Source organism: Lampris incognitus, chromosome 3 (assembly GCF_029633865.1).
Source record: "Lampris incognitus isolate fLamInc1 chromosome 3, fLamInc1.hap2, whole genome shotgun sequence".
Classification (NCBI taxonomy): domain Eukaryota; kingdom Metazoa; phylum Chordata; class Actinopteri; order Lampriformes; family Lampridae; genus Lampris; species Lampris incognitus.
In genome coordinates this window covers 99,069,141-99,303,769 of record NC_079213.1, presented here as the reverse complement: position 1 = coordinate 99,303,769, position 234,629 = coordinate 99,069,141, and the positions used below count along the sequence as shown (strand labels likewise).

At 44.4% G+C, this 234,629-nt stretch overlaps 9 protein-coding genes and 1 pseudogene across 13 annotated transcripts; 5 read left to right on the top strand and 5 right to left on the bottom strand.

Moving 5' to 3' along the window:
* Window positions 1-36,097: 36,097 nt before the first annotated feature.
* Window positions 36,098-38,802, bottom strand: mmachc (metabolism of cobalamin associated C). Its single transcript, XM_056277259.1, has 5 exons — window positions 38,713-38,802; window positions 38,334-38,531; window positions 38,038-38,190; window positions 37,700-37,876; window positions 36,098-37,430 (listed from the first exon to the last, which is right to left on the bottom strand). The coding sequence occupies exons 1-5, from the start codon at window positions 38,800-38,802 to the stop codon at window positions 37,257-37,259; spliced, it is 792 nt and encodes a 263-aa protein (XP_056133234.1). The 3' UTR covers window positions 36,098-37,256.
* Window positions 38,803-39,078: 276 nt separating this feature from the next.
* Window positions 39,079-46,147, top strand: LOC130110226 (uncharacterized). Its single transcript, XM_056277258.1, has 12 exons — window positions 39,079-39,103; window positions 39,820-39,892; window positions 40,190-40,232; window positions 40,415-40,578; window positions 40,727-40,808; window positions 41,497-41,668; window positions 42,993-43,066; window positions 43,218-43,294; window positions 43,381-43,481; window positions 43,575-43,663; window positions 43,758-43,940; window positions 44,992-46,147. The coding sequence occupies exons 2-12, from the start codon at window positions 39,827-39,829 to the stop codon at window positions 45,168-45,170; spliced, it is 1,230 nt and encodes a 409-aa protein (XP_056133233.1). The 5' UTR covers window positions 39,079-39,103; window positions 39,820-39,826; the 3' UTR covers window positions 45,171-46,147.
* A 2,317-nt stretch (window positions 46,148-48,464) lies between these two features.
* On the bottom strand, window positions 48,465-61,021 carry LOC130110414 (uncharacterized). 2 transcript variants are annotated; one of them, XM_056277503.1, is made up of 5 exons: window positions 60,804-61,021; window positions 56,058-56,363; window positions 54,235-54,810; window positions 52,822-52,979; window positions 48,465-50,486 (listed from the first exon to the last, which is right to left on the bottom strand). In XM_056277503.1, exons 1-5 carry the CDS (start codon window positions 60,868-60,870, stop codon window positions 50,442-50,444), a joined length of 1,152 nt encoding a protein of 383 aa, XP_056133478.1. In that variant the 5' UTR covers window positions 60,871-61,021; the 3' UTR covers window positions 48,465-50,441. The 2 variants fall into 2 exon arrangements, with proteins under 2 accessions (XP_056133478.1, XP_056133479.1); XM_056277504.1 differs by having other exon boundaries at window positions 52,822-52,973.
* Window positions 61,022-62,162: 1,141 nt separating this feature from the next.
* On the top strand, window positions 62,163-130,927 carry LOC130109364 (importin-13-like). Its single transcript, XM_056276237.1, has 22 exons — window positions 62,163-62,501; window positions 77,248-77,373; window positions 77,463-77,819; window positions 79,463-79,716; window positions 82,865-83,005; window positions 83,210-83,351; window positions 83,722-83,888; window positions 85,476-85,596; window positions 86,151-86,298; window positions 98,196-98,377; window positions 98,641-98,667; window positions 98,832-98,966; window positions 102,784-102,936; window positions 103,127-103,207; window positions 117,145-117,282; window positions 117,796-117,892; window positions 119,968-120,020; window positions 121,937-122,003; window positions 122,157-122,215; window positions 123,648-123,737; window positions 127,983-128,164; window positions 128,386-130,927. Exons 1-22 carry the CDS (start codon window positions 62,433-62,435, stop codon window positions 128,480-128,482), a joined length of 2,886 nt encoding a protein of 961 aa, XP_056132212.1. The 5' UTR covers window positions 62,163-62,432; the 3' UTR covers window positions 128,483-130,927.
* A 235-nt stretch (window positions 130,928-131,162) lies between these two features.
* On the top strand, window positions 131,163-150,226 carry pfas (phosphoribosylformylglycinamidine synthase). The gene is made up of 28 exons (XM_056276585.1): window positions 131,163-131,187; window positions 133,167-133,289; window positions 133,499-133,634; window positions 134,411-134,516; window positions 134,928-135,126; window positions 139,085-139,190; window positions 139,332-139,472; window positions 139,880-140,004; window positions 140,124-140,252; window positions 140,438-140,575; window positions 140,706-140,834; window positions 140,950-141,023; window positions 141,193-141,349; window positions 141,437-141,498; window positions 142,187-142,348; window positions 142,639-142,875; window positions 143,084-143,314; window positions 144,099-144,279; window positions 144,353-144,436; window positions 146,688-146,843; window positions 147,109-147,228; window positions 147,359-147,504; window positions 147,596-147,803; window positions 147,924-148,015; window positions 148,481-148,595; window positions 148,682-148,831; window positions 149,487-149,627; window positions 149,892-150,226. Exons 2-28 carry the CDS (start codon window positions 133,169-133,171, stop codon window positions 150,203-150,205), a joined length of 3,960 nt encoding a protein of 1,319 aa, XP_056132560.1. The 5' UTR covers window positions 131,163-131,187; window positions 133,167-133,168; the 3' UTR covers window positions 150,206-150,226.
* Window positions 150,227-151,315: 1,089 nt separating this feature from the next.
* Window positions 151,316-160,779, bottom strand: si:dkey-183n20.15 (RING-HC_RNF170 domain-containing protein). 3 transcript variants are annotated; one of them, XM_056276586.1, is made up of 6 exons: window positions 160,535-160,779; window positions 159,561-159,648; window positions 156,781-156,886; window positions 154,465-154,538; window positions 154,235-154,369; window positions 151,316-151,659 (listed from the first exon to the last, which is right to left on the bottom strand). In XM_056276586.1, the coding sequence occupies exons 1-6, from the start codon at window positions 160,561-160,563 to the stop codon at window positions 151,318-151,320; spliced, it is 774 nt and encodes a 257-aa protein (XP_056132561.1). In that variant the 5' UTR covers window positions 160,564-160,779; the 3' UTR covers window positions 151,316-151,317. The 3 variants fall into 3 exon arrangements, with proteins under 3 accessions (XP_056132561.1, XP_056132562.1, XP_056132564.1); XM_056276587.1 differs by having other exon boundaries at window positions 154,259-154,369; XM_056276589.1 differs by having other exon boundaries at window positions 159,561-159,730; window positions 160,535-160,588.
* A 6,139-nt stretch (window positions 160,780-166,918) lies between these two features.
* Window positions 166,919-187,672, top strand: hook1 (hook microtubule-tethering protein 1). Of its 2 annotated transcripts, XR_008810008.1 has the most exons (23): window positions 166,919-167,031; window positions 169,038-169,123; window positions 169,605-169,677; window positions 170,284-170,334; window positions 170,595-170,727; window positions 171,613-171,680; window positions 172,014-172,076; window positions 178,546-178,629; window positions 181,286-181,449; window positions 181,567-181,707; window positions 181,819-182,020; window positions 183,274-183,384; window positions 183,500-183,587; window positions 183,709-183,775; window positions 183,866-184,006; window positions 184,190-184,277; window positions 184,408-184,439; window positions 184,532-184,614; window positions 184,749-184,849; window positions 185,033-185,134; window positions 185,257-185,325; window positions 185,708-186,728; window positions 186,829-187,672. XR_008810008.1 is itself a non-coding variant. In XM_056276457.1 (22 exons), exons 1-22 carry the CDS (start codon window positions 166,987-166,989, stop codon window positions 185,864-185,866), a joined length of 2,151 nt encoding a protein of 716 aa, XP_056132432.1. In that variant the 5' UTR covers window positions 166,919-166,986; the 3' UTR covers window positions 185,867-187,672. The 2 variants fall into 2 exon arrangements, 1 of the variants encoding a protein (XP_056132432.1); XM_056276457.1 differs by having other exon boundaries at window positions 185,708-187,672.
* Window positions 187,673-192,433: 4,761 nt separating this feature from the next.
* On the bottom strand, window positions 192,434-194,368 carry LOC130109925 (zinc finger BED domain-containing protein 4-like). Its single transcript, XM_056276889.1, has 2 exons — window positions 192,953-194,368; window positions 192,434-192,832 (listed from the first exon to the last, which is right to left on the bottom strand). Exons 1-2 carry the CDS (start codon window positions 194,366-194,368, stop codon window positions 192,434-192,436), a joined length of 1,815 nt encoding a protein of 604 aa, XP_056132864.1.
* A 3,661-nt stretch (window positions 194,369-198,029) lies between these two features.
* LOC130109414 (cytochrome P450 2J2-like) lies at window positions 198,030-213,801 on the bottom strand. Its single transcript, XM_056276308.1, has 9 exons — window positions 213,598-213,801; window positions 213,012-213,177; window positions 212,728-212,880; window positions 212,439-212,599; window positions 211,256-211,432; window positions 210,459-210,600; window positions 208,765-208,952; window positions 205,215-205,356; window positions 198,030-198,205 (listed from the first exon to the last, which is right to left on the bottom strand). Exons 1-9 carry the CDS (start codon window positions 213,787-213,789, stop codon window positions 198,030-198,032), a joined length of 1,497 nt encoding a protein of 498 aa, XP_056132283.1. The 5' UTR covers window positions 213,790-213,801.
* A 1,933-nt stretch (window positions 213,802-215,734) lies between these two features.
* LOC130109924 (probable ATP-dependent RNA helicase DDX4) lies at window positions 215,735-219,789 on the top strand (annotated as a pseudogene).
* The last annotated feature ends 14,840 nt before the right edge of the window (window positions 219,790-234,629 follow it).

Below are 234,629 nucleotides of genomic sequence, written 5' to 3'. Positions count from 1 at the left end.
AAAAGAGACAGCTTTACATTAGTCAAGAATGTAACGTTACTGGTTTTGTGATTTTTAATGTAGACATAAGTTAGCAACATTAGCTGACTAATAAAAACAAAGTAGCAAGTTAATGTTAGTAGCAAGAAAGCCCGCTAACGTTAGTTAGCTAGCGTTAGCATAGTTCTAATGATGCCGTTACTCACCCCCGTAGTTGTCGATGTAGCTCGAAATATACATCTTAAACCCCTTTTATTTTTTTGCTCGACTGAGCTACCGAGGAAACACTCACGATGCGATGTACATCATTGACCGTGATTTTAGGGAGGTCCTGCAAACAGTGAGTGTAAAACAAAGCCGTCACGTCTCTCAACAAACCAGACCGGAAGTTCTTGTGCAAGTACTCATACGCCAGAAGTCGAACGACGCCATCTTACGCACCCAGGCTATTCATGGGTTTCAGTCACGTGGTTTTTGTTGCTATGACCGCCATCTTGAGGACCACGGTCCCCGGGAAGTTTGAAAGACTGTCCAGAATCGCTCACTTAACCACGGAGGAGAAGCAGCGTTATCTGCAAAAAAATCGACTTTTTAGAATTGGATCCTTATCTTTTATCCAAAGACCAATTAACCCCACTTCAGTCTGCTATAGAGCTTCCTAATTTTACGTTTCACGACGTTTACGTGTACCTCGTCCACAATCCCTGGCCATACTCAGGTGAAGCCCTGAGAGCCTTCAAAAGCACTGAAGCCTACCGCTACTTCACCGCAGGATGGGTAAAGGACGTCAAAATTAATCATGTAAAAACGAAAAGACTGTTCATCTTTACAAGAAGGGTAAGTGACAGTCTGTTGATAAATGTCATATTAGCATCGGTGCACAGGACACATCTATGAAGCTAGCTAGCCTTGCAACAAGACTGTCTTGTTACAAGGCTATGAAGCTAACGCGGTAGCCAGCTAGCTAACGTCAGCTACTTACCCGAAACAAAGTGCTCACTGCATAGCCTGGAGTGTTCTGTGGGAATCCAGTGGTCCCTTTTGATCGCTGCGATCCATTTATTTCGACGATCATGGTTTTTAGGGATTCTGTAAAATTGTAATCCATTTGTTTGTGACTTTTTGTGGTCACAACCCACAGCACAACAGATCGAAGGCATCTTGGCCTCAAGATGGCGGTGTGACGCACCACTCAAATGACGTGAAACCCATGAATTGGATACAATTGGGGAGAAAAAGGGGGGGGATTTTGTTTGACAAGTGATCAGGTGCCATTTCATATATATATATATATATATATATATATATATATATATATATGTATATATATATAGTATGTATATATATACACTACCGTTCAAAAGTTTGGGATCACCCAAACAATTTCGTGTTTTCCATGAAAAGTCACACTTATTCACCACCATATGTTGTGAAATGAATAGAAAATAGAGTCAAGACATTGACAAGGTTAGAAATAATGATTTGTATTTGAAATAAGATTTTTTTACATCAAACTTTGCTTTCGTCAAAGAATCCTCCATTTGCAGCAATTACAGCATTGCAGACCTTTGGCATTCTAGCTGTTAATTTGTTGAGGTAATCTGGAGAAATTGCACCCCATGCTTCCAGAAGCAGCTCCCACAAGTTGGATTGGTTGGATGGGCACTTCTTTGAGCAGATTGAGTTTCTGGAGCATCACATTTGTGGGGTCAATTAAATGCTCAAAATGGCCAGAAAAAGAGAACTTTCATCTGAAACTCGACAGTCTATTCTTGTTCTTAGAAATGAAGGCTATTCCATGCGAGAAATTGCTAAGAAATTGAAGATTTCCTACACCGGTGTGTACTACTCCCTTCAGAGGACAGCACAAACAGGCTCTAACAGGTACTATTTAATGAAGATGCCAGTTGGGGACCTGTGAGGCGTCTGTTTCTCAAACTAGAGACTCTAATGTACTTATCTTCTTGCTCAGTTGTGCAACGCGGCCTCCCACTTCTTTTTCTACTCTGGTTAGAGCCTGTTTGTGCTGTCCTCTGAAGGGAGTAGTACACACCGGTGTAGGAAATCTTCAATTTCTTAGCAATTTCTCACATGGAATAGCCTTCATTTCTAAGAACAAGAATAGACTGTCGAGTTTCAGATGAAAGTTCTCTTTTTCTGGCCATTTTGAGCGTTTAATTGACCCCACAAATGTGATGCTCCAGAAACTCAATCTGCTCAAAGAAGTGCCCATCCAACCAATCCAACTTGTGGGAGCTGCTTCTGGAAGCGTGGGGTGCAATTTCTCCAGATTACCTCAACAAATTAACAGCTAGAATGCCAAAGGTCTGCAATGCTGTAATTGCTGCAAATGGAGGATTCTTTGACGAAAGCAAAGTTTGATGTAAAAAAAATCTTATTTCAAATACAAATCATTATTTCTAACCTTGTCAATGTCTTGACTCTATTTTCTATTCATTTCACAACATATGGTGGTGAATAAGTGTGACTTTTCATGGAAAACACAAAATTGTTTGGGTGATCCCAAACTTTTGAACGGTAGTGTATATATATTGTGTGTGTATATATTGTGTGTATGTGTGTATATATAGTGTATATATAGTGTATATATAGTGTGTATATATAGTATGTATATATAGTGTGTGTGTGTGTGTGTATAGTATATATATATTGTGTATATATATTGTATATTGTATATATATATATATATATATTGTAACGTGCATGGATAAGAAGACACGGTGGCCGCTGGCTGGCGGGTCAGACGACACGCTGGCCGCTGGCTGGCGGGTCTGACCCTTTAGTCGAGCGGTTAGCGATGTCTCCTGCGGTGCGGGCGATACAGGTTCTCTTCCCGGCCGCGGCAGTTCCTGTGGTTGCGTTGTCCCACCGAATTCGCTACAATACATATAAAGTTTCAATGCATCGCAGTATTAAAGCTTTTTTTTCCTGCAATACATTCAAACTTTTTTTCCTGTATCCGTGTTGATATTCCGCTCCTCATTAGTTGAGCACTTACAACACCATTGACAGTTTCGGAAAAAACGCTATATATATATTTATATATAATTTCACAATAGGCTTCTCATTTGAGTCCTACTTTCCAAAATAGATACACTGAGACAGTCTTTGTCTCCAAACACACAGGGGCCAAATCTGTAAATTCATCCATGCATGGGTCTCTCAATAATTACTAAATCTATTATTTTCTGTAATTTGCGCAGGCATGACATCCTTGTCCATTTGTGTGGGTCTGTGTTTCTGTCTGAAGGTGTGTGTGTGTGTGTGTGTGTGTGTGTGTGTGTGTGTGTGTGTGTTTGTGTGTGCGTGCAAGTGTGTGAGCATGCATGCAAGCAGTCACTTGTCCCCGCTCAAGCGATTGTGCATCGTATATATGAATGGGGTCACATTTCAAATCGACTCAGAACGCTATGTCATAAAGAATAAAGCTAATGAGTTCGATGGAGCTGAGATAAATAGAGGCTGAGGACATGTGACTGTGGGTCCTCCCCCATGGGCTTCTCCAGAGTAAAGAGCCTGGGTGTTGAGCCGAAGGCCTGGAAATGGAGAAGCAGGCCTCACTGATAAAGAAAGAGCGGGCTTTACTCTGGATAGCCCTCTCTTGCAGCTGAATGACTCTCACCATGGAGCAGAAGGTCTCATGATAGAACCGAGTCGCTCCATGTGGATAAGCACAATCAGCAAGCATCAGCTACATGACTTGCGGCAGTGGTAGTCTACCATGTGTCATAGATGGCCATGTGTATGCAGGTTTTCTTTGCAACACAAAGCTACACTAGTTGATTTCACTTTTCCGGTGGAAGGTGTGCACATCAGCGAAATCTGTGTTGGGTTGGAAAGAATACCAGTGACTTCAGGAAACTGCTTACTTTGCATTTTGTTTTTCATTGTTCCCCCTTTTTCTCCACAATTGTATTCGGCCAATTACCCCACTCTTCCGAGCCGTACCAGTCACTGCTCCACCCCCTCTGCCGATCCGGGGATCACATGCCTCCTCCAATACATCTGGAGCTGCTAGCCGCTTCTTTTCACTTGACAGTGAGGACTTTTGCCAGGTGGACGTACCACATGGGAGGGCCACACTATTACCCCCAGTTTCCCCTCCCCCCTGAACAGGTGCCCTAACCGACCAGATGAGGCGCTAGGGCAACGACCAGAACATATACCCACATCTGGCTTCCCACCGGCAGACACGGCCAATTGTGTCTGTAGGGACCCGCAACCAAGCCGGAGGTAACACGGGGATTCGAACGGACATCCTCATGTTGGTAGGCAACGGAACAGACCACCATGCCACCCGGACACCCCTCTGCTTACCTTGCATTTGATAAAAAAGCAAGTTACAGTTAGATTCCTGACACCCTTTCACACAAAGTTTGAGCTGTCTGTGCCCCAGCGAGGGTTGTTATCGTATGTGTGGTCTGGTGATGGATGGCCTCTTGATCCTACTCCACATCGAGGTGTGGTTTTCTCAGGGCAAACTGAATATAGCCAACTATAGGCAGTGCTAAACAACACATCCATACACTGTAGCATATAGAGCTGAGCTGGCACAACCAATGACCTTGGACACTGCTATAATGTAAATATCAAGGTTTCGCATCATAGATAGGTGCAGTTGCAGAATGTGTGAGAACTGAGAAGGAGGTGAAGAAAATGCAAATAATCTGTGCAACAGTCTCGCTTTGGAAAGGCCCCTCTTCTACATCTCCGGGAGTTTTCCCTGACTCAGCAGAAAAAGAAAACAGCCAAAACATACAGTATGCTACATAATGTCCTCCGGCCCATTTTCCCTCTCACCGTTTGCCTCCTCGCTTTCTCTTTCCCTTGCTTCTGAACCCTCAGATCCCTCTGTTGTGTGCAACGTGGGCTTTTGTGTTCAGCTTTCTTTCTTTTTTTTTTATTGCTTCCCCTTGGGAGCGCACAAAGAAGGGTCGGTACTTTGTATCTCGCCAGCTTGTCCCTCTGCCTCCTGTTTGCTTCCTCCTGTCATTGTCTGTCTAGAGCAGGGGTGGGCAATCTTTTCCAGAAAGGGCTAGTGCGGGTGAAGGTTTTTGTTCCAACCGAGCAGTTACCCACCTGATCCCACTAATCAACCAGTCTTTGCTGAGGAACTTGATTAGGAGTCATAGGTGTGTAATTGCTTGGTTGGAACAAAAACCTTCACCCACACTTGCCCTTTCTGGATAAGATTACCCACCGCTGGTCTACAGACACACATGCATAGCAGCCCCCTAAACAAGAGTGCGTAAACCCTATCCTGTGACTTACAAATCAACCGAGAATCGTCTATGGGACCGTTACGTTATGCCGCAAGAACGCTACAAGTGGACTTTGCTGTGAGCGTGCTTGACATCGATGGAAGAAACTGACTTTGATGAACTCTCTTTAATGAGCCTTTCTTCAAGTGGAGGAAAAGAGGGCAGATGGAGAAAGAAAGAAATGTAAGGAGGGAGAGAGAGAGAGAGAGAGAGAGAGAGAGAGAGAGAGAGAGAGAGAGAGAGAGAGAGAGAGAGAGAGAGAGAGAGAGAGAGAGAGAGAGAGAGAGGCGAGAGAGTGATTGTAAGTTGCAGCTTGGAGGCTGCAGCTAAAAACAGCTATTTATTGGATCGATATGAGAGGATGGCAGGATGAAAGATGGGCGGAATGAGAAAGAAGAGGGAGAGATTCAATTCCTGTGCTTCCTCTCCTCCACACGGGCCTCCCTCTTTCAACCAGGACGCTTTAGTATTGATCTGACATAAGAGCCCTGCGTGTAATGTCTGTGTGTATTAGAGAGAAAGAGACAGAGAGAGAGAGAGAGAGAGAGAGAGAGAGAGAGAGAGAGAGAGAGAGAGAGAGAGAGAGAGAGAGAGAGAGAGAGAGAGAGAGAGAGAGAGAGAGGATGCTTGTAGCTGTCACCAGGCCTGACTGAGTGTGTAAATGAGATGGCCTCTCAACTTTGTTTGCTGTGAAGAACCTACAGAAACTCCAGCAAGAAACATCTTCGGAGCAAGACGTCGGAGCTCAACAACGATTAATTTCTAGAAACGTGTTTAGGCGTGAAAAGGACGGTTGTAATGCCTACCTTACCACGACCTACTGTGGGTTTATTTCCCTCATATACTCACTGTTTACTATTTTCTGTAGCCATAGTATGCATAGAGCCACACCGCAGGCTGTCTATAGACTTTCTACAAACATGGCTGAAATACTTGCGCTTCATCCTTGCAGGGTAAACATTGGGGGGGGGGGGGAGTCTTCCCATTGTCTGTATTTTGTCTTTCAACTTAGTGTTTAATAGGTACTGTCATCAGGAACAGCCACACTTGGTCATTTCATTTCATGCACTTGCATACACGAAATAAAACGAAACATCGATTCCCCCAGCCCACAGCAGTGGAACACCAAGACAAAAACTACAAGAGCTACAAGAACACATATATCCAAACTAACACATATATCCAAACTAAACAAAAAAAATCACTGTCCAGGAGAACGAACGCCAGCCAGGATGACTGTCGGAACTGCCGGTCTGCATGGGCTAGCAGTTAGCTTAGCCTGCCCCGCTTCCGCATCCTGTTGGACTGGGCACAGCTCCAGGCAGGGCCGCGGTCCCTGGGCCCACAGGATGCAGCAGACCAAACTCTCCCAGCCGATCCAGCGCCAGCTCTCCCAGCCATCAAACGAAGACAAAACGTAGATGCAGACGTGGACAGACACTTCATGAACGGTACTGGGCGAGGTCGCTGCAAATGTGAATTCGCGCCGCCATCTCCCCACACTTGTACTGGGCGAGGCCGCTGCAAATGTGAATTCGCGCCGCCATCTCCCCACACTTGTACTGGGCGAGGCTGCTGCAAATGTGAATTCGCGCCGCCATCTTCCCACACTTGTACTGGGCGAGGCCGCTGCAAATGTGAATTCGCGCCACCATCTCCCCACATCAGAAGCGGAAAATCATTGGCATGGCTTTGTGTTTGTTGTCAGAGAGCAAAAGAGATTTGACTGATGATCACAAAATGCTGAATTTAACGTTAACCTTGGTTAACCAGTTGGTCTCTTGTGACCCTTGATCAAATAACGTCATTATATTTGTTATTTGACAGCAGAAACATAAAGATATGCCATATGCTAACATGTTATATGCTATGCTGAAATTGGAAATAAGTGAGAACAGACAGAATCACAGAAAGTTGGCTTTTTAACATTGCAGCCAATGGGAAGAAGTAATCTTTAGCCTACGAAGGCTCAGAGGATGTTGTCCGTGGAAAAGGTCTGTCATCGCCTCCATCGTGTTTGTAGAGCAATTCAGAAAGTTAAAAGCAATTCGACGGGATGTGCCAGTCGTTTTCTCTCATCATTTCTGTCATCATGAATCGGTCGAAGTGTAATTCCCTCAAAGTGGCTTCATACACCCGCTCTCAAGCCTGCAGGACAACGTATGCCTTGGCCTTACACTCAGCTGCCGGGAGGAAACCCTGCACCATTTATCCTCACGCACTCTTTCAACTCGGCTGCCGACCTTCACAAAGACACTCGTTGTCTTCCTCGGCTCCACATGGTGATGAAGTGCACGGCCGTAGGCAGCAGCAGTAATGGGCAGAATCAGTACGCTGTAGTGAGTAGGCTCAATAGCTGGGTGAAGATATAGACATGTGTCAAAACACACACAACCACACACACAAGGATTCAAACGGATGAATTTGAGCCCTTTGGTCAGGTAGGATGTGTATCTGAAACTCATCTCCATGAATGGACATGACGTCTCTGACCCAACCTGATCTCCTTCCGGTATAGACTCGCGCTTCCAATTAAATGAATGAACTGAATAATTAAGTGAACAAGCAAATGCAGGCCAGTGAACAGCTTCACTGAAATATTGTAGCGAAAGCGCGTCCCCGCGCTTCAGCATATGCGCTCCCTCACGCCTCTGAGTGCACGCGCTTCCGATGGCCTCACAGTCTCACCATCCCACTTCTGACACCAATGTAACGAATTCGGGGGGGGGGGGGGGCAGCCGGGAACCGCCGCAGCCGGGACGTGAACCTGGGTCTCCCGCACCACGGGCGACTACGTTAACCAGTCGACTAAAGGGTCCGACCCGTTAGCCAAGGGGCTAGCGAGTCTACACATCCGTGGTCGTTACAACATTTACCTGAGCGGAATAAGTTCTCCCCAAAGACACAAAACAGCTTTAGTCTAATTTAATGACTGATGGCTGCGTACCTCCCAAACATGAACCGGAAGTTAAGCATTGTTAATTAGGTCCGAGACTGATCAGATCGGATTGTGGGTCACGAAACACGCGTTCAGTTTATTTTTTCTGAGGCTGATATGACCGTCGTTACGTCACGGTCATCGTTGGTTTGAAATGTTCAAAGTAGTATCTATTTGTTTTTGTTTTTGTTTTTTCACGCTGGCTGACGTAGCGCAGAGTGGGTCCGTTGTGATGTGTGAGACTGGAGTGTTGTGAGAAGGGCACTCCAGCTGCGCTCAGCTCCAGCACTCCTCGTAAGGGAAAAAGAGAAGAGCATTGAAGCGTGGGAGTGGAGCGTTGTGTTGTGTCAGTATTTCCGACTATTGTGATGTGGCTCTCAAGCAAGTGAGCTGAAAGGGGATGTAAGTGTTTTGTCACTCGTGTACACACACACACACACACACACACACACACACACACACACACACACTGGCCTGGCCTATAATCGTCCCTATTTAAAATGCTAATTTCCTCTCTCCCACAGGTCCCTAAACTGTGTTTTAAACTAAATTGCTCATCATAGCAGGTCATTCTGAGCCTAATGAATTCCTGCGCCCCCCCCCCCCCTTTGCGCTCATTGATGCTGCATCGTGGACCAGAGTGGACTTGTGTGTTTTGATCGTCAAAGGTTTTGAAAGCAAAGCCTTCGCCTCCTCGTGCTCTCTCTGTTTCTTTTGTAAATAAAAAACAATAAACACTGCTGAAGTACTGAATTGTGTGTTGTTTCCTGCAATCGCTGGTTCTAAACCTAGACCAACAGAAGAGGAGTGTTTAGGTACAGATGTATATACATAGTGTATAGATGAATAGAGGAGTGTTTAGGTACAGATGTATATACATAGTGTATAGATGAATAGAGGAGTGTTTAGGTATAGATGCCTATACATAGTGTATAGATGAATAGAGGAGTGTTTAGGTATAGATGCCTATACAGAGTGTATAGATGAATAGAGGAGTGTTTAGGTATAGATGTCTATACAGAGTGTATAGATGAACAGAGGAGTGTTTAGGTATAGATGCCTATACAGAGTATATAGATGAATAGAGGAGTGTTTAGGTATAGATGCCTATACAGAGTGTATAGATGAACAGAGGAGTGTTTAGGTATAGATGTCTATACATAGTGTGTAGATGAATAGAGGAGTGTTTAGGTATAGATGTCTATACATAGTGTGTAGATGAATAGAGGAGTGTTTAGGTATAGATGTATATACATAGTGTACAGATGAATAGAGGAGTGTTTAGGTATAGATGTCTATACATAGTGTATAGATGAATAGAGGAGTGTTTAGGTATAGATGTCTATACATAGTGTATAGATGAACAGAGGAGTGTTTAGGTATAGATGTCTATACATAGTGTATAGATGAATAGAGGAGTGTTTAGGTATAGATGTCTATACATAGTGTATAGATGAATAGAGGAGTGTTTAGGTATAGATGTCTATACAGAGTGTATAGATGAACAGAGGAGTGTTTAGGTATAGGTTTCTATACATAGTGTATAGATGAATAGAGGAGTGTTTAGGTATAGATGTCTATACAGAGTGTATAGATGAATAGAGGAGTGTTTAGGTATAGATGTCTATACAGAGTGTACAGATGAATACAGGAGTGTCTAGGTATAGATGTCTATACAGAGTGTATAGATGAATAGAGGAGTGTTTAGGTATAGATTTCTATACATAGTGTATAGATGAATAGAGGAGTGTTTAGGTATAGATGTCTATACAGAGTGTATAGATGAATACAGGAGTGTTTAGGTATAGATGTCTATACATAGTTGAATAGAGGAGTGTTTAGGTATAGATGTCTATACAGAGTGTATAGATGAATAGAGGCGTGTTTAGGTATAGATGTCTATACAGAGTGTATAGATGAATACAGGAGTGTTTAGGTATAGATGTCTATACATAGTTGAATAGAGGAGTGTTTAGGTATAGATGTCTATACAGAGTGTATAGATGAATAGAGGAGTGTTTAGGTATAGATGTCTATACAGAGTGTATAGATGAATGGAGGAGTGTTTAGGTATAGATGTCTATACATAATGTATAGATGAATAATGTCTCAATAGTGACTGGGAACTTTGTTTTTTCAACATACATTGGGGACATCCGATATGTAAAATGGCATATCTCTGGTTCTGTTTGGACTAGAACAATAATATTGGTATCTCTGGAAAGGTAACATTCTCCTTTGTTTTGGCATAATGGCTGATATGAAATTTAGGGAGGCCATAACGTCTATGCCTGCCATGGCCACTACGGGGTTAATTTTCAGTGGCTCCATATCCAAATTTCTTCTACAAACCCCAATTCCAATCAAGTTGGGACGTTGTGTAAAACGTAAATAAAAACAGAATACAATGATTTGCAAATTCTTTTTGACTTATATTCAGTTGAATACACTACAAAGACAAGATATTTAATGTTCAAACTGACAAACGTCACTGTTTTTTGCAAATATTCACTCATTTTGAATTTGATGCCTGCAACACGTTTCAAAAAAGCTGGGACAGGGGCATGTTTACCACTGTGTTACATCACCTTTCCTTTTAAAGACACTCAATAAGCATTTGGGAGTTGAGGACACTAATTGTTGAAGCTTTGTAGGTGGAATTCTTTCCCATTCTTGCTTGATGTACGACTTCAGTTGCTCAACAGTCCGGGGTCTCCGTTGTCGTATTTTGCGCTTCATAATGCACCACACATTTTCAATGTGGGACAGGTCTGGACTGAAGGCAGGCCAGTCCAGTACCCGCACTCTTTTACTACGAAGCCACGCTGTTGTAACACGTGCAGAATGTGGCTTGGCATTGTCTTGCTGAAATAAGAAGGGACGTCCCTGAAAAAGACGTCGCTTGGATGGCAGCATATGTTACTCCAAAACCTGTATGTACCTTTCAGCATTAATGGTGCCTTCACAGATGTTCAAGTTACCCATGATGCCATGGACACTAACACACCCCCATACCATCACAGATGCTGGCTTTTGAACTTTGCGCTGATAACAATCTGGATGGTCCTTTTCCTCTTTAGCCCGGAGGACACGATGTCCATGATTTCCAAAAACAATTTGGAATGTGGACTCATCAGACCGCAGCACACTTTTCCACTTTGCATCAGTCCATCTCAGATGAGCTCGGACCCAGAGAAGCCGACTGCGTTTCTGGGTGTTGTTGATATATGGTTTTCGCTCTGCATGGTAGAGTTTTAACTTGCACTTGTAGATGTAGCGACGAACTGTGTTAACCGACGATGGTTTTCCGAAGTGCTCCTGAGCCCATGTGGTAATATCCTTTACAGAAGGATGTCGGTTTTTAATGCAGTGCCGCCTGAGGGGTCGAAGGTCACGGGCATCCAATGTTGGTTTTCGGCCTTGCTTGTGAACGAATGAGCCTTTCAGGGATGCTCCTTTTATACCCAATCATGACTCACCTGTTTCCAATCAACCTGTTCACCTGTGGAATGTTCCAAACAGGTGGTTTATGAGCATTCCTCAACTTTCCCAGTCTTTTGTTGTCCCTGTCCCAGCTTCTTTGGAACGTGTTACAGGCATCAAATTCAAAATGAGTGAATATTTTGAACATTAAATATCTTGTCTTTGTAGTGTATTCAATTGAATATAGGTCGAAAAGGTTTTGCAAATCATTGTATTCTGTTTTTATTCATGTTTTACACAACGTCCCAACTTCATTGGAATTGGGGTTTGTAAATATATAAAGCTACATATGTACCAAGTTTGATGCTTTTATCACAAAATGCACAATTTTTATGCTGAGCTGCCCCACTAAGAGACTATAATCTGTACTGTGAGGAAACATTTTGTTAGTGGGGAAGTTGGTAGGCTAAGGTTTATGACACCACATCTACAAAAACAATACCGCCTCACAGTCATAAATCCCCTATCTACTGCCCAGGCACACCTAACCATCGGCCTTCTACACCGTCCAACCCGTGATCTATGTGGCATTTAACAGGGAATGGGTATAAAGGAAGGCGACACGGTGGCGCAGTGGTTAGCGCGGTCGCCTCACAGCAAGAAGGTCCTGGGTTCTAGCCTCGGGGGAGTCCAACCTTTGGGGTTGTCCTGGGTCGTCCTCTGTGTGGAGTTTGCATGTTCTCCCCGTGACTGCGTGGGTTTCCTCCGGGGGCTCCGGTTTCCTCCCACAGTCCAAAGACATGTAGGTCAGGTGAATCGGCCATACTAAATTGTCCCTAGGTGTGTGTGCATGCGTGCGTGTGTGCGTGTGTGTACATACACACAGGGTGTTGTGATGCGTCTAGTGCAGCAGTGTGTAGTTGGAGGGAAGGTGCATGTGTTCTTCCAACCCGCTTGTGTCCCTCCTGCCCTTAGCTTGCTGCCGCTGGCTAGCCTTTGTGGCGAATAGGGAAGCATGCTAGCGTGTAAGCCTTCCCTTGCCAGTACATAGCCTCTCCTTCACCAAGACTCCTGCCAGGCCTCCCTGTGGCCACACGTGGTAACTGGGGTCTTGCGGCCCCAGGCTAAATTGGCAGGGGATCTCGGAGCAGCAGTGGGCCCCAGAGATATGGTGTGCAGGCCCACCCTGGTGGACACGCCCTGGCACCTATCAACCACTGCCCCGCTGCCTTGTGGGTGAGTCTGGGAAGACATAAGGCTAAGGGAGCTTACCCCAACATAAAAGCAAGCTGTGGCGGCACGCTTCCAGGCGGTTTCCGAAAAACTGGATTTCCGGCAGCCCCCTGCAGTTGTGTGGGAGGTGCCGGTCGTCTAGGGATCCCCCTTGCCATCGGAACCATCTCCTCTACAATCAAGTCATGTGGCGTTGGAAGAAGCGCACCCCCCATGCCACTTTAAAAACCATCTCTGCGCAGGTATCTTCTGCTATCTGAGTCCTCAAAGGACCCACAAATAGAAGAAGATGGTCATCATCGGGCACGATGGACAACCAGCAAGCAAGCAAGTGCGTGTGTGTGTGTGTGTGTGTGTGTGTGTGTGTGTGGGCGGGCCCTGTAATGGCCTGGCGGCCTGTCCAGGGTGTCTCCCCACCTGCCGCCCAATGACTGCTGGGATAGGCTCCTGCGATCCGACTTCGGATAAGCGGTTTGGATAATGGATGGATGGATGGATGGATGGTGGTATTCGTGAAATCATCAATGATGAGGCAATTCTGCTTAAAAGCTAACTTTCGGACACAGATAGCTGAGTTACCTGAGCTCTCCGTTAGATGCAAATCGTTTACAGAGTGTAAAAAGTTGCTTGACTTCTCTGTATAATGATGGTGTAAACATGGTCAGAGAGAACGCATTTAACACACAAATATATCAGCACTGGTACTACCCAACACACAGCACACACACAAAAATCTTAGAAAACACATACAGTATCTATAGATGCACACACAAAGACTTGTGCAGACAGATTTGTGCAGACACACACACACACAAAACACGTATAGCTTATAGAGCATCTTCTCACCCTGAAGCACACTGCAATGCTCAGGATACGCAAAGCAGGATTCAGGATAGTGGGTGGATGCTGGACACACACACACACACACACACACACACACACACACACACACACACACACACAACCACATACTACATTATGCTTTCATGAAAAAAAGGAACCGTATGTAAATTTCTTACTCATTTTCTAACTCTTGGTGGTGCACTCAACTTCTTTTTTGTTGTTGCCTGAAGCTTTTTTTTTCTTTTCTGGTTCTATATAAGTATGTTTCAGGCTTATAGGAGCCCTCTCTGAATCCTTTCATTCCACCTTTCATCTATTGCTGAAATCTGCAGCGGAGCTTAAAAACACAGCTCGCTCTTGTCCTTCACCATTGTACGCGCGTGCACGAACACGTGCACGCACGCAAACACACAAACACACACAAATACACACACACAGGCACACACATAAACACAGTGTAAGAGGACTGCACAGAAAATAGTCATAGGTAATGATTATGAATCAGCGTAATTTCCCTTTGCAGCCCTGCAACACGACAGAGGAAACCGTTCTCTGGGAGATGGGGGAAAGATGGAGGGAGTGGCGGGCAGAGGGAGATTAATGAGAGGGGCCGAGATGAATGACCAAGGAGGGAATGGGGGGTGGGGGTGGGGGTGGGGAGTCGACCACACCGAGAAAACAGAGGGTACCAGCAAGAGAACAGAGGAAGTGTTTGAACATTTTTTTGCTGTTTCACTGTCTTCCCCTGATGGGCATCGTCTTCTCGCTAGGGCTGTGTATTGGCGAGAATCTGGCGATACGATACGTATCACGACACAGGTGGTTACGGTTCAATATATCGCGATATATTGCGATACTGTAAGAAAGGCAATGTATTGCGATTTCGTAGGCCTGTGCTCTTTGTGCTTATGCTACTTCCTGTCTCAGTTTACGTTGTTGCAGCGGTTGGAGTGGGAGAGTCAAATGGCTGAAGATAGATTACAACACTGCTATCTAGCGGTCGTGGGGTTACACACGACACAAAATGTTTGTCATGAACCTTCACATGTAAACAATTAAAATCGATATAGTGGTTTTGAGAATCAATACAGTATCACACAAGATAATATTGTGATGTTCGAGTGTATCGACTTTTTCTTACACCCCTACTTCTCCCAGGGAACGTTGCGTGGGATTGAGAACAACGGGGAGCATGTGGAAGGAGAGGACAGATGGTCTTGCATGAAGGAGATGGAGAGACCGTAAATGGTGTTCCTCACCGTAGTGGACTGAGCAGTTATTTGTTGGCACGGCCAAGCCAGGATGCCACTGATGTGGTGTAAGCGGCAGATTTAGACTTTATTGACAGCTGTGACGTTTTACTTTATGCTCAGCGATAAATCAGCGCAACGGTGCCATACCACAGCAGCACTACAGACATGTGAGGTATGGTGCTATTTGCAGTCGTTCAACAAGAAATCAATCGGAGACGGTGAGACCGCTGACAGGGCCCCTCCTCTCTCGTTGCTTTTAGGTGAGCTGCAGTGTACTACTTCACTATAAACATATATATAAACAAGTGTGTTCACGTTTTATGGACACTTACGTATTTCAACACTGTCTCCTTCCACACGTCATGGACGCACGTGCATTTCCTTCAGGAAATCAGGCTTGTTAGGCCTCAAACAGGAGACTAGTGTTACTACTACTGATATTTCTACCACTACTAGCAATAATAATCATAGCAACCATGACCATAATAATAATAATGATATGGGCCCAGAAGACATCTGTGGAGCGGCACCCACCGCAAGGGGGAGCTAAAAGAAGTCTGATGATTTCGGGACCCACACCAACAGCACCCTAACCAATGATAAAGTGTGGGTGGGCAATCTTATCCAGAAAGGGCCAGTGTGGGTGAAGGTTTTTTTTCCACCAACACCTGATCCCACTAATCAACCAGAGTCTTTGCTGAGGAACTTGATTAGGCGACACATGTGTGTAATTGCTTGGTTGGAACAAAAACCTTCATCTACACTGGCCCTCACTGGATAAGATTGCCCACCCCTGTGTATGTTTGTATGTGTATGTGCGCACCCGCGTTAACGTGCGTGATTGTATTTCCTACGTGAACTCATGGAGAAGAACCCAGCTGGGCAGGAAGTCATCCCTGATCTTGGTCTCAATCACTACATGGTCACCCTGACTAGAAATTTTGGGGATTGAGCCGAGAACCACAGAAATTGACAGCACAATCTACGACTACTACTACTACTACTTTTGGCTGCTCTCGTTAGGGGTCGCCACAGCGGATCATCCGTTTCCATCTCTTCCTGTCCTCTGCATCTTCCTCTGTCACACCAGCCACCTGCATGTCCTCCCTCACCATATCCATAAACCTCCTCTTTGGCCTTCCTCTTTTCCTCTTCCCTGGCAGCTCCATATTCAGTATCCCTCTCCCAATATATCCAGCATCTCTCCTCCACACATGTCCAAACCATCTCAATCTCGCCTCTCTTGCTTTGTCTCCGAACCGTCCAACCTGAGCTGTTCCTCTAATATACTCGTTCCTAATCCTGTCCTTCTTCGTCATTCCCAACAAAAATCTTAGCATCTTCAACTCTGCCACCTCCAGCTCCGCCTTCTGTCTTTTCATCAGTGCCACTGTCTCCAAACCATATAACATAGCTGGTCTCACAACCATCTTGACAGCATGATGTTCTGGCGACCCCAAGAGATGACGAGCCAACCAAGGCCTAGAAGATGGCCGTTGGTCGTTTGAGTCATCTCGAGATCATAGGAATGAAGAATCATGTGTGTGTGTCGACCCCTGTTGGCTTTTCTCTGCTACACAGCCGATGAGGTGGTACCATATTCAACTGTAAAGTTGTGCCTCTACTCTACATTTCAAACGGTTAACACATCACATTCCCAGAGGAGGGAAGCTAATCTAAAACGGTGGATTATGTCAGGGGATGCTTTAGCTAGAGTTAATCCTTCGCTCCTGTCTGACCACCACCCTGTTTCTTCGATGACGGGCTGAGACCGGAGAAGATGACGTGTCAGTCCGGGCGCGCAGGGAGATGTTTTAAGTAGGGGGGCTGCCAACTATCCAGCAAACATGCGCGTGTGGGCCCACTGTGGGTAGGTATGGGTTTACTGTGGGGCAATGTGGGCAGGGGCAAACCAGCACTAATCCCACATGGGCCCCATGTGGTTAGCCCACACGGGGCCCACAGTAGTTTTGCCCTTTGAGGCCCCTATGTTGGCTTACTGTGGGCAAGCCCAACCGTGCTCTTGCCCACAGTAAGCCCATATGGGCCCCATGTGGATCAGCCCACACGGGGCCCACAGCAGTTTTGCCCTTTGAGGCCCCCATGAGGGTTTTCTGTGGGCAACCCACTGTGGTCTTGCCCACAGTAAGCCCACATGGGCCATCTGTGGGTTAGCCCATGCGGGGCCCACGGCAGTTTTGACCTTTGAAGTCAACCCCCTGTTGACAGTACAGTTAAAATGTTTTAAGATTAAAACCGCTTTAGGGTAAGCGGTACTCAAACTTTTTATTTACCGCCCATGCCCAATGCTCCATATAGTCAGACCTCTGCAAAAATTACAGTAAAATGTAAACAAGTTGTCCAAGGTATAACCGGTCCATCCCATACTTAACTAAAACTGCCCATCCAACAAGACAAGTACCGTCTCAGCTTTTTGGTTTGTCGCAGCTGTTTCATATTATAGTTAAGAGAAAGAACACTAGTTTTTTGTTAATTTTTTGTCCCTTAAATGCTCCCATAGAGAAGCTCATGCTGTTTTTTTAACCAACTTAATTACAGATTAACTATTACTCATAGCTTTACAATTTTAATAATTTTGAACCATCAGAAATTTAGCGAACATACACACACAGCAGCTTATTGTAGTCTCATATAGTCTGCAATACATCTGACATGTTGTGCATGTGTGCAGTAATAAACTTGACACACTCCATCACTCTAGCAGTACACAAGTAAATATAGCCTATTCATGGGTTTCACGTCATTTGAGTGGTGCGTCACACCGCCATCTTGAGGACCAATGGATGCCAAGATGCCTTCGATCTGTTGTGCTGTGGGTTGTGACCACAAAAAGTCACAAACAAATGGATTACAATTTTACAGAATCCCTAAAAACTATGATCGTCGAAATAAATGGATCGCAGCGATCAAAAGGGGCCACTGGATTCCCACAGAACACTCCAGGCTATGCAGTGAGCACTTTGTTTCGGGTAAGTAGCTGACGTTAGCTAGCTAACGTTAGCTAGCTGGCTACCGCGTTAGCTTCATAGCCTTGTAACAAGACAGTCTTGTTGCAAGGCTAGCTAGCTTCATAGATGTGTCCTGTGCACCGATGCTAATATGACATTTATCAACAGACTGTCACTTAACCTTCCTGTAAAGACAAACAGTCTTTTCGTTTTTACATGATTAATTTTGACGTCCTTTATCCATCCTGCGGTGAAGTAGCGGTAGGCTTCAGTGCTTTTGAAGGCTCTCAGTGCTTCACCTGAGCATGGCGAGGGATTGTGGACGAGGTACACGTAAACGTCGTGAAACGTAAAATTAGGAAGATCTATAGCAGACTGAAGTGGGGTTAATTGGTCTTTGGATAGAAGATAAGGATCCAATTCTAAAAACTCGATTTTTTGCAGATAACGCTGCTTCTCCTCCGTGGTTAAGTGAGCGATTCTGGACAGTCTTTCAAACTTCCCGGGGACCGCGGTCCTCAAGATGGCGGTCATAGCAACAAAAACCACGTGACTGAAGCCCATAGGGCTTGGTCACGAGGTGGTGCCAATCCTCATTACTTTTAATACTCCAAGAAGTTGGATTTGGGTAGTTTAATTTGAATTTTGTCCCGCCTGAGTCCACGGAACAATCAAAATGTCAGTTTACCTAAATAAAAAAACACGGTCACATACAGATAATTTTGGCTTTACTTGCCCAGGTTTCGAGACATCACCGGGATAGAGACGGAGGAAGGAGCAGAGGGAGCAAAAAATAAATAGATTTAATGTTTGGGTTTTTTTTTTTTTTTTTAGATTTAATGTTCTTATTGTGTTCAAATGTGGTTCTATGTTTGTTGCTCTGTTTTATAAAAGCATTTAATTTGGTATATAGTTTTGTTTTTCAATTCCAATTTTCAATAAATTCTTTCTTCGTATAATTCATATTTTCTTCATTTTTTTGTTTGAGCTGGCTGTCAATAAATGTCACTAGCATAGCAGGTACACATAGGCCCTATGGGCCCGTGTGGGACCATTGCTCCCAGCCCAAAGTGTGGGCATACTATGGGCATGCTGCGGGCCCACAATGGGTCCCACTGAGGGCCCACTCTGCTTAGTGTGGGCAGCCCACTGACTCAGCCCACTGGGGCCCCACCAGGGGCCTTTCGTGTGCGGCCCACACGTGCCCCGCATTTTATGCAGGTAACAGGGCCCACTGTTCCTGCGCGCAGTGGCCCCACATGGGCCCCAAAGAAGCATGTTTGCTGGGTATAACGAAAAGTATTGTGGCAAGCCGGCGTGGAAGAATGAGTGGAGAGACAGAGATCTCATTTTAATTACAACTCCCGTGCCCCATAACCCGCACGATCCCGGGAGCGCTCTTTAATTCACACCGGTCAGAATGGACCAGACCTGACAAGGTGGTAACGAGTCTCCTCTACTACTACTTTCGGCTGCTCCCGTTAGGGGTCGCCACAGCGGATCATCCCTTTCCATTTCTTCCTGTCTTCTGCGTCTTCCTCTGTCACACCAGCCACCTGCATGTCTTCCCTCACTACATCCATAAACCTCCTCTTTGGCCTTCCTCTTCTCCTCTTCCCTGGCAGCTCCATATTCAGCATCCTTCTCCCAATATACTCAGCATCTCTCCTCCACACATGTCCAAGCCATCTCAATCTTGCCTCTCTTGCTTTGTCTCCAAACCGTCCAACCTGAGCGGTCCCTCTAATATAATCGTTCCTAATCCTGTCCTTCTTCGTTACTCCCAGTGAAAATCTTAGCATCTTCAACTCTGCCACCTCCAGCTCCGCCTCCTGTCTTTTCGTCAGTGCCACTGTCTCCAAACCATATAACATAGCTGGTCTCACAACCATCTTGTAAACTTTCCCTTTAACTCTTGCTGATACCCTTCTGTCGCAAATCACTCCTGACACTCTTCTCCACCCACTCCAACCTGCCTGCACTCTCTTTTTCACCTCTCTACTGCACTCCCCGTTACTTTGGACAGTTGACCCCAAGTATTTAAACTCAAATGCCTTTGTCACCTCCACTCCTTGCATCCTGACCATTCCACTGTCCTCTCTCTCATTCACGCATAGGTATTCCGTCTTGCTCCTGACTTTCATTCCTCTTCTCTCCAGTGCATACCTCCACCTCTCCAGGCTCTCCTCAACCTGCACCCTACTCTCGCTACAGATCACAATGTCATCCGCGAACATCATCGTCCATGGAGACTCCTGCCTGATCTTGTCCGTCAACCTGTCCATCACCATTGCAAACAAGAAAGGGCTAAGAGCCGATCCTTGATGTAATCCCACCTCCACCTTGAACCCATCTGTCATTCCAACCGCACACCTCACCATTGTCACACTTCCCTCATACGTATCCTGCACCACTCCTACATACTTCTCTGCAACTCCTGACTTCCTCATACAATACCACACCTCCTCTCTCGGCACTCTGTCATAAGCTTTCTCTAAATCTACAAAGACACAATGCAACTCTTTCTGGCCTTCTCTATACTTCTCAATCAACATTCTCAAAGCAAACATCGCATCTGTGGTGCTCTTTCGTGGCATGAAACCATACTGCTGCTCGCTGATCGTCACCTCTCCTCTTAACCTAGTTTCTATTACTCTTTCCCAAATCTTCATGCTGTGGCTGATCAACTTTATACCTCTGTAGTTGTTACAGTTCTGCACATCGCCCTTGTTCTTGAAAATCGGTACCAGTATGCTTCTTCTCCACTCCTCAGGCATCCTCTCACTTTCCAGGATTGTGTTAAACAATCTAGTTAAAAACTCCACTGCCATCTCTCCTAAACATCTCCATGCCTCCACAGGTATGTCATCAGGACCAACTGCCTTTCCACTCTTCATCCTCTTCATAGCTGCCCTCACTTCCTCCTTGCTAATCCGCTGAACTTCCTGATTCACTATCCCTACATCATCCAACCTTCTCTCTCTCTCATTTTCTTCATTCATCAGCCCCTCAAAGTATTCCTTCCACCTTCTTAGCACACTCTCCTCGCTTGTCAGCACATTTCCATCTCTATCCTTGATCGCCCTAACTTGCTGCACATCCTCTGCAGCTTGGTCCCTCTGTCTAGCCAATCGGTACAAGTCCTTTTCTCCTTCCTTAGTGTCTAATCTGTCATACAACTCACCATACGCCTTTTCCTTTGCCTTTGCCACCTCTCTCTTTGCTTTACGCTGCATCTCCTTGTACTCCTGTCTACTTTCTTCATCTCTCTTACTATCCCACTTCTTCTTTGCCAACCTTTTCCTCTGTATAATTTGCTGTACTTCCTCATTCCACCACCAAGTCTCCTTGTCTTCCTTCCTCTGTCCTGATGACATACCAAGTACCTTCCTAGCTGTCTCCCTCACTATTTCTGCAGTGGTTTTCCAGCCATCTGGCAACTCTTCACTACCACCCAGTGCCTGTCTTAACTCCTGCCTGAACTCCACACAACAGTCTTCCTTCTTCAACTTCCACCATTTGATCTTCGGCTGTGTCTTCACTCGCTTCCTCTTCTTGGTCTCTAAAGTCATCCTACAGACCACCATCCGATGCTGCCTAGCTACGTTCTCCCCTGTCACCACCTTGCAGTCTCCAATCCCTTTTAGATGGCGCCTTCTACATAAGATATAGTCCACCTGTGTGCACTTTCCTCCACTCTTGTACGTCACCCTGTGTTCCTCCCTCTTCTTGAAATATGTATTCACCACAGCCATTTCCATCCTTTTCGCAAAATCCACCACCATCTGTCCTTCCACATTTCTCTTCTTGACTCCATACCTTCCCATCACCTCCTCATCACCTCTGTTCCCTTCACCAACATGTCCATTGAAGTCGGCTCCAATCACCACTCTCTCCTCCTTGGGTACCCTCTCCACCATGTCGTCCAACTCATTCCAGAATTCTTCTTTTTCATCCATCTCACACCCAACTTGCGGGGCATATGCGCTGATAACATTCAGCAATAAACCTTCAATTTCCAGCTTCATACTCATCACTCTGTCTGACACTCTCTTCACCTCCAGCACGCTCTTGACATACTCTTCCTTCAGAATTACCCCTACCCCTTTACTCCTCCCATTCACACCATGGTAGAAGAGTTTGAAGCCACCTCCGATACTCCTGGCCTTACTCCCCTTCCACCTGGTCTCTTGCACACACAGTATGCCTACCTTTCTTCTTTCCATCATGTCAGCCAGCTCTCTCCCTTTACCAGTCATAGTGCCAACATTCAAAGTTCCAACTCTCACCTCCACATGCCTACCCTTCCTCCTCTCTAGCTGCCTCTGGACATGCTTTCCCCCTCTCCTTCTCCTTCGCCCAACAGTAGCATAGTTTCCACTGACACCCTGCTGGTTATCAGTACCGGTGGCGGTCGTTGTTAACCCGGGCCTCGACCGATCCGGTATGTAAGTCTTATTTATGATCCGCATATTTGATTTGGCAAAGATTTTACGCCGGATGCCCTTCCTGACGCAACCCTCCCCATTTGTCCGGCCTGGGACCGGCACTAAGGATGCACTGGCTTGTGCATCCTCAGCGGCTGGGTTTAACGGATGTGAGCCTGAAGTGGCCCACGTGTATAATAGTGTAGCGAATTCGGGGGACAACGCAACCACAGGAACTGCCGCGGCCGGGACGCGAACCCGTGTCGCCCGCACCGCAGGAGACATCGCTAACCGCTAGACTAAAGGGGCAGAAGGTGGTAACGAGTCTCCCCTATCTCAAAAGTGGCAACATCAGTCCCAGTCACGGTCCTACAGTCAGTTAGTCAGTAAACGGTCTCCTACTTAGTCTGAGTCGAACCCCCAAAACAACAGCACAAGAATAACCACAACATGAACACCACATCATTAAAACACAATTTTAAATCTAACATCAACAGCCCCATCAGCCATTGCGCTCCCCAAGCGCAGAACGACCGCCGACAGTCAGAGCGACCGCCTCCCCCGGTCGCTACAGTATAACGTCACTGTTTTGTTTGTAAAGTGCGTGTGTAGCAGATTTGGAATGGTTTACTCACTTTATTGTTAAAAATGTACATTCCGGGCGTCCGGGTGGCGTAGCGGTCTATTCCGTTGCCTACCAACATGGGGATCGCCAGTTCGAATCCCAGTGTTACCTCCGGCTTGGTCGGGCGTCCCTACATACACAATTGACCTTTCGCAAAGTCCCGCCCCCCTTAGTTACTGTTGCTATGCCCGTCAAGCATTTAAGAACTATCCAGGAAGTAGCCGGAAAACACCAAAACATGAAGGAAGAAATCAGCGCATTGTGGGTAAAAGTAACAGTAATAATACTGTAACCGAGGGTTTGTAGATGTCGCCTATACTGTATGAAACTAAAAAATAACAAATACGGAGGTTCCACTTTCACACGAGGATCACTTTATTTGGATTCTTCACCCAACAGAACTCCACAGCAACAACACTGCGTACAGCACTTCCGCTCTCTCTTCAGCCTTCAAAACAAGAGCTCAAGGCATATACTGTGGCAACAGCTTATAACAGGAACTTAAAATCACTGACAGGCTAAGTCCAGAAAAATAGGTTACATACCTCCCCTCCTACAAAAAGAAACGTCCTCGTTTCAAAACAGTAACACTATAAGCGCAAAAAAACACAGGCTTGTCCAAAACATTATCAACCTGTCCTCCTAAGTATACATATATAAAGCAGAAAACACACACTGAAACCAAAAAAGTGCATATCAATCTGCGAACCCCAGAAGGAACCCAACACCATAAAACAAAATCTTAACAATAACATTATGCATGTTATCCCTCACGTTGCTGGCGAACGGCTTTTCTCCACGTCGCTCTCTGTAGTTATAGTCCAGCGGATCCTCGTATTTCCATATGTTGCTCCTCAATTATCTCAGAAGACAGCAGCAAGATGAGTGAAGTCTTCGTGCACACACCGCGCCGGGTTTCCGACACGACGAAGCTCCGCCGTTGCTAGCTGAGACTAACTGAGAAGCTAACTGACTCTCCGAACCTTTCTTTTCGGTAATTTAAACGTCTTTCTTTTGCGGGACGTTGGCACAAGCATCCCACCGCTGCCACCAATGTAACCGAGGGTTTGTAGATGTCGCCTATACTGTATGAAACTATAAAATAACAAATACGGAGGTTCCACTTTCACACGAGGACCACTTTATCTGGATTCCTCCCCCAACAGAACTCCACAGCAACAACACTGCGTACAGCACTTCCGCTCTCTCTTCAGCCTTCAAAAGAAGAGCTCAAGGCATATACTGTGGAAACAGCTTATAACGGGAACTTAAGATCACTAACAGGCTAAGTCCAGAAAAATAGGTTACAATACGTTGGCTGTATTAGCTATCAATAATAGCTAGTAGCAAGCTTAGCTTGGAGCAGACAGGTATTTTTGTTGATTTTGGATGGATTAAGCTGGCCATGGGGTCTGCTATACTGCGAAATCTATTGCCGACATTGCGCTCCTTGCATTCTGGGTTTCGGGAAGGGAAAGAAAATTACACCCTTCTTTTCAGATATCTAGTATCTGATTTGCAGATCCCACAGGCACACCGTTTCAGCATTTTGCTGTGTGTTTGAAAGCTTGACGGACAGTTGCTAAGGTAGGATTGGACAAGCACCGTTCTGGGGCGGTACTTTGCGAAAGGTCAATTGGCCGTGTCTGCGGTTGGGAAGCGGGATGTGGGTGTGTCCTGGTCGCTGCACTAGCGCCCCCTCTGGTTGGTTGGGGTGCCTGTTCGGGGGGGAACTGGGGGAATACGCCTATTTCACGCTGCGGCCATCTTGGATTTTAAAAAAACCAAGTGGTGGGAATTTAGCCACGCCCCTTCTTACTCAATCGCAAATCAATGCAGCCGGAGCCAGCAGCAAACATGCTTTGGACTACCAACCTCGAGCACCTACCGTCTTTTACCACAATATGAAAACTAAGCTGGATCTTTTCTTTTTCGAGTACTTTCTGCCTCTCCTGTGCCAGTGAGGAGAGACATACACACAGGGCTGTATTCAAAGAAGCTGTTTAATCACAATAAAATAAAAAATAAGATACATTTCATTTTTATACTGTACATTCAATATTTATACATTAGATTGTCCCATCTACAATATTTTCATTCTTTGTCCTTTAACTTTAACAAAACTGTTGGTTCATTTTAAACTAAAATATGTTCGGTCAACTGTCATTCTTTTGTAGCAATAAACTGGAACTCACTACCAACTCAAATCATCAATTGTTTACTAAACTAAGATAGTGATTGCTCATCTCAAGGTGTGGGCTAAAAAATGGGACTGTACTGAAATGAAGTTAAATATGTTTCAATCTATCTAAGGTTTGTGTGCACTATTTTCTTGTCAGCTGAATTTAACAAAGGTTTAAAACAGTGGTCCCTGAAAATTTGTTAGGAGAGCACACACAGTCCACAGTTGGTTGACTGTTCCACATAGTGAAAGGGGTATGACTCCATCAAAAATGTGGTACTCCTTTATGCGTCTTATTGACCGTTCGACGTGTATTCTCAAGCCAGCAATACTCTGTGTGTCTGTGAGCTCATCACAGCTAAACTGTCCACTTGGGCCTAAAAATGCAGGGATGACAAGTTTTACATCTATTTCATCGAGCAGGTCTTTGATAAGGAAGCCCTTATCGGCCATGACCTCATCACATGACTCTAAGAGGTCCAGAACACCTGACCTCTTAGTTATCTCCTTATCAGAAATACATCCTGTGTATAGATTACTTACCAGGCTAACTGACCCTGAGGGAGTGATCCCAATTAGGGATTTCAGTGTAGTGTTACTTTTATAATGGGAGTATGTCATGGTGTTCAAAACCTTTGAACTAGCTGTCTCGATGCGGATCTCTGTGCAGTCTAGTATCACTCTTGTTTTTGGGTAGAATTCCCTGAATACTGGTGGCATTAGCTCGTCTACTGCTGCTCTACTAGGCCATATTGGGAGGGTCCCTAACATAAAGAGCAAATAGTTGGCCAACGTCGTACAGTTCCTGCTGACTGTGGCCGGCGACACATTGAATCGTACAGATAAATCCAGAGCAAAAAAGCCCTGCCTCACACGGCACAAGAACAGGAAAAACTGATCAATCAGCGATAAATGCTCCGCATGGAAGCCAGACACAGAAATGTGTTATGGCTGTTCCTTTGCATTTGAGTCCATCGCACCATGGACTCTGCAGTAGGCTGTAAAGCTAGGAAGAGTGCTTTGAGGGTGTGGTAATCCTTAAAACCAGTGTAAAACCTGATCAGATTGGGCGCACACTGGAAGCGTTCTAGACCAAAACGCTCACTTTTTAGCTTTTTATTTTCGTCCTCCAGGAAAGCGATGTGTTTCTTTACTGCGTCAAGCTGGTCTTCCACAGAAAGGGGCTTCACGTCGTAGTCATGATCAGGTAGAGTCGCCCAAACCTCACTGGACACATGAGGATATGTCATACATGTGGGAAGCAATATAAATCCACACATTTTCCTCTTATCAAGATGATGTGTCAGAACAGAGCTATCCACTATTGAAAGATTAGTGAGTATATATATATATATATATATATACATATTATACAATGCAGTAATCTACATGTTTGAAAAATTGTATTGTACTGACAGTACAACTGCTGGTACACAGCAGTATGACATGTTGCTTCCAGCAGTGTTTTCAAAGAAGTAAGAAGGGGGCGTGGTTAAGTTCCCACCGCTTGGTTTTTTTTTAAAATCCAAGATGGCCGCGGCGTGAAATGGGCGCATAGAGTGAGCCTCCCACGCGCTACGTCCTCCTGGCGAAACCATGGATGTATTGGAGTAGAACGGCGCCGCCGCTCAGCCTTGCAGCTAATTTTTTCCAGTGGTCACTCGCGGTATTGCAGCGAAAAATCCCCCGCTGCCCAAAAACCATTTTCCCCGTAGACCACCATTGTAAAAGAGACGCCTGTTAAACTGTTGATCGGACACCTGCAGCTATAGTCATGGTGAAATATTACTCTTTGTATTGTATAGTTTTAAACCACGGGGTTTTAATCTTTTCTAAAAAGGCGCGAAAAAACAACAGGTTTCTGGGATTGCGTTGTCTTTTTTGCTTTTAATATTTCATATATTTAAGCTATGCGGGGGATTCTGCATCAATAATTCAGACATAGCAGTGAGTACGACGACGGACGTGTTGCCTACGTGCAGTATAGTTAGGAGGCTGCTCCCAGGCCTTTCCACTACATGTGTCAGACCATCAAACCATGCAAACTTGCCCTGTCACCGCCTCGTGCACATTAGCTCGTTTCTGCTCGCCAGTTGCGGGAGTGGGAGCGTTGCATGCAGAGTGATTTATGGTTAATGGCAAAATGTTAAATAGGCTGCATATCTTAGATGGGCAATGTGTGTGCGTTTTTGGTTTGTGTGTATGTTGCATGTTTGAGAAGGAGAGGGAGCTGGAGAGAGAGAGTGGTGAGTGGGACAGACAGATTCAAAGGAGAGTGAGAGGGAAAATGAGAAGGAGAAAGAGAGAAAAAGGAGAGCGACAGAGGCGAGCGAGAGAGAAATAAATAAGATTGGGGGAGATGTAGCGATGGAAAGAGGAGGGTGAAGGAGATTGGAAGAGAGAAATGGAGAGAGCGAGGCTGCATTCCACAGTGCGTGGCATTTACTGCACACGTGATGATGAGTGATGAGTTTGGTTGCGCGTGTGTTTTGCGCATGCGTGTGTGTGCGCATGTGTGTATGTGTGTGCGCGCGCGTGCATACATGTAAACGCGCGGCTGGGTGTCTTCTGTGTTTAGCGTATAGTGAAGGGGTTTCCAGGGATCGCCTGGCTGAGTATGATAATGAGATAGATGATCGGACTCGACTCCCCCGCAATCTCTCCCCCTCACGCTCCTGGTTCTCTCGACTGACCATTCCTCCTCCGTCCACCAGCTTCTCCGTTGGCCCGCTGCAATAAGGTTGCTGATTGGTTGCAGGGGGATTCTGGTTAATTATGCTAATCCAAGGAACTGATAAGGAGACGGTTTTAAAACGCAAGTCTCTCGTTACATGCACGCACACACCCGCGCACACGTTCAGGACAGAGATAGACTGTGAGGAGAATAAGACTTCTGTCAGAGTAAGGCTGCAGGAGAGAGAGAGAGAGAGAGAGAGAGAGGGAGAGAGCGCGAGAGAGAGTCAATATTAATCTTCCCCCTTTTGTACATAATTTTCAGTCTGCGTCAAACTCAAATCGCTCCTCACTTTTCAGCACAAGTTTTTTTTCTTTACATACCGAACTCACGCTGGATATGTTTTTTTTGGGGGGGGGGAATTCCCCCCGGGCGGGATTTCCCCCCCTTTTTCTACCCAATTGTACCTGGCCAATCACCCTGCTCTCTGAGTCGTCCCGGTCGCTGCTCCACCCCATCTGCTGATCCGGGGAGAACTTCAGACTACCACATGCCTTCTCCGATACATGTGGAGTCGCCAACCTCTTCTTTTCACCTGACAGTGAGGAGTTTCACCAGGTGGACGTAGCGCATGGGAGGATCACACTATTCCCCCCAGTCCCCCCCCCCCGAACAGGCGCCCCTACCGACCAGAGGAGGTGCTAGTGCAGTGACCAGGACACATACCCACATCCGGCTTCCCACCCGCAGACACGGCCAATTGTGTCTGTAGGGACGCCCGACCAAGTTGGAGGTAACACGGAGATTCGAACCAGTGATCCCCGTGTTGGTAGTCAACGGAATAGATTATGTCCTTACTCTCGGCATTCGTCCATCCCCAGCGCCTACTCCATCTTCTCTCCCCCCTAATACGTCTCTTGTCACTGGTGTGCTGCTGGCCTTTCCCCTCAGCTCTCCTTATCTGATGTCTGTGGGCGAACTGATTCACAACTGGTGGAATACCACTCAACTCCCTTTCTTCCCCTCAGTCTCCCTCTCCCTCTCTCTCTCTCTCTCTCTCTCTCTCTCTCTCTCTCTCTCTCTCTCTCTCTCTCTCTCTCTCTCTCTCTTCACGTTTCGCATGCTTTCCATCACTCTCTGGTGGAAGAGAATGAAGGCATTAAATCAAATTTAATAATAAACCAAAGCATTTATCAAAAAAATGTAGGTGATCCTGGCGTCCAGGTGGCGTGGCGGTCTATTCTGTTGCCTACCAACACGGGGATCGCCGGTTCGACTCCCCGTGTTACCTCCGGCTTGGTCGGGCGTCCCTACGGACACAATTGGCCATGTCTGCGGATGGGAAGCCGGATGTGGGTATGTGTCCTGGTCGCTACACTAGCGCCTCCTCTGGTAGGTCGGGGCGCCTGTTCAGGGGGGAGGGGGATAGCGTGATCCTCCCACGCGCTACGTTCCCCCGGCGAAACTCCTCACTGTCAGGTGAAAAGAAGCGGCTGGCGACTCCACATGTATGGGAGGAGGCATGTGGTAGTCTGCAGCCCTCCCCGGATCAGCAGAGGGGGTGGAGCAGCGACCATGACGGCTCAGAGAGCAGGGTGATTGGCCAGGTACCGTTAGGGAGAAAAAGGGGGGAAAGAAAAAAAATATTGGTGATCCAAACTGTCAGTGAAGGAAACTCATCACACAAGCATAATAATTAATCAGCCATCAATTAAGTGAGCCTATCAGTTATATCCAGTTCTAATTAGAGCATCAGAAAACTGGAACAGAGGATCAATCTAACAAGCAAGAACATGAAGATAATATCTAATGCATGTTATGAAAAGAAATGAAAGAATATAACTTTTAATTTGAGAAAATCCAATATAACCTATGCTGAAATAACTAAAAGTGAAATTTACAATCTAAGATCTAAAAAAAATTCAAAGAGGTAGAAAATCAATGTCTGCGCTCACCGCTCAGGAGGACGGAGAGTCCCTCTGCAGAGATGGAGACTGCAACACTAGGTGGAGTAACTGGTCATATATACATACATATCTTAAACTGAAGCACTTATACCTGACTAAAAACACATATTTCTTGGTCTCTGAGACAGCTGGTATGTAGGTTTATGTATCTAATGCATGCAGCAAATGTACATGTTACTTTTTTATTGTGATCGCCATAACAGTTTGGACCGTTCCTGTAAACTGGGCATATTCTTGTTGTGATCCTTAAGTGATTGTCTGAGCTCGCGCCTCTTCCCCATTAACCCCTAACTCCTGTGCTGGATTCCAACAAGGGATATATACTGACTGAATGGCTGACCCCTACAGTGAGGGGGTCTGGGGCCTCTGTTGTGCTGGGGGGAGGGGGGGGCATTTTCCCCTTAGAGGGAAGGGTCACTGAAAATCAATACGAATTTATTCTGAGTGATCACTTTTATCCTATGATGAAACATCTCTATCCTGATGGGGATGGTCTCTTCCAGGAGGACAATGACAAGGCCCCCGTCCACAGGTCACGAGTGGTCACTGGATGGTTTGATGAGGGTGAAAATGATGTAAACCGTATGCTATGGCCTTCACAGTCACCACATCTCAACCCAGTTGAACACCTATGGCAGATTTTGAATCGACGCGTTAGACAACGCTCTCCACCACCATCATCAAAACACCAAAAGAGAGACTATCATGTCCAAGTAGCGTAGCGGCCTATTCTGTGGCCTACCAACATGGGGATCACCGGTTCAAATCCCCGTGTTACCTCCGGCTTGGTAAAGCGTCCATACAGACACAACTGGCTGTGTCTGCGGGTGGGAAGCCGGATGTGGCTATGTGTCCTGGTCGCTGCACTTAGCGCCTCCTCTGGTCGGTCGGGGCTCCTGTTTGGGGGGGGAGGGGGAACTAGGAGGAGTAGCGTGATCCTCCCATGCGCTACGTCCCCTTGGCCAAACTCCTCACTGCCAGGTGAAAAGAGGCGGCTGGCGACTCCACATGTACCGGAGGAGGCATGTGGTAGTTTGCAGCCCTCCCAGATCAGCAGAGGGGGTGGAGCAGCAACCAGGGTGGCTCGGAAGAGTGGGGGAATTAGCCGGATACAATTGGGGAGAAAAGGAGAGGAAAAAAATGAGGTGATATGTTTTGGAAGAATGGTGTTCATCCCTCCGGTAGAGTTCAGAGACTTGTAGGGTCAATGACAAGGAGCACCGAAGCTGTTCTGGAGGCCCAACACCTTACGAAGACACTTTATGGTGGCTTTTCCTTTGTTTTGTCACCCATCTGTACATCTACCTTGGTTGGCAATGTTTCCTCAAAACAACAGATATACATGGCTTTCATCCAATCTTTCTCTTCCAGCTGGTGGGTCATGGGAAGCAGGTTTCTAGGGTTTGAGGCCAGACACGTCGCTCTCTAAAGGCTCATCTCTCCTCTGTGCCCAAAACAGTTTGACCTGATGCACAGAAAGGTGAATCAGTTCATCTGGACACAACATTTATTGGGAGAAACGTTTCATCACTCATCTACGTGACCTCTTCAGTCTCAAGTGACTGCAGGCATCCCCACCCTTATAAACAATACAGTGGCTTAATGACCGAAACCAACGATGGGTTTCATGTACAAGTTACCGTGAGCATTAACTAGGGTTACAGTGGCCCTGTGTACTATTCACAGAGGATTGGGGAATGTTTTCAATCACAGCATTGTAAGATGTAAGATTGGTTTCATATGCAAATCGCCCTAAGGTTTCAATTTGCATATGAAACCAATCATTGGTTTCGGTCGTTATGCCACTGTATTATTTGTGAGGGTGGGGATACCTGCAGTCAGTAGATGAGTGGGGAAACGTTTCTCTGTACAAACGTTGCGTCCAGATGAACTGATTCAACCCTCTGTGGTTCCCCTACCTGGATTATGGAGCATGCATCAAGACATTTTCACCTGGTGCACAGATGTTCTCCTCTTTGAGTCCTGTGGATTTCAGGGAGCAGTGCCCAGCCTCTCTGTTCGTGCCTCCTCTTTTAACAGACTGATTCGAGACTCATTTTCTTTTATGGTGTGCAGCCCCATGCCAGCTCTCTGGATTTATTGGCCTTATTGTGGCATCATTTTCTTAGACTGTTCAATGCAGCATTTACGGACAACACAAAGCCTGACACAGAGCTGGCTAGGGACATGATTTATATGTTTATTTGTGTGTGCGTGTCCTTCGGTTGGTTTATTTATCATTTCACTTCAAGTCCACCAGTGGATGCACTGACTTAACTAGCCAAGTAGTGAACATATGGGCGTAGCAAGTAAACTTAGTGAACAGAAATGTACGTCACTATTGAACAAATTAGATGAGTATATGCAAATGCAGCCTCTATGCAACTCCATTAGTTCAAGTGGCAGCAGGTAAGTTTTTTTGCTTTAACATCCATCCATCCATTATCCAAACCGCTTATCCTGCTCTCAGGGTCACGGGGATGCTGGAGCCTATCCCAGCAGCCATTGGGAAGCAGGCTGGGGAGACACCCTGTACAGGTCGCCAGACCATCATAGGGCCTTCAAACACACACACACACACACACACACGAACACACACACACACAAACACACACACACACACACACACACACACACACACACACACACACACACACACACACACACACACACACATTCACACCTAGGGACAATTTAGTATGGCCAGTTCACCTGACCTACATGTCTTTGGACTGTGGGGGGAAACCAGAGCACCCGGAGGAAACCCACGCAGACACGGGGAGAACTTGAAAACTCCACACAGAAGACGACCCGGGACGACCCCCAAGGTTGGACTACCCGGCGTCTCGAACCCAGGACCTTCTTGCTGTGAGGCGATCGCACTAACCACTGCACCGCTGTACTGCCTTGCGTTAATATATCATTATTAAATTAATCTTGGTTGCATAGTGTGATGGATCTGGGGGACTAACACAACCACTGTTCAGATCAGTAGATGCCTTGTTTTCACTATGCATTTTCTCTGCCACCGGTAATGAAACCTACTAGGAAATACAGGGATGGATTCATGGTACACAAATATGTATAGCAATTGTACTTGACATTTGCAATCATATAGCTACTCTTCTTCCACGATAGGCTTTTTTGAGTGATTGCTTGTAAATAAATACACGTTTTATTCCTATGCTGGCTACGACGGCCTCTTACGTGTGTGTCATTTACCTGGGGAAGAGATGGCACCAGGATGCACTATGGGAAGACAGCAAGCAGGCGGAGACAGTGTGATGCTCTGGGGAATGTTCTGCTGGGAAACCTTGGGTCCTGGCATTCGTGTGGATGTTACTTCGACACGTACCAACCACCTAACCATGTTGCAGACCAGGTACACCCCTTCATGGCAGCGGTATTTCCTGATGGCAGTGGCCTCCTTCAGCAGGATAATGCGCCCTGCCACACTGCAAAAATAGTCCACGAATGGTTTGAGGAACTTGTTGCCCTGGCCTCCAAACTCCCCAGATCTCAATATGATCGAGCACCTGTGGGATGTGCTGGAAAGACATGTCTGATCCATGGAGGCCCCACTTTGTAACTTACAGGACTTGCAGGGTTGTCAAACTCCAGGCCTCGAGGGCCGCAGTATTTGTTGCAACCGTGCACTACACCACCTGATTTCACTAATTAGCTCACCTCCTGGATCAAGGAGGGAAAGGAACTAGTTTAATCAGGTGGTGTAGTGCATGGTTGCAACAAATACCTGCAGACACTGCGGCCCTCGGGGCCTGGAGTTTGACACCCCTGATAAAGGATCTGCTGCTGACGTCTTGGCGCCAGATACCAGAGGACACCTTCAGAGGTCTTGTGGAGTCCATGCCTCGACGGGCAGTGCTGGGGGACCTACACAATATTAGGCAGGTGGTTTTAATGTTTTGGCTGATCGGTGTGTCTATACCCTGAGAAGTGTGGGAGGGTTACCTACTCACAGTTGTACAGGAACATTTGAGAAAGAAAGAAAAGATAGCAACTATTCCCAATGCTGACTAGCCGCCTGTTCTGACTGTGTTGATATCCCTTTGACAGATAGTTACTGGCGAACGCACTTTGCACATATTTGCCTCATTTGCTGTGAGGCCACCAGTAATTCTCCAGCCAGTGGCTGAAGTCATGCACTTACTGCGTGTGATACCCTCATTGTGTTGATTCACAATGACACAAGCTGATAGGACATAAAGAAGGCAGTAAGGACGCCCGTAATGCTTGTCTGTCAATTGAGCATAAATACTGAAGCAACGCAAGGCAAAGGGAGGACTAATGAGTTATGCACATGGCTGACTGAGTCCTTGGCAAATGGACAAAAGAGTGAGGTAGGGGTAAAGTTTTAGGGTGTTGACGGGACGGAGTGGGGGGAAAGATAGAGAGTATCTGTGGGGGTATAATTAACTCTGTGGTTTGCATCTCTGCAGGCTTGCGGTACAGTGCTTCAAAGTGCTGATTCAGTACGGGGGGGAGACAGGACAGAGGGGGGAGAGAAGGGAGTGAGGAGAAAGGTGCAGTAAGAAAGAGAGATGAGGCAACTAGAATGAGTGCAAAGTGTGAAACAACAAGTTGGATGACAACGTGACAATGTGAAGCCGGGAGAATCGGGACACGGAGGCTTGATTAATGACAAAAGGATGATGAATTTAAACTTCAACGCAAGTAATTTATTAGGCGATCCAACGGTTACGCACCACCGTCTCACACAGTGAGCTACTGTACATCACCTATCGGCGTGTCTGCCTGGTAGAACGTGTCACATTAACGATGACACCAGGCTGATGTGGGAGATTTTCCGCATGGTTGATAGTTGACTTTTGGGAAATGCTAAACATCTGTTCAGCTTTAAAAGAAAGGGCAAGAAATGCTTAAGTCTTCAAAAATCAACACTGACATCTAGAGTTTTAACAATTACCAGCAACGGCACTGAGAATCTGCTCCACTGCAGAACTGCCGATGTGCGGTTCCTGCAGTGGCCCTCTTCAGAAAAGCGTTGCAATTCAGCCAAACTAGATATGCACACTGATTACTGCCCTAAACCGTAATATGCTAACTTGGAAGGTAAATGATTTGACGCTACAATTCTGACAATTTACATGCAAATGCCCTTTTGATCATTTCTGTCACTGTCATATTTTCGATAATAGCTCCGGGTGCTCTGGTTTCCTCCCACAGTCGAAAGACATGTATGTCAGGTGAATCGGCCTTACCAAATTGTCCCTAGGTGTAAATATGTGTGTCGGCCCTGTGATGGTCTGGCGGCCTGTCCCCGGTGTCTCCCCCCCTGCCGCCCAATGACTGCTGGGATAGGCTCCAGCATCCCCGTGACCCTGAGAGCAGGATAAGTGGTTTGGTAATGGATGGAAGGATAAACCGTTCATGATTTAGATATTGGTGTCCATCCATCCATTATCCAAACCACTTATCCTGCTCTCAGGGTCACGGGGATGCTGGAGCCTATCCCAGCAGTCATTGGGCAGCAGGCGGGGAGACACCCTGGACAGGTTGCCAGACCATCACAGGGCCCGCACACACACACACCTAGGGACAATTTAGTATGGCCAATTCACCTGACCTACGTCTGTACTGTGGAAGGAAACCGGAGCACCCAGAGAAAACCCACGCAGACACAGGGAGAACATGCAAACTCCACACAGCGGACGACCCGGGACGACCCCCAAGGTTGGATTACCCAAGGGTTTGAACACAGGACCTTCTTGCTGCGAGGCAACCGTGCTAACCACTGCGCCACCGTGCCATGAAGGGTTTAGTTGTTGCTCATTTTAATGGTTACTGTTGGGTAGGACATGAGAAATGACACAGTACATAGTGTTTCATGTCTTCACTGTAGTGGCCAAACGTGGAGAAATAAGGCCCCTGTGAGCATGAAGAAGTGAAATTGCTGTGGCCCGACAAGCAGATATGGCAGAACAAGCCCACAGAAAACCTTAAATGTTACTACAATGTTAAAAGCTGCAACTCAGGTTCAACCAGGTTTTATAGTTCAGCTGTGGGGAACATGCTTACACAACAGTACTGGTTTCATTTCAACTAAATCTCTGGGATTTGAAGGGGTCAAACACCGATGTAATTACCGGCATCACCATAGCTGTCAGTAAGTAATTTTCCTTTTTAAAGTCAGTGTATCTCCATGCAGAAAAGCAGAGCTTACTGTCACATCTATAATGGAGCAGTCAAGTCAAGTCAATTTTATTTGGTTAGCCCAACATCAATCCGTTTTTAAACTGGAGAGAGATGGACCAGTGGAACCAAATGGTACTAGAAAGAAAAATTCTACACAGCTGTTTGACATAAAACTCACTGTCTTGAACTCTACCAATCACCACAAAAATATGTAGGCTAGTCTTTCACTGTAGTCTCTCCACCGTTACACAGGCTGAAGACAAGAAAACAAGTACAGCATTATATGAAAAACCAAAGGCTCATTTTAATTTTGTAGTGTGGTGGAATAACCAAATATTTACTGGTCAGTGACGTTCATCTTTATCAAGCAATCAGGCTATCTGCTGTCCCGATCTAATGGGTCCAGTAAGTCAAACCAGGCCCAAAACTTTTATGGTAGGCTCGTGTACTTAGAATGAATCAACTGTAATTTTTCACAGCACTCTCTACAAGCGGAAAAATTGTATTCTCAGAATAGACCCAATGTAGAGGCATTTTTTTGAGCTCGATCTTGCAGGAAAGTATAGAAATTATTGATTGTATTTTGCTGAGCCAATTCTTTGCAAAACTAGCCGCATGCTGTCATTTTCATTTGTGTTTAACTGTGTGTCCAGCTCAAGCAGGGATTGTGTCTAATGATCATTTACAAAGATCACAATAAAAAGTTTTGCAATAGCTGCAGAGGCATCAAGTGTCTTAAGAAAGTCACCACTAGATGGAACAAAACACACATGAAATCACAGTAAGGTGACTCAGTTCGTTTTGTCCAGATGAACTGATTTACCTTACTGTGATTTTCTTACCTGGATTATTGAGCATGCATAAAGACAAAGGAAATAAATTACTCATTCACTACCACATGATAAAAAAATAAAATAAAATAAATAAAGACATTCTCTCTTCTCAGATGTATTGGCTATCATCAGTGTATCATAAGCAGTTTACAACTTAACTACCACTGCATTTATGCCATTACAATAAGACAACAGAGGAACGAAAACAGATGGAAGACATGCCCATACACCTTTTTAAGGGAAAATTGGGCTAAGTGCCATACAATGGCAATAATGGCTTTTTGTGCAATCAACCCAGTGAAGATAAAATCAATCTCCCACTCTTTCATGAGAGTTGGTTGGTCGGGTTTTAATGGGTCTTAAGTCTCACAAGTAGTTGAGGAGTTTGAGCCCAGAGTGGAGCACCTGTACTCTCCATCTCATGTCTGCCGGTCTCCATTATTTATTTACGTCAATTCACTTGGATTTGTATATGCGATTGAGGATCTTCCTGCTTGTCTTCTTTTTGAAGTAAGCCCCAGGTCTTGAGAAGAGCAAATCGCTGGGCGGGGGGCGTGGAGAAATAGTCCCTCTGTATCTTGGAGTAGGTCTGGACTGGGGCAACGATGTTTCTATAGCTCCAGTCCTGAGCACAAATTACACAGCAGTTTTAACATCACATTGATCGGACTCTGTGGTGTGACAAGGACTTTCCATTTAGCTGTCAACAATATAAAGCATCTCAGCCTCAGCATTGTTGGTTACAGCAGCTGTCAATACTGAACACAGTTTTGTTTTTGTTTTTTTTGTTAAGAGACATCCCATCTTCACATAAAATATAGTCCCATTACTTTACATCATCATTGGACTATCTCTTAGGAATTAAGACTAACTGATAAAAAGGTGATCAATTACCTGCCAGCGAAGATTGAAACTCTCTAAAAGCTGTATCCTGTCCTCTCTAGAAGGCACACAGTCAGGAGGAGTAGGCTGCACAAATTCAGAACCAACAGTCACACCTCTAAACACCAAGAGAGCTCTGATGGCAAACCAGCCTCCAAATCTAGGATGCACGCATACTCCAAACATCTTCTGTAGAAGGGAGATAGAGGCATAAGTAAACTGCAGAGATGTGGCAATAAAGGAAAAGCTTACATAATTGATAATTATTTTGTTTATAGATTTAGCTAAAGACTAATGGGGACTCATATAATCAGGAGATAAACATATAAAACATAGTATGAACATTTTACTTTCTTCCCCCAGGGATGGTCGTTGACATCACTCTGTCGGTAGTAGAAGGCTGCACCTGACACATGGGCAGCAGTTTGGGCAAGGAACTTTGGCTTTCTGCTGGGCAACATCTCATAGTCATAACTCACATCCACGTTCTGTCCTGGGAAACTCTACCAAGGATTGAGATTAGGGGAAAACATTAAGGTGAAACTTGTATATCTACAATTCAACCGCATAACCTCATCTCTGTCCCTGCTTGCGTCTCTTTTCCCCCATGCCCTTCCTTGACTTTCTCTAACACAGAGATGCATACCTGTGAAATTGCAGAGTTTATGTAGTGCTTAACACACTGGTCGATGGGGTCAGATACACCATGGCAACCCGTATTCTCCATGAAGGGCAAGAAAGCAAGCTCAAACATGGATGGTGTGCTGAGCACCACTACAGCCAGAGTGTCATCTGGGTGGGCCAGACGGAGAGAGGGGGCCAGCACCACATTGTACCAGCCAGTCTGTTGCCAACAGACAGGTAAACCGTCAGAGAGACACATATGCAGTGACGCAGTCAAGGAGCAAAAGCCAGGGTATGCTTAGCGAAGTTAGCATGGGAACTGAGTGGCATTTTTATTGCGCATTTTAGGTCTTACTTGTAACATACCCACACAGGTGTAATACGAGTGTGTGCGAGCGTACCTTCAGTGCGTAAACCTCAAAGCCAAACTTTGAAAGACAGTCATTTAGCAAGTCTGTCACGCTTTCAACATTGACCGTGGGAGACGCCATCGTTTGCTTGTACGTCAACACAGTGTTGCATTGTGGGATATGATGTTCCCGCACCCGACGCTTGCAGGTTAATCTAGACACTTGCTGTTTATACATCGTTTTTATATACCCAGTGTGTGGATAAAGATACACCTTCTCTAATCAGCACAACTACATGTTACAAAGTTTCTAATTACATAAAATGTGGACTAATTGAATGACTATTGGGACATCATTACCCAGAAGGCCAGTGGGAAACGTCGTACGCAATTACGTTTTTATTGCGGGCTCCTGGATTTAAAACTAGATCACGGGGTGTGCTGTAAGTAGCTAACAATTGTACATTCTGTTGGGTTTTTTTCCCCCTTTCTTTTTTTATTATTAAATCCAACCATTTGTTCTCTCGTTGGTGAAGAAAAAAACCAGACAGATCGTAAATCCACAGTAAAGCGTTATAAAGTGTTTGAGAGCAAGTCTGCCGGCGCCTGACCTTCATCGATCGTTAAACTAAACAGTTATCGGCGAGAAGCGGTTGTCGCTAGTAGCTAGGTGAGCTACAGTTAACACGCACTGCACCGTGCCAAGCTGGTAGCTACGGCTATTAATACTTACGATATAACAGAATAACAATACGATTGTAATATATGTCCACAAGTGAAATACCATCTGAGCTATAGGAGCTCAGATGGTATTTACAGATGATCGCTACCGTCACCATAACACGAAACCACTACATTCCCACTTTGACCTAACAGTTGACTCCCACACGGTTGTCGCGCGAGCTTGCTGTAATGTCATCTCTCTAAAGGTGTCCGACACCTTAACTTTGCCTCATAAGCCAGCCGCAAAGCACGTCTAGAGTTACTGTAATCCTCAGTAAACGCTCCTTGATGTAACGTCCATTGGCCAACCACACGACACTTGGATGAAGCAGATTGATTAAGTACGGTAGAAATCCAGTGTAAACATCCACCACTGTACCCACTTGACATACCGAGGAATGACTAATTCGCGTCATATGTTTCCGTCCAAATGAAGCCCTGAGATGAACTGGGACAACCAGCTGAGCGCCATTCTGTCTGAGGCAGATGGCAGCGTGGCCAAGATCAGGGTGAGTTCAAGAGTCCGTCTCTTTCCGACCTCTCTCTTTCGTTTGCTTTGAAAGACATCGGAGAGTCTTTTGGGTAGCGAGGCATGGCTCCTGTTTGTTTTGGGGTTTTTATGTGGTTATAAACCGTGACGCCTTAATGCAACAGTAGATGGCACTGTGGCTCCACAGGTCGGTGGATGTTGCGCTTTAAGGTATTCTTGAGATGAAAATGCTTATCGACAGAAACTCTGAGCTCTGGAATACCCTCTGAATGTCAGTGTTTCATATATATATATATATTTACATGTATATTTACAGGAGAGATTGGCTTCATCGGGGAAATTCTCCAAAGGAAGAGAAGGTACAACAACGATTTCTGAGATAGCTGAAGGGGAAATGCACATTTTTGCCTAGACCCCCATATAGGCCAGATAAGAATATAAAAGCTAAATTAGAAATCTGTTGATTTCATTGTCTTAAACCTTGCCAATCCGTGTACTTGGACTTTGTATGGTCTTCCTCCTTCATCGCCTTCCTCTTCAGATCTGTTTCCAGTGAGAGAGGTGAATCATGATCCAGATTTGGGCCTGCCTTCGCTTCCTCCCCCTCGAGTCCCCCTCCCCCAGCAGCCCATCTCATCCTCTAGTCCTGGTGTGAAATGGGGAGATGTAGCTGCTGTCCAGTCACAACTTCAGATACAGAGTCAGGTGTGTGTGTGTGTGTGTGTGTTTGTGTGTGTGTGTGTGTGTGTGTTTTGCTTGATAGAGAAAACAAATAGTTTGTGTAAGTATGCAATTTATCCAACTGCTCAACTGAGACAAAAGTTCATATTTATTTCTCCAATGTCTTCTCAAGGCAATTGAGTGTCTCACACAGAAACTCCATGACATGGACAGGGGGAGACAGTCTCAGCAACGCCACATCCAGACTCTACAAGGTGACCTCCTGTGTTACTGTACCATACCCCTCAATCTTTCCCAGGTCACAGTGTCGTTTTAAAATGTCAACACCTTACTCCCCTTTGTGTTAATTAGATGAAAAGGCTACTTGAACTAATTTTAATATTTACCAACCATTGCACTCAATGCAGTGGCACAGTGGTTAGCGTGGTCACAGCAAGAAGGTCCTGGGTTCAAGCCCCAGGGTAGTCCAACCTTGGGGGTCATCCCAGGTCGTCCTCTGTGTGAAGTTTACATGTTCTCCCCATGTCTGCGTGTGTTTCCTCCGGGTGCTCCGGTTTCCTCCCACAGTCCAAAAGACATGCAGGTCAGGTGAATCGGCCGTACTAAATTGTCCCTTTGTGTGAATGTGTGTGTGTTGGCCCTATGATGGACTGGCGGCCTGTCCAGGGTGTCTCCCCGCCTGCTGCCCAATGGCTGCTGGGATAGGCTCCAGCATCCCAGTGACCCTGAGTAGGATAATCAGTTTAGATAATGGATGGATGGATGGACTACTTGAATAAGTCATCACATTCATTTCCAATTTAGAGTCATCACATTCATTTCCAATTTAGAGTCCTTATAGATCAGGAGGTTAATTATTCATGCAACAAATTAGATTATACCCCTCCACAAGGCTGGTAAAGGAAGAAAAATCATGCACTCATTGTTAGTTCTGTTTCTCAGAGGAGATTCATCGGCTACGTGAGGAGTCAAAAGAGAGGGAGAGAGAGAGGAGGGAACAAAGTCCGGGAGCAGAGAGAATGATGGAGCAATGGCGGAGAGAGGTTGGACGTGAGCTGAGCAGTCTCCGGGGACACATCACCAGAGCCACGTCGCTAGGCAACTTCGAGGAGAGGTGAATAGGAGGTGGAGCCTGGGGGTGTAGCTGCATACTGAAATGGTCATGGGCATCTCAGGTGTGTGTGTGTGTGTGTGTGTGTGCGTGCGTGTGTGTGTGCGTGCGTGCGTGCGTGCGTGTGTGTGTATGTGTGGGACATCGGAATGACAATGTCAGCAAATGCTATCAGCACTTTTTTTAAAATGCGGATATAGCTCACTAACTTGGTTTCCAGCTCATTCACAAACTGACATTTATGTTTAGCTGGAAAATCTGTGCAGATTCGTGGTGGGGGTGTTTGAGTGGGGTTGTGACCCCTCCAGAAAGTTTTGTGGGTGTATCTGAAATATATACTGTTGTAAGAAGTTAGGTTTTTTTTTTTTATCAACATAATCCTCAGTGGTAAGAAAATTTGCGGGGGCGTCCGGGTAGCGTAGTGGTCTATTCCGCTGCCTACCAACACTGGGATCCTGGTTCGAATCCCTGTTTTACCTCCGGCTTGGTCGGGCGTCCCTACAGACACAATTGCCCGTGTCTGTGGGTGGGGAGCCAGATGTGGGTATGTGTACTGGTCGCTGCACTAGCGCCTCCTCTAGTTGGTCGGGGCGCCTGTTCAAGGGGAGGGGGAACTGGGGGGAATAGCGTGATCCTCCCACGCGCTATGTCCACCTGGTGAAACTCCTAACTGTCAGGTGAAAAGAAGCGGCTGGCGACGCCACATGTATCAGAGGAGGCATGTGGTAGTCTGCAGCCCTCCCCGGATCAGCAGAGGTGGTCGCTCGGGAGAGTGGGGTAATTGGCCAGGTACAATTGGGGAGAAAAAAAGGGGGGGATTAACAACAAAAAAGAAAATTGGCCAAATTTATTTGTTTTGCGTCCCCCACCACTGTGCTGTCTTAGCCTCTCCCTCGTATTCTGTCATTTGGTATTGCCGCTGTGGTTTCATTCAAGGTAGGATTTCACAGAAACACCGTCAGCAGAAATGCAAGCAAGATGTGCTCCATCACCTTTAATGTGCTCAAACAAATCATGTTGTCAATCTTTGGTTAATAGGTTTTAAGTGTTTCTGATGACTCACCTTGCTTTTTTGGTTTGTCAGTTAGCAAAAAACATGATTCAGGTGCAAAAGCATCTATTTAACAATGTCAGTATTAAGCGTCCAGTCAGGTTGTTATGTAAATAGTATGTAATGTTAATGACTCAATTGAAAATACCTCGTCAATACCAGGCTTACTTCCAAGTAAAAACTTAAAACAGTGATCCTGCATCCTTCTGTGCACAACAAAGTCACACAACTGCTGTGCTTTTGACTCTGACACTGTTCTTTTTTCTCTTTTTACAGTTTTAGTTCAAAGCTCCGCCGAGAGGAACTTGAGCAACTGCGGAGAGAGGTCGACCAACTGAAAACTCGACTTAGTGAGTCACACCAACTCACAAACGTACGTCACACCGTTCCCTTACGGTGATTTTACAGGACTGCACATGTCCTGAGCCCTGCGCTGGACCAGTGTAGTTTAGGCAAGCACAAGCTTGTTCTCAACCTCTCCTCTCATTTTCTCCTGAACAGAGAGACAGGAGGAGGACATGTTTCTCCAGCAGTCGGAGGCCAGAGAGACCAGGAGGCAATACGAACGCAGCTGCAAGGTAAACACAAAGTATTACTCAGGAAAGTTCAGTTTTTTGTTTTTTGATTCATTCTCATTAATCATTTTCTCTGTGCTCCTGCCCAGACACTGGAAGAGCTCACAGACAGCTACAGAACACATTGCTTTGACCTTGCCAAAACTGTTTCTCAGTACACTCACACACAACAAGAGGTCCGCCAAATTAGGTACGTGTATGCACATGCACATGTGTCAGTGTATATGTGACTTTGTGTTTGTCTTTGTGCTTGTAGTGATCTAAGTTTTCCTCTGCCAAACAGCGTAACTGTGTCAGAGCTGAAAGATGAGGTTAGGAATCTTATCATCAGGGAACACCAACCCACACCAGTGCTGTCGCCACGCATATCTGGTAAATCTCATGCAAAATCACACTCACAGTCGCAGCAAACACACACATAGCCCAAGAATAACTGTTGAACCTAATGTTGTCTTTTGTTGTACAGCATTAGTTCCTGGATCAGTCTCTGTCCCAGCCCCAGCCCTGGCCCCAGTCCCAAGCAGTCACAGCAGACGGGTCAGAGTCCAGAAGGTGGAGTCAGACTCTGACTCGGAGGACTTTAGCCCCACCCCGAGCCTGGCTGAAATCAGTTCAGATGACCTGTCATGGCTGGATGACAAAGAACCAGGTGAGGGCTGACAATCTCCGAACAAAAGACCTGCACCAAAGCTTTGCTGTAAGCTATACAGTAAGTTGTACAATGCATCATTTGTTTGGGGGGGGATTCAGTTACTGAGGCCGCTTGCTCTCGCATACCACTTTCCCAATCCTGCTTTGGCTATCTCCACTACTTGAGCCAGCTGGGCGAGTATACTGAGACTGCAGACACAAAGAACCGAAAACCATACAGATTAAAAACCAGCGCACGTGCTCATACCATCAAAGAGTGGTAGGCAGCACAGCAGATGGGCACAGAATGAGCAAAGTTTTTAGCAGGATAAAAAAAACTTTGCTTCCCCTCCACTCCTGCCATACACACAACACTTACACACGCACATATGCACATACATCTGGAGTGTCCTCCCTGATCCATCCCAAAATTCCTCACTCCGGGAAGCACGAGCCTGTGTTTGTTTGTCAACGGTTAATGCAGCTTTTGACACGGGTCAGTTTAGAATACATCAGACATAGAAGTGGTGTGTTGGAGAGAGAGGGTGTAAAGACAGAGAGAATGGGAGATAAAATAGAGATGAGTAATGAAGTTTGGGGCAGATGCACAGCACCTAATGAGAGCGTTTGTAGTCTCGCTGTGTTTCTCTGCCCGGGGACGAAACGGTGGAACTCATTTCCTCTCCACCAATCTCTGCCAAGCCAATCTCTTCTTGGGAACTTTGGCATCCTCTGTGTGTGTGGGTGTGTGTGTGTGTGCCCCGCGTGTGCATGTGCGTGCACAGACAGTGATATCCCTGGAGACTTACTGTAATGGTAGGTCAATTTTTCCCGTTAGAGATTGAGATCTTTGCTCTTAATGTTTCCCAGAGTCATTTGGAAACATGCGGCCTGGCTAATTTGATGATGGTATCTATACATGAATATAGACATACTGCTGTACTGATGTCGGGGTAAAAATATTTGAACATCTTTCAGTCCAGTTGTTTCACACACACACACACACACACACACACACACACACACACACACACACTAATTGTTTCTTTTCTACCCCTCACCTTTACCAGCACTTCATAAAAAAGGTATCCCAAGGGTACGTCTGAGCACTCGGTCCAGGCGAAGTGACTTTATCGATCCAAGCAGTGATCTGGAGGAGGAGGATGATGATGGTGAGGAGGAAGAGGATAATGATTTCCTTGATGATGATGTGAATCCAGCATCTGACCTAAGCCTTAATGACCTCTGACATTTGAAAACGGTGCTCTGATCAGACTGGACAGATGATCAGAAGATGACAGTGAAGAGACCGCCTGCTTTTCCAATAAGCTTCACACAGCTAGGTATTACTGTCATTAAGCAGAAACTATAATTGCACAAATTATTATTTGCGTTTATTATATCTATCATGTCTATCTTTATTAAACTGCCTGGATTAGCGGATGGGTGTTTGGGAGTTTTCTCTTCTGGAGTTCTCAGCCAGATATGTTACCACAAATGAATTATACTTTCTGGAAATACTAAACATTAGAATTTTGAAATACTTTTTAATGATTATGTAAACTGACTGGCACTTCTTGTCTTATGTAGCAGACCTTACCTCTCTCTATGTTCAGCCAGACATAGTGGCGATACTACTCACCGCAGTATCGCTTTCTGCCAGTCTTGTCACTCAGATCTCTCGGATCTGCTGAAATGTGAAAGGGATTAAGGCGGAAGAAACTGCTGAGACTGGAATTGCTGGAAACTGTTTGATTTATCTTCTTTAATTGTCCCCATATGTACAGGCTGATAATATCCTGAGAAACAAATTCTCTGAGGAGGATGACAGCCATTACAGCAGTCTAGGGACCCCCACATGCACACACACACACACACACACACAATCTTATTTTGTCAGCTGATTTGTGCATGTATTCTGTCTTTTCCATACATCACAGCAATTTTTGGAATAAAAACTTTAGTATAGCAAACTAAGATCTCTTACCATTACAATACTGTTGTGATTTGATGTCATATCAGGTTTTAAAAGTCACATGCCTTTCGACTGTGTGATGAGGAAAATGTAAGTTGTGGTTTACTTTTAGATTGGTATCTTTAAGCCTTGGGCGGCGCGGTGGCGCAGTGGTTAGCGTGGTCGCCTCACAGCAAGAAGGTCCTGGATTCGAGCCCCGGGTTAGTCCAGCCTTGGGGGTTGTCCCGGGTTGTCCTCTGTGTGGAGTTTGCCTGTTCTCCCCGTGTCTGTGTGGGTTTCCTCCGGGTGCTCCGGTTTTTCTCACAGTCCAAAGACATGTAGGTCATGTGAATCGGCCATACTAAATTGTCCCTAGGTGTGTGTGTGTCAGCCCTGTGATGGCCTGGCAGCCTGTCCAGGGTGTCACCCCGCCTGCCGCCCAGTGACTGCTGGGATAGGCTCCAGCATCCCTGTGACCCTGAGAGCAGGATAAGTGGCTCGGATAATGGGTGGATGGATCTTTAACCCTTCAAGTAAAAATAATACTTTGCCTCGTGTGACACTTTTCAAGCACAACATGGAGTAAAACATGTTAATAAGAGGCTCCATACAAGTCTTCTCTTGACTTTTTTTTTCATCTCAAGGATGACTAAACTCCATTTTTTTCCCTTTCAACAAAGCCAGGCTCTGATGAAGGATAGGTTTTAATTCCAAGGGAGACCAAGGAAAGACGAAGAGTAGCTAAAAGCCATTAACAATACTGCGGTACCCCACACTGCCGCTCTCTCCACCCGCCCCCACAGAGCCAAGTTAAAAGAGTCCCCTACGTTGCCATGTCAGACATGAGTCATTCTGCACCGAGCTTGGTGTCAGGCTGTTGAATATTTCAGTATCCAGACACCCCCTACCGAGGGCTGCGTCCCACAAAGCTCTGAATCAAAGCAGCGAGCTGCGGGGGGGTATAACGACTCAGGTGGCTAAGTTGACCACAGATGCTCCCAAAGTCTCGAGGGGATGGTCTCACTTGTCACTGGTGGACAGTGAAGACATCCGATGAAAAGGGTAAACCGTACAGACCAGTAACCAGTTGTGTATTTTGACCGTAAACACCGAGCAAAAAGTTGCGGCGCTTGTGTAGCATGTGCTTCTTCTATAGCCTCGGTCTGAATAACGGCTAACATTGTGGTGGAATTGACATTCAAGGAGAAAAGAGTGATCCATTTTTTAAATGGGGGGGGCAGATAGTGAGTGATGACCCGTGGTGGATGAATCAGGCCTTTCTACTGCGAGTGTAATTGCATTTGCCAAGTATTGTGCTGTGCTGCAGTTTATGAAGTAGTACATGGATTCACTGTATGTGTGGTCTGTGAGAAAAAAAATCGGTGTCGTGTTTTGGCCTCAACAATAAAAGTCTGTGTAAAAGTTGAAGTGATAGAGCTTGATTTGTGTCATTACTTTAGTAGTTGTCTTTGTGGTTAAGCTTTGGTTTACTGTGCGGGTCAACGAGCTGCTCAACACAAACTCCAGATCAACGACAAAGGCAAGAATCGGAGCGAAGCGTCCGGGTGGTGTGGCGGTCTATTCTGTTGCGTACCAACACAGGGCCGCCGGCCTGGTCAGGCGTCCCTACAGGCAGACACAATTGGCCGTGTCTGCGGGTGGGAAGCCGGATGTGGGTATGTGTCCTGGTCGCTGCACTAGCGCCTCCTCTGGTTGGTCAGGGGGAACTGGGGGGGAAAAGCGTGATCCTCCCACGCGCTACGTCCCCCTGGCGAAACTCCTTACTGTCAGGTGAAAAGAAGCGGCTGACTCCACATGTATGGGAGGAGGCATGTGGTAGTCTGCAGCCCTCCCCGGATCGGCAGAGGGGGTGGAGCAGTCCACTGACTTCCGGTTTCTACTGCAGCGGTCATACCAGTTTCCTGTTTGTTGGCGCGTGTTGTTGACAATGGCATATTTTTCGCGATGCCTGCAAGGTTTACCATGGATAAATGTCAACGACACACAGAATTGTCGACAAACTTTTACCTGCACCTACCAGCAAACGGGTGAAAACATACGTCCGTCCATCCTTCCGGACCATCCTCATAATTTTGGACGTAACTTGAGATGTACAACTTGAAACTTTTCACCTGTTTGCTGGTAGGTGCAGGTGAAAGTTTGTCGACGGTTCTGTGCATGTCGTTGACATTTATCCATGGTAAATCTTGCAGGCATCGCGAAAAATATGCCGTTGTCAACAACACGCGCCAACAAACAGGAAACTGGTATGACCGCTGCAGTAGAAACCGGAAGTCAGTGGACTACAGTTAACAGAGTCGATTGGCCAAGTACAATTGGGGAGGAAAAAAGAAAGGGGGTCGGAGAGAGGCACAGAGGTTGGCCTGTAGATCTTGAGGAGACCGAGTGAATAACGCCATTGCGGCGCTGTCGTTGTCAGTTGTCCAAATCGCTTCCGGCACTGCCCGGAAATGATCGGGTTGGCCAAGCCGGAATGCGGAAGAGAGTGTGCGTATAGCCCGTTGGGGAGGAAAAAAGACAAGGTAACAAAAGAAAAGAAAAAAAAGAATCGGAGAGAAGCACAGAGGGTGGCCTCAAAATATCTTTTAATCATAAAACATCCAGAAAAGTGTTCGTTGTCCACGAGAGACAGCATAAACTTTGCAATCGAGATACTTTTGGCACTTCGTAACAGGGACTTCAAAAAGGGGGGCAGCATTGAGACATTGTTTAACACTGTGCAACGTCGGAAAGCTGACGTATAATTTACAACCTGATTAGTTCGTTGCTCGGTAAGGATTATATTTCAAATCATCGCGGGGGGTTAAGCCTCATTCCCTAAACTTGTTTTTAACCCCTAGCCTTAAAAATGTAATGCTTATACATCGGTTCTCCCCTTGTTCAAAGATGACTACGTAGTTAATGGAGAGACATGGGTCATCCTCTTGTTTACATAAACATGCGGAGCAAATACAACGTGGTCGGTAAAATAAATTTGGTGTTGTGGATTTGCTCCAGAAAGACTTTTGTGGGGAGCTGTGACGTCAGTCTAATGCGCGGGCGTCTAATGTAGCAAGGCGGGAGGGACCCTTGCCGAGCCTCATGCCATGTCCGCTGTTCAACTCTAACGGCACACCAAATGAAGCACAAGACAGCAGCCGCAACGCAGATTTTGATAAGACATGTTCTGTCACCATTCAGCCATCAGTAGTCTTTACAAAAAAAGAAGACAATACTTGCATTGTATGGAAAGCAGACCTGCCGGATTTTGGTCTGAATCTGTCAGTACATGAATGACAGGCTGGTAGTGAGAATGCTCAGGGCTATTCTTAAAACCCGGGCAAGTCAGAGCACCACCCTGGGTTGTGGCTGTCGTTGTGTGTGTGTGTGTGTGTGTGTGTGTGTGTATGGGATTGAAACCACAGCAAAAGGGAATGAGTAGGAAAAGTGACATCTAAAGGGTTTGAATATGAGCGAAATAATGACGTGTTAGGTACGCAAACAAGAGCGTTTCCTATACCCTGTGTAAGGCGCTCTCTCTCGCTCTCGAACTAGCGGCCCCAGCAATGAAACATAAAGGTGCACAGTAAATGTCAAACCAAGGCCTCAAGACAGCAGGACCTTCAACATAGAAAGGAGAAGAAAAAAAACCAAAAACTTAAATACCCCCATCCAAACCTTCCCAAAAAAAACAAATATGAATTCATATACCTGCACACACACACACACACACACACACACACACACACACACACACACACACACAGTCACACACATACACACGTGCACACACACACACACACACGCAACTGTATCTCACACAGACATGGACACAGGATAATTGTTCCAAATCTTCCATGCCTTAAAACATAAAGTGCAACCTTATTAACACTCATATCAAGGTCTTTAGCCTTCATGCTACTTGCCCATTTGCCTGGCCTCTAAACCAGACCAGTGGCAGGGCCTCTGGGGAAAGGCTGGCCTCTAGTGTGGATCATCATCCTACAAAGTCCTAATTCTTAACATTAACCGAACGAGGAAAAGGGCACACTACCTCCACATCAGCGTTTAACGGGGAAAGTCGAACCTGAGCCATCCTAGTGAGGGATACCACCGATGCTGGGTGATGATAGTAAATGTGGGTCAACCTACCTTTATCGACCCTGAGGAAGTCGAGATTTACTCTATGATCCCGGGAACTACACCGTGGTGGAATATAAAAGGTAATTTCTTCTGAAATGAAAATGTTGTTGAATATGGTGCTGTGCGTGGCCCAATTAATAATTGGAGATACCAACATTGGGGTGGGTGACAGGTGGGGACCCCAACATTGGTGATGTCCTAATTTGTCCAGTGGGGCTTCCTCCATCACCTCCTTCCTTACATCTGTAATGATTGGAAACGCTGGGTAAGTGAAAGCAATGGGATCTCCGTCCGCTGCTTCCACCTACCCACGACTCTCTCGTTGGTACAGAGGGAGTAAAGGAGAGCTGGCTTGACTTTTCTGAGGCATGGTACTAGACTGAAGGAGACTCTGCAGGCTCCGGTAGGTCAGTTTCTCCTCCGTCAGTAGCTGTACATGGACAATGGGGTGTCCTCCATCATGTCGTCCTGCACATGGAACAAAGAGAACTTAACAGCCAGACAACCATGCATTGCTCAACTTGCCTTTAGATATCAATCTACACTTGTTTATCATGTCTGAAGCATTTCAACCTAAAAGATGATTTAATATTTTGAATGTGCATCACAACCAAGAGGGAAAATGTGAAGGCTGACTGACTGTGACGCTAAATCTCCCTTTTGGGCTTTAAAAACATCTCAGAGCTGCCACGGGCCATGCCCATAGTAGGAAATGTAGAGTTTCTCCCATCCATGTGTGATAAAACTTATAAAAGATGGGCTAGAGGGTGTCCGGGTAGTGTAGCGGTCAATTCCATTGACTACCAACACGGGGATCGCCAGTTTGAATCCCCGTGTTACCTCCGGCTTGGTCGGGCGTCCCTACAGACACAATTGTCCATGTCTGCGGGTGAGAAGCCAAGATGTGGGTATGTGTCCTGGTCGCTGCACTTGCGCCTCCTCTGGTCGGTCAGGGCGCCTGTTTGGGGGAGAGGGGGAACTAGGGGGAATAGCGTGATCCTCCCATGCGCTACGTCCCCCCAGCGAAACTCCTCATTGTCAGGTAAAAAGAAGCGGCTGGCGACTCCACATGTATCAGAGGAGGCATGTGGTAGTCTGCAACCCTCCCCGGATCTGCAGAGGGGGTGGAGCAGTGACCGAGACGGCTTGGAAGAGCGGGGTAATTGGCCAAGTACAATTGGGGAGAAAAAAAAAGATGGGCTGGGAATGGGCTGAGTACAATTAACCAACTGTATGATGGGAATCAAGACAAGTTTGCCTTATCCTTGAGTGACTCAAATAGATATCTACAAGTTAGACACTATATCACAAAAAAAAATACAGACTGGGATAATATTAAAAGAGAACCAGCCAATTTCGAAAGCCATTTTATCCATCTGTTTGAACACCTTGCATCAACAAAAATACAAATATCCCATATTTACAAAAAGCTAATGGTAGACATGTCAGGTAACTCTACATATCATAGGACAAAGGGAGCGGGATGACTACAGTGGCGGACGATGATGTCTATGTTCTAGATGTGACAGGTGGTCGGGAGCCAGCTATGGAAACAATCTGACTGGAAGGTTAAAACGAGGTTTTTAGGACCCGGCTGACAGCTTTAAAAACTGTTCTACCAACAAATGTTGGAGAAACCCTAGTATGGTCGGTAATATTTAGGACTCCCCGGAAATACAGACATTTTCGAAAAACGTCAAAGAAATAGAGAAAGTTCTGGAGACGGACATTCTTCTTATTGGAAGTATTACCCGAACACCGGACCAGTGTTGTATGCTGCATATTTTGTTGGTGGTTGCTAATTGCTATTAATGGATGAAGCCTAACCCTCCCACAATTGTTCAATAGTTATGAAGAGTCAAACATGTTTACACGATGGAGCACATGTCAACTAAATCTGCCTGTTTTTGTGGGGGGGGGGGGTTTCCTCCCTTTTTCTCCCCAATTGCCAATTGTATCTGGCCAATTACCCCACTCCTCCGAGCTGCCCCAGTCGCTGCCCCACACCCTCTGCTTATCTGGGGAGGGCTGCAGACTACCATATGCCTCCACTGATACATGTGGAGTTGCCAGCCGCTTCTTTTCACCTGACAATGAGGAGTTTCGCCGGGGAGATGTAGCGCATGGGAGGATCATGCTATTCCCCCCAGTCCTCCCCCCCCCGAACAGGCGCCCCAACCGACCAGAGGAGGCACTAGTGCAGCGACCAGGACACATACCCACATCTGGCTTCCCACCCGCAGACACGGCCAATTGTGTCTGTAGGGACGCCCAACCAAGCCGGAGGCAACATGGGGATTGGGATTCAATCCAGTGATCCTGGTGTTAGTAGGCAACAGAATAGACCGCTATGTTACCCAGACGCCAATCTGCCTATTTTTAAAAGGAGATGGACATTAATTATTGATTACCTTGGTTAGGAATCTTGCATTTTACTGTTTTGATGAAAATTTTTGTGTGTGTGTGTGTGTGTGTGTATATATATATACTATATATAAATGTATGTGTTCTGTTTTTGTATGGTGTTGCTTCAACTATATGTCCATGTATGTCAAGTGAAGCCCAATCTCAAGGTGATTTTGTTTTGCAATGTTAGCTGCCCAGTGACTGCTGGGATAGGCTCCAGCATCCCCGCAACCCTGAGAGCAGGATAAGCGGTTTGGATAATGGATGGATGGAACTGCCAGTTAATGTGTGCTAATGGAAATAAAGCTTTAAAAAAAAACATCTACGAGAACTTGTGGCGACAGCGAGGGGGAAAAAAACGATAGCGCTGTCTAGATGTCTTAGATGTGCTGCTCACCATAGGCAGGTCCTGCAGCCTGCGAAACTCAGGCTGGTTGTCTCTTCGGCGCAGTTTGAGGAAGAGGAGAAGGGTAATGATGACAGCGGTGATGATGAAGGCTGACACCAGGCCAGCCAAGAGGGGATCTAAGGTCGGGGTTTCGTGACCCACTGTTGCTGAATAAAACATAGGACATACTGTCAGCAGTGCAGATAACAATGCTGAACCTACCACAACATAATAATGTACAACGTCACAGCGGCTCTGGTCCGTCTAAACATGGTCAGAACAGCAGAAAAAGTTGAAATAACAATGCAAACATGAAAATGAATAAAAAGGGTGCAAAAAGAAACAGGTACTACTGTAGCGTGTTTAGCTTGGAATAGCAGACGAAACGTGTTTATCTGGAATCTTCCCCAATCTAGCCCGGCATCTAAGCCCATAGCCCTGACATGGAGATGTTGTTTTGTTCCTGGGTTTACTTTCTCCATTTGTTTCATAAACATTGTATGTTTGTGTTTTCTCTGGGAGCGCTGTGGATGATCACTACGAACATCACGGCCAATTTTTTATGTCAATGCATGTTTATGTACATGCACGTCTGCACATATGTGCACATAAATGCAGATATATGTGCACATATATGCAGATATATGCAGCTATATGTGCAGATATATGGGTATGTTTCTGTGTTTTTGTATGTATGGACGTTGCTATGAGAGACTTGCTTGATCCCACAAAGCAACGATAACCACATAATCGTGAGCACTCTCCCTTTTTCCAGCTAACTAAGGGAGGCAGACTGCCAAGCTGAACCTAATAAAACCACAGAGGGAGAAAAGCAGAGCTTTATCTTTCTTTACATTTAATTCTTTCTTTTTTTTCAATTGGGCAGGTCAATTAAGGACATTTTTTTTCATTTGCACAGACGGCCTTGGGAAAATGCCTCTTGAGGGAAAGGGGACGGGCAATAAAATAAAAGTTATGTTAATACATAGTATATGAACTATTTGCCAGCCAAACAGAGAGAAGAACAGAGAGAAAGAGGGAGAATGTTCTGGGCCTGGTCCCATGACTGTCTGTGTCCCTCTCCCCAACAGTGGAGTGATTGTCGAGTGGTTGGTGGTGACGGCACTTTTAGAAGATGTAGATAGGGAGAGCATGGTTTGGTGTGTGTGTGTGTGTGTGTGTGTGTGTGTGTGTGTGTGTGTGTGTGTGTGTGTGTGTATGTGCATGAACATGCCCGTTTATGTGTGTAGAGGCAAGGGCTGGCTTGTGCTGGAAAACAAAGAACAGCGTTGCCTTTGTTGTGAAGCCAGTTGGGTTTTGGCTGTGTCAATATCCTGACAGAGGATTTTCCAAAGCAAATTTCTATTCAAACGAGAAAAAAAAAAAGAAAGAAGAAAAATACACAAAAATCAATCCACTTACCATCGCCCCCCACATTGAGCTGGGATGGGATGTCAGCGTGGGCTTTGGCCTGGGCAGAGGGGTTGCTCGCTGGGGCGGAGGTGAGCTCGGGGGGGGCTGGACTGGACGCCCTGGGGAGCTGGTTGCCGTGTGGCGTGGCACGGGGTGGCTGGTGGAAATCGGTGATCTCATGAGGCGGGTCGGTGCTAGAGGTCAAACTGGGCTCGGTGACGATGGTAATTATAGTCTCGGGCTGTGTGCGGTGTGACGTACTCGACGGCACATGTCCGGGGGTCGACTGAGACTTGGGGTGGCGGGTAGAGGGTTGATTGGAATGGCTAGGGGGAGAGGTCGGGTGGAGACGCTCGTCCGGGTGGGTGGAGGGCTGAGTGTTCTGAGCTGGTGCTGTCAGAAGGATCGGTGCAGTGGTTGTGTGAGCCTTGTTTGGGAGGCTGGCATTGGTGGCGGTGAGGGGAGTGTGTCGGGTGGTCGTGTGGTTCTCGGAAGGTGGAAGTCGGGGCTGTGGTAAGGACTGCTCCGTCAGGTTAACATCTTTATTTGGAAAGGTAGGAGGAGCAGGAGGGTCTGTGCCGGTGGCTGCAAAAAGAAAAAGGAAGAGAGACAATCTTTGAAGACATGATATGTTCCGCTAACGTGACGTTTCCCCTTTTGCCATTTGTGCGTAGTTCATATGAACCTCGACAGGACCAGTTGGAGTGCATGCCTGCTGTCTGCAAATGCATGACTGTACAGCAGGAAGTGCAGACAATTAAACTTTACACATGCAAATGATCTTCTAATAAGATTTTCACAACAAAAGCGACGAAGAATGTGTGCTACATGTCTAATATGCAAACCAATATTCATGTGTGTGTGTGTGTGTGTGTGTGTAAGTTTTCATTTGTGTGTGTGAGCGAGGGAGCGAAGAGACTGTTTCTGGGAAGTGTATCAGGTTGCCACCTTTCTCATCCCCTTGTGAGAAGTCATGCAGCATTTAATCATGCTGCCTCCATCTCCAACACCCTCTGATTCACCTCCGTGGTGGCTGCAGTGCTGTGTTTTGCTTTTCTCTTCTCTAAATCGATCACATCTAGCCATGCTTACTCCCTGCTATGCCTGTCTTACTCGTCTGTCTCGTCCCGTCGTCTGTGCTTCAGCCCCATACCTGTCTTTTACCAGCCCGTGTGTGTGTGTGTGTGTGAGAGAGAGAGAGACAGACAGACAGACACAGAGAGAGACAGACAGACAGCGAGAAAGACAGACAGACAGACAGAGACAGACAGACAGACAGACAGACAGACAGACAGACAGACAGACAGAGCGAGACAGACAGACAGACAGACAGAGACAGACAGACAGGCAGACAGGCAGGCAGAGACAGACAGACAGACAGACAGACAGACAGACAGACAGACAGACAGACAGACAGACAGACAGACAGACAGACAGACAGAGACAGACAGACGGAGAGAGAGAGAGATTATGAGCTGTCAACACCTGAATCCTGTAACAGGATGGACCTACATGGACCAGCAGAGCAGAGACAACAACTTTGTTAAATATAGCTTTGAACCAGTAAGCCACCTGCTGCTGGGCTTCCTACCAGACTCTTCTGAGTTGCTACAACACTGCACCACCGACAGCGCTCACAAAAGGGAGTAAGAACAATGGGGCAGTAGCGTTACCTTGGCCTGCCCGGCGCTCCCAGCATCAACACTTAAGCCAAGTTAAGTGAAGATGAAGCAAATGGGTGTTGTACCGTGCTTCTGTACCATAACCGTTTCACGGGATGATTGATGGATAATGCTGCAGAAATGTTTTTGTGCGAGCAGCTGCATAGTTACCGTTGTCTTTGCTATCGTGTTGAGTGCTTGTCGGTTGAGGAGGGCTTAGGCGTTGGACAGCGGCCCCATCCTCGACTGTAGACGTGCCGTTGCCGCCCTTAGCGTTGGTGCCACTGCTGGCATTGGAAGTGGTGGTGTCGTTAGAGTCCTCCGGTGTGGGCGGGGCGTGTGAGTCCAGGCTGGCTTTAAGTGCAGGTCCTGCAGTCTTGGGACTAGTGGGGAGGAGGTCAGGAACCTCAGTGTAGCCTACATCACCGATCCTGTCTGTGGGGGAGGAGGCAGGAGCAGCAGGGGCTTGGGCCTGGCCTGATGGGGGTTAGGGATGAATGATATTGAAAAGGAAAAAATAAATATTGTGATATTTTTGTTATTTTGCAACGTGTGTTTTAATATTGAAGACTAAAAAGGAGGCACATAATTCCAGCAGAAAAATATATATGTTTATATGTATGTGTGTGTGTATATGTAGATGTATGTGTTTATATGTTTATACATACATACATACATATATATATATATGTGTATGTATGTATGTATGTATGTGTGTGTGTGTGTGTATATATATATATATATATATATATATATATATATATATATATATATATATATATATATATATTAATTTTCAAAGCTCCATTTGCAGAGAATTTATCACTGTTGTAATGACTAGGGTGATTTTAGAGAGGCAATTGTCCAAGAAGTTATTACATCGCACTAAATCATATAATTTGTTAGATGCGTTGCAATATATCTCTTCAAAAAGTAATCATAAAAAGTGGACATCGCTCAATTTTGTTTTCTACCAAGGAATAAGTGTTTTAGCCTAACATGGCTGACGGGACCCAGTTTTTCTAACAGTGCATCCTATTGCACATTTGCACACTCCAAGGTCGAGTCTGACATGATATATTGTTCTGCCCTACCCAGACTTGGGAGAAATTGCAAATAATCAAAATGTTTTTGCATTTTAGAATCCGTCCTTTATTCTTTCTTTCTTTTTTCTCAAATACATTTGGTTGAGGGTTTCATTGCCTTTGACTGTGAAGCGAAAGTTAATATTTGCACTGCATAGGAAGAAGAAGAAGTCATAATAAGATTAAAGTGACAAATTGTTATCCGTGTATGTGTCATTGCCAGCTGACTGGCACCTCGCTTAGCCAGGCATGAATTTTTCAACAATTATTGATCTGGGAAGGTTATTTGAGCATTGTCAATGGTGGTGTTAATAGCGGTTTGTTGAAGAAATGAAGTGCAGTTCTCCTTCATGTTCCCTGATCCACAATCAGCCAATTGAAGCTAGAGAATCACTTGAAAACCAAAAAAAATTGTATAACACACTTTGACATAAAGCAGTTTGAGTATAAAATGCCTAAAAAGAAAAAAAAATCTGTCTTTTACTTTGCATGGTATCCATGACAGCACACTTAGTAACTGCTAGCCTTTATTAAGGTCATGGCACTTTACTGAAGACCTTCGAAATTTTCCTTTCTTCTACCATGTTCTTTAACATCCCACAGCTCCTGTAATTGTCTTTACTTAATTTCTGTTTCCATCAGCCTCTGTCTGATGAAGACCAGAGCACCGGCGTAATATAGCGTAATGTCATTATCCTGCAGTAACACAGTGGCATGGTGGTTTCCATTATCCTTGTTATCACTCATTCAGCTCATCAGTGCAAACACACAGGAACATGCATACACACACACACACACACACACACACACACACACACACACACACACACACACACAAAGAGCCCCGTTTAAACGCCACAATATACTAAAACATTGATACACACATACTCATAAATAGGCGGAGGTGCTTGGCTGTACAATGTAGGCCTTGTTCATTTGCTTACAGCTAGCTCGATTGGGACTGCTTAGGTCAAGTGCTGGAGTAGTGAGTCTCTCTCTCTCTCTCTCTTTCTGTGTTTGTGTGTAAGAGAGAGCAAGATAGTGTATGTGTGTGTGAGAGAGAGAGAAAGAGAGTCACACACAGCGAGAGAGAGTGAGAGCAAGGGAGAGAAAATAGTGCGTGCGTCTGTGAGTGAGAGACACATACACAGACAGAGAGAGAGAGTGAGCGAGATAGTGTGTGAGAGAGAGAGAGTGTGTGAGAGGGAACGAAAGGGAGAGAAAAAATTGGTGTGTGTGTGAGAGAGAGAGACAGAGAGACAGAGATGGTGTATGTGTGTGTGAGAGAGAGAGATTGTGTGTGTGTGTGTGTGTGTGTGTGTGAGAGAGAGAGAGTGAGTAGAGGGCATATAAGATACCTGTATATAAAGGGGACTACTGTTTCCAGTCTGCACATACTCACATATTATGGGGGTCTTACACTTTTTTTTACACCAGGCCAATACTGCATGTACCTGGGGAAATAGCTTTAGTTCACTTTTTGACCCTGGCAGTCAGAGGAACAACCAACCATTTCTCTGGAAACAGCAATTCTCAAAGCAGAGTGGCTGTTAGAAAAAAAGAAAGGAAAAAAAGCTCTTTGGTCAGATCCATCTAAATGCCCCCCCAAAAAGTCAAGGGAACAATGTGTGCTCATCGCATTGGCTAGTGCATAGCTGCTGCTTTACTGCACAAGACTACAATTTTCGGGTGAATCAGACTGAGAGGAAGCATGAGCTGAATGGATTCTCCCACAGGAGCATGAACTGAAGAAGATGAGGTCAGGGCTGAAGTGGCAGGGGGGTACCGTGCTGCCCTCGCCCTTTTCACGTCCATTTATTTCAGAGGTCTGTTTGTGACCCATTGTCACAAACAGACCTCTGATTTTTTTTTCCTTCAATCTTCTCCAGTACGAAGCATGCCTGACTGGATAACTTGGCTGCTTCTGCTCCCAGGCTGCCCAACAGCCAGTCCTGTTTGTGACCTTCCTCAGTTTGTGACCTCTCTTAGCCTTTACTCCCAGGTAGCATCTGGATGTGGGCCACTTTCGGCAATGATGCAGCACTGATGGCCTTCTTCTGGCCCTGACAAAATGGATGTGAGCCTGAAGTGGCCCACATGTATGATAGCAAATATGGCCCAAATATGCCAAATCAAATGTGGGCCTTTTTTTTTTTGGCAAAGATGCGGTGCTCCCGGCAACATGTAATCTGGATGTGACCCTGAAGTGGCCCATGTGGTAAATGGTGACTATGGCCCAAATATCACAAAACAAATATGGGCCACCTTTGGCAAATATGTGGCACATGTGGCAATACTATGTCTTGGTTCTGGTCCAGATCTGGCAAACAGGAGCGGGCCGCCCAAGTGCCGTCATTCCACGCGGTATGTGGGCCGGATGAAAGTGTGGGGTGTGGGACGGGTCCGGGCCACAGCAATTTTGCTATCTGGTCTGCGTCTCCCGCCTCCGGTTTTCTTCGGCGTTCTTTGTCGTCTTACCGTGGCTCCCGTCACGTGCCCCGCGGAGTCACGTGGGTCAGCTCGACCCAGTTGCGTTGCACTACCGTCACTTAAATAGCGTCCGTCGGCCACGGACACTGGCGGAGCTAATTAAAACCAAGCCGGCGACCTGTCGTTGTGCTGCAGACAGTCGCGTGTTTCACTAATCTAAAGGCGCGCCGCTCCGCTCATTTACCGCAAGCAGCGGCTGATGTCGCGGAGCGGAGCGGACACCGCGCCAGCCCTCTCCGCTCGCTTGAGTTTCGGTTTGAAGACCAACTTGCGAGAAGTGTTGCCCGAAATCCTCACAAAATGTCAAACGTCTTATTTTCTTTTAATCCGAGAAGCCTTGATGAAAAGGCTGAAATGGGGGCGGCGGGGGGGGTGTCGAGGTAAGGAAGGAAAGGGGAGGAAGAATATGAAGTTGCTTTGAGTCTCATGGTGGCAGAAAGTGAGAAAGGGAAGGGGGCGGGGGGGATGATATGAAGGCGCGGGGGGGGGTATGATATGAAGTGGGACGAGAGGATAACGTGTTAAAGGCGAGAATTAAACAGAGGTGTTTCATCTTAAAAAGGGGACGAAATTACTAAAACAGAAAGTAGGACCTGAAGTAGAGAGTGGAACAAAGCGGTGAAACGAGGAGGTGGGGCGGACGGATGTGAGATCTTGGGTCTGGGGAAATCATGATCTTGTTAGTATATAAAAGACTTGGGCGGTTGAATTAAGCGACACAAAAGAAACGCAGACGTACGTCCTGTTGCCCTCTTATTCTCTTGTAACAGCGAGGGACACGTTTATCTGACAGTTTACTGCCTGGTTATAATCAGTACACAATGCAGTCTGACTGATTCGGTAACAAAGTAAAAAAAAAACACCCAATAAATCTGTCTCAGGGCAGGCAAGAACCACGGGTCACCTATGAAGACGGGTAAGATCTGCTTGAGTGTACATTGTTGTACTTCTATTTTTGTGAGGTCCAATGTGAGTATTCTGACCATCAGAATGAGCACTTTTTTTTTGCAAAGCGAGGCCAGTCCTCATTTCTAAGTTTCTAGTTTAGGGTTAGGATTTTGGGGTTACGGTTAAATTTAGAATTAGGGTTAGGTTTAAAGTAAGGGTAAGGGCTGTAGTTCTGATGGTTAATGTTATGGTTGGGGGAGGGGGGGCTTGAAAGTAGTCAATGAGGGGTCCTTACAAAAATAGAAGTACAAGAATGTGTGTGTGTGTGTCAAAGAGAAAGAGACACTGAAACATGGCACATCATGCTGGCATACAACTCGACAGTAAAACCGCATACAGCAATCATAACAATCTTTATAAGGAGAAAATCGTAAGCCAAGTAAGAATCACCTACTGGGTACAACAGAACCGGAGTAAAAGACCAGCAGCGCACAAAGCGCGACCAGGAGTTGCGTTTCCATCCCTGTCCTTTTGAATACACGGCGAAGAAAATAACGTCTCCGGGTCCACTCCTTCCTTTCATTCACCTCGGTTCCCCCCCAACCTAATTAACTTGTTTAGATCCCGACCGTGTGCAATCTCAGTCTCTCTGCGTGCGTGGCTCGAGGAGAGTCAGCGTCCCACAGCACTGTTCAGCGAGTATCCTGACTGAGTGGGCTTCCCCCCCCCCCGTCTCTCAAATACACTGCCACGTGTTCCCCATCTGAGTCACTGGTGTCCGAATCCGTCTGCACGATGCATCAGTACACCCTGACGCACATACGTAGGCTGTACAACATAACGGGGGGGGACAAAAAAACTGTCGAGGCGTAATTGACTCTTTGCCAAATGGTGTTAAGGCTGTAGAGAGATGTACTGGCATCGGTTTGGGAAGCATAATGGACCACCTAATCAATATGTAGTCAAATGATAGAAATGATTAAACCGACACAAATCATCACAGCACGACAACATGCTATTCATGCTTGTCACTCCAAAGGGGGGAAAAAAGCATGACTGAGTATTGTTCGGCATTATGATATTGTTATTAGTGACTGTCCTGTCCTCCTGAAGCTAGGCACTTTTCTTTTGCATGAAAGTTGTCCAGTAATAAATACGATGACATAACAGGGCGTTTTTATTTTTTGATGTAATATCTCAGAAGAGCCGCGGGGAGGCGCTGTTGCGCCGTGGCTCTTTAATCGGGTCCAGAAGCGAGGTAGACGTCCTCAGATTTTGGGAAATTACAACACGAATTAATGAGGAACAATTTCCGCAAGTCATTTCTAGAGAAACTATTGTACGTAAACTATATCAGAAACGCTTCAGGCAGGCATGGAAGGAGCAACTTTGAACACCCTCTAAGCTTAATGATGACCGATAGACAAGAGTGACAGCTGTTAAAAAAACAAATCGTTCCCTGTCAATCTTGTATTTTTTGGGAGGGGGGGTCCTTCACATTTATGGGTTGGTTTGGTCTAACGAATATAAGGTGACATGCAAACTGGCATCACTGTGAGCGGTGGTACTGCCTCTACCACCCTGACGTTGTTCGAGGAACGACGAGCGGCGTCTAATTGGGCAGAGGTGACTAGACGGCACAGAGGCTGAAAAGCGTCTACATCGTTCCTACGTCGCCGCTAAACGGAGAGGTTTAAAAAAAAAATTTGTCGAGCGCCGTCGTATTTTTCCAAGGAAAAAGTACGTAGCGTTTCCGTCATGACCGGATTGGGCGCTAGGATAACGTTACGTGCGTTTCTAGCTAATTCGCGTTAGCATCGCAGCGCTGGCCGTTGTTGTGTGCGGAACAGTGCGAGCGAGCTAGCGAAGGGGGCTAATGTTAGCTTGCCGGTTAGCTAAGGGGCTAGCTAAGGGGTTTTGTCGTTATTCCGAGAGAAAATGTTTGTTACTCTGTCCAGTTCATAGATTTCAAAAAAGTAGTGTGAGGAATCTTATGGAGACGTTATAAGTCGGAAAGGTAACTCAACGTTGGCTATTTCCCTGAATTTGTCGCTGCTGTCTGTGGTCCTTTGACAGCTCCGATATGGAGACGCCGGGCAGGATAGCAGCCGCAACGGACGCCCTGGACTTCACCGTAGAAAACGTGGAGAAGGTTTGTCTTAACAGTTGCTAGTAGTTTGGTGCTTGTCAGTTTAAACTGAATCGTGATTTTTTTGGGGGGGAAACATTTGGCGATGCCTTGAGAGGGGTGGAATTCAAATTTGGCCTAAACTAATTAGTTCACAATAATATATAATCGTCTTTAGTGGGACTTTGAGCCCTGGAGAACATTTTGTTAGTTGGGTTGGCATATACGGACACATTTAGCCTGGCCCTGTCATCATGCCTTTCCCATGACTTTGAGTCATACCTAACTGATCATCTAGAAAAAAAGTGATCATTTCGAAAGCAAGGCAAATAAGAAAGGAACCCGAAACTGAGTGGTAGGCTATTAACGTGATGGAGGTAATCGCCCAGCCAATTCATTCTTACAGTGAGGTGCTGAAGTGAGTCCTCGTTTGTTTGTGTGCCAATGTGTTGCTGTGAGCCTGCATGCGCGTGTGTGCATCTGGCTGCCTTGACTGAGGCGCCCAGGTTGCTTTGATGAATCTCTCTGCCGTTGGGTGGGCAGTGACTTGAGCCAGCAGAGAGGGGAGACAATTGGGGGGATGGGTACAGAGAAAGGGTGAGGTGTTTCTGCAGAGGAGCAAAACTGGTGTGATGAAATGGATGGGGGTTGGGGGGGGTGATGCATGTCACAGTGGCAGCAGAGAAAGGGGGGGGTGGTGGTGATAGAGGATGATGCGACAGTCATGTTTAGAAGCAGGCTGGGATGAAGGGAAATGATTTTTTTTTAAGAGATACTTTCATGCTGTTTCTGAGCACATTTTTTAACAAGGGTGGGTTGAATTACAACCGAAAGGTAGGTGTGGTTTTATGATTTCGTAGCTATTGGCTACTGAAATTCAGGGTGGTTGTGTGGGTGTGGCTGAGTGGGCTAAACACTGGGGCTAAACCGCGTGCCGCTTGCCGTAGGGAAACGAGAAATCACTGGCGACAGCTCTGTCGTCACTTTACAAAAAAATGGCGAGCGACGAGACCACCGACAGCAGCTTTGAGGTTGAGGATGTGGAAGTGGAAGACGATTCCTCTTTCTCAGTGGAAGTTGACTACTCGCCTCACGAATATGTTGCTCCGCCAATACAGCCGTATTCCTTCGAGCCGAAAGGGGGCGTCTCCGTTTTTATAGGGTCCCGCTACGGACACGCCCTCTGTGCTAATGATAATTCGTGACGCCCCTAGTTACCACATTTTCGTCAACTGGAAATCAGTTACTTGGCCGCCGATATCTCTCGTCTGACCATAAATGTGATTTTTAGGGCTGCTATTTGTCTCATCGATCACATCCACACTCCTTACATCGATTAAGAACAGGAAAAGTCGGATTTTGGTGCAAGTATCTCTTTAAAGAGGTACTTGCATCAAAATCCGACTTTTGGATTTTGTGAATTGACCATCCCTGTTCTGATGTAATACAAAAAGATTGTCTATGGTGAGAGAGCAAGGCTGCCTCTCGGTGGATATTCTGTAATTGGCTTTGTATATCATTGCTACAGGTAAAGGGAGGTGCATGTGCTGCTTATGCGCACAGAACTGAAAATAAACACAAATCCGTATATGCAATTAAGAAAACAAAGGAACATTTGGATTAGGAGCTTCTTCATTAGAGGAGCAGAGGTACTTTTATAGATCATTGAACATCCAAAAATAGATAAATGATGTCCTAGATTACCCTGGCATTTTCGTTAAATGTGTTTTTATATGTATTTCTCCCTCACTCTTTTTGGGTGGTGTATGAGCTCTACCAGAGGCCTGGGAGTTTGAGGGTTTTGTGCAGTATCTTAGCTGCTCCTAGGACCGTACTCTTATGGACAGAGACCTCAGATGTTGTTTCTGGAATCTGCTGGAGCCACTCTCCCAGTTTGGATGTCACAGCCCCTAGTGCTCCTATTACCACTGGGACTACTGTGGATTTCACCTTGGTATTTCTGTAGCTTCTCATGCTCTTTCTTCCTGATGTTGCCGTTGCTCAGGATTGCTACATTGATCACTACTGCTGTCTTCTGTTCCTTGTCAACCACCACAATGTCTGGTTGGGTAGCCAGCACCTGCTTGTCAGTCTGGAACTTGAAGTCCCACAGGATCTTAGTGCTGCCATTTGCAATCACCTTTGGCGATGTCTCCTATTTGGACTTGGGGACTTCCAGTCTGTATTCAGTACAAATGTTCCTGTACACCATCCCAGCCACTTGGTTATGCCTTTCAGTGTATGTTTTACCAGCTAGCATTTTATACCCTGCTACTAAGTGCTGGACTGTCTCAGGGTGTCTTTGCAAAGCCTGCATCTTAGGTCTTGTCTGGTGTGGTAGACCCCTGCTTCAACCGATCTGGTTCTGAGTGCCTGTTCTTATGCTGCTATGATCAGAGCCTCTGTGCTGTCCTTCAGTCCAACCTTTTCTAGCCACTGCTAGGATTTCTTGATATCAGCCATGTCTTCTATCTGTTGATGGTACATCCCATGGAGGGACTTAGTCTTCAGTGATACCTCATCTTCTTATTTCTCCCCACTCTCTGTCTTCTGCTGCCTCAGGTACTTAGCAGTTCGTCCTGGGGGGCCTTCTTTACAATGTACTCATGGATGTTCCTTTTTATTCCCGGATAGTGGCTCTGACATTCACTAGCCCTCACCCCCCATCTTTTCGCTTATCGTATAGTCTGAGGCAGCTGGACTTTGAGTGGAATCCTACGGGCGTTGTGATGAGTTTCTGTGTGCTGATATCTGTGGCTTTTACCTCCTCCTTTGGCCAGCTTATTATTCCAGCTGGGTATATGATGACTGGTAGGGCATATGTGTTGATGGGTTGGATCTTATTCTTCCCATTGAGCTGGCTCCTCAGGACCTGCCTCACTCTCTGGAGGTGTTTGGCTGTAGCTTACCTTCTTGCTGCCTTCTTGTGGTTTCCATTTGCATGTGGAATACCCAGGTACTTGTAACTGTCCTGTGTGTCTGTTATCCTGCCATTTGGTAATTCAACCCCTTCAGTTCTCACCGCCTTTCCTCTTTTTGCCGCCATTTGACCGCACTTGTCCAGTCCGAATGATATCCCGATGTCGTCGCTGTAGATCCTGGTGAGGTGGATCAGCGAGTCACTGTCTTGCTCATTCCTGGCATATAGGTTGGTGTCATACATGTGTAGGAGGTGGCTGATGTTAACTTCACTTCTGAACCTGTATCCATAATCCACTCTTTGTGATGATCTGACTGAGGGGGTTCAACCCTATGTAGAACAGCAGTGAGGATAGTGCATCACCTTGGTATATGCCACATTTGATGGTTACCTGTGTGATTGTCTTTGAGTTGGCCTCAAGTGTTTTCCACTGCTGCATTTAGTTCTTGATGAAGGCTATTAGTGTCCTGTTGGCTTTGTATAGTGCCAAGCACTCCAGTAACCATGTGTGGGGCATTGAATCGTAGGCTTTCTTGTAGTCTTGTGTCCAATAGCCACTGGGTGATGTTGTTTCCCTGTTACTCTGCAGCTGGGAGTACACTTTGGGTGGTTATTTGAGGAACAGGCCATTTACTCTTTTGATTTCTGTTTCTCTAGTGTATCTCTTCAGCCCAGCAGCCAGAGCTGTGAGCCTTTGTTTGGTAGTTTCCAGGGCTTTACTTATGGACACCTTGCTGAACTTCTTCAACCAGGGCCTGTCTTTCATCACAGCTTCCTGCACTTCTGTTAACTGGCTAGCATCTCTCCATGCTGCTTTGATCTTGGCTTCCAGTCTTCTTTTTCATGGAGGGTACTGTTGGTGACCTGTGTTCTTAGCCCTATACCAAAGCATCTCCAGGATTACGGTTGCAGTGGCTTAAACAAGCTCTATCTCTGTTAAGGTGGCAATCGAGATATTGCATAAGGCTGTTTTCACATTCACAAGCAGGTTTTGTGGTGGTACTTTGTCACTGAGTCGTGGAAGCTGAGCCCAGGGCTTGACTGTCTTTAGTCTGGCCATGATTCTCATTTGAACCTTAGTAGCTTCAGCTGTCGTGGCTGGTAGGATTGTTTCAGCTGGTATGAGTCTGTCCTCATGTAGTATCTCCTTTTTACTGGGTGGCCATTCAAGGTGCTGAATTGTATAGTCATCCTGTTTGAACATGTATCTCAAGTTGTGACAGTAGCTTCCTTCTATTGATGTTTTAGCATTGAGCCACTAGCTGCTTCTGAGTCAGTGTGGAAGTAGGTCTTCTACTGGTCCACAGTTTCCACATACTCTTCATATAGCCCCTCTCCTGGGGTCTGCTGTTATCATTCCATTCCATCAGTTCCAGGTTCTCGGCCCTCGTCAATGAATGTCTTGTTCCAGTAGCCCTTTTCTCATCAGGTTGTCATGGTTCCCCAACACTTGACATGGACCTTGTTAACCCAGGCAATGTGTGTGTGTGTGTGTGTGTGTGTGTGTGTGTGTGTGTGTGTGTGTGTGTGTGTATATGAGGGTGTTATTTTGATAATCTTTTGGCTAAATTGTGGTAAAAAGTCACTCATGAAATAAGTCTCAAAATAATTCAAAATAAGTCTCAAAGTAAACAAAACCCAGATGATCCCCAACCTGGCAAGGAATGATACAGGATTCCACTCATCAAATGCTCAATTATATTAATTTTCATGAACGAATCAAAGGTGTGTGTGACATAGTAAAAGTCAGTTTATCTGTTATTCAAGTAAAATAGATTTTGGACTGCAAGCTGTTATGCCTAACATTGATTATGTTGCTAAAGCACACCTTTTTAGTACGACATCCTTCATTTATGCCCCCCCCCCCCCAGGATCATTTCCCTGCATATTCTTATTTCTGAAGTCATGTTTAATGAGTGAAAATGATTGCAAATCTGGTGTTGTCTGGTTGTCGACCCCATGTTTAAATATTATGCATAGTCTCTTAATTTTCTTTAAATGTTAACCTGTGTAACAGCAAAAAAGCTAAAACTGTGAAAGAATTTTTGATGATGACCTCTTGATATCATAATATATGGTGTTCCTGCTTCTCTTCCAGAAATGCTTGCACATAGCCTGTCTTTTCTTCATAAATCCCATATTGCACATGTTCTGTCTTATGTTAATGGTAAAATATGTTTAGTCTAAGTTGCTAGTAGGCTAATAATATCCGTAATGACATTATTATGATGTCCTAAGGATAAATGGGAGATGTGTAAGCATTACCCCTTCCTTTTCTTTAAAAGCTGTTCATCCTATTTTTGTATTTGATAGACAGGTTTAACTGATGTGGGGTTTTCAATCAGAGTTCTTCAAAGCAAAGGTGAATCTTAAGAATAAGTGATTTCCTCATTAAAGAAAAAAATCTGACCTTAAATAAAAACAGCAACATAACAAAGACTGACTGAACACGGATATGAAAAAACAACCCAAAATTACTTTCAGTGGAAGTTGCCAGGGGAAAAAAATTTCCAGATGAAAAGATAGTCCATGTATCCTCCTTCATAGACACAAGATCATGGCACAATTTAGCCACTTTGGAAAATTTCACAAAACGTTTTTATGGGATTTTTTGGTGGTTCAGGTTACAGTATCAAATCCCCTAAAAGCCTATATCTGTACTGAGTAGGTATCAGATAGCTCACATTGTAACAGAGTATTAGCTCTTTTGAAGGCTTCAAGCCATTATAGGTATGTATAGAAATAAAAACCCGTACATCAGAGATGAAGGCTGTGGTTGTAATTTAGCCATGCCTGGTTTAGTCACGCTTGTCAACAGTATTCAGAAGATGGAGTAGAAAATCCGATCACTCCTTCAACCCATATTTTTACTCCCAATATGTTTCAATATATTCAGCCAAAATCGCATCCTCCGCTTAATTGGTTGTGGAATCGGCTAGAAACATTGAGTTTTATGTAGGCCTACAATAATGGCAATAAGACAGTTGGCCACCTCAGATTCTCTGAGTGCAACTGTAGTCTCACAAGCATCCACACCAGACTACCAGCATAATGCTTTTTCAAAGTCTGAAAGGCTGCTGGTGATTTTATCCTCAGAAGTGGAAATATTCACACAGCTATCAAATCATCTCTGTGTTATAGTAGTGTGAACTGATAGAGAACCAAATTATTCTTCCCATAAGCAGGTAAGAAGAACAGCAATTGTTGTAGGAGTAAACATGAAAAAGAGTAGCAGGGCTGAATTGTTGCTCTATCACAGTGGTAAATGCTTTTATACACAGTGGTGGAGATGATGGTTCCTGGCACCGCATTTGTGTTTATCTGACACAAAGCCCTTTGTGCAGTCTTGGATCTTTTGAGCACAGTGCTACTTTGTCTGTATCGTTGTCCATTGAATGTATGTATGTGTGTGTGTGTGTGTGTGTGTGTGTGTGTGTGTGTGTGTGTGTGTGTGTATATATATATATATATATATATATACACACACACCATTTTGCATTTCCGCTTGACTATAATTAGCCCAGTCAAGCAACCAGTAATCTATCTGCTAAGCTAGAAGAGTTTTAGATATAGTACTACTACTACTACTACTATTTTTGGCTGCTCCCATTAGGGGTCGCCACAGCGGGTCATCCATTTCCATTTCTTCCTGTCTTCTGCATCTTCCTCTGTCAGACCAGCCATCTGCAAGTCCTCCATCACCACATCCATAAACCTCCTCTTTGGTCTTCCTTTTTTCCTCTTCCCTGGTAGGTCCATATTCAGCATCCTTATCCCAATATACCCAGCATCTCTCCTCCACACATGTCCAAGCCATCTCAATCTTGCTTCACTTCCTTTGTCTCCAAACCGTCCAACCTGAGCTGTCCCTCTAATATACTCAGTCCTAATCCTGTCCTCTTTCATCACTCCCAATTAAAGTCTTAGCATCTTCAACTCTGCTACCTCCAGCTTCGCCTCCTGTCTTATCGTCAGTGCCACTGTCTCCAAACCATATAACATATAGCTGGTCTCACTACTATCTTGTAAACCTTCCCTTTAATTCATGCTGGTGCCCTTCTGTCTCAAACCATTCCTGACACTCTTCTCCACCCACTTCACCCTGCCTTCACTTACTTCTTCACCTTTCTTCTGCACTCCCTGTTACTTTGGACCGTTGACCCCAAGTACTTCAACTCATACGCCTTCGTCACCTCTACTCCTTGCATCCTCACCATTCCACTGTCCTCCCTCTCATTCACGCATAGGTATTCCGTCTTGCTCCTACTAACTTTCATTCCTCTTCTCTCCAGTGCATACCTCCACCTCTCCAGGCTCTCCCCAACCTGCACCCTACTCTCGCTGCAGATCACAATGTCATCCGCAAACATCGTAGTCCACGGAGACTCCTGCCTGATCTTGTCCGTCAACCTGTCCATCACCATTGCAAACAAGAAAAGGCTCAGAGTCAATCCTTGATGTAATCCCACCTCCACCTTGAACCCATCTGTCATTCCAACTGCACACCTCACCACTGTCACACTTCCTTCATTCATATCCTACATACTCCTCTGCAACTCCCGACTTTCTCATACATTACCACACCTCCTCTCATAGCACCCTGTCATATGCTTTCTCTAAATCCACAAAGACACAGTGTAACTCCTTCTGGCCTTCTCTATACTTCTCAATCAACATCATCAAAGCCAACACCACATCTGTGGTGCTCTTTTGTGGCATGAAACCATACTGCTGCTCGCTAATCATCACCTCTCCTCGTAACCTAGCTTCTATTACTATTAGATTATAATATGATATATTATTATTGTTGTTATTGTATTAATATTACTATTATAGTACTGGAGTATAATTAGGATTTATATATTCTCCTTCAACAAACAGGGTGTGTACTACTTGGAAGGGTCAGCCTTGACCGAGCTGGTTTTCCCATTACAGGGTGGTTTGTACAACCACCAGACCACCCTGCCTGCTTGTTGTTTACACTGGATGCAGAACGGCTGTCTCCCTTTGTAACAACCTGCTGAAATGACTGAACATCTACTTTCATTCACATAATTCAGTGACAAAACCATTTTCATTTGGAAAGGGATATTTTAAAGGATGTGGACTTTTCTCTCTATGATTACTAGTAATATAAATCGGTACTCATGTATGTATATCTAAATATACAGTGGATATAAAAAGTCTACATACCCCTGTTAAAATGGCAGGTTTTTGTGATGCAATAAACAAATAAATCAGAACTTTTTCCACCCTTTAATGTGAAATTGCAACTTATAAGATTTAAGTGAAAAACAAAAAAACCTATTAGGGGAAATTTAAAAGTAAAAAAAAAAAACAAAATAATGATGATGCTGCCACCACCATGCTTCACTGTGGGTATGGTGTTATTTTGGTGATGTGCTTTGTTGTTTTGCACCAAACATACCTTTTGGAATTATGGCCAAAAACTTCAACCTTGGTCTCATCAGACCACCACACATTTTCCCACATGGTTGCGGGAGACTGGATGTCTCTATTTGCAAAATATAGCTGGGCTTTCTTTCTTGATTGATTGATTAATTTATTGAATGAATGTGAAAAGGTTTCTGTCTTGACACCCTACCCCATAGCCCAGACTGTTCTCACATGTAGGGAGCAACCAGTACTTGCCAGAAATTCCTGCAGCCCCTTTAATGTTGCTGTAGGCCTCTTGGCAGCTTCCCTGGCCAGTTTTCTCCTTGTCTTCTCATCAATTTTGGAGGGAGGTTCTGTTCTTGGTAATGTCACTGTTGTGCCATATTTTATCCACTTGTTGATGATTGTCTTCGCTGTGTTCCATATGATGCCTTGGAAATCCTGTGCCCATCTCCTGATCGATACCGTTCAACAATGAAATCCTGTTCATGCTTTGTAAGCTCTTTGTGGACCATGGCTTTTGCCGTTGCATGCAACCAAGAAGATGTCAGGAAAATACTACAGGAACAGCTGAACTTTATTTGGGGTTAATCACAGTCACTTTAATCAGAATTTTGCATGTTGGCACTGTGACTGGTAAAGGGAGAGAGCTGGCTGATATGATGGAGAAAAGGAAGGTAGATACTATACTGTGTGTGCAAAAGGCCAGGTGGAAGGGGGGGTAAGGCCAGGGGCATCGGAGGTCGGTTCAAACTCTTCTACCATGGTGTGGATGGGAGGAGAAATGGGGTAGGGGTAATCCTGAAGGAAGAGTATGTCAAGAATGTGTTGAAGGTGAAGAGAGTGTCAGACAAAGTGATGAGTATGACATTGGAAATCGAATGTGTGATGATGAATGTTGTCAGAGCATATGCCCCGCAAATTGCGTGAGATGGAAGAAGAAGAAGAATTAGGGAATGAGTTGGATGAAGTGGTGGAGAGAGTGGTGATTGGAGCGGACTTCAGTGGGCATGTTGGTGAAAGGAACAGAGGTGATGATGAGGTGTTGGGGTAGGCATGTTGTCAAGGAGAAGAATGTGGAAGGACAAATGGTGGTGGATTTTGCGAAAAGGATGGAAATGGCTATGGTGAGTACGTATTTCAGGAAGAGGGAGGAACACAGGGTGACATCTAACAGTGGAGGAAGGTGCACAGGTGGAATTTATCTTATGCAGGAGTTGTAATCTGAAAGATTGGAGACTGTGGGGTGGTAACAGGAGAAAGTAGCTAGGCAGCATTGGATGGTGGTCTGTAGGATGACTTTGGAGATCAAGAAAAGGAAAAGACTGACTGCAGAGCCAAGGATCAAATGGTGGAAGTTGAAGAGGGGGGCTGTTGTGTGGAGCTCAGGGAGGAGTTAAGACAGGCACTGGGTGGTAGTGAAAAGTTGCTGAATGGCTGGGCATCTGTTGCAGAAGTGGTGAGGGAGACAGCTAGGAAGGCACTAGGTGTGTCATCTGGACAGAAGAAGAAAGAAAGCCACTTTATTTTTGTCATTGTACAGTTTTTTGTTACAATGAAATGTGTCTTTTGCATTGAATCCATCCTATTGTATAGAAGCAGTGGGCAGCTGTGGTACAGCGCCCGGGGAACCAACTCCAGTTCTCAGTCACTTCTTTTCACCTGACAGTGTGGTGTTTCATCAGGGGGATGTAGCATGTGGGAGGATCATGCTATTCCCCCTCCCCCCTGAACAGGCGCCCTGACCGACCAGAGGAGGCGCTAGTGCAGCGACCAGGACATATACCCACATCTGGCTTCCCATCTGCAGACACAACCAATTGTGTTTGTAGGGACGCCCGACCAAGCCGGAGGTAACGCGGGGAGTCAAACCAGCGATCCCTGTGTTGGTAGGCAACAGAATAGACCGCCATGCTACCTGGATGCCCAGAGATGATGCATTTTTTGATTGAGCTGAGCTGTAGTGGTGCTTTTTCATTGATAGGATGGAAAGAGAGAATGAAGACAGTACAGTACAGTCCCCTTGTTTAGATTTCGAACATAAACGGAGGACAGAACAACAGTTCTGTTGATAACATGACGTGCATATGGGTTGACCTGAGCATAATTTCCGGCACAACCTATTGATTCTGGGTTTTTTTTTTTAGGAAAGAGAGAGAAAATATATCAGTTTTATTGATAAGGTGTTGGTTGGCAAACAGTCTACAGAATGATGTGAGAAGTGAAAATTGTAATGTAACAGGATTATATGTCAAGACACATGGGACACGAGTATATTCATGGTATGTGGGGAGCTTGGTCTTATATCTTCCTTAGATTTTGTCACTATTGGCAACATGGTATTCTTTTAATTTCTCTTTTGGCCGACTGCAGTAACAGTCAGCAACCACCCGCGCACACTCTTATTTGATACACACTTACACAGACTATTCTTCTTTGTTCAGTGTATTATCGTCACCTCTCTTGCAAGCGCTCTTTCTGGTAGTTGTTACATTACAATGCACTAATATGAAGGCTCTATGTAATAACCTTACCTTCCTTGAATACTGCAGTACAAATTAGAAGTAATGGGTGTCCTGCCATTACTGTGTTGACTGTATATTTAGTGAACAGATGGTGCTGGGAACACACTGAACCCTCCGCAAAGACATGCCATCAACTGTTGTGTGGAGCGTGGGATCCAAAGACCTGTGTATGTGTCTACATTGCACGTCAGAGGAAGAAAGTTCCCATCTTATCTTCATAGGTCCTCTGTTTGCTTCTTTTTTGAACAGTCTGTTGTTCCCTCGGCGCCTTTTTAGGCATCAGAAGTTCACTGTCCACCACACACATACTTATCACACATTTCACATTTTACTTATCACGCATCGCCCCCCTACCTTCACCCAGCTTATGTTTACGCCGCGCAGGGGTGAGTCCATTTATTCTCCCGAGTTTGGGAGTGAGTGCCACGAGCGTGCCAGCTAAATCAGCAGCTATGTGCAAGAATGGACGCTGATTCTGCTTCACAGAAACACGTCCCCCCCCCCCCCACACACACACACACACAAACCTACAGAGATCCTCGTATTGTTGTGCTGAAAAAGAAGAGTGTAGATGAGCATAATTACCTCTGACAGTGCGCTGCCAAGAGCAACCCATCTTCAGGTGAAGCCATGTGGTCCAGGCACATTGCTACCATCTGTAGATAGAGAGAGGTTTCTACACTTAGCCTACTTACACTGCCAAACCAACTGTTTCTTTACTCCTGCATACTTTTTTACAAAAGTGTTACTGTTTTCTGAATTACACCAGAACACCTATTATTATTAACGATGAATACATGCAATATGGCCTTGAGAACGATCGTGCACTGCTCTGTTATTAGATTAAAGCAGCAAATGACCAGACACTTTTATGTCTTAAGCTTTGATTATGAGCCCAGGAAAGGTAGACTTGCATGCGCATGCACACACAGAGAGAGCCCGGTCTGGAATTTGATAAGGAGTGGTCTGAGATCACACAGCAGACTGCAGTAATGATCCACTGCTGCTTTGAACTGCAATATCACAGCCTCGTCTACACAATGAGTGGGTAAAGGCAGCTCTGCCAGTAGACACTGCTCTACAGCCTTTCAGCACAGAGGCTCCATAATGATCCAAACACAGACATCCCCATTATCACAAGCCGATAACAGAATTATATCTCTTCCCCAAGTAAGGTATTTGTTAATCTGTTCTGATTATGAAGGAAAAAAATCAATTATCAAATAATTTCAATGATTTCCCTTCCATGCCAGAAGTGGAGAGACATTTACTTAAAGGAAAGCAGTCCTTTTCATCATCATCATCATCATCATCATCTCTCTTGGGCTGTCAACGAATATTCCAAATTCAACACTATATAACCAAATTGTAAAAAAAAAACAAAAAACGTTCGAGTAAAAATTAATATTCGTTTGTGAAAACAAAAAAAAGTTGCACCACTGCAGCTGTCTGCCTCGTGAATTCTCACGAGGGCCTTGGCCACTGCGCTGAATACGCTGCATGTCAGACAGGAGTCACACAATGTCTGTGGTCTTTAAATGAAGCCCCCCCCCTTTTCTCCCCAATTGCACTTGGCCAATTACCCCACTCTTCCGAGCAATCCCGGTCGCTGCTCCATCCTCTCTGCTGATCTGGGGAGGGCTGCAGACTACCACATGCCTCCTCTGGTACATGTGGAGTTGCCAGCCGCTTCTTTTTAACCTGACAGTGAGGAGTTTCACCAGGGGGACGTAGCACATGGGAGGATCACGCTATTCCCCCTCTCCCCTGAGCAGGTGCCCCGACCAACCAGAGGAGGTGCTAGTGCAGTGACCAGGACACATACCCACATCCGGTTTCCCACCCGCAGACACGGCCAATTGTGTCTGTAGGTGCTGCCCGACCAAGCCGGAGGTAACACAGGGATTCGAACCGGCGATCCCTGTGTTGGTAGGCAATGGAATAAACCGCCATGCTGCCCGGACGCCTAAATGAAGTTTTAACGGTATAGGACGTCATCTTATATGTTTATTTTGTAATATGTAGATATGTAGATCATTTAAAAGACATGTTTACGTGGAAATAAATATACAAGTAGTTATGTCTCTCGTTGCATTAGTTTGCCCTCTTATGGACATGATGCGCAGAAATATATTTGAATGGGTTCGAACCTATGTGTTTTTTTGTTTTTAGGAGGAATAATCGAATGTCATTTTTGGCCAATTTTGACTGCCCTACATCTCTCATAGGCAACCATAATACTAAGCAGTCTTCAATGTGTCTCTGAAATGCTGTTGAGATTGGGTGATAAACTGTTCGCCAGTGACATGAATCGTAGCCTTAATATGACAACTGGGGGCATTTGCTACCACAGCTGTATGTAGCATTGTTATTATTTGCATTTTCTTACACGATGTAGCCTGTCTTGATGTAGCCCACAAAGGTATAGCACAGACCAGGAACTGAGGTTTGTAATTTTCACATGAAAGAAAATGCAAATAAGTATGTATACTGCTGTTGTAGCAAATGCCACTGAATGTCATGTCAAGATGGCGATTCACATCACTGGCACTTTACTGCCCAATTTCGGCAACATTTCAGACACACAGAAGACAGCTCAGTGTTATGGCTGCTAATGGAATGATATCATTACAACATATAGAGAGATAATGTTGAAAATCGTGATTGTTTCCCCTTGAGGAAAGCTAAATATTGCCAAAAGGAAAGGTCTGCATTAGTATTGAAGAGCCAAACAAGTTTTAGGGACTGAGTCACACATACACACCTGCTGCTCTTCTCTTTCTCTCTTTCTCTCTCTCTGTTTGGCTTTCACTTACACACAGACACCACATGATTCTCTGCAAGCTATTGGCTCATTAACAACACAGCCAGGCGTGTTTCAGGGACCCTTATGGTAAATGGAGGCAGGTAATTGAGGCACAGTCATAGACGGGGAGAGAACCAGCCACCTGAGACCCTCTGCTCCCGGTAGGCATCAATGCTTTATTGACAGTCTGCTGCGGCAGTCTTATCAGTGTGCCCTGTAACCCATCGTTGTGTCTTTACTGCTATTATTCTGCACCTCCTTCATTATTTGACATGAAATGCCATAATGGAGAATTTGGGTGTGGGGGATTGAACATGGTAGGAAAGCTGAGATGAAGATGGAGAAAAAACTGAGCAGAGGGCACAGGCTGGAGGGAGGAAGATGGCAAAAAGGCAGGACTGGTGATGGAGGAATTGATGTGTGCAGGCCGCAGGGGTAAAGACAAGGATCAGAAGCTGAATGAGCCAACAGATTCTCTGTGTTGTTTGTCAGGCACTTAGTGCTGGCAGCCAGTGGTTCTGTTAAGAGCGCATGTACATGTGTGCCTTAGAGACGGAGAGAAAGTGAGAGAGATATGGACCGAGAGAGAGAAGCAATTGTGTTATTTTGCAGAGCAGCACCTCTCTTCCAACATTGCTCGAGTTATATATTGCGCTCTTCCACACTCCCTCTGCTAGTCTCTCGCCCCCCCCCCCCACACACACACACACTTGGTTAATCCAAGCTGTACTTAACAGAGAGCTGTTTTCAGACCATTGCTTTCTCCATTTTTCTGGGTTTCAGAGGCAACATATATGTGTGTCTTCACGTTCGCATTTTGCTAAGTAAGGCAAGATGCATTTAACATGGCAAGCTATTTTACAGCACAAAGAAAAACCCTCAACTGTCTCATGAGCTTTCCATCTCCCAGTTGGTCTGTTGTCCTTCACACCCACCATCATCGCTGTGTGGAGCGAAGCTGTAAACATGGCTGTGACCAAATTTGCTACAATGGCTAGTCTTTTTTTCAAACGTTATTTTAGCCCTGTCATGGTTCTTGGATGGATTTTTGTCTACAGTGCTTCTCTTCCCCTCTCCTACCTCACTTCTCTTTTTTTCCTTTTTCTTTGACTCCATTTCTAGGCCCTCCATCAGTTGTACTATGATCCCAATATTGAGAATAAAAACCTGGCCCAGAAATGGTTGATGCAGGCCCAGGTCTCCCCTCAGGCCTGGCAGTTCTGCTGGGCCTTGCTTAGTCCAGATAAGGTAATACTGAGACACACACACACACACAAAATACATGGAGGTGAAGACATATTTCATATCGTTTTTAAGCAATATAACTTCTCCTACAGGTCCCAGAGATCCAGTACTTTGGTGCCAGTGCACTCCACACTAAGATCTCTCGCTACTGGTCAGACATTCCCACAGACCAGTATGAGTCGCTGAAGACCCAGCTGTTCTCCCAGATTGCCTGCTTCTCCTCCGGCTCTAAGATGGTGCTCACCCGCCTATGTGTGGCCCTGGCCTCGTTGGCGCTCAACACCATGCCCGAGGCCTGGCCCGGAGCAGTGGCAGAAATGGTGCGGGTGTTCCAGGAAGAAGGGGGAGGGGTGGATGGACGGGCACGGTGCCTGGCATTGCTGGAGCTGCTCACCGTGCTTCCCGAGGAGTTCCAGACCAGCCGTCTGCCGCAGTACCGAAAAGGACAGGTGAGAGGTTGCTGCAGTACCTGAGGTGGCCCATGATGTTATAGCTGGAGTTAAAAGAAAATGTTTTTTTTTTGTTAATCACTGAGCAGAAGGAACCAAACACAAACATAGAGCAAATCAAATCAACCGAAGTTGATCAAAGTGCTGTACAATTATAGTGAAAGATGTGAAAAATAATATTAAAAAAGGCTTGAATAACGGCAGTGAAAAACAACGATAAGATACCCAGCACCCAGGATGACAATAGATAATTAAGAATGTTGTGTTGAAGTTTTTGTGACCTCCAAGATGAGTCATTGAAAGCAGTAGTGTGGATCTTTTGAATCGATCTCCATTTTATTCTCATTGCTCATGTTGAACAAAAGAAGGTTTCATTTTCACAGTCATCCATCGTTTTCTTGACACTGGACACCCAGCTCTAGCTTGCTGTCTGCAGTTAAATGAGGGACAAATCCACAATCCTCGTTCTGTGCAAGAAAACACTCCACAGTTAACATAATGCTACAACGGTCTATCGTAGTGAATTTTAAAAACATACAGTTGGTTTTATTGCCAAGTTCCCTCGAAGTGTTTGCTTAGCTGTGCTGTAGCGAACTGTCTCCTTGCTGGTAATCACTTGTAGGCTGTATTGCAGGAACAGTAGGGAAAATGACAATAACTGACTGTAAAAAAACAACTGTACATTTTTAAATTGACCACTTGAATTTGTAATGGTAGACTGCTGTAGCATCATGTTAGCTTTGGTTGAACCATGGAGTGCTTTTCGCACAGAACAAGGACTGTGGATTTTTCCCCCATTATTTGCGTTGAATTTTAGATGGTAAGCTGGAGCTGCATGTCTAGTATCAAGAAACAGATGAATGATCATGAAAATGAAACCTACCTATGTACTACTTGAGCAGTGATTATGAAATATGGATGCGTTTAAAAGAATCTGAACTATTCCTTTAATTTTGAGTATCTGCAGATTTTGATTCCGACAATTCATACTTTGGGTACATAAAAGTTAGTAAAATCAATCAAATCAGTTCAGTCGACAATCTAATAGCTCTGCATGACAAAATAGCATCACAGCTGTCCAGCAATGGTTTTCGTTGTTTTGTTTTGTTTTTTTATAGCAAAGGGTACAATAGATCTTAAAAATAGAAAAACACTTAAAAAAAGGAAGGACATTCCAAAAGTAACCCAAACTCATTTGTATTCCTTCCAATGAATTCTTCTTATCATATAAATAGTGTTTAAAGTTGCTTGATTACTACTGTGAAACACTGGCATTGCAGACATTACGTGTGGCTGTTGGGCTGTTTTCATCTTCCAATTTAAAGAAGTTCCATACTGCAGACATTTTAGCTGCTTGTTGTGCCTCACTGCTGGCAAGTTGTGGAAAATGTCATTTTATGGCATATAGACAGCACGCAATGGGGCATTTATGACACCTCTATGACAGCTCCCATAGGCTGTCATGTAAACAATGGCAATGGGGTAAAATAAACAAAGGATCAGCATTTGATAGTACTTAATAAAGCCGATACTGATCAATTAGAATAAGCCTTGATTGGCTCTGATATTGATCTCTTGGACTGGATTGGTACATCCCTATAAATAATGGGTTATATAACCCTGGTCATCTCCTCTCCTTCTAGGTGCGGGGGGCCCTGGGCCGTGAGTGGAGTTCAGTGTGCCCCTTACTGCAACAGCTGCTGCGAAGGGCAGACAGCCCCGGGGCAGTGAAGGCTCGTGTGTTGCGCTGCTTGTCATCCTGGGTGCTGCTGGATGTACCCCTCAATGAAAGCGAAGGCCTGGTGCAAGACTGCTTCAGTGCCCTGCCTGACCCCGAGCTCTTCGACACTGCAGTTGAGGCTATTGTAAATGCCATCTCACAGCCCGACTCCCAAAGGTGTGTGTTTATGTCTTTGAGTATTGGTGTGTTGATCTCTACAGCTGAAGGAAGCTGCGATGAGGTGGCATCAAAGTAACTGAGCCACCCATGAGTATTTCAAGAGCAACAGGGAACAAAGGGAGAATGGTGATGTACAGAAAAAAAGGCAGTGAAGATACAGTGAGAGAGTCGACAGAAAAGCCAAGGACAGGAAGCAGACAGGGAGGCACTGGAAGGGCATCAGAGGAAGAGAGTTTGGGGGCATAGGGAGGGAGGAAGGAATTGATGCAGGGCGAGTTGACAGCCAGGGGGAGGAGAGCGGCCTTTCTTGGCTGGCTGGCGTTGCCATGGTTACAGTGCAGGGGAGAGATGTCATCACGCCCTGGTTGATTCAGACATGGCAGGCATCCTTTCCCCGCCCCATCCCCCTCCCCCTCTACACAAACACACAAACCCACACACATACATATGACAATCTTGGGGAGAGAAGGGGATTTTGGTTAATGAAGATGGTATTTAGGTGGGAATACGATGGTTTGAAGATGAAGAGGGTCATAAGGTGTGAAAGTGCGAGACAGGAAGAGACTTCATCCTCCACTCATATTGCACCGCTAGTAGAATGGTATGAGATTCGTCAAGTCTGAATTTTTTTCTTAAATACACACACACACACACATATATATATATATATATATATATATACAGTACACCCTTAAACATATGCACATCATGCACAGCAGATGAAGAGGATGAGAACGAATAAGGTTGAAGTCAGCGGTTGGAACACAGCCTCAATTGAGCCTGAATTTGATAGTGTAACATTGGGATTTATGAGGTCACATTAGTGTGACTACACTTTTTGTTTTGTGCTAGCCAGTTTGTCAGTTTTTGTGTGAACGTATTTGTAAGCTAGAGAGCGAGAGGGTTAGAGAACAAGAGGAAAATAGAAAGCCAAGAATCTAATGGAAGAAATGGTACAAACACTGTCTCCGTATGACTGTTCTCTTCAGAAGTTCTTTGCCTGCCTTTCTCTCCTCAGGTAAAATCTACTCCATTTTTCTTTTATATCATTTTTTCACTCTCTCTTCTTTTCCTTTCTCCCCATTACTGCTAAGCTCTCGTCCCTGTCTCTTGTTCTCCCTTTCTGTTTAAACACATTACAGTCAACTCATTTGGGAGGATGCTATTGGTCCGGCTGCATCCTGTTGCCAGGCAACCCATTTCCCCTGTCTCAGAGCAGTGCAGTAATTGCGGAGGGGATGAGCAAGAGAGAGATGGCTTGGGGATGGGGGGGCGGGGGGGCGGGGTAAAACTATAGAGTCTGCATTGGAGGGTTTAGGAGCAGGAGAGACACACAGACCATGAGTTGGATAAGAAGAGCTAAGACTGCAGCTTAAACTCTCAACTAAACTTGCAGAATGTCATCACTTATATAGAGAAAAACCATACAAACCCGGTCTGCCCTTTTAATCTCAACATACACATGCCCACAATCCCCCCGCTCCCTGAGCTAAGGGTGCATGACCTGCATCTCCAAAGCACTCTATTAAACATGAATGAGTTTCTGAGTGTGTGGGTGCATTCTGTCCCTAATACTCGCACACAAAGATAGACACACGCACGCACACATAGACCGAGTTAAGTGCAGTCAGCCCTTCTGCCCCTTACAGGGTTACTCAGACAATAAATCCTGGAGGATGTAAGACACATGAGTGCACGCACACACTCAGAAACATACATGCATGCACACACTGACACACACAGGTAGAGAGCTATTAGATGGAACTCATACACACAGCATGGTCAAACTCCCCAGAGACAGCTGAATGGCTTAGTCTGCTGAGTAGGGGACTTTGTTTTACAACATAGGACTGCAGACATGGCTTCTTGGCTCACAAGAGGGCCCAGGAGAAATTAGAATAACTAAATTGCTGGCTTTGTCTACAAAGAGATGCTTTTAACCTGCACAGTGCAAGTTTCAAATGAATATCTTTTTCTTGATTTTCTTTTTTCAATCATCTTAATTTGTTCAGCATTCAATCTGCTGCTGGTAGAGATTGGGGCTGGCGAGTTATACCATCACATACTTGGGGAATGCTTGATCTTAAATGTAGTATATCTGTTAACCATCTTTTTGGTCAAATCATGTCTGGATATTTTCAGAACCTTGCTGTGTTATTGATTAATATTCATCAACCAGTATCAATACACTTCTCCTGAAGGATGGCGTGTACTGTGCAACACTCGAGGGACACACACACAACAGTGCTCATGCACATACTGCTCACACATGCAAATCCTCGCTATCGTTCAAGCACACATGCATGTGTGCATATGTATACCTTTCATCTCTGAATGTCCCCCTTTCACTTGCTGTTACTAAAGATGATAGGAAGACGGCACTATAGTTGTCAAACAGGCAGGTGTACGCCTTAGTAGTGTAAGGTGGGCATGTTAGTGTGCATGTGGCATACGTTTGTGTGTGCGCATGTCTGTATAGGCATGTGTCTTATCTGGAGAGTGAATTGAAAATGGCTGAGAAATGGCCTCCAGGTGCTCCGGTTTCCTCCCACAGTCCAAAGACATGTAGGTCAGGTGAATTGGCCAAACTAAATTGTCCCTAGCTGTGAATGTGTGTGTCGGCCCTGTGATGGCCTGACGGCCTGTCCAGGGTCTCTCCCCGCCTGCCAGCCAATGACTGCTGGGATAGGCTCCAGCAGCCCCGTGACCCTGAGAGCAGGATAAGCGGTTTGGATAATGAATGGATGAGACAGCAGCAAGAGTAGACCATGATAACTGACAGATATGGGGTGCGGCTTTAAGTGGCAACCTTAAACAGATTTTCCGGTTCACAAGTAGACGTGTGGGTTGCCAGTGGGTTGTGGCTGTGCGCAATCAAAATTTAACGTCGACTTGGACTGAGTTTCAGCTTGATATAAAACACTTGTCATGGGCAACAAAAACCGCTCCAGCTGTGCGCGGTGTGAGTCTGCAATGGGTTCACCATCACTGGAATACAAAGGCCCCATGGCTGTGTAGTGATGTTTTTCCTTCCTTCCACAATACTGCATTAGTAACTTACCTGTGTTCTTTAAATGTCATAGACTCCTAACTGTCAGTACTGCTGTGTGTGTGTGTGTGTGTGTGTGTGTGTTTATTTTTATAGATATGTCAACACTCTACTGAAGCTGGTTCCCCAGGTGCTTGCCCTGCAGGAGCAGCTCAGAGAGGCTGTTCAGAGCGGAGACATGGAGACTTGCCACGGAATCTGCCGTATCGCCGTCACACTGGGAGAGAACCACTCCAGGTTTGTGGCTGTGGGTATAGTGGTCACTCCCCATGTAAAAGGGTGTCCATATACCTTCCTTTAGGATCTGGTTAGCCTGTATATTTACTGCAAATTTAGCTAATCATGAATTCTCTGTTATCCCCACTACTCTCTCTCCCTTTTCCTGTCTCACCTTTTCTTTTTCTGCTGTCTTGTTCTCCGTCTTTCTTGATCTCTATGTAGGACCCTGTTGGAGCAAGTGGAGCACTGGCAGGGCTTCCTTGCTCTAGTCAACATGATAATGTTCTGTACTGGCATCCCTGGCCATTACCCAGTCAATGAGACCACCAGCTCCCTCACACTCACCTTCTGGTACACCCTACAAGTACGTACCTCAGCTCAGTGATAGATGAACATGCGGTGTACCCACAGAACTGTTCGCTGCCATACCATGATATTACGATATTAAAAATCCCAGACAATATCTAGTCTTGCATCACAATATCGTATTATATCGATATATTGCCCAGCCCTAATTATTATCATGATCTAAAAATCCATGGATGGCTGGAAGGTATTGTATGCCTAGGGAAAGGTTGTTTACTTGGCGTGCTAGTACAGTTTGGCAAGCTTTTCCACCCTGGTATATATTTTTGATCATCTCAATGTATAAATCTGTTATAATCTTCAAGCAATCTTTATGTTCTAGAATAGTAATCTATTTTGCCTCTCTTTACCCATGTCCCTGACTATAGGATGAAATCATGTCATTTGAGTCAGACAGGCAGGCAGTGTATCTGCAGGTCTACAGACCAGTGTATTTCCAGTTGGTGGATGTGCTGCTGCACAAGGCCCAGTTCCCCTCTGACCAGGAATATTCATCTTGGTCCTCAGATGAAAAAGAGCAATTCAGGATCTACAGGTGTGTGTGTGTGGGGGGGGGGGGGTAGGACCAGGAGTACACATCTTTGGTCCTCAGATGAAAAAGAGCAGTTCAGGATCTTCAGGTGTGTGGATGTGTATGTGAATTTAAAGCATTATTTAATTGTTGAGTGCTTTGAGTGGCTGTTGCAGTAGCTGTTGTGAATGTGCATGCATGGCTAATGCCTGTGTTAATGTTTAAGCCCGTAGCACACCGTTGTTAGTGTATTAATGTGTGCTGGGATGTTTTCAGAAATTACTTGCTTGACAGGTTGATTGATCAGCAAATGAGTGTGTTTTCTCTAATACACTCTCTGAACTGCCAGCTGGGAGGGCAGAAGCGACTGTCTGACAGTAGGCTCTGCCATCACAGAAAGAAAAGCATCGGTTTACATTTATTAAGATCTCCAATGAAATGAAAAATATATTGTCACGCTTATCTATACTTAATTTACATCTATTTAACACTATGTTCTAGAAATTAAAAACAAAACAAAACATAGTTTTGTGTTTATAAGAATGTTTTTCATTTCCTGACAAATACAATATTTTTTTGGTTATGTCATCCTGCACTTGTGGACTCAAGGCCTAGACACACCAAACCGACATCAAGAGAACTAGCGGTGACGAAGGCCGACTGTTGTGTCGCCTCACGTCGCCTGCGTCTGGGCCAAAAAGTAGCACTTGAACACACCGCAAAGACTACAGCCAACGGCCAACTAGCATGTATGTTCTGCGCCTGCGTGAGAGGAAATAACTCTCCATACCAGCAGGTGGCGGTAGTCTGTATTCATCATTCAAAATGTGAAACCGGAAGACCCAGGACTGTGGCTATACAAACCGTAAACAAAGTAGCGTTTGCTTACCAGCGTTTGCTTACCATTTTCGTTCAACTCTCGCTCACTACAGGCGGTGTCGTACTATAGCTTTTTGGAATGTTCAGGTGAGGTGAAGACGAAAAATGAGAAGAGCCTTCTGTGTGTGGCCTCTTGACTTTGTCGTTTGCTTGTTTTCGTAACTTCCGTTTCGCTTCTCGTGCACTGATTTGCTAAGCTGAACAGCCAATCGGAGTGATCTCTCACCGACGGGCTCCGCCGCTGATTCAACATGCTGAATTGGCTGAAAAACTGCCGATGGGTCCAGCTAGTGCCAACAGTGCGGGACACACCGCAAAAACTAGGACCACAGATGCGCGCCGACCGTCGGCCTGGTGTGTCACGGCCTTTACATTAACAGAAATATTCGATGAATTGGGAGTCAGATTGAGAGCAGACGATTGATCTTCTGCCACCAAATTAAAACTAGCCAACAACATGTCAGTGTCCACGTTCTTCTAAAAAAATGCCCAGCCATTATTTACTGTTCGTCAAATCAAACTCCCAAGTCATTTTTTACCCCTTTCAGACATATCAAATCGCAGAGATTTGCGGTGCTGTTAATCCTGTTTCATGGGACCTTTTTTTTTTAAAGCATTTATCGATCCATCAATTTATCGGATAGATAGACTGGTAAGGTCATGCATTTTGCCTGGTAGATAAGCAGATAAGCTTCTCTGTCCTAATATGTGTTTTTTCTGCCTGTCTTGCAGGGTGGATATCTCGGATACACTCATGTATGTGTACGAGATGCTGGGAGCAGAATTGCTTAGTAACCTGTATGATAAACTTGGAAGACTGTTGACCAATACAGAGCAGCCCACGTCATGGCAGGTAGCTAGGACACATACACTTAAACACATTAATAGTTAAAACCAAAGGTCAAGTATTTATTCTGTGTGTCTTAGATAATTTTACAGCGTATAGGTGTTGACCTAGTATATAAATTTTAGGTATGACAAACAGTTTTCCAGAGCTGAAGCCAATACTTTATTTTCTTTCAGTTTTTAACAATGTTATGCTATCGTGTTGGTTTGTATGAAAATTCTTTCTTTCTAGGAGCATTGTAACAGTGCATTTATGCAGACAGATTTAATATATATTTGTTATGTCTGGTTTTAACAAGAAATCGTGTCTAAATGACTTGGGCTTATCATGCACAATCCTTGCAAAATGACTTTGAATGGCTTTTTGATGGATGGAAGGCTGTCTTAAATTAGTTTTAGGTTAATATCTTGTTTCAAGTTCCCTCTTTTTGCCCCTATTGTATCCTTTTACAATTGTGATTCGCCACGTTGAGTACCAAAGATAACTTTTTGATACCAACACTGTTCTCTTCCAAAATTTTGCTCAGACTCAAACTAATTAATCGTGTTCTGTTCCTCTAGCACACAGAAGCTTTGCTGTACGGCTTCCAGTCTATAGCAGAGACCATAGATGTGAATTACTCGGATGTCATCCCAGGCCTAATAGGACTCATCCCCAGAATCAGCATTAACAATGTCCAGCTGGCGGATACTGTCATGTTTACTATAGGTGACCCATTTAACATACACACTTCATTTTTATTGTGCTTTGTCTAAAATTGTGCGTATACATGATGAAAAACGCATGAAAGAAAAAGTTTTGAACAAGTTGTAGAAGACTGAATGAGGGATAATTGTGTTGCAGTTATCTAATATGGGAAGTCACAAAGGCAGGACCTAGCTTTTTAATGTACTGTACTGACAGAAAGTTTCTTGATACTGCTAGGTTGTGAAGATGAGACACCCAACTACTTCACAATTATCCCTTTTAATATGTGGCATCACATAACCACATGTGTGGTTCCTAGCACCATTCACTGAGAATTTGAAACGACACAGCCTACCACCTGATATTCTGGGCTTCAGTTTCCACTAATAGCATGTACAATATGGCTGCTCGATATTGGAAAAAACTCACATTGCAGTATTTGTTTATTTTCTGCGATATGAAAAAATACAGGAATTTTCACTAGATTACTTGAATAGCTCTATTTGGAAAGAGCTCTTCTCTAGTTTCCCAGTGGTGGAACGAGTTACCAAACTCCATTCGATCCGCTGAGTTCCTCTCCATCTTTAAGAAGAAGCTAAAGACCCAGCTCTTTCTCAAACACCTCCACACCAGATGGTATTTTAAAAAAAAAAGAATTTCACTTCTATGCACCCTATGTATGCATTGCCTTTGTGCACTGCCTGTTGACACCTATATGTCCTGTCGGACTTGAACCTAGTTTTTTTTTTTTTACACTTGCTTGCATTGTCGCCTCCCAATTAGATCCTTGATTGTGTTGTATTAACTCTCAGATATACATTGCTTTGGATAAAAGTGTCTACTGAATGAAATTGTAATAAATTGTAACTAGTGCAATGACATACCTGTGGAGGCATGGAGGTGTTTAGGAGAGATGGCAGTGGGGTTTTTAACTAGATTGTTCAACACAATCTTGAAAAGTGAGAGGATGCCTGAGGCGTGGAGAAGCATACTGGTACCGATTTTCAAGAATAAGGGTGATGTGCAGAGCTGTAGTAACTACTGAGGTATAAAGTTGATCAGCCATAGCAGGACAATATGGGAAAGAGTAGTGGAAGCTAGGTTAAGAGGAGAGGTAATGATTAGCAAGTATGGCTTCATGTCACAAAAGATTACTACAGATGTGATGTTTGCTTTGAGAATGTTGATTGAGAAGTATAGACAAGGTCAGAAGGAGTTACATTGTGTCTTTGTGGATTTAAAGAAAGCACATGACAGGGTGAGGAGAGAGGGGGTGTGGTATTGAATGACGAAGTTGGGAGTGGCAGAGAAGTATGTCGGAGTGGTGCAGGATATGTATGAGGGCAGTGTGACAGTGGTGAGGTGTGTAGTAGGAATGACAGATGGATTCAAGCTGGAGGTGGGATTACATCAAGGATCGGCTCTAAGCCTTTTCTCATTTGAAGTGGTGATTGACAGGTTGACGGATGAGATCAAGCAGGAGTCTCCGTGGGCTATGATGTTTGTGGATGACATTGTGATCTGTAGTTAGAGTAGGGTGCAGGTTGAGGAGAGCCTGGAGAGGTGGAGGTATGCACTGGAGAAAAGGAGAATGAAAGTCAGTAGGAGCAAGAGGGAATACATATGCGCGAAGGAGAGGGAGGACAGCGGTATGGTGAGGATGCAAGGAGTAAAGGTAGATGAGTTTAAATACTTGGGATCAACTGTTCAAAGTAAGGTGAGTGTGGAAGAGAGGTGAAGAAGAGAGTGCAGGCAGGGTGGAGTGGGTGGAGCTGAGTGTCAGGATTGATTTGCAACAGAAGGATACCAGCAAGAGTTAAAGGGAAGGTTTACAAGATAGTAGTGAGACCAGCTATGTTGTATGGTTTGGAGATGATGGCACTGACGAAAAGACAGGAGGCGAAACTGAGGTGGCAGAGTTGAAGATGCTAAGATTTTCATTGGGAGTGACAAAGGAGGACAGGATTAGGAACAAGTATATTAGAGGGACAGCTCAGGTTGGACAGTTTGGAGACAAAGCAAGAGAGGCAAGGTTGAGATGGTTTGGACATGTGCAGAGGAGAGATGCTGGTTATGTTGGGAGAAGGATGAGCTGCCAGGCAAGAGGAAATGAGGAAGGCCAAAGAGAAGGTTTATGGATGCGGTGAGGGAGGACATGCGGGTGGCTGGTGTGACAGAGGAAGATGTAGAGGACAGGAAGAGATGGAAACGGATGATCTGCTGTGGTGACCCCTAACGGGAGCAGCTGAAAGTAGTAGTAGAAGCAGTGACTAGGGTTACCAACATTCTATCCCAGGAAAATGGGACGGGAGGGCAGGGGTAATCAAGAAAAAATTGCCAGAGTAACAGCCTACATGACGCTTTGTATAGGTAGCCCAGAGCCTTATATAATAATAATAATAGAAATAATAGTAATAGTTATTATTATTAATATTATATTATTATTATTGTCTGTGGCATACGAAGTGATACACTCTGTGTTAAGTTGATATTTTCCCAAACAATCCATTATAGCTCGGTGGATGCCATTGGCCATTTCATCACTATTTTCATAAAAATTAAGTAGTTTACACCGCACTCCATCAGATGGATTAAAGTATCTAAGGCACATCGGAAACATTTTTTGGTTCCCCTTGTTTGAGGCATCCGTGGCGATTGAGAAATAGACCGGCTCGTGCTCACTTTCAGTTGGAGACAGATCCTTCAGAATATCTTGTACTGTTTTTGGACCAAATACACTGGTTGTTAGCATCTCAGCTTTGGGTCTTCCACAATGGATTTTCTTCACAATATTGGAATCGTTAAACAGTGCGCTGTTCAGCTTATTGTTACAGTCCATGCTGTTGTAGCTCAGTCCGTGTTTAACTGTATGCTATACAGATGAAATCTCGCACGCAGCAACTTTGTCATTTTCAGTAGTAGCCTTGGCGAAGAACTTGCTAATGCAAGATGCACCTTTAGCTTGTGTAGTCCTCTTATGCATTTCTGTGGCGGCATGTTGTTTCACGTCGTTTTCTCCTCCGTGGCTGATAAAAAATTTCTGACAACACGGGTTGCAGAAAACTCTAGCCAAATCGCCACTGATAGATTTAACCCAATTATACTTCTCTTCCCACTGCTTATTGTATGTACACGATCTTTTCTTTTTCGGAGGGCCCAAATCGCCATCTACACTTGCGCTCATTTTTCCCAACAGGATCGAGAGGAAGAGACGAGTAAGTTACACATACGGACCAGTTAGTTTAAAATGATGCTTCTTTCCAACTGAGCGCAACCCATCGGTATTCCCACACAGCACACATAGGCCAGATTTAAAGGCAGTATACGTGCACATGTAAAAAAAAATTTTTTTTAAATCATTCAGATACGAGACAAATGTCGTCCCGTACAGGACGAGCCACTTTTGATCTAAAGACGGAGCGTCCCGGGTAATACGAGACAGTTGGCAACCCTAGCAGTGACCTTTTGGGTATAATTCCTCCTCTGACCACAATGTGGATTGCAACGGCAGAGTGACGCTGTTCGTCCGGTTGCCATGGGAAGATTGTCTCTGTATGCATGTTTGTCCATCAATTTTCTTGAGTTCACTGGACAACGAAGATTTTGCTTCCTGAGCACTTTTGGGTGTGTATTATGGATTTTGGGCTGCTGATCACGAAAATCCACTTAAAATTTGCCTATCACAAACCGTTTTGTAGATATAACCTATTTTTGTGATTTCCCGTCATATTTTATGTCTACTTGTATATTGCCCACAAAGCAAGCTGTTTTGTTAAGTCCAAGCATGCCTGGGCATGCACTCAGTGTAGGTGCTATGCAAGTGTTGTCTTAGGCATGCCTGGGCATGCTTAGGTTAGATGCTGGCAGACTGGCTATAAAAGCTGCTCACATTTACAAATGCTGTTTGGACACATGTTTGATGCACATGTTCTTCCGACAGTAGCATAGTGAGTATACTTAACAATAGGATTTAGTGTCTTCAGGAAGAGTTAATACTGCAGAAATGTCCCCTCAATGTTGCATCAGCTGTGATACATCTGTGGCGAGTATACACTTAAGGCTCAAAGACACACCATAACTGCACTTATTAAGAAAGCCTGTGAGCTCTACTTCGGATGTAAAATTGGTGACCAAGAGAAACCCTGGGCTCCTCACATTTGTTGTGGAACATGTGAGTCAGCCTGAGAGCTTGGCTCAGAGGTACTCAGAAGTCAATGCCATTTGCAGTCCCAATGATATGCCGAGAACAGAAGGATCACGTGACGGACTGTTACTTATGTCTGACCAATGTATCTGGCTTCTCTACTAAAAATAAGAAATCTATTGAATACCCCAATCTGCCTTCAGCCGTGAGACCAGTGCCACATGACAGTTTGCCAGTACCAGGCCACCAGAGGCATGGAGCCTAGATGAGGCAGATGAAGATGCCACAACGCATGAACCAGATGTGAAAAACGACACTTATCCAGATGTTGTCCCCTTTATGCCTGGTTATCCTCATAGCACAACCAGAATTAAATGACCTGGTCAGGGACTCAGATTTGTCAAAAGCTAAAGCAGAACTGCTTGGTTCAAGATTGCAAGGATGGGGTTTCCTGTCACCAGGTACAAACATTTCTATCTTTCGGAACCGTCAAGAACATTTGAGAAACTTCTTTACACAGGTTGACAATGTCTGTTTCTGCACTGACATTGATGGGGTGTTCATGGCTTTGGGTTGTGTGCATGACCCACAACAATTGCTTCTTTTTATAGATTCGTCAGTTAAACCTGAAAGCTATCCTGTTACACAATGGCAGTGTCCACCCTTCAGTACCCATTGGCTATGCAGCACACATGAAAGAAACCTACAATAACGTGGAACTGTTGGAACACATACAGCACAACAATTACGACTGGAACATCTGTGGTGATCTACAAGTATTGGCACTGTTACTAGGAATGCAGCTCGGATATACAAAGTACTGTTGTTTCCTTTGTGAATGGGATGGCCGTGCTAAAGAGTCACATTACTTTAAAAAGAACTGGCCACTTTGTAAGCATTTTGTTCCAGGGCAGAAAAGTGTGGCACTTAAACCACTTGTTTACCCAACAAAGAAAAAAAAAATTATTTTTAATTTTGGCTTTCCCCCTCTTAATCTCCCCAATTGTATCTGGCCAATTACCCCACTCTTACGAGCCATCTCGATTGCTGCTCCACCCCCTTTGCTGATCCGAGGAGGGCTCCAAACTACTACAAGCCTCCTCCGATACATGTGGAGTCGCCAGGCGCTTGTTTTCATCTGACAGTGAGGAGTTTTGCCAGGGGGACATAGTATGTGGGAGGATCACGCTATCCCCCCCCCCCCCCCCCCAAACAGGCGCCCCGACTGACCAGAGGAGGTGCTAGTGCAGCGACCAGGATACACACCCACATCTGGCTTCCCACCCGCAGACATGGCCAATTGTGTCTGTAGGGATCCCCGACCAAGCCAGAGGTAACATGGGGATTCGAACCGACGATCCCCGTGTTGGTAGGCAACGAAATAGACCACTACGCTACCCGGATGCCCCAACAAAGATATTTCTGCCTCCTCTTCATATAAAACTCGGGATTGATGAAAATTTTTCTGAAAGCAATGAACAAAGAAGTTTAGTTTAGTTTATTTATCAGGATCCCCATTAGCTGTGATTTCGCTATTTGAGAAAGATGTTTCTAAGAATAACCGATTCCAAGATTAAGGAAGGCATTTTTGTTGGTCCACAAATCAGAGTGACGGGGTTAGAAGATCTGTTAGTGGGGCCAGAGAAAATAGCATGGAAGGCATTTAAGGATGTTGCTGAGAACTTTCTTGGCAACTACGGAGCACCAAAGTACATTGAGCTGCTTGATACCATGTTTAAAGCATACAAAACCATGAAGTGCAACAAGTATTTGAAAATTCACTTTCTGCATTCACACTTGGACTTCTTCCCTGCTGATCTTGGTGCAGTCAGTGACAAACATGGTGAAAGGTTTCTCCAGGACATTGCGACCATGGAAAAGAGGTATCAGGGCAACTGGACTCCATCAATGCTGGCCAACTATTGTTGGACACTGACACGAGAGGCACCAGATGCTGAGTACAAGCGAAAATCAGCTGTAAAACATTTTAAGCTCAGATGAACTAACACAATGTGTCAGCATCATTCTGCAATTAAACATGTTAAGTTCAATTAAAGTTATTTTAATGTTTCTCCAAATTCCTACATGATACAGCAAATCTGAAATATTTTTGTGTTCAGCTTGACATTGTCTATCATAATCTCGAATTTTGTTTCAGGACGCAAAACGTTTGAAAAAAATTTGCTGTCCAGTGACCACTCATCCAAACAACTTCACACTCGATAATGCACTGCCTTGTGTACTCAGCAATACACCTGCCAAGTGTGAAGTTGATCAGATGAACAGTGGTTGAGAAAGTCAAAGGACAGCCACACATACTGACAGAGATTCCTTCCATTTTAGTTAGATTAATCCTTCTAGAATGATTGGGGTGATTTTGTAGGGGAGTGAATCTGCATAGAAAATAAAAATGAATAATAGGAAAAGCTGATTTGTAGAGATTTAATTTTTGTTGAAGAGTAGTGTGTAAATATGTGGCCATCCTGTCATGAGAGCTGACAACTTCTGTGTGTGCCCGGTGCACAGCAGGCAGAGAAGGATCACCAGTGGAAAAATGAGCATCTTGATACAAGTTGGAAATAAACTGTATCCAAAATATACTACTACTACTACTTTTGGCTGCTCCCGTTGGGTGTCGCCACAGCAGATCATCCGTTTCAATTTCTTCCTGTCCTGTGCATCCTCCTCTGTCAACACCAGCCACCTGCATGTCCATAAACCTCGTCTTTGGCCTTCCTCTTTTCCTCTTCCCTGGCAGCTCCATATTCAGCATCCTTCTCCACACATGTCCCGGCCATCTCAATCTTGCCTCTCTTGCATTGTCTCCAAACTGTTCAACCTGAGCTGTCCCACTAATATTATCATTCCTAATTCTGTTCTTCTTTCTCACTCCCAATTAAAATCTTTTCATCAGTGCCACTGTCTCCAAACCATATAACATAGCTAGTCTCACAACCATCTTCTAAACCTTCCCTTCAACTCTTGCTGGTACCCTTCTGTCGCAAAGCACTCCTAACACTCTTCTCCACCCTGCCTGCACTCTCTTCTTCACCTCTCTTCTGAACTCCCCATTACTTTGGACAGTTGACAACAAGTATTTAAACTCGTACGCCTTCGTCATCTCTATTCCTTGCATCCTCACCATTCCACTGTCCTCCCTCTCATTCACGCATAGGTATTCTGTCTTGCTCCTACGACTTTCATTCCTCTTCTCTCCAGTGCATACTTCCACCTCTCCAGGCTCTCCTCAACCTGCAACCTACTCTCGCTACGGATCACAATGTCATCCGCGAACATCATAGTCCACAGAGACTCCTGCCTGATCTCGTCCGTCAACCTGTACATCACCACTGCAAACAAGAAAGGGCTCAGAGCTGATCCTTGATATAATCCCATCTCCACCTTGAACCTATCTGTCTTTCCAACCACACACCTCACCACTGTCACACTTCCCTCATATCCTGCACCACTCCGCCATACTTCTCTGCAACTTCCGACTTCCTCATTCAATACCACACCTCTTCTCTTAGCATCCTGTCATGTGTTTTCTCTAAAGACAATGTAACTCCATCTGACCTTCTCTCTCTTGCATGTCACTCACCAGCAACAAACTGTGTATCAACCCTTAAATAGGAATAAATTATGATATATGCTGACAAGATATATCGTGCAGCCCTAAGGTAAAATGCATAGACTGCTTAGAACGGGCTGCATTTCTTTTAATGCTTTGGTAAACAGGCTTATACAATCACAGAAAGTTGAACCAGTTTATCTGGACACATTTATTGAGAGAAATGTTTCCTCACTCATCTAAGTGACCTCGTCAGTCTCAACTGACTCAGGTGACAGTATAAAATCTGTTGCAGTATATGATGCTAACCACCGTAGCACTCACAGCAAGTTAGTACATTTCTTTTGAATACTTTTTTTTGGGGATTTTCCCCCCTTCTTCTCCCCAATTGTATCCGGCCAATTACCCCACTCTTCCAAGTCGTCCAGGTCATTGCTCCACCCCCTCTGCCGATCCAGGGAGGGCTGCAGACTACCACATGCCTCCTCTGATACATGTGGTCGCCAGCCGCTTCTTTTCACCTGACAGGAGTTTCGCTGGGGAGACGTAGCGCGTGGGGGATCACGCTATTCCCCCCAGTTCCCCTCCCCTCCTGAACAGGCGCCCTGACTGACCAGAGGAGGCGCTAGTGGAGTGACCAGGACACATACCCACATCCGGTTTCCCAACCGCAGACACGGCCAATTGTGTTGGTAGGAATGCCCGACCAAGCCGGAGGTAACACGGGGATTCGAACCGGCGAGCCCCGTGTTTATTTGGCAACGGAATAGACTGCTATGCTACCTGGACACCCTCTTCTTTTAAATACTTAAAAAACACTTTCCTTTCAAATACCCAGCTTAATTAATATTGTTAGCTGTTGCTAACAACAATGTGAAGCACTTTGGGTGTCTAGAAAAGCACTATATAAATGTAATGATTTTTATTATTATTATTGTGGGTCTGTTTGATTTAGCCAGCTCCTGTCAGCATTGACAGAAGGACAGAGACAGCACTAACAATTGTCAGTAGTACTATCAATGCTGGTTCTTTGCTACACCTACAGTTAAGGTCAAAATTATAAATACCCCAAGGAACTATGAAACATTTCCCTAAAATTCTGCCCAATTTTTGCATCATTCATAAAACTTTACATAGCAAAACATTCATCAATGTTAAGGCTCCTATTTGGTACATTTTGGAATGTAAAATAAATCTTCAGGTTTCCTTTATACCAAATGTAGTGAAAACTGAGGTGGTCAAAATTATTAGCCCCCATGTGATTTTCTGCTTTTTTTTCTGTTTTCAAAACACACCTGAGCAATCAATCAGCTTTCAAACCACACCTGAGCAATCAATCAGCTTGAACTTTACTTAAGGGACTCCAATGAGCTAGTGGCACTTGAACACTTGATTGAGGGACTACTCTTAAATTCTTGGTAAGAAGTAATTTCATCATGCCAAAAAGAAAAGAAATCAGTCTGGAACTCAGAAAGAAGATAGTGGATGCTCATCTCAAGGGGGAAGGCTATACTACTATTTCCAAGCGTTTCACAGTGTCTAGAACAGCTGTGCGTTGCATCATTGCAAAGCACAAGGAGACACATTCTGTTGGAAACAAACCTGGGCATGGTCGAAAGTGCAATGATTTCAAAAACTTTGGAGAGGAAAAATGTCAACAACAATCCCCGGATTTCTGCCAAGATGACTGTTGCTGAACTGGCCTCTTCTGGACTTGATGTTTCAAGGAAGACTGTTGTGAGGGCTCTTCATTGTGGTGGGCTTCGAGGTCATCATCCAAGAAAAACTCCATTGTTCACACAGCGGCAAATCAAAGCCAGACAGAAGTTTGCCCGTGAACATTTGAAACATGGGAATGAGTTTTGGAAGTCTGTCCTTTGGTCTGATGAGACTATACTTGAGCTGTTTGGGCACATGGATGTTGCTTATGTTTGGCGAAGGAAGGGAGAGGCCTTCAACCCTAAAAACACAGTTGCCAGAGTTAAACATGGTGGTGGGAGTATAATGCTGTGGGGCTGTTTTGCTGCTTCAGGCACAGGGAACCTTGTTCGGGTGCATGGGATCATGAAGAAAGAAGATTATGTTGACATTTTGAAGGATAATGTAAAGAAATCTGCTGCCAGTCTAGCTTTAGGTCACTGCTGGGTCTACCAGCAAGACCCGAAGCATACATCCAAGTTGGTCCAAAACTTTTTGAAGGACACCAAAATCAAGGTCCTGGAGTGGCCCTCCCAGAGCCCAGCTCTCAGTCCTATTGAGAATCTGGCGGGAGCTCAAGGTTAATGTCCATGCTCGAAAACCATGCAATTTGGACGAGCTGGAACAATTTGCCATGGGAGAATGGGCTAAGATCCCTCAAGAGACATGTGCCAACCTAGTTAGGAACTACCATAAGAGGTTGTTGTCAGTTGTGAGTCAGAATGGTTAATCTATTGACTATTAATTGTCAGAGGGCTAATAATTTTGGCCTTGTCATTTTTGTTTTTTCTTGTTTCAATTCAGCACATCAGTGTGAAATATCTTAATCAAGCTTAGTGGAGATTTTGTCTTTGTTCTTTTGGACACTTTTTGGTTATGGCCATTTCCATGGAAAAGTTAAGGGTTTCGTTTGATTTCATAAAGGGGGCTAATAATTTTGACCTTAACTGTACATCCAGCAGACCCAGTGTTAATGTTATCTACAGCTGTGTTTATCCTGCTTTGCTAACATCACAGAGTACCAAGACCAGCCTGGCATGTTTATGGTTTTTAACCTGTGGATGTCAGCAAACTCGCTAAAATGGTCTAGGGTTTGGTTCATCTTTAAATATTTAACAGAACAACTACAATAACAGCGTTTTTGAGTATTCAAAAGAAATGTACCAACTTGCTGTTGGTGCTATGGTGCTTAGCATTGTATACTGCAACAGACTGTATACTGTCAGTTGAGACTGAAGAGGTCACTTAGCAATCAGGAACAATTTATTGTTATTTCTTACATGTACTTGCATACACAAAGAAACGAAATTTTGTTTCTCCCAGCCCACAGCAGTGCAACACCAAAAACACACGTCTAAAATTTTCCAAAAACGACACCATCAAAAACATAGAGCGAATAAAGCAAAAAAAATTATAATAATAATAATTTTAAAAAAAACAATCAAAAAAAAAAAAACACACACACAAACAGTTAACAACACAGCAGTCTAAAAAAATTCCTCTGTCCAGAGAACAAACTCCAGCCAGGATGACTGTCTGAACTGCCGGTCTGCATGGGCTAGCAGTTAGCTTAGCCTGCCCCGCTTCCGTGTCCTGTCAGACTGCCCTTGGTGTTTCCTCCCTGGGCACAGCTCCAGGTAGGGGCCGTGGTCCCTGGGCCCATCGGATGAAACCGACCAGGCTGCCCCAGCTGATCCAATGCTAGCTCTCCCAGCCAGACACCTTTGACACACCGCCTCCACACGACGACACAGACGTAGACAAAAACACTGATGACAAAAACATTTAGATGAGTGAGGAAAGTTTCTCTCAATAAACGTTGTGTCCAGATGAACTGATTCAACTTTCTGTGATTTCCTTACCTAAATTATTGAGCATACATAAAGACATTGGCTTATACAAGCATTCAATCACCCATTAATTGGTGGCTAAGAGCTATACTAATAGAAAATGCAAGGTTCACAAATGATTGTGGTTTTCACAGCAAATTGGGCTACACCTCATGCCAGGTTAACGCCTGTACTTTTATAGTTCATTAGTAGCCTAACTATGCAGTAAGAACAGCATTGTTGATTATAACAGCCACTTCCACCGGGGGAGCAGCTTTCATTGAAACGAAAGACCACCGTTTTTTTGTTTGTCATCCATAGTTTAATACATCCATGGTTCTGGTAGACATTGTAAACAGTTTCGGTTTAAATGAGAGAAGAAAAAAAAGACCATCTGAAGGGGTGTGCATCGCGTGGTAGGCTGTGGGTTTCCAAATCAGCATCGAATGGTGATAGCCATCACACATATCACCATAATGGTGAGATCGGTGAGCTGTTATCCATGATTAAAAGGGATGATTGTGAACTAACTGGGTGAGATGGAAGACTTTTTTGACGGTGAAAGTTTTAACATACTCGAAATTATGTCCACAGAAATTTCTTCCCACTTTAATTACGGGAAAACACAACAGTTTCAGATAGTGTTCATGTGTGATTGGTTTAACTCCTCTGCCAGGTGCTCTAGCAGAATGGCTGGCAGATCACCCGGTGATGCTGAGTAGTGTCCTACCTCTGGTGCTGCAAGCCTTAGGGAACCCGGACCTCTCCGTCTCCTCTGTTTCCACACTCAAGAAAATCTGCAGGGAATGCAAATATGACCTGCCACCCTACGCAACGAACATAGTAGCTGTCTCTCAGGTGTGTGTTTTGTCTCCATACCCCCACTTCTCCCAGTTAGTCTTAACATCTGCACAAATTATTATCCAGACAGTTTTATTCATTTCTTAAAAGGCTTTGGAGTGGCAGTCTTTTTATAATTGATTGCTCCTTGAGAAAATGTTTTTTTCTTTGAAGTCGCTTCAAGTGTATTTTTGGAATAAACTTTTATGGCTAAATTCAAGTAGTTTTGATAAGTGTCTAAAACGTGTATAACTATATAGTCATCCTGCTCCTCTCTCTAGGAGGTGCTTATAAAGCAGATTCACAAGGTCAGTGCGTGTCCTCTCTCTCTCGCTTACTCTCCCTTTAACTCTCTTTCTCTGTCTATCAGATTAATACAAAGAATATTTGTATCATAAAAAACGTTTAAATGGAATATGAAGCTCTTAGTTTGGTTGAGCTGAAGCTAAACTTGTGCTTTTCTCACTTGCAGACGAGTCAGTGTATGTGGCTGATGCAGGCTCTGGGTTTCTTGCTCTCTGCTCTCCCAGTGGAAGAAATTTTGAGAAACCTCCACTCTCTCATCACCCCCTATATACAGCAACTTGAGAAACTAGCAGAGGAGACAGTATGTACACACATGAGCACAAAAACATGTGCGTGCATGCGCACGCACGCACGCACACAAGCACAGACACACACAAGCACTGCAGACACAATTGGACTATGGCCACAGGAGCAGGTCTTGTGTCTGTATGGAGCCATTGCAGTGGAACATTTCTCTGCGGGAACAGATTGGAGTTGACCCTGTGCAATAGGGGAGTGATTCACAGGGCAGTAGCTTTGACTCACTGCCTTTCTCTTGCACCCGTGCATGTGCACCCGTGTGTGCACACATGCGGCGCAGCAAGAGTAACAATGCATTTAAAACATACACACAGCAAATATTGATTTGTTTATACAAAGAAATGCTGTCCATTTTTGAACACATGACGCCAAGTGTCAAATCTAATGAAGCTTAGGTACATAAACCCTTCCATTGGATGCTCACAATGTGGAGCTGACGCAGTCTAAAAATACAGCTCTTGACATTATCTGTGTGAAACCAGGGAGACATTCTCTCCTAAACCGTTGCTCTGTCATAAGCGAAGACCTCAGCTGGGGTGAACAGAGATGTCAGTTTAGATGAAACTTCTCATCTCTCTCTCCTCTCAGTCCCTCCCTACCTTCCAACTTTTTCCTTTTCTTATTTTTTCCTGTCTCGCATTTTGATGTATGGCGATTACATCAGACTATGAAATCATGTGCTGTGTCTGGAGGTCTGACAGACAGTGGCACCTAGTGGGGGGACTGTCAGGTTATGTTATAGTGGGGGCAGACAGCTATGGTTTTGATTGAAGCCAAAAAAAACATGTAGTCACTGTGTCGCAGCTTGCACTTGATTTTAAGAACAAGTGCTATGATTGTTGTGTGGTAATATATTAAAGTAATTAATCAAAGGAATAAGCCAGCTGCGATCATAATAAAACACCTTGGATAATGCTGCGAAAGAAATAAATGAAAATGATAAACATATTCCTTGTAACTCAAAACTTCCTCAATGGGCCCATCAGTGCCTTTTTTTGAAAAACCTGAAATTCAGTGGTGAGGTGCCACATTTCCCCAGTTTGTCAGAATACAGTCAGCGATATCTTACATATGACGGACAGACAACAAACATAACAAAGACGGATGCATTGCTGCTTCCGCACCAGATGTCATCATAGCAGATAACAGTTCTCTTTACGATACCAAACACATGTATTATCGTGGCCCACAGTCCCAGAATCACAGCTCCTATTACTGTACACTACCGTTCAAAAGTTTGGGATCACCCAAACAATTTTGTGTTTTCCATGAAAAGTCACACTTATTCACCACCATATGTTGTGAAATGAATAGAAAATAGAGTCAAGACATTGACAAGGTTAGAAATAATGATTTGTATTTGAAATAAGATTTTTTTTACATCAAACTTTGCTTTCGTCAAAGAATCCTCCATTTGCAGCAATTACAGCATTGCAGACCTTTGGCATTCTAGCTGTTAATTTGTTGAGGTAATCTGGAGAAATTGCACCCCACGCTTCCAGAAGCAGCTCCCACAAATTGGATTGGTTGGATGGGCACTTCTTTGAGCAGATTGAGTTTCTGGAGCATCACATTTGTGGGGTCAATTAAACGCTCAAAATGGCCAGAAAAAGAGAACTTTCATCTGAAACTCGACAGTCTATTCTTGTTCTTAGAAATGAAGGCTATTCCATGCGAGAAATTGCTAAGAAATTGAAGATTTCCTACACCGGTGTGTACTACTCCCTTCAGAGGACAGCACAAACAGGCTCTAACCAGAGTAGAAAAAGAAGTTGGAGGCCGCGTTGCACAACTGAGCAAGAAGATAAGTACATTAGAGTCTCTAGTTTGAGAAACAGACGCCTCACAGGTCCCCAACTGGCATCTTCATTAAATAGTACCTGTTAGAGCCTGTTTGTGCTGTCCTCTGAAGGGAGTAGTACACACCGGTGTAGGAAATCTTCAATTTCTTAGCAATTTCTCGCATGGAATAGCCTTCATTTCTAAGAACAAGAATAGACTGTCGAGTTTCAGATGAAAGTTCTCTTTTTCTGGCCATTTTGAGCGTTTAATTGACCCCACAAATGTGATGCTCCAGAAACTCAATCTGCTCAAAGAAGTGCCCATCCAACCAATCCAACTTGTGGGAGCTGCTTCTGGAAGCGTGGGGTGCAATTTCTCCAGATTACCTCAACAAATTAACAGCTAGAATGCCAAAGGTCTGCAATGCTGTAATTGCTGCAAATGGAGGATTCTTTGACGAAAGCAAAGTTTGATGTAAAAAAAATCTTATTTCAAATACAAATCATTATTTCTAACCTTGTCAATGTCTTGACTCTATTTTCTATTCATTTCACAACATATGGTGGTGAATAAGTGTGACTTTTCATGGAAAACACGAAATTGTTTGGGTGATCCCAAACTTTTGAACGGTAGTGTACATATACAATTGCTTTGAATAATCATGTCTTCCTTACACAGCAAATACACATAGAGAAATGTTAGCGCACTACAATAAATGTTTTTATTCTATTTTTTTAATTATGCAAAAAAATTAATGAAGGGTGTTTGTGTGAGGTAGAAAGCTACTGTTGCTGTTAGGAGAGTCTAATGCAGTGGTATCATCATGTGCCATGGAGAGAGCGGGTTTTTATTCCAACCCAACATGACACCAGCTGATTTCGAGGTGAGCTGAAGCTGTGTTAAGCCTCCTACAGACTGTGTGATTTGGGCCGTCTCAGACAAAGATGGCGATAGCTTTGGTCGTGGCTCCAAAACGGTGGTCATACGTTGCACTGTGAGACAGGTTCAAAGACAGCCAATATTATGGTATTGTAACCAAAGATAACCTGGGACACAAGTCTGACAGTGTCAGAAATGTGGGATGACCATCTCACAATGTGAATGCTGCTACGACCAATGTCTACTGACCAACCAATAGAACTGAAGCACGAAATGACACACTGATCAACACGACGCAGAATCTTTGCTGGTGCTAAACACAAACAAACAGACTGTTAGCATCTGTGACCCAAATGCGATGGATTAAACAAAACGAGCTAACAAAACGAGCAACAAAATGAGCTGCGGCGACCATTGAAAGGACTCAGTTCCTGCTTGCCGTCATGTTGCTCTACCAGCGGCGTAGATTGATTATGCGCACTGATGCGGCGTGCATGCTGATGACGTTTTTATGGACTTGCATCATAGCCTCCGATTCAGTATGTGTTATTGTAGTCTACACACATCAAACCTGATGTCGTACCCAAGTTTATTAGATCCATATCGCACAGTGTGGCTTGCAGTAAACTTATATGATTGCTAAAATCGCAGTCTGTAGGAGGCTTTAGTCAGTGAACACAGCCGGTGTAGTTTTGTGTGGGAATGAAAACCTGCATACACATGGCCCTTCATGGCTGATGGTTGAATACCACTGGTCTAATGTCTCCTCTCTTTATTGTACAATCTGACGGTTTCATCACCATGGAGACCAAGCAGTGATTAAATGCTACTAATGAAGCCTTAATTAGTGACATCTCCCGAGGGGAATATAACCGTGCATGTGTGCGTGCATGTGTTGTGAAGGATATATTTCACATCATAGAATTTCACATCATGGGATTTTGGTAATATGCCTACATTGGGGAGGTAATTTATGTTCTTAATAAGATGCACAATTATGTGAGGAGACATTTTTCAAAGCAGACTCTAATACCCTAAATAAACCTTTTGCCAATGTCACAAAATTAATTTGGTTGAAGCAAATTATGCGCTCAATTCAAGCCTCTAGTAAATAACCTTTCCTCCATCTTTGTTATCCTGTTTTCCCTTCTCTACAGCCCAATCCCTCCAATAAGCTAGCAATCATCCATATCCTGGGACTGCTATCCAACTTGTTCACTACACTCGACATCAGCAAGCAGGATGATGAATCAGGGGAAGGCTCAGCTCCACCCATCAAAACAACCCCACCCCCACCTGGACCTAATCCAGTCAGTAACCAGGCAAAACCACCATCAAGCATGGGCTGTCACCTTAATTGTTCATGAACAGTACATCAATGCAAAAGTTTGGAGTTCTTTCTTTTTTATGGCTTTAGTTTCCTTCTGTTTTACATTTAAGTATTCTGTGTGTGTGTGTGTGTGTGTGTGTGTGCGCGCGTGTGTGCATGCGCGTGTGTAGGTGGTATTGGTCTTGCAGCAGGTGTTTGCTCTTATACAGACTGTACTCAGCAAGTGGCTCAATGACTCGCAGGTTGTAGAGGTGAGTCACACAGACACACTCACATACTCACCACACATAAAATCTGTCAATACTTTTCATCGCTTAGCTGGCATGATCAGGAATTGTAACAAGCCTATTTCATATATATATATATATATATATATATATATAGTGGTTTTTTTTTTGGAAACCATCAATGGTGTGGATAAAAGTGCTCAACAAATGAGGAGTGGAATATCAATATAGATGTACGACATTAGCAGCTGATGAGTGTGCAACACATGAAACAAGTTTGAACTGCTATATATATATATTTAAATGTATAAAACTTTGTTTAAAGAAACACTCAACGGTACAGAAAGTGCTAAACAAATAAGGAGCAAAATCAGTGAGTCAACTAAAAAGAATTTAAAAATTTAAAGAATTTACTATGACTCACTGGATTTTATATATATATATTAGGGCTGGGACTTTAACGCGTTAATTCGATAATTAATTATACGGAAAATAACGGCGTTAAAAAAAATTAACGCATTTTATCGCATTTTATTTTTACACTCCAGTCAACACGGAACGCTTCTCAGTGCACTCTTTCTGGCATACGGATTATGCCGATGCACCGAGTGACGCCAGTCAAGCGAAAGGCGGAGTAGGTTAGGCTAACAAGTTAGTATGCTAACAACAGATGTGATAGACGACAAGGATGACACCGCGTTGCTTAGCTCTGTGGATGGGAAATTTACGTTTAAAAAATGGTCGGATGGAAGCCTAGATAAGAGCACTGTTGTGTGCAGACTCTGCAACAAAGGGTTTGCATTCCACTGCAGTTATTCAAGTCTCTGGTACCACCTAAATGCGAAACACGTTGCAGCTAGTACGAACACCGGAGCTAACGCTAGTGCTCCTAGTACAACCAAGCAGAGTCGCCAACCGACTCTCCACCAGATGACGGGATTCAAAGCCAAGATGAGTAAGTCCATGTCTGATAAATTAACAAACTCACTGGCGAAATGGATTGCTGTGAACTGTAGACCACTTTCAGGGGTAGAAGATCAGGGGTTACAAAAAGTACTGTGTTTACAAAACAAACTTGTTTTGAACAAAATAAACAGGATTTTGTTGTTTAAACTTATGTATGTGTCTATTCATTGATTTAGTCATCTACCAAGACCTGTTTGAATTGAAAAATGTTGCTTCTGGTGTCAAATATCGATATGCGATTAAAATGCGATTAATTATGATTAATTAATTACAAAGCCCATAATTAATTCGATTAATTTTTTTAATCAAGTCCCACCACTAATATATATATATACATGCCCTGTGATGGCCTGGCGGCCTGTCCAGGGTGTCTCTCTGCCTGCCGCCTAATGACCACCGGGGTAGGCTCTGGCATCACTGCAACCCTGACAACAGGATAAGCGGTCCGGATAATGGATGGATGGATGTGTGTGTGTGTGTGTGTGTATGTATATATACACACACACACACACACACACATATACACGCACTGGCCACTTTATTAGGTACACCTTGCTAGTACCGGGTTGGACCCCCTTTTGCCTTCAGAACTGCCTTAATCCTTCGTGGCATAGATTCAACAAGGTACTGGAAACATTCCTCAGAGAGTTTGGTCCATATTGACATGATAGCATCACGCAGTTGCTACAGATTTGTCGGCTGCACATCCATGATGTGAATCTCTCGGTCCACCACATCCCAAAGGTGCTCTATTGGATTGAGATCTGGTGACTGGAGGCCATTTGAGTACAGTGAACTCATTGTCATGTTCAAGAAACCAGTCTGAGATGATTCGAGCTTTATGACATGGCGCGTTATCCTGCTGGAAGTAGTCATCAGAAGATGGGAACACTGTGATCATAAAGGGATGGACATGGTCAGCAACAATACTCAGGTAGGCTATGGCGTTGACACGATGCTCAATTGGTACTAAGGGGCCCAAAGTGTGCCAAGAAAATATCCCCCACACCATTACACCACCACCACCAGCCTGAACCGTTGATACAAGGCAGGATGGCTCCATGCTTTCATGTTGTTGACGCCAAATTCTGACCCTACCATCCGAATGTCGCAGCAGAAATCGAGACTCATCAGACCAGGCAACGTTTTTCCAATCTTCTATTGTCCAATTTTGGTGAGCCTGTGCGAATTGTAGCCTCAGTTTCCTGTTCTTAGCTGACAGGAGTGGCACTCGGTGTGGTCTTCTGCTGCTGTAGCCCATCTGCCTCAAGGTTCGACGTGTTGTGCGTTCAGATATGCTCTTCTGCATACCTCGGTTGTAATGAGTGGTTATTTGAGTTACTGTTGCCTTTCTGTCAGCTCGAACCAGTCTGGCCATTCTCCTCTGACCTCTGGCATCAACAAGGCATTTTCGCCCACAGAACTGCCGCTCACTGGATATTTTCTCTTTTTCGGACCATTCTCTGTAAACCCTAGAGATGGTTGTGCGTGAAAATCCCAGTAGATCAGCGGTTTCTGAAATACTCAGACCAGCCCGTCTGGCACCAACAACCATGCCACGTTCAAAGTCACTTAAATCACCTTTCTTCCCCATTCTGATGCTCGGTTTGAACTGCAGCAGATCGTCTTGACCATGTCTACATGCCTAAATGCATTGAGTTGCTGCCATGTGATTGGCTGATTAGAAATTTGCATTAACGAGCAGTTGGACAGGTGTGCCTAATAAAGTGGCCGGTGAGTGTATATATTTGTGTGTGTGTGTGGGGGGTATATAACAAAGATATATATATATATATATATTATAACTTTGTTAAAAGAAACTCAACGGTAGGGAAAGTGCTCAACAAATGAGGAGCAAAATAATTCAGTGAGTCAAGTAAATTCTTTGGATTACATGTACACACACACACACACACACACACATACATATATGTATATATAGGCTTTGACAGGCTTTGTATAGTACCAAGCACTTCAGTAACCGTGTGTAAGGCACTGAATCGTAGCTTTTCTTGTAGTCAGTCCAGGCTATGCTCAGGTTGGTCTGTCTAGTCTTAGTCTTGGGTGATTGCGCTATCAACCAGTAGCTGATGCTTTGATCCTCTGGTTTTTTTCCCAATCCTCCTTTTGCTCGTGTTGACTCATGTGGCCTGCTATGATGCCTGACAGGATCTTCCATGTTGTGGAGAAGCAGTTTATCGGCCGGTAGTTGGAAGGTGTTGTACCCTTGTGGGGAGCCTTCATAATCGTGTCCCCCCCCCCCCCCCCCCCCGTTAGCCAGTCAGGGCGAGACCCTGATGTTAGCAGCTGGTACATCTGTGTTGCCAGGTGTTCATGGAGTACTGTTAGCTTCTTCAGCCAGTAGGCATGAATCATGTCAGGACCTGGTGCAGTCCAGCTCTTCATGTTTGAGAACCGTCATTGGATGTCGGCGCCGGGATGATAACTGGTTCTTGTTCTGAGATATTGCTGTGGTCTGCTCTTAGGTTCAGCTACTGGGCATTGGTGTTGTGTGATGCCTCCTTTTCCCGTATATCCTCCCACTATCACTCAGTCTCTGCTCTGGGTGGGTCTGATGTTGTTCTCTTGTTACTCTGCAGCTGGGAGTACACTTTGAATGGTTCTTTCAGGAACAGGCCATTTACTCTTTTGGCTTCTGCTTCTCTAGTGTATCTCTTCAGCCTGGCTGCCAAAGCTGTGAGCCTTTGTTTGGCAGTTTCCAGGGCCTCACTTATGGACATCTTGCTGTACTTCTTCAACCAGGGCCTGTCTTTCATCACACCTGTTATCTGGCTAACATCTCTCCGTGCTGCTTTGATCTTGGCTTCCAGCCTTCTATACCATGGAGGGTACTGTTGGTAGGGCTGTCAATGAATATTAAAAATTTGAATGTATAACTGAATTGTAAAAAAAACAAAACAGACATTCGGGTGTGAAAATTAATATCCATTGGTGAGAAAAAAAGCAGCATTACTGCGGCTGTCTGCATCGCGAATTCTCGCAAGGGCCTTGGCCGCTGCACTGATTACACTGCATGATGGACAGGAGTCGCACGTCACTTTCACTGGTTGAAAATGAAATTCAGATCAAGCTGAAACAAGCGAATAATTCAACAACCGTGTGGTAAAAATGACAGAGAGTTCACAACCCAACTTGGCCGCAGAGTGATTTTCACTCGCAACCAATCTAAAAAGCCCAGTTTGGAAATACTTTGGATTTTGGTCAGAAAATGGAAGAATTGTGGAACCTCAAGATAAAGTTGTATGCAAGCTATGAAAGCTACAGTTAGCTTATCAAAAATATTATCAAATTGTTTATTTAAACCAGTATGAATATTACCTAATCTGTATAAAAGTTAAGCTATCAAGTAATACATCAATTACGAATCATTCAACTCGCTCTGAGAGACAGCACGTTCTCATTTCTCACTCTAGCACCAACCGCCAAGAGAGATGATCGATGGTCTTCAAATTAAGTTTTTACAGTATAGGACAGTATTTTATTTTTTTGTTTTGTAATGTGTGAGTAGTTATGTCTCTCATTGTATTGGTCTGCCCTCTTATGGACATAATGTGCAAAAATATACTCAAATGGGTTCGAATCTATGTGTGTTTTTTTTTTATTTTTTTTTTAGAAATAATCAAAACATAATTTTTGGCCAATTTTGACAGCCCTAACTGTTGGTGACCTGTGTTCTGAACCCTGTACCCAAGCATCTCCAGGATTACACCCTGGACAGGCCGCCAATCCATCACAGGGCTGACAAATTTACACTGAACAATTTAGTATGGCCAATCCACCTGACCTAAATGTCTTTGGACTGTGGGAGGAACCCTATGCAGACACAGGGAGAATATGCAAACTCCACACAGAGGATGAACTGGGATCACCCCAACCCCCCAAGGTTGGAAAACCCCAGGGTTCGAACCCATGACCTTCTTGATGTGAGGTGACCGCGCTAACCACTATCCACAGAATAACAGGCAACATTTTTCATTACGTAGCTTTTTTAGCTGAGCACTGTGTACGCTTATAAGGGACTGATTGTTATGAACCAGTGAGGTTCGGCTACTGTAGCATAGTAGAATACTTAAATGAGACTCCGAGACAAAAGGTTAAATGTAAACAGTAAGCTGGCTTTGTATTAGAACAAGGAATTTGAAAAAAACAAATATATTTCATATATATATAACTTTGTTAAAAGAAACACTCAACGGTAGGAAAGGTGCTCAAAAAATAGGGAGCAAAATGATCCAGTGAGTCAAGTAAATTTTTTATGAGACAGTACAAGCCTGTTTCATGCTATAAGCAATCATCAGCTGACAACTGACCTCACAAATGCTCTTCTGGATGAATGGGCAAAAATTCCCACAGACGCACTCCAAAATCTTGTGGAAAGCCTTCCCGGAAGAGTGGAATCCGTTATAGCCGCAAAGGGGGGGACCAACTCCATAATGCCTATGGATTTAGAATGGGATGTGATAAAAGCTCCTGTAGGTGTAATGGGCCAGGTGTCCCAATACTTTTGTAGATGTGTGTGTGTGTGTGTGTATATATACAGTGGTGTGAAAAAGTGTTTGCCCCCTTCCTGATTTCTTATTTTTTTGCATGTTTGTCACACTTAAATGTTTCTGATCATCAAACAAATTTAAATGTTAGACAAAGATAACACAAGTAAACACAAAATGCAGTTTCTTCATGAAGGTTTTTATTATTAAGGGAAAAGAAAAATCCAAACCTACATGGCCCTGTGTGAAAAAGTGATTGCCCCCCCCTGTTAAAACATAAATTAAGTGTGGTTTATCACATCTTTGGAAAGCTGAGTTCAATTTCTCTAGCCATACCCAGGCCTGATTACTGCCACACCTCTTCTCAATCAAGAAATCACTTAAATAGGACCTGCCTGACAAAGTGAAGTAGACCAAAAGATCCTCAAAAGCTAGACATCATGCTGCGATCCAAAGACATTCAGGAACAAATGAGAAACAAAGTAATTGAAATCTATCAGTCTGGAAAAGGTTATAAAGCCATTTCTAAAGCTTTGGGACTCCAGCGAACCACAGTAAGAGCCATTATCCACAAATGGCGAAAACATGGAACAGTGGTGAACCTTCCCAGGAGTGGCCGGCCGACCAATTTACCCCAAGAGCGCAGCAACGACTCATCCAAGAGGTCACAAAAGACCCCACAACAACATCCAAAGAACTGCAGGCCTCACTTGCCTTAGTTAAGGTCAGTGTTCATGACTCCACCATAAGAAAGAGACTGGGCAAAAATGGCCTGCATGGCAGAGTTCCAAGACGAAAACCACTGCTGAGCAAAAAGAACATAAAGGCTCATCTCAGTTTTGCCAGAAAACATCTTAATGATCCCCAAGACTTTTGGGAAAATACTCTGTGGACTGACGAGACAAAAGTTGAACTTTTCGGAAGGTGTGTGTCCCATTACATCTGGCGTAAAAGTAACACAACATTTCAGAAAAGGAACATCATACCAACAGTAAAATATGGTGGTGGTAGTGTGATGGTCTGGGGCTGTTTTGCTGCTTCAGGACCTGGAAGACTTGCTGTGGTAAATGGAACCATGAATTCTGCTATCTACCAAAAAATCCTGAAGGAGAATGTCCGGCCATCTGTTCGTGACCTCAAGCTGAAGCACACTTGGGTTCTGCAGCAGGACAAAGATCCAAAACACACCAGCAAGTCCACCTCTGAATGGCTTAAGAAAAACAAAATGAAGACTTTGGAGTGGCCTAGTCAAAGTCCTGACCTGAATCTGATTGAGATGCTGTGGCATGACCTTAAAAAGGCGGTTCATGCTCGAAAACCCTCCAATGTGGCTGAATTACAACAATTCTGCAAAGATGAGTGGGCCAAAATTCCTCCACAGCGCTGTAAAAGACTCATTGCCAGGTATCACAACGCTTGATTGCAGTTGTTGCTGCTAAGGGTGGCCCAACCAGTTATTAGGTTTAGGGGCCAATCACTTTTTCACACAGGACCATGTAGCTTTGGATTTTTTTTCCCCTTAATAATAAAAACCTTCATTTAAAAACTGCATTTTGTGTTTACTTGTGTTATCTTTGTCTAATATTTAAATTTGTTTGATGATCTGAAACATTTAAGTGTGACAAACATGCAAAAAAATAAGAAATCAGAAAGGGGGCAAACACTTTCACACCACTGTATATATATACAGCTTTAGCAGCTGATGAATGCGTGCGGCTGATGAGTGCGCGATGCACGAAACAGGCCTGTACTGCAGTGTATTAAACTTTTTTTCCCTGTATCTGTATTGATATTCCGCTCCTCGTTAGTTGAGCACTTATAAAAACACCATTGACGGTTTCGGGAAAAACGCTATATATATACATTTTTTTTGTTATTATTATTTATTTATTTATTTTTAGCTCAAAGTTGTTAAACGGCAGAACAAGCTTGTTTCGATGAGTGCATTGAGCACGAAACAAGCTTGTTCTGCCATTTAACAACTTTGAGCTGTAAAAAATACATCTTTGCTCCTGAATTGTTGAGCTCTTTTTTCTACATCGAAGGGTTCCTTGCAACATCCTGTGGACATACACACACACACACACAAACACACACACACACATATATACACACGTCGGTACCATACATAGTGACGAAGAAAATATATTTGCTGATAAACAATACAGCAATTGCCTAATTCACAGTTCAAGGGTATGAAAATGTAAGTCTAGTGTTTTGAGTCAAGTCCAGAGTCCAAGAGAAAGTCCAAGGGTACGTATGAGTTCAGAGTTCCAGGGGAATTGGGGTGTGTGTGTACATGGGGATGATTGTGAAAGAAGAAAATTAAGAGTGTGGGAGTGTTTGCAAAAGTTGGGCCTAACACACCGTATAGTGTGGTAGAACCTGTCCAGTTATCACAGTGGTATCTTGGAATGTTGTCCCTCTGTAGACCCAGGTGGGAAGGCTCGCCATCTATCTCACTGTTAAGATAAAAAAAACAAAAAACAACTGACCTATCAACAGACAGGGTCAGAGAAATCTCATGAATACCAAACTGTAATTTATATCATGCACTTTGCGTGATATTGTGGCAGGATGAGGAAAAACACAGGAGACGAAGGCGAGTTTGAACTTTATTCCTCAGCTCCAAAACCAAACTGAAACAGGAACAACCTTGCACCAGAGAGCCCGGGAACGTAAACCACGCCCCCAGCTCACAGCCCTGCTGGGTGAGAGGCATAGCCCCTAGTGTCTGCCACAATATAAATTTTACATGAACTTTAAAATAAAAGCACTGATTTGCAATATTTTGCATGCTTCCGCTTTTTCATGCATGCCCTTAACCTAGCCAATTAAAATTCTCCAAACAACTAGTTGCACATATAATTCAAAAAAGTGCAAAATAAGTTGAATTCTATCCACTGAATAACAACAATATAAATCATAAACCCACTCTTGTAACAAATTAAGTAGACTTCAATAGAGTGTGCACAATTATTTCAATAAGATATCCAGCAAAGCCTAAAAAATACCTAAGTTCCTTTAGGTTGGTGGGGACAGGACAAGTTGTTAGGGCCTTGATCTTCTCTGAGTCTGTTACCACATGGCCAAGCTTCAGTCCATATTCCTTCAGTCATTAATAGTACACGCATCAGACGCTGCTTTTCTGACATAAGGATGATGGAAAAAATGATCAGGCCATCAATGAACACTAAAACATCCTTTAGGTTGTTCATCTCTCCCATACACTTCTCCTTAAGTCATTGGAAGGTTGATGGCGCATTTGTGATTCCTTGGGGCATCCTGTTAAATTCCCAAAATCCTACCAGGCAAACGAATGCTGTCTTCTGCTTGTCGGATTCTTCCAATTCAATTTGATAATATCCCAATTTAAGATCCAGAACAGAGAACCACTTCAACCGAGCTAGAGCAAAGAACGCCTTCTCTAGATTTGGGAGGGCATACGCGTCCTTGATGGTCCAAAGATTTAGCTTTCTGAAGTCTATGCAAAGACGAACAGAGCCATTCTTCTTCCTCACGACGACTATGGGAGAAGCAAATGGGGACTCAGACTCTTGTATAACTCCCAAGTTGAGGAGTTCCTGAAGGTGTTTCCTTACCATATCCACATAACGGGGATGTCCTGGACATGCTCTGTGTTTAAAAGGCGTTTCATTGCTGAGCTTGATATGGTGTTTGACCTTATCTGTGTGTCCGAAATGAAGATCATGATGGGATAATACATCTGGCATGGAATTCAGCATATTTGTTACTCATTACTTCCACTCAGTGGGTAAGGGAGAGTCTCCAAAATCAGAGCTCAATCTTGTAGGTTCAGGGCTCTCTCTGCATGTCAGGGGGGTTTGATTCTTTCAGTTTACTCTTTATGTAGTACCCACACTATAGCATTAACATCTGCCAATACTGTTCTGGGTGGTATGACAATTTCATGATTTGTCTCATTCGTCAACACCACAGGCAACTGGCAGGGCTGTTAAATTGGCAAGTTTGGTAAGGAAGAGGCTCATGGTTGTTCAGTGATGACGTACCTCTCAAGAGTGAGCATTGGAAATGTTAACTAAGCCTTCCAGAATGACTATGTCATGCAGGTACAACCTCGGGGCTCTTTCCTTGCATTTTTACCCAGCCAAGGTTATCGCTGCTGGAGTTCTTCCGACACATTTCAAGAATCTTAAAAACAGCCCAATAGCCATAGGGCAAAGGCTGGAAAGCAAAGAGCTTCTGATCAGTACAGAAGTCAGTATAAAGTGCGTCAAGGGTGTTGGTGCCAATGAGCACCTGCTCTTGGGCTGCAGAGCGGAGGTGGGGAATAACCAGAGCCAAAGTGTGACCTTCGATGTCAGACCCTACAAAGTCTTTTGGAAAGGTAATGGAGAGCTCAGTGTATCCTAAGTAGGGGGCTTATTGGCCATTGGCACCCTCCACATCAAGGACATAATTTAGTGGATGGATAGTCAGTTCTGGAAGATGCTGCTCATAATGATTGGGGTACACTTGTGACCCCATATCCAAAAGACAAGTTACCGTCTTTCCCTGCAATAGTTACTTGAGCAGTAGTTTTAGTTCCAACGAGGCCCTGAGAAAGTTTGAAAGATTGAGGTCTCTTCAAGACAGATTTCTTAAATTTGGGACAGGATTTGTCAGCTGTCGCTCCCATATGCTCCCTCTATAGTCCCTTTCACACTGGCCAAAAAACCCGCTAATGTCCGCCGCCTTTGGTCAGTGTAAAAATGCAGATGTTGCCAGGTTTTTTTGGCCGGTGTGAAAACGCTATATGGGAGCAGATCTCGGTTTTAACCATGAATCTTCGGCATTAGCGGTCTCCCAGAGAGCCTGTCTTTCTCTCAACTGCTTTTTCTTGGCAGCTACAAGGGAAGGATTTGGCTCATTTTCACAGGCTGAAATGATGTGGCCATTCTCACCACACTGAAAGCAATACCAAGGGCGTGGCTTTCTGTTTGTCTTGGCATCAGGACTCTGTTGTTTCATTACTTTCTTTTCCACATGGTGGGCCTCAACTTTTGCACTAAATGCAGGGGACTCAGCTTTCTGTTGTTTAGGTCGTTTCTCCTTGTGGCTCTCGTTTGTCATAATGCTGAGCTGGGCACTAATGTCAGCCATTTGCTTCTTTAGCATCTCAGATTCAGTTAAATGATCAGAATCAGCAGTGGCGTGCCCCATTTGTAGATGAGACATGATAAGCTGCTTAGTGGTACTAGGAGCAGGCTTGGCGGTGCCCAAGTGCTGCCTCATACGACTGGTTTTTGCAGCCTGCTTATTCTCTTCTGTCCTTAGCAGCAGCAAGAGTTCTGCGAAGGAAGGCGGGCTCTCCTTTCTTCGCTCTAACTGGAGGTTGAGTATTAAGGCATTATCCCAGCAACCGCGGCAGAACTGCTTCAGAAGCTGCCTGTCAAATCCGTCAGCAGACACACCACCGTACCACATAGTCATGTTCAGACAAACATGCAATCTGTGCAGAAATGTGGATGGGTTTTCGCCATCATCCTGAAGTGTACTCATGAATCTTGCATAGAGTTCATCGCCATCTTTGACAGTTCCATAGGCAGAGTCAAGTAGCTCAAGACAGGCAGAACGTTGAGCCTGTGGGCCTAAATGCTTCGTCACCTCAGCAGCAGGCGGAAGGAGACTGTCAAGTATATGGTGTGTGCAGTGCAAATCAGAAACAGAGGGATCTTTCATGAGTCCTTCGACGCTAGTGCGCCATGTGTCATGATGTGCTTTGTTGCTGGGGCAGGGACTTTTCCTTGAAAAAGTTTGAAGCCTACTTGGTGTAGCAAAGTATGACGAGGTCTCACTATTGCGCACAACATGTTCAACCACCACTTGCTGAACATTGGGTGGATAAATGTCGAGCGTGGACTGGAATGTGCCACTAGCCATAACTGGTGGATTTGGCAATAGGGTGAAATCGGTCAGGTTTTTATTGAGGGTCATGAAAACACAAGGCTGAACTGCATCATGAGGGAATTCAAGGGCTGTAGGATCAGAAGAGTTCAAGAGGTGTGGACTTGAAGACAACATGCCACCCTGTCTGTGTTGCTCTGTTTGGGGGAGTGGCTTCTGTTCAGAGGAAGAGTCTTGACAAGCTTGCGGAGGATTGATGAACAAAGCAAGTTTGGCCAATTCTTCTTTCAGCATTTGCTCCAGAGAATTCCCACTCAGTCTGGAAATTTTGCGCAGCTCCTCCATATATGTTCTGGTAGCGTTATTACGGGCATTTAGTGCATAAACACTTGCCAAGCTCTTTACCTCATAAACGTATCAGCTTGAGTGGAGCGTTCAAGCTTAAGCGGCAGCAAGGGCTCTAATGTTTGCATGGCCGTGCCATATGTGAACTCTACTATCATGTGTTGGTGAACATCTGATTTAGGGTCATCTATGCGGAAAAGGCGGTTAATTGAACCGTGCTTGTTGAGGTAAGTGGATACTTCATTATCACTCTCTGTCCCCGTTAGTCCACAAACTACTACGGAGTAGTGAATTTTAACCGATTCTTGCATTACAATTTCCATTGTGCTGGAGTTGGCTTTGATTACCTGACTTTAAATGTAACAAATTGTAGGTAAAAATTCACCAAGTAAGGCTGACAATTAAACATTCAACAATGCTCCTGGCTGTCTTTCCAATTTTTATTAACACCTGTCACGGACTGATTGTTAATATTATGGACAACTGAGGTTTGGCTACTGGAGCACAGTGGAATGCTTAAATCAGACTCAGAGACAAAAGGTTAAATGTAAACAGTATGCTTGCTGGCTTTTTATTAGAACAAGGAATTTGAAAGAAAAAAAAATATATAAGTCAGTACCATACACAATGACAAGGAATATATATTTTCTGATAAACAATGTACCAATTGCCTAATTCACAGTTCCAGGGAATGAAAATGTAAGTCTAGTGTTTTGAGTCAAGTCCAGAGTCCAAGAGAGTGTAAGTTTTTAGTTCCAGGGGAATTGGGGTGTGTGTGCATGGAGATGATTGTGAAAGGAGAAAATGAGAATGATGAGGCTGAGCGTGGGGGTGTTTGCAGAAGTTGGGCCTACCACGCCGCAGAGTGTGGTAGAACCTGTCCAGTTATCACAGTGGTATCTCAGAATATGGTCCCTCTCTGGATCCAGGTGGGAAGGCTCGCCATCTATTTCACTGGAAAGATCCAAAAAAGAAGAAAAAGAAACCTTACCTGTCAACAGACAGGTTCAGAGAAATCTAATAAATATCAGATTGTAAATTATATCATGCACTTTGCATTCACATGAACTTTGAAAGAAAAGTACTGATTTGCAATACTTTGCATGCTTCCACTTTTTCATACGTGCCCTTTAACCTTGCAAATGAAAAATTCTCCAAACAACTAGTGGCACATAGAATTCAAGTTTTATATATATAGTGCAAAATAAGTTGAATTCTATCCATTGAATAACAATGGAAATCATAAACCCACTCTTGTACCAAATTAAGTAGACATACAATAATTCAATAAAGTGCGCACAATTATTTTAATAAGGTGCAAAATAAAATGAAATCCCTGGTTTAAAAAAAAATTAAATATATTTCACCGATTTCGAGTGAGCAGGCTGGACACATGCACAAAATGGCGTACCCAATGAGCCAGTTTCAATGTCGTCAGCGGGCTGGACACATGCACAAAATGGCGTATACCCAGTCACGCCACGCGGTTTCTAAAACCAAACATATAATTAGTCAAGTGAATTTTATTTGTATAGCCCAATACCATAAATTACAAATTTGCCTCAAGGGGCTTTACAGCAACACAACATCCTGCCCTTAGACCCTCGCATTGGATAAGGAACAAATCCCTAAAAAAAAAAAAAACTTAACGGGCGAAAGTAATTTCAGTGCGTTGTTACTGTACAAGTTGCATCAGATAAGTTAGGTTTTACTCAGTTGAACTATAGTGAAGTAAATTATTTATGAACTGGACGCATTACCTTTTTTTTGGAGTAGTAATGGACGGAAAGGTCGGGAAATTTCCAAACACTTCAAACTTATTCACAAGCTAGCAACCATAGCTGGAGCCAGGCTAACTCTTCTTCGTCTTCCGGATTAATGGCGAATTGCAACCAGATGGGCCATTATCGCCACCTACTGTTGCGTTAAAGAGTCCATCCAGCCAGCCATCCAGCCATTATCTGTTTCTCAAATGGGGATACGCGCACCCCTGGGGCTACTGCGGGGGGGGGGGGGGGGGGTTCGGGAGAAAAGTTCTAAATGTGTGAAAGTCTTTATCATAGTCATGAATAATTCACCAATATACCAATATAATAAATTCAATTAAATTCCATATTTTAAAGTTCAATAAGGATTATAGGTTATAGATCTTTGCATACATCACTTTAGAATGGTATAATATCTCTGGGAGGGGGTGAATAAATTATATTGTCGATTTACTGAATTAGGAAATGTATCAAAAGTACATATTACCGGTCTTTGTTATTCCCTTAGGCGGTGTGTGCAATCTTTGAGAAGTCTGTGAAGACCCTACTCCATGACTTTGCTCCCATGGTGTCTCAGCTGAGTGAGATGCTGGGCCAGATGTACAGCACCATACCCCAGGCCTCAGCTCTGGACCTCACACGACAGGTACACTTACAGATACATTCACACATACACTTCAAACTCTGGTAGCATGTGCTTGTTTGCTCAGTTTACTGCCATCTTGTAAGAGTCGTCAGACATCACTTGCCACCAGCTAGTTCACCGTGCACTCACTGAGAGTGAGATATGATTTGATATAGAAAACGAATATTTCAGTAATTTTCTCCCTGGTATTGTGTTCTTGCTTTAACTCTGTCATTTCTTGTTTGTTTCTTTGTATGTCTTTTTATCTTAAAGCCAAGTTAAAATCAGAAAAAATGAATCAAATCATGTACTTCAAGATCAAAACTCCTTGTAATTAATTTGGTAATTTTCAAATTGTGGCTTTAACTGATCAGTGTAGGCCACATCTTGGCAATTTATTGGTCAAAAGAAATTATTTCTCATTATATTGCAAGCAAAATAAAGATGAAAAGAATAAGATTTAGGCTCTCTCTCTATCTTGGGCTAAAGGTCCCCCCAGCAATAGTGTAGGGATAATCAGTCTTGATGTTTCAGATGGTGCACATCTTTGCCAGTGAGACAGACCACTTCTCGCCCATCAAGGCTCTGTTTGAGCTGGTTACCTCGGTAACGCTCTCCATCTTCCACCAAGGTAGGGGGGCCCAGCAGGGGAGGGGCTGTTAATAGCATCATACTGTGTCTTGAGTCATTGTAGATACCATCTGGTTCTTTATATAGTACTGATTTTTGGTACACATTTGCTTTGAAGAAGTCCTGAATATTATTTCAGGGTAACAGAGGGATGTTTTTTTGTTTGTTTGTTTGTTTGTTTGTTTTTTAGTGGGGGGTATAAACACCATGTAGACAAACTCTAGAGTCTAGTTCATGTTTTGTGTTTGTTGAGGAAGTTTTTACCTTTGCTTTACCTCCTCTTCAGATTGTCCAGGTACTCCATGAAATACTTGTGCTTTTGTAGACTTCTGTGCTGGGACATTGTGAAAGCTTAGCCCGGGGGCCGCATTAGTAATGGCAGGGTCAGAGGCTAAATGATGTTTCCTGTTTCCACAGTCAAGCTTTCAGTGTTTGCTGTTAATACTCATCCCTGTGGGTGAAATGGTAAAACAGGTCTGTCTATTTGGCCTGTAGATGTAAGGAAAATTAGTATCTAAGACCACTGCACCAACCATTAAATGACATAACTTTTGCATCATACAGTTTGGATTGATTTTGGATTGATCTACTATTTGGGAAGTCTTTTCAAGAAGTTGTTTCACAAAACCCACTTTGTGAACAGGCTTTTTCATCTCAGCTTGATTGTTGATGTGAGTAACTATGTCAGATGTAGTTCTTGTTTTTCCACAAGAAAAGGTTTTTTTTTTTAAAGTAAAGTTTGCAGGGGCCTCTCAGAAAACTTCACACAGGCTACAAGTGTCCCCCGGGCCAGACTTTAGGTTTGATTGTCACGCAGCTTAACGTCACCCCGATAATATTACATTCATTATTACGTCTGTGTGTAATTGCACCAGTGCTGTCTGCCTCTCCTCCTCCCTTTTTGTTACCCCCCATCCTCTTCCCCCTCCTCCTCTCTCGCTTTGACTGGTTGAGTAATGGCTGCCTGTCCTCCTGCCTCGTAACTCTTTCTTTTCTGAGCAGGTGCCCTTTCACACACGTTGGCAATGTGACCAGTAGCTTATTCATTTGGTTGCAGTCCAACATAACAGGAGAGGTCAACTCAAGATGGCTGCAGCTGACACACAGCCTGTGCCAGAGTTGTTCTCCCCACTGCAGCCATCTGAATAAGCTCTGGTTAGCACTTGATGTTGATGAGAGATGTATGTGGATTTAAGGTTGGAGGGGAGTATTGAGAAGGAATCTTGTTTGGAGTCTGGGAACAGCCAAAGCTGGGCGCACACTACAGGATTTTATTCAGTTGCATATTGATTACAACTGGTATAAAATTGAGCCTAATGGAAATGATGTCTATTTATAATTCCCAAAGCAGATTCTTCATTGGATAGAAAACACCAGTGGTTGTGGGAGGATCCAGATGTTTTTAATGTTGCTTTTCAAACATTCCTGTAGATTTTAGAAGCCTTGTAGTCTGTGTCCAGCATGTGGGAGGGTGTGATCTCAGAACATATTATACTGATCTCTGAGCAGCATGACATCAATGGCTGTGAGTTCAAGTCTTACTGGCAAGGGATCCTGTTGACCGGCTCTGAAAGGACCCTTGATTGTAAACCCTTCCCCTGAGGCACTTCCTCTATCTCAGAGGAAACGGCATTGGGGGGAGATGCTGGATGGTGCCTAAGGGTGTATTGGTTGAGAGGGTTCATTTGGGGTTTTTTCTTCTCCAAACTGTCACAGTAACAGAGGTGCCTCCTGGGTTCCCACTCCAAACCCACTTTTGATTTGTTTGTTTTTTGTTTCGTTTTTTTTTCAGGTTTGTTCTTTTTCTCTCGTTTCTTTTTTCCTCCAAATGGACCCATGTCTTTGTCCTCTGCCTGTTTTCTCTTTGTTCTGTTTATTCCAAGACTCTGCCAAAGCTTCATATGCCCCCTCCCCTCCCCTTCTCCCCTCTGTTCCTTACTCACGTGTGAATTATTTCAGTGAAATATTTTGAGTTCGCTTTTATTTCCACATGACTGTTGAATCTATTCAGTTGCTGTTTGTATATTATTCTTATTCTCTTATGATTTCTTAAGTTTCATCTTTATTATATTTTAGGACCCAGGGATCATCCTGATATTGTTGATTCATTTATGCAACTCCAAGCTCAGGTGTGTTTTTGGTTTCTTATTTCATTCACTTTGGGTTCTCTCTCTCTCTCTCTCTCTCTCTCTCTCTCTCTCTCTCTCTCTCTCTCTCTCTCTCTCTCTCTAATCTTTCTCTGATTTCTCTCAGTTTCTCTGTTTTTCTCCTTCTTTACCTCTTTCTGTCCTGTATTACTGGGTCCTAATGTGGTCCAGCACATAGGCAAGGCAGTGGAATGAAACATTAGGGGATTGTTTGAACGAGAGACATGCGTCTCTCCTCAAACGCTCTTGATTCTAACCAAGTTGCCTTGCCATCCATGAGGATAGTACTGGCTTCATTCAGGGTCATTGTCTTACCTACAGACACTCATTTTGCCAGCTACCAATATGAAACATTAGTTTATGTTTTGGAAGTTTTTAATTTTTAATTAAAAAATAATTCCACTCAGATTGTTATCTAGTGCCTTGAACATCATGCACTTTATTTTTTTCAAATATTTTCTGTTTTACACAAAATTCAATCAAACATGTTCATTTAAAGGCAGCCTTGTGTTGGGGTTTGTGTAAATTTTGGCACAAAATTGTGCACATTTACCGCAACTGAATATCAGCCCCAAATATCGGCTATCGGCCTCCATAACTTAACAATAATTGGTATCGGCCCTGAAAAAAAAAACATATCGGTCGACCCGTACTTGAGACACCACCTTAACATTATCAATTTTGTAACGCAAGCCAGATACACAATTCGTTGTTGAACTACTAAAATCAAATGATGGTAAATGTACCTGCGTAAAATCACATCTTAAGTCAAGCTAGCCCATTAATAATTTACATTTGGCTGTCAACAGTGTACACTTAACATGCCGTCTGGTGAATCAACTGGATAGAATTACAGAATTCCACTGTGGCACCATTTTAGTAACTAATGCTTAAAAAAGTAAATTCATGCTAGAAAAGTTGAGGAGCACAACTATGGATGAGCATATTCAAATCCTATTTCAGATGCTGCTGCTTTTTTTTTTTTTACCTGTGCAAATAAACTTTATGATAAGGGAAGAAAGAAATTCACCATCGGAGGAGTAGTGTATGATTAAAAGAAAAGTTACCATAGGGCCCAGGATTAATTGTTTTGAGTGATGGAGAGGGACAGCTCTTGAGAAAGATTGTGTGATGGCAACAGCTGGACAAAGTGTTGTGTGGTAACTGACTCAGGTGACTGATTAGAGTCTTGGGGCCTCTTCCTCTTCTGAAGTCATTCCAGCCCAGAGCCCATCAAAGCCCAAATGAATTAATATTCAGTTAATATTAATCACCTCAGACAAATTGCCTGATGGCTCTTGTTTTATATTTTTGTCTCCCTTCCTCATTCTTCTTTGTTTTCTATCTTTGGATAGATCTGACCTTCATTTCTCTCCCTTTCCCTCTGTCCCTTTCTCCTCTCCTCCATCCTGAATGAGTTCATTATTATGAGATAAGTTGTGTTTCTCTTTATCTGCACATATTTATTACTTACAGACTTCTGTTGCATATTCAATCCAGTCAACCAAAAACGAGGAAAAGTAGTGTCAAAATAAAATTGATTCCAAGAACCAAAGCCAAAACCATCATTGCCTTTAGTTTGACTTAAGTTTCCAATGATTTTAAGTGTTTGATTTTTTTGCAGTTTGTTTGTTCTATCTGCTGAGTTCTACTCTGGAGGATCTCTGTATGAGTTTGGATATAGTTTTTATTTTTCTAGACAGATTGGAGAGAGTAGTGCAGTCTGGTAGGGAGATCTGTTCTCAGTCTTGTGTTGCTGTCAGATCTGCCTACCAGGCTTAACAGGTATGCTGGAGAGCAGCAATTTGAAGGAGGGTATGAATTGGATTGTGGTGAAGCAGTACCCCTGGGTGAGGGTGGCAAAAATGCTCCACTTCATGCTTCTGTCTGCCTCCTAGGCCCTCAAACGGAAGCCCGATTTGTTTTTGTCTGAAAGTCTCGACGTGAAGGCGGTGTTCCACTGTGGTAAGTTGTCAGTTTACACACACGTGCAAACATCTTCTTGGTCATGTTTTGGTATCTATAGGAAATTGTAAATAGTGTGAATGTTTGACAGCGCTGTTCATTTGTTTCGGTTTCCTACTATCCTGCACTCTCTCACTCTCCTTCTTTCTCTAGGAGTTCTGTCACTCAAATTCCCAGAGGCGCCGACAGTCAAGTCTACGTGCTTGTTCTTTGTGAGTACCCCTCCCACCAACCCACAAACAGCCACTAACAAATTATCAGGAAAACATATATGTATTTAGTCTGTTTTTTTTAAACTGTTGATACATTTTTGTTTTTTTTCGGGGGCGTCCGGGTAGCGTAGCAGTCTATTCCGTTGCCTACCAACACAGGACTCACCGGTTCGAATCCCTGTGTTACCTCCGGCTTGGTCGGGTGTCCCTACAGACACTGTAGCTCGGCTGTGTCTGCGGGTGGGAAGTGGAATGTGGGTATGTGTCCTGGTCGCTGCACCAGCAGGGGGGAAGGGGAACTGGGGGGAATAGCGTGATCCTCCCACGTGCTATGCCCCCCTGGCAAAACTCCTCACTGTCAGACACTGTCAGGTGAAAGGTGGCTGGCGCCTCCACATGTATCGGAGGAGGCATGTGGTAGTCTGCAGCCATCCCCAGATCGGCAAAGGGGGTGGAGCAGCGACCGGGGTGGCTTGGAAGAGTGGGGTAATTGGCCAAGTACAATTGAGGAGAAAAATGGGGGAAAATCCCCCCCCCAAAAAAAAGTTTTTTTCAGTAGTACATGAACAAAATGGGACAGACACAAAAAATGGTAGAAGAGAGGGGGGGGAAAAGACCTAACAAGGAAAGACATGACCAAATTACATTCATTCATTCATCTTCAGCCGCTTCTCCAGTGTCTGGTCGTGGTGTCAGCAGGCTAAGTAGGGCACTCCAGATGTCCCTCTCCCCAGCAACACCCTCCAGCTCCTCCTTGGGGATCCTAAAGCATGCCCAGGCCAGATTGGACATGTAGTCCCTCCAGCGAGTTCTGGGTCTACCCCGGGGTCTTCTCCCAGTTGGCCGTGCCTGGTAAACCTCCAAAGGAAGGCACCCAGGAGGCATCCTAATCAGATGCCCGGACCACTTCAACTGGCTCCTTTCGATGCGAAGGAGCAGCGGCTCTCCTCCGAGCTCCCTCCAGATGTCCGAGCTCCTCACCCTATCTCTAAGGCTGAGCCCAGACACCCGGAAGAGGAAATTCATTTCAGCCGCTTGTATCTGCGATCTCACCCTTTCGGTCACTACCCAACGCTCATGACCATAGGTGAGGGTTGGAACGAAGATTGACTGGTAAATTGAGAGCTTTGCCTTCCGGCTCAGCTCCCTCTTCACCACAACGGTTCGGTTCAGCGTCCGCATTACTGCTGATGCTGCACCAATCCGCCTGTCAATCTCCCGCTCCATCCTACCCTCACTCGTGATCAAGACCCCGAGATACTTGAACTCCGTCACTTGAGGCAACAACTCATCCCCAACCCGGAGGGAGCAGTCCACCACTGGACAAAATTACAACTAAATTAAATAATGTGAAATAGTGCATTGAAAGGCTTGTTAACTCTTAACAGCATTATTTTGGCAAAGCTCTTATTGTCTCTGTGTCTGTCAATAGACGGAGTTGTTGCCCCGCTGCTCAGATGTGCCCCCGGTGGCCAGGGTGGTGCAGGAAGACGGCAAACTACTGGTGCAGGCTGTGCTGGAGGTGAGAAGCACGTGGTTACTCTCTGTCACACTATTTGTGAAACATTGATATTTCATTCTTTCTGTAGATGGATGAGGAGTCATAATTCAGATTTGGTTTTATATATATATATATATATATATATATATGTATGTATGTATATATATACTCTGACGTAACGTCTCCTGAGAGAACATAACCTTGCGCTATCATAACCCGTAAATTTGATGATGGTGTGTATCTTCATTTTAAGCAGTGTGCTTTTATTTTTGTCTTACTTTTTTTCTGTGAAGTCTTGTTTGCTGTAGTCACCCAATTCGCTGGACAGCAAATGTTTTCAGTCCTTTTGCTTCCTGAAAAAAATTCGAGATTGTGATAGACAATGTCAAGCTGAACACAAAAATAATTTCAAATTTGCTGTATCATGTAGGAATTTGGAGAAACATTAAAATAACTTTTATTGAATTTAACATGTTTAATCGCATAATGATGCTGACACGTTGTGTTAGTTCATCTGAGCTTAAGATGTTTTGCAGCTTATTTTCGTTTGTACTCAGCATCTGGTGCCTCTCGTGTCAGTGTCCAACAATAGTTGGCCAGCATTGATGGAGTCCAGTTGCCCTGATACCTCTTTTCCATGATCGCAATGTCCTAGTGAAACCTTTCACCGTGTTTGTCACTGACTGCACCAAGATCAGTGGGGAAGAAGTCCAAGTGTGAATGCAGAAAATGAATTTTCAAATACATGTTGCACTTCATGGTTTTGTATGCTTTAAGCATGGTGTCAAGCAGCTCAAGGTAGTTTGGTGCTCTGTAGTTGCCAAGAAAGTTCTCAGCAACATCCTTAAATGCCTTCCATGCTATTTTCTCTGGCCCCACTAACAGATCTTCTAACTCCCTGCCACTGACGACCTGTCTGATTTGTGGACCAACAAAAATGCCTTCCTTAATCTTGGCATCAGTTATTCTTGGAAACATCTGTCTCAAATAGCGAAATCCATCACCTTTGTTCATTGCTTTCACAAAATTTGTCATCAGTCGGAGTTTTATATGAAGAGGAGGCAGAAATATCTTTGTTGGGTCGACAAGTGGTTTATGTGCCGCACTTTTCTGCTATGGAACAAAATGCTTACGGAGGTGTCGGTTCTTTTTAATGTAATGGGACTCTTTAGCACGGCTATCTCATTCACAAAGGAACCAACAGTACTTCGTATATCCGAGCTGCATTCCTAGTAGCAGTTGCCATACTTTTAGATCACCACAGATGTTCCAGTCGTAATTTTTGTGCTGTATGTGTTTCAGCAACAGTTCCATGTTATTGTAGGTTTCTTTCATGAGTGCTGCATAGCCAATGGGTACTGAAGGGTGGACATTGCCATTGTGTAACAGTATAGCTTTCAGGCTTGACTTTAAGGAATCTACAAACCCCAATTCCAATGAAGTTGGGACGTTGTGTAAAACGTGAATAAAAACAGAATACAATGATTTGCCAATCCTTATCGACCTACATTCAATTTAATACACTACAAAGACAAGATATTTAATGTTCTAACTGATAAACTTTATTGTTTTTTGCAAATATTCACTCATTTTGAATTTGATGCCTGCAACACGTTCCAAAGAAGCTGGGACAGGGGCAACAAAAGACTGGGAAAGTTGAGGAATGCTCATAAAACACCTGTTTGGAACATTCCACAGGTGAACAGGTTAATTGGAAACAGGTGAGTGTCATGATTGGGTATAAAAAGAGCATCCCCGAAAGGCTCAGTTGTTCACAAGCAAGGATGGGGCGAGGGTCACCACTTTGTGAACAACTGCGTGAGCAAATAGTCCAACAGTATAAGAACAACGTTTCTCAACGTACAATTGCAAGGAATTTAGGGATTTCATCATCTACAGTCCATAATATCATCAAAAGATTCAGAGAATCCGGAGAAATCTCTGCACGTAAGCGGCAAGGCTGAAAACCAACATTGGATGCCCGTGACCTTCGATCCCTCAGATGGCACTGCATTAAAAACCGACATCCTTCTGTAAAGGATATTACCACGTGGGTTCAGGAGCACTTCGGAAAACCATCGTCGGTTAACACAGTTCAGCGCTACATCTACAAGTGCAGGTTAAAACTCTACCATGCAAACCGAAAGCCGTATATCAACAACACCCAGAAACGCCGCCGGCTTCTCTGGGTCTGAGCTCATCTGAGATGGACTGACGCAAAGTGGAAAAGTGTGCTGTGGTCTGACGAGTCCACATTTCAAATTGTTTTTGGAAATCATGGACGTCGTGTCCTCCGGGCTAAAGAGGAAAAGGACCATCCAGATTGTTATCAGCGCAAAGTTCAAAAGCCAGCATCTGTGATGGTATGGGGGTGTGTTAGTGCCCATGGCATCATGGGTAACTTGAACATCTGTGAAGGCACCATTAATGCTGAAAGGTACATAGAGGTTTTGGAGTAACATATGCTGCCATCCAAGCGACGTCTTTTTCAGGGACGTCCCTGCTTATTTCAGCAAGACAATGCCAAGCCACATTCTGCACGTGTTCCAACAGCGTGGCTTCGTAGTAAAAGAGTGTGAGTACTGGACTGGCCTGCCTGTAGTCCAGACCTGTCTCCCATTGAAAATGTGTGGTGCATTATGAAGCACAAAATACGACAACGGAGACTCCGGACTGTTGAGCAACTGAAGTCGTACATCAAGCAAGAATGGGAAAGAATTACACCTACAAAGCTTCAACAATTAGTGTCCTCCGTTCCCAAACGCTTATTGAGTGTTGTTAAAAGGAAAGGTGATGTAACACAGTGGTGAACATGCCCCTGTCCCAGCTTCTTTGGAACGTGTTGCAGGCATCAAATTCAAAATGAGTGAATATTTTCAAAAAACAATAACGTTTATCAGTTTGAACATTAAATATCTTGTCTTTGTAGTGTGTTCAATTGAATATAGGTCGAAAAGGATTTGCAAATCATTGTATTCTGTTTTTATTTACGTTTTACACAGCGTCCCAACTTCATTGGAATTGGGGTTTGTATAAAAAAAACGCCATTGTTAAGGGTCATGCACACAACCCAAAGCCATGAACACTCCATCAATGTCAGTGCAGAAACAGGTTGTCAACCTGCGTAAAGAAGTTTGACAAATGTTCCCCCCCGCTCCTTTTTCTTCCAATTGTACTTGGCCAATTACCCCACTCTTGCGAGCTTTCCCAGTCTCTGCGCCACCCCCTCTGCTGATCCAGGGAGGGCTGCAGGCTATCACATGCCTCCTCTGATACATGTGGAGTCGCCAGCTGCTTATTTTCACCGGACAATGAGGAGTTTCACCAGGGGGCCATAGCACGTGGGAGGATCACGTCCCAGTTCTCCCTACCCCCTCAACAGGCACCCCGACCAACCAGAGGGGGATCTAGTGCAGCGACCAGGACACATACCCACATCCAGCTTCCCACCGGCAGGCATGGCCAATTGTGTCTGTAGGGACGCCCGATCAAGCCGGAGGTAACACGGGGATATGAACTGGCGATCCCCGTGTTGGTAGGCAGCGGAATAGACTGCTACGCTACCAAGACAAGCTCATAGGCGTTCTTAATAAGTGCAGTCATGGTGCGTCTTTGAGCCTTAAGCGTATACTCGCCACAGATGTAACAGAATGTGTCGCAGCTGTTGCAACATTGACGAGACATTTCTGCTGTATTAAGTCTTCCTGAACACAATAAATCCTATTGTTAAGTATACTCACTATGCTATTGCCTGAAGAACATGTGCATCAAACATGTGTCCAAACAGCATCTGTAAATGTGAGCAGCTTTATAGCCAGTCTGCCAGCATCTAACCTGACTAAGACAACATTTGCAGAGCAGCTACACTAAGTGTATGCCGAGGCATGCTTGGACTTACCAAAACAGCTTGATTTGTTGGCAGTATACTAGTAGACTTAAAATATGATGGGAAAATCACAAAATAGGTTATATCTGCAAAACAGTATGTAATAGGAAAATTTTAAGGTGATTTTCGTGATCAGTGGCCCAAAATCCATAAAATGCACCCAAAGTGTTCAGGAAGCAAAATCTTTGTTATCCGGTGTGTTTGCTATGCCTATTTATAGCATCATTACTGTCAGAGCTGTGTACTTGCCTTCTAAAGGCCGCTGTTGCCGTGAAGATCCACATTTTCCCACAGGGATCAATTACGCTTTTTCTAATGTCATCTGCCCTTCCTGTCTTAGTATTAGCAGTTGTATCACATCTGCTCCATTCTGTTTTCAGGGAATTGGCGGCGGAGCGTCTCGAAGTCTGATGGATCAGTTTGCAGAGGTGCTGTTCAGTCTGAACAAGCACTGCTTTGCTCTGCTTTCGGTGTGGCTAAAGGAGGCGCTGCAGCCCCCAGGATTCCCCTCTTCGCGGGTCACCACTGAACAGAAAGACACCTTTTCACAGCAGATACTCAGGTAATGCACGTTGGATGAATTCACTAATTACTAAAAAAAAAAAAAAACACCCAGGCAGTATTGTCCTGCTGCCATTACCATGTGAGTCCACTTTTTTTGGCACACTTGTACTTTTTTAAGGGGTTGTCGGCTAATGAACTCATTCCACTTGACTAACTACTTGATTTTCACATATATTTTCTCTTCTCCCCCGCCACTTCACTACCTTCCCCATCCTGCAGAGAGCGTGTGAACAAGCGGAGAGTGAAGGACATAGTGAAGGAGTTTACCCTAGTTTGCAGAGGGCTACATGGTACAGAGTATGCAGCTGAATACTGAAACGCAACCCTTGAACTTTAACCTAACCGAGACCTCTGCCCTCAGTGCAAAACAGCTGGATTCCCCAATGGCTCTACCAAACCCCAACACTGAAGACTTCATTTGACGATTGTAACAGTACCCAAACCACTACAGGACAAGAGATGGAACCATTCCAGTGCAAAGCTGCCATTGAATGAACAGATGAACAATGCTATTAAATCCACAGTGACTTTAGGGAGGCTTGTTCTCTGGTCTATTTTTCCATTTGTATTACAGCCCAGCCCAACCCCACCCCACCCCACCAACTTGTTTTATGATCTTCAATCCATTTTTTTTTTTTTTTTGTGAGCTTTGAGCAACACTCCCAGCACACTCATTGTTCATGCCTCCTGTTATGTTTCTTGTTCTGCCTTTCTAAATCTTCCATGGGTCTAAAGCTGTTTCCTGATGTTTAGCATCCATCTGAACTGATAGTGGTACTGTTTGTAGTTAATAGGCGTTGTCTTTTTTGAATGAAAATATATATATATATATAATATATATATATATATATATTATATATATACTAATGTTGAAATAGGAGTTCTTGGACCTGCTACTTATGGGAAGCGAGAAGGACCAATGTCAAGAGGGGCTTTACAGACACAAACACATTTATATTGTGCTTTATACACCAGCTCATACCCCACTACTCTTTGAATTTGCCAAATTATTGTGGAGATTTACGTGAAAGTGTATTTTCTTTTCCTTCTCATTATTTTGATATTTGCCTGTGTGGGGCATGAGTGGAAATAGAAAAAAGACCAGAAAATTGACTTAATGTCGGTTCGCTCCTCTGCCCAGCCCTACATCTGTAGGGCTATACCTCATGTACATACCACACAGTCACGCTATAGTCTGACTTGGATGTAGAATATGGACTTCATGTACTGGTCCCTTGGGGAAAGCTGTGCAGCTCATAGGAATGCAAAAGAATTGGTGTGGAAACCAGGGAGTTAAAGAAGGTTGAATCAGTCATCTGGATAATAATAATAAATCAATCTTGTATAGCACTTTTCTAACACTCAAAGTCGCTTCACAATAAACGGGGGGAAACAAGACATGTTTATTGACAGATATGTTTCACTGCTCAACTAAGTGACATCTTCAGTCAGACTGAAGATGTTACTTAATAAACATTGTATCCAGATGAATTGATTCAACCTTTGATTTTCTTACCTGGATTATTGAGCATGCATCAAGACAGAAACCAGGGAAGGGCTAAATGGAAGGGAGGATGAGGTGCAAGATGAAAACAGAAGGGAATTTAGCGTTTAGAGCGATTAATGGTCCTCACGTTGGACTGCGTAGTCACTGTAATTGTTCAAAATTATTAATCAAGATGTGCATATTAACAGCTATTATTGAACACTTGTGTGTTTGAGAGTGTGCATGTGTACATACCTGTATGTGTGTGAGCGGTTGTGTGTGCACAGATGTATTGTTTCCACTTATTCAGTGCACTTATATTGGACCTACACTTGCATCTACTATCTTTTAAACAGAAGCCCCATCTATTTCTCTACACCACACTCAGACTCCTCTTTTCCTAAAGGCTGTCTTGGCATGCCCATTTTTTCACTTTTGCTGTCACACCCACCCATTAACCTCTTCCATCAGCCTAGGGCTGGCAAGTTATATTCACTGGCTAAACTAATTTATTCATGTCATCAGTTAAACTGCACACCAACTGCTCTTAATTGATGCTTGTGAACAAGCTACCTGAAATGAATCACCTGTTTTGGTGACTACCTAGGAGAAGACTTAAGAAGGATTAGAGTCATGATGAAACAAATTAAAAAATAGATGAGAAAGATGATCCAAATTCGGAACAGAAAAAACAGAAGCATTGTTAGCCCATACATAATGTGAGCGATATAAAGTGATGTGAAGGCTTCTAGTATACACCAAGGCCAGTTATAGCATTTAGGCTACACTGTCTATCAGACCAGCAGAAACCATAGTCATTTAATAAAGCTTCAAAATGTACTCTGTGGCCTCCTATGAGTGTTTTGTCAATAATCTAATCCTTCTGTCCTATCCGAGGTGCCTGCAGACATGTAGCATGTATATGTTGTGTGGGGATTTGGGGTTCAGGGCATAGAGAAAGTGGATTTGGATTCAGTGTGACATTGACTTAAAGAATTGACAACGTTAGTTTGAGACGAGATGCATCGCCGGAATCGTCTGTTCTTCGCCAAGTCTTTGTTTTAACTGTAATGGGTTTGAAGGTTTAAAAATAATCCAAGGTCTGTAAATGGTCTTTATAATGTCTTTTACTGAGAACATTGTCAGAAAATAATACATTTTGACGCTACTGAGAAGAGGAGGTAAACTTGTGAGTGAAGGGAGGGAGAAACGAAATGTACATTGTTGTTTTTTGTTTTTTTTGTACCTTGCTTTAATTTATTAAATATATCTAAGAATGCGCCTCTCGTCTAATCTGTGTTTTGGAATGGACTGTACTGATTTGTTTATTCATAATCCGTTAAATCTGTCATTGGTACGTAGTGTACATTGACGCTTGATGAGGCCCGAAATGTTGAGATGAAAGCTACGCATGCGCACAACGCGCCCTCGGCTTAACATGTGGTTGTGGTTCGCTCCTTCACTCGACTCCAGTTTGCTCGTCCCTCACCAACTGGCTCCGCTCGAGGGAAGAGGGCTTGTCGCGCAAGATCCCGGTAAGTGGCGTGTCAAGACATTGGTTGTCCTCAATACATAATACTGAATAACTCTGCAATGATTTGCCTTACATGTACCTGCTAACCCTTTTTTTTTAATATTTGGGACACCTGTTGTGACGATTTATGCTACTTTGTCGAAAAAAAATGCTGCCGTATCGCGAATCGACAGCAGACTAACCCTGACCCTACCTTGCCTATAAGCATGCGCAGAAGCCCTAAGTAGCACATCCTACAGGGAGCACATATCGACAGAACCCCGGCGTTGTTCCCACTCGGTATCAAAAAAAAGAAGCAAAAGAAACAACTAGATTTACTAAAACTCGACTCGTCTCTGAAGCTAACGTTAGCCGTTACAGCCAATAGAGAGACGCTACCTGACTGACGCAAACGCAAAAATGCGAGTTGCGGTGAGCAATAAGGTACATTGGCAACGAATATCGATCACATTAGCCCGTGAGCCTCGTGATACCCGGGTCTGCGCTATCTGCATGGTTAACCACTAACACGAAGCTGCTGATAGCAATGAGACACCAGCGCAGTGTGCATGCCTTGTGATGCAACATGCACCCAATCACTGGTCCCGAGGTGACTTGTTATGGGTCCGGTGGCATGAACTCTCCACCCATTTATCAATATTTTAGGAATTTAGCGTCAGGGCACAATACCCTTACAAAAAAAAAGTAGTTTATTCAAGTGTGCTATTAGTATTTTAAACTAAAAATCAGTGAGTATGCTTTCAGTTTACTTTTTAAATACTTATCAGAGAAGTATTGAAATAGTACACTTACAAGTATACTACTAGTACATCGTGTATACTTGGGAAATATACTTGAACTTTACTTAAGTTTACTTCATACAATTAACTTCCAAGTATACTTTTTTTGCAAGGGAATGCTTAAACCTCATGTTGCATACAGCTTTTCTAATGCGTAATAAATGGCTTGGTGTATGGATAAATAAAAAGCTGATTCACGTATTGGTTATCTTCACGAACTAATAGCCTTATAATGATAAGCCAGTCTAAACAATGTGCAAAATATCACATTCTTTTACATATGCATGGGATGACTATTTTCATAAAACTTACGTCAGTCCGACGGTATTTATTTTAAAAGTATGTCAACTTTTATTGGGTATTTCCATGGTGGATCAAATAAAATCAGATGGGTTTAAATGACCACTATTTCACTGGTTGTGCATGTCGTCCTTAGATTACTCTCAGTTGCAATATTTATCATAGTTGTTTGTGATTATTTTATGGTCAGAACAGCCAACTGAAGGGGGCGTCGTAACGGTCCGTTGCCTACCAACACGGGGCTCGCCGGTTCCAATCCCCGTGTTACCTCCGGCTTGGTTGGGCGTCCCTACAGACACAACTGGCCATGTCTGCGTGTGGGAAGCCGGATGTGGGTATGTGTCCTGGCTGCTGCACTAACACCTCCTCTGGTCGGTCGGGGTGCCTGTTCGGAGCGGGGGGGGGGGGGACTGGGGGGAATAGCGTGATCCTCCCATGCGCTACGTCCTCCTGGTGAAACTCCTCATTGTCAGGTGAAAAGAAGCGGCTGGCAACTCCACATGTATCAGAGGAGGCATGTGGTAGTCTGCAGCCCTCCCCGAATCGCAGAGGGGGTGGAGCAGCAACCAGGATGGCTCGGAAGAGTGGGGTAATTGGCCAAGTACAATTGGAAGAAAAAAAGGGGAGGGATAAAAAAAAACAGCCAACTGATGTTGTCTCTGAACCAGGACCCCATTCCCCGTTCTTGCCTGTTAATTAACAGTAGTGTTCTATGACCACTGATTTACTGGATCGTAGGGTCATTGATTGCCATTTTTAAAAGTAGAGTAAATTCCATAATGCAAGTGAATTGGGCCCCATTTGCTTGTATAATGGACGGTGGGTTTATTTACTTTGAAATGTCATGATAACATTTGGAAATTGGATGGTTTTAGGGTTTAAATTCATTCCTTTCTGTCAGCCATGGCTGTAATCAGGTTCTACAGTACGGAGGCTGTTAGGGGGCGGGCCTTACAGAGAGCAGTCCAGCGCTACCCCCAGCTGTCAATCACAAGTGAACTGTGCTACAACGTGGAGCTAACAGGTGAGGAGGCTTGCAGACAGTGTGGCAGCTTTTAAGCAGACTGAGAGTGTTTAGGCAGCCAGAATTAACAAAGGCAGGAAAAAAGATACTGAGCTGAGACTCAATACAAACTTCCTTATACTCCTTACTTCGTCTTCTCTTCCCCCCCCCTCTCCTTTTCTTCCCCGTTCTTCTCCTTCATCATTCCTTAATCTTCATATCCCTCACAGGGTGTGAATGCCTTAGTGCAAAGGAGAAGGAGGTGCTCCTGTGGCTGTTCCGCCCCCCCCTGCAGACAGAGCCACTATCTGAGAAACCATACCTAACCGAGGGCAATGGAGAGAGGCTGGTGGAGATAGGACCCAGGTACCAGTGCACCCACACAGACCAAGAGACAAGGATCCAATCAGGACTTGTAGTATAGTACACAGCTGGTGCTACTTTTCTCACAAAATTGGCAGTCTTTTGTATTTCTTTACCCATTGAAAGAGCATTTGATTACTGATGTCTTAAAAGACAGATGCAGTCAAACTTCACTTCCATATGAACTTGAAGATGTAAAAGCATTGTTGCGTACTGTAGTTTTGAAGTTATTGTGAATAGGGTGGATAGGGTGGTAATTAAACGAGTTGTAGAATATGGAGGAAAATGTTTGTGAATGTTGTTTTAGGGTATGAATTAACCAGCAGCTAAATATGATGATACAGTAGTAGTGCTTTATACATGTGTGTTTATAGAGTGAAGCAATGCAGTACCCAACTGCTATTAGTAATAGATCATAATTGAGGATAAACAAATACATAGAAAAATAACTTCAGAATTTCATCTTTCCATCTAGCAAAATAAGTGTTTGTAAGATTAATGACACTTTTACAAAGTTTAATAACCATTCATATGCATTTATCATGGTATGATGTGCAAGACTATCATAATGCAGATGCTATTTGTCATGCATTAAAAAGGGCAGTTAACATAAACAATAGGACAGCTGTAGAAATTAAGAACAGAGGGTTCATTTCAGGCAATTTGCAACCTATAGGTTTGCAAACATAAAAGTATATTATATATGAAGAGCTGAGCAAAATATAAATCTAACAAATTGCCCAGACAGTAATTTCTGCTTGTGCTGTCTTCCCCTGTAGGCTGAATTTCTCCACTGCATGGTCTACAAATGCTGTGTCCATTTGCTGGAGTGCGGGCGTTAGCAATGTTACGCGAGTTGAGCTGTCTCGTCGGCTTCTCATCAAGGTGTGAACACATATACAACGAGTCACGTCGACATTAATTTCACTGTGATTCTGATTTTTAATTGTAATGAATTTTGATTTCATAGTTGTGCTGGATGAATGTGCTGGTATTCACATGTTGATGTGTGCTTGTAGATTTGTCTGCATAATTGTTAGCGGGATGGAGACTATGCCATGGTGTTGCATGTAAATGAATGTTTTTGGTGTCTGGTAATTGCTCAGTGTCTACCTGCCCAAGGGACCGCAGATGGAAAATAGCTAATAGCTAAATCCGGCATAAATGATCTCTTCTCATTTTGAGATTAATGTTTTTTGTGCATGGTCCCACATACAAATGTAAGAGCACTATTTCAAGATGGCTTTTGTCACTTTCTCTCCTAAGTGCTAAGTGTTCTGTGTCTCTCCTTTTCAGCCCACGAATGGAGGGAGTGTGAATGAGCTCAATGGAGACCTAGAGAAGCTGATTGAGTGTTTGTATGACAGTATGACAGAATGCGTCTACCAGAATCCCATAATCTCATTCTCTGTGGAGACCAAGCCGCAGGAGGTGTTTGAGGTGGATATTCTGGGGAAGGGGCGGGCAGCCTTAGAAACAGCAAACAATGATCTGGGTAAGGAAAGGCATACACATACAAGCCATGGTGTTATGATCAGTTACTGATTTAGCTCTCAGAAATGGTTATATTTCTGGGCATCCGGGTGGTGTGGCGGTCTATTCCGTTGCCTACCAACATGGGGATTGCCGGTTCGAATCCCCGGGTTACCTCCGGCTTGGTTGGGCGTCCCTACGGACGGATGGGAAGCCGGATGTGAGTATGTGTCCTGGTTGCTGCACTAGCGCCTCCTCTGGTCAGTCAGGGCGCCTGTTCGGGGAATAGCGTGATCCTCCCATGTGCCTCTGGTGAAACTCCTTACTGTCAGGTGAAAAGAAGCGGCTGGCAACTCCACATGTATCGGAGGAGGCATGTGGTAGTGTGCAGCCCTCCCCGGATCGGCAGAGGAGGTGGAGCAGTGACCGGGATGGCTCGGAAGAGTGGAGTAATTGGTCGGATACAATTGAGGAGAAAAGCGGGGGGTGGTTATATTTCTGCCTGTTTTGTGCCACTTGGGATAAGTCTGCAGCCTCTTGATGTCTTCTAACTTTTCCTCGTTCTCTTTCTTTCTGCCCCTCCATTTTCTTCCTGCCCCTTGTCAGAGCTGCTGCTATCTGTGAGTAGATTGTGTCCAGGAGTCGGCATTATGATAAGTCGCGTGATGCATAACATAATTACTAAAATGGGTGAAGTCACAGGACGGGGATGATGTTACCAGTTATTGGATGTGTGTGTGTGTTGTGTGAGGAGTCAAAAGAAACCCAAAAACTAAGAAGTTCTTTTTATATGTGTAGGAATCGAATTAATAAGCCATGTTGCTGAGAGAGACCAGGTGATTAGATATGGTCTATTTTGGGCCTCGTGTCAAGTCCATTTAGAGCTGTCTCGTTTAAGATGCTCAAGTCAAATGACTCACAGCTCCCTCTGGCTCATATGACTGACAGTCTTTATGTTGTTACTCATTACTTATTTAATCAGAACACATGCAGCCCTGTATCATATACATCAGCCTTTGTGTGGGGACTAACCTTCACTATACCCTGCATGCTAGCACGTGTCTACATCAAGTAATAACCTGTGCAGGGATTCGGCTCCAACGTTGTAACTGTTAATTCCAGTTAACCAAAGTTAACTATTTTATGGAGGTATTAAGAGGTAGTAAGCCTTTTATGTACATTTTTGAGCTGAAAATATGTTGGTATGAGCCGAGGATGGTAGACCTGATCGCCCTCATGATAAACCAACAACAAAAAGATAAAACACTGCATCATGGACGTTTTGAGGGAGAGACAAACCCCCAATCCCCAACGTCGAACATGCCGAGATCCGTGTGATGTAGGCAACACACATGGGGTCCAGCGCATTAGACCAATAAAACCTTAAATGTGAGGGGCGTCCAGGTAGCGTAGCGTTCTATTCCGTTGCCTACTAACACTGGGATCTCCGGTTCGAATCCCCGTGTTACCTTCGGCTTGGTCGGGTGTCCCGACAGACACAATTGGCCGTGTCTGCGGGCGGGAAGCTGGATGTGGGTATGTGTCCTGGTTGCTGTGGTAGTGCCTCCTCTGGTCAGTTGGGGAGCCTGTTCATGGGGGGAGGGGGAACTAGGGGGGAATAGCGTGATCCTCCCACACGCTACATCCTCCTGGCGAAACGCCTCATTGTCAGGTGAAAAGAAGCGGCTGGTGACTCCACATGTATCACAGGAGGCATGTGGTAGTCTGCAGCCTTCCCCGGATCGGCAGAGGGGGTGGAGCAGTGACCAGGACGGCTCAGAAGAGTGGGGTAAATGGCTGGATACATCCATCCATTTTCCGAACCGCTTATCCTGCCCTCAGGGTTACGGGAATGCTGGAGCCTATCCCAGCTGTCATTGGGCAGCAGGCGGGAAGACACCCTGGACAGGCCGCCAGACCATCATACAGGGCCCACACACACACACACATTCACACCTAGGGACGATTTAATACCACCAATTCACCTGACCTACATGTCTTTGGACTGTGGGAGGAAAGCGGAGCACCCGGAGGAAACCCACGCAGACACGGGGAGAACATGCAAACTCAACACAGGACGACCCGGGGCGACCCCCAAGGTTGAACTACCCTGGAGCTGGAACCCAGGACCTTCTTAATGTGAGGCAACCACGCTAACCATTGCACCACTGTGCCGCCCTGGCTGGATACAGTTTGGGAGAAAAAGGGAGGAAAAAAATCCCAAAAAAAAGAAGGTCCTGGGTTCGAACCCCAGGGTGGTCCAACCTTGGGGGTCGTCCCAGGTCGTCCTCTGTGTGGAGTTTGCATGTTCTCCCTATGTCTGCGTGGGTTTCCTCTAGGTGCTCTGGTTTTATTCCCACTGTCCAAAGACATGTAGGTCAGGTGAATCGGCTGTACTAAATTGTCCCTAGGTGTGTGTGTGTGTGTGTGTGTGTGTGTGTGGGGGCCCTGTGATGGCCTGGCGGCCTATCCAGGGTATCTCCTCGCCTGCCGCCTAATGACTGCTGGGATAGGCTCCAGCTTCCCATGGCCCCAAGTGGGATAAGCGGCTTGGATAATGAATGGGTGGATGGATAGGAGGTGTTAGCCTTTTTTGTACATTTTTGAGCTGAGAATATGTTGGTATGAGCTGAGGATGGTAGAACTGACCACCCTCATGATAAACCGACAACAAAAAGACAAAACGCTGCATCATGGACGCTTTGAGGGAGAATCAAACCCCTCATCCCCAACATCGAACACGCCGAGACCCGTGTGGCGTAGGCGACACTCGTGGGGTCCAGCGCGTTAGACCGATAAAACATGAAATGTGAGCCAAGCAGAACGTTGATACGACGTTAGCCGACTAAACTACCTGGGTAAACTTGTGAGAAGCTGAGGCGATGTGTTCAACTACAGTACTGCTACCTTCAGCGCCCACACCACCGTCACCGTCTTCGTCATCTACACTCAATATCTTTCACAAAATGCGAGTAGACACGCTACAAATAATAACTTACTTACACTTTGACTGGATTTGTATTTGCTTCCGGTAACGCTCTCTATGAAGCTTGCATATATAACGCCCTATAAGCTTCTATAACGCCCTATAAGTGTAGCTAAAAGTCATTGTAAGATTCATTATAACCATGTATATGCCCTCACAACACCTTATAACCACATTGATGATACGTTATGTCAATTTAAAATGGATTTATGCATTATAAATTTGTCATCATTAACCCGTTTATCTGTCAAATGTCATAATGCATCATAGCCAACTTGTTTTGCTGAAGTTTTGTAGAGATGCATAATGAGACTTCAGTGCCATTTCACAGTCTTCAGCCATAGCCGTTAGTCATTGTAATACACATTATAGGAAAGTATGGGCATTGTAGATGCAATAGATGCTTATAGGGCATTATAGATGCTTATAGGGCATTATAGATGCGAGCTTCATAGAAATGGTGTTACCTTGTTTCCTTTTAAGCATGCAGTGTGTGAAGTGAAATTTGTTACATGCTTTTTTTTAACGATCTGTGGTTTTCTGTGTGTATGTGAGTTTGTGTGTCTACATCTGCATTTGTGAGCAAAGTAAAAAAAAATTCTTCAGTTTGTTTGTTGTTTTCGTACACCCATGTTTCGCAGGTTGCCCAAACTACTGCCGGGGTCAATGAGTTGCCTTTATTAAGAAGTGTACACAATAAAATGCTCTCAGTAAATAAGTCCCCTCTCATCACCGAGGTTAGAGTTAATATCATCGGTTGAATAAACACAAAATTCCCTGAATATTTCTTGCGCTTATTAACATCGAAGTTACTGTGCTTACCAACTTTTCTTTTTCTTTCTTTCGTTATTTTTTTTATGTTTTAATCAAGGTTCTGTTGACACTTGCCTTGTAAATTTGTGTGGGGAAATGATTTTAGCTTTCTAATATCGTCTCACTGGGAATTTTTGTATGGCAGGGTTTCATGAGTTTGTGGTTGCTTTGTCCAACACAGGCCTTGCCTTTGACTCTTGGGATCTGGACTACTACACGGCGTTGTTCCAGAGGGTGAAGAGGAACCCGACTAGCGTGGAGTGTTTTGACTTGGCCCAGTCCAATAGGTAGGTGTGTGTGTGCAAAAGGGAGATAAGCAGGATGGTTTTAAATGTGCATATATTCCTTGGTGGGGTTTTTTTTTCTTGGGTAATTTTTCTTCCTTGGCTGGAAGTCTTAAGTCTCTAATTGCATCTTTGTCTCCCAAGCGAGCACAGTCGCCATTGGTTCTTCCGGGGACGAATGGTGATCGACAAACAGGAGCAGAAGGAGACTCTGTTTAGCCTCATAATGGGCACCCAGCAGCACAGCAACCAGAACAACGTCATCAAGTTCTGTGACAACAGCAGGTAGGAGTGAAGTCGGTGGCTTGGCGTCACAAGTGGCGTTGTCTGTGGGTGGGAAGCCGAATGTGGGTATGTGCCCTGGTCGCTGCACTAGCGCCTCCTCTGGTCAGTCAGGGCGCCTGTTCGAGGGGAGGGGGAACTGTGGGGGGAATAGCGTGGTCTTCCCATATGCTACGTCCCCCTGGTGAAATTCGCCAAGAGAGGGTGCAAGAGGGGGTGGAGCAGCGATCGGGACGACTCGAAAAGAGTGGGGTAGTTGGCCAAGTACAAATGGGGAGAAAAAGGGGAAAAAAATCCAAAAAAGCAAAGTCGGTGCCACTCTGTGAAGCTGCTGTGCAACACAGATGCTGTTTTTGTCTCCACGTTTCTGTGCATGTCACACTGACTCAGTTGAACATGTGTGTCCTCAGTGGCGTCAGAGGAATGGAGTTGGAGTTTATTTACCCTAAAGACTCATCACAGGCCAGTCCTTATCAGACGCGTCGCTCACTAAGACATGTCATCTTCACTGCTGAGACACACAACTTCCCTACTGGTGAGTGCACGCCTAAAAGAGTCTTGACTCATGCATTTTTCACTGTATGTATGCCATTCTTCTGCCATATGTTGTTTTTCGCAAGATTATTACCCTTCCCATCCCCACTCAACTTCTAGGTGTTGCCCCATTCAGTGGTGCCACCACGGGGACAGGAGGTCGAATCCGTGATGTCCAGAGTGCTGGGCAGGGAGGCCATGTCATTGCTGGCACCGCAGGATACTGCTTTGGCAACCTCCGCATACCAGGTCAGCTAAAAGTACTTTATAGACACAATGCTCAACCCCAGAGACCCCCCCCCCACATACACACATGTTTCACTATGGCTGTTTCATATAGAAATTGTTAATCGAGGAATTGAGCTTCGATTTGATTTGATTACTTTCTAAACTCTGCCTATCACTCCACTTGTTTGCCCTGACTCCTTTTCCAGGTTATAGTCTTCCATGGGAGTGTGAAGGAGAGGGCTGGGAGTACCCCTCCAGCTTTGCCCCTCCTCTGCAAGTGGCCATTGAGGCTAGTGATGGAGCGTCGGACTATGGAAACAAGTTTGGAGAACCCGTCTTGTCAGGTTAGGAGACCAATAGGCACATTAAACTGCTGGAATCACAAGTCAGTTTATCACATTAACCCTTTCATAGCCAGCAGAACCCAACTGTGAACAAACCTGTGTCAAACCTAATCAACCCTTTCTCCTCAAGGTTTTGCCCGTTCTTTTGGCATGCGATTGGCTAATGGAGAGAGGCGGGAGTGGGTTAAACCAATCATGTTCAGTGGTGGACTTGGTTCCATTGAAGATGCCCACGTGAAGAAGGAAGAGCCAGAAACTGGTGAGCCATTGAGCATGAGCGTGTCAAGAGTTTTATAAATGCATCAGCACGTCTATACACATTGACTGATAGAGCTTTATGACTCCTTGGCGTTCGGCTACTGCCTGTCTATCAGGAATGGAGGTGGTGAAGATTGGAGGGCCAGTCTACAGGATTGGTGTGGGAGGAGGAGCAGCCTCTTCTATACAGGTACGGACACAAGTGATCACTGGAGGCTGACAATCCAGATGTTTCAGTGTATTTGCATAAAGTGTGTGTGTGTGTGTGTGTGTGTGTGTGTGTGTGTGTGTGTGTGTGTGTGTGTGTGTGTGTGTGTGTGTGTGTGTGTGTGTGTGTGTGTGTGTGTGTGTGTGTTTAGGTCCAGGGGGACAACTCCAGTGCTAGGGATCTGGGCGCAGTACAGAGGGGAGATGCTGAAATGGAACAGAAGATGAATCGTGCTCTAAGGGCCTGTCTGGAAAGGGCTGGCAAAAACCCCATCTGTAGTATACATGATCAGGGGGCAGGCGGAAATGGTATTTGGTGTTTTTATTGAACGGATGATGGGTAATTAGGTGATGATACATTGACGAAGGTTTTTGAACCATGCTGTCATTTTTCAGGTAATGTGTTGAAAGAGTTGAGTGAGCCAGCAGGAGCTGTGATCTACTCAAGTAGATTTAAGGTTTGTTCAAACACACACACACACACATGTACTAGGAGGGTATATCCTGCATCTCAACAAACTTCTTCATATATAAAATAGTTCTTTCGGGGGCGTCCAGGTGGCGTGGCAGTCTATTCCATTGCCTACCAACACAGGGATCACCAGTTCAAATCCCCGTGTTACTTCCGGCTTGGTTGGGCGTCCCTACAGACACAATTGGCCATGTTTGTGGGTGGGAAGCCAGATGTGGGTATGTGTCCTGGTCGCTGCACTAGCACCTCCTCTGGTCGGTTGGGGCGCCTTTTTGGGGGGTGAGGGAGAATTGAGAGAAATGGTGTGATCCTCCCACACGCTATGTCCCCCTGGTGAAACTCCTCACTGTCAGGTGAAAAGAAGCGGCTGGTGACTCCACACATAGGAGGCATGTGGTAGTCTGCAGCCCTCCCCAGATTGGCAGAGGGGGTGGAGCAGTGACCAGGACGGCTCAGAAAATAGGATAATAGGGGAGTACAATTGTGGAGAAAAGGGGGGGGAAGAGTTGTTTCTATTCTGCAGATGAGGAAGAGCATGTTTAGTATTGGCGCTCTTTCCCATCTGCTACACTCATCTCTCTTTCTCTCTCTCTCTCGCTCTCTCTCTCTCTCTCTCTCTCTCTCTCTCTCTCTCTCTCTCTCTCTCTCTCTCTCTCTCCCTCTCATATCCATAGAAAGGAGACCCTACGCTGAGTGTGTTGGAGCTTTGGGGGGCAGAGTATCAGGAAAGCAATGCCTTGCTACTCCGCCCATCGGACTGCCCCTTCCTGGAGAGAGTGTGTCGGAGAGAGAAGTGTCCCGTTGACTTTGTAGGAAACATTACTGGAGACGGAAAGGCATGTCTAAATCTGTATCCAGTCACTTACTACAGATGTTTAAAAAAAATTGCTGCTCTTGAAGCCTGTGGAAGGTTTTGAACTGAATTCGAAAGTGTGGGGGGGGGGAAAATAAAAAGCTGCCTAAAGCCAAGTTTGTCCAAGAGGTCTAAAATTCTTGAAACAAAACAGATCTTAGGACGCGTTTTATTCTAAATTTAATTGATTTTTAAAAAAGAATCAGTACTGCTGCCCTTTGGTACGTTTTGAGCATGGGCTTTGGGCATTCTTCAAACCCTTCTTTCCCATAGATCTTGTTGGTGGATGATGAGAGAGGTGGCAGAGATCAGACCAACAGGGGGCGCTGTCCAGTTGACCTCCAGCTGGAGTGGGTTCTGGGGAAGATGCCCCAGAAGGAGTTTGTGATGGAGCGCTTGACTCCAGCCCTGGAGAGCCTGGTCCTTCCCACCCAGTTGACAGTTAGAGATGCCTTGGATAGAGTTTTACGTCTTCCTGCTGTGGCCTCCAAACGCTACCTGACCAACAAGGTTTTTGTTTGTTTGTTCAGTTGTGTGTGTGTGTGTGTGTGTGTGTGTGTGTGCGCGCGCACACGTGTATACACGTTTCAGTTTATGTACATCTCTGTATCAAACCATATATGCCTTATTGGAAGTATGACCATTAACATAGACATCCAACAATATGTTTGTGGTTGTTTTGTTTCCCTTAATGCTTCCTTTATATTCTGTCCCACAGGTGGACAGGTCTGTGACTGGTCTGGTTGCCCAGCAACAGTGTGTCGGTCCTCTTCACACCCCGTTGGCTGATGTGGCTGTCGTTGCTCTGTCTCCATTTGACCTTGAGGGGGCAGCGACAGCTATCGGGGAGCAGCCCATTAAAGGCCTGGTCTCGCCAGGGGCGGGAGCTCGCATGGCTGTGGGGGAAGCTTTGACCAATCTGGTGTTTGCCAAAATCACAGCCCTCAAGGTACGGAGATAACTGAGGAGTGTGGCGAGACCAATTAGTACAAATACAGATGAGGCATGTCATAAAGAGCTTTGTTCAAAATTTGGTAAATATATATTACTAAATATATAAAATATATTGTCATGTATGAGATGGTAAACAATGAATTTCAGGGGCGTCTGGGTAGCATGGCGGTCTATTCCGTTGCCTACCAACGGGGGGTTCGAATGCCCGTGTTACCTCCGGCTTGGTCAGGCATTCCTACAGACACAATTGGCCGTGTCTGCGGGTGGGAAGCCAAATGTAGGTACGTGTACTGGTCGCTGCACTAGCGCCTCCTCTGGTCGGTCGGGGCGCCTGTTCGGAGGGGAGGGGGAACTGGGGGGAATAGCATGATCCTCCCACGTGCTACGTCCCCCTGGTGAAACTCCTCACTGTCAGCTGAAAAGAAGCGGCTGGCGACTCCACATTTATTGGAGGAGGCATGTGGTAGTCTGCAGCCCTCCCCGGATTGGCAGAGGGGGTGGAGCAGCAACCGGGATGGCTCAAGAGTGGGGTAATTGGCCAGGTACAATTGGGGAGAAAAAATCCAAAAAATAAACAACGAATTTCAGATTTATTTATTTTTTTCCCCAAAATTGATGTTTCACAAATCTTAATCAACAATTTTTCATGAAGCCAGTCAGTTCAGTTTGCTAATTATTCGCTGTTATTTACGAAAGGTTAAATCTCAAATGCAAAGAAGCTAAATTGATGAAATGATGTGAATCCACTGAGTAAATTTGCTTGTTTTTATGTGTTTAAGGATGTAAAGTGTAGTGGTAATTGGATGTGGGCTGCCAAGCTCCCTGGTGAGGGAGCTTGTCTCTGGGAGGCCTGCAAGGCCATGTGTGAGGTCATGGGTCAACTAGGAGTTGCTGTTGATGGGGGCAAGGACTCTCTAAGCATGGCCGCTAGAGTGGGAAAAGAAACTGTCAAAGCTCCAGGTACTCTCAATGTATATTTGTGTGTGTGTGTGTGTGTGTGTGTTTTTTTTATTGATTTGTCTCTCTGTTCCAGGTGCTCTTGTTATCTCGGTGTATGTTCCGTGCCCTGACATCACAGCCACTGTAACTCCCGACCTGGAGGATCCAGATGGCAGAGGTTTCTGACCAACTCACACCATTAAACACAAACTAACACAGTACATAAGTGTATGAACAAAACCAATCTGTGTTGTATTCAATTCAACTAAATTTATTGTCATTAAAAACAATGTAAAATGAAATGAGGGCTGCGGCTTCGCCAAACAGTGCAAGACAGGCAGTCAGTCTGTTTCGTCAGTCTGTTTGACTTGTTGAGTGACAACCGATTTTTATGCCTGTGGTTAGCCTGGCATGCACTGAAAGGATTAAATCTATTGGAACAGTTAACATGGAGACCCATTCGGCCGTGTTGATATGCAAACGCCCGTGTGCTGTTCAGAGGCTCAGATTCATTCCCACATGGTAATAATGGAAATGGTAGAACAGTCCATGATCGGGGTGGGTGGGATCTCTGCTGATGCTGAGACCCTTTTGAAGGCAGCATTTATGATAAATGTCTGGGTACCGGTGATATGCTGGGCTCCTCAGCCTCCTCAGGAAATGCAGTTATTGGGCCTTTTTCACAAGGGCCTGGGTGTTTGATGTCCAGGAGAGGTCCTTGCTGATGTGGACTCCAAGGAATTTAAAGCTGGAGACACGCTCCACTTCCACCCCATTGATGTGTATGGGGGAGTGGCTGCAGCTTCTAGACCTCCTGAAGTCCACAATCAGCTCCTTGGTCTTCTGCACATTGAGGACAAGATTGGTGGTGGTGCACCATGATGTGAGGTGCTGAATCTTGACCCTGTAGGCCGTCTCATCATTGTTTGTGCTATGGCCTACGATTGTGGTGTCATCTGCAAACTTAACTATTATATTGGAAAGGTGAGTTGGCAGGCAGTTGTATTTGGCCATTAATGGATAATCAGCTCAAAACAGATACAGCTATGTCCTGGTTGATTGAAAGCACTTGGTCTTATTTTTGCTCAGTTTATTCCTCACATTGGATTGTTTTTGATTGTTATACCTGATATCTGATTTAATTTGGCAGATACAAAATTTAGAGCGTCGACATTCCTCTTCTGTTCCAGACTCTGACTTGAGCTTTGGCTGGTTGAATAATTGTCTATTAGAGAAACCAAACACACCCCTGCTCCATGTTCCAACACAGCGACGTAGACTTTGCAAAGGATTAATGAGCTGCTGCTATGAAATAGTAGAGTGTCGAGAATAATGAGAGCACGCTCGCCCCCGTTTTTCTGGGGGAACATGAGAGTAGTGGGGTTTGCATTCATTTCAGAAGCGACACTGCAGCAGTGCAAAAAACACACTTTGTGCGCACTGTGTTTTAATAGCGTTATCATTTTGGCTTATGCTTTCAAACTCATTGGTAGTACAGTATACTGGTGGTGATTCACAAAAAAGTATGCTTCTTTAGTTATGTAAAGGTACTATAAACAGGGCAGACGAACACCTTTCAAAGATGATGCTCACTGTGCACCAGAAGTTGGCTGCTGGTGCTACTTACCTTATTGGCAGGATTTAATGAGAATTTCTGAGGAGGGTAATTGTGAGTCTCTGGCCTAAAACTGATGTCGGAATCAAATAAACGATTGAAGTTTGTAAGTGTAGTGCTAAATCTAATCAGTAATATGGTCTTTAAAAAAGGTTTTTGTGACCTGTGGTTAATTCATTGGCAGCACAGTGGTGCAGTGGTTAGCGTGGTCACCTCACAGTAAGAAGGTCCTGGGTTGAACCCCGGGGTAGTCCAACCTTGGGGGTCGTCCCAGGTCGTCCTCTGTGTGGAGTTTGCATGTTCTTCCCCTGTCTGCGTGGGTTTCCTCTGGGTGCTCCGGTTTCCTCCCACAGTCCAAAGACATGTAGGTCAGGTGAATAGGCCGTACTCAATTGTGTGTGTCTGTATGTGTGTGTGTGTGTGTGTGTGTGTGTGTGTGTGTGTGTGTGTGTGTGTGTGTGTGTGTGTGTGTGTGTGTGTGTGTGTCACAGCCTGTCCAGGGTGTCTCCCCACCTGCCGCCCAATGACTGCTGGGATAGGCTCCAGCGTCCTTTGACCCTAAGTAGGATAAGCGGCTTGGATAATGGATGGAATGAATGGGGGTTGATTCATTCTTTTCCCAGTGTAGATGAGGTCATACGTGCAGGGTTTTTTTTTAAAATAAAGGTATTGACATTGTGTAATACCCATGATACATTAAAACATAATGTCAAATATGTATGCAATTTCTTTCTCATACACACACCCACAATAAATGTCCCATAAACTCAACCAAGACAGACCTTGATCTGAGCCAGTCTCCCCCTGTTTCCAGGTGTGTTGCTGTGGGTCCCCATAAGTCCAGGCCATCATCGTCTTGGAGGCTCTGCCCTGGCTCAGTGTTACAACCAGCTGGGAGACCAGTCCCCCGATCTGGACCAGCCGAAACTTCTGACTGCCTGCTTCAACACAACCCAGACACTCCTACATGGTCAGTGAGCACAAGTAGTCAAATTACTGTTTGAAATCCACTTAAAATTATCAGCTTCATTCTGGGTATTTGAATATTTTACAATTATCTGGAAGAGAATGGAGTCCATTCACTATCAGGTAAGAGGGAGTGTAAATAAAAGCCAATCATTAAAAAGAAATTGATGCATAATAAAATGCAAAGATGGGGCTGATTGTAAAAAAGGGGGTCATTAAACTGTTTTTCAACTGCTGTTCAACTGATTTTTAATTTTTTGTTTTTTCAGATCGACTGCTAAGTGCAGGACATGACGTCAGTGATGGTGGCCTCATTTCATGTTTGCTGGAAATGGCATTTGCAGGAAATCGTGGCATTGATATTGACCTGTCCTCACAGGGTGTTGGAGGTCAGTGCACCTGAGCAACAGTTTGCTGTTTTTTCTTTTTTTTTTAGCTGGTAATTTATACGAATTTGTCAACACAAATGCTCCTAACACGTGATACTTTTCCCTCTCTGCCTCCATGTTCTCTGTGTAGTCTTGGAGTTGTTGTTTAGTGAAGAGCTGGGTTTGGTGCTGGAGGTATCAGAAGCTGATGCTGAAACTGTGTGTCAGAGATACACTGAAGCGGGCCTACAGTGCCATCGAATTGGCAGAACCTGTGGCTTTGGACCACAGGCTATGGTGAGATTTACAGACATCTACCTCCAGGTCCATGTCCAAGTTGTCTTTGATAACTGCCAGTGCATCTTCCATTTCTCTTCTCGTCTTCTAGGTCCGTGTTTGTGTTGACGGACTAGAAGTCCTGAGTGAGGTGCTGCCTACTCTCAGGACATGGTGGGAAGACACCAGTTTCCAACTGGAGCGCCTCCAGGCCAGTGAGCTCTGCGTAAGACAGGAAGAGGAAGGGCTAGCCAAGAGGACGCAGCCTTACTTTAAACTTACCTTTGACCCCTCAGAAATGCTCAACATCAGCCAACCTGGTAAGCTCACACAGGATGATGGTAGCTTGCATTATCATGTCCTTATCATTTCTGATGGTGTGTTTGTGTGTACTGTGTTAGACCTAATTAGGTATTAAGTTGTTGCTATAATTCTTCCAGGTGCAGGGCAGCCCCGTGTGGCTGTGGTCAGAGAAGAAGGCAGTAATGGAGACCGAGAAATGGCTGTATCTCTGTATATGGCCGGCTTTGAGGTACAAAAGCATATAGATTCACCTCCAGATACTTAAACTCACACACACACCTCTCTTATGTTTGTCATTCATGGGCGGCACGGTGGCCCAGTGGTTAGCGCTCTTGCCTCACAGCAAGAAGGTCCTGGGTTCGAACCCTAGGCTGTCCCAGGTCCTTTCTGTGTGGCGTTCGCATGTTCTCCCAGTGTCTACGTGGGTTTCCTCCGGGCGCTCCGGTTTCCCCCCACCATCAAAAAAAAAAAAAGACATGCATGTTAGAGGCATGTTAAAGGCAACGGAAAGAGGAACTGGAGAAGGTCCCCGGGCGCTGCAGCTGCCCACTGCTCCTATACAATAGGATGGGTTAAATACAGAGAACAAATTTTGTTGTAACCTGTACAATGACAAAAAATAAAGTAGCTTTCTTCTTCTTTTCTTTCTCATTTATGTTCTAACATGCTCACCCCACCCTTTGTTTGTGTGGAGGTATGGGATGTGACCATGCAGGATTTGTGTTGTGGCTCCCTGACCCTGGAGCTCTTCAAAGCAGTAGTGTTTGTTGGAGGATTCAGCTATGCAGATGTCTTGGGGTCGGCTAAAGGTAAAGGGACACACACACACACATATAATACACAAAACCTTCAGTTACCTATTTTCCTATCTAACACTGTTTGTGTAACGCCAAAGGATGGGCTGCCACTGCAGCATACAACCTCCAGGCCAAGGCAGAATTTGAACGCTTCCGTCGTCGGGATGACACACTGAGTCTGGGTGTATGCAATGGCTGCCAGCTGTTAGCCCTGCTTGGCTGGATTGGAGAGGACAAGGATGGAGGAGGTAAGGGGAGAATGTGGAGAAGGAAGAAAACATGGTGTTAAAGTCCAGTTGGCAAAACAATACTGAACTGGATGAATGAAGGTAAATATTAAGATCAGAATCACTAGTAATGGGTGTCCAGGTAGCGTAGCGGTCTGTTCCGTTGCCTACCAACACGGGGATTGCCAGTTTGAATCCCTGTGTTACCTCCGGCTTGGTTGGGCATCCTTCAGACACGATTGGCCATGTCTATGGGTGGGAAGCTGGATATTGGTATGTGTCCTGGTGCTGCACTAGCGTCTCCTCTGGTCGGTTGGGGTGCCTGTTCGGGGGTAGGGGGAACTGGGGGGGAATAGCGTGATCCTCCCACGTGCTGCGTCCCCCTGGTGAAACTCCTCACTGTCAGGTGAAAAGAAGCGGCTGGCAATGCCACATGTATCAGAGGAGACATGTGGTAGTCTGCAGCCCTCCCCAGATCGGCAGAGGGGGTGGAGGAGCGACAGGGATGGCTCGGAAGAGTGAGGTCATTGGCCAGATACAATTGGGGAGAAAAAGGGGGGGGGGCATCCAAAAAAATTCTAATAATAATAATAACAACCTTTTACAGCATTAAACTCATTGGTCTCAGTTTTTATGGCTGTTTTTTTTTTATGTTTAATGCATTTTCTTTCCCCAGAATCTGAGGTGGTGCTGACTCATAATAAGTCTGGCAGGTTTGAGTCTCGGTTCGTCAGCGTCGGGATCCAGGCCTCCCCATCTGTCTGGCTCAGAGGCATGGAGGGCTCGGCTCTGGGAGTGTGGGTCGCACATGGAGAAGGTACGTCAGGGATCATGACAGCTCCTAACATAGATCAAATGGTAGACTGCACACTAATAATTTTTTTATAGAGGGGTTTAAGAGGGAATCTAGAATTGAATCACAATGATGCACGAAAGCTCGTTCACTGAAAATCCTCTGAAATTGCACAACGCTTGCACAGTTTGCCGAGTCATGCAGTACATATCACAGGTCAGCACGTTCAGTAATTGTCAGCTGTATTTGACATCGATTTTTCTCTGGACCTCTCTCATTCCCCCTTAGGTCTGATGCAATTCCGTACGCCCCAGGCCCAGGAGCAGATAATATCTGGTGGACTGGCCCCTCTGCGCTACCTGGATGACCAGGGTCAACCCACTGAGGAGTACCCTCTTAACCCTAATGGCTCTCCCCAGGGTCTGGCAGGGCTGTGCTCCAGGGACGGGAGACACCTGGCCATGATGCCCCACCCTGAGCGCTGCACCCTTGGCTGGCAGTGGCCCTGGGCCCCAAGGGACTTCCGCTCCTCTCTCAACCCGTCACCCTGGCAGCGTATGTTCAAGAACGCCGTCGACTGGTGCAGCAATGCCAAGCGATAATTTGCTCATACACTCTCTCTGCATGCCATTATTTACTGGATTGTCTGTTGCACAAGAGATCACATACTGTATCATCCACTGACACAGAGGCCTTTGTTTATATTGACATACTAGAAGTCATTGGTATGTCATGTTTTTTTTACTCCTAATACATTCAATTATTCACACTGTGGTGCCGGTTTTACTGTTACTGAGTGGTTTCTTGTTGACTGTACTTACATTCCATGAGTTTTCATTGTGGTGATCGAATTTTATTTTGCAGAGGTTATATCACATTGAAGTGATTCCTCTTTGTATCGTATGATGGATATTATTGGTTTTCCAAGTTCCATCTGTTGACCCTGCTGAAACTTGATCTTAAACTTGCTAGTTAATAAAAGAAACATTGTCACATATGGAAACGCATAATATGTCTTAATACAAGGAAAGCCATATATTTATTTCAATAAATACTCATATCATACATGTATATACATTAATTCAATTTGGTTTTTAAAAGTTTACAGGAGAGTGAATATTACTTTAAACACATGAAAGTATTTTCTTCAGCCTCTGGATGTTAATAATATTGCGTGATTTGGCCAAAAAGTAAAAATTCCTAGTATTTGCACTTCTACTATAGTACCCCTACTATTTGACAGTCTAGGTAAAATAATACAGCAAAAACACTTTTAAAGCTGACACCCTTTAGGAAGAAATTTTAACTTTGCGTATGAGAAAGAAATTGGAATCACTTGACTTTCTGCCATTTCCCTCTTCTTCTGTTGATCAAAAATAGGATGCCCCGCTACCAATTAGGGAAAGGCCCTTGACCGTTGTAGACCAGCTACTAAAGGAAAGTTTGTAACTGCGGTTGTCATTTGACCAACACAGAGAATGATGTTGTACTGAAGCTTTGTTTCTCAGAGTACTTGAGTAAACGCCTCACAACTAAAGCCTGGAGTCCAGATCCTCCGTCTGAGAAGCAAAGACTACAGCCGCATACTGCTGTGTCATGATAAGCCTGCAACAACAAGTTGGCAAGCGCACCGCCGAGTGGAAGGAATCCAATTAAGAGTCCACATCACAAAAACTCGAAAACCATGTTGAAAACTCGGCTGCATCTACCGAAATTACATTGAGTTCCCTAATAGGCCATGTGTGGGTGTAGCTCGAGTTGGGCTTCCGGTCTCTGGCGCCATCTGTTGGTTGATGTTGATAACACAGATAAGGAGCAGTATGACCACCACTAGGTCATCCAGGACCCCCAGGAGTCCGCAGAGGGAGGGGTCTGTCTCCAGCTGGTTTGCCGATGAGGGAACGGTCTCCAGATGAGGGGAGGAGAAGGACACCACGGTACCCACACAGCACAGCGCCACCCTGAAGAAAAACAGCCACACCAGCCCTCCCATGGTGCCGAGGCCGCGGGCCAGCAGCTGGAGGAGGAGGGGCGCGTCACATAGGTAGTCTGTTAACTGAAAGGTGTATAAGGGTCAGGACAGGTCAAGATGGGAAACCACACATTAAAGAAAAGATGTTTGCATCGAGAGTCCAAAGAATATTGAAATCATACGAATTTGAAAAAGAACCGTGTATGGAGAGTGTCACTTTTACTTTACAGTCATGCACTAATCCCATTTACAAAGCTGTATGGCAAAGATAAACGATCCTTCCTACATCTGTGAGAGCACCTGCATTCCAAAGCTTTCCTTTAGCTAACAGTCCCACCCACATACAGCCATACCCACATAGCAAAGAATCTTTGGCCCAAATATGGCCCCCATCTTCAGTTATCTTACAGCCCACATTTGGCCTTGAATGACAGCGTTGACTCAGGGTGAGTGTGGCTGCCTCAACTCAGCCACACTTGGGCCAAATCTGGCCCACATAGTATGTGCTGTAACTCAAGTCAAACCCGGTTCATTACATTTGGTCCATGTCTGGCCTACATAACACTTGCCGTAACCCAAGTCAGGCTCGGTTTATGACATTTGGGCCACATCTGGCCCACACAACAGTTGCCAGTGCCGTAACTGAGCCATAAGTACAAAAAGTGCCCCTTAGTTGTGGGTGCACCACCCTAGTCGCAGGTGGCTGTCTAACATCTTAGACCTAACAGTATGCCTAACTTTTCCCAACGTACAAATGCCAAATAAATAAATAAATAATAAAACATACCTTTATTTTAAACAGTGGGCTAGGGCTGCATGGAATGTACATTTTTAATAATAAAGTGAGTAAACACTCCATTCCAAATCTGCTACACACGCACCTTACAAACAAAACATGATGTCATACTGTAACGACGGGTTAGGGTTAGGGTTAGATTAGTGAGAGTATTTTATAGTCTACATTGCGCAATGATATCGGCCTCCAGTTATCTATGAAAAGATGATCTTTATCTGGTTTGGGAAGTAGCGTTATTATACCTTGTGTGATAGTTGTAGTCATTTCCTCATTACCGATGCACTCCTTTAACATACTGAAGAGCGGAATTTGAGTTATATTCCAAAAATACATACAGAATTCACTGGGGAGACCACCCATTCCTTGAGATTTCCCTTTTTTCCCCCATTCAATTAAGCTGGAAGCCAAGGGTGTAGTCCTATATTATGAAAATGAAAACCAGAAAGTTCTGCAGACTGTCAACCTGGGGAAACACCATATCCATAAAGCAAAGTTCTTGGGGGGGTCTCGCCCACCATTTGCGCCTTTCAGGGTTGAATTCAGAAAGCATTTTGAGTCTGTCCAACTTATAAATAATAAGAAATGTGCTCATACGGTTAGTATGCTACAAGAATTTTTTTGAAGAAACTTGAATTTTCTGCCTACGTCTGTTTGATTATTTTTATTGTCTTTTTATTTATTTATTTCGTTACGTTACATTTACTCCATGTCTCGCTAACTTATTGATTGTAATGTCATACTGAGAATGGAGTCGTACTCTGTTGTATTATCCTTACTTCATAATGACGCCTTAATATGTTACGTTTTTGTCTCAGCGTTTGCTGGATGTTTGTTATTACTCGTTTCTTCAATGAAGACGCAGTGGGACAAAAAGTCGCTCTGACTGCCGGTGGTACTGCGCCGGGGGAGCGCAATGGCTGATGGGATCGTTAATGTTAGATTTAAAATTGTGTTTTAATGATGAGGTGTTCATGTTGTGGTTATTCTTGTGTTGTTGTTTTGGGGGTTCCACTCAGACCAAGTAGGAGACCGTTTACTGACTCACTGACTGTAGGACCGTGACTGGAGCATGGTGTCACCACTTGGGACATGGGGGGGAGGGCGCGTTACGTTGTTGTCAGTTCTGGTCCGTTCTGGCCGGAGCACTTCCGGGGTCATGCGGTGTATGGGGGCACGGGAGCTGCAATTAAAAAGAGATCGCTGCCTCTCGACTCATTCTTCCACGCCGGCTCGCCACAATACTTTTCGTTGTAGTTGGCAGCCCCTCTACTTGGTTCCGGGGCAACACATCTACTGGGGGCAGGCGCGCGGGAAGATATTTTAAGTAGAGATTTTAAGTAAATGTATGTTTTATTTGTTTGCATTTGTACGTTACAAAAAGTTGGGCAGACTGTTGTTGGGTTGGTCTAAGATGTTACACAGCCACCTGCTGCTGCGGGGGGGCGCTGCAGCCCCCCTCAGCCCCCCACCTTCCCGTGCTAATGATTGGGGGTGCAGCAGCTTTGGGTGTGTGTAAGAAAACCCCTATTATGTTGTAATTATTACTGTCAGGAAGAACACCGCCTCTGCAGTGTGCGGTTGCGTAACATGTATGCCCATTAACGAACCTGTCATCGTAAGGGACGATGTCATCCTGTGATCATCGTCCTGTGATCTAATCTGCATTTGAATACAGGCTTGTAAAAGGAAATGACATCACCTGTTAACTTCACCCAACCTGTTGTAGGTTTATGAGTTACACAAGCTTAAGGTAATGATTTGGGGGTGGGGGGCCAAAACGTGTGCCGATAAGGCATTTGTGAATAGCTTCTAAACACTTATGAGAAGAGCATGTTTGAAATATAAGGATGTACAAAGACGCACATGAGGGTTGAACGTGATACTGACTCTTCTCGGCGCTCCGGAATAGCGACTGTTGTAGTCTGTGATGTAACCGAGCACCTCCTTGGACTTTCCATCCGATCGACTCTCAGTGAAGAGACGGCACAGTACACTGACCTGCAAATCACAACCCCTGTTTTATTCCGTGTATGCAATTTGTTTTTAAATATGCTGTTTACATTTGATGCCTCATGATTTAAAAAAAATTGTACCTTCTGTCTGCAGAGAGGGCAACTGATGGCATCTAGCCAGGACCCATGTCTCCAGTATGTGATCAGACAGGGAGCTGCACAGCAAAGAAGCAAAACAGCAAGTTCATGGTCATTTGAACCATAATGTATCTATAGTGCTGTATTTTAGACATGATCACGCTGTGCAAGAACTGCCATGAAATACCCCCCTCCCCTCCAATTGTACTTCGCCAATTACCTCACTCTTCCGAGCTGTCCTGGTCGCTGCTCCACCTCCACTGCCAATTCGGGGCGCGCTGCAGGCTACCACATGCCTCCTCCGATACATGTGGAGTCGCCAGCTGCTTCTTTTCACCTGACAGTGGGGAGTTTCACCAGGGGGACGTAGCGTGTGGGAGGATCACTTTATCCCCCCCCCCCCCAGTTCCCCCTACCCGCCGAACAGACGCCCTGACCGACCAGAGGGGGCGCTAGTGCAGCGCCCACGTTTGATTTGGCATATTTGGGCCATATTTGCTATTACACATGTGGGCCACTTCAGGTTCACATCCATTTTGTCAGGGCCAGAAGAAGGCCATCAGCGCCCACATCCGGATGCTATCTGGGCCACGCCACCCAGATGCCCCCGCCATGAAATAAATGTTGATACCAGCATGACAAGCTCACAGTGGAGCTGTCATGCAGTCAGTACTTGTAGTTGCAAAGTCTGGTTGGGTGAAGGAGCACTTAGGATGCCCCATGAGCCGTATGAAGGCTCAGGGTGAGAAGTGTAAGTGGGGCAGCTGTGATGGTAATCATACTAGATGACTGCACCACAGTAAAGGCAAAGGTAAGCGAGTCCTGGTGAGTGTATAGCATCACAATCAGAGTCTGATAATGTCTGGGTCACAGAGTTAGAGCTGTGCGTTTACACTGCATAAAACAACTGTCTGTCCCAAAACACGACTGTTCAACATTTGGGTGTAAAATGCATCTGAAGTCCATCCCTCAACCGGTCTAATTTCTTAAAAGGAGCAGAATTTTGGAAATATACCACACAGCTGACTTTAGATATGAACATTATGTTTGGCGCTGTGTTTCATGTGCACTCCGGCACCTCTGTAACCCTCTAAATGTGTCTGGGCATGGTGGATGAGCTAGATGGACTACATCTTAACCTGCTGCCTACTAGAAGTACATATACTTACTAGCTTAAGCTGTGGCAGGCGAGAGTCAGAGTTGGAAAACCATGACAACAGTTAATAATTAAAGGACAAAGGCATGTTTACCAGCACAACGATGCTTCACCCATCAACGATGATTGACCAGAACAGCTGCTTTACCAGTATGACCAACTGGACACACAAGTGAATGAAAATACAGGCGTTGGGACACACAATTGTATGTGGGCAAATTGTCTGATTTTATACCTATGACTTCTTCGTGTGTGTGTGTGTGTGTGTGCGTGCGTGTTGTGTCATAACAGTCGAAATTGGGAAATGTACCTTTAAGACATACTTGCCTAGATACAAGAGAAGCAACTTCATCAGACAGCGCCATGAGACACTAATTTCAAGACTCAGATTTGGACACACTGGACTAAACAGCACTTTTCAAAATAGGCAGACACAATCCAGGCAGATGTGACTACCGTGGGCAAGCAGAAACAATAGAGCATGTTGTGATATATTGTCAAAAATATGAGGCAGAAAGAAGGCGTCTGACTCAAAATCTCAGGAAAATAAAAGTACAATTTGATTTAGTAGATGTTCTACAGAAGAATTCAACCGAGTGTTATAAAATCTTGTTTCAGTTTCTTAGAGTAACTAATTTAATTAAGAGTTGAGGTTTTTTTTGGGGGGGGGACTATAGGCATTCTGATCCAAACTCCATACCAGCTGGTGGCGGTAATGCACCAATTCGTTGTTTGCCAACCGCCAATAAACACCAAGAAAAAGAAGAAGAAGAAGATGATGATGCTGATGCTGATTATGTGACTCAGATAGCATCTTGTATTCCTTGAGTTAGTTGAGTGGCATGCATGCGGTGAATGGACGAGTGTTATTTGGCTCCTGTTTTTCTTTTGCCTCTCAACTCGAGAGTGACATCTGGGTCACGCGTGGCCTCTGTTTTGTTCGGGTGATGGAATAGTAGCCCGGGCTTGGTAAAGTTGATGTGGAGTAATAAATGACAAGCTTCGTGGAATCCCAGTACTTGTGTGGATGAGTTTTTTTCCCTATCTTCCTCCTCCCCACTTTCCAGGCTACCAAGAAACACAGACCCACTGTGTGTGTGTGTGTGTGTGTGTGTGTGTGTGTGTGTGTGTGTGTGTGTGTGTGTGTGTGTGTGGTCTCCTACCGCAAAACAGATGGCCACAGTTTGTCTGGACAGGGAAGCTGGCAGTTTGCAAGCAAACGGGACAGTGCCAGTCTCTGTGGCTCATGGCTGAACAGGTCTGTAAGAACTGCCCAAATTGGAGAGAAGAGGAGGACAGGATGATTTTTATGATTTGTAAATACAGACAAGGTAAACAGGCGCGTCCAATAAATCAGTCTTGTGCTCAAAAATCTATTCCGGCAAACGTTGGGGCAACTCTTCAAGTCGTTCTGCATCTCTGAAGAGGACACAACACAGCACGACACGCTGACATATGCTATATTGTCACATCTGTATTAACACAGCCTGTAGATATTGAAGGGATTTCCTGTTGGGTATCGTTTGTGATCATTCTATCAGACTGTGACCCTCATAAAAATTATGACCAGTAACACAACATGGCTGTCGACAACAATAAAGCTCAATACCGTTTCAGTATTTTGAAACGTGTTAGGTTGTTTCCTCATATCCATGCAAATAATATTTATCTCTCTTACAACGCCTAACTTTCATTCAAACACAAAGTGTGAATATATCGCCGGGTTGATAGTAAAGAACAGTTGGATGGCTTGCAGGGGTCGGGAACCTTTTTGACTGGGAGAGCCATAAAAGCCAAATATTTCTAAATATATTTCATTGAGAGCCATATAGTATTTTTAACGTATAATAAATTAAATATGTCTTACTTTTAATGCGACTTCTGGTGCTGCATGGTTTTGCTGATGGCCTTGTAGTCTGGTTCATATGTGGTGAGGTTGAGCTTCATGCAGGCGTTGAGGCTTCCATCAGTTAAACGTGAGCGTAGGTTGGTCTTTATGTTCCTCATATGCGAGAAAGACTGTTCACATGCATATGTAGAGCCAAACATGGTCAATACGGCAATACTCACACGCTGCATTGTGTGGTATGTCACAGGAAGCTCGTTCCAAGTTTTAAGAATCAGCTGGTCTTCAGGTTGAAGGTTTTTAATTTCTGTCCACTTGTGTTCCCTCGCCAGCTCTGCTCGCTGTCGCGCAAGACTTTCCAACTCTCCATTAAGTGACTTGAACTTACTCATCCACATGTCTGATGCCTTCAGGTCAGCAACTTCCAGCTCAACGTCTCCGATAGAGACCCCGGGGATGCATGTCAGGTCGATTTTGTCCACTGCACACTCATGTGGATGAGTGATGAACTTGAAAAGACCAGTGCGCGCACGAAATTCTCCAAAACGTGCTTTGAATGACTGCAGGAGATTGAACGTAAAGCCAGCTAGCTGCTGGAGATCCAGATGTTGAGTGGAGTCACTTGCTAAGCATGCATCTCTAAATTGTTGCAGTCTTTCAAAGTGCAGAAGACGACCTGTTTCAATGTCCCTGAGAAAGACTTCCAGCTTGCTTTCAAATGCAAACACTGCTTGTTGAAGGGATGAGATTGTATTTCCAATACCTTGCATTTTCACATTGAGCTGGTTCAGATGGCCAGTTATGTCCACGAGATAGTGAAACTGCAGGAGCCAGTCAGTGTTGTCTAGCTCAGGATGCTTGACGCCTTTCATTTCAAGAAAAGTCCGGATTTCACTCAGGCAAGCTGCAAAACGGCTGAGCACCTTCCCCCTTGACAACCAACGCACGTTGCTGTGTAAAAGCAGACCGGGATAATGATTCCCAACTTCTTCTAACAGAGCTTTAAACTGGCGATCATTTAAAGCTCGGGCAACAATAAAGTTGACCACTCGAATGACCAGAGACATCACCTCGCCAAGCTCCTGGCCACACGTCTGAGCACAAAGCGCCTCCTGGTGCAGGATGCAATGAAAACTTAGGATGGCTCTCTTTTCATGTTCACGGAGAAGCGCTACAAATCCTTTGTTCTTCCCCAACATACAGGGTGCACCATCAGTACAGACAGAAATAAGTTTATCCATCGGTAGTTTTTTTTCTTTAGCAAACTCCATGAAAGACGTGAATAAATCCTCTCCTCTTGTTGTCCCTTTCATTGGCAAAACAGCCAAGCTTTCCTCACGCAGTGTGTCACCTGCAGCATACCTGGCAATGATACTGCACAGATCCTGCTCTCTCCACAAATGCAAATTCCTCTGTCCACGCAGCCTGGAATGCACGGTAATCATCGTCTTTTTTTCTTTTCGCCATCTTTTCCGTTACAAGGGTTGAAGCGGATAAACTAGTTGGCTATCTGATAAAATTGATTTCTTCACCTTTACAATGACCCGGACATGCTCGCGAGCCATTGGTTCCCGACCCGACCCACGGGTGACCCGTGACCCGTGAAATTTATCTTCAAAACTAATTTCTGTTTACTTTAAAATGACACAGTATAATTAAGAAATATCACAAGTATTTTAAAATCAGTTCCAAACTGATTTTTTTGAAAAAAAAATAATTTTCAACTCAAAATTGTCTGGGAGCCATATGCCGTCACCGGAAGAGCCATATATGGCTCGCGAGCCATAGGTTCCCGACCGCTGCTTCAGAGGCTGGCTAAAATGCTTTCTGGAGCTTAAACACTAAAAACTCTTAAAAAAACAAGCTGTCAGTAGTCAACAGTGTGAATGTGACTGTACTGTGTGGGCTTGTTTGTGTTTCAGTGTTTGTGCGCGTGCGCACTCTTGTGAGCGTGTTTGTGTCTGTGTTTGTGCGCGCGCGCGCGCACTCGTGTGTTAGTGCGTGTGTGTTTGTGTGTCTGTGCGCGAGCGTTTCTGTGTGCGCGCGCACTCGTGTGTGTGCGTGCGTGCGTGTGCGTGTGTGTGTGAATCCACTCACCTTGTGTCGGCACGTGTGTGTTGGTGTCGCTGGCTCAGCCGCGCGCAGCTCGGGGTTGCCCACCGGCACATCAGGGCGAGGGTCTTGCCTGTAAGTGTGACCTCGTGTAGCTTATTAACCATATACAGTCGTCCCCGGTGCAAAGCAAACAAGACTTTGTTCTCACTCCGCTGGTAATCATGATATAATGACACCACGCAGCACATCAAACTCACGACCCGTGAGATCTCTTAGCGGCAGATAGCAGCCCCCCCTGTCCCCCCGGGGCATGTGTTGGCTAGTGTAGGTGTTACTATTTGGACTAGAGCGGATTGACATATTAGACACGCCCCCTGGTGGGATAACACTCACGTGATTTATTGCATCAACCAGGACTATGAATTTAACTCTCAGAGAGGCTGGATTTTTAAGAGCAATACTGGAAAATCGTTGTTAAGAAACGTGTTTGGCCAATCAGATAATAAGACATTAGCTTTGTACAACTACTACTGGATGTAGTATTGCGCTGAATTATATTTACAAGGATTACAGTAATCGTTTTATGGAAAACTGGCAATTCATTCATAGTTAGCATGAGGAAATGAAAGGTAATTAAAACATCTTGTGAAACATGTTAGGTCGTCAATGAGGATTTGCCACTGATGTGAATTAGCATGCGTCACAAATGAAGTCCAGTCAGTTTTATTTGTGTAGCCCAATATCACAAATTACAAATGTGCCTCAAGGGGCTTTACAGCAACACAACATCCTGCCCTCAGACAAGCCTACTTTTGCTGAACTCTCTTTTTCCTCAACTTGTCATCGACTTTTTAAAAGCTATTCGGCCCAAGATATCCCCTCACCCGTATTGTCTCTACATCACAGTCCTAGGTTACCTTGTTAATTAAAGCACCCCCCTTTTGACAGACACCCCACCCGTTAGTGTGTGAGAGGAAAAAGGAGTTTGTGGCCAAATGTGGACTGAGAAGACTCACCTGGCCTCGGAGGAGTGCTGGGGATGCATAGTGAAGCGACAGTGTGACTTCTGGGGAAGCAGAGAGAGACACTGAGCGTGAGTCCCCTAGGAGGAAGTGAAGTGCTGCTTGACAGCATCACGTACAAAATAAATTAGACAACCTGGTTAATAATCTACTTGGCCTTTCGATAGTGGTCTGTCTCTGAGTCTTCCTGCCTCAAGGGAGCGGCAACACAGTGAGTGCTTTGGAGAAAAGGGACAATATTCCCCGTAAACACGCAACGCTTAGGCGGCTGCACCGTACGGCGATGACGTCAGAGCGCGGATGCATCGGCGCCTCTACAGGTCAAAAGCAGATTTGCATCTATTTCTTCAACGCCGTCTCCGTCCTGTCGGCGGATGCAAATTATTTTGGTCACCTGACTTCCTACACAGGGTCAAAGACGTGTCGAAGACCCGGCCCATGCCGTATTAAATTCAGGTTAGAGATGACCTTGCTAATCATTCACCCAGAGTTTACTCACCTTAAAGCCTTGCCCTACATACCCCTGCCTCCGCCGTTGTGAAACACACCAGGGTATCACTGACTCCAGTGTGGTCAGTCACTGGAGGCTCTTTTGAGGAGGGGGCTAAACTACTGACTATACAGACTTAGCAGAATCAGAGTTAGCTTATTTGGCCAGGTATGCGTAGGCCTACACATACAAGGAATTTGACTCAAGTGCTCCCCATGTATTTACACAGAATACACACACAGCTACAACAAAGACAACAAGGTAAACATACACATTTAGCTACTATGAAACAGATATAGATGGATATAAACAGATACTTTGTTATTTTTCATTGTAGATACATACAATGAAATGTGTTCTCTGCATTTAACCCATCCTATTGTATAGGAGCAGTGGGCAGCTGCAGTACCAGTTCTTCTTTCCACTGCCTTGCTCATGGGCACTGGCAGGAGCGTTAACCGTAAAATGCATGTCTTTTTGATGGTGGGAGGAAACCGGAGCGCCCGGAGGAAACCCACGCAGACACGGGGAGAACATGCAAACTCCACACAGAAAGGACCCGGGATGGCCTGGGGTTCGAACCCAGGGCCTTTTTGCTGTGAGGCAACAACAGGAAGACAATAGCACAATGGTGCAGAGTGCAAAGATGCTGGAATAAATATTTCATCGGGTTGCTTTATATACGTGAGGCAGGTGGATGTGACATAATATCCATGTACATTGAAACGGTTGACTTGTCAAGCGTTTCAACAAGAAGCAGGTGGAAAACGTGTTCATTCAATGTGACATTTCCAGTCTTTATCATTACCCCCCCCCCTGTCTATCCATACCGGGTACTTTCCTCTGCAGGAGGAAGTGTTGGTTGAAAAAGTGAGCAGAAGTTTCAGATAGATGACTCAGGAAGCAATCACATCTAATTCATAGATTGGTCCCATTGGTATAAACAACAAAGGTCATTGACAAAATAATGCATAAAAGGAAACTCCTGGGAATACCTCCCCCACCACATCCTGTCTGGTTGTGTAGCTGTGAGCAATGATGGATTACTATAGCGGGTGGACATGTGATCATCTTAACCTGACTGCTGTCAGTGTGGGTCTGGCCTGCACCAGCCTGGTCACAGTGAACCCTGCTGGTCTGTGCAAGAATATCTTAACAAATATTTACGCAGGCCCTTAACCTCACAGATGCAAACCGGGGGGTAGAGGGTCAGATTAGAAGCACCTAAAAATAGCAGCCGTCCATCAGTCAGGGGCAGGGCCTCCGAGATAAGGAGAAAAATGGAGTGGTAACACACACTGTGTGTGATGCCTGCTGACATAACAGAGGGTTATCTCTACAGACAGCATGGCCACTTACCAGAGATGGGGGATATCCACCCTCATATCATATGAAGCACCAACACATCCATGTGCAGGTGAGTGTGCACACACATAAAGATGCAAAGATATTCATTATCTTATCAAAACATCAGCATGATTGAATATAGGATTTCAAACACACTCCCCATGTAAGTCTATCTGTATTATGTGTGTGTGTGTGTGTGTGTGTGTGTGTGTGTGTGTGTGTGTGTGTGTGTGTGTGTGTGTGTGTTGTGTGTGTGTGTGTGTGTGTACACACATTACTGGTCTATTGATGCCTGTCTCAAGTGACACATGGCCGGGTGGAGTGGTGGTCTATTCCATTGCCTACCAACACGGGGATCGCCGGTTCGAATCCCCGTGTCACCCCCGGCACGGTCGGCCGCCACCACAGACTCAATTGGCCGTGTCCGCGGGTGGGAAGCCGGATGCGGGTATGTGTCCTGGTCACTGCACTGCACTGCACTGCACTGCACTGCACTGCTCGGTCAGGCCGCCTGTTCGGGGGGGGGAACTGGGGGGAATAGCGTGATCCTCCCATGCGTTTCGTCTCCCTGGCGAAACTCCTCACTGTCAGGTGAAAAGAAGCGGCAGAGGGGGTGGAGCAGCGACCGGGACGGCTCGGAAGAGTGGGGTAATTGGCCGGATACAACTGGAAAAAAACGGGAGGAAAAAAAATCCGAAAAAAGGGCACTATAAAGCAAAAAGAATTTACATAGCAAATACCAGCAATACGTAGTATCTGTGAAGCTTGTTATTGCAATACGGTTCAGAGTTTATAAATTATAACTCATCTCTCTCTCTCTCTCTCTCTCTCTCTCTCTCTCTCTCTCTCTCTCTCTCTCTCTCTCTCACTATATATATATATATACACTACCGTTCAAAAGTTTGGGATCACCCAAACAATTTTGTGTTTTCCATGAAAAGTCACACTTATTCACCACCATATGTTGTGAAATGAATAGAAAATAGAGTCAAGACATTGACAAGGTTAGAAATAATGATTTGTATTTGAAATAAGATTTTTTTACATCAAAGTTTGCTTTCGTCAAAGAATCCTCCATTTGCAGCAATTACAGCATTGCAGACCTTTGGCATTCTAGCTGTTAATTTGTTGAGGTAATCTGGAGAAATTGCACCCCACGCTTCCAGAAGCAGCTCCCACAAGTTGGATTGGTTGGATGGGCACTTCTTGCGTACCATACGGTCAAGCTGCTCCCACAACAGCTCAATGGGGTTCAGATCTGGTGACTGCGCTGGCCACTCCATTACCGATAGAATACCAGCTGCCTGCTTCTGCTCTAAATAGTTCTTGCACAATTTGGAGGTGTGTTTAGGGTCATTGTCCTGTTGTAGGATGAAATTGGCTCCAATCAAGCGCTGTCCACTGGGTATGGCATGGCGTTGCAAAATGGAGTGATAGCCTTCCTTATTCAGAATCCCTTTTACCCTGTACAAATCTCCCACCTTACCAGCACCAAAGCAACCCCAGACCATCACATTACCTCCACCATGCTTAACAGATGGCGTCAGGCATTCTTCCAGCATCTTTTCATTTGTTCTGCGTCTCACAAACGTTCTTCTTTGTGATCCAAACACCTCAAACTTGGATTCATCCGTCCACAACACTTTTTTCCAGTCTTCCTCTGTCCAATGTCTTTGTTCTTTTGCCCATCTTAATCTTTTTCTTTTATTGGTCAGTCTCAGATATGGCTTTTTCTTTGCCACTCTGCCCTGAAGCCCAGAATCCCGCAGCCGCCTCTTCACTGTAGATGTTGACACTGGTGTTTTGCGGGTACTATTTAATGAAGATGCCAGTTGGGGACCTGTGAGGCGTCTGTTTCTCAAACTAGAGACTCTAATGTACTTATCTTCTTGCTCAGTTGTGCAACGCGGCCTCTCACTTCTTTTTCTACTCCGGTTAGAGCCTGTTTGTGCTGTCCTCTGAAGGGAGTAGTACACACCGGTGTAGGAAATCTTCAATTTCTTAGCAATTTCTCGCATGGAATAGCCTTCATTTCTAAGAACAAGAATAGACTGTCGAGTTTCAGATGAAAGTTCTCTTTTTCTGGCCATTTTGAGCGTTTAATTGACCCCACAAATGTGATGCTCCAGAAACTCAATCTGCTCAAAGGAAGGTCAGTTTTGTAGCTTCTGTAACGAGCTAAACTGTTTTTGGATGTGTGAACATGATTGCACAAGGGTTTTCTAATCATCAATTAGCCTTCTGAGCCAATGAGCAAACACATTGTACCATTAGAACACTGGAGTGATAGTTGCTTGAAATGGGCCTCTATACACCTATGTAGATATTGCACCAAAAACCAGACATTTGCAGCTAGAATAGTCATTTACCACATTAGCAATGTATAGAGTGTATTTCTTTAAAGTTAAGACTAGTTTAAAGTTATCTTCATTGAACAGTACAGTGCTTTTCCTTCAAAAATATGGACATTTCAATGTGATCCCAAACTTTTGAACGGTAGTGTATATATATATATATATATAGTATATGAGACAGTTAAGTCTGCAGAGAAAATCATTGGTGCCAACCTGCCCTCCATCCAGGATTTATACACCTCCAGACTCAGGAAACGGGGAGGCAACATCACTGCAGACCATCACACCCTGGTCACAACCTGTTCCAACTCCTCCCCTCTGGTAGGCGCTACAGAGCACTGTACCCCAAAACAACCAGATATAAAAACAGTTTCTTTCCGCCGGCTGTCATTCAAATGAACGCTTAACACTGTCAAATAAACCCAGCCATGTTGTATATACTGTACTGTACATGTAAGTATACTGGTACGCTCTGCCATGTCCATCTACCTCAGGCATGCCTGTAAGTAACCTGCTAACATCTATTTCAGCATCTCTGATATATTCTCTGCACCATTACACACATATGTCTGAAGATTGTTGTGTTGTCGTGTTGTTATTCTATGTTAAGTACACTGAGAGAGACACGAAACCAGAGTCAAATGCCATGTATTGCAAACCTACATGGCCAATAAACATGATTCTGGTCGGTGATGATTGGCTGTTGCAGCTAGAAAAGCGCTATAAAAATGCAACTTGACTGACTTATTGATTGATTGATTGATTGATTGATTGATTGATTGATTGATGATTTGGTATGGAATTGCCTGAAATTATCTCAGGGGGATAAACGAAACACAGCGGTAAGACGGAAACACTATCAAAACGTTCATGTTCAGGGTGTAAGTATTACAGATAATAAACGTTTCTATATTTTGATGGAGACCCCTTGGATACCTCTCAGGGAACCCCACATTGAACCTCCTGTACCCGTTTCTTTGAGATCCTCTGACACTAAACTATGGGCAGCAGAGTCCATCGATCGTTTTCTTCAGGAAGGTAAAGCAGACGGGACAAAATGTCCTTTTTATTTTCTACAACTATTTACTACTAATCATTTAGTAGTAAGAGGAAGAGGAAAAGAGGAAGGCCAAAGAGGAGGTTTATGGATGTGGTGACATGCAGGTGGCTGGTGTGACAGAGGAAGATGCAGAGGACAGGAAGCGATGGAAACGGATGATCCGCTGTGGCGCCCCCTAACGGGAGCAACCGGAAGTAGTAGTAGTAGATTTACTACTAGTCATTTGACTGTGGGTATGACGACAGAGACATTTACCACAACTGAAAAGGTTTTTGCCCCAGAGAAATTCCTACAACGTAAACCCGAAGCCGAAAATATAGAATGAAAACAAAATAAGGAAACCTGGTTATACATGGAGTCGTAACCAGATAATAGCCCGTGTATACCGCCCCCTCCCATAAATCCTGCTCTGATTGGCTTATGATCACCTTGAGCGCCATCAATCATCACAGATCTAACAGATGATTGGTTTCACTTACCCACCCAACGCGACACATCGTTGGTGTTTTATTTCTCTCTCTCTCGCTCTCTCTCAATTCAATTCAATTTAATGATGCTTTATTGACATGACTGCATTAATTACAATGTTGCCAAAGCAGGTAACAGCGAAACAGGTCAACAGAGTACCAAATGATTTTTTTAAGTAAATGGAAAAAGGACTAGAAAGGACTAGGTAGAACTGGCAGAAACACAGAACAGCGCTTGACTAAAACATGGCACTAGAACAGCAACTGACAGTAATTGGAACAGTAATTGACAGTGTTTTGGTCACTCACTGACCCTTAGGCTATGGCATTCTGATACATATTGTGCCGCAAGATGTACGCTTCGGCTCTCTCTCTCTCTCTCTCTCTCTCTCTCTCTCTCTCTCTCTCTCTCTCTCTCTCTCTCTCTCTCTCTCTCTCTCTCTCTCTCTCTCTCTCTCTCTCTCTCTCTCTCTCTCTCTCTCTCTCTCTCTCTCTCTCTCTCTCTCTCTCTCTCTCTCTACCAAACGTCAAAAGACTGGAGAAGCTGCAATTCACGACGCGCTTGCGTCGTTTTTTTCACCGCCGAGTGCCCGCGTTGCTTTGTCTTACTCTACGCTTTTGACGTTAGCGGGGCTGCCTCTCGCAGGTGAGCTCGGCGGCGGAGGGAGAGGGACGATCGCTGCCGACAGGTGGAGGAAATAACGTCGGATGATCTACGTTAAGGAGCCATGGACGACGACAAGACGGCTTTGTGCGAGAGTCTGATAGTATGGGTGAGTTTCTTCAGCGGAGTGTGGGTCGTGTAAGTGTTGGCCAGCACCGTGTGGCCGATTTCGATTTTACCTGTTTGCGGTCGGGCTAATAAACTCCTGCAGAATGGGAGCACCACCGACGAGGAAATACGAGAGGTGTTTCCTATCTTCCACCGTGGCGTCCCTGTTTGTATTCATTTGGTGGTTCAACGTTAGGCTGAACCGAGCCCAAATATCCACTTAAGACAGTAAAACGACTTTGGATCTCTTCCGAGTCGCGGGGTCCGTATACGTAAAGTGCAAGGTCAGCAGTCACAGGAAATCGGAAATAAAGATAATAATCTCCCAGATGAGTGGATCCTCATCCGGTTTAGAGAGATAATCTAATTAACCGGAGGGTATTTGTGGGGCAGCACTCTTTCGATGTCGTTGTCGAGCAACCTGCAATCAGATATTGAACACGGGACATTATTTGCGGCCAGGCACCGGTTAGCATAGCCACACGCTCGTTCATAATCTGACGTTTCGGTCCTGTTCCTGTCACGGTCGGTCGGTCGTCTTGGTTAAGGTCCAGCTGAACCAGATCCCCTGTCGCGCGGGTGTACCTGCCGCATCCTCTAATGTTTAACCTATGTAGTGAAGTTGCGAAACACCGGTCTTCGTCCAACACTACCTCGCCAGAGAAGTGTGAAGGAGAATGTAGACCCACAGTTTATCTTGTGCTGTTGCTACTGAACCCGAGTATGGGTAGAGTAAATATTGTAACGTGCATGGATAAGTAGACACGTTGGCCGCTGGCTGGCGGGTCTGACCCTTTAGTCTAGCGGTTAGCGATGTCTCCTGCGGTGCGGGCGATACAGGTTCGCTTCCCGGCCGCGGCAGTTCCTGTGGTTGCCCCCCGAATTTGCTACAATATGTATTGTGTTGGTGTTAGCTGTTATAGGAAAGCAGGATATACTCGAACCTCAATCGCTGTGGAGAGAGTTACCAATCAGGATACAGCCATTGAAAAGGGCAGACACAAAAAAATCTTGGCTACCAAAAAGAGCAAAGAATATGTGGTCACTGTACGGCAGGTGAGGTCGAGACAAGAGATGCACTTCTTCCCTAATCTGAGAGATTCCAAAAACATCATAGAAAAATACCAGGAGAAATTTGAAAACCAGATTCCAGATTTTCCACTCCTGGATGAGAAAGAACTATGGCCACTTATTTTAGGAGCGGGCCAAAATGCACACCTTGCGGCACAATATGTGTCAGAATGCCATAGCCTAAGGGCGAGTGACTGAAACACTGTCAATTACTGTTCCAATTACAGTTCAAATACTATTCTGTACTTCTACCAGATCTACCTATTCCTTTTTCCATTTATTTAAAAAATGTAATACTCAGTTAACCTATTTCGCTGTCACCTGCTTTGGCAACATTGTAATGAATGCAGTCGTGCCAATAAAGCATTATTGCATTGAATTGAGTTGCTGATTTATTATGCAGAAGCCATGTCACACAAAACCATTTGTTAAATCTGAGGTAGTTGTTCAAATGATGAATATGGTTTGAATCAAACTACACCACTTAGGCTGATCACACAACTAACGTCAGTGCTCGACGGTTTGGTTGGTCTAGCCTCTGTACCACTATGATCTGCACATCCAGCCAGCCAGCCAACAGCTACTCTCCATCATCTCTCCTACCCTTTTCTCCTTTACTGCCTCTTTCCACTGCAGGGATAGTATTTACAGTCTCAGCAGCTCTGCAATGTTGTAGATAAAACTCAGCATTAACTGCACGGACAAGCATTGCACTGCAGTGTTTTACCATCTCGTTTTACTCCCCGTTGGCTCCAAAACACACGTTTGTCTTAAACACTTCACAGCTTTGTTCCAGCACCATTCTCATTCCCTGTTCCTTTTTAAAATTTTTGAATCATTGCAGTCACACTATTGTTCTATGCTTGTTTCCTGTTTACCCCCACCCTCCACCCCCTTACACATCTCAGTCCTTTGCATTTTCTGTGTGCCTCTCAGCTACAGACCTTCAACACAGCCTCACCCTGCAGAACAGCGGAGGAGCTGACCACTGGAGCAGCAATGTCACAAGCGCTGCATCAGATGTGAGAGCGCGCGTGCGCGTGCACACACACACACACACACACACACACACACACACACATACACACACACACACACACACACACACAGTGGTGCTCTTGCCTCAGTAATCACTATGTCTGTCTATATCTACTATGCAGGTACATTATTCATTTATAGACAGTCTTGCTTGAGGTGAATATTTTACATCATCTACTAAGCCTAGTGCTTTAGTCGAGGGAAAAATAAAACATGCATGGGAAACCGGGGATAGTTTGGTAAGCTATGGCTTTGGTCAAGGACAAACTGGCCCGTTGTGTACAATATATTTTTCAAAGTACATAGAGCTAAAATAGTTAACACGTAAGTCATTAGTAATGAATACATGCTTCTTTTTTGTACCGATTTATTTTGCAAGTGTCTTAAAGGCGTTTTGCTGGTTGCGAATTTAGGCAGTGAATCGATAATGCTGACTGTGGCTCTCTCTCTGTGTTTGTGGTGCAGAGACCCAGCATGGTTCAATGACGGGTGGCTCAGCCGCATCAAAACAGATGTCGGGGACAACTGGAGATTGAAGGTATAGAGCAGCGCTGCTCACCCTGTCCCCCATCAGCCTTCGTTCTGTATCTCTACCCATACCTTACAGAATGCCAGGTTTGATAAGTCCCCTGTATGCTTCATTTCTGTCAGAGACACTAAACATGTCTCTGCTCCAGGAGCGCTGCTCTTGGCCTGGCCCGCCCTGCCCTCTGACCTCTGTAATGAAACAAGAGTAGTGAAGTGTGTGTGTGTGTGTGTGTGTGTGTGTGTGTGTGTGTGTGTGTGTGTGTGTGTGTGTGTGTGCGTGTGCGTGTGTATGTGTGCACGTATGTGTGACATAGGGTGAAACTAAATCCTAATTACACAGTATGTAGTAGGGTGGTCAAGTCCCAGCTCCTTTCTTCCATTTCTTTTCCAGCGACTAGTCTACTGTGATGGCATGTCCTTATTGCTGCCACTACTCTTCCCACACCACTTAACATGTTAATTTGGGTATCTTTGAAATGCCCCAGTTTTACATGTCACTTCATGCACTTTAAATGTATGAAAGGGGATTTCCCCTGTAATATCATGCCCTTGGTTGCTATTCTCATTTGAGTTAGTTTATAATATTCCATAAACGTCCTCTATATGACCTCCTCAGATGAACAACCTAAAGAAGATCCTTCAGAGGATGGTGGATTATTATAATGAGGTAGGTGGTTAATTCTTACATCATTCCATCAATACATTTGTCTTTCTATCCTCGCACTCCACAAGGGGATTTCAGTAACCACACAAATTACACCCAGTCTGGTGGTGGGTGTACCAACTTTTGTCAAATCAGGATGTGTAGTGTGTGGTTAAAAAATGAAAACCGGTGTTCACATAGTTCACATTGCCTTGCATTTGAAGACCTCCAGACCCGTTGTTGAGTTGTCGCGTATGAATGTAGTATCCTGTTGTACCAATCAGTTCCTAGCCCAGCAGATCTCAGACTTCCCCTTACCAGATCTGGCCCGGGTGGCAGAGCACTGTGACCCTTTGGAGCTGGGGAGGCTGCTGCAGCTCTTACTGGGCTGTGCTGTCAAATGTGAACGCAAACAAGGTAACTTGCATGGCTGTTGACATAGAATACACACACACAGGGGCGTCCGGGTAGCATAGCGGTCTATTCCGGGGGATTGCACGGGGATTGCTGGTTCAAATCCCCGTGTTACCTCCAGCTTGGTCAGGCATCTCTACAGACACAATTGACCGTGTCTGTGGGAGGGAAGCCGGATATTGGAATGTGTCCCGGTCGCTGCACTGGCGCCTCCTCTGGTCAGTTGGGGGCACTTGTTCGGGGGGAGGGGGAACTGGGGGGAATAGCAGGATCCTCCCACGCGTTACATCCCCCTGGTGAAACTCCTCACTGTCAGGTGAAAAGAAGCCGCTGGCGACGCCACATGTATCGGAGGAGACATGTGGTAGTCTGCAGCCCTCCCCGGATCGGCAGAGGGGTGGAGCAGTGACCGGGCGGCTCGGAAAATAGGGTAATCGGCTAAGTACAATTGGGGAGAAAAAAAAAAAGATATATACACACACGCACACACACACACACACACACACACACACATATTCAGTTGTGCGCAAGTGTTGTATCCACTGTGCACATCTATACATGCATGACGCAGTGTAGATCAGCAGGGATATGTGGGTATTAAAGCCCACTGAGACTACTTGGGTTTCAGAGTCCAACAATGAGACATTATAATCCTGCCAAGCCACTGACAAAAGCAGACCCAGACCAGAACCCTGGCTTTGGACTCAATGAGGGCAGTGTCACACATTTAGTTAAATCAGTGTGTAGCCAAGACATGTTAGAGGGGGAAAAATGAAACGTATTTCGTTAAACAAGGTGCTTGTGGTACATCTGCTCAGTCTGCATGTGTGCTTTCAGCCGTTTTTAGACACTTGTTTGTATCATGAATCTTTCTCATTCCCTTGACAGAGTACATTCAGATAATCATGACCTTGGAGGAGTCGGTGCAGCATGTCGTGATGACAGCCATTCAGGAGGTCAGTGTGCATTAGGCAATATTTCTCTCTTACTCAAAATGGAGATTTAGCGATCGTCTTTCTTGGCAAAGCCCCACTTTTCATCCAATTTGTAACATGGAGTCACCTCTGGGAACTGCCCAGTGCAACCTCAGTCTTTTAATTGTGAGCATTGTGCAGCTCATGCAGAACCTACTCCAAAAAGACACTTCAACACTGAGTAAGGGGGGAGCTTTTACTCATTTTGTTTCCCCACTCAGATTTTTCCAGTGAGCTGGATTCAAACTGGCGACCTTCCAAGCACAAGCCTGCCTCTCTAAAATATGGTCTTTCCAATTGCTCTTCCTCTTTCAGCTCATGAGTAAAGAGACCACGGCCTACTTTGCCGCAGAGCCGCCCGGGGACTTGGAGCAGCAGGTCAGTGTTATTAATACAGTGATGCCTGTTAATAGGAGAGCTTGGTTTGCTTTGGAAGATGGCAAGAGAGACAGGCCCACCTCAATAATGAAACACGCGTACATTACACCTCTTACTTTCACCATTTTTGTTTTAAAAGACTAAAATGTAAGTATTCTGTTGTGGAAGGGAAAAGACAAAAACCTAGTCTACTGTCATTAACGTTGGAAGAGTAGGCGTAGACCTCCACTCCAGAAGCTCACTAACAAGTCGTTCATTGTGGTTGTGAGTCATTTGGACCAGCTTTGACCATTTCAGAGGTACCCACCATAGGGGGTTCTTACCATATATATGACATGGCAACTTGACAAGAATTGGAGCAAAAAACAGCTCCTAATTTTTTTTTGCAAGAACAAAATTCCTTGGTCTGCTGCATGGAAGGGGAGGAAATCTAGAAAATGGCCAGTCTTACTCATTGCAACTAGCGATTTATAAGACCTCTGTTGACATATTTAGTGACCATTCATATAAATTGGAGTATAAGATGTAAAATGGACCCTATGTTCCCAAATTTACCTTATCGGAAAATCTCATATTTATTCATACTCATATTTACATGTTGTTTGTTTTGGATTAATTGGACTGTGTACTCTGCGCTTAAGTCCTGCACACATCTCTATGTGCAAGGCATTAGAGACGGTAGTGCAGCTGAAATTAGCATTGCTAAATGGTAATGAGATTTGTGGGCTTTTTTTGGGGGGTGGGGGGTTTCCCTCCCTTTTTCTCCCAATTGTACTTGGTCAAGTACCCCACTCTTCCGAGCCGTCCCAGTTGCTGCTCCACCCTCTCTGCTGATCTGGGGAGGGAGGGCTTCAGACTACCACATGCCTCCTCCAATACATGTGGAGTCGCCAGCCACTTCTTTCCACCTGACATTGAGGAGTTTCACCAGGGGGACGTATTGCGTGGGAGGATCACGCTATTTCCCCCCCACCACCACACCACCACACCACACACACACACACACACACACACACACAAACAAACAAACAGGCTCCCTGAACGACCAGAGGAAGCGCTAGTGCAGCTACTAGGACACATACCCACATCTGGCTTCCCATCCGTAGACACAGCCAATTGTGTTTGTAGGAACGCCCGACCAAGCTGGAGGTAACACGGGGATTTGAACCGGCGAGCCTTGTGTTGGTAGGCAACGGAATAGACCGCTACGCCACCCTGACGCCCCATGGGCTTTTTTTCTTTTTCTTTTAATCTAACCACTAATGGAGACTTCTTTGGCACAACATTTATTATTCTGGACCTTTTAACCCTCTATTCCAACTCGAGGTCCCTCAGGTTGGCTGACTTGGGACTCCTGGCTGTCCTGCGATCTAAAATCAAGCTCAGGGGTGACCATGCCTTAGTGGCTGCAGCCCCTGTCGAACAGCATTCCCCTCCCTATAAGATCTGCCCCCTCCATAGCCTCTTTTAAGTCCCAGCTCAAAACTTTTGTTTTCTGGCGTTTGCATCCTCCTGATGTGGCTGATTTCTGGCTTGTGCCTTTGTTCACTTGTTGTTTATTGTGCCTACGAGCTATGTGCCTTGTTTTCTATGTTGTTGTTTCTTGTATTGGTGTTTTAACTACCTGCTCTGGTCTGTACAGCACTTTGGTCGATGTCGGTTGTTTTTAAATGTGCTCTGTAAACAAATTTGACTTGACTGCTAAACCAGTATTTGGAGAGAGGAAGCACATGGGTGCAGCGCAGGGAGTTCCTCAGTTTTACAACAGACTCTCGGTACACAGTGGGCTGGCCTGGACATCAGGTAGAAGAGAATCCCCCCAGCCCCCAGTTTAAAAATTCGATTTCACCTGGAAAAATATGGTTATGGGAAGGAGAGGTGACAGGTTCAGAGGGGCTTTGACGGAGCAGGAAAACCCAAAAACAAGCCAATAATAGAAAGTAATTGAATTGGGTTTGCAGGCTTTTTTTTTTGTGCTCAGTTGAATATTTAATAAAAACAACCGGTGCTTGATAGGTCCAAAAGCAATGATTGATTGATTGATTGATTGATTGATTTATTAATTGGGACCCCCCCCTTCTCTCCCAATTGTACCTGGCCAATCTCCCCACTCTCTGAGCCATCCCAGTCGCTGCTCCACTCCCTCTGCTGATCCGGGGAGGGCTGCAGACTACAACATGCCTCCTCCGATACATGTGGAGTCACCAGCCGCTTCTTTTCACCTGACAGTGAGGAGTTTCACCAGGGGGATGTAGCGCATGGGAGGATCATGCTAGCCCCCCCCTCAAACAGGCGCCCCGACCGACCAGAGGAGGCGCTAGTGCAGTGACCAGGCCACATACCCGCATCCGGCTTCCCACCTGCATACACGGCCAGTTGTGTCTGTAGGGGCGCCCGACCAAGCCGGAGGCAACACAGGGATTTGAACCGGTGATACCTGTGTTGGGAGGCAACGGACTAGACCGCTATACTACCCGGACGCCCCAGCAATGATTTATGAGTGTATTCAACATTGAGGATGGCAGCAATAGCAAGTGGGCTTTCCAGACAAATTTGAATTTGAAAATCCCTGTTCATTCCTGTTAAATTCTTTAGCAGCTAAATGTAGCTTTACTTCACTAAAGCATGCAAACTTTACACCTCTATGCAGACTTGATAATGTTCGGTTCACCATACACTTTTATTTTTGTAAAAGTTTACTACTACTACTACTACTACTTTCGGCTGCTCCCGTAAGGGGTCGCCACAGCGGATCATCCGTTTCCATTTCTTCCTGTCCTCTGCATCTTCCTCTGTCACATTAGCCACCTGCATGTCCTCCCTCACCACATCCATAAACCTCTTTGGCCTTCCTCTTCTCCTGTTCCCTGGCAGCTCCATATTCAGCGTTCTTCTCCCAATATACCCAGCATCTCTCCTCCACACATGTCCAAGCCATCTCACTCTTGCCTCTCTCGCTTTGTCTCCAAACCGTCCAACTTGAGCTGTCCCTCTAATATAATCATTCCTAATCCTGTCCTTCTTCGTTACTCCCAGTGAAAATCTTAGCATCTTCAACTCTGCCAGCTCCACCTCCTGTCTTTTCGTCAGTGCCACTGTCTCCAAACCATATAACATAGCTGGTCTCACAACCATCTTGTAAACCTTTCCTTTAACTCTTGCTGGTACCCTTCTGTCGCAAATCACTCCTGACGCTCTTTTCCACCCACTCCACCATGCCTGCACTCTCTTTTTCTCCTCTCTCCTGCATTCCCAGTTACTTTGGACAGTTGACCCCAAGTATTTAAACTGATATGCCTTCGTCACCTCTACTCCTTGCATCCTCACCATTCCACTGTCCTCCCTCTCATTCACACATACTTACTTTCATTCCTCTTCTCTCCAGTGCATACCTCCACCTCTCCAGGCTCTCCTCAACCTGCACCCTACTCTCGCCACAGATCACAATGTCATACACACCTTATGCAAATGTGAAAGTGAAAATAAAATAATCTTCTAGGGATGGGCAACATGATCCAGAAAGCGCTGGTGTGTGCACAGGTCTTTGTTCCAACCAAGCAGTTACACACCCGATTCCATTAGTCAACCAGTAAGTAGTCTTTGCTAAGGACCTTCATTTGTAGACTCGGGTGTGTAACTGCTTGGTTGGAACCTGCACCCACACCAGCCCTTTCTGGATCATGTTGCCCATCCCTGAAGCCTCTCAGCACACAAACTTAAACCTGATATATTTCTTCTGCACAGTTTAATAGAAAATAAGAAACAGTGTGCCCACCCCATGATAAGACTTTAAAGACTGGGTGCTGGATCCTGAATATAGTAAAACATAGCAAGAAAAGACTCTGACAGCACTCCAATTTGAACTTTTTAATGTTGCCGCATGGACATTTCGGCAAGACACACTTCTGCAGCGTGTATTCCTGTAATGTTCACTCAATACACACAGGTGGTGTTAAATATAGGTGATCCCAACCGGCACTACATAAACCTCCCAGCAGGGAGAGCCACAAATATTCAGGAACAGTCTGAAGCTTCTTGTTTGCAATGGTGATGGACAGGTTGACGGATGAGATCAGGCAGGAGTCTCTGTGGACTATGATGTTTGCGGATGACATTGTGATCTGTAGCAAGAGTTAGGGTGCAGGCTGAGGAGAGCCTGGAGAGGTGGCGGTATGCACTGGAGAGAAGAGGAATGAAAGTCAGTAGGAGCAAGACTGAATACCTATGTGTGAATGAGAGAGAGTACAGTGGAATGGTGAGGATGCAAGGAGTAGAGGTGACGAAGGTGTATCAGTTTAAATACTTGGGATCAACTGTCCAAAGTAATGGGGAGTGCAGAAAAGAGGCGAAGAAGAGAGTGCAGGCAGGGTGGAGTGGGTGGAGAAGAGTGTCAGGAGTGATTTGTGACAGAAGGGTACCAGCAAGAGTTAAAGGGAAGGTTTACAAGATGGCAGTGAGACAAGCTATGCTATATGGTTTGGAGACAGTGGCACTGATGAAAAGACAGGAGGCAGAGCTGGAGGTGGCAGAGTTGGAGATGCTAAGATTTTCATTGGGAGTGATGAAGAAGGACAGGATTAGGAACGAGTATATTAGAGGGACCGCTCAGGTTGGCTGGTTTGGAGACAAAGCAAGAGAGGCAAGATTGAGATGGTTTGGACATGTGTGGAGGAGAGATGCTGGGTATATTGGGAGAAGGATGCTGAATATGGGGCTGCCAGGGAAGAGGAAAAGAGGAAGGCCAAAGAGGAGGTTTATGGATGTGGTGAGGGAAGACATGCAGGTGGCTGGTGGGACAGAGGAAGATGCAGAAGATAGGAAGAAATGGAAACGGATGATCTGCTGTGGCGACCCCTAACAGGAGCAGCCGAAAGTAGTAGTAGTAGTCTGAAGCTACTGAACCATTAAAAAAAAAAAAAAAAAAAAAAAGCATAACACAGATATATTAGGTTCATTTAAAAAAAACAACAACAAGCAAATGAAATCTCTTCATCCATCTCATTTGGAATGAGGGTACCAATGAAGTGTATCCAATACTCCTCCCTTTGGAGAAGAATTTTGTCTCAATTACGATGACTTGATGATAAATCATCGGTGGCTCGGCACCTCAATAATCACAAGTCATTATTATAACCGCAATGTGAGTGAACTCCATTACATGGGCGTTGAGTCTGTGAGGATGCCAAGGAGAGGGAGTCATAGAGACAAAATGCTTGTTTTTTTTATGGTTCAGTAGCTTACATTATCTGACTCTGTTCCTGAATGTTTGTGGCTCCCGCTGCTGGGAGGTGTATGTAGTGCCGGTTGGGATCGCCTGTAATTAACCTCAATTGTGTGTATTGCGTGAACATTGCCAGAATGCACGCTGCAGAAGGACGTCTTGTCCAAAACGTCGGCCGCATGACAACGTTAAAAAGTTCAAACTGGATTGCTGTCTGAGTCTCTCCCTGGTATGCATGTTTTAATGCACATGTACTACTTGTGCAAAGGTTCTGGATCATCTGTACATTTGGAAAGGTGTTCTCTAATGAAAATGCTTCACCTGTTTTTGTCTAAATGAACCTTTTGCGGCCCTCTGTGAGAGGGGGGAAAAAAGAAGTTAATTTTCATCTTTCATCAGTCTGCAGACCTTTATTCCAAAAGTCTTCTCTCATGTTGGCGGTGTCTTGTTTTCTTCAAACACGGGTTTTTGCGATGCTATCATCGGAGAGAGGTGTCCAACTCTACCATGCAGGTTATTTGTGTACAAGCAGTGCTGTTTTGTGGACCGCTACAACTCTTAACGGTGTCTGCTAAACCCATCTGCAGGTCCTCGGCAGTGACATGTTGGATTTGCTTTGCATATTTGAACAGTTGAGAGATTTTTCAGGGTCTTCCAGATCTAAACTGGACTTCAGCTGGTCCCCCTTAATTTTCATTCCTGGGGAGGTTTCTGACAGTATCAATTTAAAGCGGGAGATGTCGAGCTTTCTTTTCACAGCCTTTTCTTGTTTTGTAAGACTTGATTTCCTTCATTTGCAAATCCTTTTTGTGAGCCACTTTAGAGGAGACCTTGGTTGGCGAGAGTAGATAAAACATGGAGGAAAGATTGGTCAGAAAATGTGTTAAACTCTTGGAGTTGTCTTCACCTGGCTAAAGACTTTTCGTGGGCTACAGGAAAGATTTGGGAGCTCTGATTTCCACAGGTTGTCGCTCATCTCAGAATGCCCAAACTTACTGTTTTGTTTGTGCTGAGCTCAGCAAATGATAATTTTGTATAAAAACGTCTAGAAACATTTCATTTAAGTTTATACCATACAAAGGTTGTTAATTTCTTAAGTTTCAGCAAAACTTTCACAAAGATTTCGCAAAATAGCATTTTGATTAGATGGAACCAAACGTTTGCATACAACTACTTCTAGTATTTAATACCTCAACATGTTCAAAAAAAATGCATGTGTCAGTTAACTGTCTTTTCTCTTGTGTCCAGCTGAAAAGGAGCATAGAGGACTTTGCAGGACTTTTAGCAGAGAAGGAGGAACTAGCACAGCGCTGTCAAGAGCTTGATCTACAGGTGAATAGAGTTCATATACCTATACACCTCCCAAACGCACACCCCCGGATTATTTTGAATGTGAATGTATTTGCTATCTGTGTACATCCACAGAATATATAGGTGTAACCTGCCACCATCTATCCCTGTACAGTGTAAATGGTCTAGACCTGGATCAGTGAAGTTCAGCCATGACTGTAATCTATATCAGCCAAAACATTAAAACCACCTGCGTAATATTGTGTAGGTCCCCCTTGTGCCGCAAAAACATCTCTGATCCGTCGAGGCATGGACTCCACAAGACCTTTGAAGGTGTCATCTGGGATCTGGCACCAAGACGTTAGCAGCAGATCCTTTAAGTCCTGTAAATTGCGAGGTGGGGCCTCTATTGATTGGACTTGTCTTTCCAGCACATCCCACAGATGCTTGATCGGATTGAGATCTTGGGAATTTGGAGGCCAAGGCAACACCTTGTTCCTCAAATCATTCCTCAACATTGTGTGCATTGTGGCAGGTTGCATTATCCTGCTGAAAGAGGCCATTGCCATCAGGGAATACTGTTTCCATGAAGGGGTGTACTTGGTCTGCAACTGTCTTTAGGTAGGTGGTACGTGTCAAAATAACATCCACATGAATGCCAGGACCCAAGGTTTTCCAGCAGAACATTGCCCAGAGCATCACACTACCGCCGCCTGCTTGCCTTCTACCCATAGTGCATCCTGGCACCATCTCTTCCCCAAGTAAATGACACACATGCACCTGGTTGTCCACATGATGTAAAAGAAAACGTGATTCATCAGACCAGGCCACCTTCTTCCTTTGCTCCATGGCCAGATCCGACCCTCACATGTCTATTGTAGGAACTTTTGGTGGTGGACAGGGGTCATCATGGACACTCTGACCGGTCTGTGGCTACGCAGCAAGCTGTGATGCACTGTGTGTTCTGACACCTGTCTATCATATCATTAACTTTTTCAGCAATTTGAGCTACAGTAGCTCTTCGGTGGGATTGGACCAGAAAGTTAGCCTTCGCTCCCCACATGCATCAATGAATCTTGAGCCCCCATAACCCTGTCCTTCCTTGGACCACTTTTGGTAGGTACTGACTACTGCATACCGGGAACACTCTGGAAGACCTGCCATTTTGGAGATGCTCTAATCCAGTTCTCTAGCCATCACAATTTATCAAAGTTGCTCAGGTCCTTACGCTTGCCCATTTTTCTTGCTTCCAACACATCAACTTCAAGAACTGACTGTTCACTTACTGCCTAATATATCCCACCCCTTGACAGGTGCCATTGTTACCCCATTACCAGTGTTATTCATTTGCCTGTCGGTGGTTTTAATGTTTTGGCTGATCTGTGTGTGTGTGTGTGTGTGTGTGTGTGTGTGTGTGTGTGTGTGTGTGTGTGTGTGTGTGTGTGTGTGTGTGTGTGTGTGTGTGTGTGTGTGTGTGGCACACACTCTTGCAAACAGTCGTACACACATGCATACCTCTGGTGCAGTACAAACCAGAGCTATTTAATGTGCTGCAGTGCTTCAGTCTATTGTTCGGATTCACTGTGGCAGAAGGATTGTGGGGATACACACCAGGCTAAACTCTGTGCGCCCCCCCCCCTTACACCCAGCAGGGTGACAAGTTTACACTTTGCTGCTGCTGATTTGTCTAAGCATTTTGCCAGCAAACTAAACTCACAGGCGGTACTGATGGTGTGTGTTTAATTGGACTTTTGACAGATTGAGTTATTCTGTCCCCAGTCTTGCTCATCTGTGGTCCCGGTGAGGTAAGTCCAACATGGCTGATAGTCCAACCAAACTAAACGCCTCTAAACCTGCTTCCCTGCCCTAATTGCTTACCATAACCCAGCTAATGAATGGCTCCAGCAGGACTGTGCTTAAGCAATGCTCTGGGGAAATGTAATATTCTGTAACCTACCGTGGTCAGCGGTTGAGTTATTTCAAGTATGTTGATATTTCACACAGGCGCCAGTGTGACCATGATAAATGGCTGTCATGGTTATGTTTTTGCTGAGAGCGGTATGCTATTGTCCCACATATTTTATACTGAATCTGGATCAAATGTAGATAATACTAATGGTAAATAGGGGAGGAGAATCAAGAAAGCATTTCAGTAGAATTTCTTAAAGATATGCTGTTCAGAGGGCTTTTTTTGCCGTCCTGCTTTACTTTCCATAGCGTATACAAGACTTATCGACAGACAGTTGTCAGTTACCCTTGTAACAAGTTCACCTGTGGCAGATACTTCAGTGTCCCTTTGGGAAAATATTCCCAGCTTGGGAATGCCGCTGGGTTAGAGGGCAAACTAAACATGTATTAACATGTTTGATTTTGGTGTTGTGTGGACCGGTTCTGCTTTTAGCATCAAATCGCTGTTGTGTATTAACCGTTACTAAGAGGGAGGAAGGGTCATCTGTAATGGATGTGTCAAAGTTTGTCGTTTGATGCCAAGATTTCGTGATGCCTTGCATGAAATAATTTGCTGAGGGGAGGGACAATTTTAGAGCAGCATGCTCACTGACTTGAAGCAATAAATTTTTTTTCGATAAATATTAAATAAGCAGTAATGTTCCACAATTCTGAATCATTTAACAGCAACTGTGTACGGTATAAATACCGCAGAAAGAAATTTGTTAAACTCGTGTCTGTGCCTGGCCAGGTTACAGTGCTTCAAGAGGAGCGGAACAGTTTATTGGCTGAAAATGATGTTCTGACAGACCGGACAAATCAGCTGGACTCATTTGATGACCCGAGTACAGTGACGGGAAGGAAACACGGCCAGCTACAGCTACAACTAGAGACGCTGCAGGAGGAGAACTTTAGGTGTGTGTGTGTGTGTGTGTGTGCACGCGCGCGCGCACATGTGTGCACATATGTGTATATGACCATTGTAATTAACTATGACTGAGTAATGGTTTGTTGCCATGTGCATCCACACAGGTTGGAAGCTGCTAAGGATGACTACCGTATCCACTGTGAAGAACTGGAAAACCAGCTGATCGAGGTTCAACACCGCAATGATGAACTCACTAGCCTGGCAGAAGAATCTCGCGCACTCAAAGACGAGCTGGACATCCTCAGGTAGTGTGCTCGCGCCATTCCTTTGTCCGCACCATCCACGCCATATAGTTTTGAAGCTGTCTGAAACACACGACTAATGACATGGCTGTATTTCTGCGTGTGCACATGCAGGAATTGCTCCGACCGGGTGTTGAAACTGGAAGCATCGGTGGAGACATACAGGCATAAGCTGGAGGACCTGGGTGACCTAAAGAGGCAGGTGAAGCTGCTGGAAGAGAAGAACATGACCTACATGCACAACACTGTCAGCCTGGAGGAGGAGCTGCGCAAAGCCAACGCTGCTCGTGCACAACTGGAGACATACAAAAGACAGGTAAACTACTCACCTGGACACACAGTATCACAATCTCTCAGCTGGATCTATGGTTGTTGTTTTTTTTTCTCCCCAATTGTACTTGCCCAATTACCCCACTCTTCTGAGCCATCCCGGTCGCTGCTCCATCCCCTCTGCCGGTCCGGGTAGGGCTGCAGACTACCACATGCCTCCTCTGATACATGTGGAGTCACCAGCTGCTTCTTTTCACCTGACAGTGAGGAGTTTCGCCAGGGGGATGTAGCGCGTGGGAGGATCACGCTAGTCCCCTAGTTCCCCCCAGTCCCCCCCCCCCGAACAGGCGCCCCGACCGACCAGATGAGGCACTAGTGCAGTGACCAGGACACATACCCACATCCAGCTTCCCACCCACAGACACGGCCAATTGTGTCTGAGGTGGCGGCCGACATGCCTCCACTAATACATGTGAAGTCGTCAGCTGCATCTTTTCACCTGACAGTGAGGAGTTTCGCCAGGGGGACGTAGTGCTGGGAGGAACAGGCACCCCAACCGACCAGAGGAAGTGCTAGTGCAGCGACCACGACACATACCCACATCTGGCTTCCCATCTGCAGACACGGCCAATTGTGTCTGTAGGAACGCCCGACCAAGCCGGAGGTAACATGGGGATTCGAACTGGCGATCCCTGTGTTGGTAGGCAACGGAATAGACTGTCACGTTACCTGGATGCCAGCTGGATCTATGTTTTAGACTAGTTTAAAGATGCATACAAAAAAGGCCACTGACAAAGCGGATGAGAATACCATTTGTCCTGTCATCCCCCTAATCATTTCCAGGTGTTGGTTTTCCTTGCTACAGTGGTGCAGCCTAAACTAGGTGCTGCTGATCAACTCCAAGGGAGGATTTAAGCAGTAGCTCTGGAGTTGTTAGGGGCTGTAGGACGTCAGGGTGTAGTTGTTTGCACGAGATGTTCAATTGTTGTGAAGTTGAGTTTTGTTCATTTATTTGTTAGTTTAAGCTCAATTATTGGGAGTTGAGTTGGTTCAGTTAAGATGAGTTAACTGTTGATTTGTTCGTTGACTTTCTTTTTCATATGTAGCTACAACCTGTAAATCAATAATTTTATTATATAGAAACAGTTTTGAGTCTACCTCCTGCATTTTAGCCACTCTGGCCAGGCTTCCCCACAGACACATATGCCACATTTTGGCAAATAATGGATTAATATTAGTATCTTGATTCTTGTCATTGATTTCTTTTCTTTTCTTTTTTTTTATGTTTGCGTTCTCCAGGTGCAGGAGCTGCATAGGAAGTTGTCTGAAGAGACGAGACGGGCTGACAATTTAGCCTTTGAGATGAAGAATTTTGAGGAAAAGAATGAAGCCATGATGAAGGAGAGAGAGGTAAGATGGGTTTTTAAAACATGATGGGAAGAAATAACAAGGATCTCATCCCTAACTATGTAATTGCCTATTACTAACCTCAGTACCCCACCCCCCACCCCCATGACACTATTAGAGGATCATCATTGAGAGAGACTCGCTGAAAGAGACCAATGAGGAGCTGCGATGCACACAGGCTCAGCAGGACCAGCTCCTACAAGCGGGTATCTCACTGGATAGCCGGATGTGACACTTTATGATGAGGCTTGTTTTGAACCGGTCATCTATCTTTTCTAAAGTGCATCCTCTCTCTCTCTCTCGCTCTCTCCCCCTCCCCCACCTTAGGGAAGTTTCCTGCCGGCAGCCCCAGCCAGGATAACCTAGCAGCTGAGCTCATACCCATAGAATACAGGTAAAGGACACGGCTTTTAATAACGTGAGGTTTGTTTTCTGTGTGGCTCCCCATGGCTGCTGACCTTTTGACACTTTGAAATGTTGACAGGGAAAAGTTCATCAGGCTGCAGCATGAGAATAAGATGCTTCGAGTGCAGCAGGAGGACTGTGAGACGGAGAAGATTGCTGACCTGCAGACCCAGCTGGAAGAGGCACACCGGACTTGCAGCGAACTGGCCACGGAGAACAGGTGACTACTTCAAGTGCTTTTGTGGGTCAGCAAAAAGAGGTCCTTCAAGCTGACCCTTCCCTTGGTGATACCATATCTGTAATTTCTGTTATATGTTTCATGTCTTTGTACTCTGTATGTAGTTTTGTTTTTAAATTCTGTCCTTCCTGGATGTTCCTGTTTGATGGGATGATGCATGCTTAGGTTGAGCCGAGAGCAGATCGGTGAGCTGCAGCAGCAAGTGGAGGATCTCCAGAAGGCTCTTCAGAGTCAAGCCGCCAAGCCCGATGATGTGAGAATCAGTCAGTTTTTTGAAGCACTCATACAACATTATCCTTGACAGTGTTTGCTGTTTTCTATAACTTTAAGTGACTAGTATCCTGCATAGAAAGATATGATTCAACTGTTTTTTGTCTATTCAGTCAAATCTGAAGAGAAAGCTTGATGCGCACATGTAAGTATGAATCTCAGTATTTGTGCAACATTGTAAAAGACACATCCCAGTTCACCAGATGAGGGTTAAGGAAGATGTTTTATGTTCCTCAGGGTCCAGCTCAATGAGGCTCAGGATGAAATCATGAAGAAGAAAGAGTTACTTGAAGACCTTCAGCCTGACAATACTCAGACCAGTGAGTCTTACCATCATGAATCTGATGTTAAACATTATTGCACCACCTTTAAAACCACTGCTGAGTGAAATTTAATACATCTTAGTCAGCATTGAGCACTATGACACCTGTTTATAATTTCTTTTATCCATAAGCATTGAAGCTGGATGAGCTTATGGCTTCCCTTAAGAAGAAGGATGATGACATGAGGGCCATGGAGGAGAGGTACAAAATGTACCTGGAAAAGGCTCGCAATGTGAGTCAGTACTCAAACCATTATTCTGTATTGTAAGCACGTTTTAAAAATTCATGAAGATAAAAATATTGTTTTGAGTATTAACTGCCCCTCCCCCATGGACTAGAATACATTGGAGATGGATCTATGGATTATAATTGTAATTCTCATTTTACATGGATTTTCTATCTTCCCAACCGTTAGGTGATTCGAGCTTTGGACCCTAAACTGAATCCAGCCACAGCCGAGATCCAGGCCCTGAAGAACCAGCTGTCAGAGCGGGACAAGCGGATTCTCAGCTTGGAAGTAAATCTGCTTTACCTTTTTACCTCTTTACAGTCCAGCGGTCTCTTACTTGATCTGAGTCCGTCGTATTATTCAGGATGTTTTTACCATTGTGAAAGTGATTGTCTTACTGTGTCTCCTAGCGAGAATGTGAGCAGGCCAAGCTAAGAGAATATGAAGAGAAAATGATTGTGACAGCTTGGTATAATAAGGTGAGACCAAAAGCAACCTGGTTTATATTCTGTATTTAAAGCTGTTACAAGGAGTGTTTCACTTATCAGTCTCATTTTAATTTGTAATGCTATATATGACTGACATTAGTAAATCATTAGTAAGTCAGGGAAACTATTAAGTATTGTTATATAATAATGCTTGTGTCCAGGTTGAATGGAAATGAAGTTGTTCTTGTGTGGAGCACTTACCGTTTTCGTCCACAAGGGCACGCAAATTCAACAAAAAGCAAAAACTCCTCATAGCAGCTTTGATGAACCAGATAACTTTTTACTGTGTACAAGGAAAGAATTGGGCAGACATGGCTTTACTGTATGTTGTCATCTAATTCAGCTGAAAATGTGTACCTTTCTCTGCCTCCAGAGTTTGAGCTTTCAGAAGTTGGCCATTGAATCGCGTCTAGGGGGCCGCTCTGGCTGTCTGGTGCCCCCAGGCCAGTCTTTCTTGTCCCAGCAGCGGCACGTCACTAATGCCACGCGCCGGGCGTTCTCAATCAGTGTGCCCGCCACCACCTCCAAGTAGACGCCAGTCGCCACTTCAAAGATGAGTTGAATGTCGTACCTTAATTCATAGGGGATAGAGCTACAAAATCTAACCCTGAATTAGCAGCTAAACCAACTAGCCGCTCCAGGGCCCCTTGTTCTACAGACAAATATGTACTCAAGTGACCTTAAAGCACATTAACTCTTGGCCCTTTGGGAGGGATCAATGGCGAGACCTTGCTGATCACACATCCCTTTTAGTTTATAGCATGTTGTCAGGCAACAAACATGTACCGGCTGACCTTACATATACTTTGAACGCTCAACTTAAGTGGTAACCTAACTAGCTAATTTCAGTCCAGAGTGCACTGTGCTGATAATGTATAAAGATAAATAGTGCATGTTCCTTCACCGTCCTGTTGTCCTACTTAGCAACTCAACCAGAATTTAACACTTTTCTAACTAAGTAGCCTTGATTTATCTAATTTCCTGTTATGCTGTATAACTGGGCAGGAAAGAAGGAAAAAGTTCTGAATGTGCAGCAGTTTTGTTAAGATTTCAAAGACCTAAATATCTGTGATCTTAACAAGGCTCACTTGAACACTTAATGTCGGTTAAATATACTGGAGATGAACTTCTTTTTTTTTACAATTGTACACTATGCAGCTATCTCAGTACAAGCATTGTCATCTGGAAAAGTAATGAAAGATGAATAACCTCTTTACACTTGTTCCCCTGTCATCTGTGAGGAAAATGTGTCCACAGTGACAGAGTGGAGATGCTGTTGGTGCTGGCCATCAACGGCTGATTTTCAGCAAATATAAGTGCATTACTGATTTTATACTATATAAGGGAGCAAGCCCATACTGCAAACCTTTGATGAAACCGAAGAACAAGTGAAAGTAAGTGACAAAGGCTTGAGGTGCTGCAACGTCACATCCAAAACGAAATAAGAAATCAAAACACTGGTGTTGTTTCACTCTTAATTTTCTGCGCTCCTAGGCTGCAACTTGACCTTTTGACTGGCAGCATGCTCAAAACGGGAAATCGTCTGGCCTTCGTCTTCTTGGAATGTGTTTTACATAATTTGGGAGAGTAATGAAAAGTATAAAATAAGACTTTATTCAGTGCCACTGTAATCATGATTTCAACACCAGCTCTTGATCTAAATATTAGAACCAGGTTTGCATCTGCACCTGTAACATGTAAGTTCGTTTAGCTTGACTATATCTGAATTAGATGCTCAGTGGTGAGCTTTATGTTGTGTTTGAGCTTTGCTTTCAAAGTTCCAGTTTCATATGTATGTTCATGGTCTTATCAATAAAACCAAAATCAGACTTATTGTATTTGGAGCCCAACAAATGCCCTCAGAGAGTCCATCACCTCTGTTGACGCTGTGACAACTCTTCTCTCCGATTTTGTTTAGCTTATAATATTCTGTACCCATGATGTCCATGGAGATATGTTTCAGTGGAACTTCATACTACAGTTAAAAGCTGTTTTGAGATTTTAAGTGACTTGCTGACTGTCAGACATTTTGGCGAGGCTGTATCAGTATAACATTAAATAGCTGTCAACTCATTGTGTTTTTGCAAGAGCACTTGAAGCGCATGTCTGCGATGACTGTTTTGCGACCAAAAGATTTATTTTAAAGCTCTGTGTTTTCCCTTGCAGTAGATGATTCTTGTTGATATGTTTATTTAGAGGCAACTCCATTTAAAACCAAAACCGATGATCAAAACTAGCACTGTTCAGACTGTATAAAATATGTGAAGAATGAATTGCAGAATTTTATCAAAGAAATTGTATAACTGAATTTTAAAGCATTTGGTTTTATTTGGGAAAAATAAATGCATTTCTTTTTAAAAGGTGGTTTGTGTTTTTTGTGATTATTAAACCCATTTAGGGTGGCACCGTGGTTAGCATGGTAGCCTCGCAGCAAGAAGGTCTTGGGTTCGAACCCTGGGGTAGTCCAACCTTGGGGGTCTTCCCCAGTCGTCATCTGTGTGGAGCTTGCATGTTCTCTTCGTGTCTGCGTGGGTTTCCTACGGGTGCTCCGGTTTCCTCCCACAGTCCAAAGACATGTAGGTCAGGTGAATCGGCCATACTAAATTGTCCTTAGGTGTGAATGTGTGTGTGTTGGCCCTGTTGGTGTCTCCCTGCCTGCCGCCCAGTGACTGCTGGGATAAGCTCCAGCATCCCCCATGACCCTCGGAGCAGGATAGGTGGTTTGGATAATGGATAACTTTTGGACAACAAACATGTGATCTGTGATCTTATGTGGTCTATGTTCATGATGTTTTTCAGAATTTGTTTCCCAGATTTTTTTTGACGCAGTCATTAATGATGTCATCATATGGCAGCCGCCGTCTGTGGGGGGGGAAAAAACCCCACGGGGGGGCCCCTCATGATTAGGGGGCGGGCTCATTGCAGTTGCTTATAATGGATTACATTTATATAGCCCTTTATCTTGACATCCAAAGCGCTTCACAGAGAAGGCGGGAAACTCACCTCAACCACCACCACATCAGCTTGAGGTGGAGAGAGGAATCATTTAGCCAGTTACATGGGGGGATGATTAGGTGGCCAGATGGAGAGAGTCAGGTTGGACATTTTGCCAGGACACCAGGAACCCCCTACTCTTTGTGATAAGCGCCATGGGATCTTTAATGACCACAGTGAGTCAGCACCTCGGTTTAATGTCTCATCTGAAGGACAGCCTCTCCTACAGTGTCCCCCTCACTGCACTCAGATTTTTGTTGTTTATTCGGACCAGAGGGAAGACGGTCCCCAACTGGCCCACCAACACCACTTCCAGCAGCAACTCTTATCCAGTGAGGTCTTCCATCCAAGTACTAGCCAAGCCCAGACCTACTTAGCGTCTTTTATTCAGCAGAGCCAGGGTACATGTTGGTATGGCTACCGCCAAATAGGCGAAAATGGCCCTGTCTGTAGTTAATGGTTTGGTGGCATGGCATGCTTTTTATTCAACTTAAATATGGCTAAGGAAGTATTACATATATTTAAGTTAATACTATGAATTGGTGACATTAACTACGGGGAGTAAGTGAAATGAAGGTTAGAAGGGTTTGTTGAACCCTTCAAGAATCAATCAAAAGTTTTTGCTTTTTCGAGCCAAGACCGTACCTTTCACGCACGCATAGTGGTCACTACAGTGGACAGCTATTCAAAAGCTGTTTTATTGTTTCTGTGCCTGGGATTTGATGGTATAGTTGCACATGCGTCATCCCATACACTGCCACCCACTGGCCAGCCTTTGTAAGAGCAATACAAATTTCTCAAAGCAAAGGGGCCGACGGACGGCCAGAAATGCTGAGCAGCACAGGATATCTTTCCAGTCCTTCTGGACTGAACTTTTGAGCAGGAATGAGCAGTTGATCTATTCCAATGTTTTTTTTTTATCTTTTCACGTCTCCTTCGAGTTTATCTGCATATGCCGATAGCATTAGTTTCGTGTTTACATCGTCACTCGCCATTTTCAATTATGTAAGGCCTCCAACATGGCCGTTGGAGGACTTGTGTGTGACGTTAAAAACTAACTACTGTTAACTTAAGTCGCAAATTAATGCTTTTATTTATCATTAAATAATACGGTCTGGTGCCGTAGTCTTTTATTTCACCATTTCCGCCCCTGCTCAAGGGGACAGGAAGTTGTGAGCAGAGAGGGTCGGCTGAATAAGTTTTTCAGAGTCGCCATGTTGTGCACCGTAAGAAGTTGCTTTATGTACGACATTGAGCTCTGCTAAGGTAGAAATAACGCCAAAACTGTTACTGAAGTCGAGCAGTTAACATATGACAAGGATACGAGTCCCTGCAGAGTGCCCAACACCGCCAGGAGGGACGGTTCTGCCTTGATTAGGTCACCTCACCTGTCTCGAAAGCTAACTTTTAGCTTATTTAGCTAGCTTTGTTGTGCGTTAGCAGCGAAGTTATTTCTATCCGCCCATCCATGTAAAGTCCATTATAATTTCCATTGTGTTCTGTGAATGTCAAGTGTTGAAAGAGAAGCGTTTTTGAGGCTTTAAGTGCAAGTTTTTACAGTAATATTTACCATGTTACCAAGCGGGGAAAAATGCTTAATTTCTCAGTGTGGAGTTTAAAGTGACTTACTCTTCATTAATGCTAGAGATAGTTGAATGAGTGCCATTCATTCTTTGAGGATTCAGTGACACAATTTTTTTCTTGTTGTTTAAGACATCAAACTGTGATTAAGAGCACTTATTTTGTCATTTGTCTGGTTCTGGATATGACTGACAACATTTACAATAAACTACATTTGCAGGATAAGTGGTTCAGATAATGGATGGATGGATGGATGGATATTTTTACCTGTTGAGAGCCTGTTTGAATGTAATCGATATCATAAATCGTATCTAATGAAGTTACTCACTACTTGAGTAGTTTTTTATGTGGCACTTTTTTACTCTTACTCAAGTAGTTTTTTTTACAAGTACTCTTACTTTTACTAGAGTAAATATAATTATAAGGTAACAATACTGGTACGGTTTTTGTTTACCCACCACTGATGAGTGGATAAGCTGAAATAGTTCAATTCAATTTTCATGTGTGATATTTGTAATTGTAAGGTGTCATTATATGCCAGGCCTATTCTGTTAGAACAAAATAATTCTAATATTGAGAGCATGGAGGTTGAACTAGAAGTTAACGCATAATTTTCAAAGTGTTAAAGTTGCATTCAGTCTGTACTTACCTTGTTATGATCTAGTATAATGTTGTACAACATAAGGAACATGAGATAAACATAAGAGAAATATAATGTGAACTATAAAGGAAGGAAATAGAGACTTTAAGTCTGTCTGTTAATGCAGGTCAGGTCTTTTATTGAGAGAGAGGATTCCGGGAACGTTGATCGATCCCAGTAGATGGCGGGCCTTCCTGTGCAATATTGAAGAACCCGGATCTACATCGCTGAGAAACACAGATGGATGAATTATCTGCTTTTGGTAGGATGGTGCCAGTCACCTGGACTGGTACCAGATTGAACACCATACTGAGAGAGTACTCTTGGAGAAATCCCACTTAAGGACAATTTCTTTTCCCTTTCTTTGGTTTAAAGAGCCCAGTTTGTTATTTTACATGTCAATATAAATTTAATGCCAGTTGCAATAGTTTGTTATTAATCAGCAACTAAAAGCTGCATTTAACTAAATTTGACTGTGGTGTTGTGTGGTAGGGGTATTGCACTCAACACTTAGCTCCTTCCAAACCTAGAGAGATGTGTCCCCCCAGGAGTGGGTTACACTAGCAGTAGTGACAGGGGGGCTAAGGATGCTGAGGATGTGCCACATGATAGAGCTCAAGGACAGGAAGAAAAAAAAAGCAGAATTGTCTGGAAAACCAAAGATAACCAGTTTGAGGGAGACTTGCCTCCCTTTTTAGGAGAGTGGAAAGTAAATGTTGAGGGAACACAACCAATAGATTTCTTTATGCATCTATCTGCCAAAGATCTGATAAATGAAACAGTCAAGTCAGTTTTATTTGTATAGCCCAATATCACAAATTACAAATTTGCCTCAGTGGGCTTAACAGCAATACAACATCCTGTCCTTAGACCCTCTCATCGGATAAGGAACAACTCCCTAAAAAGAACACCTTTAACAGGGAGAAAAAATAGGAAGAACCCTTAGGGAGAGCAACAGAGGAGGGATCTCTCTCCCAAGATGGACAACGTGCAATGGATGTTGTGTTGACACAATTTACACAATACAACATTGAAAGAGGATAAACAGAATTATAATGGACTTACAAAATAATGCACAGTACAAACCTGTATCCACTCCATAAAGGAAAAGAAAATCTGGCCTTGACAAAAGACGAAATGAAGAAATTTCTAGGAATCAATTTGGTCATGTCATACCTCACATATCCAAGATCAAGAATGCACTGGTCATCAGAGAAAGAACTTCATCTTGATTTGATAGCAAACGCCATGCCAGTGAACAGATTTGAGCAGATTCTGAGATGCATTCATTTTGTTGATAATTACTAGAGATAGACCGATATGGTTTTTTCAGGGCCGATACCGATTATTAGTAGTCAAGGAGGCCGATAACCGATATTTGGAGCCGATATTAATTTGCAGTAAAAGGGAAAATATTGGCGTCAAAATTTTGAATAATACAAACTCCAACACTTCACTTCATTTAAATGCCTTTAAGCATATGTTTATTAAACAGCTTTTCAGATTTGCAACATGTTAAAGGTTTTTTTTAAATCTTGGACAATAGACATCTTTGTTTTAAAATTCTGACAAAAAGTGCAGGGAGCTCCCAGGCTCAGCAGCATGTCTTATAAAGTTAAAGGAAAACTTAAACAAATAAATAGCTCCCTAAAGTTGTCTACAGTAAATAAAGTTGACCAAAATTTCAATATAACTAAAATATTAATCTTTCACTTATCTTTGTTTTAAGTTCAAACAAAAACAAAAAGTGCGGGGAGTTCCCAGGGTCAGCAGAATCTCTTATAAAGTTAACTGAAAATTTAAATAAATAGTTCCCTGAAGTTTTATAAAGTAAATAAAACAGATTTAAATAAAATTTGCACAGAAATGTGAGTCTAAAATCAGTTAGTAGTCCCAATTGAGCAGCACCAGATTGTGGTGCAAAAAGCAGAGTTGTTCAGCGTGCTCTCCAGTGAGACGGCTTCTTTTGCTCTCATAAATTGCAGACACTTCACTGAAGACGCGCTCACTTGGGACTGATGAGGATGGTGCACAAAGAAACTTTCTTGCTTGTTTCGCAAGTAGCTTGAAGTGCCCATCATTCTGTCTCCACCACTGGAGTGGGTCCCCTTTACGCCTGTCGATCACTGGCTCCTTGAGGTACAGATGTAGCTCATCCTCAACGCAGCTACTGGCCAGCAGGTCACCAGTGTGATGTGCCAGCAGAGAACTGAACATCTCATCAACACGGCTGCGGAAGGATGTGTGTTCTCTCCGTTGCCTTTTGTGGGCGTTTCCGTCATTCTCGTGTGTCCCATATGCAGCTGCCTGCTCCTCCATACTGGCTCCTTCTGTGGCAGCCTGCTCCTCCATATTGGCTCCTTCCGTGGCAGCATGCTCCTCTCGAGTGGTCTGTTGTGTGGCAGCGTCCTCTTCCTCTTTCAACCATCCTTTGGCCTTGCTCAATGTCGTGGCAGATGAGAATGCATGACTCTTATAACAAGGATCTAAGAGACAGGCCAGCACCACAGTTTTTGTGTCTTCTACTTTTGAGAAACGCTTGTCGAGGCTCTCCCTCATGGCTTGCCTGAGCATTCTGATGCCTTTTGTGGAGGGCCCCTCATCATCTTGAAGAAGCATCTTCAGCACAGTCAGGCATGGCATGATGCAGGATGCTGATGAGTTGCTGTGGCTCACCTGAAGTGTCACTTCCTCTATTGGGAGAAGAGTTTCAATTAAATTGGACACAAGGTCCCACTGGTGAGCATTAGGACCTGCAAATCCTCCATGTTCACCACAGTAGATGGTAAGCGCACGCTTTTGCTCCAGCATTCTTTGCAGCATGTGGAGCGTTGAGTTCCACCTCGTTGGAACAGCCTGGATTATGTTGTGCTCTGGCAGGCCAAGTTCCCTCTGAATGACTCGCAAACGCTGTTTGGCCAGAATGGAGTGGTGGAAATGTGTGGCACACTTCTTAAGCATTGCAGTGACATCTGTGACGGCTCTTTGACTTGCCAGACCGTCATTCACCACAAGTTGCAAGGTGTGCGCTGTGCAGCTAAGGTCTGGGAGTTCAGCTAGCCTCATTCCCTTCACAATATTGGCTCCGCTGTCTCGAAGCACTAGTGCTACACGGTCTTTGCTTATCTTCCAGTCCTCAAGCATATTGAGGAATGTCTCTTTCAGGTATTCCCCAGTGTGGGACCCATTCATCGCTCTTGTATTTAAGATAACCTGCTTTCTTTTCCATTCAGTGTTGATGAAATGGCATGTCAGGCTCATGAGAGACTCTGTCACACCAGACCAGCAGTCTGTGGTGAAGGAGAGAAAGTAGCCAGCATTCTCTGGTTGAATCAGCGCTTTGATCTTGTCCACAATCTTGTGGTGAACTTCTTGCAGCTTCTCAGTTCGGTAATACTTGTCACTTTTCAGTGCATATCGTGGCTCTGCTGCAGCCATGAGGCGCTTAAAGCCAACATCAGACACCACCGAGAATGGTTGGTTGTCAGTGACTATCATCTCTAGGACTAGTTTGTCCGTTAATTTCGACCTGTCATCTGAGTTTGTCCACTTTCTTTGTTTCTGAAACATGTCCTCTATTGTTGGCTGAGATGAAGTTGCGTCATCCTGATGAGATTCAGATTCCCGTTTCTTCTGTGCCGTTTCATACAACTCAGGGTGATGAATCCTAAGATGGGACCACAGGTTTGAAGTATTTTTGTTTTTCCCAGTTGTTGCTCCCATGCTGACACCTTCATTGCATGTATTACAGACTGCCTTCCCTGGTGTTGGTTGAGTGTAATACTTCCATACTGCACTTTTAAACTGAAGTCTATCCATCTGCAATAAGGGTTTGAAAAAAAGAGAGTAAAAGTGGGGCCACATGCTGACATATGCTCAACTCATCATGCTTCATTTATTACAGCATTTGGGAAGCCTGTAGTTGATTTTATTATGTCTCCATGTTACATTTTAACAACATGTGATAGCAGGGACCCTGTCATTCAAAACTAGGCTGCTACATTAATAATGATTAATGTAACTACACTACCGTTCAAAAGTTTGGGATCACCCAAACAATTTCGTGTTTTCCATGAAAAGTCACACTTATTCACCACCATATGTTGTGAAATGAATAGAAAATAGAGTCAAGACATTGACAAGGTTAGAAATAATGATTTGTATTTGAAATAAGATTTTTTTTACATCAAACTTTGCTTTCGTCAAAGAATCCTCCATTTGCAGCAATTACAGCATTGCAGACCTTTGGCATTCTAGCTGTTAATTTGTTGAGGTAATCTGGAGAAATTGCACCCCACGCTTCCAGAAGCAGCTCCCACAAGTTGGATTGGTTGGATGGGCACTTCTTTGAGCAGATTGAGTTTCTGGAGCATCACATTTGTGGGGTCAATTAAACGCTCAAAATGGCCAGAAAAAGAGAACTTTCATCTGAAACTCGACAGTCTATTCTTGTTCTTAGAAATGAAGGCTATTCCATGCGAGAAATTGCTAAGAAATTGAAGATTTCCTACACCGGTGTGTACTACTCCCTTCAGAAGACAGCACAAACAGGCTCTAACAGGTACTATTTAATGAAGATGCCAGTTGGGGACCTGTGAGGCGTCTGTTTCTCAAACTAGAGACCCTAATGTACTTATCTTCTTGCTCAGTTGTGCAACGCGGCCTCCCACTTCTTTTTCTACTCTGGTTAGAGCCTGTTTGTGCTGTCCTCTGAAGGGAGTAGTACACACCGTACACACTAGTTGCAGCATTGGCGCTAAAGTTAACCAGCCAGCTAGCTAACTAGCCGGCTTATGGCTTGTTACCCTGCTATACTAACGTGACAATAACGTTAACGTTAGTTGTCAACACTGGAATTAATCCATTTGATCTGGCTAGATTATAACCTCAATGAAGGTGCTCAGAACACACTCTGCTGCTTTGTGAAGGCAGGAAAATTTTCCGGTTTATTCTGGCTAGCCTCCTGGCTTGGAGAAGGAGAAAGCGGACCGGTGGGCTAACGTTACGCTAAAAGCTATTCAGCCTTCACCTCAACGTGCTTCCCTGCAATAAAACTGGACTGAATTGAGTTCATTAGGTTTTTACTCTCTCTCTCACTCACACACACAGACTTCTACTATCATGGACTATTTCCATATCGATATTATCAGCAACCTTGTTTCAAGTGATTAACAGGCACGTCTGGAGGGACTGCGAGCGAGCAGAGCTGCCGCTTATGTTTATATAACGTTAATGGGCTCACAGTAATGTTACTAGTAGTTGTGAGTTGTAGAGGACTGGGATGTTTATTACAATTTCGGGAGAGTCTGCTGCCTTAACTTACCTTCGAAACATATATCTGCTCTCCGAGTCCGGACCTTCTCCAGATTCGGCAAAACTTTTTTTCCTCTCCCCTGTGTGTGATCACTGTGCATGCACTGCTATCACTGCTGATTGGCTGTTACCCGTGCCGTGGCTCTGCGTGTAACCAATCAGATAGTGCTGTGGGTGGGACAATGCTGGAGAGACAGAGTAGTGACAGCAGACAGAGAGGCGTGCCTGCATCAGAGCCAAAATAACCCCGTTTTAAATTGATCTCTTATCGGCCGTTGGATTTAAAAAAAAGGCCGATGCCGATATGCGTCAAAATGCCAAATATCGGCGCCGATAATCGGCCCGTTCGATAATCAGTCTATCCCTAATAATTACTCACAGGAGCCAGGAAATGCTGATAAGCTCTTCAAAATCTGACCAGTGTTAGATGCACCTCGAGAAAACCTTTCATTCAGCAGTCAATCCTGAAGAATTCCAGTCGATTGACGCGCAGATCATTCCCTTCAAGGGCCACTTGTCTCTTAAGCAGTACATTCCAAAAAACCCAAACCCTGGGGTGTGAAGTGTGGGTGAGAGCAGGGACCTCTGGTTACATGTTCAGATTTGAAGTGTATCAGGGTTTAGCTGGGCGTGGTCAGGTCAGTTGATTGGGAATGGCTGCAGGCGTCGTCATGCGCCTCTGTGATGACATACAGCAAAAGAATCACAAGGTGTTTTTTGACAACTTCTTTTGCACCATTCCACTCATTCGGGCATTGCAACAGCAGGGTATCTATGGCACTGGCACATGCAAAATCAACAGGCTCCAGGGAGCACATCTGAAACTGAAGAGTGAAAAGCAGCTCAACAAAGAAGGAAAAGGAGCTTGCTCTGTTGCTAGCAAACTGAAATCATCACTGTCACATGTTGGTTAACTAGTTCAGTGATCCATATGGCCTCTTCCTGCATCTGCCAGTCCCCACTAGATTTGGCCCAGAGATGGAGCAGGAAAGGAAAAAAGATGCTGAACATCCAAAGGCCATTTTCTGTGAAGCTGTACAACCAGCATATGGGAGGAGTAGATCTCATGGCTCAATGTGTCACCATGTATCCCCACAGAAGCAAAAAACAAACGGTGGTACATTGAGTGTTCTTTCACTTCTGGGACGTGACCACTGTGAATGCCTGGCACCTCTACAGAATATCTGGATTGGAAAAGAAGGATCTTATGCATTTCAAGGCATCTGTAGCTCATGCTAATAAATGCAGGTTCCGTCCAGACAAACACAAGAGGAAGACCCAGTGCCACCCCACCTTTGAAGCACAGAGCAGTGTCCAAGGCACCCCCTGAGATCAGGTTTGGTCCCGGAAACCACTAGCCCCAGCTCACCAAAGCAAAAAAAAAAAAAAAAGGCAAACAGATGCCATGATGCTGCAGGCACATGAAAAACCAACTACATCTACATGCAGTGCCTTGTGGCTTTGTGCCCTGGGTGCTTTGCCAATTTTCATAGAAGATAGACTTGGTGAAGTGATGTACAAGTCAGTAAAACTGAAGAGACTATAGTGCTGATTTACATCTGAAAGAGAGTGTTTGGGGAGCCATGGACAGTATTTTTCTGTTATTTTTATAGAAAATGTTCATTGAAAGAATATACAGTTCAACAGGGGGAGGTAGAGAGGGGCTGAGGAGTCAAGAGTGAGGAGTTGAATGAGGAGGCAGGGAGGAGACAGGAGCAAGGTGTAGAAAGAGAGGGGAGAGGCTGAGGAGTTAGGAGCGAGGTTCAATGTTTTTGCATTGCAGTGAGTATAAGAATATGTCAAAATATGCGGACACATTAAAAGCAATAAAGATATATATTTTTTTAGTTTTCACATAATATATAATTTTATTAATTGATTTGTTAAATACAAATTTCTTCAGTTGAAAACCGAAATGCATGCTGTCAACCTGAGTGGACGTGTGAAAAACTCCTTGAAAAATGGGTGTTCAAAAAATGAAGCTCAAAAATTTCTTTTCATGCCTAAAGAAGAACAAATACAATAAAGAAAAAAAAAATCCTGACTGAGGTTGTCATAATTCATGCATGAAAGGTTTAACAAATAATACATTCAACTGAACTTCGTAAATAAGGGGTGATTTGGTATTGTCATTGTGTACAGGTCATGGTAAATGTGGTGCATAGATTCAGCGAGCCTTGGCATAGATGTTGAAGGGTTGGGGAGAGCGCGTGGCTCCGATGATTCCATCTGTACTGAGCTCTTCTCCGTCTGGGGCGGAGAAACGAAACTTCTTTAGCAAAGTGATGAAAAACAAGAACAGCTCCGTTCTTGCCAGGCCTTCTCCCAGACACGTACGCTTACCTGGGAAAGTGATTGTGGGACAAAGAAGGAACAGTAAAGAAAATGTACCATGCCTCTCAACACACAAGCACAATCCACCTATTGGCACAATTTGATGTAAATATTATTTTCTACATGGCCTGCACCAGAGGTGTAGACTGGGGCTTCTTACTTACAATTTGACTATGTGCCTCAGGCGCAATGCGATCCATTTATGTGAGCATACCTGATTTTTGTTGTTGATAGAGCTGTTTTTGTTTTTGTTTTTTTAACCCCCCCCCCTTTTTTTTTCTATCCAATTGTACCTGGCCAATCACCCCACTCTCTCTGAACCGTTCTGGTGGCTGCTCCATCTCCTCTGCCGATCCGGGGAGGGTTGCAGGCTACCACATGCCTTCTCTGATACATGTGGAGTCACCAGCCGCTTCTTTTCATGTGACAGTGAGCAGTTTCACCAGGGCCACGTAGCACGTGGGAGGATCACGCTATTCCCCCCCAGCCCCTCCCCCCCGAAAAGGTATCCCGACTGACCAGAGAAGGCGCTAGTGCAGCAACCAGGACACATACCCACATCTGGCTTCCCACCTGTAGACACGGCCAATTGTGTCTGTAGGGACGCCCGACCAAGCTGGAGGTATCATGGGGATTTGGACCAACGATCCCCATGTTGGTAGGCAACAGAACAGGCTGCTATGCTACCCGGACGCCGGATAAAGCTGTTTTTTGGTTTTTGTAAAATATAGGAAATGTTATTGATGGATTCATTTTCGTTTATATATTGTATAAAACAATGCTTTTGAGGATCTCTGGAGATTGCAAATTCTTCCCCTGGTACTCTTCAGTGCCTCTCACTTAAAAACGGCACATTCGTCTCTGAGTTTTTCTCCTTTTTGCCATTTTAAATATCTGCGTTGTTGACACACATTTCCTTGTACGTGTGAACCCCATTTTGATGATACATTTTGAATTCAGGAATGTGCGCAAATCCTGCATTCTTGGACATTCAAATTCACTTATTGAACAACATGCGCTATATAGTCTTCACGAATGCTACAAATATTGCATGAAAAAAGAATTTTCATCCAGAGGTTTTGTAAAATTGTTAAAACATTCCTGCATTTGCTTCTGCACCAACTCCATCAGGTGTTCACTCTGCACGGTCACAGCTTTTTTATTCACAATAGTTTCATAAGGATAAACAATTTCTTGTAAGCATTCTGGTGCAAGATGGCTGCCGTGCATCACCCAGGTGGGTGCTACACATTGGCAGTGGTTGTTTTTTTAAATCTCCATGGGGAAATTTTTCTCTGCATTTAACCCATCCTAGCTGTGTAACTGGGAGCAGTGGGCAGCCTCTGTGCAGCGCCCGGGGACCAACTCTATTTCATCTTGCCATGCCTTGGTCAGGGGCACAGACAGGAGTATTAACCCTAACATGCATGTCTTTTTGGGGGAAACCAGAGCACCCAGAGAAAACTCACTGCAGACACGGGGAGAACATGTAAACTCCACACAGAGGATGACCTGGAACGACCCCTAAGGTTGGACAACCCCGACCTTTCTGTGAGGTGACAGCGCTAACCACTGGGCCACTGTGCTGCCAACGTTGAAGTGGGTTTCCCCCCCTTGACTGAAGCATTTTGTATGTTTAGATAAAGTGCTATATAAATGTAAGCCATCATTATTCAGATTAAGATTCAGACAACTTTATTTATCCCAGAAAGGCTATTCTGTTCCACAATCTACCCAGACCATATACAAACTCACAGACAAGTGACAATCAGCAGTATTATTATTATTATCTGTCTTCCATGTAGATCTACATGAATTTATCTACAGCTGTCCTGGCTAATGAAAGAATCTTATATGCTAAGTGTAACTGAATGAAAAAACCAAGACGCATGGAACGGGGGCATGTGCACGTGTCCTACTCATGTGTAGGAACGACCTCTGATAGGTGCTACTGCCCTGTTTATTTATATATGCAAGAATCCCCCTCTCACGACCCACAAAGTAGTCCCAAATGTGGCTACTTTTTGATTGTTTGCTAAGTAGGCCAGTGTTTTGTAGTTTTGACAAATAGAGTATTTTCTCAATTTCTTCCTCCTTTACCCAACACACATTCCCTATTTATGTTAGTGTTCCTGTTTTTCTTCGTTGATAGAGCTGTTTTTCGTTTTTGTAAAATATAGGAAAGATTATAAATGGATCAATTTTCATTTGTATATTGTATAAAACATCCAGCCGCAGAAAAGACGTGTATGGCAGAGGGGCCAGAGGTTAAAATTTTCTAAAAAGTCGCAACATTTGGCAATGGCATTGCCTATAGGTTTGTTTTTTTTTACCAAGGATGTGTTGTGTCGTGCAAATGTGTGAGGGAATATGCTAAAACTTCAGCGCAATTTTTATCGAAACACCTTTAAAAGCAGTGAATTTGAATGTGTTTTTATGTGGTGAATAACACGGAGGCATTTTCCATGAACTCAATCACCTGTTGGAAAGTGGTCTCATCTAGACGTGCTGTTGATTTCTGTTGGATCTGTTCCTCATTCGCTTTCAAAGCGTCGATGGTAAAATTTGTTTGTGTCACCTGTACATTCAACAGCTGACTTTGTGGCTCCTTAGGGATCTTGCTAGCACAGTGGCCATTGACAGAAGATTTAATTTGCAGGCTCTTAGGTGTAATCCTGCTCTGTCTGCACCTGAGGCTGAATCTCAGGTGGTTTCTGTCGTCCGCCATCTTAGGTGCCGTTTGCTCGTACTCACAAGTTTAAGACAATTCTCGCTGAAATGAGTCAAAATATCTTACATCCTCAATAATCCAGGTGTAGCTATCACTGCACCAGAAATTGGTCCACCCCAAGGATCAGGTTCCCTGGCACAAACAGAGCAAATAGTATATATACACTGTTAAGTGCTGGGTGGATTGCCATGACTTGTATATCAGGGAAACCAAACAAACTCTCCATGGCAAAGTAGTTGGCACAACACAGAAGAGCTACCTCGTCAGGCCAGGACTCTGTGGTCTACACCCATTTACAGGCCAGTGGCCACTCTTCATAGGATGAAGATGTGCACATCCTGAGGAATGCTAGTTTGAACGGAGTCAAAGAGGCCATCTACCCTCTATCATCCCTGAACTGGGGAGGGGGGCTAAGAATACGTCTGTCAACATTGAGGGTGAGGGAAGATGAAGCCACTGTTTCTTCAGTCGCCCACCGCTCACAAGTCCCTCCATCTGGACTTGTAGTACATGTAAAACAGGGAGAATGCCATGGCTCCGAACCAAGCCTCCCCCGCTCGCCAAAATGGCACTATGGGGCTGGACAAACAGCTTAAGCATGGGTGAGTCCTTCTTCCAAAGGAGTGGCATCTTATTGTCGACAATGGCCCTACATCTGAGACCCTGGCCAAAGAGAGCAGCCTGGTGCCTCCTTCCAGAGAAGGTGAACTGAGGCCACTGTTTGTCTCATCACCTATGGCCCAACCACCTCGTGTCCGACATGGGAAGGAGGAAAGTGACCTCCGCTCACCAAAATGGCACTCTAACCCAAGGAAAACAGCTGTAGCACCGTCACCTCCTTCTTCCAGAGCAGGATGGCTACTGAAGGGTGAGCTGTCACCTCTGGACCAACCATCTCAAGTCAAGCTCCCCCAAGTAGAAATGGCATGTTCTTCTTCCAGAGTGGGACAGCAACTGAAGAAGGAACTGAGGCCATTGATGCTCATGTCACCTCTAGACCAACCACCTCAGGTCAGGCTGTACCACCGAGGAGCTACTCCAAGGAGGAGCCCGGCTCAGCCATCTTATGTCAAACCAAGGCTGCTGTTGGTCCCATCACTGCCAACCTAACCACCTCCTGTCAAGTTCCTCCAAGTGGGAGCTCGACATCAGGTGGAGGAAGGTGACCCACGCTCACCAAAACAGTATTCTCCTCAGGAAACTGCTGCAGCCCTGGCACCTTCTTTCTTCTTCCAGAGCAGGCTGGCTATTGAAGAATGAGGCCACTGATACTCCTGTCACCTCCAGACAAACCAGCTCATGTCCGACATGGGGAGGTGGAAGGTGAAGTCTGCTCACCAAAATAGCACTCTAAGCTCTGGAAAACAGGGCACCTCCATCTTCCAGACCAGGCTGGCTGCTGAAGGGCAAACTGTTACCTCTGGCCAGACCGCCTCCTGTTGAGTTCCTCCTAGTAGGAGCCTGTAAGGGGAGGAGAAAGGTGACCCGCTCTGACCAAAACAGCACTCAGCCCGAGCAAACAATTGCATCACAGGCGCATCCTTCTTCCACAGCAGGCCAGAACCACTGAAGAGTGAACTGAGGCCACTGTTTCTCCCCTCACCTCTGAACCAACCTCAGGTCAGGCAGTACCAGGACGAGCTTCTCCAAGGAGAGGGCTGACACAGGGAGGAGGAACATGACCCACTCTGATCAAAACAGCTCCCTGGGCCAGTGGTAGGGCCGAGAGGGTAAATTCTGAAAAAAGAAAACGAGAAGGAGCCCATCTGTGCTGCTACAGCACTCCACATGTGGGCAGGGAGCACACGGGGAGGGGGGGGGGATACCAACTGTGAGTCAGGAAGGAGAAGAAAGGAGTCATGTCACAGAAAATTGAATACCATCCAATTCTAGGAAATACACTAATATTTTTAAAACTACAATTCCCTTGAGCTGCACCATGTAGCTTGATACAAATCAGCACCACAGTTGTAGTTCTTCCGGTTTGCAAAATAAGGTTGTAAATAGGATCGTAAAAAGATATATCTACTAGGGTCCGCGGTGGTGTAGCGGTCTAAGCATCGGCTTTGTATCGATGCAGTTGCCCACTGGGGACCGGGGTTCGCACCCCGGTCTCGTCAGATCCGACTATGGCCGGACTCAATGAAGCAGCAATAATTGGAAACGCTGTCTTCGGGAGGGGGGCGGAGTCGGCTTGTGTTCGTCACATGAATGCGTCTCTGTGTGTGTCGGAAAAAGCAGTGGTTCGGCCTGGATTCACCTTGTCACGAAAGTGGCGAGGCGTCTCCTTCGAGACTGCTGGCCGGAGAGATGGAGTTGGCGAACGCTTGCAGTACAAGGGTGGGTGTTTGAGCTAAAATAGGGATCGATTGGCCACTAAATTAGGAGAAAAAGGGAAAAATCAGAAATACATTTAAAAGATATATCTACAGAATATATCAAATATTTACTGTGGCTGAAACATAAATTACACTGCATTCAGGTGGTTTATTTGAGAGGAAAAAAACGCATACAAATGTTGACTTATTTAGGCTATTTTAGCAAGTATTGTAGAATCATGTTTTGGGGTTGTGTTCAACATCGGCGGGAGATATGCAACATTTTGAAGTGTATTTAAGGAGCTTTAGGCCTATAGTTTTTTATTGTTTCCAAATGTTTGTCCGGCCCCCTCATGGCTTTACTAAATTGCCCCTGTGTGTTTAGTAATCCAAAGAAGAAGAAGAAGGAATATGTCATCCCTGCCGTACTCTAAAATCTATGTTTTTATTGAAAGTACATCAAACCGTTACGTAAAATAACACAAATGACATAACGGCTCAGACAACGCAGACGATTCAAACAAGCAGGCAAGCCACGTGGTTTCAGTGATAGCAGTATCCAGTCACCATAGCAACAATAGAAAACGTTGAATTCCAACAATTTTCTGGTGAGACCTGAAAGAATCTTTGTAATAACTAACAAACTTAAAGATTATATGCATTCACTGAGCAGAGGTTATGAAAATAAAATAGACATTTCTAAGTAGAAATGTTAGCAAAATGCATTTTAATGCTGAAACTCTTAAAATATTACATTCTCTCTTTTTTTTTTCTTCTCCCTTTTTCTCCCCAGTTGTATCAGGCCAATTACCTCACTCTTCCGAGCCGTCCTGGTCGCTGCTTCACCCCGTCTGCCAGTTCGGGGAAGGCTGCAGACTACCACATGCCTCCTCCAGTACATGTGGAGTCGCCAGCTGCATCTTTTCACCTGACAGTGAGGAGTTTCACCAGGGGGATGTAGGACGTGGGAGGATCACGCTATTCCCCCCAGGTCCCCCCCCCCCGAACAGGCGCCCCGACCGACCAGAGGAGGCGCTAGTGCGGCGACCAGGACACACACCCACATCTGGCTTCCCATCCGCAGACACGGCCAATAGTATCTGTAGGGACGCCTGACCAAGCCGGAGGTAACACGGAGATTCGATCCGGCGATCCCCTTGTTGGTAGGCAACGGAATAGACTGCCACGCTACCCGGACAAAATATTGCATTTTCCACTGAAAATAAATGTCAGCCTTTTTTTTTTTGCAGACAGAAACTTGACATTCATATGATGTGGATGCAGGCTCCACCAACATTGGGTACAAGTTGAAATGTCGATATGAAACGTATTTTTGGTTCAGAAATGTCAAGATTTTAACGTATCCTTGGTTTGCAGAAACGTAACGTGCCAACATTTTATTCTGGCAACTGGGTTGGCCCTCTTTATAGTGAACTTACGGCTGATGTCACAGTGAAGTTTTGGATTCAATATATATATATATATATATATATATATATATATATATATATATATATATAAATAAATAAAAATATATTATGCAGTAGCACCAATCAGAGGTCATTCCTAGACATGACTAGGACATGTGCACATGCTCCCCAGCCCATGCATCCACCAAACTATCCAAAAAAAACTGCACTTAATTCCTTTGCCTTTTGGGGCCCCTCGTCCTCCTATCCTCCTACCAAACACTCTTCTGTCTAAAAAAGTATGATTGGTATGGGCTCCTACAGAGCGGGAGCCCTGGGTGCAATGCCTATCCTTTACAGATTATATTGATCTTCCAGAGACCCGAGGCTTGTGCCAAAAGACTTAAATGCAGCCCTGGCCTCTGTACTCCTCACTTAGTAACTTGTGGATCAAACTCTTAGGGGATGCATGAGGCTAGTTCAGCATCTGCTTCAGCTGCTGTTTTGATACTGATAAGGTTATAAAAAGATCAACATTATAGGTTTAGTGTCATAGTTACCTGCAGAGAAAGGCAAGAATGCTTCCTTTCTCACAAACTTGCCATCAGCATTAAGAAAGTGGCCAGGGTTAAAGGTGTCTGGAGTCTCCCATTCATTCTTGTCAAATAGCACTGAAGTCAGGTTGGGCATCAAAGCGGTACCCTGTACACAACACAAGAGCACTCAACTGTACTGCACCGGCAGCTCAAGTATTCACATTTACAACCAGGATGACGTATACAGCAAGATACTTATCAAATCAGTGTTTTAGGTTATCCCCCATAGCAAAACTCATGCTCACAGTCAGCAGCTGTTTGAGAGCAGCACATTGTTTGTTGGGTGAGTCAAGTAAACAAGCTGGTATGAACACAGGGAAGAGACAACATGCAGTCACATGGTCACTGCCGTAAGAATAACATAGTTGGGATTTTTTTTATCTGGTTATGTGTGTGATGGCTGCACCAAGAGCCATGCACACTGAACCACAGGACATGCTGGTAACTTCATTTCTGTTTCATTTACTTAGTTTAGTTTTTTTTGGCACATGACACTCAGAATGCACATATACAGACGGATAAATAACTTGCCACATAAATTTTGGTTTCATATACTGCGACCCCGATTGGGATAAGCAGCTTGGATAATGGATGGATGGATAATATACTCTATTAGCAATCTTTGACAGCACAGTTATCTATTTGGAGTGCACACATTTAGTTAACTTTGTTTTGTCAATCTTTCTATATTAGTTTTGATTAACTTAAAGTTATTTATTTTTCACAAAGTTAATTCAGTTTGTGTTAGCAGTTCCTGGGGGTTGCTGCTGCATCAGACCTCCTTTAATGCTGCTGACTGCCAGTTGGACTGCACCATGTTCCTCCTGCACAATGGGGGGGCAGTACCCCCCCCTTTTTCTCCCCAGTTGTATCTGGCCAATTACCCCACTCTTCCAAGCCGTTCCGGTTGCTACTCCACCCCCTCTGCCGATCTGAGGAGGGCTGCAGACTACCGCATGCCTCCTCCGATACATGTGGAGTCACCAGCCGTTTCTTTTCACCTGACAGTGAGGAGTTTTGCCAGGGGGACTTAGTGTGTGGGAGGATCACACTATTCCTCCCCAGTTCCCCCTCCCCCCCGAACAGGCATCCCGACCCACCAGAGGAGGTGCTAGTGCAGCGACCAGGACACACACCCACATCCGGCCCGCAGACAAGGCCAACTGTGTCTGCAGGGATGCCCAACCAAGCCGGAGGTAACACAGGGATTCGAACTGCTGATCTCCCTGTTGGTAGGCAACGGAATAGACCGCCATGCCACCCGGACGCCCCAGAGGTAGTATTTTCCAGTTTGATTTTAGTTATTTCTTTTACATCTGCATTTTTGATATTTTGTTATTTTTCCTGAGTTGATGTTGAGTAGCGCTACACTACGGAAGCCCATTTCCACCACGTTAAAAAGAAGTTAGCTTAATTGCAATTTTATTTCTTGCAATTGCGAATTGATTTCTCAGAATTCTGACTATTTCTCGCAATTCCAACTTTATTTCTCGCAATTCTGAGTTATTTTCTAACAACCAACAAGTAGAAACGAGCTTCCATACTACACTGACAAGTTTTGTGGTTATTGTAGTTGTTTAAATGGTTACATCTTAGTCTCTCCCCCTGTGTGTCTGAACAGCCTGATCAGCCCCTATATACACTATATGTACAAATGTATTGGGACACACCTTTTAATCATTGAATTCAGGTGTTTCATTCAGACCCATTGCCACAGGTGTATAAAATCAAGCCGCTTGCCATGCAGTATGCATTTACTAACACTTGTGAAAGAATGGGTCATTCTGGAGAGCTCAGTGAATTCAAGCATCTTACTGTCATAAGATGCCAGCTTTGCAATAAGTCAGTTTGTGAAATGTCTTCCCTGCTAGATATTCCACGGTCAACTGTAAGTGGTATTATTGAAAAGTGGAAGCGTTTAGGAACAACAGCAACTCAGCCCCAAAGTCAACGAGTGCTCAGTGGGGTCAACAAGTGCTGAGGCGCATAGTGCGTTAAAGTCGCCAACGCTCTGTAGACTCAGTAATTGCAGAGTTCCAAACTTCCTCTGGCATTAACATAAGCACAAAAACTGCCGGGACCTTAATGGAAAGGGTTTCCATGGCTGAGCAGCTGCATGCAAGCCTTACGTCACCAAGTACAATGCCAAGCGTCGGATGGGGTGGTGTAAAGCACGCTGCCACTGGACTCTGGAGCATTGGAAACGTGTTTTGTGGAGTGATGAATCACACTTCTCTGTCTGGCAGTCTGATGGACGAGTCTGGGTTTGGCGGATGCCAGGAGAACGTTACCTGCCTAACTGCACTGTGCCAACTGTAAAGTTTGGTGGACGAGGGATAATGGTATGGGGTTGTTTTTCAGGGGTTGGGCTAGATAGACCCCTTAGTTCCAGTGAAGGGAAATCTTAATGCTTCAACATACCAAGACATTTTGGACAATTCTATGCTTCCAACTTTGTGGGAACAGTTTGGGGACGGCCCTTTTCTGTTCCAGCATAACCATGCCCCAGTGCACAAAGCAAGGTCCATTAAGACATGGTTGGGTGAGTTTGGTGTGGAAGAACTTGACTGGCCCGCACAAAGCGCTGACCCTAAACCCCATCGAACACCTCTGGGATTAACTAGAACGGAGATTGCGAGCCAGGTCTTCTTGTCCAACATCAGTGCCTGACCTCACAAATGCTCTTCTGGATGAATGGGCAAAAATTCCCACAGACATACTGAAATCTTGTGGAAAGCCTTCCCAGAAGAGTGGAAGCTGTTATAGCTGCAAAGGGGGGCCAACTCCATATTAATGCCTATGGATTTAGAATTGGATGTAATAAAAGCTCCTGTAGGTGTAATTGCCAGGTGTCCCAATACTTTTGTACATATCGTGTATGTTCCCCACATGGCTCAGTTAGGGAAGTCAGTTTCAGTTTAGTTCAGTTATTTTGACCTCTTTTGTGGGCCCAGAATTATTGTCAGAAATATTTTTGTTACTTCTTTTGCCTTTTTTTTTTTAGCAAATAAAAAAACATTTTTCAAAAAACCACCTGTCTTTCTGGTCTACCAGCTTAGTCTGTGACAGTGTGTATGATGTGAGCGGGTGATGATTTGGTGTTGCTGGGAGCACAGGAAGAGCAATTTTTATTTAGAATTTGATTTTTTACCCCCTATTTATATGCTGGAGCCCTTTTTAAGTAATAAATATTTTATCCTTAACGGATACCACGATTGTCTTATCCGAGATATGTACTGTACGGAAATTCATGTCCTTTTTATTGCAGAAGTAAATGTTAACGTTACAAATATCTCCAAATTTAACACCCAAGGGTTCATAGATGCATATGCCTAAATGCCACTAGGGAGAGTGCCTGCAATTATTTTTACCACCTAAAGCACTGACTGATTGTAACCTCAGTTAAGGGACAATCTGAGCCATCCTTATAGTTTTAACAATTTCAGGAAATGTTAAGGAGCGGGTAAAATCATCAATACAGTAACAGCAAAATATATAACAGAAGCATGAATACCTTTGGTATGAAGTAACCATCCAGTGTCGTGTCCTTAACTGCCATCCTCAGTCCATTAAGAGGGACAATGTTCCCCATCCTCTGGACCTCATGGATGACGGCGTCCGTGTAGGGCATGTTGGGTCTGTCGGCCATGGTGGGTCGGCAAGACTGTCCGATCACTCTGTCTATCTCAGCCTGGACTTTGTCTAAGTATTAAAACATTTGTTTGGTTGGGGTTTTTTTATGCATCAATTAAACGTCCCAGGAACTCACCGCAGAAACTCATGCCTCTTTCACTCCTCGCCCCCATCTTAATCGCCACCAAGGATAGAGGCCATTTCACGGACAGTGCTCTGATTTCTGCCATGGAGCTTGTGCTGATAGCTCCATTCTGTCATCAGACGCAGGTGTATTTTATCATCTGGTTTTGGTGGGATATTTTTAGACCTACCAATCACAAACACCAGCACCACCACTATTTTACCCCCACATATCGTTGGTATGTGCAAGGAACGTGAGATGGGATTAGACCGTCGTGAGACAGATTAGTTTCACCCTACTGAGAATGTGTTATGGCAATAGTAATCATCTAATGCTGGGCAATATGTCAATATAATATTGATATTGTAATATAAGACTAGATATTGTCTGGGATTTAATTTATTTGTAATATCGTGATGTAATTTAAATTGAGGCTAAGATTGAGATGTTTTAAGATTAAGATGTACTTTATTAATCCCCATGGGGAAATTCATCTTCTTCATTTAACCCATCCTATTGTATAGGAGCAGTGGGCAGCTGCAGCGCCCGGGGACCAACTCCAGTTCTTCTTTCCATTGCCTCAGTCAGGGGCACGGACAGAAGTATTAACCCTAACACGCATGTCTTTTTGATGCATGTCTTTTTAAAATCTTGTCATGCCCCAGTCTTAAAGGAAAGGGCAGCACAGTGGCCCATTGGTTAGCACCATTGCCTCACAGCAAGAAAGTCCTGGGTTTTAAACCCCAGGCCGTCCCAGGTCCTTTCTGTGTGGAGTTTGCATGTTCTCCCCGTGTCTTTGTGGGTTTCATCCAGGTGGTCTGGTTTCCCTCACCATCAAAAAGACATGCATGTTAGGGCTAATACTCCTTCTGTCTGTGCCTCCGAGCAAGGCAGTAGGAAGAAATAAATGGAGTTGGTCCCCGGGCGCTGCAGCTGCCCACTGCTCCTATACAATAGGATGGATTAAATGCAGAGAACAAATTAGTTTAAGAATACAATGACAAAAATAAAGTGGCTTTCTTTAAAGGCTGATTACAGTAAATTGATAGTTTTCTGAGCTGACTAGACTGTTTTAGCTTAGTGAAATTAGCAATCATTTCTCTTTTTTTTTATTTCCCCCTTTTTTTCTCCCCAATTACACTTGGCCAATTACTCTACTTTTCCGAGCCATCCCGGTCGCTGCTGCACCCCCTCTGCCGATCCGGGGAGGGCTGCAGACTACCACATGCCTCCTCTAATACATGTGGAGTCGCCAGCTGCTTCTTTTCACCTGACAGTGAGGAGTTTCACCAGGGGGACGTAGCGCATGGGAGGATCACGCTATTTCCCCCAGTTCCCCCTCCCCCCAGAACAGGCGCCCCGACCGACCAGAGGAGGTGCTAGTGCAGTGACCAGGACACATACCCAGAAAAACTGTCATTTGTATAGATGTGGTGCACAAGAACACTCACCCTGAATGTGTGGGTACTTGATTAGATAAATGAGGCCCCACTGAAGGGTCTTGGATGTGGTCTCAGTGCCAGCCAGGAACAGGTCCATACAACATAAAACCAGGTTTCTCTCATAAAAGCCCGTCTCGGGGTTTCCTTTGTGCTGTAAGGGAGAATGGATAAATGGATAACTGGATAGACAACCAATATCTGATACAGATGTGGTCCTCACCTCTAAACGGCTGACTCAAAGTGCAGAGGAATGACATCCATCCATCCATTACCCTGGACAGGCTGCCAGGCCATCACACAGGGCCCACACACGCACACACACACACACACACTCATACCCAGGGGCAATTTAGTATGGCCGATTCACCTGACCTACATGTCTTTGGACTGTGGGAGGAAACCAGAGCACCCGGAGGAAAGCCACGCAGACACGGGGAGAACATGCAAACTCCACACAGAGAACAACCCAGGCTGACCCCCCCCCCCCAAGGTTGGACGACCCTGGGGCTCGAACCCAGGACCTTCTTGCATTTCATTAAAAAAAAACAAAAAAAACAATGACTATAGAAAGATTCACTGAGTACTTGCATAACTGGTATGTAATCATCCATATTAAAACTGTTAGAATTCTTTTGTAAAAACAGTATAAACACCCCCATACCTGTTTTAAACTCACTGGAAAGCACCAGGTAGTTTACAGTGAGTTTGAATCAGATAAAAGGCATCGCTAGTCACTACATAAAGCCGATGAGGGAGGACGTACAGGTGAAAGAACAGACAGACAGACAGACAGACTCCTTCAATACTTTCTCCAACTCTATAAGAAAGGCATCAATGTAGTCTCGTGGGTCGCTTGGATCCAGATCTAACTTGTGCCTCTCTATCTCTCCACCGATGAAGGCCTCCAAGGATTTAAACTTGCTAAATATCTCATTGTGAGGCCCTGGCAGGTGTTTCATCAGCACTGGGAATGCGTCGTAGAGCTATGAGAGAAGAAAACAGAAGAAGAACCAAGTGAGGGTGTTCTTGTCGGCAGCCCCACATGCCAGAAGAGTGCTGCAAGCTGACTGCAATGTCCTGCAAACCGATGAATGTGATCAGTCCACTAGACGTCTAGCTCGCAAGGTTTATTATCTATGAAGATGAATAAACAAGATCAATAAGGACTGCAATAAACAGCATAGTCTCTATGAAACAAAATACTTTTTGTTTCCAAAGTACTTTTTTTTATCATGCAAGTGCAATACTAGGGATTTTGTTATAATGCAATGCTTTTTTCTTTTTCGTTTTTTGACACCCCCCCCCTTTCTCCCCTATTGTATCCGGCCAATTACCCCACTCTTCTGAGCCGCCCCAGTCGCTGCTCCACCCCCTCTGCCGATCCGGGGAGGGCTGCAGACTACCACATGCTTCCTCTAATACATGTGGAGTCGCCAGCCGCTTCTTTTCACCTGAAAGTGAGGAGTTTCGCCAGGGGGACGTAGCGCGTGGGAGGATCACACGATTTCCCCCCAGTCCCCCCCCCCTCAAACAGGCGCCCTGACTGACCAGAGGAGGCGCTAGTGCAACGACCAGGACACATACCCACATCCGGCTTCCCACCCGCAGACACGGCCAATTGTGTCTGTCGGGACGCCTGACCAAGCTGGAGACATTTTTCATTTTAAATCTTATTTATTGATATTTATTGATTAAATCTTAGTGTATATGTATTAATGTACTGCTTTTTGACTAAATAAAGTTGCAAATTTTACCACATTATATTTCAGCTTCTTTTTTGCCCTTCTCCATTTTAGTGTAGGCTATCCCCCAGCCGTCTGTTATACCATTCTGCCATGGCTGTGTGAGATCACACTATCCCAGTGCCATCTTTTCCATGTCTTTGCAGCACTCTGTAAGTTAATTCACTGGTTCAACAAAGATGTTCGGTTGGGTTGGATGTGTCCATGCTAGTTTTACTGCAAGCCCCGAGCTCCTGTGGCGTCCTACCTGAGCCCATATGGAGCCTTCCAGATAGACCATCTCAGTCAGACTCTTCAGCATAGCTTGGAAGTTGTGATCACTGTAGTCAAATCGTCTTCCAAACACCATCTGGCAGATGATGTTGGACACAGCGTTGTTGAAGAGGTGTGTTGGGTTAAACGGTTCACCTGAACACCAGGAAGTGATATAATTTACACACGTGATCTGTCTGTCTGTCTATTCCTACATATCTACAAATTCGTGTCTATGTATCATCTATTTTCTACCGGTTTTTTTTATATATATATTTGCCAACCTCTCTCCCTCTCCATTCCTTCCTGTAGATGATGGCTCTCCTCACAGATGGTCTGTTCCATGGAGCTCATTCCCAAACCAAAGTTACGTAACGTAGTCATGGCAAAGCGCCGCTGCCTCTTCCATACCTGCCCATTACTGAAGAAAAGCCCAGCTGAGGAGAGAAACACAAAATTATTCAGAGATTAGGGGGAAGACAGAATACTCTGGTTCTAATGGTGTGTGTGTGTGTGGGGGGGGGGGGGTGATGTAAAGCGAAGCGATTATAAAATCTGTTTGATTCACCAGAGTTCCCAGAGTAAAGCCTGGACGCCATTGGGCTGTATGGCCGATCCGGAAAGTTCTCTGCTTGTGTCACTATGGCTTCCTTCACCATCTTGTACCCAGACACAAACACTGTTTTGTCTCTTCCCAGACGCATGCAGAACACATTCCCATAAACATCAGCTAGCTGTGGATGCAGCAGCAGAGAATAAAACCATTGTTGTCTAGCATGTGACTGGTATTGTGCCCAACATGTCTCAGCATGATATTTTAAATACAATGCAACTTGCAACTGTCAGGGTTTTTTTTTTCAACGATTTTAGTTCAACTATATTTTCTTCTGTTGAAAGCAAGGTCTTACATACAGGACACTAAGGTTAGGATTTGCATGCTCTTGTAGTGTATGGTCAGTGTGATCAAAAATAGTTTTGACAAAGCTATCACATGAACATGGAGCAGTTTTTAGTGGTAATGTGAGGGATTTGCAGGTATTAATGATTTGCTGTTGGTCCATCTAGTTAAGAGTTTATGGGCACCTTCTCACCCTCACCTTCATGTGAAGTTCTGCAAGTGTGAAATATGGAAATGCCTTGTCGCCGCTGCTTACCTTGGTTAAGTAAATGTGAGGTTGCTTGGTATCAATGCTGAAAACGTTGCCTACAAAAGGAAGAGCCAAAGGTCCTGGAGGAAAATTTGGGGGATTCCTCTTCTTTAGAAAGCCAACAAGCAGGAGAATGACAAAAACTAAAAGCAGTATTCCCTTGAGACCAAGTCTCAAAAACAGGTCACCAAGCCACATGGTGGAAAAGGCCAGGAGGTGAACAGCAGTGGACGGATAAGCATTGGTGTTTTGCCCCTCACTTGCTCCGCGACTCAGTCCTAGTTAGAGATGGGGAGGTATGGCGATGACTCAGAGCTAATGTAGGTGTCATGACTTGCAGACAGAGAGAAAGAGAGAGAGATCAACATACCTCAGGACTCTGACCCTCACAGTGAATAACTATCTGTGTTGTGGCTGACTGACCATTGGCACAGTGTAAGTAAAGCAAATGACATTTACTAACCCTTCAGGTCCCATAAAAAGCAGGTTCAGATAGACTTTAGGTTTCATAAAATGTGTCTTACAACCAACTGGGAACATACGTCTAGTTTAAAACTTCAGACAGAATTAACCACACATAACTCAATTGATGATTTTATATGTACTTTATTGATCAAACAACATGCAATACCCTGGTTTTATACAGGTGCATCTCAAAAAATTAGAATATTGTGGAAAAGTTATTATTTTCCGTAATTTAATTCAAAAAGTTTCACTTTCTGAATTAAATTCATTGCACAAAGTGAAATATGTCAAGCCTTTTTTGTTTTAATCTTGATGGTTACGGGTTACAGCTCATGAAAATCAAAACTCCAGTATCTCAAGATATTAGAATGTTACATAAGACCAATCAAAAAAGGATTTATAATACAGAAATGTCAGCCTTCTGAAAAGTATGTTCATTTATACACTCAATACTTGGTCAGGGCTCCTTTTGCACGAATTACTGCATCAATGTGGCGTGACATGGAGGCAATCAGCTTGTGGCACTGCTGAGGTGTTATGGAAGCCCAAGTTGCTTTGATAGCGGCCTTCAGCTCGTCTGCATTGTTGGGTCTGGTGTCTCTCATCTTCCTCTTGACAATACCCCATAGGGTTTAGGTCAGGCGAGTTGGCTGGCCAATCAAGCACAGTTATACCATGGTAGTTTGGGCACCGTGGGCAGGTGCCAAGTCCTGCTGGAAACTGAAATCAGCATCTCCATAAAGCTTGTCAGCAGACAGAAGCATGAAGTGCTCTAAAATCTCCTGGAAGACGGCTGCGTTGACTCTGGGCTTGATAAAACACAGTGGACCAACACCAGCAGATGACATGGCATCCCAAATCATCACTGACTGTGGAAACCTCACACTGGACTTCAAGCAACTTGGATTCTGTGCCTCTCCACTCTTCCTCCAGACTCTGGGACCTTGATTTCCAAATGAAATGCAACATTTACTTTCATCTGAAAAGAGGACTTTGGACCACTGACCTACGGTCCAGTTCTTTTTCTCCTTAGCCCAGGTAAGACGCTTCTGACGTTGTCTCTGGTTCAGGAGTGGCTTGACACTAGGAATGCGACACTTGTAGCCCAGTTCCTGGGCATGTCTGTGTGGTGGCTCTTGATGCACTGACTCCAGCCTCAGTCCACTCCTTGTGAAGCGCCCCCAAGTTCTTGAATCGGCCTTGCTTGACAATCCTCTCAAGGCTGCGGTCATCCCTGTTGCGTGTGCACCTTTTCCTACCGCACTTTTCCCTTCTAGTCAACTTTCCATGGATGTGCTTTGATACAGCACTCTGCGAACAGCCAGCCCTTTCAGCAATGACCTTCTTTGGCTTACCTTCCTTGTGGATGGTGTCAGTGACTGTGTTCTGGACAACTGTCAAGTCAGAGGTCTTCCCCGTGATTGTGGTTGTGTGTACTGAACCAGACAGAGATTTAAGGCTCAGGAAACCTTTGCAGGTGTTTTGAGTCAATTAGCTGATTAGAGCTCTTCTCAGGACTGTGTGAGTCTAGAATATATACAATTTTCACAGAAATATTGAACTTTTCCACGATATTATATATTTTTTAGATGCACCTGTAGTTTTTGCCTGTTTTTCGCCATTTTTGATGTAAAAAAAATTTGAATGTTTTATGGTTGTTAAAACTCATCCGCCGACAATGAAATATGTCCCTGTAAAATGTGTTTGCGCCTTTGGTTATGCAGGTTGGATGGGCTTCTCCCTCCTAACGTATTTGTTTACTTTTCGTTTCGCTGCAGAAGTTGATGGCGGACGGGGTGGCTGCAAGTCGCTTTAGTGAGATACAGGAGCCTGAGGTGGTCTTTGTGGCTCCGACCAGGAAGCTCATTAATTAACCAGATCTTCATGGTGGCCAGGAAGTTTGCCTTTGAGTCTGTAGTGTTAACAGTGGTGAATGTTTAGTGTTGTGAAAAGTAAAATTTCATGAGCCACCCCTGTCTTGTGAGTGTCTATGTTGTATTTAATTTTTTGCAACTGCACCTGTTGGAAGTTGCAGATCCATATGACATGATGGTTAGTGTGATCGGGATTGTTGATCTGTTGAACAAGCTTATATCTACTTTCCGTTATACTACATGCTAAAAAGAATGCTTTTAGCTGATTATGTAGTAACCAAAAAATAAAACCTTGTGTAGGTTAAAGCAATAGAAATTGATTGCGAATGCTTAAGGGTGGAGAAATCCTTGGAAGCAATACATTTGTTTCCTTGGTATTGTAGCGAATTCGGGGGGCAACCACAGGAACTGCCGCGGCCGGGAAGCGAACCCGCATCGTCCGCACCGCGGGAAACATCGCTAACCGCTCGACTAAAAGGTTAGATTCGCCAGCTAGCGGCCAGCGTGTCTACTTATCCATGCACGTTACAGTATATAATACAGCGATTATACAAAGGATCGTTTATTGGAAACATTTGTCTGCCCTCCCTAGCCAACATTGTGGTTGACTCAGAAGAGTGTTCTTGTAAATGTGGCTATAAAAGTAATGGTTTGACCTTAAGGGTGCTAATATACGAGATTTCGAAGGGTAATATAGCAGCAAACAAATGCGACACGCATGGGGGCAAGTCCACGAATACTGGGACGGCATGCAGCGCTTCACCTGTGCCCCCGTCAGTGGGCGTGTCAGGAAGGCATCCGACGTATTTTTTGCCAAATCAGTATGCGGCTTGACGAGACCATACTGGATCGGTCGAGGCCTGGCTTAATAACGGCCGCTATCGGTGCCGTGCCCTCACATGATACTGATGGAAACCGGAAACTCTGCTGTGGTGACCCCTGAAAAACCGGGAACAAGCCGGAAGAAGAATACAGCAGCAAAAAACTATTTGCTATGTAAAGCGACAGTGGCATAATGGCGTCCTGAGCAGAGAATGGAAGTCACGCTCTCTGTGGTAATCTGAGCTTCTCTTTGTTTTGGAAAGCCGGTCAAGCCTTGCATGCACGTACGTGAGTAGTTAGTGTAAACTACTAATAAGACACGTTAGTCCCTAGCTAACGGGTCTGATCCTTTAGCCGAGCGGTTAGTGATGTCGCTTTGTGGTGCAGTACACCACTTATCGAATCCCGCACTGGGCAAGAAAATAAACGGTTACATTAGCGTTAGCAGGATCGCTAGCAAGCTAATAATTACGTTACATGGATTTAGGTCCCTCAGCAGATCGAAGCAATAGCTGCTTACCAAGCAGAATACGTTACTAATGTTAATAAAGCTACACTGTAAAACTATTTCAGCCGAAGGAAACAATAACCAAACGAGAAGTTTGGTCTGAGATGCTGGTGCTCAAATTCGTATACAGCACATTCAACGTTGAATGTCGGTGTTTGCGGCATGCTCCTGAATGAACAACGCTATAAATAATAAACTGGCACTTGTTATGGTTATTTTGGCTTTCCTCTCCACTGACCTGTGTAGGACCTGTGTGCGTCCAGTCGTTGTCTATGGAGGAATCAACACTGGATATCAAATCCGAGAAATCCTGAAGGGATGTGACTTGCTGTGCGGCACCCCAGGAAGATTGTTGGATGTGATTGGAAAAGGAAAGGTGAGTTATGGTTCTGTGAAGGCTACCATAAATAATTTGTAAGCAGAAAATCTTTTTAGACACTTGACCTGCTTCAGGGTTGCCTCCAGTAACTGTCTCGTGTAGTTTTTAGATTGGCTTGAGTAAATTGCGTTACTTGGTGCTGGATGAGGCTGACCGAATGTTGGACATGGAATTTGAGCCAGAAATGCGGAAGGTGGTGGCCAGTAATGGCATGCCCCCCCCCCCCCCACACACACACACACCAAAAGAGCGCCAGACCCTGATGTTCAGTGCCACCTATCCTGAAGACATTGGAAGGTTTGTGGCACTTTCCTTTTTTATTTTTTAAAGTCTTAACAACTTAAGTGGGTTGAGGGCAAAAACTCTTTGATGTGAAATGCACTTTTGTTTTTGCAACTTCATTATTTTTGTTCTCCCCACTGATTTTATTATAGGATTGTAGCTGATTCCTGAAACCAGATTACTTGTTCCTAGCTGTTGGGGTGGTGGGTGGAGCCTGCCATGATGCAGACAGTTATCCAGGTCTCAAAGTACTCAAAGAGAGACCAACTCCAACGCATCCTTGAAGTCACAGGTAATATTTCTTAACCTGTCACCGCTAGACTGTGTTCAGATTCAATTCAATTTCAATTCAATTCAATTTTATTGTCATTAAGAACAACGTGCAGGCACATGTTAAGAATGAACTGAGGGATGTTCACAATGATCTGTAGTCTCCAATCAGGGCAGCAGATTACAAAATCATGCCCCCTCCCCCTTTTAAAGGGGAGGCTGTTTATCGCCATAGCATCTTAATTATTTCAAAAGAATGACATTGATTCACTTTCTTAGAAGAAATGAAAGGGACAGAGGTAAAAATCTTAATTGCCAAATATTTGAAGAAATTTTCTTATGTCCATTCAACTTTATTCTGGTTTAGATACTTTATTTATAAAAAGATGCAAAAAAGATTCTACCTCAGACGATATTCCTAATTTTTTTTACATTTACAAAGCCAGTATAATTTATTTTTTTATTCCCTGTCTAGTTTAATAGTGAAAATTGTATTATTTGTTTTATCACCTGTAGGGACTTTAATTGATGTATGGAAAGTACATGGGTGAAAACATTGCACTTATTTGCTTTTAATTTAAAATGAACTGCAAGAAACTATTTTGCTTTGTTCAGCAGAGCATTAGCAATAGTTTCTGAAGGTGCTTGTATTGCTTATGGTACATCTTATAAAGGATCCTATGTCAGATCTGACTACCTAGCAAATCTAGTAAATGTAAACTGACAGGATAGTTCTTTCACATCAGAGTTTTATGCTAAAACTGGCTCATTTTAGCTCATAGTTTTGAGGGGAAGTCGCAACATAAGTTTTATAAAATGGTAAACAATAGCTTCATTGCGTTCTTTTATTGTAGGAACTGAGCGCACATTGGTTTTTGTGGAGCGAGACAAGTGGATTTCCTTGCTGCCACCTTGTGCCAGGAGAAAGTTCCTACTACAAGCATCCATGGGTCAGTAGTACTTCTAATGCTTTGATTCATTATTTATCTTAAGGTTATTTATGGAGTATGAGTCTCCTGGCAGCAACCATGAGCAGAGGGAGTGAGAGCAGGCTCTGCAGGACTTTCGGTCAGATAAATGTCCTGTCCAGCCACCTCTGTAGCTGCAAGACGTCTGGTACATCCAGACGTCCTGCATGTTGTGAACTTTGACCTTTCCAAAAACATTGACAACTATGTCAACTGCATTGGGAGAACTGGCCACTGAAGGCTGTGTCGTTCTATGACCTGGAGGCGGACAGCAAACTTGCCAGCTCTCTGGTCAAAATTCTCTCAAAGGTAGGTAATCACAATCCTCAGCAAACAGGTCTATTTCTCAAAATGTGAATTCACCCTTGATGATTCAAGATGAATTTGATTGACAAGCCTAACAGGCAGTGTCCTTGTAGCTTGAGAAGGCTGCATTCAGCTTACATGGTACCACAGGTTTCAGCCCACAAGGCAAGGCCTTTGCCACCACAGATTCAAGGAAGGTAATGCATTGATTTGACTAATTTCAATGAAACACTGTCCTTGCAAATACTGCAAGTTTAAATGGCCTCTTCTGTCCTTTAGGGAGAGAGCCAGCCAGCTGCCCAAAATGAGGATGAATGGGAATAGACCACTGACACCCCACCACTGCCTTGCCCCCCCCCCCCAAAATGTGGAAAAAATTGTTTGCAAAAAGGACCTGTTAAGTGTTTTCAAAATGACTAATCTAGAACTGTTCAGTAATAACTGACCTCAATGTGGATTGCAGTGCATGGGCGGTTTTGTTCCTTAGGGCGGTTTGGTGATGCACCAAAGAAAAAGGGGGAGAGAATTTTTTCTATCACATTCTACCACAGTGTTAAGCTAGCCTGTGACTGTTCTAGATGGTTTGTCCTGCCTCTGAATATCATAGTCCAATCAGCGTCAAGTTGTGTTCCATGGAGTGCCACCCCTTTGGGGCAATTTCAGTCTGGTTGATAATGGCTCTGATAGACTTTCATGTTAAGGCAATTTTTTTTTTCCCCCAAAGTGAAGGCTCGGCAGTGCAATCTCTGGGTTCCGGGAGGGCTTGCATGTTTTTGTCATACATAACCAGGAAAGCCATCCATACGTCATTGGCCGCGCTGCTCTGTCGCATGCATCATGCATCTGCGTTGTCACCATATTGCAGGATTCAAGATCCGCTAGTGAACAAATACAATGTGTATTGCGAGATGAAGACTTACTTCAAAGTCAACTTTAACGCACTTAATTCTGAAAAATTCAGTTACTGGGGGCATAGCTAATCCGCTGTATCCCCAAAACATTAACCTTCTGAATAGCCCCACCCTGGGACATGCAGGCTCAGATCATGAATAGGCAACATCAAGTATAAATTATTTAGAATTTCAGATTTTGTGAGTTTCTCCACAAATGTAGCTTTCTATAGCCATTGTATTGTAAAACCGCCTGGTTGCTTGGACAACTATGGGTGTCACCAGCGTGCATCATCTCTTGGAGAAGGTGAAAAAGCATGAAACATTTAAGATGCATATGAACAGCTGTCTGAAACTTTCAGCTTTCGGAAGGGTCAGCATTGCCACACAGTAGGATGAGAGCTACAGGATAGTTGTGCGTCGTCGCAACGTTTAGGTGAGCAAGAACCGCCGCATTCCGGCCCATCTTATCCGCTGTGTGAAGTTTTGTGGAGTGTTCGAGTTAGCCTTGCTATCAAGAAAGCAAGGTTGTCTGATGAAGACAATCAGATGATTTTGAGAGTGAAGACCTTATTCATTTATATTTGATTAATGGTAAAGCAGGTGTCTCTTCACAATCATAGGTAATTATGAGGGCAAACTGATAGATGACAATTTATGTTGATGACGACAATGGATTGTTCAGTCATTGTAGAGCCAAAGTAATTTTTTTCAAGGCATTTACAGTGAACTCCTGCATGTAGGTGTCCACAAATATTGTACAGTATTTAGGCTAAGGGACAATTCTTGTCTTATATTGCTTTCTAGTGGTTTACTGGCAGTATTGCTACATGAGGTGACCAGAAAAAATAAATTGTCCAATGCGATGTGACAATGTCAAGTTACTTAGCTGACTTAGGTTAATTTACCGATTGAAGAGGTCACCTTAGCCATCATTGCAACAATTGCCCCCCTGACAGATGTGGCAGGAGCCACCACGATTGGAATGGCAGTGTGACGCTGTTCATCTGGTTGCCACGGGAAAAACGTTTGTCTGTATGAATGCGTGTATGTATGTATGTCTGTCCTTCGATTTTCTCAAACCACTCATCCAAACAACTTCACTCGACACTGCACTTCCATGTGTCCTCAGCAACACACACCCATCGAGCGTGAAATCGATCGGATGTCAAGAAAATTGAAGGGCAGACAGACACAGACATTATAGTATGATAAGCAATTGTCTGGATGGTCTGGTAAATACACGATCAACTGAAAATCATGTGGAATAAATCTTACTCCACTTCAGATGGAAAATTAACAATCCCTGATAGATAAAATCAAACCCGTTAAATGAAAAAAGTCTAAAATCATTCATTATGTTGAAGATATTGCATCTCTTATCTATATATATATATATACACTACCGTTCAAAAGTTTGGGATCACCCAAACAATTTTGTGTTTTCCATGAAAAGTCACACTTATTCACCACCATATGTTGTGAAATGAATAGAAAATAGAGTCAAGACATTGACAAGGTTAGAAATAATGATTTGTATTTGAAATAAGATTTTTTTTACATCAAACTTTGCTTTCGTCAAAGAATCCTCCATTTGCAGCAATTACAGCATTGCAGACCTTTGGCATTCTAGCTGTTAATTTGTTGAGGTAATCTGGAGAAATTGCACCCCACGCTTCCAGAAGCAGCTCCCACAAGTTGGATTGGTTGGATGGGCACTTCTTTGAGCAGATTGAGTTTCTGGAGCATCACATTTGTGGGGTCAATTAAACGCTCAAAATGGCCAGAAAAAGAGAACTTTCATCTGAAACTCGACAGTCTATTCTTGTTCTTAGAAATGAAGGCTATTCCATGCGAGAAATTGCTAAGAAATTGAAGATTTCCTACACCGGTGTGTACTACTCCCTTCAGAGGACAGCACAAACAGGCTCTAACCAGAGTAGAAAAAGAAGTGGGAGGCCGCGTTGCACAACTGAGCAAGAAGATAAGTACATTAGAGTCTCTAGTTTGAGAAACAGACGCCTCACAGGTCCCCAACTGGCATCTTCATTAAATAGTACCTGTTAGAGCTGTGATGGTGTGCTCAGTTTAGTTTAGAAAAAAACTAAACCACTCCTTCTTTGTCTTCTCCTCCATCTTGGCCAAACATTTGAGCTCCTTCTTCTGCTCTTTGGCCAAGAGCCTCTTTTCTTCCTTCTCCTTCTTGTCGAGGCATTTAAGCTCATCCTTCCTCTTCTTTGCCAGCTCCTTTTCATTTTTCTTATCGGCCTTAGATGTTGATGCTGTAGAATAAGTTGATGGCACCTTTTCCTTACCATCTCTGCTCCTCCTCCTCTCTGCTCCTTTTTAGCAGCTGTATCTCCTCCTGAGCTTGAAGAAAGGCAAACTTTTTCCTCCTGCCACTGCTCACGGTGGGTCTTAAATTTTTCCTCCACCTGGTCGAGGGAGGCTTCCATCCTCTGTTCAGTTTCCTCCTTCAGCGAAGAGAACCTAGAGGTGAAGTATTTCTCGATCGCTGCCAACGCCGCCCTTTTCTCTGCACCATGCCGTTCAGAACCTCACACTTCCAGAGGACGGCGTCTTTTTTTCAAGATCTCCACCTGCTGTAGTAATAATGATAATAACTATTTATGTAGCACTTTTCTAAGACAGTTACAAAGTGCTTTACAAAGAAATAAACCCAAACAAGGCAAAGTAAGAGTAAGACCAAATAAGAGTAAGACCAAATAAGTAAGAGTAAAAATAAAACCGTATAAATAAATAACGTGGGTGAGCTTTCAATGAATTGTGTTCAAGTGAAATATCAAACATTTGTAAAAGCTTTCACAAAAAGAAACGTTTTAAGATGAGATTTAAAAGACACTAGAGACTTTTTTGTCTTAGTTCAACAGGAAGAGAGTTGCAAAGTGTGGGGGCTCTAATAGCAAAATCCCGATCACCCTTTGTGACAAACCGAGACCTGGGAATAGCCAGCAGGGCTCCATCTGCAGAGCTTAATGGTTGAGAGGGCATATACTAAGCCAATAAATCAGAAATGTATGTAGGAGCAAGACCATTTAAAGCCTTAAAAGTGAGCAATACAATTTTAAAATAGGATATCATACCTTGTAGGAGGGCATCATTGTTGTGGAGAAGAGTCTCTTTTTCCTCCTCCTAGATCCTGGTGCTGGCATCCTTATCTGCAAGTGCTTTGAGGATCTCCGCCTCTCTTAAGAGAGAGTAACTATGGAGGACCTCGTTTTCATACAGGAGTTTGTCCTGCTCTTTGAGGAGAAGCTCCTTTTCCTCACACAACCTCCTGTAGCTAGCCTCCTTCTCCCAGAGACCCCTCTGCAGCAACACAGTTTTATCGTGGATGTTGTTGAGTTGTTCAGTCAAAAACTTCACCTGGTGTTTCAGCTGATCCACTTCTTCCCTCATTTTTTTCCCCACAAGAGCAGGAGAACTGGGTCTCTCCCTCCTGTAGTCTTTCTTTCTACTCCAGGTCTTTTCTTGCTCTCCGGAGGTGAAGGGTCTCTCTCCTTGTCTCCTGCTGTCTCAGTGTACACTTCAAAACAGAATAAAACAGAACAACATCAGTTGACATCAAACTTTTGTATAAACTGATTTCCTCACTTTAAAGCAGCACTGTTCAGGTCTAGTGCGACTCACCTGTCTCCTGCCTCCCTGCACAGTGATTTGCAGGCCTTCAGGCTTTTTTCTTTGATTGTCAGGTTGGTGGAACTGACGAGTCTTAGGTGGATTTTTCTGATTTTTCTTGCCCTCAGGCTTGTGGTCAGGCTGCTGTGACTGGTCGTCGAGCGGGCAACGATGTGCCCACCCTGGCTCCTCATCAAGGAAGAGGGTGGTAGGATCCTCCTCCTCGAAAACACGATGCTTGTCACTCTCGTCGTACTCACTCTATAACTTGGAGGGGGGCGCCATCAGAACGCGTATTTTCTAGTGTTTATTAAATATGCACTGTAAAGAAAAAAGTGTAACAAAAAAAACCCGGTAACTTTCTGCTAGCAGCAGCGCCAGAAAATGTCTGTTGAAAAACCATAACAGTATTGTCAGGTTGAAAACAAACTGCAAAAAAACAGTAATTATCTTTACACAATTAACGTCTATTACTGTAATTTTACAAGAAATTCCCCTGTCATTCCATGAAATCTTTTAACATATATTAATTTTTGGAATAGTTATACACCACTAAAAAACAGCATTATCTTTAAAAAAAATAATAAAGAAAAGCTTAAGTACAGATAATTACTATTGTTATCATAAAAAGTACCGTAAATCTAAGACCATTGACATTAAAAAGAAAGTTATTTTACTTGGCAAAGGCCCGAGTTTGAATTAAGTGTCAGAAGTGTTGCTTCCTTCTCTGTTCTTGCAAATGCGACATGGATGCACAAATACCCAATGGAAGCCAGTGTGGGACTGGATTGTAAAATACCCGATGTGATTTCCACTGTTTCTATATTCATGATTTGATAGATGGGCTGAATACTGGAACAATATTCAATCTTGGCGGTATCTTCGCATTTGCACGTCAAAATACACTAAGATGTTAAGGGCAAAAAAAAAAAAAACCTCTCGGGACAGTGTGTATTTTCGGAGCAGTGGGCTTTTGTTTTTGAGATAACGGGCTGTCGGACGAATGGGCTTTCAGTCCAGTGGGACATTTTTCGGACTATTGGGGTTTCGGAACAATGGGCAGTCCCTGTTGACATACTACTATATGTATGTATGCTCCCAATTGTGAGACCCTTTTTGTATTTCAGCATGCGCATGCGTAAATTTTTTTTCTCTCTCCAAGATGGAGATTGTTCCGGTCGAGACAAGCCTGATGCCCCGCTGTGTCTTATTCCTCTGAGGTTGCTTTTTCGGATCAGTACGCGCGCCAGAATGGATGACGTCACTCGGTTCGAAAAGTGAAGCAATTCGCCTTAATATCGCAACCAAACGAAGGGGGAAAAACTCACTTTTTAATTCTTTGTATGGGGAATAAAAGAACATCAGTTAACACTTTTTTAGAAGAGTTTTAAAGAGTGTAAATAACTGAATTTCTTCAAGACAAAAATGCTTAAAACACGTAATTCATAACGGATAATAATGAACGCAAACCAATACCTTTCGTATTCCACACTGGGGTTTGTTGAAGTTTGTCGTTTTTTAAACTTTGTTGAATTTGAGTTTGTTTGTTGCATATTTTTGTTGAAGGTTAATTTTTTTCACCGATAACTTTCCCTAGCCTCTTAATAGTGCCGCCTATGATTAAATGTGTTTCGATCTGCTCAACACATCAGTGGCAAACACAAAGCGTGTTAGAATCACTACAAGAAGTGTCTCATATCGTCCCTCACCTGTCTGACTTGGCCTGTTTCTACCTGCTGGCTGCCTTCCTGCTGACGGGACTCTTGGTTCAAACCAGCTCTGTGTTGTCGTGTATGTAACGCTTTCCTTTCTCACTTCTGTCTGTGACTCTGGGTCTGATGTGTTCTGTCCGTCGTCATTCAAACAAATGACTGCGGCTCCTGCGCACTTTTATAAACCATAGGGCCTAAGACGTCATAAATAGCTCTTATATCCAGTTGTATCCAGTTCTATCCAACTATATCCAGTTATATGATTGCGGTCAGACCCGTGATTTCAAAATAAGAGTCTCTGAACGTAAAGAATTCACAAAATAAATGTAACCCATTTGTTATTATTATTATGGCTGTGAGAAGTTTGCGTGTGTTTTCTCGGTATTTAGCATTTGGAGAGAGAAAACAAAATCGCACCTTGTGGTGTTTCGTAGTCCATAAAGCCTTGTAAATGCTGTGGTTCCCGAGGAATGGGATATAAGCGCGAATGAGAAGCATTACCCCGGTAATGGCACTTGTTTGTTAAAGCAAGTAATATAAGATTTAATCGCCATCATATTATGATGATATGATCTCCATACCAAGCTGATGGCTTCCTCGGTAAATTTTGCCGCACATCACTTACTGCAAGCTTATTTGGTTTAAAACGATGTTTGTTTGTTTGTTTGTTTGTTTTTAATGTAATGTTTGTCAAAATTAGCTTCCCCATACGCGATGCCCTAGCACAGCCTATGCCAGTGATTATGCACAATCTGTTGGAGTTTAGTCCAAGACTAAAATGCACATTGTAATAGCTGGCCTGACAGTTGCCAAAAAGATGATTGCGTTGCGATGGAAGCCTCCTCACTCCTTTACCACCAAACACTGCGTCCTCGCATTTTTGGCTGCTATATATATCTAGAGATGTCAACTGCCGGACTAGCTTGGTCTAGTCAGAAAGGCATGAACGGATGAAGCCTCTTGGATGAGAGGCGAAACGTCTTCACGGATATACTACACCAAGTCCAGTTGCACTCGATTCAAGTCCTTTGGATGGTCAACTGCCAGAGTTAATGGGGCTCGCGAGACTAGCTTAAACAGTTGGCGCTCTGCAGCAGGCTCACTAAAAGATCGTTTAAGGTGACCCCTTCCCCTTAATTTGTGCCTTTCAAAGTAACTTTATAGAACCTCTGTTTCCGTGGGTGTGGGTGTGTGGGTGGGTGTGTGTGTGGGGGGGTGTGTGTATAATTTTTCTGATCGCTTTGAGTGTTGGTAATCAACAGCAAACCTCTAGTGTGACGGTGTGTTAATGTGCCTGGTGCATGGGGGTGGTGCTTTCCCTTTTTTGTAGTTATTAAAAAAAAAGACTGCAGTACTACCATTAAACCACACCTGTCACTGGACGTGTGTTTTTATAACCCCCATGACGTCCAACTGAAGATAAAAAGTCATTTTGAGAATTGTGATGATATTATCATTCACGTGAACTGAGCTTATGGGGAACACGGAGTGTAAATTTACGTGTCCTCCAGTCCCATAAATCTGCCTAATATGGAATCGCATAGAATGTGGTAGTAACATCATGTCGTCAGGAGATGGCGCCAAAGGATAAACTTCCCCTAAAGCACACAGTGAACTGCAATAAAACTGCGTTTAATGTGAATGTTTTTTTGTTTTTTTTAAACTCAGTTTTATTTCTTTGTCCATGAAACGAAGTCTAAGACTTGGCACTTTGCGTCAAACGGACTGTTAACAGATCAGAACCAGATCAGCTGCCCTTCATCCAGTCCGCCACTTGGTCTCACAGAGGCGAAGGAGCACAAATTGAAAGGAGAAATGAAACCGCACAGCCCTGATCATTGTGACTGCTCATCTAATGTCGTCTATTGTAATGCAGGTGTACAATAATATTATATATTGTAGGATATTCTGAACTTTGACCTGTACACACACACACTTTGTTCAGTTCTGTCATGTTTATTTTGTTTGGGTTTAGTTTGCTAATAAAACGTGAATGAGCCCATGGCTTCAGAAAGAGAAAAAGGATTCGGCCCCTGTCACTGAGAGACACACACACACACACACACACATACCCCGGCTCAGGATCACGTGACCCCTGACCCTCAACCGCCAGTGCAGCTGATTTACCATAATAAACAACTCAATTAACAACCGCTATGCTTATTATGATGCTTAATAATAGAGAGCTATATTTCTTTTTATTTCATTCTTTTTTCCCTTTTTTTTGTATGACCTTTCTCCGGGCGCCCTCTGCTGGCCACGCGGCCCTATGCCACCTCAAAGGTCGCTGATAAGCTCGGCGGGCTCTGCTTATGGTTGAAGGAGATTGCAACCTGCCTTGCTTTAGAGAGACTGACATTGTTAGAGGAAAAAGAAAAAAAATTATCAAAACATGGAAACCTTTTTTGGAATTATTAGAAAATGGGAATATCCCGCTGTCATGTCATCACTGCTGCTTTTAGTTTTATACTTTTGTTTCATATTGATCTAATAGTTTATTCAAGGACCCATTTGTATGTCAAACCTTAGCACTTTTGTGCATTCTGTTTTCTTTACGTGTATGATCATTTTACATGGCTTTTATTTACCTTTATATTTTAAGTATTGTTTTGTATGTGTAAAACCTTAATAAAATATTGTTTAAAAAATAACACAAGTGGCAAGTCTCAGTGTCAGTAAGTCAGTCAGTAGACGGTGCTCGCTGCAGATGTTCATCTGAAGTTCAATGCAGCTCGGCTCTGTCTCTGTGTGTGTATCAGTGAGTTTGTGCATTACCACACCTTTTTAATAAACTTTGACATTTAATTCCTTAATTAAACTAGCATGTCCCTTTCAATTAATCCAATCTCAGATTTTGCTTTTATTTGAAACTGACTCAAAAACAGACAAAAACACTTACTTTAACTTAAAAGACAAAATGAAATAAAAATCCACCAAAAAGCACTCTGCTGATCTTCACTCACTAAAGCTCTTGATCCAAACTACAGAACAAATCTGAATGAACTTGGAAATAAAGTGTTTGTATGAAACGTTTCCATGCAGTGGTCTTCCTCTAACGCTCAACAGCAAAACTACACCGTCTCATGAGGAACGAAGGCTCAGCAGCGATGTAGGAGCGCCCTCTGTAGGGCATTTAGAGAGCTACAGAAAAAGGTCAATCAATCAATCAAGTTGCATTTCGTCACTTTCATAAAATAATGGCCTAAGTCATCTTTTCAAGTTTAAAAAAAAAAACAGAATAAACTGGAACAAAATTGTCAGTTTATTCTGTTTTGTGAAAAACTTGAAAATATGACTTAGGCCATTATTTTAAGAAGGTGACGATTTTTTATAGCGCTTTTCTAGCTGCAAGAGCCACTCGAAACGCTTTACAATTAATTCACACACACACACACACACACACACTTGGTGCTGTTGACGTTCTGTGGACTACAAATGTGTTCATTTTCCAATAATAATGATAATTATTATTATATTTATATAGTGCTTTTCAAGACACCAAAAGCGCTTACAATACAAGCGATACAATGCACAATAATTGTAAAAGCTTAAGTTCCCAACAATACAATCACATCATGATTGATTTGTACTTCAGTCTACTATATAAGTGTTTTACACAGTGAATCATCTGTTTACTCAGGTTTACATGGTTTTTAGAGAGGATGAGCTTTGAATTTGCTGTATCAGCATCTAGTCACATCCACTTCATGGTGCTGGACTCTCTTCAGCTCATCCTCACACAGCTTCTCCATCACTTTACTGACTGTCTTCTCCAGCTGCTCCACAGCTCATCCTCACACAGCTTCTCCATCACTTTACTGACTGTCTTCTCCAGCTGCTCCACAGCTCTCCTCACACAGCTTCTCCATCACTTTACTGACTGTCTTCTCCAGCTGCTCCACAGCTCTCCTCACACAGCTTCTCCATCTCTTTACTGACTGTCTTCTCCAGCTGCTCCACAGCTTTCCTCACACAGTTTCTCCATCTCTTTACTGACTGTCTTCTCCAGCTGCTCCACAGCTTTCCTCACAGTCCCCACATAAGATGGTTGATGGATGCTGACCTCTGTCCAGTCCTTGGTGTGTGGAGGAGTGTTGAGGGATGAGGAGGTGGAGGTGGTCTTTATTGTGTGAGAGCTGCTCCAGCTCTGCGCTCCTCTTCTTTAGCTCCCCGATTTCCTCTTCCAACTCTTCAGTGAAGCATTCAGCCTGTTTCTCAGTTGTTTCCTGTTTCTCTTGAACCGTGTCCATGAGTTCAGCCTGGCTTCTCTCAATGGAGCTCATCAGAGCAGTGAAGACCTGAACACTGTGGGCTTTCTCTCGGTCTGTGTCGTCTTTGCCAATTTCTGCTGACTGTCTGATCTCCCGAATCTTCAGATGTCTCCACTGGATCATCTGCTGAACTTCAGCCTCTTTCTTATGCAGCTGGATATTGATAATATTCAAATCAAGGCTAGATTTATATAATCATTTAGGATTTGCCTACCTTTATAATAAATGACTGACTGTTTTGGACCATGACCTGTGGCTGGTTGCTGTAGAATATAAAAACACAAATGCAAACATTCGCCATAATATTGGGGGAACCATTTAATCACATGTGAATGTTGGGTCGATACATCCCCCAGTGTGTATTATCATGTTCAAGGCCTTGGTATCCAGGCCTACACCTGCTAATTGTGATTATGGAGCATATTGACGATATCTTGTGTCACCAGCAGATAACAGTAGACAACACGACACACACCAGAATGAACGGGAGTCTACGAGATGTTTCCACCAAGTCAGCTCTGAAGTTTAGAAAGTTTTGATTGAAATTCGACATCATTCGTAGACCAAAAGGTCCAAAGGTCCAAAAAGATCTTCTGTGTATTTGATTTATCGAATTCGTGTACCATTTGGTTACAAACAGCTTATTTTCTCAAGACATACAAACCTTTTATGAATACTTAAGAGGACTGCTTTTGGTCGTAGTAATAAATCAGATTTATGGCAGACGGCAGTGCTAGATTTACCTATAGGCTTGGCAGGCTGAAGCCTAGGGCCTCAAAATCTAGGGGGCCTCTGGCAAGGTGTATAATATTTTTGACGCTGTCATAGGCCTTTCTTACACATGCTCATAACGCACTGTAGTCTCTAAACAGCCCTTCAGTAATTTTCCTTGCATTCCATTTCAGAATAATACTCTTAAGCTGATAACTCAACACTAGCATTGATTTCTGTATTGATTTTGTCCTTCCAGGAAAGCAGTGAGATAGATAAGTTGAAAACACAACTGTGCAAGTATCTGCAGAGGACGTTGCCGTTTTCATCACTCAGGTAAGCAAAACTACGCTGATTAATAGCATCTTTGTTAACGATAGGAAAAAGCATACTCGTTTTGTAAACGGTTTTTGGAAGCAGATTTGATTCAGATTTTGCAAAATAATTGTCAATAAGAAACAATTCTTTAAGAAAAAGTTGCCCAAATATTATACAGAAAAAAAGTTCATTTTTAGGGGTCCAAGCAACAATAGATACGGAACCCTATTGTTTTTCTAAGGATTATTATTATTATTATTGTTATTGTTATTATTATTGTTGTTGTTTCCGCAAACTTCTCCCCTAAAAGTGTCTGGGCAGCAAAAACTATACGTTGCACAGACTTCAAACTTGGTAGGTAGGTTCCAGACCTGTTAACGATCTTACAGAAGAGATATTACCTCGACACACTACAATAGGCACATTCACGGTTTGGGCCATATCTCGGGCTCTGTATGGAATTTTTGAGAAATTATTTTTTTCCTCTAATTCCTTGGAAGCTCATGAATGGTTGCTGCTAGATCCAACGGGGTGTAGGCATGGAAGTAGCCGTGAGTGGCTGTTGCGTCGGCCAGTAGACGGCGTGGAGCCTCGAAGCGCACTGAAACATCGACTCGGGGGTCCTTCGACTACATATGACATCACGGTTTATGTTGCTAGCCAGCATTACACTGTGTGTTTTTACAATCCACGTTGACATAGAGTTGGTTAGTAAAGGTGCGAGGGCCGAAGGCCCGAGCTGCGTCTAAGGAGCGAGGCCACAGGCGCAGGGTATGAGCGAATGTGCGTGTGGGCCGAAGGCCCGAGCTGCGTCTAACGTCAATCTACTGTTTCCCATTGTTCCTAAACTAAACTAGCTAATTAACGTTAACTCAATTCGCCCCAACATTGCTCTGTCGGTCTGGCAGTCGGTGCGCTTCTAGGTTCCGCGCCGTCTATTGGCAGATGCAACAACCAATCACGTCTACTTCCGTGCCTACACCCTATTGGATCTAGCATCAACCCTCCCGAATCTAACGCACCCATTCCCGCCAATTTCTGCCTGCCCAATTGTCCTGCCATTTGCAAAAAACCAAAAGTGAACTAGTCTGAGGCTGTTCATCCGATTCGCATGAAATTTGGTATGCGTCATCTCCAGACAGTGCTGATTAAAAAGTTGTCGAAAGAATTTTGATATGTCATTCCATTTCGAAATAACATGTCAATCAGAATTTAAGGTGTGGCCCATAGTGATTTTATTGCCTATATCTAGTGATGTGATTGTCCAAACTTAACAAAACTTGTCATGCACAATCACAACATTCTTTGGAAGCATCCCAAATTTTGTGAAATTTCGTCCATAGGGGGCGCTATAACTGACACATGTCAATATCTCAAAAACTGCTTAGCTAAAAATCTGAAATTTGGGATATTATACTTGGAACCATTTGGCTACAGGGCCTAAAGTGCCGATTGACTGGATTACCAAAGTGGCTGCCAAACAGCCAGTCAAAATTCAGTAGCTAATATTTGCTAGCTGATCTTCATGAAACTTGACAGGCTTAACCTTTGTGGCACATAGAAGCCATGTAGACTGTGAAATTATGTTGGTTGGTAGGCAGCTGCAATACTGCTTGGACCCCGTTAATCGCCACTTGCAGCTATATTTTGATTTTTTTTTCTTCACAGAAGTGGACCCCATTTTGCGAGAGCACTCCTTCATGTTTCCCTTTCTAATAACTGCTGAAGATTAATTTTACTTTTTATTTTCAGATTCTAATCTGAGCATGAGTAAAAGATTTGAAAGTAGTGCTAGCAAGCGCAAGAGAAAGAGACTTGAAAATGATATGGTAAAGAAGTTGAGACCAATCACTGCTTTCTTGCCTCAGCGACTGACAGAAGCAACAAGTGCGGTGAAGCACATACATTGTTACTAATACAAGGAAATCAGTGTGGTGGAGCTATCCAGCCAACTACTAACATTCAACCAGAAGAAAACCTCCCAAAAACAGAAATAGCGAAGCAGGACATGGAACAGGAGGCTGATTATGAGGAAGCAGCCATGATGCCAGCTCAAAATGAAAATATAATACTAATTCAAGAGTCATTTACTGGACAGGGAGAGGTTAAAGCTCCACAAGGAAATAATGTGGATTGTCAGAATTTTCAGCTCACACCTGGTAAGATAGGCCAAGTTCAAGGTATTCCAGATGCAGATGATGCCAAACATAGATCTACTGTAACAGATGTTGGTTTGTGGACAGAATTATCACGAGGAAGCATCCTATTGGATAGAGAGGGGCGCCTCTCAAGTTCAGCATCATTGTGGACCATTTTCAAATTCAAAGTGAGTGTACAAAAAACAGTCCAGGTTTTGCACAAAAGCTCTTTTTTGTTCAACAAAAGTCAATGGGGAAACATATAGCCGAGAGTGGCTTGTGTATTCTCCTTCAAAAGGCCGGATATATTGCTTTGTTTGTAAACTCTTTCCAAACCTTGCATCTTCTGCTACAGCTTTAGCTTCTGAAGGGTTTGATGATTGGCAAAACTCCTATCTTATCCAAACTTATGAAAACTCAGAGAAGCACAGGAATGCCATGTTGACCTAACATGGAAGAGAGGACAAACATGAACTTCAAAGCTAGAAGAACAAATAAAAGCAGAACAGCAGTACTGGCGGCATGTCATGCAGAACATTATTGCTGTAATATGGACTCTTGCAGAATGAGGCTTACCATTCAGAGGAGACAATGAACAATTTGGATCTCCAAATAATGGCAATTATCTTGGTCTTTTAGAACTAGTAGCAAAATTTGATCCATTTTTACTGGCTCATATCAATTGGTATGGAAATTCTGGATCAGGAAATCCCTCTTATTTGTCAAAAACTGTATGTGAGAAAATGATTTGACTTATGGCAAAAGAAAAAAGTTAAGGGCGCAATTCTGGCTGATGTGAAAAAGGCTGGATATTTCAGCTTGTCAGTAGATTCCACCCCTGACATTTCACATACTGATCAGTTGACTTTAATTATCAGATATCTATCACCTGAAAACGGTTTGCCAAGTGAGAGATTTTTTAACTTTCCTTGAGCAAAAAGACCACACAGGAGAAAGCATGGCTGACTTAGTGTTTAACTATCTCACTACTGAGTTTGAAATTGACTTTAGAAAATGCTGAGGGCAGTCTTACAACAATAATGCCAACATGGCTGGTAGGTACAATGGTATGCAGCAAAAAATCATCAAAAAAAAAAAACAAATTTGCAAGATTTATTTCATGCGCTGGTCACTCTTTAAATTTGGTGGCTGTTGATTGCTGCCTTGATCCAGTGAACTGTTTTGGTATTATCAATGAAAAGAAGGTATACATTTGTATACCTTCTTTTCATCCTCCACAAAGAGATGGGCAATTCTGAAATCATTTTTGCAATCTCAGTCAAAAGTGCCTAAATATTTGTCAGACACTACGTGGGAGGCACATGCAAGAGCCACAGAAGCTATTTTGGATAGTTTGGAGACAAAGCAAGAGGGGCAAGATTGACATGGCTTGGACATGTGTGGAGGAGAGATGCTGGGTATATTGGGAGAAGGATGCTGAATATGGATGGAGCTGAAGGGTGAGGGAGGACATACAGTTTAGTT

What these genes read in the sequence shown, in the direction of transcription:
- mmachc (XM_056277259.1), bottom strand. Translation starts at nt 38,802, where the DNA reads ATGGCGTCTCCCACGGTCAATGTTGAAAGCGTGACAGACTTGCTAAAT. An exon ending in ACCATCCCTGGGGGAAGAAA is followed by an intron (nt 37,877 to 38,037) that starts GTAAAATGTTCA and finishes TCCCTTCTACAG; the next exon opens with AAGATGTTTGGAGTATGCGT. An exon ending in GTTTCAATCTTCGCTGGCAG is followed by an intron (nt 37,431 to 37,699) that starts GTAATTGATCAC and finishes ATTTGTGCTCAG; the next exon opens with GACTGGAGCTATAGAAACAT.
- LOC130110226 (XM_056277258.1), top strand. Translation starts at nt 39,827, where the DNA reads ATGAACTGGGACAACCAGCTGAGCGCCATTCTGTCTGAGGCAGATGGC. An exon ending in CCACATCCAGACTCTACAAG is followed by an intron (nt 40,809 to 41,496) that starts GTGACCTCCTGT and finishes TCTGTTTCTCAG; the next exon opens with AGGAGATTCATCGGCTACGT. An exon ending in CCAACTGAAAACTCGACTTA is followed by an intron (nt 43,067 to 43,217) that starts GTGAGTCACACC and finishes TCTCCTGAACAG; the next exon opens with AGAGACAGGAGGAGGACATG.
- LOC130110414 (XM_056277503.1), bottom strand. Translation starts at nt 60,870, where the DNA reads ATGGAAACGCAACTCCTGGTCGCGCTTTGTGCGCTGCTGGTCTTTTAC. An exon ending in CTCCGGTTCTGTTGTACCCA is followed by an intron (nt 56,364 to 60,803) that starts GTAGGTGATTCT and finishes AACCCCCATCAG; the next exon opens with GCCAGGCCCAAGCCCCTGCT. An exon ending in GGCTGCAGGACCTGCCTATG is followed by an intron (nt 50,487 to 52,821) that starts GTGAGCAGCACA and finishes TTCCATGTGCAG; the next exon opens with GACGACATGATGGAGGACAC.
- LOC130109364 (XM_056276237.1), top strand. Translation starts at nt 62,433, where the DNA reads ATGGAGACGCCGGGCAGGATAGCAGCCGCAACGGACGCCCTGGACTTC. An exon ending in CCTTGCTTAGTCCAGATAAG is followed by an intron (nt 77,374 to 77,462) that starts GTAATACTGAGA and finishes CTTCTCCTACAG; the next exon opens with GTCCCAGAGATCCAGTACTT. An exon ending in TTATGCAACTCCAAGCTCAG is followed by an intron (nt 120,021 to 121,936) that starts GTGTGTTTTTGG and finishes TCTGCCTCCTAG; the next exon opens with GCCCTCAAACGGAAGCCCGA.
- pfas (XM_056276585.1), top strand. Translation starts at nt 133,169, where the DNA reads ATGGCTGTAATCAGGTTCTACAGTACGGAGGCTGTTAGGGGGCGGGCC. An exon ending in TGTATATGGCCGGCTTTGAG is followed by an intron (nt 148,016 to 148,480) that starts GTACAAAAGCAT and finishes GTTTGTGTGGAG; the next exon opens with GTATGGGATGTGACCATGCA. An exon ending in TGTCTTGGGGTCGGCTAAAG is followed by an intron (nt 148,596 to 148,681) that starts GTAAAGGGACAC and finishes GTAACGCCAAAG; the next exon opens with GATGGGCTGCCACTGCAGCA.
- si:dkey-183n20.15 (XM_056276586.1), bottom strand. Translation starts at nt 160,563, where the DNA reads ATGCATCCCCAGCACTCCTCCGAGGCCAG. An exon ending in GCCCTCTCTGCAGACAGAAG is followed by an intron (nt 154,370 to 154,464) that starts GTACAATTTTTT and finishes TGTGATTTGCAG; the next exon opens with GTCAGTGTACTGTGCCGTCT. An exon ending in GTATCACGTTCAACCCTCAT is followed by an intron (nt 151,660 to 154,234) that starts GTGCGTCTTTGT and finishes TACACCTTTCAG; the next exon opens with TTAACAGACTACCTATGTGA.
- hook1 (XM_056276457.1), top strand. Translation starts at nt 166,987, where the DNA reads ATGGACGACGACAAGACGGCTTTGTGCGAGAGTCTGATAGTATGG. An exon ending in GGACCAGCTCCTACAAGCGG is followed by an intron (nt 183,588 to 183,708) that starts GTATCTCACTGG and finishes CCCCCACCTTAG; the next exon opens with GGAAGTTTCCTGCCGGCAGC. An exon ending in AGAAAGCTTGATGCGCACAT is followed by an intron (nt 184,440 to 184,531) that starts GTAAGTATGAAT and finishes TATGTTCCTCAG; the next exon opens with GGTCCAGCTCAATGAGGCTC.
- LOC130109925 (XM_056276889.1), bottom strand. Translation starts at nt 194,368, where the DNA reads ATGGATAGACTTCAGTTTAAAAGTGCAGTATGGAAGTATTACACTCAA. An exon ending in TGAAAGAGGAAGAGGACGCT is followed by an intron (nt 192,833 to 192,952) that starts GCCACACAACAG and finishes GGGACACACGAG; the next exon opens with AATGACGGAAACGCCCACAA.
- LOC130109414 (XM_056276308.1), bottom strand. Translation starts at nt 213,789, where the DNA reads ATGTGGCTTGGTGACCTGTTTTTGAGACTTGGTCTCAAGGGAATACTG. An exon ending in AGGAATGGAGAGGGAGAGAG is followed by an intron (nt 212,600 to 212,727) that starts GTTGGCAAATAT and finishes CCTGGTGTTCAG; the next exon opens with GTGAACCGTTTAACCCAACA. An exon ending in ATTCTTGCCTTTCTCTGCAG is followed by an intron (nt 198,206 to 205,214) that starts GTAACTATGACA and finishes TCACTTTCCCAG; the next exon opens with GTAAGCGTACGTGTCTGGGA.